Source organism: Dreissena polymorpha, chromosome 3 (genome assembly GCF_020536995.1).
Source record: "Dreissena polymorpha isolate Duluth1 chromosome 3, UMN_Dpol_1.0, whole genome shotgun sequence".
NCBI lineage: Eukaryota > Metazoa > Mollusca > Bivalvia > Myida > Dreissenidae > Dreissena > Dreissena polymorpha.
This window is the reverse complement of record NC_068357.1, coordinates 64,563,869-64,835,508: the sequence shown is the minus strand read 5'-3', so window position 1 is coordinate 64,835,508 and position 271,640 is coordinate 64,563,869. Positions and strand designations below refer to the sequence as shown.

The following is a 271,640-nucleotide window of genomic DNA, read 5'->3' as shown; positions in this document are numbered from 1 at the left end:
ATGACATGTATCTGTAACTCATAGACGATCGGGTATTTGAGCTTAAACTTAGGAAAATGGGCATCGCTCTGTGAGAACCGGGTTTAATGCATGTGCGTAAAGTGTCCTCCCAGATTAGCCTGTGTACTCCGTACAGGTTAATCAGGGACGACACTTTCCTCTTTTATGTCATTTTCTGTTTAAAGAAAGTCTCTTCTGATCAAAAATCTAGTTTAGGCGGAAAGTGTCGTCCGTGATTAGCCAGTACGGACTACACAGGCTAATCTGGGACGACACTTTCCGCACATGCATTAAGCCCAGATTTCACAGAATGAGGCTCATTTCTTGACTTTCAAATGGTAACTTTCGGGTGTATTAAATATGAACAATGGTTTGTCAATTATTATATTTCCTTTATACTGACATTAATAAAAGTAATTAAAGCTATTCATAAGCCATTTTATGGCATGATATAATGTATATAATAACACGTATATGGGTTATAAACTGTTTTATATTATGGATGTTTAACAATGACACTTCTAATGAACAGTAATTGCACAATAATTCAAGTTGAAAGTGAATATATCAGATCTTATTAATCCATAAGTGATAATAAGGGTGATTACTATGTTACACCCTCATGGCTTTTACTGGCACCACATTTTCTGTAGAGAAATTGTCCGTACAAAACAGTAAATCTTCATATTTAATCTTGTTCTTGGGCTTTCATGTACATCAAGTTGTAGCCAAATGAAAATTTATTTAGCCAAATTTGTCTAGCATTGCTCCAAACGTGCTAATAGTGTATTTTACAACAAACACCGATTAACAAAACTGGGTCTTCTCTAATGTGCATCAATACTAAAAAAGAATTAAAATGGTAGAACTGGTTACTTTATTTTTTTAACTATTTTTAACAAATTAGTTATCTTCTTCTAAACGAATTTCAGAAACATATAACACTTAAGGCTTCATTAAGACCCTATATCCATAAACTACTGGCCCTGTGGTCTCAAAGTCCTTAACAATTTATACCAGGACGTTGAAGAAAAAAGATGTACTTATTGGCCCATTATATGCTCAAGATCCGTCACAGTTGATGAAAATTAAACGTTAACGTCCATCTGATCATATGTTTTAACGTTTTAAATTCATTATAACAACTGTTTAAGAATAGGACATTCCTAGTGTCAATTTTGACATAATTAAAACTTTGTGGAATGTTATTCATGTGGATCAGAAAAGATGCTATTAAGTGTTGTTAAACTAAAAAAAGCTTCATTGCTTTGTAACAATGATTTGTTTTCTTGTCATTCAACAACAAAAATTATCATGACTTGAGCATAGCTGATATCCTTTGCTGGAAAACCCTTTCGGTGATCCGAAAATGGATGTATGAGGATATAGCAAAAAGACAATTCAGTCTGTCGAAAATTCTGTGCACAATGTGTTTTTGTTATAAATCGTGGTATTATGCAAAGTTATTACCCAGTGACTCATTAGTCTTCGGCAATAGTCGAAGGGTGTTCTTTGATTTCAGTCAAGTAAAGATTCAGTTGAAGGCACATAACATTAACTGGAAAAGAGACGCAGCCAATGAAGGCTAAGAATTAATTACGTATTCGCTTTGAAGATATCCTTTTTAGCTGTAACGAGGGTAATGGGATATTTGAACGAGGCTGATTTAGAAAGCACCCATACAAGTATGCTAAAACTATGCGGTTTTACACAATCTGTATGACCAGTGAAACCAAAAAGCTTTTTGTATCGTAAGTTTTCGGAAGCTGACATAACATTCCGTTAATTATCATCTAAAATGTCTTTTCTTTTTTATAAGATTATGCATTTATTCAAGTTAATCAAATTGTTTTCCAGCCATTTAGAAAATTGTCGAAAAAGGTTATTGGACTGGAATTTCGACCTTAATAAGTAGGCTTCTACATTTTGTTATGATATCTATTACAGTTATAGACATTAATAACGATGCCAAAAGTTACGAAACAATCATTTAGTATCAACTATATATAAATAAGTATCGATTTTCTACGGATTAGAGTGCCTGGTTAATAAATTTGCATTATACAGAAAAGAAATATATATTTGTAACAAAGATTCCAATTCCATTTTTCGGAGACCAGCTTCTTAAATCTTCTCAAATGTTGCTGCCACAAATCACGCGCTATTTTGGTAATGACTTAATCGAAAAAAATAATTATATGGTGACCTTTCGGTTGCATATTGAATACAACATTATTTTAACGCTGAAATACGTAGACTCACTTGGTTCCTGGAAAAAAGAAATAACCGTTTGTGCGTCATATAAAGTTGTACTTATAGTACAATTTGTTTACTTGTCCAAAAAGATTGGGTGCGAACGCACCCAACGCACTCCCCCTGGCTACGGGTATGAACCCAGGGACCTATACTAGGGTCCCTGCATACACCACCAGTGTCTGGTCATTGAACACACGTTACGATACCTCCATGTCATCTCATGGCATATTGAGCATTTAAGCCAAATTTTAAAGCTAAAATACTGAACAGTTGCTTCAATAAAACATTTTAACATAAAAAAAAGAAGACATTTGTCGGAAATGGATTAACAGGAACTAGTGTGTAAATATATATATATATATATATATATATATATATATATATATATAAATATATATATATATATATATATATATATATATATATATATATATATATATATATATATATATATATATATATATATATATATATATATAAATCATAAATTTAAAGCAGTTAGTCACAAAATCTAATTTTAACACAGTCCAGCCGACTGGGAAAAAATGTAACGTTCCAAGATGCTGCATGTGTGGTTATATGATAGAAGGCGAAAACTTTTATTTTAATCGTAAAATATTTAAAATAAACACAGAAATGTCATGCGATGTCAAAAATGTTATTTATGTCTTAGTATGTAGTGTTTGCAATAAATATTACATTGGACAAACTGGAGATAAACTACGTAATCAACGAACTGTTCATGAACAACAAATGCGCGAACCCTCAACAAGACAAATGCCATTAAGCAAACATCTTGATGAATGTTCTAAAATGGAACCAACATTTAAAATATTTTGTTTTAATAAGTTATATTCGGACTCTGTTTCAGCTAGGTTAGCAAAAGAACAATTTTTTATTGATTTATTTAAGCCCCTGTTAAATTCATTGTTATAATTTGACGTTTGACGTCATGTAAACGAAACGAAAATTCATTCCATGAAAAAAAAAATTACCACAAAAATAAATATTAAAAAATTGTAATGTATTCCGCTTTTTATGGCTTTGTTTTATAATTGATTAAATGCACCTCTGATACTATCGATCGCTGATGAAAAATAACACTATCCACGCCACTTATAATTATAATACAATTAATATATGTTTTGTTATTGTTGAAATATGATTTATTTAAGTCTTAATATCAGAAAGATTACCGCTAATGTAATGTTTTAACTTTTGTTTTGTGGAATTGTCAGTATTTAGTCTTCCGATCACGTTTACTTTATGCAATAATAACTACTTTGTATTTGTATGAAGAGGAAATTTTATTTGTGAATATACATTTATTTGGTACTAAATATGATATTTTTGCACTATTTTTTAAGAGTTTTAATGTTTATTTCGGTTATATTACCAATTTATTGACTAAACAAAAGCCTTTTTTTCATGTTTTACGTTACTATAACCAGGGTTTTTGCCAACCAGTCAGTGCGCATGCGCGGAAAATACCGAATGTAAACAATAACATTCAACTGGTCTATTGTCTTAAATAATATAGACACACATATTATAAATATATAGGTAGCCGTCTGATGTGTTTATTATATGAGAATCGCTCTGGGAAAACCGGGCTTTATGCATATGCGTTAAGTGTCGACCCAGATTAGCGTGTGTAGTCCGCACAGGCTAATCAGGGTGACACTTTCCGCCTAAAATAGATTTTTGCTAAGAAGAGACTTTCTTTAAATAGAAAATATCATAAAAGTGGACTGCACAGGCTTATCTGGGACGACACTTTACGCACATGCATTAAATCCTCTTTTTACACGAATTAAGCTCTGTTGTCCCATAACGAGGCTAATCTTTAAATCTGAAACATGTTTTGACTTTATTAGAATCTGCTAGACCATATGGTTATAAACAATTACTAAATAAAGCTGTATTTGACAGAGTTAAGTAGATAATCCGTTACTCAAAACAATAACATAATTCGACGGCTTTTCTGTTTTCATCTACACAGCCTATTATGTATAATTCTTTAATCTTTTACCACATGGTGTTTGGTTATATATTTAAGTACAAATGTAGTAAAGACAATAACTAAACTTGCAAGAGTGCATAAAGTTGTTGTTGTTTTTCATTATTAGGAACAAACTATTAAAGGTTGTACAAATTCTAGGACGTGATCGCCTCGCGTTTTTTTCACAAGCCAAATTAAAGTCTAGTGGTATGGTTTTCTAGGGATATTGGGCTTAACGCGTGTACGTACAGTGTCGTTCCAGATTAGCATGTGCAGTCCGCAAAGGCTAATCAGGGACGACAGTTTTCGCTTTTGTGGAATTTTGAGTTAGAATGAAGTCTCTTCTCAACAAAAATCCGATCAATGCGGAAAGTGTGAAGCGGACTGCACAGGCTAATCTGGGACTATACTTTAACGTACATGCATTTAGCATAGTGTTCCCAGATCGGTATTCAATTATTCTCTATAACCAAGGGCACCTATAATTTAACTCAAAAAGGAAAAATGTCATGCAATCTTGTATTCCTTCAAATATAAGTTTTAGCTGTGTTTTTAAACAAGAGGGCCAAGATGGCCCTAGTTCGCTCACTTGAGAGGAGTCGGTTCATTTAATCTTTACCAAATGTCATACTTGACCTAGATATTGTCCAGACAAACATCCTGGTCAAGTTTCATCATTATTTCATCTCCGAGTCATGATTCAATGTACCTATGAAGTTTTAAGATCCTAGGCGTAAGCATTCTTGAGTTATCATCCGGTAACCATTTTTCTAAGTTGAGTCACCGTGACATTGACAGCCATTGTGTGAATACGTTTGTTGGCACTGTGACCTTGACCTTTGACCTAGTAACCTGATTATCAATAGGGGTCATCTGCGAGTCGTGATCAAAATACCTATGAAGTTTCATGAACCTAGGCATAAGCGTTCTTGAGTAATCATCCAGAAACCATTTTACTATTTCAGGTCACTGTGACCTTGACCTTTGACATAGTGACCTGAAAATCAATAGGGATCATCTGCAAAGTATGATCATTGTACCTTTTAAGTTTCATGATCCTAGGCATAAGCGTTCTTAAGTTATCATCCAGAAACCATTTTACTATTTCAGGTCACCGTGACCTTGACCTTTGACCTAGTGACCTGAAAATCAATAGGGGTCATCTTCAAGTCATGATCAATGTACCTATGAAGTTTCATGATCCTAGGTATAAGCGTTCTTGAGTAATCATCTGGGAACCATTTTACTATTTCGGATCACCGTGACCTTGACCTTTGACCTAGTGATCTGAAAATCAATAGGGGTCATCTACGAGTCCTGATCAATGTACCTATATAGTTTCATGATCCTAGGCCTAAGCGTTCTTGAATTATCATCCGGAAACCATTTAACTATTTCGGGTCATCGTGAACTTGACCTTTGACATAGTGACCTGAAAATCAATAGGGGTCACCTGCGAGTCGTGATCAATGTACCTATGAAGTTTCATGATCCTTTGCATAAGCGCTCTTGAGTTATCATCCGGAAACCATCTGCTGGACGGACGGACCGACATGAGCAAAACAATATACCCCCTCTTCTTCGAATGGGGGCATAATGAGAAAACTGCCCCAGTCCCAGCAGCCATGTTATTCAACTGACCGGAACGATTTTTTAACTCAACTCTCGACGGACAAAGACCGGTCACAATAGCTCACCTGAGCAATCAGGTGAGCTAAATACATAATTCATTAAGATCATAAATAATTACTGAGAAACCAGTTGCTAAGAATGTTATTGGAAGATCCAGCAAGAATATTTAAATCTTATATTGATTGATTTATTATTGTTCTATGTTATCTCGTTTTAAAATAATGAAAGTATCTAGCGCCTACAGAAGAATGATGGAGCAATTATGTACTGGAGCAATAGCGCCGTGGAAAAATGGAGTGTTGGAGCAATAAATCGTTGGAGCAATTAATTAGAGGAGCAATGTACCGGTAATAATATGGAGCAATGATACAGTTGAGCAATTAAGCAATGGAGAATATTAGCAAAGGATCGACGGTAAAGAAGTGCACTAGAACAGTGCAGTAGAACATCGGAAAAATAGAGCAATGAGGTAGTGGAAGCTCGGTGATATTGAGCAGTGAGGCAGTGGAACTTTGGTAAGAAAGAACAATGGGGCAGTGAAGCATCGATGCAAAAGAGCTATGATGTAGTGAAACATAAGTGTTATAGAGCTAAAAGGGAATGGGACATAGATGAAATGAAGCAAATAGGCAGTGGGCCATTGGAGAAATACAAAAAATGGGCAGTGGAGCATTGATGAAATAAAGCAACGGGGCAGTGGGACAATTGTGAAATAGAGCAATGATGAAGAGAAACATTGGTGAAACATAACAATTGCTCAGTTGAGCATTGGTGAAATCGAGCAAGTGAGCACTGGAGTATGGTTGAAATAAAGTAATGAAGCAGTGGTTCACTCGAGACATTGTGATATGGAGCCATGCTACACTAGGGCATTGGTGAAATGGAGCAATGGTTAAATAGAGCAATGGAACAATGGAGCGCTGGAGAAATAGAGCATTTGTGCAATCGATCAATGGTACAATGGAGCAATGGTTCACTAGAACAATAGTAAATGGAGCAATGGTTCACTAGAGCAATAGTAAATGGAGCAATGATTCACTAGAGCTACGGCAAATAGAGCAATGGTTCACTATAACAATGGTGAAATAGAGCACTTGTAAAATGGAGCAATGATGAAATTGAGCAATGATATAATGGAGCAGTGTTGAAATGGAGCGATTGTGAAATGGGCAATGGTGAAATGGGGCAATTGTGAAATGGATCATGGGTGAAATAGAGCAATAAAGCATTAGTGCAGTAGTTATTATAGAAATTGAGATATGCAGCTTTGGCACACAAGGGCAATGGTGCAATAGAGCATTGGTGAAATTGAGCATTAGTTAAACAGAGCATGGGACCGTGGAGAGATTGTCAAATAGAGCAATTGGTCAGTGGAGCGTTGGTTCACTGGAGCAGTTGTGAAATGGATCACTGTTAAATGGGGGAAATGTTGCAATGGAGCGATTATGAAATGGAGCAATCGTGAAATCTAGCAATCATTAAATGGAGCAATGGTGAAACGCAGCAATAGTGCAATTGAACAATGGTGAAATACAGCATTGGTGCAATGGAACAATGGTGATATAGAGAATTGGTGCAATGGAACAATGGTAAAATATATCAGGGGTGAAATAAAACAATAATTATATAGAGCATTGTTGAAATGGAACAGTTATGGAATGGAGCAATGGTTCACTAGGTCAATTGTGAATAAAGCAATGATTCATTACAGCAATGGTTCACCAGAGCAATTATGAAATGAAGTAATGGTTCACTAGAGTAATTGTGAAATGGAGTAATAGTTCACTAGAGCAATTGTGAAATGTAGTAAAGGTTCATTAGAGAAATGTAACTTTCCAGTAATGGTTAAGTAGAGCAATGGTTCACAAGAGCAGATGTGAAACGGAGCAATGGTAAAACTGAGCAAATATTCACTAGAGCAATTATACAATAGAGCAATGGCAATTTGGAGCAATGGTTCAGTAGAGCAATTGTGAAATGGAGCAATGGTTCACTTGAGCAATAGTGAAATGGAGCAATGGTTTAGTAAAGCAATTGTGAAATGGAGCAATGGTTCACTTGAGCAATAGTGAAATGGAGCAATGGTTTAGTAAAGCAATTGTGAAATGGAGCAATAGTTCACTAGAGCAATAGTGAAATGGAGCAATGGTTCACTATAGCAATGGTGAAATGGAACAATGGTTCACTAGAGCAATAGTAAAATGGAACAATTGTCAAATGGCGCATTGGTGAAGTGGAGCAATGGTGAAATTGAGCAATGGTGAAATGGATCAATTGTCAAATGGCGCATTGGTGTAATGGAGCAATGGTAAAATGGAGCAATGGTGAAATGGAGCAATGGTGAAATGGTTCAGTAGAGCATATGTTCAATGGAGCATAAGTGAACTAGAGCAATGGTGCAAATAAAGCAACAGGGTTATGAAGCAATGTATGACATTGAGCAACAGAGAAAATGACCAGTTGAGATGTGTTATTACAGTTTTCTCTTGGATTTAACCCGTTTATGCGTATCCTTCTAAATTGGATCAATTTATTTCCAAAATTAGGGATGTGAAGTACATTTATTTCTATATTAAGAATATTTCTTACATAATTTCCTTTAAGCAAACAGCGCAGACCCTGATGAGACGCGGCGTCTCATCTGGGTCTACGCTGTTTGCCAAGGCCTTTTTTTCTAGACGCTAGGCATAAATGGGTTAATGTTCATTGTAAATTAAGTACGTTTTAATTTTCATGTTCTTGTCTTTTGATGTTCCCAATTAAAAGGAGGAAGTATTATGTCCAAATACATATTGAAACAAAGTTTGTAATATACAGGAATCGTATATAAACAAGCTTTTTTCTTTAAATATCCGCCTTAGATTCCACAAGTTTAATAAATTACTAATTTTGCTATTAGCAAATGTAAGTAGATGCTTAAATAGCGTATTATTTATTTAGAACCTTCATTCATGATGCGCAAAGGTTTTCGTGACTTAAGTGCGCTATGAACACGTGAGCGACCTGTCCTGTTGTTAGTTCCTCACCTCAACGCATACGCCATCAAATCAAAGGCCACACACGGTCACAAAATAAATAGCATTTTACACACTGGTTGTACACTTCTATTCAAGTTTTAGAGATGTTTTCGTTATATTACGATTGGTTCTTTTGAAAGACACGGAATAGGTATTTAATGTTTCGAAAATTAAATAAATTTAGACGCGTTCAGAAATAGTCGCCTATAGATTGTTAATATATACTTAGATATTTCTGTAAATAAATACTATTTACTTATGTTATTTTATACGTGTTCAAATACGCAAAATGAGCAGTGATTGTGTACAATCAAGGAACGGTAAGGCTGAAAGGTTCTCATTCAACAAACACCCACACAATAGATTCGACACTTGAAAAGCATACAGTCCTATCAATCTATGAGTAAAATTGGCTGATAAGCCCTATCGGCTCTCAACGAAGAAAATGCACAATCCTACGTTTATTCAACAAAGTTATCAGTGTTTACAGAGGCTAACATAAGAAACGCTGCACTTTGACATAATACGCACTTATTGCAAAAGCTAATATTATTCATGTAACTTGCACTTGACAACGAGATATAAGCAGAGATTCGTCTCTGAATCTAAGATCAGTGACAGTGTTGATGATTGATCGATTACGTTGAATTGTTTTAAAAGTCCAAAGAAAGTTTCCGTTGTAATATTTATTGCATAGGTATAATTCGTTATAGAGCTGTTGGTGGTGGTTTCTGTCGTGGTGGTGCATCATCAGCATACGACAATCAGCAGTAAAGCTGTAGTGCAACAGAGTCTCGATCTGAGGAAATAGGGCGTAATGCACGTGCGTCAAGTGTTATTCCAGATCAGACGGTGCAGTCCGCACAGACAAATCAGGGAGGACACTTTGCGGTTATACACATTCGGGTTTTTCATTTAAAGGATGTCTCTTCTGAACGAAAAATCCATTATAGACTGAAAGTGTCATCTCTGATTAGCCTGTGTGTTCTGCATATTATGCTAATCTGGGACGAAACTTTACGCCCAATTTTCCCAGAACGAGGCTCGACGTGTAAAAGGTAGATTTAAACAGCATCATTATTTAATTCACGATTCTCATAGCTGTAACAGTACATTTACATCGAGTCAAAGTAGTGTAAATGTGCCTTGCATAATTCTTTAATGACCACTTTTAATTATTTATCGCATTCCAAACTAATTTGCAATCCTCCAAGGACTGAACAGTCCTGCGGCGTCCCAATTATAATGAACCTCTAATACTAAACTAGAGTCGTAGTGCCTTGGGAATTACAAGGCACGGAAAGCTCTGTGGGTACAAAAGAGTCGCGCTATGGGTAAATTGTGCTTAATACACATGCGTGTAAAGAGTCTTCCAAGGTTAGCCTGTGCTGTTTGTACAGGCTAAACAGGGATGACACTTTCTGCATACAGTTGATTTTCGTTCAGAAGAGTCTTCATAAAAGTGGAAAGTGTCGTCCCTGATTAGCCTGTGCGGACTTCAAAGGATAATCTGGCACTACATTTTACGCAATTGATTGAGCACCGTTATCCTACATCGAGCCTCTAAATAGATCACAAGACGGTTTGATTAGCAATCGATCAACTCCGTAAATGTGATATCGGCCTAGTGATGTTGTACTGTAGCAATAACATCTCCCACCCTACGAGCCTGTCACAATGAGAATCGGGTCAAAGTTACATGCCCTGGATAGAAGCATCTATAAATGGATGATAAAATCGAAAATGATTGCGGCTTATTTCATCTTGACACCGGGGACTGAAACATTTCGCAATATTTGTAGCAGAGCCGCGACGAATTTAGAAATAAATTTCATTAAAGCGGATGAATGCGCACTTATGTTGAAAATGTTAGCTAAAAGGGTCTGATACTTTAACTGATACATTTGCATATTCTGGGATACGATTTGTAAGGATTGAAAGGTGATAGAAAGGTGATGTAGATTCACTCAATCGTTTATTCATAAATCAAATTGCACCTCGGTCTGGGAGAATGGGGTTTAATGTATGTGCGTACATTTTTTCTCAGATAAGCCTGTGCAGTCCCATTAAACTTGATTTTCTCTAATAAAAGACTGCATTAAAACGAAAAATGCCATTAATGCAAAGAGCGTCGTCCCATATTAGCTAGTACGGACATCACAGACTTATCTGGGACGACACATTACGCACATGCATTAAGCCCTGTTTTCCCAGAGCGCGGCTCAATTTATTTCTAATATAAAGTTTTCGGGAGAATTTGGGAAAGCGTTTGAAATTTCTGACGCCACCATGAACACAGAAATACATGTATATGTGGCATGCAATGAACGCAAGACAAATCTTACTACTTGTTTACTTTTTTGGAAAATTAACTACAAAATACTATTGTATTTAATGTGAATAAGTCAAAAAAAATTGGGTTGAATAACTGGGATTTTGTCAGGATGTGTTTTTATTTCAGGTATTGGAATTGACTCTGTTAAAGGATTGTCCTATTAGGAAATGAAAAGGTCATAGACCGGACGGACTTGTTTGTCGTTAAGGAAAAAACAAACACAATAAGGTTCATTCAAAAAGAGGTTTTACGATGTTATAAAGCAAAACAATAGCACAGATTTTGAATGGCATACTTTGTGGGAAAAAGATGCCATGCAATAAAGTATATAAAAATAGAAAAATGATTGTTCATGGTAACAATGTGCAGTTCAGAGTTATACAAAAGCAGGTATGTAAACATACGTACGGTATTCTAAAGAATTTAAATCTTAGATGCGTTATAACAATGACAGAAATTGAAAATTCAATTTAGTAACACACGCCCACACAGAAAGTACACGAATAAACCCTATGGCGGAGAAGGGTGGAAGTAGGTCTTAATTTTAGTCACAATAAATGCTTGGCAGCTACCTAATTACTAACCCGAGTAATCAGGGAAAAAATTGATGGGACAAAACAGATCACGTGATCCTATTGATTGGACAAAAACAAACTAATGTTTGTATTAAACACAAGTAATTAAATTCTTTGTTTAAAACAGTATTATCGTAACAAACAATTATCCATTGAGGATGCGCACACTCACATTAAAATATATGCGTGCACAAAATATATAACTGTTGACCACAATATGGACAAAGATTTACCATCGCTAAAAATGTACTAAAGTCTTTTAGTATATGTACATGTTTCTTCGTCTATAAAATAAATATTGTTGACAGTCGATACATAAGTTGTTAAATGTATTAACATCTTTACTCAGGCCCGTAGCCAGGGTTTTGAAAAGGGGGGTGCGAAATTTGGCCATCGACGATTGTTATTGAGCAACGAAGTGGCGAAGGGGGTATGTGCGGGAAGGGATGTCCCCCTCCTGCAATCGGGGGCTTTGGAGGTCCTCCCCCTAGAAAATTTTGAAAATAAAACGTAAGCTACTGCATTCTGGTCACTTTTTAACTGTATTTAGAGACTGAAGTTATAGAGCATTTTTATATGAAATTTCACTTTCATTGACCATACTCAATCACTGATTGACATGAATATGATATAACATACATGTATTCCCCACCACGTTTTTCAATGACCACCTTGTTTGATCAGTCACGGATATACATCATGTTATACGGTGTTTAACCCGACACTAGTATGCGCGCACACACTTTGTTTACATATGCAACAACAAATTTATAGAATGTTAAATCAAACAATAAGAACGGTATAAAATATCATTATTTATTTGAATCTTGGATCCGAATCTTGATAAAATTGGTGTGTTTCACCATTCCAACATATTATACCATTCATAAATCGAGCAAATTAGATGGAAATATTTGATTTTTTTTCAAAACAATTGTTTGTCTGCTACTATGGATAGTACCAGAGGGTTAGCATTGCTCTAAAGGTTGTTATAGTGTATTGTACAACAAACACTGATCAACAAAACTGGGTCTTCTCTAATCTGCATCAATACTAAAAAGAGATCAAAATGGAATGACAGGTTATTTTATTTATTTATTTTTTACTATTTTTAACAAATAAGTTATCTTTTTCTAAACGAATTTCAGAAAAATATAACACTTTAGGCTTCATTAAGACTCTTTAGTCACAAACTACTGGTCCTATGGTCTCAAAGTCCTTAACAATGTATACCAGGACTTCGAAGCAAACATATGTACTTATTTGCCCATTATATGCTCAAGATCCGTCACAGTTGATGAACATTAAACGTTATCGTCCACCTTATCATATGTTATAACGTTTTAAATTCATTATAACAACTGTTTGAGAGTAGGGCATTCCTAGTGTCAAGTTTGACATGATTAAAACATTGTGGAAAGTTATGTATGTGGAGCAGAACCATTAAGTGTTGGTAAACTACAAAAAAAGCTAAATTGCTTTGTAGAAATGATTTGTTTTCTTGTCATCCAACAACAAAATTAGCCTGTCTTGAGCATAGCTGATATTTTTGTTGCTGAAAACCCATTTAGGGGATCCGAAAATGGTTGTACGGGGATATATCAAAAAGACAGCGCAGTTTGTCGAAAATGCTGTGCACAATGTGTAATTGTTATAAGTCGTGGCTTCATCATTTTGTTATGATATCTATTAAAGTTATGGCTTTAACAGACATTAATAACGATGACAAAAGTTACAAAACAATCATTTAATATCAAATATCTATGAATAAGTATCGATTTTATACGGATTAGAGTGCCATGTTAATAATTATGAATTACACAGAAAACAAATATCCATTTATAGCAAAGATTCCAAATCCATTTTGCGGGGACCGGCTTCCTAGACCTTCTCAAATTTTGCTATCAAAACTTCTGTTGATTTCAACAATTCTACGGTAAAAAAGTTGTAAATCAAAATCACGCGCTATCTTGGGAATGACTTAATCGAGAAATTAATTATATGGTAACCTGTCGGTTGCATAGTGACAACATTATTTTAACGCTTAAATACGAAGACTCGCTTGGTTCCTGGAAAAAATAAATAACCGTTTTCGCGTCAAAAAAAGTTGGTTAAAACTTATAGTTCATTTTTTTACTCGTCCAAAAAGATTGGGTGCGAACGCACCCAACGCACCCCCACCTGGCTACGGGTATGTTACTACCCAGGTTTACAGAGTAAATTTAACAATAGGTAAATGGTCTATGAATACCCAAGTTCCCCTTTTTCGAATAATGAAAAACGCTAAGTGAGTCAGCAACACCGATGAGATTTTAATTAGACATGAGCCGCGCTCTGTGAAAAGGGGCTTTAATGCATGTTCGTAAAGTGTCGTCCCAGATTAGCATGCACAGTCCGCACAGGCTAATCAGGGACGACACTTTCCGCTTTTTTGATATTTTTCGTTTAAAGAAAGTCTCTTTTAGCAGAAAGCTAGTTTGGGCGGAAACACAGGCAAATCTGGGACAACACTTTCGCACATGCATTAAATCCCTTTTTGACAGAGCACGGTTCAAATACGTCACTTTATGCAGGTCGTCAACGTCCAAATGCGTAGCACGAAGGCTTTAACGCATTTCAAGAGAGCCTCTACAAACTTGACAGACTAAAATGGTGCACGTGTCACATTTCGCTACAAAAAAATGAGCGAAATTGGAATTTACAATAACATCGTATGATGGTATAACGTGTTCAGCAAATAGAAAATTAAACTGCAGATGGCAAAATAAAATAAAATTTTACGCGGAGGGCCGCTTATGGATAAGAAAAGGGCTGTATTGGCGCGTGAGTTTACCGAACTTGGTTGTCGATTACGTCCCACGTTTTGTCCGCTTAAAACTCTAGGCAACGCTTCTAACCATCCAAATGGTTTGAAACGCGTTACGAGGAAACAAATCTTAATGCAAGTGTCAACCTATATTTACATGTGCAGTACTTAAATAAAGTATTAATTGGCACTGATTTCCTTTAGTTACATAAAGTATTCATATAGACCAGTTCCATGTAAAATATTAGTATTTATGCATACTGTTTTCCATGAGTTGCCGGTATATTATTTATGCATTATTGTTTCGGTTTTAGTTGTAACTATCAAGTCAACTTCCAACCTAAAGATTACTAGTTTAATATGCCACCAATAAGTCGTTACTTTAATTCGTCGGGAGGTTCATTGCTATAAATAGAGCTGTTAACACTAGTGACAAATACACCCTGAGATCGAATTTTCGTAATATTAAAGTATTCAGTTGTAATAATCATGGTTATAAAATTGTAAGGTTAAAAGCGGGATAACTTTAACAATTTCAACATTATTGCACATGCAAAACCGCATAAGGAACAAAACGTGCAAGTTTGAATGCTTCACGTTGTTGGGGTATTTTGTCGGACAATTTTTTGTCTAAACACTTACAGACAGACATCAACGGAACAAATCCAATATATTAACATATAGCCCATACGACAACCCAGTAAACAAAAAATATTTAAAGGAGGTAACGCCAGCATATAAAAGCTATAAAAACGAACAGAGTTGTTGATCTTTATAAATAAGAAATTTGTTAGCATGACACACATCCGACTATTATTGACGATGCTGCTTCAGCATCGTCTAAGTTATGATACCATGAAAGATTCTTCACAATGGCGACCTATGTAAAAGACCGAGCCAGTCCGATTGAGATAACTCGGTTTTTCTAATCGGCATACCTCGCTGATTTTAATTTATAACATTCTCTGACAGCAGATTTGACGTTCGTGCCTCAACATACAACAATGGCCGCGCCCATGAGAAAATGTTGCACTCGTGTCAAAACTTTCTTACAGCATAAATCAGCTTGTTTGGCTATTTAGAAACTGTCATTTAGGATATATGAGTTATTTGTTCACTAAATCTCCGCTAATGACAACAATGGATGGAATTCGAAGGATATATTCGATGTGAATGAAGGACTTTCTGGATCTTGACACGGCAAAACTGGCATACTGGTATTTTTAGTATCAATTTACGGGACCGTACCCAGGATTTTTTTACTTGGGGGGGCCCAACCGGGGAGGGTTCCCCCTCCCTGTATATATATATATACTTTTTTTAATTTGACACTTTGCAAGGTGAATTTTAATGCTAATAAAAACCGTATTTTGTGATATGAATTAATGGAATATAACAAGTAAATCAGCACATTTCGGAAGTCTTAAGCTTTAAACATTAGTGTGAATTCACAACAATATTAAAAGCTTTAAATTTCCGAAACTTACAGGTTTAAACTGACGATTATCCACATCAACTCTCGTATTGCTTCCGCCATTTTTTTCACAAATCAATAACGTCACAGGTTTTTTTAATCTGATTTTTTGGGGAAAGACCTTGCCATTTTTGAGGAAAAAAAAATGCGCGAAACGCCTAATTTTTGGGGGAAATAATGAAAGTCTTAAATAATCAATTGAACATATTTAAATGTTTTCAAACAAATTCAAGGAAAGAGATAATTTAATTATACAATATTTGTCTACACTGGATCAGGTTAACTTATATAATGAGATCGATTTGTTGTTTCAATTTTCATTTTTTTACCAATGAGCCATTAATAGGTTGATATTACTCAATTCTCGGTACTCAATTATTTTAAATACTGAATTCTGCCATTTTCTTATCTGTTGCTCGGCAAATTTATGAATCTGTTTTTCTTTTAAACAAACATGTTAACTATCTCATCGTAGTCTTTTTCAGTGATTTCCTTTCAAATATTATAAATACTCAGTTTTAATACCTTTGTCAGTGTTTTTGTTCCGTTCAAATTCAGGGCCCTATTCTCAATGCAAAAAGTACATATTGGGACCTAAAAATTCCCAATAAAAGGTTTCAAAAAAAAACAATTAAAATTTTAGAAGGGAAAAATACGTCTAGGGCCTTCTCAAAGAAGGAAAAAAACTTGCGTCGGCAATTATCAGACCATAGTCTACGAACTCCTGTAGCAGTTGCTTCCATTCGCTGCACGTATCAAAATACATGTTACATCAACCATCGATAGATGAAGCATTCATGATCACAATGGGGGACTGATCGGGGATGTGTGTACAAGGCGATATGAAAACATTGCCTAGAGGCTTATCTCGATTGGCGAGCGTTAATCCTGGGCCTGATTTAAGTCACATTTTGCTTTATAAATTCTATTTGAGCATTTTGCGACTTATTGATTGACTATGATACCCGATATCAACATATCATATGGGATTTGACGATCACCAAGCTGTCCTGAAATTCAACATTGATAACAAACTCTTTACTCAAATTACTGATTTGTATTCTTTCTTCATTCTATTTTAGTACTTGATATCATTTTAAAGTTAAATGAACTGTGTCACAGTAAAAGAGACATTAAAACGACTGAGGCCAGTTTGGATCCAGATCAGCCTGCAGTCGCTTGAAAGTTGTTAGCTTACAAGCGGTTTTCTGACAATAACAAATAGTTTAATTGAATACTGATTAGACTGCCCTTTTCCTGTGACCTAGCTCAAATATTACAATTGTCATTAAAGGGACTGTCCAACAGTCAAAAGCGTCGTTCGACGCGAATCGATATTTTGGGGAACTACGAGGATTGCTTATATAGCTCAAAAATACCTCCGCATTTGACGTGAGCGTGGATGGTCAAGTGGTTAAGTCGTGAGACATTTTACTCCAAAAATCCATGACTCTATGGGTCAGTGGTTCGAGCCCAGTGGAGGTTTACGTTTTTTCTTCTTTTTTTTATATTGAATTCCTATTTTTTACGGGAGATTTTTAGTTCAAATGTTTAAATTTATCAATATAACGCATTTAAAGCAGTTAATGACCAGCTTTAATACATGCCAAAATCTGCTGGACAGTCCCTTTAATCAAGTGATTTTATTTCAAACATGAATCCAGTGTTTTTTTCCTGGTCCCTCTGCATGCTCGGGATCAATGACTCCCGCACTTTCGTGTTGAGAATTGAATACTGCTTAAGACGATGCTAGGGGGCGTGAGAGATGTTGCACCTTCCATTATCTCTCATGAACAGACTCAATAAAACTGAGTCGCAATATTTGACTCAATTTTTGGTTTGGTTGCTCTCGAGGGATGGAACAATTTCAGAATCTACCTAAATGTCTAGTGGTAGAGTGTTGACTATGATTGCAGGAGGTTGCGCTGCGAGTTTGATTCCCAGAAGCTGCGTTGAAAACTAGCCAACTTTGTTATCTACAAGGCTGCTAAACCTGAAATACTAAATACTAAGATAATGTGAATTTTCTCTCACATGATGGTAATCAGTTATATTATATAAAAACTCACAGCAGTAGTAAACAATGGGACAATAATTTATGAACACATCTTTCATTTGTCTTCGACACTTTGAGTTTGACATGGCCTAGATTAAAATATGTGACTTGTCTTTACCAGCACTCTTGTGACACAGCTAAACTGTAAATGTACCATTGAAGATCACCTAAATCCAGATTTGCTATTATTGAAGCGTGGAAAGTTTTAAGGTTGTGACACGTAAGCACGAATGGGTTATTTCCGAGAGGCCACAACTGATATATGACTGTTTTAAAAGAGAAAAACCAGCGCTTAATTTAAATTGCCTTACATAGTTCAACAAAAATTAATTTCAGAAGCCTGGTAACAGTTTAATGTTAATGTTATCAATATGTCAGACCAGGGCCTTGATTTTGAAATCAAGGACATGCATGGTCAGATGATGTGATTAAAGTGTATACATTTTTTCAAACACATACAAATGTAAACATGTACCTGTAACTAATTTAGATGTTAGAAATAGAAAAGTTAGAAGGCATTTGACTTTTCTGCTAATGCATTGGCACACCAGGTGGCTCGGTTGCAATGGTTTGATGGGCTGCTTGGATGTGTAGTACGTTACATTATATACAGTAAATCAAACTGTATTTTTTTCAAATATGTTTGCATCTAGTATACTTATATTGATAATATTTACAAAATTAATGTATATGATTGATAAACTTGAGTGAAATCATTTAAATGTACATCTATATCAAATAAGATCATACTGTAACTTCAGTGATGAATTTCAGTGAATAAATTAAATCCAAAATGTATGTCACTCCCATCTCTCTCCCACAGCGCGCATACCTTAAGGTGTGTACCTATCCAGATCCAGATCCAAAAATATTAAACATAATTATGTATCATGTTGTTTAGAGGGGATGATTTTCCCTCTGTTGTACCAATGTATTGTTTAACTTCTTTAATCAGTGTGTTTAAAGATATATAAAAATAGCTCCAGGGTCAAAGCTTCAGGCAATGAATATTTCACGCCTTGATCTTTTTTTCTAATGGATATTTTAACTAGTTCCTACATTCAATATGGTCAAATATATGTTAAATAGTATCTGTACACATTGGTAGATTAAATTTGTACTTTAAATATTATTTTTAGCATCCACTTGCCAAAGGCCAGCGGGGCTTAGGTCATGGTCCTGTGTCCATCGTGCGTGTGTGCGTGCGTCCGTGCATGCATTAACTTTTCCTTTAAACATCTTCTAAACTACTGGTCCAATTCTTATGAAAATTACCAGGAATGTTTCTGGGGTGAACCTCTTTCAAATTTGTTCAAATTATACTCCTGGGTTCAAATTTTACCCTGCCCCGGGGGGTCACAAAATTGAAAATTTGCTTATATAAGGCCTATTTTGTGAAAACTTTCAAAATCTTCTCGTCCATACCCATTGGGCATAGGGCTATCAAATTAGGTATGTAGAGTCATCTAATAGTCCTCTACCAAATTTGTTCAAATTATGCCCTTGGGGTCAACTTTGACCCTGCCCCGGGGTCACAAAATTGAACATATGCTTATATAGGGTCTATTTTGTGAATACTTTACAAATCTTTTCGTCCATAACCATTGGGCCTTGGGCTACATAATTTGGTATGTAGTGGCATCTTATAGTCCTCTACCAAGTTTGTTCAAATTATGCCTCTGGGGTCAAGTTTGACCCTGCCCCGAGGGTCACAAAATTGAACATATGCTTATATAAGGCCTTTTTTGTGAAAACTTTAAAAATCTTGTCCATAACGGTAACCTTATGGCAAAAGGCTACCCAATTTGGTATCTAGAGACATGTAATAGTTCCCTTCTTAGTTTGTTCAAATTATGCACCTGGGGTCAAATTTGAAACTGCCCTGGGGGTCACAAAATTGAATATATGCTTATAAAGTGCTTATCTTGTGAAACCTTAAAAAAAATCTTGTCCATATCCATTGGGCCTAGGGCTACCAAATTTGGTATGTAGTGACATCTTATAGTCTTCTACCAAGTTTGCTCAAATTATGCCCCTGGGGTCAAGTTTGACCCTGCCCAGAGGGTCACAAAATTGAACATAATTATGCTTATATAAGGCCTATTTTGTGAAAACTTTAAAATTCTCTTGTCCATAACTGTATGACAAAGGGCTACCAACTTTGGTATGTAGTGACATGTATAAGTTCTCTTCTTAGTTTGTTCAAATTATGCCCCTGAGGTCGAATTTGAAACTGCCCTGGGGGTCACAAAATTGAATATATGCTTATAAAGCGCTTATTTTGTGAAAACTTGAACAATTTTCTTGTCCATAACCATTGGGCCTAGGGCTACCAAATTTGGTATGTAGTGACACCTTATAGTTTTCTACCAAGTTTGTTCAAATTATGTCCCTGTGGTCAAATTTGACCCTGCCATGGGGGGTCACAAAATTGAGCATATGCTTATATAAGGCCTATTTTGTGAAAACTTTAAAAATCTTCCTGTCCATAACCATTGGGCCTAGGGCTATCAAATTTGGTATGTAGTGACATCTATTAGTCCTCTCCCAAATTTGTTCAAATTTTATCCCTGGGGTCAAATGTAACCCTGCCCCTGAGGGTCACAACATTGAACATATGCTTATATAAAGCTTATTTTGTGAAAACTTCTTGTCCATAACCATCCGGCCTATGGCTATCAAATTTGGTATGTAGTGACATCTAATAGTCCTCTAGCAAATTTGTTCAAATTTTATCCCTGGGGTCAAATGTGACCCTGCCCCGGGGGTCACAAAATTGAACATATGCTTACATAATGCCCATTTTGTGAAAACTTTAAAAAAAATCTTGTCCATAACCATTAGGCCTAGGGCTACACAATTTGGTATGTAGTGACATTGTATAGTCCTCTACTTAGTTTGTTCAAATTATGCCCCAGGGGTCATATTCGATTCTACCCTGGGGACCACAAAATCAATTGTATGCTTATATAGTGCCTATTTTGTGAAACTTAAAAAAAAAATTTGTCCTTAACCATAAGGCATAGGGCTACCAAATTTGGTATGTAGTGACATCTAATAGTTTTCTACTAAGTTTGTTCAAATTATGCCCCTGGGGTCAAATTTGACCCTGCCCAGGCGGGGGGGGGGGGGTGGGGGGGGGGGGGGGGGGGTGGGGGGGTCGGTCACAAAACTGAACATACGCTTATATGCGGCCTATTTTGTGAAAATTTTAAAAATCTACATGTCCATAACCATTGGGCCTAGGGCTACCAAGTATGGTATGTAGTGACATCTAATAAACCTCTACCAAATTTGTTCAAATAATGCCTCTGGGGTCAACTTTGACCCTGCCCCAGGGGGGCACAGAATTAAATAAATGCTTACAAAGCGCTTATTTTGTGAAATCTTTAAAAAATCTTCTTGTAGAAAACCATTCGGACTATGGCTACCAAATTTGGTATGCAGTAACATCTTATAATCCTCTACCAAGTTTGTTCAAATTATGCCCTTTGGGTCAAACTTAACCCTGACCTGCGGGTCACAAAATTGAACATAATATACGCTTATATCTTGCTTATTTTGTGAAAACTTAAAAAATATTCTTGTCCTTAACTCTAGGACCTAGGGCTACCACATTTTGTATGTAGTGAGATATAGTAGTCCTGTACAAAGTTTGCTCAAATTATGCCCCTGGGGTTAAATTTGACCCAGCCCAGGGGGTCACAAAAGTGTACATGTGCTTAAATAGGGCCTATATTTAAGTTTTTGCACATGCCAAGAATATTTGTTGCAGCATTTTTTTCCAGCAGTGGAGCGATACGGGGCCATCATGGCCCTTTTGTTTAGTGTTAAAAAGATATAGTACAAATGTTAATGCTTGATGAATTAAGAGCCTTAGTCAAGCAGTATTTAAACATTTTTAAATGGTAAAATTTTCGGAAATATATGCCCATTTTCTCTTCAGCACTGGCCATATATAAAATGTATTCTATATAACCACTTTTTTATGGAGCCCTGACCTGATCTCAAATGTATATCCCTTTTCTCTGGCACCCTGGTAATCTCCTGTAGTTCACCTAATAAACAGCTATCAAAATGGCAAATTATATGCAAAACAGTTATTATATGCAATGGTTGAATGAAATGCTTCAGAAAAAAATTGACATCCTTTTCACATGAAAATTTAACTTTCACAGTCATGGAAAAAGAGCCTGCACAACACATATCAAAAATACTTTTTATTTGTCGATCACGCCATATCTAAATACTCTATGTGCACGAATAGCTCATGTCTTCATGAAATCAGGACAAACAATTGTATTTTAAGTCCTTAGTTGACCTGGCTATAGTCATCAGATTATTATAAGCTCAATCAGTAATTTATATCATTATTTATGCTTTGTGTATTGTAAACATATACACAATCATCCAGTTACATGATAGCAATAAATAATATCAAAGCTACCCATACTATAAAGGTCATTGGCAAAGCCTATGGTAAAAATGTGAACACACCGAGTGTAATCGCTCTCTCTTGCCAGCAAAAACAAAACGTTGACAGGTTGTCATTTTTGACAGTTCTACTTTCACTTTCATTTTGTGATATCAAACCCTTAACAATTATGTGGCTGAGAAAAATATCGCCGTTGCTTATTGAACATATTTTCTGTACATTTCTTCAATTAACTAACATCAATACACGATTTTCTTCGTTATTTCAAACATTCCTGACAGGCTACCACTTTGTTTACATATTTCGCTAACATTTTGACGCGCGTAGGTAGGAAATCATTACCGCTTCCGAAATGTGTATTCATACTATTTTCTTCGAGGTACTCATCCGATGTTTGACGGAAAGGGCCGAAAATGTGCGATTGTGGGTCAAGTTCCCAACGGGTACTTCTTCCCCAAACCCAATTTTTTTCCGTACCCAAACTTTATGTACCCAATTTTGTTCGTACCCAAATTTTTTTTTGTACCCAATTTTTTTTTCATAACCAATTTGTTTTCGTACCCAAATTATTTTTTTCCCAATTTGTTTTCGTACCCAAACTTTGTTTCGTACCAAAATTATTTTTTTGGCATTATTTTTTAGAAACCAATTAGTTTTGTACCCGCAATCACAATTGTTGTGATGTAGATAAACTTAAATTGATGCTTGAATATCCATCCTCAAAAGCATCGTCACACCAGTACTGTCAGTACTTTGATATTGAGATTGGTTTTCGTATGCGGCTGCACGGTCCAGAGACAATTGGTATAACACTAAACACTCAAATGTTAACTGCGCAACACTTATTTTAAGTGGTACATGTAGATCTTTTTATTAAGAAGCGAGACGCCATTAACATCATGGACGACTCGATACTGCCCTCAGAAAAAAATATAAACACCGCTTCACAGGCAGACGTGTATTGTTCAATATAAAATCAAATTAAAGACAATTAATAATAGTATGAACTTAATACCTTCATTACCAATCAGGGTATCTGAGGGTTAGTGGTAACAGCAGAGGTGTGATAAAGGACAAGTCAGAAGTAGGGAAAATTCTATCGGCTGATTTTTTACAAGATACGAATTACGCGATGACGAACGTCTTAAACAGAAATAGAATAAAGACTTTGTTTATAGTTTAAATATAGTCTCAAAAACTGTGTGTTGAACAGATTTTCAGAAGTTTGCAGATTTTGACCCAAAATAAGGGGTAAAAACGTTTTCCAAGATGAAGTCCATGATTCGTCTACCAACTGTGATTTGTCCCTAAACAGGTCTTTTTGTATTCCTATTCCCAAAAACTGTTCATTGAATCTGCATCAAGAATAAACAAGGCTATTGTCAAGCAATATGGTCCCCTACCGGCTCCACCATTGTCAGAAATTCCACCATTTTCAGAATTTTTTTTTTTTGGTTGCCATAGCAACCACAATTTTTGACGTAGGAACAAAATGAAATGTCGTGCATAATGTCCATATTGCCATCTATCCATGTTCCAAGTTTCATGAAAAAATATTAAGAACTTTTAAAGTTATCGCAGGATCCAGGAAAGCACCATTTTCAGCAGTATTTCTAGTCTATTTGTTGCCATAGCAACCAGAATTTTTTACGTAGGAACAAAATGAAATGACGTGCATAATGTCCATATAGCCATCTATCCATGTTCCAAGTTTCATGAAAAAATATTAAGAACTTTCAAAGTTATCACAGGATCCAGAAATGTGTGACGGACAGACGGACAGACAGACAGACGGAGCGCAAACCATAAGTCCCCTCTGGTGAAACCGGTAGGGAACAATAACAGCTTTCCAAAATAGGGCGAATTTATGCAATATGCTTACTTACACTTTCCCCTTTAACTGGATTTATCTTTAAAAGTGAATTCCTTTAAACAAAAAATTACATAAAAGCGGAAAGTGTTGTAACTGATGTGCCTGTGCGGACTGCACATACATGTAATCTGGGACGACTCTTTCCGCACATGCATAAAGCCCCGTTTTCACATAGCTAAGCTCATTTTATTTGTGCAAATGATGAAAGTTCTGATGAAATTCCTCGTTCTTTTTTTAGCTCAGAGCGTAGCAGAACAACACGGACACAGTTTTCAGCATTCTAGGTGTTTGCACAGCTTTTCCATTCCACATTTAAAGCAAATGGTTCTTTAACAACAGAACTACAAGGTGCATAGTTTGAAACATCTCTGTATGTACAAAGTGTTTATTTCGTAACCTCTGCGTAATGACAATTTTTCATTCAATCATACATAACACATTTTTTTTACAAAAGAGTCTGATTACAAAGTACACTGCCAAATACTTCCAATAAATAATTGCATTCTCCCTCAACATACCTTATTGTTTTAGACAAGAAAACAGTTTCGTTGAAGATGTCTACATCTGTCATTTTTGTACATGCTTGATTTTAAGTGGAATATCTCAACTTAGATAATACACAACATTTAAAATAATTAACTATTCTAAGAGATGCAGTTGTAGTGATTTTCCAAGGTACCTAAGTTTACTATGGTAGTAAACAGTAATAGAAGTACACGCAGAATCACGCATGGAACTTCATTCTCATGTATGTAGTGCATCTTAGTTATACTTATGTCAAGCTGTTAGTCAAGCCTTAGAAGACTATTTGAAGACGACAATAAGCACTTAAATTAAACTATATATAAATGTTACCTCAACAATTTGCATGACCATTATACTGTTTAACTTAAATAATAAGATTGTAAGATTAAAAACGTTGTTAGTAAAATAATGCCAAATAATTTATGTTTATCATAAATATGTCTATGTAAGCGATTTCAAAACAACATAAACTAATTATATTTAATTTTGAATAAATGACCAAGATAAGTTACAAACAAACCAAAGCTTATAATCTTTTCAAAATATGGTGAATTGTATGGCAAAAAACACTCCTCAATGTTTCATATTAACATAGCACTGACAGCAAACTTAAACGTGACGAATAAGTTAAATAATGTGTTAGTATAAAATAGAGAACAGTTGTGTTAGACAGTACTGGTAACAAAACAAGAGGGCCTGAAAGGTCCAAAGTCGCTCACCTGAGATAACAAGATATTATTGGGAGAAATCTTCTGACCAGGTTTCATGAAGATCGGAAAATAAATGTGGCCTCTAGAGTGTTAACAAGGTTTAACTATAGCCATATAAGGAAAAATGCCCCGCCCCCTGGCAGCCATGTTTTTCAACCAACCGGCATCATTTTTGAACTCGTTCAAGATATTATCTTGATGAATCTTCTGACCAAGTTTCATGAAGATTGGACAATAAATGTGGCCTCTAGAGTGTTAACAAGATTTTACTATAGCCATATAAGGAAAATTGTCCCGCCCCTTGGAAGCAATGTTTTTCAAGCAAACATAATTATTTTCAAACTAATCCAAGATATCATTGAGACCAATCTTCTGACCAAATTTCATGAGGATTGGACAATAAATATGGCCTCTAAAGTGTTAACAAGGTTTTACTATAGCCATATAAGGAAAAATGCCCCGCCCCCTGGTGGCCATGTTTTTAAAGCAACTAAAACCATTTTCGAACTCATCCAAGATATCATTGGGACAAATCTTCTGACAGAGTTTCATGATGATCGGAAAATAAATGTGACCTCTAGAGTGTTAACAAGGTTTTACAATAGCCATATAAGGAAAAATGCCCCGCCCCCGTGGTGGCCATGTTTTTCAACCAACCAGTATCATTTTTGAACTCGTCCAAGATATTATTGGGATGAATCTTCTGACAGAGTTTCATGAAGATCGGACTATAAATGTGGCCTCTAGAGTGTTAACAAGATTTTACTATAGCCATATAAGGAAAAATGCCCTGCCCCTTGGCAGCCATGTTTTTCAATCAAACGTAACCATTTTCGAACTCATCCAAAATATCAATAAGACAAACCTTCTGACCAAATTTCATGAAGATTGGACAATAAATGTGGCCTCTAGAGTGTTAACAAGGTTTTACTATAGCCATACAAAGAAAAATGCCCCACCCCCTGGCGGCCATGTTTTTCAACCAACCGGCATCATTTTCGAGCTCGTCCAAGATATTATTGGGATGAATCTTCTGACCAAGTTTCATGAAGATTGGACAATAAATATGGCCTCTAGAGTGTTAACAAGATTTTACTAAAGCCATATATGGAAAAATGCCCCACCCCTTGGCAGCCTTGTTTTTCAAGCAAAGGTTACCATTTTTTAACTCATCCAAGATATCATTGGGACAAATCTTCTGAGCAAGTTTCATGAAGATCGGAAAATAATGTGGCCTCTAGAGTTTTAACAAGGTTTTACTATAGCCTATAAGGAAAAATGCCCCGCCCCCTGGCCGCCATGTTTTTCAACCAACCAGCATCATTTTCGAACTCATCCAAGACATTATTGGGATGAATCTTCTGACCAAGTTTCATGAAGATCAGACAATAAATGTGGCCTCTAGAGTGTTAACAAGATTTTACTATAGCCATATATAGTCATATAAGGAAAAAATGCCCCGCCCCTTGGCAGCCATGTTTTTCAAGCAAACGTAACCATTTTCGAACTCATCCACGATATCATTGAGACCAATCTTCTGACCAAATTTCATGAAGATTGGACAATAAATGTGCCCTCTAGAGAGTTAAAAAGGCAAATGTTGACGCCCAACAACGCACAACGGACGACGGAAAAAGGCGATCACAAAAGCTCACCACGAGCACATTGTGCTCAGGTGAGCTAAAAAGGAGGGAAAATGAAAAAAATTGTGCTCAACACAAGCAAAGTGACAGAACAGCAAACAAATAACAGTCAAACAACATAACAGTCAAACAACATAACCGTTCCATGTCAAAGTAATCAGCACACTCACCAAGTAAATTATCAACTGTTCACACATATGAACACACTTTTCACATTGATTTTTTTTCAAAAACCAACAAAATTATAAGAATACATGCACCTTACAAATAACTAAAGCTTAGTCAAAATTGTGACTAACCCATGAAATTCTTTGTCAGATATTTTCTAAGCAATTAACTCATTAATGTGTTTGTCACTGGGCATCAAAAGTGTCACGCACATATTCACTTCATGGTGATAACATACTTGTAGCCACAATTAAAATATTTGAAGCTTCAATTTAATTGAAGGAGGAATGTGATTCACTCAGAAAACCTACAACATTTTATTCTAACTTACAAACCAACCAACAGACAAATCAACAGACAATGTGACTACAACAACCCCAACAAAAGAAGTATGACAGGGTTTACAACTAAGTGTACATCATCTCAGCCATTGACGACATTTTCTTAGGAATATGCACAAAGTCTTCAAAGTACCCAGCCAGCTCATCTACACTGGTATCGTCCAATCTTGCCCCCTCAGAGGATCTGAGCTCTTTCCCGCAGTCGCTGTAACTGTTTCTGTCACTACAGGCCTGGTCTCGAGTCCTCTTTACCGGCCCTGAATGGGACCTATGGTCACCAAACTTGACAGTTTTGATCGATGAACTACCGTCAGAACAAGATTTCTTACCACTAAACACGGAACTAAAATCTGCCATTGTTTCTTTGCTTGTTGAACCAAACAAAGACGACTGACTAGTGCTGGTAAGGAAGGAAACAGGGCAAGATAAGGGGGGTTGTTTTGCTGCAAAAGCGTTTGTCGGCACTTTTTGGCAAGTACCAAGTTCGCAGGCCAGCTTTCCCTGCTTGTGAATTTTGAGCCGTGCAGCGCGTATTAAATGTTTTGTGTCTTTCTCAGAGTGGTGAAACTTCAGTTTAGCATCACGCAGAATGGGTCTGCATTGAAGAGAGGCGTTGGCATAGTTGAACTTTTTCTTCGACTTCAGTCTGAGTTCACTGCATCTGTAACAACCAAAGATATTCAGAATACATGTATAGATTATTTTATGAAGCCGAGGTATACATGACAAGAAGATTTGCAGCAAGGTCGTAAGATATTGAGGGTTGAGCTTAACCCTGTACCACTTAGTTACGTATTTTGATTCAATTGTTAAAAATTCAAACTGTTGTGTAATTGTAAAAATAAGAGCTACATTTTTAAAATAATGATCTTTAAAATGTCTTCAGATGTAACTGGGGTGGCTATTTCAACACTGACTAGATCCAAATCTTATTTTTGACCACTTTTATTTTGTCCAATGCATACAAAAATACTCTTCCCCATGGTAAATATTTAATGTTCAAGACAATTGTGCCTTGCTCTGGGTAAACAGGGTATGTGCTATATATAGAATAGTCCCTGATAAGCCTTTTCAGACTTAAGTTTTCATTCTATTTTTTCCTTTAAAGGAAGTCCCTTTTTAGCAAAAATCCAGTTTAGACTGAAAGTGTTGCCCTGATAAGCCTGTGCGCACTGCACAGGCAAATCTGGGTCAACACTTTACAATAATGCATTAAACCAATTTCTAAGACTCAATAACAAAATGTTGTAAGCATTTGCAAACAAGGTACCGGCAAGATTTCTTTCTGCAGTCTTCTGAATGAAAGGAGAGTTTCTCAATGGAACACAAGAAGTCCTGGGGGTAGGGCTCCATTCTGAGACAGGCTGATTTCCTCTCACTCCGTTCTTTAGGATGCTTGGTCGATGAGGCACTGGCACTATTGTGTCTAAATATATGCAACATACAGGTGCTACAGTTTCCTGTTTATTGGATAACAAGTGACAATATAAAACATTAAATGAGCTGCAGTCTGGAAACAAGAGGGCCTGAAAACGCCCAAAGTCGCTCACCTGAGATAACAAGATATTATTGGGACAAATCTTCTGACCAAGTTTCACGAAGATCGGAAAATAAATGTGGCCTCTAGAGTGTTAACAAGGTTTTACTATAGCCATATAAGGAAAAATGCCCCGCCCCCTGGCAGCCAAGTTTTTCAACCAACCGGCATCATTTTTGAACTCATCCAAGATATTATCCGGATAAATCTTCTGACCAAGTTTTATGAAGATCGGACAGTAAATGTGGCCTCTAGAGTGTTAACAAGATTTAACTATAGCCATATAAGGAAAATAGCCCCGCCCATTGGAAGCCATTTTTTTCAAGCAAACATAATTATTTTCGAACTCATCCAAGATATCAATAAGACCAATCTTCTGACCAAATTTCATGAAGATTGGACAATAAATGTGGCCTCTAGAGTGTTAACAAGGTTTTACTATAGCCATATAAGGAAAAATGCCCCGCCCTTGGTGGCCATGTTTTTTAAGCAACCAAAACCATTTTCGAACTCATCCAAGATATCATTGGGACAAATCTTCTGACCAAGTTTCATGATGATCGGAAAATAAATGTGACTTCTAGAGTGTAAACAAGGTTTTACTATAGCCATATTAGGAAAATAGCCCCGCCCCTGTGGTGGCCATGTTTTTCAACCAACCCGTATGGCAAGCGGTTCGACGCATAATCCCAAGAAACTAGGTTTCTCATGAGAACCTAAGTTCTCAGAATGAGAACCTAGGTTCTCAGAATGAGAACATAGGTTCTCGCTTGAAGATTGCACATGGCGTCAAGAACCCAAGTTTTCAAATGAGAACCTAGGTTTTCATGAGAACCTAGGTTCTCATTTGAAAACCTAGGTTCTTTTGAGAACCTAGGTTCTCATTTGAAAACCTAGGTTTTCATGAGAACCTAGGTTCTCATGAAAAACCTAGTTTCTTGGGATTATGCGTTGAACTGCTTGCCATATCCGTGGTTTTCATTTGGGAACCATAGGTTCTCTGAGAACCTAGGTTCTCTGAGAACCTAGGTTTTCAGAAAACCTAGGTTCTCATGAGAACCTAGGTTTTCATTATGAGAACCAAGGTTCTCATAGAACCCAGGTTCTCATGAGAACCTAGGTTCTTTGAAAACCTAGGTTCTCTGAAAACCTAGGTTCTCTGAAAACCTAGGTTCTCTGAGAACCTAGGTTTTCAGAATTACGCGTCGGACGGCGTAAACTTGCTCGTTTGGAATACGGGACACATATTATTCAGGGCGCAGGATCAATGGGGTTCACATATGATTACACACGGGCTGGACAGAATGAAAACACGCCGTTAAGAACTTTATTTTTGCAGATATATCAAGCTATTGAAATATGTTTGCAAAGTCTTTAGCGCATAAGTTTTTCTTGCAGTGTTGCCGATATCTTACTATTGAATAATACATTATTACACATAATCAATAGAGATAAAACTTGTATTTTATACGATAATGATTGCTTCCTACATGTAGGTCACAGACATACTTAAAATAGAAAACTGTACCGTACAGTCGTTTGAGGCCCGAACAAGGGAATTGAATATTTGAAACTCATTTAATGCTGTAACAATATATTATGTAACGATTGATCTGAATTTTTAGTCTCAAAATAATATTTACAATCAAAGATGTATTTCATAAACAGTTCAATTTTTTATTAACGTGTTCAGACCAATGTCGACCGATTACTTTACTAATTTCATTCCTAAATAACACCCATGCACGGAAACATGAACAAGAGGCGGTCACTGACGGCTAATGCCTGTGATCACAAATATTCAACAGATAAGTTTCGTAGAATATTACTGAGTATTGTCTGAACATTGTTCAGAAAATGCTCTTGGGGAGAAACATTCACGGTTTCACGCCTATTTCTATTCATGTTACATATATTCGGCCAGCGTGTACCAAGCAATGGGAGACAACTGGAGGTTAATTATGGCACGCGGTTCGACGCATAATCCCAAGAAACTAGGTTTCTCAGAGAACCTAGGTTCTCATGAAAACCTAGGTTCTCTGAGAACCTAGGTTCTCAGAGAACCTAGGTTCTCATGAGAACCTAGGTTATTGAAATCCCAAGAAACCAGGTTTCTCACGAGAACCTAGGTTCTCATGAAAACCTAGGTTCTCATGAGAACCAAGGTTTATGAAGTCCCAAGAAACCATGTTTCTCATGAGAACCTAGGTTCTCATGAGAACCTAGGTTTTCATGAGAACCTAGGTTCTCATTTGAAAACCTTGGTTTACGCTTGAGAACCTAGGTTCTCATGAGAAACTAGGTTTTTCATATGAACTGAGAACTTAAGTTCTCGTTTGGTATCCTAGGTTTTCAAAAGAACCTAGGTTCTCATTTGAAAACCTAGGTTCTCATGAGAACCTAGGTTCTCATTTGAAAACCTAGGTTCTCATGAGAACCTAGGTTCTCATTCTGAGAACCTAGGTTCTCATGAGAAACCTAGTTTCTTGGGATTATGCGTCGAACCGCTTGCCATAAACCGGCATCATTTTTGAACTCGTCCAAGATATTATTGGGATGAATCTTCTGACCGAATTTCATGAAGATCGGACAAAAAATGTGGCCTCTAGAGTGTTAACAAGATTTTACTATAGCTTTATATAGCCATATAAGGAAAAATGCACCGCCCCTTGGCGGCCATGTTTTTCAAGCAAACGTAACCATTTTCGAACTCATCCAAGATATCATTAAGACAAATCTTCTGACCATATTTCATGAAGATTGGAAAATAAATGTGACCTCTAGAGTGTTAACAAGGTTTTACTATAGCCATATAAGGAAAAATGCCCCGCCCCCTGGCGGCCATGTTTTTCAACCAACTGGCATCATTTTCGAACTCGTCCAAGATATTATTATGATGAATCTTCTGACCAAGTTTCATTAAGATTGGACAATAAATGTGGCCTCTAGAGTGTTAAACAGATTTTACAATAGCCATATACATGTAAGGAAAAATGCCCCGCCCCTTGGCAGCCATGTTTTTCAAGCAAAGGTTACCATTTTTGAACTCATCAAAGATATCAGTGGGACAAATCTTCTGAGCAAATTTCATGAAGATCAGAAAATAAATTTAACCTCTAGAGTGTTACCAAGGTTTTACTATAGCCATATAAGGAAAAATGCCCCGCCCCCTGGCGGCCATGTTTTTCAACCAACCGGCATCATTTTCGAATTCGTCCAAGATATTATTATGATGAATCTTCTGACCAAGTTTCATTAAGATTGGACAATAAATGTGGCCTCTAGAGTGTTAACAAGATTTTACTATAGCCATATAAGGAAAAATGCCCCGCCCCTTGGCAGCCATGTTTTTCAAGCAAAGGTTACCATTTTTGAACTCATCAAAGATGTCAGTGGGACAAATCTTCTGACCAAATTTCATGAAGATTGGACAATAAATGTGGCCTCTAGAGAGTGAACAAGGCAAATGTTGATGTCGCACAACGGACAACGCACGACGGACAAAAGGCGATCACAAAAGCTCACCATGAGCACGTTGTGCTCAGGTGAGCTAAAAAGGGGCTTAATGAATGTGCATATAATGTCATCACAGATTGACCCATGCAATCCACACAGCCTTGTCAGGGATGACACTTTAAGTTTTTATGGAACATTTTATTAAAAGGAAGTCTTTTCTAAACAGAAATCCAGTCTAGACGGAAAGTGTTGTCCTTGATAAGCCTTTGGGACGACACTTTACACTAGACGGAAAGTGTTGTCCTTGATAAGCCTTTGGGACGACACTTTACACACATACATTAAGCCCTGTTATCCAAGAGCACGGCTCCAATAAACTAAAGATGCTTTAATACTATACATAAAAAAGTAACAGATCAAAACATAATTTCATAACAAAGTGTGAATTTTACACAAACAGACATTAATCAAACGAATATCAGTATTTCCCAGCAAAACCAGACACAATATGCTGGATAGTTGTACTATTTCGCAACAGTCAAAAGTAGTCATTATATGTACAGGTAAATGTCTTATTACAAGCGCTTTATAAAATGAAGGATGACCTTGACCCTTCACTACTCAAAATGTGCAGCTCCTTGAGATACACACGCATTTCAAATATAAAATTGCTAGCTTCAATATTGCAGAAGTGACATTACATGAGCAATTTTGACCCATATATTTGACCTTGAAGGATGCCCTTGACCTTTCACCACTCAAAATGTGCAGCTCCATGAGATACACATGCATGCCAAATATGAAGTTGCTATCTTCAATATTGCAAAAGTATTCATAAAATAAGCGATTTGGGCCACATATATTTGACCTCTGACCTTGAAGGATGACCTTGACCTTTCACCACTCAAAATGTGCAGCTCCATGAGATACACATGCATGCCAAATATCAAGTTGCTATCTTCAATATTGCAAAAGTATTCATAAAATAAACGCTTTGGGCCACATATATTTGACCTCTGACCTTGAAGGATGACCTTGACCTTTCACCACTCAAAATGTGCAGCTCCATGAGATACACATGCATGCCAAATATCAAGTTGCTATCTTCAATATTGCAAAAGTATTCATAAAATGAGCGATTTTGGCCACATATATTTGACCTCTGACCTTGAAGGATGACCTTGACCTTTCACCACTCAAAATGTGCAGCTTCATGAGATACACATGCATGCCAAATATGAAGTTGCTATCTTCAATATAGCAAAAGTTTTTGCAAAATGTTAAAGTTGGCGCAAACCAACCAACCAACAGACCAACCAACAGACAGGGCAAAAACAATATTTCCCCCACTACTATAGTGGGGGACATAAAAAGTTCATATTTTATGAACAATGCTATTTACAAGGATATCAGAACATCTAATGGTGACAGTACAAGAAATCATTTTGTATCCCTATATGGTCCATTCCAATGGAAGTGCCTATTTCTAAAGAGTTTCTTTTCTTTTCGGGTTTAAAAGCGATTAAGTAATAGCACCCATGCTTTTTGTGACTATTTCTTGAATCCTATGTGTGTCAGCAGCATTTTGGTGCATTTCATTGTAAATTACATTGAAATATGAACGTTTGGGGCGTGTTTATTTAAGTATGGGGCTTTTATACAAATTTCTCTTCCGGGGAAGCTTGCCATAAGGCGAATTTCGACTTTCTTAGAAGTTGCCAGATCATATATTTTGACTGCATTTATTGAAAGAGGACAAATTTATCTTTAAAATGATACCAGTCTTGCAAAATTTGATATATAGGAAATACAAGAAGAAGGCTTTTAGAGTTTGCGGTTTTATAATGGGACCCTATGTGAAATGGAATAAGTGTATTTCAACCTGATGGATGCTCCAAAACACTTTGATAGATTATAGTTGCAACCATAAACATAAAAATGTCTATATGAGGCTTGCTCTAGAGGATGGCTTAATGTGTGTGTGTAAAGTGTCGTCCCAGATTGGCCTGTGCAGTCCACACACGCTCCACTCCACACATGATTTGCATAGGCTTATCTGGGACGACACTTTATGCACATGCAATGCATTAAGATCAGTTTTCCCAGAAACTAAGGCCCAATTTGGCGTTGCGCTGCTCATATGACAATGTTCTAGCCTCCCCATACCTACCTCGACCACAGCTCTGTCACATTCTTCACGTCAGATGCCGACTGGCCCAGAGTCCTGAAACACAACAAAGAAGAAACCATATAAACGTATGTGACAGTTGTGAGTAAATTGTTGTCCCAGCTTAGCCTGTGCAGACTACACAGGCTAATAAGGGGCAACACTTTATGTCCTAACTGGATCTTCTTAAGAAGGGGCTTCTTTTAAAAGAAAAATTCCATAAAAGCACAAAGCATCGTCCCTGATTAACCTGTGTGATCTGGTATGACTTATTAGTAATTACCCTGGTATCCTTAATAGAACTGAAAAAGCACACTTGAAAATAAAGAAGTTATGAGTACAGCACTTTTATCTATATCTAACACAATAAGTAAGGGGATCAGTCACAAGGTGTACAGGATATGGTTCTTATTCTCCCATAGCGAGACACCAAATACCAAATATCTTCCAAGCAACCTGCAAAACAACCTACAGAGATTCTCTTTACAACCAAGGCTTTTGATGCACCTCATTTTACTGATTATCCATGTGCATAAAGTGTCATCCCAGATCAGCATATCAGCCCATGCAGGCTGACAGCAAATGCAGTCCACACACAGTTCATAAATATGCATACCACTGTGATTGCACTTTGAGTTTCTTGAAGGCAGTCTGGAGGTGAAGGTCGGAGCAGTCGTCCCGCTGCGAGGTCTCACCGCCCATGCTGCACCCGCCCACAACTCACACGTCTGGTCACTAACCTGAAAATCATTAGTTTATTGTACAGATACCCTGTATTTGGATGTTCTTAACAATTTTCCAGTAAAATCACAGTGGGCCCTTAATCTATTCACACTTTTTATATATAACGTTAGAATCTAGATTGCAGAAGACATTCATTTCCTTTAAAATATTATACTGGATTGCAAAATATGATTTTGCTGCGATAATAGTAGGTATTTTTTATTCATTTTACAATTAGAAATAAAAAATTTAGTGAGAAGGAATGTAAGATTGAGAGGAACACTAGTGTTTTTATATCCTAACATAAACGATGGCGCATTTTTAAAGTCGGTGAATACCTCAAATCCTTTAAACAGTTTTGCAATAAAAAAATATACATGTCTACATTCCCCAAAATATGTGCTCGATTGTTTTCGGCATATTATGACAGAAAGAGCATTCTGCAGATGCTAGAAAATTGATTTTATTAAAAAAATAGTTTGTACCAATAATTCTGTGTATAATTTTATACAGAAACCACTGTAGTGATAAATCTTTGGTAATAGAAAATGGCATTCTGAAAATATGGATCCAGTTTTTGATTCATTTGTTTCAAAGTTGCTCGTCCATTTTGACAAACATATGTAGGTAATGTGTCGTTTGTTTTAACAATATTATACATGGGCTTAGTTCCTTATTGATATTTTAAAATGGATATCACTTGTAGGGGAACGAAAGGCTTAACAAGGTCAAGATTGTTTAACCCTTTGCATGCTGGGAAATTTGTCATCTGCTAAATTTCTAAAATTAGCATTTTCTTTGATTTTTTTCAAAGAATATTATCAGAATAGCAAACAGTTTGGATCCTGATGAGACGCCACATTCTGTTGCATCTCATCTGGATCCAAACTGTTTGCAAAGGCCTTCAAAATTCGGTTCCCGCACTGAAAGGGTTAAATGCGCAATTGTATTAAGAGCAGGGGTTTTCTCAAACAAACCATATTTTTTCAAGTACAAGGTACTACATTAGCAATACCTATATAATGCAAGCGGTTTGGATAGAAATTGTATTTTTTCCACAGATCGTCATAGCTATACAATTCTAATCCTTATTCGTTTTTAATCAAATCACAAATAAAATGTACACCATTTTCAAACCATGTTTTGAGGAAAACACTTTTATTACCAATCGTTATATCTGGATTATAAAAATTGGGGTTTGTAATATGAACTTTATATTTGATGATCCCACTTTGCGGAAATCAACAAATGATTTAAAAGTGTCCTTCCAAAAAGTATTGTTAGTTGTATGCATTAGGTTTTCTGGATAGTGAACACCACAAAAAGTTTTGGGGTATCTATTATCATTTTTGCTATTCACACTTCATTAGGTTAATAGTAAGACGATTGTATCGTTTTAACAGGGTTCAATTATCAGGTAAATTTCTATAATCTGAATATTTGTTACGATAAAAACTAAAGTAAGTAAAGGCAGTACAGTAGTAAAACTAAAAGGTTTTTGCACAACTTACAAGTAAAGTCAGTGCCCAGTGTAAATGTTGCCAAATGAGACTTTTTTAAAAAAATTTTCGCAAATGGCGATTTTTTGAAAATCCGCATTTTTTTCCTTCAAATGACATAAGGTGCTCTGTTTACCAGCCGCTTTACGGCAGTCGTTATGCAATCGATTTCCAAGATTCGATGGAAATCGAATCTTTCCATCGAAGAATACATTGAAATATACCGACTTTGCGCTTAAATGTGAAGTGTTTGTCACAGTGGTCGTAGCCGATTCAAGACCGTTACGTTGACAACCATGACAATCAAAAAGGTAAGTATCGATTGTTTTTAGAAAAATCGGTGTTTAATTATTATAGAAAATAATTAACCATTTTACATGTATTGGTTCTATTTAAAAGTGACATGATATTTCTGTTTTACTCGTCAAAATGGCAAGTTCAGAGTGTATAACGACTTTTAAAAAGTGAACATAAGATTCTGATAATGTTGAGACTCATTCAAAAATGCAAACGGTCTCTCGCTTACTTTCACCAGCTAACAAACAACCAAACAGAGACAGTTGTTAATCAGAATTTCCTTTCCTTCAATATGATTTCCAACACACAATCTATGCTGTGTGAACTCTTTGTATCAATTCATTCACTTCCAGATGTACTGTTTTAAAAAAGATAACATAGTTAAGCACATGAAAATCAATTCGACATTTGATATACACAAATGGTTATTGTCCCCTACTGGTTAAACCGGAGGGGACTTATGGTTTGTGCTCCGTCTGTCAGTCTGTCTGTCAGTCCTTCACACTTTTCTGGATCCTGCAATAACCTTAAAAGTTCTTCATATTTTTTCCTGAAACTTGAAACATGGATAAATGGCAATATGGGGATTATGCGAGTCATTTCATTTTGATCCTACGTCAAGAATTCTGGTTGCTATGGCAACAAATATATAAAAAAATAATCTGACAATGGTGGAGTTTCACCGGTAGGGGACCAAATTGATTGGCAATCCCTTGTTACATTTGTATATTTGATTGTAGTGCTATGGGCTCTATGTAGTATGCTAGCTTACATTAATATTATTTATATACTACACATTAATTGATTATTAATTTATTATTAGTATTATATTATATTTCCTTTTTGTATTTTCAGATTACCATAAAGCTGCTGAAGCACCTGTGGCAACATATTCAGGCTGCTAAGAAGGTGTCAGTCAACAAGACTTACAACTGATTGAATGTGCCTTTATTAAATGAACACTGTTAAATGTGTTGTTATTATTAATAACAGTGTTATTAAATCAATTCATTAAACATACTGTAAAATGCTCAGTTTTTGTTTGTATTACAATTATATGATCTTCATTGCCCAAATGTAGCCCCAGTGTGGCGACAACATTTTTAATTTGGCGAACGTAAGTGGCGACAACTTTTTATAGCCCAGAGGGGCAAGTTGTTACATTACCTTGGAAATTGTGCGCAAAAACCCTGAAATTGGGCAAATTCTTGTTGTTGAAGTCTTCATTTTGATAAATAGGTTTATTTGATTTTTTGCTCCCAAATGTTGACAGGAATTGGGAAATTTGTAGTTTTTTCCTAATTGGGAAAGTGCAGTTTTCCAGTACTTTATAAAGAAGAAAAAAAATCGCTAATGTACCTGTGGAATTATCAATATCCGGTCCGTCTAAAATGTGTATATACTCATATTCGCGGATGTGAACGAAAAGTGCTAACATGAACAAATATAGGCAATATTTTTGAGTTTTTTGCAGTTTTTTTTTCCACTGCTGAATGAAAAAATCACAATATGTGATAAATCTGTTAGCATTGCCTTAAAAAATAGAGCACCCTAATAGCAGTGCTTCGACTGCTCGTTCATATTCGAGGATATAAATTTGGAGTTACTGAAATTAAAATGCCAATGAAAAACACGCCTCTCAATTTACCTTTCACTATTACAGAATTATTAAGTGCCATTATTATTAACAGCAGGAGCAACACCGCCACGGGGCCTGACAAAATAGCATATTTAATGTTTAAAAATATGCCAGCCATAACTCTAAAAATCTGGCTTAACCTATTCAATCAGGTGTATAGGACAGGCAGGATACCACCCGAGTGGAAGCAGGCCACAGTGATTCCAATTCCTAAACCTGGTAAAGACAAAAATGATCCAAACTCATATCGACCAATAAGTCTAACATCACATGCAGGTAAATTACTAGAAATAATGGTCAAAAATAGATTAGAACACTTATTGGAATCAAATAACATACTAAACCCCTTCCAGTCTGGCTTTAGGAAGGGGCGATCTACTCTTGATCAGCTAGCTAGATTACAACATGATATTCTTTCTGCAAAAAATCAAGGGCAATCAGTATTAGCAATTTTTTTGGACCTTCAGGCCGCCTTTGATTTAACATGGACCTTCGGCATACTAAAAAAGCTAGCTGACTATGGAATCACTGGATACTGTTTCCACTACCTCAGAGCATTCCTAGAGGGCCGTAAAATCCAGGTCAGGGTCGATGGGGAGTTATCAGAGGTAGCCATAACTGACCGCGGAACCCCTCAGGGGTCCGTAATATCCCCAACTCTGTTCTCCCTCATCGTAAACGGTCTACCTGATGCCGTAAAAGACTCAGGAATGGTTATCTCCCAGTTTGCCGATGACTCAGGCACTTGGTTAAAGGGGTCTAACATGTTACGCCTGCAAAAGAGGGCTCAAGCAGGCTTAGACTCCATATGGAAATGGGCAATTGAATGGGGATTCAAAATTTCTCCAACCAAAACAGTAGGAGTACTATTTGGCAAACAATTTCAGCACTCTTTGGACTTAAATTTAGGCGGCACCAAAATTATCTTTGAAAAAGTGGTGAAATTTCTAGGTATGTACATGTACCTAGATAAACAGTTAACTTTTACTCACCACTTCAAATATTTGGCAGAAAGGTGCGAAAGGGACCTAAATTTAATGAGAATGTTAAGAGGCACAGGTTTCGGATCAGATAAAAATAGCCTCTTAACACTCTACAAGTCCCTTATACGTCCAAAGCTAGATTATGGAGCCCAAATCTATGCATGTGCTAAGCCAAACGCCCTAAAAATGGTTGATGCCATTCAACACAAGGCCCTAAGGATAGCTCTGAGAGCCCTAAACTGTACACCGGGTGCACTGCTAGAGGAGGAGGCCGGTGTGTTGCCTCTTGACTTGCGTAGAAAACAACAGTCCCTCAATTTCTGGGCCAGGGTTAAGTCTCGGCATGGTTCAAACCCCGTAAACAAACTTGTCGGGACTGGCACCTTCGTCAAGGGGAAAATACTTAAGCGTAAGCATGTCGCCCTACCTTTTGGTGCGAATATTAGGACCCTGGTTGAGGATGCCGGTCTCGACAAGGTACATGTAGCAGACCTGAGGCCCTCCAAGGCCCCCCCCTGGACGCTTGGACCCATTGATGTTGACCTATCACTCTCTAATAAAATAACGAAAACTGACTTGCCACAACTCATCAAGTCAGAAGCTCTCTCTCTTATAGATAATATGTATGCTGAGCATCTAAAAATCTACACTGACGGCTCCAAATGCCCTAACTCTGGTTTGGTAGCCAACTCTTTTGTAATCCCTTCAAAAAACATTAGTAAAACGCACAGGCTCAGCAACAATCTCTCTATTTTTACAGCAGAACTTTTGGCAATTAAATTCTCTCTGTGCTGGATATTGGTCAATAAACCTACTAAAACTGCTATTTTATCAGACTCAATGTCATCTCTTGAGTCCATAAAAAACAGAAATAGCAGATCTAGGCCTGATATTTTAGCTAGCATTTTGGAACTTCATCAACAGTGCCTAGATAAATCTTTAAAGGTCACATTAGTATGGTGTCCAGCACATGTCAACATCAGTGGGAATGAACAGGCCGACAGGGGGGCCAAAGAGGGCCTCTTGAGGGGGGCCGTAGATGTTGGGGAACCCCTGGCACCTTCTGAGATCTACTCCCTGACAAAGAAATTTGTTTTGGGCGAGTGGAATCTCCGGACCGACAATTTGTCTTCCCGTCGACATACTTTTACTAGACCTGCGAAAACCCTCAGGCCGCCTGACAGATACTCGGCAAGCATTGTGCTTGACAGAGCCATCACGCGCCTGAGGATGGGAACCACCCTATTACCCGGTGGCGCAGGAAAGTATGTCCTCGGTATAGACCCTGCATGTCCTAGGTGCCAGGAACCTCTCACTGCGCCCCACATGCTGCTACACTGTCCTAACCATAAGGCGCAGAGGGACCACCTTGAAGCTGCATTGCACTCCCATGGACTAGTTTTTAACCTTACCAACGTGCTAGACCCCAAGGGAGCAGCTAGGGGCCCGGTCTTCTCTGCCCTCGCCAAATACTTACTAGATTGTCAAATAACTGACAAAATCTAGGTCATTGGGGGAGGGAGAGCAGCCAACACCCACCTAATTATACAGTCTTGTGACTGTTTTCTTTTAAAAATGTGTAATCTCTGCACAAACCTGATGTAATCAAATAATTGTGTTGGATTTGTGTCGCTTTTACACAACCTTTATTTTAGTTTTTAATGGGTTTATTGTTCTACCCCGCCCTTTCTAAATCAGGCCAATGGCATTGACCTGGTCTTCTTTATTTTAATACATTTTTTATGAGAGCATGACGTTAGTCCACCATTTACATTTTTCAGTTTTTTAATATAATCATATTTTATGGCATTTCTTACTACAAGAAAGGACGAGGCTGTCCAGTAACCTGGGATTGTTGGCTGCATTGCACCCCCTCCCTTCCTCTTTGACACCCCACCCTTTCCCCTTCAAACTCGAAGAACCATGTCGGACTGGAGTGCACGGTGCAGGGCCTTATACCATTATAAACACCTATTTAGCCCTATCTAGGACAAAGTATTGTCGACCTTGCTGAAAGTACTAATCTTGTACCTTGGAGCACATTAAGGATTATTATAACTGCTATCTTGTGTAGCAATTTCCTTATTTTTGTGAAAACTGCTATTTTATATAGCAAATTGCCTTAATTTTATTATTATTGCATTAACTCATGTTAAAATTGCTACTTTTATAGCAAATATCCTAATTTTTTATATTAAATTGCTATTTTATATAGCAAATTGCCTCGGTTTTACTGTCTAATTGTCATTTTGGATACCATATAAGGTACTTTAGTATTATTTCCTCCAATGTAATGAATGTTATTATCAGTATACTAATAATATTGGATAGATTAGAGCTTTTTGGGTTTATCTTAACGTATCTAGGAAATATTTGGTCTTTTTACCATTTTACATTTTACCATTATCAATTTTCCCTCAATAGTATTATAAAAATTAGTATACAAACTATTTTTCATTTACCGTGCACTCCCTCTGGTCCAGGGGAAACAACAATTGTAGACTTCATCATCACAATTACCTCCCTTAGTACAACTGAGTGACACCACCCCTGCTGGCTCTTCTTTTCCCCCACCCACATCGGCCTACACTTCCATAAAATCTCTCCTTCTTTCAACCCTCCAGGGTGGCAACATGTATTTTAAATATATAAATGCATATAGTCCTGTACATATTGTAAATAATGTACATCTTGTACAAATTTAGCTGTCTTTGTCTTATTTTTAACTGTAAAGTACATTGTCTTACCCTTAATTTTTATGTGGCCCTATGAAGGTGACCGTTTGGAGACACGTAAGTTATTGTCCTTAACATATAAGGGTTTATTACTAAACCAGTAAACCCACTTTTAAATATTGTTTTAATGCCACTCTGGGGGGATCTCTCTTTTCCATAGCCCAATCCTCCTTAAGTTCCATACAGACAGGGTCTTATGTTGGAGCATTACGGCTATATTCCCTGTCTGCAAGTGTTCAACATTAAACTTGTACTCATTATTTTTTTTTTAACAACTCAATACTCAATTGCAATATTAATATATAATTGAGAGTTACACACTCTATGTGATATCATATATTGTCTTTTTTTCCTTTCCTTCTCATATAATTGCATTTGCACATTCAACTTCACTCTACATTTGAGAGCTGTTAAATCAGGCTCTGGCATCCCTATTAATAAATGTTCTTAGATATAAACATATCTCTCTTATGATTAGATCTTGTTGTTTGGCGTTTAGTTTAAACTTTAAACATACACATAAAAATGGTACTTGACTATGCATGTAAACATATTGTGGCAATGTTCAACCACTTTGTGATCTGGAAAACCCTCAAATATTATTATTTTGTTACACAAACATATTACACATCTGTGTATTCCTTTTTCTATAATTAATATATTAAAATAGTCCTATTTGGATTCAAATTTTTAAACCACAGATCACAAAGTCTAAAGACTCCAACAAACCCATTGCAGTATATACTGAACAGTGGGTCTGGTAATGATGCTGCCACATACAACAGTATGTGTGTTTTCACCATCTTTACTTATAAAAATTGGGCTATTCTATTCTTTCTCTCTCTCCTCCTTAAAAAACAATACAAAGAATAACATACAATAACAACATCATATGAATGATATAAATTAATAATAAGTACAGTAACGTAACAAAAACATAGTAATCTAATACTATAAAACAACTCCAAGTTCTTTTGGATTAACTCATTCTTTTCTTTCATTGATATTTTTGCATATAAACCATTATTGTTTACTTTTTCTTAAAAGTACAAAGTCTGCCGTGGGAAAATCTATTTTAAAACGGATTGACCTACTGGCAATCGTTAACAAGAAATTTCGGCCAATCAGCGCCATCGTTATATAAGCGCATCAACCAATTAAAACGCCGCTTTTTAACCGCGTTAGGCCTATTCACTGTATAGCACTGCGTCTTTTTAACGCTTCATATAAAGGTTATATATTTTTAAACCAATAGATTTTTATTAAGGCACCGCACCAACACTGCAAAGTTTTATATTTATATCAATGGTACAGCCCAGTAAAATCGGGCTGTCCATTTTATGGCCGTTTTCGGCTTTTTATGCAGAGTTCTATGTTAAGCAGTGTGCTCGGGCAATGGTTTTTAACCGAAGTCCCGAGGGTAAATAACCCCATTAGTCAGTCAGTCATTAAAATTAATTCGATCATAACATTACACATGAACGGAGTGTAGTTTTGTTCATATATAAAAATAAAGGAAAATAATACATTTAAAAAGTCATTATATGTTCATATCCGCACGTTCAGTCAGAAGTCGTATCCTCAATATCACTCCGTTACAAAAAGGAAATAACAAAAAACAGTTTCAAATGTAAATAACATGGTCGTTTGGCAAATATTTACATTTGATTTTTCCTTCGTTAAAACGAATGTTTATCACTTCAACACGTATGACTCATACTCCGGAAAGTTGCAACAGACAATAATTAGATTAATATAAAAACGCAGTGTCACTGCAGAAACTCGGAAAACTTGATGTCTTCCTAATTGTTTTAAAAATTAAACAGGAAATTTATTTAACCAAAACACATACAACTTATATAAAAATTAATCTGATTGGAATCTACTTACTCTTTTACGGCTTAGGTAAAAAACAAATCAAAACATAAATATTTTCGATAACATTTACGCAACGTTCGCCATTTTGAAAGTAACTATGACGTCATTTATTATTGTTTACATTTTCGGAATATATTTTGCACCCGAGACATATTCCACATTCAAAGTGGCATTTTCTTATGCATTTTGTAAGCATTTGAATAAGATGTTAAGTATAAGTGAACAAACAAAATAAATAAATAAATAAATAAATAATCGATTATATGGCTGCACATCACTACAATTGCTCAATCTGAACGCCTCAACTTCAATGGGATACTCTTCAACGCCACGGTGGACATCTACTGAAGAGGGTTAAAATCTGTACATGGTAGAGTGCGTGAATGCATCAAGCACGGATAAAATGGCTATAAGGCCAACTTGTATAATACACTGTACAAAAAGATGCCTCATGTTCTAGGCGCTGTGTTGGATAGACTGGACTACTGACTTGAACGCGTTCAGGCTAGGGGCTGTAACGACTGAGGTAGGTAGAAGGTTCCAGGATGGTATTGTTCTTGGGAAAAAGGAGTGCTGGTAGACGTTCACTCGGCAATGTGGTTGTAGAAGCTTCAGGCTGTTGCTTTGTCTGGTAGGTCTAATAAATGCTGGGGTTGGGATGTATGTGACAGGAACAGCGATAAGACCATTAATGACTTTGAAGAGGAGGACTAAATCAAAGAATTGCCGGCGTTGTTGGAGAGACGGCCACTGGAGAGTTGAAAGAATGGATGTGACACTGTCTGGCTGGTGTGGATTAAACGGTTTGTTGGCGACAAATCTTGCAGTGGGCTTCGGACAGTGGGCTACACCACACCGTCTCTCTGATGTACGAAGGCGGCCGTCATATTGGATTTGGAACTACTTGAAGTGTTTCTACTTAATAATACAACTCAAGTCCTTTATACGTTAATAATAAGATGATTTATTCTGGGTTAAATACAGTGAAATTAGAGAGTTGTTTTCGCGGCGTCTCGTGGTCGTGTTTTGCCCATGCTAGTCTGGGCAGCTCTCGACAACACTTCCGGTTTGGCCTAGTCCACGTCTCGTCCGGCCCGGTATCGTCTAACGACGTTTCACAACACTCCCCCCTGACTTTCATGAGGCGGACCCTCTGCAGGGTGGGAGTACCGGAACCGGAAGTAGTGATGTAGGTGGACGAACTACCGTGTGGGAGAACCGGAAACGGAAGTGAAGATGCAGACTGCAACATACATAGGACTGCATTAACATTCCACGGGCGATTTGCTTAAAAACAAAATTAAAATATATTTTAAAATAAACTCTCTCTTTAACTTTCTGGGATATTTTAAACACCCAATATTAAAGTTTGAACAACATAGGACTTCCATTGAAAACCCCAATATTAAAATCAATACTTCACATTTTTTTCTTTTGTTCAATGGGATTGTTTTTACATAACCCCATTTTACAAAACAAGATGATTTATTAATACTTGACAGCAAATGGAATTTTAAATAAAACCCGAATACCGACATAGCTGAAGTATTAATCCTTGATCTGGTACAACGTCTATGAATTTTCTGCAGTTACAGACAGAATGTGGTCCGCTGACACTTGTCGAAGTTCGGCCACGATCTCTGCTGTCCTGTTAATTTGATTTGGTGAAGACCATGGCTATCCCTCTAGCCTAAAGTAGGGCGCATCGGTTTCCAACAGATGTCGGTATTCCTTCACCAAATTCAAAGAGTCACGTTTGTACCGGTCAAAATTCTTTACCATGCTGGTGAACCCAAACCACGTCTCGGGGAACTGCTCCAACCATCGCTCCAACACATATGGATAACCAGTACAACAATGCAGGTGGATCCTCTGCATGCGGGAGATTCTTTTCTTAAGATGATGAAGAAGAAGCAGGTAGGCTTCCGTCCCGCAGTCATTCTTCATCCCCCTAATATGAATTACCAGAACGTGTTCCCGTTTTACCAGGGGTGTTAGCCGCTGAAGCAGTTCCGATTGATATGCCCATTCGGATTCTGGGTCGGAGTGGTCTATCCCAATTTCTCCAAACGCCGTTACATGCTCTGACCGCAACAACCTTTGTAGACGCTCCACTGCTTCATCCAGTAACCGGCGAGACTTCCGGGCATGATGTGGGTGGAGGCTACAATGCTACAACAATGTTGCTGGGTAGTACATTCAGCTGAATGATGGTAGGGTAAGTAGATGGGTCACAAAATACCGCTACCGACCCTCCTAGACGTACTCGATGGTTAGGTTCCACTGGTCCAGCATATAGATGTTTGGTTATATTCTCTTCCCATGGGATGGATGTTATCTCGGACAACCTATCTGGATGAAAATGACAATCCACCGCCATGGGGAGCTCTACTTCCTTGCATTCATTTTGATGTATTCCTTCCATACTGGCCGTATCCTCTTCTTGATCACTCTGGGGCTTTTGGAAAATGGGTCCCGTGAAGAAGTTCTTCCAGAACGTACAACGCTCTACCTGGAGACTGGCGCTAATGAGGTGTAATACTCTCAAGTGGAGAAATACAGCAACAGAATTTGGCGGCAGTATCTGAAACTTATCCGGAACAGGACGACCAAGGTACTGGCAAAAGTGCGTCATTATTTCCGATTGTCTTGGAGTTACTTCATGTTCTTTGAGTAGAGTATGCATCTTGACAAACTCCAGAAGTTCGTCCAAGGTACCCGGACGTCCTTTCAGCCATGAGACTACCATTTCCAACGCATGGATACGGCCTTGAATGATATCTGTATCAGCTCCTGGAAAACTCTCCGAGAAGATGCCAGGATCATGATCATGAAACACATGTTTCTTAAGGTATTTGATCTCTCCGGCACATCCAGGAACAATACACTTTACGATCCTTCTTCGCTCGTTCCTAGTAAGTAAGTGGGTATCTATCTTCCGGACCTTTCGAGGAGGTTGTAGCTCTTCGTTTTCTCCAACAGTAACCCTCAGAGGAGGCAACTTTCTTCCCGATATAATTGGTCTTGCTGGATACTCTTTTTCCTCCAGTGACTTACTAGGAACCGAGCATGGAGGTATGTCCCTTTTCAGAGAATAGCTGACAGCAATGGGTTTTTCTGAGGAACGTTCTGATGTCCTATCCGGTGTCCGATCTCGTGTTAATGTACGTGCCCTATCCAGTTTTGGTGATCTTAATTGGGATAAGGACGTGCTTGATCCCTTCTTTGGGCCTTGGCAAAGGGACGTTCTTTAACCTCTTCACGACTTCGGACATTCCGGTTTCTATCCAAAGTACGTTCCTTATCCATTCTGCACACCTCCGCGTAGGTTCTTTGTGTTTTCGGTTGCTTATGTTCCTGAGTGCTCGTAGGACGCATGGAGACTTTGTGGATGGTACGTGTTAAATCACTTTCCTTTTCTGGCGTCCTACTTTTTGGGATGGGACATGTTAAGTCCCTTTCCCGTTCAGGTGTTCGGCTTCTTGGGATAGGACGTGTGAAGTCCCTTTCCCCTGCTGTAGTCCTGTTTCTTGGAATGGAACATGCTATTTCCCTTTCACCTTCTGGTGTTCTGTTTCTTGGCCTTATATAAGGGCATCCTCTATCAGGCGTTCTTCAGTGAGGTTCCTTCACGGTGGGGCTATCTCGAGAGAGCCCCAGTTTGACCTTCTGAGGACTATATTGGATCGTGAGGGTCCTTGTTTTGGCAGGGCTACTCATTTTTTGGTATTCCCTGTAATGGTTTTGGACTGGCCAACAGTTCATCTGGATCAATATCGAACAGTTCATCTGGATCAATATCGAACTCGCAAACAGTATTGGCTCCTTGTTTGGTCTTGAGCAGTTCGTCCTCCTCCAACACGACCTCTTTGACCTCCTTAGTCCCTTCGTTGGATACCAGGAACTGCCTCCGTTCGACATTGGTACGAAGGTCTTTCGATCCTGTCCCAGGTTGATAATCTTGAACTGTTTTTGTCTTTATTGGAGCCAACTTCCTAACGTTGTCACTGATCCAATTCCATCCCATGATCTGATAGGTATTCAGACCATTGGCAAACTTCCCAAGCCAAGAGCTGTACTTCTGCTTATCCTTCGAGCTGGCTTTCCTCATCAGATCCTTAGCTAATGCTGTAATCTTGAATATGTACTGATGAGCAAGCTCTTTGTGCGGTCCAGAAAGCAGCCCCAGTCGCATGATGAAGTTGTCCACATCTTTGGGTAGTTTTTTATCCCACAGGTACTGCTTTACCTCTTCGATGAGTTTATCGGATGACGCCATTCCTGAAACGAGAAGAATTAAGAATACATGTTATGTTAGCCTAACTACATGGGATTTGACTGAATCCAAACCCCATTACCAGAAGTTGATGAGTCTTGACCTTAATTGGCATTAAAAGAATTAACACCATTTGTCCCTTTACATGAAGTGCATTTGTACTTGTCAATGTCCAGAGCGTCTGTTTGTGTAATGTTTACACAAGATCCATGATACCAAGTATCACACTAGTCGCACTGGATCATACATTTTCCATCCCATGGTTTACGGAATATGCAGTATATCTCTGCAGTGGCCGTTGAAGCGTCCGCTGGAGAACTTGTTAACCCGTTTTCTTTGACCCAGTTCGGCAATCTCCGTTCCCTACAGGGCATCATCTGGTCATGGTTAACGACAAACACTGAGTTTCTCAATCGAACATGGTAGAGGTACGCAGAAAACTTTTGTATAATTATTGCCGGACCTTTCCATGGTGGACATAATTTCTTGCACTTCCCTTTCAAGACGGCGGTGTCCAAAATATACACAACGTCCCCTTCTGCATATGGCCTAAGTAGAACTCTCAAGCCATAATTTCTCTTCATCCGTTTTGTTGAAGATTTCAAGGTTTTTCTGGCAGTGACATGAGCCTGCTGAATATCCTCTATTAACTTGGACACGTACTCTTCCTGGTTGTCATATCTACAGGAAACATGGGGAAACATTAACTGCGCTGGGGTGTTGACCTCCCTGCCTAACATTAACATATTGGCAGTAAAACCGGTGCTTCTGTTCACATGTCGAGAGCTGCGCAGACTAGCATGGGCATAACACGACCACGAGACGCCGCGAAAACAACTCTCTAATTTCACTGTATTTTACGAAGAATAAATCATCTTATTATTAACGTATAAAGGACTTGAGTTGTATTATTAAGTAGAAACACTTCTTTGGCGACGAGGCATTAAAGGATTCATTTAAAAACGTAATAAATTAAGGAACTTCGTCTCGGGAAAATTTTCATATTTTGGAAGGAAACACAAGGAGGAAGGACTTGTGAGTTCCAGAAGGTCGTGTGGAGCGGGCCATCCAGTGTGGACAAAGAACGGGGAATCACTTTCCGAGGACGTTCTCACTGGAAGGGCAAGACGGAAGGTTCTACCGGGGTTTTGGTATACCCCCGAAGGACACAGAACGACGACACCAGGCCGTTAAGACTGTGCAACTAAACCCGAACGAGTCTACACTGAAAAGAGGAAACAACCGGGGAGGTTCTTCCAGAAATCCCCGAAATCTTCTTCAGTGGTAAGATTATTCAAAGGTAATCCGGGGTTTATATATCCGAAAACAGCTACAGTTCATGGCAAATTTACAAATACCCATTAGATTGCATTGTTTCAATTAATTGTTGCATTAATTGTTTCAAAATACGTGTTTTATTGCATTTTCGTATTCTTTTGCAATTGGGGTGGGGTTTATAGTAAATATTGGGCTATAAAGGGGAGGTAATTTCTTTGTTTACAATTTGATAGTTCTTTGTTTGACATCAAGGGGAATAATCTTGTTTGTTTGTTTGATGACCATTGTGGCAGAACTATAATCATTTTTGTGAACAAATTTGGTTAATTTTTCACATATTGAGGCCAACTCTAGCTGTTTGTATGTTTTTGTACATTCCATATCGGGTAATATTCAGTGTCGTCATTGTTACATTTTGTTTATAAAAGTAACATAGATCATTATAGATCGTGACCTTTATAAGTAATTCTGTATTGGCACAGTTACATGATGATCTGATAGTCCTGCTATTGTGTGAATACAGAATTGACAGTATAATTAGAGGTCACTGTGTAAATAAAGAAAGTACATATTATTTATGTTTTTGTTGAATAAATGTACTTGTTATTTATGATCTAAGCTGATTATTCATTTACAGGATTGCATTATGTGATTAATCTTAATCATTGAGTGATTAACTATAATTGTATAGTGTAAATAATAGAATTAATCACTTTTGTGCAATACGTAACTGTGTATATTATTATTAATTTAATAAGTGCAATATTTTCTAGTATATATTGTGTAACAGTAATTTTTAAATATTGAAAATGGTCATTCACGTTAATGTTGCCACTGTTGAACAGTTTTGTACATTACCTGGAGTTGATGAGTCTTTGGCTGTTAAACTGATTAAATTGAGAAACAGGCATGGGGGTTTAAATATGCTGTTAATGTCCCAGGTAATGGGGCCTGTAGATTTTGCTTCAGAAGAAGAACTGAGTACTGTTCGGAGAACGCCGCTTGAGCGATTGGGACTTTCGGAGGACATGGGCATGAAGTCGGTTGCAACTTCACAACGATCATCCAATAAGACTGGAGGGGATCCGGTTTCCTTCATGGCGCAACTTGACGAGATGGATCGCAGATACAAAGCGATGGAGGAACAGATCAATCTGGAAATTTCGAGGTTATCTGAGAGGTTGCTTGCTTTCCCAGAGGTAAAGCCCAAATTGCATGTCGAACAATCTTCTTCTGAGAAAACCATTAACCCAAATGTCAGCCATCATAAGGGTTTGGTGTCTACCCCTTTAACTGGACATTGTAAAGATCCCATTGTACAGTTAATGTTTAACGATGAGGCAAATTACAAGAAAATGGCATTGCATACACATAGAAAAATGCCAACTCCTATTCGCCCAAGTCAAAAGGTTATTGATTATCACGAGAACACATATCAACAGCGTGATCACATGGAAATGAAGCCATCTATCTTCAACCAGGGTCAACGGGGTATGGATTATCATGAAAGTGTCAATAACCTATCTCATCAACATGAACAGCAAACAAGGGTACTTGCAAGGCATCAGGAAGAACGGGGTATGTACAATTACTATCCCGATGAGACCAGATATCAACAACATCAAGAAATTGTCCCAGGTGAACCTACGTATCAAAGTACTCAAAGACAGGGACGTAGACGGTTGGGTGCAGCCTACAATGGGGATACAGATCGTGCCAGGGATCATTCTAGATCAAGAGCATATGACTATTCACCAAAAAGAGGTATGCCTAGACACCAACCGAAGAATCTGAGATATGATGGGTCCACCAATTGGCTGTGTTTCAAACAAAAATGTGAAAGTTACCGTGCCGTCAATCGCTGGTATGATAGTGAGTGCAGAGACTATTTGAATTGGTGTTTGGAGGGATAGGCTTTGGACTACTTTACTATCGAAACCAGCATGGGAGAATGGCTGTCATATACAGACATTATGCTGAAGATGGAACGAAGGTTTGGGACCAAAGAATTACCTGAACTTAGCAAAGTAAAATTCCACCAAGCCATTCAAAGTCAGCAGGAGTCTCTAGAAGAATGGGAAGATAGAGTACTTACTCTAGCCACACCTGCTTTTCGAAATCTCCCAGAGCAATACAAAAGAGAGGAGATTGTTTGGAAGTTCTGTCAAGGATGTATGGACAAAGAAGCCGGGAAACATGCCTATCTTCAACGACCCAAGTCTATACAAGAAGCTATCGACCTGGTACGACACCACCAGTACATTACCCAGGCGGTGGAGAGCAACAAGGTACCAAGGGGCAGGGCAGTCAATCTGGTCACAGGCAGTAATGAGGATAAAATGGCTGCGTTTGAAAAAATGCTCAATAGTTTATCCTCACAGATCGAACAACTAACGACCCCTACACCGTTAAGGGAGAAGTCATCACCAAAAAGACTTTTAGTGGCACCTCTTTCTTTTGCCGGAAAAAGGACATATGAAGAGAGATTGTAGACAATTTAAGCAACTGGTTTCCAATCAGGAGGGAAGAGAGCCGAATAGAAGACCTTATTTACACTCCAAGAGACAGGAGGCAAAGAGCCAGGCATCCTGTCAGAAGTAGAGTTTGGCTCATGCAATCTCTATGAGGATCTATCAACGTCTTGAGGTGCCGGAACTTCTCCAAAAGCAGAAATTGGGTCCAATGGGGTTGCAACCAATCCCATACGTCTGAGGCAGCTTTCCAAGATTCCAGGATCACAAGGGGTTCTCACCAATCCTACACAACGGAGGCAGCTTCCTATAATTCCTGGGTCAAATGGGGTTCCGTCAAATCCCACCACTACAACAACAACAAGTTCAATGCAAAATCCGGATATGCCAAATAACTCAGATGATGGAAATTGGGAATATTTCAATACCAACAAAGAAAGCAATTCAAATGTACCAATTTCCCATAAAATTTCATATGAACAAGAAATTCCACAAATACATATAGTTCGCGGGGGTTCTTTTTCAGTTGAGATCAAGGTTGGCGACATTCCAATTATGGCACAATTGGACTCTGGTGCCGAAATCACAATAATATCTACAAACATTTATGAAAAACTGAAAAGAAAACCAGCCAAAGTTCAAGATGTTGAAATGAAATTGGCAGATAAAGATTCAACTATGAAGGGATTCATCATAAAACCTATTTTCAGGAAGTTAGGAAGTAAGACCTTTAAAGAACGGGTTTATGTAGCACCGATTAGTAATGATATGTTGTTTGGACATGACCTATTACACCATTTAGGAGTTCTGCTGGACATGGCTTCGAATACTTTAATACTGAACGGTGAAAGAATACCTTTGCATTGTTCTTTTAAAGAAAGCGCACCCACCGTGGCAAGAGTGACCATTATCCGAAGAACAGTAATTCCACCGAATACTGCTGTTCGATTGAAATGTGCGATGTCATCGAAGCTGGATACAGATTACTATTTCCAACCATATGAAGACTTGAAGCTGGTTGCACCCAGGGTGGTAAGGAAGAAAGGGGCAGACTCCATAGTTTGCTTGGTAAATCTCACAGATAATTACCAAACTTTGAAAAAGGACAAATTAATAGGACACGCCTTTACCTGTACCACAATTGATGAGTCGGGGGAAGATGACATGGCACAAGAAGTCAATTGTCGTCAAATTGACATAAAGATACAAATAAATGAGATGTTTTCACATTCCAGCGAAAACAGTGCTGCACCAGAAAAAAATGGGATGTTTTCACATTCCAGCGAACACAGTGCAACCGAAAAGAATGGGATGTTTCACATTCCAGCGAACACATTGCAAACGAAAAGAATGGAATGTTTTCACATTCCAACAAACACAGTACTGCAAACACTACATCAGTTCCAGATCATCTTAAAGATGTGTACGAGGCATCCTGTCACAAGTTAAATGATGAGCAGAAGGTACAGCTTGCATGACTTCTTATAGAATTTGAAGATGTTTTCGCGAAGAAGCAGTTTGACTTGGGTAATTTTACGGAAATTGAACATGCAATCGAAACCAAGGATGCACTTCCATTTAAGCAACGAATAAGAAGAACTCCACCTTGCATTGCAGGGGAAGAAGAGGCACATCTTCAAAAGATGTTAGACGCTGGAGTAATAGAAGAGTCTTCATCAGAATGGGAGTCTGCTCCTGTTTTGATAAGATAGCGTGATGGAACTGTAAGTTGGTGTATAGACTATAGATTACTGAACAACGTAACAGTGAAAGACAGTTTTCCTTAACCATTGGTAGATGATTGCTTGGGCACATTATCCGGTAATATTTGGTTCTCCAAATTAGATGCCAATTCAGCATACTGGCAAATAAAGATAAAGGAGGAAGACCGGAAGAAGACAGCTTTCATAACCAAGTATGGCCTCTTTCAACATGTCCGGATGGGTTTTTGATTGACGAATGCCCCCGCAACGTTTTCAAGAGTCGTCAATCTGATATTGAGAGGTCTCACGTGGAAAGCAGTCCTTGCATTTTTAGATGACATATTGGTCCTGGGAAAATCTTTTACGGAGCGTTTGAATAACCTAAGAACGGTTCTAGAAAGGTTACGGAAGCATGGTCTGAAGTTAAAACCGAAGAAATGCATTCCAGGATGAAGTTGAATTTCTAGGAAGAATCGTGATCGGCAACACAATGAAGATGGCCAATAAAGATACAGAAGTTGTGAAAATTGGCCAATGCCCACCTGTTCCAAAGATGTGGAACGATTCCTAGGATTTGTCAACCATCACAGATTATTTGTGAAAGGGTTGCTACACCATTATACTGCCTTACTGGAAAAAACAGCTTTAAATGGAGATTAGAGCAACAGGAAGCTTTTGAAGCCTTGAAAAGAGCTTTGGTTCAACCTCCTGTGATGTCACTTCCCAATGGTGTGGACCAATTCATTTTGGACACCGACACGTCAGATTTAAGAATTGGAGGCGTACTCAGCCAGGTTCAAGGAGGAGAGGAAAAGGTTATCGCTTACAGCAGTTTTTCTCTTACACCTGAACAGAAGAGGTATTGTACGACTCGCAAGGAACTTTTGGCAATTGTTAGGTTTACCCGACAGTTCAAATACTATCTATTAGGTAGGGTATTTACAATCCAAACGTACCATTCAAGTCTTACCTGGTTGTTGCGGTTTAGGGATCCACAAGGGCAGGTTGCCAGATGGACGGAAGATTTGTCACAGTTTCACATGGTTGTCCAGCACAGGGCTGGTGTTCTACATGGAAACGCAGATGCACTCTCTCGGCTTCCAGACGGCATGTTGCCTTGTTCTTCATAATTACCCGGGTTGAAGGTCAAGGATTTACCCTGTGGAGGATGTCCCTATTGCACCAGGGCAGATCAGCAGTGGGGCCAGTTCATCGAGGAGGTTGATGACGCAGTTCCTTTAGCAACTGGGGGTTTGACTGTCGAAGCAGCAACATAAGCTGAAGATATCACAGCCAAAAAGTGTGTGCTGATTAGAGGGGAAGATGCAACTGTAGAAGAACAGGAGAATGCAGATTTCTCAAACCTGTTGCCGGATGAACAGGAAGGTTTAAGGCTGTCCAGAGCTGTTTGGGATCCAGGAGGGAACAGGAAAGAAGATCCAGCGGGGTGGTTTATATCATACCGTTACCAGGATAGTCTCAACACCGGGGTACTCTGAGAAGAGTCCCGAGAGCCTATTTCTGGAGAGATCTACTCAGTAAGCATAGAAGGACCTAATGAACATCAGGATTCCATATGCATAAGTCTGCAAAGAAACTGTGCCTGTACAGTTAGTGTACCAGAAGATAACCCGACGGAGCAATATTAGTGCTGGGGATTCACTTTCCCAGAACTGAGTAAATCCCAAGAAGAAGATGAAACCATCAGATTTGTGCTGAGATGGTTAAAGACCAAGATAGTTCCTGAAGAAGGGGAGCTATTTATAGCAAGTCAGGAAGCGAAAAGTTATTGGATCAACAAGGAGACGTTTCAACTTGTGGACAATGTTCTTTTCAAGATTAATAACAATTCGCGTGACCTACTGTAGGTATTACCAGGTAGTCTCAGGGAAGTTGCCATGCAACTTCATCATGACATTCCTTCTTCTGGTCATCAGGGTGTTGCTAGAACCAAAGCAAAGTTAAAGGAGAAGTTCTACTGGTACAGTTTATCCAAAGACATTGAAAGATATGTTCTGACATGTGATGTTTGCAGCAAGAATAAGAAAACCAAGAGCTATGGAAGGGTTCCGCTTACTAAGTATCAAACTGGCTTTCCAATGGAAAGAGTCCATATTGATTTCTTGGGTCCTTTACCCAAACCACCAAGCGGCAACGAGTACTGCCTAATGATGGTCGATCAATTTACGAAATGGGTAGAGTGCATTCCATTACCATCGCAGAAAGCGGAAGTGACGGCCAAAGCGGCTATAGACACCTTTTTCGCAAGATTTGGTTATCCACTACAGCTGTTCTCCGACCAAGGGCGCAACTTTGACAGTAAATTGGTCCAGGCAGTATGAGAAGCTCTAGATATACACAAAACAGTGACAGCTCCATATAGACCTGCATCAAATGGACAAGTAGAACGTTTTAACCGTACTTTGATGGACGCTGTTCGCTGCTTTATTGGCAAGAACCAAAATACATGGGACATGAACATTCAGCAGATTGCGGGTGCACTCAGGGCCTCTGTGAACAGAAGTCGGTATTCCTTCACCAAATTCAAAGAGTCACGTTGGTACCGGTCAAAATTCTTTACCATGCTGGTGAACCCAAACCACGTCTCGGGGAACTGCTCCAACCATCGCTCCAACACATATGGATAACCAGTAAAACCATGCAGGTGGATCCTCTGCATGCTTCCAGGTAGGCTTCCATCCCGCAGTCATCCTTCATCTCATATCCATTAATGTGTAAATACTGAGCTCAGGCCGAGGATTGAACCCCTGACCTCCAGAGTGGTAGTCAGACACTTTAACCACGTCGCTAAAGAGCTAGCCCAACAGCAAGGCTGTTGGAAGTGACCTGACTTTTTACTACACTCTCCCCCTTTTAATGATTCAAGGCCTAGACACGCCCGCTACAGCATGTCTTGCTACCGCATGGCCCTACCAGAAACCATTAAACATCTCAGACCGACTCCCGCATTCACAGTACATTTTAACCTCGTCGCCACTAATGTGTAAATACTGAGCTCAGGCCGAGGATTGAACCCCTGACCTCCAGAGTGGTAGTCAGACACTTTAACCACGTCGCTAAAGTGCTAGCGCAACAGCAAGGCTGTTGGAAGTGACCTTACTTTTTACTACAGCAGTCAAGCATAACCAACGAAGCAAACAAATAAAGGCATCTTACAAGAAATCTACCGTTCAGTTTTCTGATCGCTTAAATCCTGATATTTTACATTTAAAAGTCACTGTCGCGTATATATAGGCTTTCATTTCACCAGAAAGTGACACAATAGCTCGCGATGTGACAAATGCAATCATTAAGTTAGAAGGTCACAAAATAGCTCGCGGTGTTACAAAATAGCTAGCGAACCTGCAGCTTGTTTACTTTTTGACGGCGTTGAAGTAAAAAAACTCCTACAATGTTTTGTCTTTAGTATCGATTGGATAAGTTCATGTATTTTGCTTCGAGTAACGCATGTAAAAGTTCATTATCATTTTATAGAATAGTTCGTGTGAACTACTGTCTTTTTGTTATAAAGTTCGTCCGATACATATCAGTAAACGACGAGATTAACGGTGCGTGATGCGTTTTTTATTTAAATCGGTTGAAAAGATACAGTCTAAAATCAGGACGCGGTAAAAAAAGTTCAACAACCACAACACATTTTAAAGCAAATTAATGATAAGAACTTGAGGTAAATCCTATTGAAAATGTCATTTGACAAACCGAGAAGCGATGTTAAATGTATCAACCTAGAAGTACTTGCAAATGTCGATATATAGTACACGGTATATTATTAAATGGTGGAAATCGATACATACGCCCTCTAAAATGTGCATTATTTTTTTATAAAGATAATGGATTATTTATCATTCAATAAAATGCAGTTTCTAGATAAAATATTCCTTTATCGATAAACAATTTGAATGGCTCATATTGTTACATATTTTATAATTGAATAAGTTCTAGTTGTTTTAACTGCGCCACACAGCGTCGCTTGAACTATTTCATTGTACAAAAATGTCACATAGAAGGACTTTGTAAAAATATAAAGAAGAATATATAATTAACCTCAAAACCGTTCCGATGGCAACGTCAATGTCAGTGAATGTAAATATGGCGTCGCCGTCTGCTCGGCTCGCAGACGACAAGCAACCGCAACATCCGGTCCACATACATCTCGCAATTATGACGTGGAAGGCCGGTGAAGGAAAAACTCAAATACGGAAAAATTAAAGAGGGAATACAACAGCTAGACACATAATTTTTAAGAATATGTCAGTTAGTTTACAAAGAAAATTATGGGCTGCGTTTTTGGAAAGCTGGGATCCTTAGATGTGCTTAAAGCGTCATCCTAGATAGGCCTAGAGTCCGCACTGGCTAATCAGAGACGAAACTTTCCGCCTTGACTAGACTTTCGTTTTGAAGAGACTTCCTTTAAACGAAAAATTACATAAAAGCCGAAATAGTCATCCCTGAAAAGCCTGTGCGGATTGCACAAGCTAGTCTGTGTTGAATCATGACGATATGCATTAAGCCCAGTTTTCCCAGAATTAGGCACATATTCCCATTTTAAAAAAAAGCGAACTTGATACCAAAGGCTGCATAAAATTCGAATATGTTTTGATTATCGATATAATTAAATATTTATTAAGTATACCAAGAAGTCTTGGGTATGACGTGCCGTTGTCCACTTTTCCAAATTTATTTCTGTCAGCAGCATATAAATCGAACAAGTGCTTATTCGATAATTACAATATGTATGCGTGCATTGACTCGTGTATATATTGTGCTCCTCATTTTGATAGTGATCCATCAAGTATTGTCATAGCAAACGTGAATAGTCACTCAACATATTGTACAATAACATTCCTTTCGTTCGTATTGTAGTATAAAAATGGAGACCTGGCATCTTCCAAAGCAAAAAGATTGAAAACCAGTATACGCCGGAACCAAGAAAATCCTCTGAAAGTTTCACCACCTGCTGTGACAAATGAAAGTCCAGGTTCTAAAGGTCTTCCACCAAGTCGTTCAAGGACTGCGGTAGTTAAGTCTATGGCTCCATATAGTCCAACAACAGTGACCCATATACCTAAAAAAAGAGTTAAAACCCTTTCTGGAGTTAAATTGCAATAAGCTTGTGGAAAGACTTCAATTATGTCGGATGTTTGACTTGGCCAAAGCGTGCGAAACTGAATGCTTGGATGGGTCGTTCTTTGCAAATATGGACAATGAAAGCTTAATTCAGGTTTTTATGCTAAATACGATGACTTTGCTCAAGTTTAAGAAAATGAGGGATGAAAACTGGGTTCCCAATGAATGATAATTGTTTGAAGTGATGTATATCTAACACTCGTTTCTAGACTTGTGTGTCTCAACATGTATAATTTGAATGATATAATTAATTCTGGTGTTACACTATTAATCTCTTTTATTATATGTGACTTCCGCATCTGTTGAAAGTGAAATTTGTTTGAAATTAGTATAAATGAGTTAAATAAATATACAGGTATATGTAATTGTCTGTTTCAAACTTAGGACTTAGGACACGCACTATTGTACATAAAGCGCAATGAAATTTGCTGCTTGTTCACTTATAAAGCTTGCGACTTGTTCAATTATAGTGCGTTTTCCTTTATTGGTTTTAACGAGTTTAAATTACAAATTCAAAATTACATTTTCGATTGTGGTATTTATACTGCTTACTGGTACAAAGGATGAATCGTACCAATATTGAAAAAGCTGACATAAAGGATCTTTCTATTCATAAAGGAAGCAACTTTGTAAATACATTTGTTTTCAATATGTTTATGAAACATAATCAATTTCTGGTGGGAGGGTAAAATATGCGTAATCCTCTTCGATGCGGTTTAAGAGACAAACAAAGAACAACCGATTTTATTTTTATTTTATACAGCATTATACAAAATGTACTTTTGCGGAAGCCTAAGCTCTTGTATACACAAAACACTCAGGATACGTCATATTTCGACTTCTTCCGTGTCTCTCTTAGTGTCAAACAAGGGAGATTCATGTCAACGCTTATATTTTATATTGTATATAAATGATTTTAAACATTGTATTCATCTTCAACATTTTACAAATGACGATTTGCATTTGCTTTCGGTTCATATGCTGTTATTTGTTGATGATATTGTTTTATTTACTACTGTCCCAGTAAACCTTCCGAACAAACTTAACGATATATAACCTTTGCTCTTCTAAATGGGTTCTTAAAGTAACAAGAAGTGTGTCCACAGGACACGGATGCCCCCAACTGTAACTTTGTCACTACATAAAAATATAACTGTGTAAACGCTTGGTAGAAGTTATTAGCTTTTTTCAAATCCTAAACGCAGATTTCGAACCTAAACGCGGACCCTAAGTTAAAGGTCAAGGTCACAGGGGTAAAAATTTGTGTGCGTATGGAAAGGCCTTGTCCATATACACATGCATGCCAAATATGAAATTGCTATCTGAAGCGACATAGAAGTTATGAGCATTTTTCGAAATCTAAACGCAAAGTGTGACGGACAGACGGACGAACAGACAAACGGACAGTCCGATCACTATATGCCCTCCTTTGGGGGCATAAAAATGTCTTAGAATATCAAAATAAATCAGAAAGTCACATAAACTAGAGAGCGCACAACATGCTTAATCCTTGAAATGCACTAAGTGACCCCGTGACCTAGTTTTAGACCCGGCATGACCCATATTCGAAGTTGGCCTAGATATTGTCTTAATACAACTTCTTACCAAGTTTAGTAAAGATCAGATGAAAACTACTTCAATTAGAGAGCGGACACCATGCTAAATCCTTGAAATGCACTAAGTGACCCAGTGACCTAGTTTTTGACCCGGCATGACCCATATTCAAACTTGACGTAGATATTGTCTTGATACAACTTCTGACCAAGTTTAGTAAAGATCAGATGAAAACTACTTCAATTAGAGAGCGGACACCATGCTAAATCCTTGAAATGCACTAAGTGACCCCGTGACCTAGTTTTTGATCCGGCATGACCCATATTCGAACTTGACCTAGATATTGTCTGGATACAACTTCTGACCAAGTTTGGTAAAGATCGGATGAAAACTATTTGAATTAGAGAGCGGACACGAAGTGTGACCGACCGACCGACCGACTGACTGACCGACCGACCGACGGACAGTGCGAAAACTATATACCCCCTTTTCTTCGAAATGGGGGCATAAAAATCAAAAGAAATCATGCATGTTTGAAACACGTTAAAGCAACATCAACTATTCGCGTTCAATAAATAACGAGTGTTATAACATGTTTAATTGTTTTGTGCACCTAGGTATAAATTTCCAGTATACTGGAAATATGTCTCATACTGTAAAAATATTAAATGAACAAGCGTTTAGAGCATTTCATCACAGCGTTTAGAGCATTTCATCACAGTGCATCTATTTTAAGCTTTGTCAAATGAGCTGTCAAAACCAAACTAGTTCTATTCGATAGAGTAATAACGCTAATCCTACTATATGGTTCTGAGATTTTGGACATTTTATGACAATTGTGATAATAATTAGTTATAACATGAAAATTGTCAACAACAAAATTTAATTATTATACCAAGCGTTAATTGAAACATATGAATATTTTAACAAATTTAAATTGTAAGAAAAATAATCTATGTTGCCAAGCTTTGAAATCAACTTAGGACAACTTGGCTTTGGCTATATGCTAAATACACATCCATTCACACGCGACGTTGAAAACAGTTAAACACTAAAAGACTACAAGATCAATTTGTATAAGAATGAAAAAATATATATGCAACATAGATAATACAGATATATATGTAATATACATATACAATGAAAAAAGCTTAAGCTTTAAATATAACTTATCATTCATTTATAACAATACAACTATATATACGAATACAAACATTAAAAAATCAATTTAATGAAGTGGAAACATGGACCTCAAGTCTAAAATACACAGATATTCACACCACAAAATAAATTATATGTGTTTCATGAACTTACAACGTTTGCTAGGCCCATAATATATACATGTTAATACATAACTCCCTCCTAGGAATTCTACCTGTATTCTATTATCTGGAAACCTTAAAAATAGGACATTAATAATTGTGACAAATAACCGAAATATTTGCATTTTACTCGCTATTAAGCAGTTATTTTTCTGTAAGAAATGCATCCGTACTTTCCCAATATTTCGGAATGAATGCATCGAATGCATCGAATGCATTGAACGAATGCATCCAGTGCAAATGACATTTGAAGGTGAAATTCTTACAATCAAGACAATACAATTATGAGTATACTTGATCTTTTTGACGCTTTATATTATACGTTTTGTATAGTGCCTGTTTGATGTTTCAATTATATTATAACAACGACATTATAAAACATAAAATGTGTATCTGTATAGATAAATACGGTCGTGTTTCATATGACCATTTCATTCATAGCAAGACCTACGGTCTATATTCACACACAAAATCATAAATTATCCGAAATACAGTGATAACAAAAACAGAACAGAACATACAGTTAATTCAGACTTATACATAGATACATCGTCTTTAATGCATACACTTTATGAATAAAGCAATGTCACGTGTTAGTAAATATTAATTATTGTAACAAATCATTATAACAAAAACCATCCGCTCTAGTCTGGTATGTAATCGATACTTTGAATAGTAGCTGAATACAGATTTATGAAATCACCAACATTTAACAATCTACTTATAATCCAGATACATCGAATATATTACAAAAACATATATATTTATATAAGTGCAGGCCCGCTACCCAAATATCTATAACTATTGAAAAATCGCACACATGTATTTTACAAACGTCTTTCCTATACACATATCACCTACCAAAGAACTAAAACCTCATTGGACTTTGAAAATAATTTGACATACATGCAATAGCTGGTCATGCCATGAGAAAATATCAAGTATCATTTTATGTTCGCATTAAGCCTAAGCCCCAAAATCAATTCAGCGTATTGCTTACAAGTTAAGTACACGGGCATTTACTTCCATTACACCTGCCCTAAAAATGTATTGAACTGACCAATAGCAATTGTGTCTGATCAAAAAAGATAATGGAGTGATCAATGTCGGAAGCAACGGTGTATTTAGTATCAACCACACATGAACTTTATCTAGTAAGTATTAAGTATTTTAGTGACCACTAGTTCAATGAATCGGTAAATACGAGTAAAGAGATTATTACAACAGTCGTGAATGGAATTCTCGTATTTCCAGTTTCAGCCACGGCGGCCCCTTACATCAAAATCGTCTCTTAATGACGACATCTTGCTCTTTCGGATTCATAGCAAAGATCGACCCTATGGGTGCGAGGTCTGGGGTCTTGCCATCTTCCATGCTCCACGTGTAGCGCTGCATGAGGCACGCAAACAGAAGGTGCAGTTCCGGTTTTGCCACGAACTCACCGAGACAGACACGCGTCCCCGCCGAGAACGGGAGATAGCTCTTAGGTTTCGGTCCCAGTTTGCCGTCTTCGTCTAAAAACCTCTCCGGGATGAAAGCGTCGACGTCGTTCCATGCTTCTGGGTCGTGATGCAGAGCCCAGTGGTTTATCACTACAGGGGTACCTTTTGGCAGCTTATATTCGCCTGCAAGTAATATTGCAAGTATTCGAATAAGCAATTTAAATAAATTAACACTAAATGGTCGCATCACTTCTCTCTATATATATTATAAATGATTTCTATTCGTAGTTTACTACGTAATATTAGCAAAAAGATTAATCGACATGAGGTATAAAGATGATTATTCACTTAAAGATGCGTCGACATAAATTAAAACATTATTTGCTTATTTCATGCAAAAAAGAAACTTACGCTATGACTTAATACTTATTTGAATCATATGTTCTGTTCAAATCCTAAGTAAAGTATGCCTGTGTAATGTGTTATGTTTACAATTTTGCTTATTAGTCAGTAACAAGTTAAAAAATATATTGAATAAACCTCTATTGAAATACATCCATAGAATATAATGAACTTAAAGATATTCCCTTTCCTCGGACATTGATAGGATACGAAATATAAATTAATATAATAATTAAAAACAACTATTAAGTATGTGTTATACAGAAAGCTGTTAAAGGTATTAATGAATTTTGTCAAGTCGAAATTGGTTTAACCACGATGATTTTAGAATGTATGTACATGAGTGCTGCGCTTTTGTTTGCACGATAGGTTTATGATTTTTTTTCTCTTCTATAATTAAGTATAATTACTTCAATCTATGCATGCTTCTATGAATATGTAGACATTTTGACCGTTAATATCGTACAATGTAAGTTCACGAACAATTACTTTACTTCAGGATATTGACAGTAATAATTTACACATATGTGGGTTCTCCCAATATTGTTTAAAGCTCAGAATTCATCGATAACGTCCAATACTATCGACAAGCTGTGAATCGGCATTGTACGATCTCTCATAGGGTACAAATTGTGAGACCTGCATGTTACGCAGCTGTACATTAGTATTAACCCACTGGTTTTCCTCTGAATGGTAAACCTTTTGACAGTCTCTCGTTTCATGTTCATATGCTCATTGATTAATCCCTCATTTTGTAATCACTTACCTATTGACGTATCACAACGGGTATTGTGAAAGATTCCTGTAGGGGCTACGGTTGTCAGACGCATGCTCTCGTAAAGAACAGCCTCTGTATAAGCCAGATCCGGCCTATCACTCAGACACGGAAGCCGGTCTTGCCCTGCAACAATCAATCAAAATGTTGTCAGACTGCCAATGTGTGGGCCTAATCTACATGTAACGTTGTTAAAACATGTTTCAAGTAGAAATCATAAATGTTCTTCAAAGTTTAATACTGTCTTGCAAAGCTCATCACCATCCTTCGCAGTGACCATTGCACGGCGAAAACCACGGTTTATTCATTGGTGTTAAGAATGGCGCATGTTTTTGTCTAATGTCTTGTGGTTATTTATCACTTTACAGTGATAATAACATTTGTGCATGGCAGTGTAAATATTTCATGTTTTTTTATTTATAACAAATATTTAACTACATTATTTGAACCAAAATATACAAAGTAGTTCTCAGACAGCTGCAAACTCCACATAATGTTTTGACCATTATGTGTGACATTGAACTTGTGGTGGCGTGTATTACCAGTACATTACGGTGGTATGAAAAACACTAAAGTTTTCTGCACATGGACTCAATAGTCTTAACTCTTAACATTGAAAGAAGTTTCAATCTTAAATGAACTGACAGCGTTACCAGTCTGATTGCTTAATATTAATACATCACGTGTAACGCATTGTCATTGTATGAACAATCACATCGCCTACCCACGACCCGGTCAATTTCCTGTTGCACTTTCTGCTGTATTTTCGGATTTCCGATCATGTGAAGAACTGCAAAACGCAGAGTCGAACGGGAGGTGTTGATACCAGCTGTAATGTTCACACAAATTATAACAATTGCGAGAATCAATTAGACACAGACAAGAGATGTTTGTAAAACATGTAGACCCCTCCCCTAAAAACAACAAAAACACTACTACAACAATAAACCAAAAACATACAAAAAAACAACAAATAACCAACCAAACAAAACAAACATCTAACATAAAACAAAATGGCATGTTTTTTAATGAAGTCATTCCACTACAGTTTTAAATTACTAAACAGTGCCATTTCTATATGATTATATAAACTGTCTGAAAAATAATTTCGGTCGTTTGATTTTACGCATTAGAAGAACATTATTTCCCACAATGCAATGTAATGAACGCTTGGTCGCACTGAAAGTGTGCACGAGGAAATTGAAAGTGTTTGGCGGTTTTTCGTCATTCAGATTTTGACAGTCGAACTATAAGGATAAAGTTAAAGTTTGTTCTTGAGGTATGCGGTCATGTGGTGCGTTTTTGGCTTGTTTAAAAACCAAATCAAAAAATGGACTCACTAAGTAAAGAACACATCAGTTGTGGGGATTTCAATTCCAGTTAATCACAATTGAAGGATATTGTATCGGAACTAACCATTTTGAAAAATTAAATGAATGGTAGTTCTCGTTCAATTTCTTAAGAAATGAAAATAACTGGAGTCGGATAATGACATAAAATGGCAACTTGAAGGAAATAGAGTTCAGATTAGTTTTAATAATGAGCTGTTGGAGATCAATAATTGATATTCATGGGCGATTGACAGTCGCAAATCGGGCGGTCTTCTAAGAGCAAGGTGCGCGACAACGTCGGGAATCTTTTTTTTTCTACGCAGTCTGTACTTCAGGTAGGCGATGGAAGCGGTCGTTTTCGTGCTTATGGGTATTTCGGGAACACTTCCGGTGTCGGAATGGAACTGCATCTGGTTCCGGATACGGGGTTTCCACCGTGTTTACCAGAGCAGTTGCCCCAGGCTCCTGCTTTGCATGCGAAGAGACAAACCACTTCTGGCGAAAATGCCCACATGGCGGAGCCGTTAGCAGCGTCTCAGGAACTTCAATTTTCCGAAAGTGAATACTCGTTGCTAGGCGAAGAATCCATCAAAGATGAGTATAATTATAAATTGTTAACTAATGACTTTTATGAATATGAGCAAAGTCAAAAAGAAATAATAGTCAAGGGTAGACTAAAGAATCATCTTGTATTCTGGCGTGATATTGGTACAAACGATTTCGTTATAGACGTTATACAAAATGGCTATACAATTCCACTGTATATAGAGCCGAACAAAATATTTTGTAAGAATAATAAGTCAGATCTTTTATAATCTGATTTTGTTTCTGAAGCGTTAATTGATTTGATAGATATGTGTTTAATTGAAAAATGCATCGAAGCCCCATTCGTAGTTAATACGTTAACCGTCCCGTTCATATTAACGGCAAAAACGTATAAAATTGGAATTAACACAGGTTAACAAACGTGCCGTCTAAGAGTGGGTCGACATGCCTGTATCGGCTGTCGTGTTATTAGTATAAATTGAAATATATTTGTTTGTTATTTAAATGTGGGTTCAAAAATAATCTTAAACATGAATTTGTGGGTTATAATATGTTCTTGCAGAGGTATGCAGATGATGTAAACGCGCTATCTGACGTCTTGGTGGGAGGGGTTTCCTTGCTGCCGGAGTTATTGAAAAAATCAAGAGGTATATAAACGTCAAGTGTTATTTACCGAGAGAGGTAATTTCGGTCAAAATAACAACTATTGGCGATACCGCCTTATACATCAAATGTTTAAAGCAAGATATATATATTGAAACGGTTCTTGGGTTATGATTGCACAAACGAACACTTAGTTATGTCCCGTTGAGAATGTCAGAAAATTTATCCGATGATGATTATGTATTGTGCAATATATGTTTGACTAATCAAGGTTACAGTGTCAGGAAGACAAACAGAAAGATGTCTTATACAAATCTATGAGAGCTTTTTCTTGAAGCTTTAAAGCCTCATGTGAAGGATGTTTCTAGATTTTGTTTGCATTCGCTTCGATCAGGAGGCGCTACTGTTGCAGCAAATAATGGTATTAAAGACAGGCTTTTTAAAAGACTGAGACGATGGGTAAGAGAAAGTGCTAAAGATGGTTATATAAATGATGAATAAATAAATAATGAACGCTTGTCTGTGTCTTTAAAGCGAGATTATACGATTTTGTCAAATATTAATTAATTTATATAAATGGGTAAAACACTTATTAAACATATATTTTATTATAAATTAAATTAAAAGTTAAGAAGAACATGTGTCGAAAAATGCGAAATAAGCCAGATATTTAATTCTGGAATCGAAAAAGGCTGTACAGTCTAATTCGCCATAATATAAATCATGCATGTACGAGATGTGAATCTAAATTTAGTTTAACGGTTCATTTCTAATTCCTGCAACGATCTATATTCATTCGACACACGAACACAAACTTCTAAGACGAATGCTTCGGTTATTGTAGGAAAATATGTTCGAAATATCTTCGTCAACATCGGCACGGGGCGCTAATTTATCTTTGCTGCATTTTATGAAATTCGTCTTCAATGTATAATTTTTCTTTCCTTTTTTGTGTTATTGTAACATATTATATCAATATATTACAATTTAACACATATAAACAATCGTATAATCTCGCTTTAAGTCTGGAGCTGTAATTATAAGTATATTTACCATGACTTAGTTATGTATTGGCATATAGTTGTTTTATTATTTAAATGTTTGATTAAGTATTGAAAAGACGTATACATTTTTATTATTATTACAATGACCCGTTCTTTTTGTACAGTTGACTGCCTAGATGCTTTACCAAATATATTGAAAATTATATTAGTCTTGTTTTGTTTATGGGAATATATTGTTGATGTATCGGAAGTGAATGAAGTTGTATTTAAGGAAATATAATTTTCGTCGTTTGACTTTACGAATGATAAGAAAACTTTTTTCTATAATGCAATATAATAAACGCTAGGGTCGCACTGAAAGTGTGCACGAGGAAATTGATTGTGTTTAGCGGTTGTTCGTCATTCAGCTTTGGACAGTCGAACTGTAAAGATAAAGGTTAAGTTTATGTTTGTCATTGATGAAAAACAAAAAAGGTAGATATTGTATATGTGTAGGCATGAAATGTTTTTTCATATAGATACCATTTATTGCGTTCAAATGTATTTGTTGAATTATTATATCATTATTGATTTGTGTCATGTTTTATGCAGACAGAAGACTGTCCAGCTGCTTTACCCAATACAGAAAATGTATTAGAAATTATATAAGTATTGTTTTGTTTATGAAAGTATCTTGTTGATATATCAGAAGAGAATGAAGTGGTATCTAAGGCACTGCTATTTTAATGTTAATGCATTTAAATGCTTCCAACATTTTTCTTCTAGTACTATCATGTATGTTGTCTTTTAAATGGATGTTTTATCGGTAATTACTGTACCTCAAAATTACAATTGTACCAATTCAAATAAATAACAAGCCGTTTTAGTAACTTTCAACAGTTAACCTTAAAATTGAAAGCCTCATTTCCTTCAAAGTACAATGACTACGAATGATGATAGTAGGTTTAAGATTTCTCAAAATATGGTGCCGAATTGAAATAATCTACGGGCTGACCATCTGACCATCCAACCAACGGACAGAGCAATGTATCTCGAAGGAGGGCTTATAAATGTAGATACGTTCCAGTCAATATGTTGCAACACGACATGATTAGCATAATATCGACCTCTCGGGTTTGTTTAAAATATCGAGAAACGTGTTAAAAGTTGGGCTCAGAGCGGTGGGGCACATATTAGCTCGGATAGTGGGTTGTTGTTATTTCCTCGGCAATACTGACGCATCCCCGCTCTCTTACATCAACACAATCATACATACTGATACATCACGCACATAATAACCAAATATTTAATAGATCAAATTATTTTAAATGGATATAAAATATATGCTATTCTTTAAAGAACATTAACTACTAGTCTTCCCATATTTAATCTTTTAATTCGTAAACCCCGGTATATACAATTTTGAGAATAAAGATGAAATTCTTTATGTAATGTAGAATTGGGCACAGAAGAACTATATGACCGAAAAAAACCGGTTTTACAATTACCAAAGAAAATGTCAGCAAGTGTCTGTCTGATGTGGGTCTCGGTTAGGGACGCCAGCACTTCCGGATCCTCCTCCTTTTCCGCCTCCTGGCGGGCGAGAATCAGATGGTCCGCTAGGTGGCGTTGTACGCCTAAAATGTTCAGTTTTATTTTCAATTGTGTAATAACATTTTCAAACATACAAGCAACACTGAAAATACAAGAATATCTTGCCGATGGGTAGTGTAAAGTGATATTATGGGCATGTTTCGCTGTTGAATTGAGCTGAACAGAATTAACAGGTCAAAAGAGTTAGTTAAAATGTGGTTACTGACCAATTATCTGCAACTCATCTTGCTACCAGTTGTTTATAAAAAATATATTTTATATTCGATATCTTACGTGACTCACCCAGTCTTCTAAGACGAAATGATCCGTAAAACAAAAGTGTGTCTTTGTGTCGCATGAACGAATCTGCACTAAAACTAAATTTAGGTTCACATCGTACATGCATGACCAGTTGTCAAACGAAAGTACGGTTGATATTCAAATGCATTATTTTTCTCTTTCCGGGATATCGTTTTAGTATGTTGATGCTGCATTAACAAAAGTAAGTGTGTATACAGTGAACACACCAAAAATAAACAACGGTTGCGATAGACACCTATAAACTGTTACATGCCCATAATATCACTTTAAACTCCCGAGCGAAGATTGAAGAATACCCTAATACATTTTCATTTTCAGGATAATTTATCACAAATATAAACGCATACATTTTGGAGCATCACAAACAAAAGTCACGCGCTAATGTGCATGCTAAATCGTTCTTTCGAATAAAATACTATTTCATCGAACATGTCTTATGATAGGTATACCGGTAGCTTACATTTATATTTTTAATGATTTTCATTGGTAGAAAAATATGCTTAAAAAAGCTTTTCGTCAATTTATTTTGAACTTAGATCTTTATCATGATCTTTGATTAAAGCCACTCATCTTGAAATGAAATAAATGTTAATCAATACATAAAGATGCAAATTGAAAGTGTGCAAAGTTGTCATTAAATCTATAGCCTACTTAGCATGTATTTTTTTTTTTAATTTTAAAACCGAAAGTAGGATTTCTATATGTATTTGTCAATTTCGACAAACGCGATTATTTCTAAGTTTTAAAGCGCAAATAAGACGGATTTCTACCTTGTAACCACCAGATATGTTCTAGTTGGCATAGACAAAATTAAATCTATAGCCTAGTTAGCAAGTATTTTTTTTTTAAATGTTAAAACCGAAAGTAGGATTTCTGTACGTAAACGTCCATTTCGACAAACGCGATTATCTTTAAGTTTTAAAGCGCAAAAGAGACGGATTTCTACATTGTGCAACCACCAGATTTATTCTTATTGGCATACATAAACTATGTGATTTATTTATACTTTAATTAACTATGCCATTCATTTCATTTCAAGGTCTAGTGACGGTAAAACACGACAAACGCAGACGAAAAGAATGGAAAAGGTCACAATACAATGATCTGTTGTTCGACGGAGCCATATCTTGGTGCCAGCGAGCGCAATAAAAACAAGTGGGCCTCAAAGGCCCAAAGTCACTCACCTGAGATTCAAAGGAACTGACATTTTCTGGGCAGCCCAAGATGTCATTAGAACAAAATGTTCTTACCAACTTTCATGACTAGTGAACACCCTTGCAGCCACGTTTTTCAACAGACCAGAACCATTTACCGGTACACAAATATACTGACGAAGTTTCATGAAGTCCATATAAGTAAAACTGCACCGCCCACTGGTGGCCATGTTTTTCGAGCAACTGGAACCATTTTCGAACTTGTCCAAAATATAATTGGGACAAATCTTCTGACAAAGTTTCATGATGATCGTACAATAAATACGGCTTCTTGAGTGTTAACAAGATGTTACTATAGGTATATAAGGAAAAATGTCACGCCCCCTTGGCGGACATGTTTTTCCACCAACCGGAACCATTTTCGAACTCATCCAAGATATCATTTGGAAAAATCATCTGACCAAGTTTCATGATGATCGGACAATAATTGTGGCCTCTAGAGTGTTAACAAGGTTTTACAAAAGCATGATATATAGCCATATTAGGAAAAATGCCCCGCCCCCCGGTGGCCATGTTTTTAAGCAGCCAAAACCATTTTCAAACTCATCCAAGATATCATTAGGAAAAATCCTCTGACCAAGTTTCATGAAGATCGGAAAATAAATGTGGCTTCTAGAGTGTTAACAAGGTTTTACTATAGCCATATAAGGAAAATGCCCCGCCCCCTTGCGGCCATGTTTTTCAACCAACCGGCATCATGTTTTAAATTGTCCAAAATATTATTGGGATGAATCTTCTGACAAAGTTTCATGAAGAGTGCAAGATTTTACTATAGCCATATATAGCCATATAAGGAAAAACGCACCGCCTCTTGGCAGTAATGTTTTTCAAGCAAACGTAACCATTTTCGAACTCATCCAAGATATCATTGGGACCAAGCTTCTGACCAAATTTCATAAAGATTGGACAACAAATGTGGCCTCTAGAGTGTTCACAAGGTTTTACTATAGCCATATATAGCCATATAAGGAAAAATGCCCCGCCCCTTGGCAGCCATGTTTTTCAAGCAAACGTAACCATTTTCGAACTCATCCAAGATAATATTGGGAACAATCTTCTGATCAAATTTCATGAAGATTGGACAATAAATGTGGCCTCTAGAGTGTTAACAAGGTTTTACTATAGCCATATAAGGAAAACTGCCCCGCCCCCTGGCGGCCATGTTTTTTCACCGATCTGGACCATTTTCGAACTCGTCCGAGATATCAATGAAACCAATATTTCGATTAAGTTTCATGATGATTGGGCAAAAATTGTGACTTCTAGAGTGTTCACAAGGTTTCTCTATAGCCATATAAGGAATACTGCCCCGCCCCCTGGCGGCCATGTTTTTCAATGGACCGAAACCATTTTTGACCTCAACCAACATAATATTAAGACCAACATTTTGACAAAGTTACATGAAGATTGGGCATCAAATGTGACTTCTACAGTGTTCACAAGGATTTTCTTTTTTTTGATCTAGTGACCTAATTTTTGACCCAGAATGACCAAGTTTTTAACTCAGTCGAGGTATCAATAGTACAAATAATCTGACCAAATTTCATGAAGATCAGACAATAAATGTGGCCTCTAGTGTGTTCACAAGGCAAAATGTTGACGACGGACGACGCACGACGGACAAAAAGGCGATCACAAAAGCTCACCATGAGCACGGTGTGCTCAGGTGAGCTAAAAATAAAAATACGGCGATATTAAGGCGTTAAATAATACAAGTTATTGCTTGCATATTTCTGCAAAAAGCAGTCACCTTTTTTGATATTGCAATTGTGTACCATTAACTGTTTGACGAACCATAAACAGTCTATTTCGTAAAATACATAAAGCCGTAATCTTAACCAAATGAATAGCAAATATAACAGCTCTGCTTCAACAAATTGGATGACAGCTATACTGAAACTGTGGTGGAAATAAAAACAACTGAATATTTATTTTATACAACGAATTTGATGTGTTTATCAATTCGTTGTAAACTAATAGTTCATACATACATGTGGGGTTATATATTTTGATAGTTTTAACATGTTTAATACTGGGCATTTACGGATAATTACCAGGCGTGTAAGTAGCCAGCTCAGCACTATAGCGTTTTTTAATGTACGCTAAAACCGTCTCTGAAGCATCCTCAACACGTTTGAATGCTTTTGACTTAAACAAGTATTGTAATGGCGGGAAAATGTCTTCACGAAAATTGCTAATCTTCTCAAGTAGTTCGTCGTATGCTTTTAATATAAAATTTATTTCTTTGTCTTCAAAGTCGAAGCTACAAAAGAAAAGTATTGCTTTGTTAAACAAGAGCACCGCCTTGCGGGTGCAGACCGCTCATCTATTTTCTTTTTAAAGGTGAAGGGACTCTCAATTTAAATCACAAAGGAGGGAGTGGTGGAGTGAAGAGGGGTGTATAGTGTGGGGGTGTGGACATTTACAACATTATCTTCCAAAAATGCGGAAAAAAATGCGAAAATAAAAATTCGGGGGGGGGGATTCTTGGGTGCGATGGTTGGACGGTATTTCAAAAATATAATAATAAAAATAAATATTTGTGTTGGGGAGGGCACGGGGGATGGTTTGGGTGGAGTAGTTTTGTCAAAGTATCAATCAAATCTTATCATAAATAAAGAAGTTATGGCATTTTTAGCAAAACTTAATAATTTGACCTTGAGAGTCAAGGTCATTCAAAGGTCAAGGTAAAATTCAACTTGCCAGGTACAGTAACCTCATGATAGCATGAAAGTATTTGAAGTTTCAAAGCAATAGCCTTGATACTTTAGAAGTAAAGTGGATCGAAACACAAAATTTAACCATATATTCAAAGTTACTAACTAAAAAAAGGCCATTATTCCGTACAAATGACAACCGGAGTTATGCAACTTGTCTTTTTACTGTACCCTTATGATAGTTTGCGAGTGTTCCAAGTATGAAAGCAATACCTATGATACTTTAGGGGTAAAGTGGACCAAAACACAAAACTTAACCAAATTTTCAATTTTCTAAGTATAAAAGGCCCATAATTCCGTCCAAATGCCAGTCAGAGTTACATAACTTTGCCTGCACAGTCCCCTTATGATAGTTAATAAGTGTTGCAAGTATGAAAGCAATAGCTTTGATACTGTAAGAATAAAGAGGACCTAAACACAAAACTTAACCAAATTTTCAATTTTCCAAGTATAAAAAGGGCACATAATTCTGTCAAAATGCACGCCAGAGTTATCTAACTCTGCCTGCCCAGTCCCCTCATGATAGTAAGTACGTGTACCAAGTTTGAATGCAATAGCATTGATACTTTCTGAGAAAAGTGGACCTAAACGCAAAACTTAACCGGACGCCGACGCCAACGCCGACGCCGAAGCCAAGGTGATGACAATAGCTCATATTTTTGTTTCAAAAAAATAGATGAGCTAAAAACTAAGCAGTCTAAATAATAACGATTACCGTAAACGATAGACGTACATGTTTAATTCGATAACTATTTCGTTTAATCGTTTGATCAAGAATGTGCAGAGCATCGATTGAATTATAAAACACCTAATGCATAACATTAAAGCGAGAGTATACGATTTTGTCAAATATTTATTTAAGAAATAATATATCATGGTTTGTTGTCGAATAACCCACAGTAAGGAGTACAGATGCGTGGGAATAAAATCACGAGTGCGATTCTGATTGATTTGGTTCAAGCTTTAGGACGTGAACTATATTTTTCAATACTCCGCCCTTCTTAGTACAAAGTTCACTATTTAGTGACGTCATTGAATTGTACAAACAATATGACGTCGTTTTCATTCATAAATATTTTGCAAATGACGTCACTTTCATTGAAAACAACAATCGTAGAAACTAAATGACGTCACGTTTATTGATGCTACTGAGAAGCTGACATGCTATAAATGTTTTCTGAATAACGTTTCCTAACAAACAGCATTCTTTGTAGGCGTGGTTATGCCACTTATCACCAAATATACAATTTGTTGTTTCATTACATTTATATACATGCTACATTTATTATATTTCTTTTAGAGCGGGTTTTAGCACGTGCATTTTACTGCAATATTTTCTTTATTTATTCGGAACTATTTTCGAAACATTAAGCTCCGCCCATAAGTTATTGCAGAATAACCCACACTTGATTGCCTTCTTTGTCTATAGAAAACAAATCGCGTGCCGTGTTAGAATAATTTATATAACATGTGTAAGAAACTTATTCAACAAATAGATCTATTTCAATATAAATTTAGATAAAAGTTAAGACAGACAGACAGACAGACAGTTTATTTTGACTTATACAATGTTCATCGTCAACAACACATTATGAAAACAGTACAATGTCAATTGTGATAGGTACAAACTTTTACACGTATTTACAAATGATTTACTTAGCTAACAAAGTAAATTAAATATAAAAACAACAAAGACAGAAAAAAAGAAAAAAGAACAAAGAAAAGAGGATGAACATCTAAAGCATTATTGTGTTAATAATAGATGTTCGAACTTAAAATGATTCTATAACAAAGAAACAACTTTTATAAGTTCTATTTTATTATTCGATTGCAGTAAACTTAAATATTTATACATAGATGGCCTTTTGTAACAACATGGTTTTATGTATTTTTTTCTAATGTTTCTAAACGCCGGGCAAATGCAAATAAAATGAAATTCATCTTCAATATAGGTCGAATTGCAACACACGCAGTGACGCTGATTTCTAGCGACGTCTCTTGCATAACGACCGGTTTGAATATGCAGTGGATGGGCTGACAATCTTAATCTGGTAAAAAAGTATCTCAAACTTCTTGGTAAAATGTCTAAGTACGACTCATATTCAAATTTGATTTTAAAATTTCGATAAACATCTAACATCGAACTATTATGTAAGGTTCTATACCAGTCCTGTGTGAAGTTGTCATAAACTCTCCGTTTAAATTCCTCTACAAATGAGTTAATCTCAATATTAATAGTATTCATATCAACAAATGCATAACTAAAACCAAAGTCATCAAACATTTTTTTAACATTCAATATCCAATTATGACAGCCTTTATAATAATCTGAGACGGCCAATTATATATGGTTTTAATAATGATATTTTCAGATCTACATATCTTAAACCAATATTTAATTACACGTACATATCTATGTATATACATGGGATATCTACCCAGCTCACCATAAACACAAGCATTACATGTGTTAAAGCGGGTATATACGATTTTGTCAAATATTTATGAATTTATATAAACTGTGTAAAAAACTTATTATATATATATTTCAATATAAATTAAAATAAAAGTTAAGAAGAACATATGTCGAAAAATGCGAAATAAGCCAGATATTTAATTCTGAAATTGAAAACGGCTGTACAGCCGAATTCGCCAGCATGTATACCATACATGTACGATGTGCATCTAAACTTAGTTTAACGGTTTATTTGAATTCCTGCAACGATATCTATTCATACGACACACGAACACTATCTCCGATCCTAATACAAAGACGAATGCTTCGGTTATTGTAGGAAAATATGTACGTCGGGGCGCTAATTTGTCTTTGCTGCATTTTATGAAATTCGGCTTTAATGTATAATTTTTCTTGCCTATTTTGTGTTATTGTAACATATTTTATCAATATATTACAATTAAACACATATAAAAAATCGTATATACCCGCTTTAAGTTTTACCTTTAGTAATCGTTTGAAAAATTTCAAATGGATTCTTTCAAGTTCCATATTTTTAGTATAGCCCCAGACTTCCGAAGCATAATTTAAAATGGATCCAACAAATGCGTCAAATAATTGACAAAGTATCTTCGGTTTTAAATCGTATTCATTACATTTAGACAATAAAATATTCATTGATTTTAATGCTTTACTCGTTAGGTGTTCCTGATTCAATGTGAAACTCCCAGTATAATTAAAAACAACCCCAAGATAATTAAAATCATTCACAACTTGTATGTCATGGCCATTGTAGGTCCACTTTTCATTTGGCAATAATCCGCCTCTTTTCCGAAATACTGTAATTTTTGTTTTCTCTGTATTTACTTTCAATCCTCATAAATTACAATAATAATATAGATTATCTAAATGGTTTTGAGTTTCATCGGGCGTTTTACCTACAATAGCCATATCATCAGCAAATAACAGTAAAATCAATACAATGTCGTCAATATTCAAGCCGGATTGTAAATCTTTTTGTAAAAACAACTCAAGATCTTCTACAAACAAAGAAAATAATAAGGGGGACATAACTTCGCCCTGTCGGAGCCCCACTGCGTAAGAAAAATAGTCAGAATATGAAGACAATGACTTAACACAAGATTTAACTTTTTGATACATGTCTTATTTTCAAATAAAAAGGTTTGAACAAGAGAATGAAGAATAAATATTGCATCTGTCGTAGACCGCCCTTTCCGAAATCCGAATTGGGCGTCCGAAATAGTATTATTTTCCTAACAAATATTTTCAATGCGATTGTTTAAAACGGTTGTAAAGAGCTTAGATAAACAGCTAACTAAAGTAATCCCTCTATAATTATTTACATCTTCTTTTGAACCTTTCTTGTGTAGAGGGACAATAATTCCCTCGGTCCACTTTTCAGGATAATATCCTGAGTTCAATACACAATTAAATAAATCACATATATGTACGGCTAATATATCAACACTTTCAATAAAATACTCGTTCAAAAGATTATCACTGCCACAAGATTTGTTCCGCTTCAGTAGCTTAACAGCATTTATTATTTTTTGAACTGTAATTGGATCATCAAGCTCCGGGTATACAGTATTAGGATTATCAAAGTTATAAAAACTCTTAAAACTTTCAGCATCATTATTCTAATCCGTAGCAATGTCTGCGCTTAAATTTTCAAAATAATGTTTAAATTCATGTAGAGAAATTTTGGTAGATGTTTTTGAAGATCTAGATATAATATGTCTCCAAAAGTCTCTTGGCCTACTTTTTCGTACATTAGCTAACTCGGACATACGTTTATTATAATCGGCGTGCTTTTTCTTTCTAACAATATTTTTGTAATTAGTTTTTGCATCACACAAAATAGACCTGTTTGTATTACTTTTGTCTACACTAAACAACCTGAGCGCTTCTAAATACAATAACGCGCAACACTTCAATCATGATCAAACCAATCTTTATCTCTTTTACTGTAACCCTCAAAATAAACATCATTTGAATAAAAACATTCTTTGGCAAACAATGGATCCGCAACATCGCGGATAGTTTTTGAAAACTTATCAATCAAAATATTAATTGAGTCCTTGTCAGGGCAGTTGGTATTACGCACAACATCATTAAAAGTTGGTAAAATTCGAATAATCCCTGATCGAAATTGTTCCCACAGGGAGTCATTCCATTTATATTTAACACCTGACGTTAAAAATATTATATAAAGGCGAATCATCACCCCAAATATATGATCCACATAAATATATATCTTTTGCAGTATTAAAAAAGGAACGATCTAACTTCAACCAAATTATAGTGTCGTAATGGTTTTTTATTATATGTATTCCATTCTTTAAATATTCATTGTAAAGTAAAACAATTCCACCACTATTACGTTTGGCATTTTTATGTTTAAATTTACGATAAAAATTGTGAGATAAATATCCGTTAAACTGAACATTACTTGTCGAGTCACACGAAGATTCACACAGAAAACATATGTCATAATTTTTTAGAATAATTACAAAATCGTCAGATTCTTTTTTGTCTCTTGTCAGTCCATGTACGTCCCACGAAAGTATCGATAGCTCACCCTCGCCGTGCTCCTAGGGACGTACCGGCTTGCCATCGACGTACAGGGTATCGTATGCGATCCACGCACGTTTACCCTCCTTTCTGGCATCTTTCATTTGGGGAACCAGTTTGCGCCGTTTCTCTAGCACTTCCGGTGGAAACTGTTCGTGCATTTGGTAGTTTGTACCTGTAAGATGTTTCCACTGTTTTCTTACTAATTCCCTGTCCTAAAAAAATGTAAACTTTGCGATTATATTTCGCATTTTACCATGGACCGGATGTGATGGTGACCGGTGCACACGCTCAAAACGCATGGCATCAGCTGTTTCTTTAGCAATCTTTAGTTTTTCTTCAAGTTGATTGCGGAGCTTCCGCTCTGTGACTTCGGGCGGCTCACTTCCTGTCGAGTTGTCTTCCGGGATATTAGTGAAAACTAAGTTATTTCGCATAGACTGCGATTTCAAATATGCAACGTCATCCCGGAGCTCATTGCGTTCCTTTTCCGACTGTGTTAGCCTGTCCGCCACTTTCGGTGCCCCAACGTCCACTAACTCAACCTTTTCTTCAAGAGGACACACGCGCGCGTCAGTGCGCTTCACTCTATCCTCCAGAGCGACCCATATTTTCTTGAGTTCTTTGTCAAAATCACATACTTTCTTCTCTAAAGAGTCTATCGCATGTAATTTCAGCTCAATCGCCACTAACCTGGTATCTATAGTTCTCATACAGTTCATAACGTCCTTGATTGTTGGCTCCTGTCCGCTGTCTGCCATCTTTTCGGGACTTAATTTGAACGAATCTGTGTATGACCGCTCGAAAACTTCACTCTGTAGTGGTCTAATTGCATCTGGATATAAGGCTGCACTTGCTTGCCCCAATAATTCACTTATTGAAATATTTGTATCCTCCTGTGACAGGCCTCTCTGTTTGGTCAGCTTTGTTTTGTTTAAACTTCCACTACCACTACTATTCCTATCTTTTCGTTTTTTCCCCATATTCTATAAACTGAATAAATAATCCACACGCCATAATAGTCCACAGTTTCACAAAATCAACTTAAAAAAGCATCGATTTCTTTGAAATTAAATTTAAAATCCTAAAATGTCTTTCTCAGTTTAAAAAATACGTCCTCTTCGCGCCTATCACGTGACATGACATTAAGAAGAACGTGTGTCGATAAATGCGAAATAAGCCAGATATTTAATTCTGAAATCGAAAAAGGCTGTACAGTCGAATTCGCCTGCATGTATATCATTCATGTACGATGTGAATCTAAATTTAGTTTAACGGTTAATTTTAAATTCCTGCAACAATAGCTATGCATACGTCACACGAACACTAACTAAAAAGACGAATGCTTCTGTTATTGTAGGAAAATCTGTACGAAATATCTTCGTTACAATCGGCTCTGGGAGCTGATTTGTCTTTGCTGCATTTTATTTTAATTCGCCTTCAATGTATAATTGTTCTTGCCTATTAAAGCGGGTATATACGATTTTGTCAAATATTTATGAATTTATATAAACTGTGTAAAAAACTTATTATATATATATTTCAATATAAATTAAAATAAAAGTTAAGAAGAACATATGTCGAAAAATGCGAAATAAGCCAGATATTTAATTCTGAAATTGAAAACGGCTGTACAGCCGAATTCGCCAGCATGTATACCATACATGTACGATGTGCATCTAAACTTAGTTTAACGGTTTATTTGAATTCCTGCAACGATATCTATTCATACGACACACGAACACTATCTCCGATCCTAATACAAAGACGAATGCTTCGGTTATTGTAGGAAAATATGTACGTCGGGGCGCTAATTTGTCTTTGCTGCATTTTATGAAATTCGGCTTTAATGTATAATTTTTCTTGCCTATTTTGTGTTATTGTAACATATTTTATCAATATATTACAATTAAACACATATAAAAAATCGTATATACCCGCTTTGAGGCTTTTATGTGTTATTGTAACATATTTTATCAGTATATTACAATTAATAACTTATTAAAAATCGTAGAATCTCGCTTTAAACCAATAAAGAAATTATAGTACACTGCATGAAAACCGTTTAAAAAACGAATCAATACTGCAGGAGAAGGGAGGAAAACATCGATTCAATACATTTTGCACATCGTAAAAAACGCATTTCATGCACAGATGCACAAAAAAAAAACATTAAAAAAAATAACACGATCTGTGTTAAAAAAAATTATTATCAGTGTCCCGCTTAGACATCCCAGTTTTGGTTATAGAGGAGGTATTTTGTAAACCACCGTCGGAACAAAGTCCACTTACCTGCCCCCGAAGCATAATCCCATCAGTATGTTGCCTATGGCGTAGTTGATGTGCTCGGCTGGTTCGGACGGCTTGCCTACTATTTTGTCCATCTCAGCGAAAACAGTTACCATGGCATTGTGAATCTTCTGTTCGAGTGCAGGGCCCTGCATCAGCTGTCTATCAAATAGAGAGAACATAGCAAGTTATAGAGTATGTGTATTTTGAGGATTATGATGTCTTTTCGTGTTTATGCTGCATTATGTGAGGTCCCCATCGCTCGAACCAAAATAATTCACATCGGCTGTCTGTATCAGGTACCTCCGCGTCCGAGGCTACATTTTTCGAGGCCCACTTCACTCATGCCAAATTCACTCACTTACCCATAAAAACTAATTCCAAAAGTTTATATTTTCTTTGCAACAACTGTTTTAAGTTTAAATTTGATTTACTTGAAAACGAAAGTAGCCATCGCTCTTGAACCCGGCTTAGCAGTGAATTACACTGACAGAGCCAGGCACATAAATATCCAATCAACAACAACAACGATGTTTTAATAAATGTAAATAAATGAAAAATACTTATCATTCTGATTGTATTGGAATAAGTTTTGAGGGGTAAGTGGTTGCATATGCATGCATTATTTGACACGCCTCGTTGTTTTAAAGGAATAGGACGCAAGCTATCGATTAAGGGGCCAAAAACTCAAAAATATTGTTTGAAAGTCTGTAGAAGATTTATTCGGGTTGACAAACGGACTCGAAATATTGCTCGGTTTTCGACCGACTGTGAGTTAACGGCTGGACATATTTTTTTAAAGTGAACTTTTTTTGAAAGGTTGTCCAATAGCCCATAGGAGGATCAATGGATGCTTTTGATTAAAGCTACTTTTGACATTTTTGCGGCCCGCGAAGACAGGTCTATGATAAATTCTAGTTAATGACCTTGTTATGATTTCAATATCAGAGGGTGGGGATTTTTTTTCATGGCTCTTTGTCAATTTTTTTCTCATTAAACATGATTTTATATATTTATTTGAATATATTGGGCTCCTAAAAATATATATATGAAAAACACTATCCTGGGTACGTTACTTCCACCTGTGTTCTCGGCTACAGCACTCATATGTACAATCCCGTTTCGCTTTCAACTTCCGATTGGTCTGATTGGTGATCAGAAAATTAGATCGCTGATTTAAATAAAATCCCCAGCCCCCTAAGCTTGTATAGGGGGCTCGGAAGACGACCACCCATAGGTTACATATTTTGGAACAAAAATCACACATTAGCGTGAAAATGTAGACATCCCGTTGTTAATAAAATATCCTTGTATGCCACAGTTCTATATAAGCACAGTTTTTAGAACATTCTAGCGTTAAAAATACATTTAAGATCTCGAAAGAAACACTCCAATAGGCAGATATATAATCATATATCTTTTTAAGCATTTGTTAAATTTTGGAACATTTTGTCGTTTCCAGATACGACTGCTCTGCATGTTAAGCCTATTTTTTATTACACTATTATACTTTGAAATAGAATGACTCTTAGCTAGATCTTGGACAAAACTTATCTTGGGGTACAAAAAAGCTGACCGATTTAAATCTCTGTCAGAATCACCTACCGTATCAACAAAACTTATCTTATCGTAAATACAAATGGTGCATATTATATATCAGTGTGGCTTGTACAGGGCTGCGTCTTTAGCGGATTTTTTTCCAAAGATGCGTAGATTCGGATTACAACTAGCGGCATGCATGAGCCTCGTTCTGGGATAACTGGACTTATTGCATATGTGTGAAGTTTCGTCCCAGATTACCCTGTGCAGTACGCACCAGTTAATCAGGGACGAAACTTTCAGCCTAAACTGGATTTTCCAACATCTTTCCGTACACGAAATATTCTACAAAAGCAAAAGTTTCGTCCCTGATAGCCTGTGTAGACTGCACAGGCTAACCTGTGATAACACTTTACGCACATGCATGAAATACCGTTTCCCCAAAGCGCAACTTACATACAAACAACGCGCCTACCTAAGAGCTTTCGACGACATTTTCCTGTGCAATTTCCAGGTGGGCGTATAGTTACTGAACCCGATGTTCTTACCCCCTTCTGTGAATACTCTGACTAAAAACAAAAACAGTGCCATACTAAGTTAATAAATAAACATGGGTTTTGAGCTATTCATTTCAGTGTTAAACACGATTCGTGAACGAATTTTAAGGGACTTGTTCACAGTTTAGCATTTAAAATACCATCTACACATCAAAGGTGTGGCCTATTGCAAGCATGCTTGATTTTGTTCCAAGAAGTTACTTTTTGAATCTATTTGAAGACATTTTTTATTAAACTTTTGACCTTCTATTATACGTATTATACGTATTTAATATTATTCCAAATATTACAGTATTGTTAGTAAATGCAGTAAATGCATTTATTTACATGTTTATAAAATTCAGTACATATGTGGACAAATACCTTTAAAACCAGTGTTAATTTTGGGCAACAGTCTAAAACTAAAGCATTGTCACAGATATCATCTGAGCCCCTGTGCCACTTTGTCAACAATATTCAAAGGCAAATAACATAGGAGGGTATCAATCACATGGGATGAAATGGGTGTCTTAAGCATCAACATGAAATGCTAATGACATATTTCTAGTTTAAATTGTTTGAGAAATGTGCGTTCAATAAAATTACGGTATAAAATATTAATAAAAAAATCGAACAGCCGACAAACCGAAAGGAAGAATAACAAATATACATTTACCTGTTGGGGTAACCATACGGTTGGCAAAGTCTGTTGATTTTTTCACAAGAACCTCTAGCGCGACATCTATCTTGTTCACGACAACAAGCTTCATTGGGCCTGCAATAAACAAATGAAACGGAGATACATATTTGACATTGACAAAGGAAGTTACGTAACAAGGATATGTACCATTCGTGTAAAGTCTCAAATTATCCGTATACGCAAAAATGTAAGGAATCAAATCTGTGCAGACGGTGCAAAAAAACGTATCGATAGGGAGGCTTTCTTCATGAGCTTAAACTACCACCACGTTTACTTTGCGCAATACCTTTTAGATACCGATATTTTCAATTAGTAAAAACTCTTTATAAGGACTTGATTTGCAATAAATGTGAAAATCAAACGTACCGATATTATAATTTGTTAAAATCATGTAACGCAATTAAGGTAAATATATGTGTACCATCACACATATTGTAAATCGATTTTGAAAATGTCAACATTGTTCGTGTACAAAATCTTATGTTTACGTACAACTGCGTGGATGGTCGTAATCATTTAAATGTATGCACCTACATGTGAACGTCATGCGAAGGCCACATGCAACCATGTAGATTTAATTTTAAGTACGAATTTGCATTATTCGCGAAATATGGATTTCTATGTGAAAAATACGTTTTGTACAGATCAAATAACCTGAATATTAGCCTTACAAATTCATACTAAATAAACTGCTACGTGCAACATAATTACGTACTAAATACAAGCTTGGAGCAAACCAAAATTAATTCACATACACTTCGAGCAATAAATAACTCGTTTTTCCATTACTCCATTCATGGACTCTTCTTGTAAAACAATGTCGCATTCTAAGGAACGCTTTGTATTAAACAATAGCATCCTCAAATGAACGCTTTGTTTAGCACAAGACGTGCCCAAATGCGCATTTAATGAAAACAAATAATTATAAACAACATATCCACATGAACACTTCGTGTAAAACAATTACGTACCCAAATGAAGCGTAAGCACAGGTCCATACGTCGGGGTCCACTCTAGGCACTGTTTGCAAAAGTTGCTCATACTGATCTCTTGAAAAAAAAAGACAACTTTCACGATAATTCTGTTAACAGAACTTTGTTTCCTTCCTTAGCAATGGCAAACTTTAGATCGCTTCCCCCGAAATAATTTCGTAAAATGATGCAATTGTCCGCAAATATCAAGTTAACCTTTAAATATATATTCCCTTTCTCAGTGCTTTCGATAATTCTTTACGGAAATTAAAAGCTTTGCGTATTTCCAAAATTAAAAGATATCAGAAAAAATACCCAACCAATATAATCATGGATAAAAAGATGGTCTTCTCTCTACCGCCATCACGGAATTCGTGTAAGATTTGTTAAAATATAATTCGGGGCCAAATTGGTGCCCTATTAACATAACTTTTCAAGTCAACACATACTATAGGTATGTCCGATTAATGGTATGGCTAGCCCAGGTGTCGGCGGATAGTTGTACTTCATCCGATTGGTTAGCAAGTATCCTAGCAGTCCCGTCACCATGGCTACCAGCGCTATGGTCAGTGCTGACCCCGGTGTGAACGCCAGCATCTCAATCATTGTGTGTTGATGCGAGCTTAGTGACGTGTTATTGAAGACACTGAAATTAACACAGATAGAACCATGGTTATATTCAAATCATGTTAAAGGCTTCGTTGAATGCGTCTGGATTCGATCCCCCCCAAAAAACAAAACAACAACAAGAGGGCCAAGAGGGCCCTAGTTCGCTCACCTGAGAGGAGTCGGTTCATTCAATCTTTACCAAATGTCAAACTTGACCTAGATATTGTCCAGACAAACATCCTGGTCAAGTTTCATCATTATTTCATCTGCGAGTCATGATCAATATACCTATGAAGTTTCATGAACCTAGGAATAAGCGTTCTTGAGTTATCATCCAGAAACCATTTTACTATTTAAGGTCACCATGACCTTGACCTTTGACCAAGTGACCTGAAAATCAATAGGGGTCATCTGTGAGTCATGATCATTGTACCTATGAAGTTTCATGATCCTAGGCATAAGCGTTCTTGAGTTATCATCCAGAAACCATTTTACTATTTCAGGTCACCGTGACTTTGATCTTTGACCTAGTGACCTGAAAATCAATAGGGGTCATCTTTGAGTCATGATCAATGTACCTATGAAGTTTCATGGTCCTAGGCATAAGCGTTCTTAAGTTATCATCTGGAAACCATTTTACTATTTCGGGTCGACGTGACGTTGACCTTTGACCTAGTGACCTGAAAATCAATAGGGGTCATCTGCGAGTCATGATCAATGTACCTATGAAGTTTCATGATCCAAGGCCTAAGCGTTCTTGAGTTATCATCCGAAAACCATTTTACTATTTCGGATCATCGTGACCTTGACCTTTGACCTAGTGACCTGAAAATCAATAGGGGTTATCTGCGAGTTATGATCAATGTATCTATGAAGTTTCATGATCCTAGGCATAAGCGTTCTTGAGTTATCATCCGGAAACCATTTTACTATTTCGGGTTATCGTGACCTTTACCTTTGACCTAGTGACCTGAAAATCAATAGAGGTCATCTGCGAGTCATGATCAATGTACCTATGAAGTTTCATGATCCTTGGCATAAGCGCTCTTGAGTTATCATCCGGAAACCATCTGGTGGGCGGACGGACCGACATGAGCAAAACAATATACCCCCTCTTCTTCGAAAGGGGGGGGGGCATAATGAGAAAACGGCGCCCCTCCCAGACGCCATGTTATTCAATTGACCGGAACCATTTTTGAACTCAACTCTCGTATCAAGGAAACAAATGTTCTGAGCAAATTTTATGAAAATTGGGCCAAAAATGTGACTTCTACTGTGTTCACATGTTTTCACCATATACATATAGAGAAAAATGACCCACCCACTGGCGGCCATGTTTTTTCACCGATCCCGACCATTTTCACTTTCTTCTGAGATATCAATAAAACCAATGTTTTTACCAACTTTCATGATGATTGTGCAAAAATTGTGACGTCTATAGTGTTTACAAGGTTTCTCTATAGCCAAATAGGGAAAACTGCCACTATATACATATAGAGAAAAATGCCCCGCCAACTGGCGGCCATGTTTTTTCACCGATCTCGACCATTTTCGAACCCGTCCGAGACATCAATTGAACCAATGTTTTTACCAATTTCCATGATGATTGGGCAAAAATTTTGACTTCTAGAGTGTTTACAAGGTTTCTCTATAGCCAAATAAGAAAAACTGCCCCGCCCACTGGCGGCCATGTTTTTCAACGGATCGAAACCACTTTTGAACTCAACCAAGATATCATTTAGACAAACATTTTGACAAAGTTACATGAAGATTGGGCATGAAATGTGACTTTTACATTGTTTACAAGGTTTTTCTTTCTTTTTTTTACCTAGTGACCTAGTTTTTGACCCGGCACAACCCGGTTTCGAACTCGGCCGAGATTTCATTATGTCAAAGTTTCTGACCAAGTTTCATGAAGATGGGACAAGAAATGTGGCCTCTAGAGTGTTAACGAGCAAATGTTTACAGACGGACGGACAGACATACGACTGTCAAAGACCGGTCACAAAAGCTCACCTGAGCAATCAGGTGAGCTAAAAAAAAACACCCGACAAATATCTCTCACTGGTTCCCTTCGAATTTAAAAGAGCAGTTTCCCTTTACATCAGCTTAGATAAATAAAACATAACAGTGCAGCTGAAAGAATTAACATTATGAGAGGGTATACGATGCTCTTATAGAGTTCAAACATAATGCAAACAAAATACTTTAAAACTTGAAACAACAACAACACTGGTGGGCGTATAGATTCGGTAAAATTCCCGCCAATATAATTTCTTATTTATAAACATTTAATCTACTAACTTAAAGTGCCTGAAATAATATTATAACACTGTGAATGAAGCTTACTCGGTAAATGATAATTTAAACCATTTGTACAATAGCATAAGGCCTAAAAAAAGATTGTTTATATTTTTCCGGCAAAATCGAATGATTGGGTTAAAACATCCTTAATAAAGTAGAAAATAACACGCTGATCGTCAAAAAGTGTTTATGATAAATAAATGACTGGACGACCTACATACTTTACAATTTTGAGATGTTAGTATAGACAAAGAACATACTTATTGGCATAAGTTGAATTTAATGTTTAGTACTTATTACCGAATTTACAATTATACTATACAAAGGCGATCACACTCCTCTAAATTTTTCAGTTGAATGACAAGTCCAGTTGTACATGCATTGAACAAAATTGAATTATGTTCGTTAACAGGATTACAATTTCGACTTTACGATACATTTTTTTAAACAAGTGTACGTCAAGTTTAAAAATCGTAGATTGGTATTTGAAATAACATCTTCTATCGTAGAACTAAAGATGCACTTAACCGTGTGCACAATAGGCATGCCAATATAGAATATAGCATGTAAATACTATAATTTAAATAACTAGGGTCAATCCGTATAAATTAAGACAAAGGTAGAAATTCGGAAAATACATCATAAATCCATTTTACGTTGCTATAAACTCAAGTTACCATTAACGGATCATTACCAATAGCGGATCACTTTGATGTTCAAAAATGCGTATCACGATTAATAATTATTTTTACATGATACTTTGCAGTCAGCATATTCAAGACATTTTCGTTAAATCGCGATATTTTTTTATATCAAAATCGGACATCTTTTTGTCAATAATTTTAGTGTGTTTTGCCAGTATGTACATACGACTTTATTTACTTCCGTCTCGTTTTGAGAACGAGGTTTGACATTTTGCGCGGCCACATTTTATAACTAAGTTGGTAAGTAAGAAGTATATGCATATATTTAAAGGCCATTAAGTAGTATTTCTGCCTGCAAAACACCATTTCAGTTTTGTTTCGTTTTTAAGATTTTGCATCACCGTAAAGAGGATGAAGAATTAGGGCAATAGCGGATCAAGCGTGTCCTGTTTACATGAGTAAGAGGGGATGTCTCAAAAAGCCATTCAATTTTGTTACTGACATTAAAATTACGTGTTATGGCTCACAGATGGAAGTAACATACCATGGATAGTAAATTGGCCCAGGAGCCCAATATTTCAAATAAATATATATAATCGTGTTTTATGAAAGAAAAAATTGACAAAGAGCAATGAAAAAATCCCTACCCTCTGATATTGAAATCATAACAAGGTCATTAACTAGAATGTATCATAGACCTGTCTCTAGGGCCGCAAAACTGTCAAAATAATTTTATTCAAAAGCATACCTTGATCCTCTTTATAATATGGGCCATCGGACAACCTTTCAAAAAATTTACTTCAAAGAAATCTGTCCAGGCATTTAATCACATTCGGCTGATAACCAAGCAACATTTCGAGCCCGTTTTTACTCAATGTCAATTTTACTCTCATAATACACGAGTATATATATTTATTTGAATATAATATTTCGCTCTTAGGCCCATATACTATCTAGGGTACGTTACTTCCACCTGTATCATGGCTGTAACGGAATTGTTTAGTCTTATGTTTTGAAGAATTTAAAAATAAGAGATTACTGTGTATGATACATAGCGACATTATTATGATAAACATATACTGTTCATTCAAAACATAAAACAAAGCTATTAATATTGATTATTAAAAGTATATGTATTTGTCTGCTTCAGGCAGCCACTGAAGTGGTACAAAATCGAAACTTAATTGCAGCACCGTTTAAGTCCTTTTTATAATGCGAAGTGTTTTGGAAGGTAAAGTATTGTTCACGTTTAATATAATATTCATCTTATCAATATAAAGTATTGTTCACGTTTAATATAATATGCATCTTATCGATATAAAGTATTATTCACGTTTAATATAATATGCATCTTAAAAATATAAAGTATTGTTCACGTTTAATATAATATGCATCTTATCAATATAAAGTATTATTCACGTTTAATATAATATGCATCTTATCAATATAAAGTATTGTTCACGTTTAATATAATATGCATCTTATCAATATAAAGTATTATTCACGTTTAATATAATATGCATCTTATCAATATAAAGTATTGTTCACGTTTAATATAATATTCTTCAGTATACATATTAATTATTCTGTAATTATTTATCACCATTCTACTTTAAATACTTAATACCTACTGTTATATTACAGCTAGCAACAACGAACTAACTTTATATATCTCGTACACTAAACTTATACAAATCTAACACGCACCCCACACAGGCAAACTACCAATCCTAAACATCACAGCACCTCATGTACATGACCTTTACAGTCCTAGTTCTAAATCGGTCAACGCGTAAACAGGATGCTGGTAACAGGTAAATCACGTACACCACCTATCTAGCATGTGTGGATAAAATGGGCCAGGTTGAAATGGTAAGTGTTATTTCCGGTATAGTGCATACTTTGCTATGTCTATTTCCACGGCTTGCTATATGTACACTACTATATACAACACAGCATAATCACAGTTTATTAGTAAGTCAACTGTATGCAATGTTTTAATCACATAACACAAGTACAAGATTCATGTTTTGACCGTTCAAATAGCGTTTGAGATGCCCTCTAAGTGGTTTTGATCACGTGATTCGTTATGGCTACAAGTGATCCGTTAATGCATGAATTCCGAAAAAACGTGCCACACAATATATTGTCTACATTTTGAATCAGAATTTTTGCTTTAACTTTGCTTTAACAGTAAGCAAAGGTAATATTTTATTAAACTTTTAAAAAAGAAGTATCAAAACATTTATTGTTTTTCGCCAGCACAACTTTATTATGCTAGTGATTCGGTAATGATAACTCGACTGTATAAAATATATTTTTATAAACAACTGGTAGCAAGATGAAATGCAGATAATTGGTCAGTAACCACATTTTAACTAATTCTTTTGACCTGTTAATTCTTTTCAGCTCATTTCAACAGTGAAAAATGCCCATAATATCACTTTTAACACTGACACTGCAAGCTTTCCATAATCAAATAATAAATTTATCTACAAACTAGTTTTGACAATGAAATAACTCACGATAAGTCTTCCCTTTCCCTCTCGCCAAATACTTCGCGTGTCAGGATTATATTCAAGTAGATCGAGCGTTTACAACTGCTGACTATTTTGCCGAGAAAATGAGTTTTAAACAATAAATGTTCCACACAGACATAGATATTGCTTAAATTGTGGTAAAAAATACCATTGCAGAGTATTATTGCATTATAAATCGCCAGCACTTAAAACAAAAAAGTTTAGAAAAACTGTGCAAGTGGCAGAAGCATTTCTAAGGAAGGCCACGCTCTATTTAATTCGGAGCACTGAGAGGTACCCGACAGGATATTGTAACTCAATATGCAAGAAGCGCGAGACAATTGTATTTCAATCAACACGTTTGCATTGTTTTGTTGAAAGTAACCATGGTTAAAATTATTTACATCCCTGCTCTTATTTGGAATTTTATATTTGAAAATAAATCGCTTCCATCATTAAATACGCATTCAATTGTGTCTTAGAAAAAGGACATTGCAATCCGTTACGTAAAAAAATAACTTCCCCACTGCGAGCCCCATTTAGAACGCGGTCAAGCGAGGAGCACGAATCCAATGAGAATAATCTTCTGGATGATGCAGATCATTGGCCTTCACCTTCACGAGTTGAAAAAAGTAAATTATGTAAACAAAGACGATTTTCAGATGGTTTAATACTGAAAGAGTATTTTATTGAGGATATAAAAGTTATACAATGCTAAAAATACTTGTCATTGTATGCGCATGCGCGAAATACATGGTTAAGGGGCACGAATGTACAAGAACATAGCATAAATTGGGCATTTGTAAAGCTAACTCTGAAGCAGTTAATATAACCTACGAAGCAAACACATAAAGGCATGTTAAAAGAAATTTTCCGTTCAGTTTTCTTAAAGCTTTAATCCTGATGCATTGCATTAAAAGTCACTTTCGCGTGTATATATATATATATATATATATATATATATATATATATATATATATATATATATATATATATATATATATATATATATATATATATATATATATATTAAATGCTTTCATTTCGTCAGAAAGTGACAAAATAGCTCGCGATGTAACAAACGCAATCATTTCGTTAGGTCACAACATAGCTCGAGGTGTTACAAAATAGCTCGCGAACCTGCGATTTTGTTTACAATTTGACGGTGTTGAAGTAAATAACTCCTACTATATTTTGTCTTAAGTGCCGATTAGAAAAGTTAATGTATATTGCTTCCATTAACGCATTTAAAAGTTCTTTATCATTTTATAGAATAGTTCGCGTTAACTACTGTCTTTTTGTTAGTAAGTGCGTCCGATACACATCAGTAAACGACGAGACTAACGGAGCGTGATGCGTTCTTTACTTACGCCAGTTGAAAAGACACAGTCTTAAATCAGGACGCGGTAAAAAAAAAGCTCAAACAACACAACACATTTTAAAAGCAACTTAATGATTAAGACTTGAGGTAAATCCTATTCATAATGTCATTTGACAAACCGAGAAGCGATGGTAAATGTATTAAATAGTACACTCAAGGGTCGATATATAGTACACGGTTTATTATTAAATGGCAAAAATCGATAATACGCTCTCTAAAATGTGCATTATTTTATATAATGATAATGGATTATTTATCATTCAATAAAATGCAGTTTCTAGATAAAATATTCCTTTATCGATAAACATTTAAATGGCTCATATTTTACATATTTTATAATTGAATAAATTCTAGTTGTTTTAACTGCGCCACACAGCGTCGCTTGAACTGTTTCATTGAACAAAAATGTCACAGAGAGGGACTTTGTAAAATAAGTAAAGAAGAATAATATATCATTAACATCAAAACCGTTCCGATGGCAACGTCAATGTCAGTGAATGTAAATATGGCGTCGCCGTCTGCTCGGCTCGCAGACGACAAGCATCCGCAACATCCGGTTCACATACATATCGCAATTATGACGTGGAAGGCAGGTGAAGGTAAAACTCAAATACGGAGAAAATATAGAGGGTATACAACAGCTAGACACATAAGTGTAAAGCATATGTCAAATTCAGTTAGTTAACAAAGAGAATCACGAGCCACGTTTCGGAAAGCTGGGATCCTTAAATGTGCTTAAAGCGTCATCCTAGATAGGCCTAGAGTCCGCACTGGCTAATCAGAGATGAAACTTTCCGCCTTGACTAGACTTTCGTTTTGAAGAGACTTCCTTTAAACGAAAAGTTCCATAAAAGCGGAAATTGTCGTCCTTGAAAAGCCTGTGCAGATTGCACAAGCTAGTCTGTGTTGAATCATGACGATATGCATTAAGCCCAGTTTTCCCAGAATGAGGCACATATTCCCATTTTAAAACTTCCCAATAAAAAAGCGAACCTGATACCAAAGGCTGCATAAAAATTCGAATATGTTTTGAATATCGATATAATTAAATATTTATTTAGTATACCAAGAAGTCTTGGGTATGACGTGCCGTTGTTCACTTTTCCAAATTTATTTCTGTCAGCAGCATATAAATCGAACAAGTGCTTATTTGATAATTACAATATGTATGCGTGCATTGACTCGTGTATATATTGTGCTCCTCATTTTGATAGTGATCCATTAAGTATTGTCATAGCAAACGTGAATAGTCACTCAACATATTGTACATTAACATTCCTTTCGTTCGTAGTGTATTCTAAAAATGGAGACCTGGCATCTTCCAAAGCAAAAAGATTGAAAACCAGTATACGCCGGAACCAAGAAATTCCTCTGAAAGTTTCACCACCTGCTGTGACAAATGAAAGTCCAGGTTCTAAAGGTCTTCCACCAAGTGGTTCAAGGACTGCGGTAGTTAAGTCTATGGCTCCATATAGTCCAACAACAGTGACCGATATACCTAAAAAAAGAGTTAAAACCCTTTCTGGAGTTAAATTGCAATAAGCTTGTGGAAAGACTTCAATTATGTCGGATGTTTGACTTGGCCAAAGCGTGCGAAACTGAATGCTTGGATGGGTCGTTCTTTGCAAATATAGACAATGAAAGCTTAATGCGGTTTTTATGCTAAATACGATGACTTTGCTAAAGTTTAAGAAAATGAGGGATGAATACTGGGTTCCCAATGAATGATAATTGTTTGAAGTGATGTATATCTAACACTCGTTTCTAGACTTGTGTGTCTCAACATGTATAATTTGAATGATATAATTAATTCTGGTGTTACACTATTAATCTCTTTTATTATATGTGACTTCCGCATCTGTTGAAAGTGAAATTTGTTTGAAATTAGTATAAATGAGTTTAATAAATATACAGGTATATGTAATTGTCTGTTTCAAACTTAGGACTTAGGACACGCACTATTGTACATAAAGCGCAATGAAATTTGCTGCTTGTTCACTTATAAAGCTTGCGACTTGTTCAATTATGGTGCGTTTTCCTTTATTGGTTTTAACGAGTTTAAATTACAAATTCAAAATTACATTTTCGATTGTGGTATTTATACTGCTTACTGGTACAAAGGATGAATCGTACCAATATTGAAAAAGCTGACATAAAGGATTTTTCTATTCATAAAGGAAGCAACTTTGTAAATACATTTGTTTTCAATATGTTTATGAAACATAATCAATTGATGGTGGGAGGGTAAAATATGCGTAATCCTCTTCGATGCGGTTTAAGAGACAAACAAAGAACAACCGATTTTATTTTTATTTTATACAGCATTATACAAAATGTACTTTTGCGGAAGCCTAAGCTCTTGTATACACAAAACACTCAGGATACGTCATATTTCGACTTCTTCCGTGTCTCTCTTAGTGTCAAACAAGGGAGATTCATGTCAACGCTTATATTTTATATTGTATATAAATGATTTTAAACATTGTATTCATCTTCAACATTTTACAAATGACGATTTGCATTTGCTTTCGGTTCATATGCTGTTATTTGTTGATGATATTGTTTTATTTACTACTGTCCCAGTAAACCTTCCGAACAAACTTAACGATATATAACCTTTGCTCTTCTAAATGGGTTCTTAAAGTAACAAGAAGTGTGTCCACAGGACACGGATGCCCCCAACTGTAACTTTGTCACTACATAAAAATATAACTGTGTAAACGCTTGGTAGAAGTTATTAGCTTTTTTCAAATCCTAAACGCAGATTTCGAACCTAAACGCGGACCCTAAGTTAAAGGTCAAGGTCACAGGGGTAAAAATTTGTGTGCGTATGGAAAGGCCTTGTCCATATACACATGCATGCCAAATATGAAATTGCTATCTGAAGCGACATAGAAGTTATGAGCATTTTTCGAAATCTAAACGCAAAGTGTGACGGACAGACGGACGAACAGACAAACGGACAGTCCGATCACTATATGCCCTCCTTTGGGGGCATAAAAATGTCTTAGAATATCAAAATAAATCAGAAAGTCACATAAACTAGAGAGCGCACAACATGCTTAATCCTTGAAATGCACTAAGTGACCCCGTGACCTAGTTTTAGACCCGGCATGTCCCATATTCGAAGTTGGCCTAGATATTGTCTTAATACAACTTCTTACCAAGTTTAGTAAAGATCAGATGAAAACTACTTCAATTAGAGAGCGGACACCATGCTAAATCCTTGAAATGCACTAAGTGACCCAGTGACCTAGTTTTTGACCCGGCATGACCCATATTCAAACTTGACGTAGATATTGTCTTGATACAACTTCTGACCAAGTTTAGTAAAGATCAGATGAAAACTACTTCAATTAGAGAGCGGACACCATGCTAAATCCTTGAAATGCACTAAGTGACCCCGTGACCTAGTTTTTGATCCGGCATGACCCATATTCGAACTTGACCTAGATATTGTCTGGATACAACTTCTGACCAAGTTTGATAAAGATCGGATGAAAACTATTTGAATTAGAGAGCGGACACGAAGTGTGACCGACCGACCGACCGACCGACCGACTGACTGACCGACCGACAGACCGACCGACCGACGGACAGTGCGAAAACTATATACCCCCTTTTCTTCGAAATGGGGGCATAAAAATCAAAAGAAATCATGCATGTTTGAAACACGTTAAAGCAACATCAACTATTCGCGTTCAATAAATAACGAGTGTTATAACATGTTCAATTGTTTTGTGCACCTAGGTATAAATTTCCATTATAAAATATGTCTCATACTGTAAAAATATTAAATGAACAAGCGTTTAGAGCATTTCATCACAGTGCATCTATTTTAAGCTTTGTCAAATGAGCTGTCAAAACCAAACTAGTTCTATTCGATAGAGTAATAACGCTAATCCTACTATATGGTTCTGAGATTTTGGACATTTTATGACAATTGTGATAATAATTAGTTATAACATGAAAATTGTCAACAACAAAATTTAATTATTATACCAAGCGTTAATTGAAACATATGAATATTTTAACAAATTTAAATTGTAAGAAAAATAATCTATGTTGCCAAGCTTTGAAATCAACTTAGGACAACTTGGCTTTGGCTATATGCTAAATACACATCCATTCACACGCGACGTTGAAAACAGTTAAACACTAAAAGACTACAAGATCAATTTGTATAAGAATGAAAAAATATATATGCAACATAGATAATACAGATATATATGTAATATACATATACAATGAAAAAGCTTAAGCTTTAAATATAACTTATCATTCATTTATAACAATACAACTATATATACGAATACAAACATTAAAAATCAATTTAATGAAGTAGAAACATGGACCTCAAGTCTAAAATACACAGATATTCACACCACAAAATAAATTATATGTGTTTCATGAACTTACAACGTTTGCTAGGCCCATAATATATACATGTTAATACATAACTCCCTCCTAGGAATTCTACCTGTATTCTATTATCTGGAAACCTTAAAAATAGGACATTAATAATTGTGACAAATAACCGAAATATTTGCATTTTACTCGCTATTAAGCAGTTATTTTGCTGTAAGAAATGCATCCGTACTTTCCCAATATTTCGGAACGAATGCATCGAATGCATCCAGTGCAAATGACATTTGAAGGTGAAATTCTTACAATCAAGACAATACAATTATGAGTATACTTGATCTTTTTGACGCTTTATATTATACGTTTTGTATAGTGCCTGTTTGATGTTTCAATTATATTATAACAACGACATTATAAAACATAAAATGTGTATCTGTATAGATAAATACGGTCGTGTTTCATATGACCATTTCATTCATAGCAAGACGTACGGTCTATATTCACACACGAAATCATAAATTATCCGAAATACAGTGATAACAAAAACAGAACAGAACATACAGTTAATTCAGACTTATACATAGATACATCGTCTTTAATGCATACACTTTATGAATAAAGCAATGTCACGTGTTAGTAAATATTAATTATTGTAACCAATCATTATAACAAAAACAATCCGCTCTAGTCTGGTATGTAATCGATACTTTGAATAGTAGCTGAATACAGATTTATGAAATTACCAACATTTAACAATCTGCTTATAATCCAGATACATCAAATATATTACAAAAACATATATATTTATATAAGTGCAGGCCCGCTACCCAAATATCTATAGCTATTGAAAAATCGCACACATGTATTTCACAAACGTCTTTCCTATACACATATCACCTACCAAAGAACTAAAACCTCATTGGACTTTGAAAATAATTTGACATACATGCAATAGCTGGTCATTCCATGAGAAACTATCAAGTATCATTTTGTGTTCGCATTAAGCCTAAGCCCCAAAATCAATTCAGCGTATTGCTTACAAGTTAAGTACACGGGCATTTACTTTCATTACACCTGCCCTAAAAATGTATTGTCATGCCCTAGATTGTTTATGAAAACATGTGTTTATGTTCATGTACATTGTTCATTTTTACCGTTTATGTTTTGCATCTAAATGACTATGTCACTGTTATTTAATGCTTTTATTGGATGCTGTGTGGAAGTTAGAGCTGATAACAGCCGATGCCTACCTTTTGCGCTTCTTTATTATTTGTAGTATCCTTTTTAAAAGTCTCATTGTTTAAGCGTCTGTTAATGTGGCAGCCATTTTTGCATAAACAGGAAGTTGATTTCCTGATGCTGACATAAGTGCCTTCTGGGTAGTTTACACTGACTACAGTATTTTGACAGTTTCGTCATACAATATCTTTTGTTAAATACTCATATTCCTTCTTAAAAATTGTTTAAAAAGGTAATAGTCATCTTTATAAATGATTTATTGATTTAAATGATATGTATTTGACTACTGCTTCATTGTAATATCGTCAGAAATATCATTTTAATATGAGTGACATTTACCGTGTCAAGAACGCTCAAATTTTATTGTGCGCTCTTGCGCGCTTTACTGCTCGTTGTTTGTGCGCTTTTGTGCACAATTCATATGTGCGCTTTTACGTTATTATTGCACAACGTTATGTGTGCGCTTTTGGAGAGTATAAAAGGCACTGAAAATTCTCATTCGAGGACTCTGAACTTTGTTTTCCTAGGTGTGAGACCTATTTTATTTTTCTTATATAAGCATTTAAAATATAGTTTTCAATAAGACTTAGCTATTAAAAATTAAGACTGAATTTTATAAATAATTTAAACTGCATTTTTCATCTTTTTAGGACATTATAAAATAGAGAGTGCAAATACTTAACATGACACATGTATATTGCTGTATTGTAATGTAAATGTCTGAGAATTAATCTGTCTGTTAAGAAATATATATATTGAAAGTTGTTATTTATTTATTCGTTATGAAGGAATAAAATTTAGAAAGGTTATAAATCTTGAGTTTATATTTTTCTTTGACAATTTTAAAACAACTGAATAGGCAAAATGTTATTCTTAGTTTACTGTTTATCAGAGTCCATTTTAGTTCTATGTTAAACTTGAACAAAAGCTTCAAGTTTGGAAAAGTTAAAGAAACTGAAGTAAAATCACAGCTACCGCTCGGCTCGTGACATAATTTATGGTGGCAGCGAAGTGGAATCTTTGATTTCTACATAGATTCAGCGATTGAATCCAGTCTTCGAAAGCAAAATGTCAGACTCCGAATCAGAACAAGAGAATGAAGTATTCTTCAGAACAGCAGCTAACCAGCATTCTGAAGAACCATATCAAGAAAATAAAACAGCACCATCATCCAGTACCCCTAGATTAAACAAAAGTGTTTCCAACGTAGAAATGTCAAATGGCAATACAACCGACTGGATAAAAGATGCAGTCACAAATATGGTGTCAATGCAAAATCAGATGTCAAATGCTTTACAGAATGTTACAACACTTCTAGCAAATTTATGTGATAAAAACAACAAACAAGTACAAATTTCCCCCCAGGAACAGGAAGCAAACAATAACCATTTCCGTAATGACAGAGGTCAGGGTGAACAAATGTGGGACATTGGCTACCAGCACCCAAGGGAGAACAGGTCTTATGACAGGCAAACAAGAAGTGTAAACCCTCATAAATGCAGTTCAAGCATGAAAATCCCTTCTTTTACTGGCAAAGATGAGTGGAAAGTATGGATTAACAGGTTTGAAATTATTGCTGAAAGACTTCATTGGAATGAAGAAGAAAAACTTGACAATTTATTACCAAAATTGCAAGGCAGTGCTGGTGAATTTGTGTTCACTCAACTGAATCATGAAGTTTTAACCAACTATAGAGAACTTGTTAGTGAAATTAACAACAGATTTAGGGTCATAGAAACTCCAAGAATTTTTGCTGTAAAATTTAGCAAACGAGATCAGAAAGTAGGTGAAACAGCTGAGGAGTATGCTGCAGAACTTAAACGTCTGTATGACAAAGCCCATACAAGGAGAGACTACAGAACACGGCAAGAGGATTTAGTGAGAAGATTCCTGGACGGTCTACGAGATGAAGAAGTGCGGTCAGAAATTGAGTTTATTAAGGAACCCGAGGACATTGATGAAGCAGTGTACCATGTTGTAAATTACATACAAACCAGAACTAGGCATCAATTTCACGATGACAGAAAGAGAAAATTTGTGCGTAGAACTTCGGGATCAGAAAATGAAATAGATTATGAAGTGATTGAAACAGATAATGACGACACTAGCCAACATGCCTATAGAGTCCCAAACAAGAGCCAGCAAAAGCAATTTAATTCAGAAAATACCAAAACATGTGACATGAAGACTGATATTTCAGGAGAGGCTGCAAAAAGCAAAGAAACTGATGTATTGCAACAAGTTCTTGAAAAACTAAATCAGTTAACCCAAGCCCAACAACAACAACAAACTACTGAACATGGTTTTAAGCAAAAACCCAAGACAATTAAGTGTTATTCTTGTAAGCAAGAAAATCATTTTGCTAGGGATTGTCCATTGAAGAATGCCAGGTATCAGAATGGGCAAGTTGCAAGAAAAGACTTTTATCAAAATCAGCCTTTAAACATAAAAGGACCAAGCCGATTGGCCGAGGGGAGGTCCTGGCAAGCATAAATGGCCATGATGACTCAGCAAGTGTAGCCGAAGAAATTGTGCGGCGCAAAAGAGCATTTAGTAGTGGTGTCTATATCAAAGGTAATATTGAAAATGTGCCAGTTATTTTAACAACTGATACTGGAGCAACAAGAACAATCATTTCAGACAGAGTTTACAATAAATTGGACCCTAAAATTAGACCTCAGCTTAACAAATCAGCTTGTTTGACAGGTGCAAGTGGAATTCCTTTAAAAGAATGTGGAAAAGCATTTTTTAATATTGAATTAGGGCCAGTTTCAATGTACAAAGAATTGATTGTTGCTGAAATTGAGGATGATGTTTTGTTAGGAATAGACATTCTGCAAAATGATGATGGAGGTCCCGCAGATATACTTTTGTCAAAGGGAGTCATAGTTTTGAAAGGCAAAAATATACCATGTATTCAAATTGGAATGAAAAACGATGTTCGAAAAGTAACAGCAGCTGACCATTTCATTATTCCACCTCTCAGCGAAGCGGTCATTGATGTGTTTATTGAGCGTAAAGAATTAGATGATGTGTCTCAAAAAACAGATTTTATTGTAGAACCTACACAACACTTTTGCGAAACATATCCATTGAAGATGGCCTCAGTATTAGTTGATATAAATAGAAACCCGACAAGCAAAATACGTCTTTTAAATCCATTCCCATATAGTGTGGATATTAATCAAGACTCAGTATTAGGCCAAGCCGAACAAATTGACAGTATAAAAAGTACACTTAAAGGTCAAGAACACACAGAGGAAGAGGACAATAATTTCTCAGTACGCCGAGTTACTTTCAGTCACAAATCGGAGCAAATTATCAATAAGGTGCAAGAAGAAATATCCTTAGAAAATAAAGAAATTCCAGAACACTTACAAAAATTGTACGATACGTCTGTTAAAAATTGCAATGAAGAAGAAAAACAAGTCATAGCAAAGCTGCTCATTAGATTTCAAGATAGTTTTTCTAAAAATGACCTTGACATAGGTTTGACAAACTTAACAGAGCACCCTATCAATACAGGTGATGCACAACCAGTGAAACAAGCTCCAAGAAGAGTGCCTATGGCGTATGCCGAAGCAGAAAAAAAGGCAATAGAAGAATTACTGGACAAGGGAGTAATAAGAAAAAGTACGTCACCATGGGCAAGCCCTATTTTGTTGGTTATGAAGAAAAATGGACAGGTCCGACCATGCATAGATTATAGAAGAGTAAATGCCCTTGTCAAACCAGATGGATTTCCCCTGCCGCGAGTGCAAGATTGCCTAGATGCTGTAGCTGGTGCTAAATATTTTAGCACATTTGACCTTACTAGTGGATATTTCCAGATCCCACTCAAAGAAGAAGATATACCAAAAAGTGCATTTGTCTGTAAATATGGACATTATGAAATGTTGAGAATGCCGTTTGGACTCAACAATGCTTGTTCAACCTTTCAGAGGACAATGGAGCTTGCTCTTCAAGGTTTACAATGGGAAACATGTCTTATTTATATTGATGATGTGATTGTCTTTGGCACCGATTTTAGCCAGCATATGAGCAGAGTGTATGAAGTTTTAGAGAGAATAGAAGCTGCTGGATTGAAGTTGAAGCCCGAAAAGTGTGAAATTTTACAGGAAGAAGTCTTGTTTCTTGGGCATGTGGTATCGAAACAAGGAATAAAGCCTAACCCAATCAATGTTGCAAAGATAGTTCAGTGGCCGGTACCCACAAATGTCAAAGAGGTCAGACAGTTTGTTGCTATGGGATCATATTACCGTAGATTTGTTAAAGATTTTGCCAAACTTGTTAGACCAATGGTAGAGCTCACGAAGAAAGATGTGACATTTAAGTGGCATGATGACTGCCAAAGGTCTTTTGAAGATCTCAAGAAGATTCTGATCAGTCCAAATATAATGGGATATCCACTTCAGGTTGGAGAATTCTGCTTGGACGTTGACGCCAGTGACGTTGGCATTGGAGCTGTACTTCACCAAAACCAAGATGGCCGTGAACGTGTTATCGCATATGCAAGCAGAGCACTTAACAAGTATGAAAAAAACTATTGCGTAACTGAAAAGGAACTTCTTGCAATCCGTTACTTTGTTGAATATTTTCGACAATACTTGTTAGGCCGAAGATTTGTTGTGAGAAGTGACCATCAAGCATTAAAATGGCTTTTCAAGCTTAAGGAACCAAGAGGAAAAATTGCAAGATGGATTGAAATCTTGTCACATTATGACTTTTCTGTTGAATACAGACCAGGACACAAGCAAGGTCACTGCGATGCCTTATCAAGGTGTAGAAACCCAAGAGACTGCGACTGCAATTTAGAAGACATGAATGAGCCTCTAAAGTGTGGTCCGTGTAAGAAGTGCACAAAAAAAGCACAAGACATGGTTCATGAAGACTTTTTAAATGATTGTTTGACGGGAGTAAATGCAGCCTGCAAAGGGCAAACGTGCGATACCCAACCAATAAGGTCAACAAAACAAATGGAAGACAAGCCTGAAAGTTCAGGACTTCAAACTCAGCTTCCAAACTTTGTACCATGGGCATGCAATAAATCATTAGAAGACCTTCAGAAGTTACAATCTTTTGACCCAGATATAAGCTGTATTTTGGAGGCGAAAAAAACAAACAAAAGGCCCAGCTGTAATGACATCTTAGCACTCAGCCCAGCTTCGAGACACTATTGGGTTCTCTGGGATGTTTTATTTGTTCGAGATGGATTATTATTTAAGAAATTCATAAGACAGAACCAAACTGATGAGCACTTGCAATTTATTGTTCCATTTGTTATGAAAACTGATGTTCTTTTTGAACATCACAACTCTGTAATTTCAGGTCATTTGGGTGTTAAGAAGACCTTAGAGAAAATTCGGCAACGGTATTTTTGGTATGCAATGAAGACTGATGTCCTTTTGCATGTTAAGAGGTGTGACACATGTGCTGCGAACAAAAAGCCAATGAAGACACCTCGAGCGCCTATGGGTTCAATTACAACAGGTGCACCATTTGATGTGCTTGCAACAGACTATCTTGGTCCACTGCCGCTCACAGACCGGGGTAACAGATATATTCTGGTGCTAACTGATCTTTTCAGTAAATATGTTGAAGTAATAGCTGTACCTGATCAGAGCGCAGAGACGTGCGCATCTTGCATTCTCAATGAATACATTTCAAGGTGGGGTTGTCCGCTAAACATCCTTAGCGATCAAGGTCGAAACTACGAGAGCAAGGTCTTCAAGGAGTTGTGTAGAATGCTGGAGATAAGAAAGATAAGGACCAGTCCACGAAACCCACAGTGCAACGGTCAAACAGAGCGTTTTAACAAGACCTTGGTGCGTATGATAAAGGCATACCTTTGTGGAGAACAAGACCAATGGGATAAGAATCTAGGATGCCTCGCAGGAGCTTATAGAACCACACCTAGTGAGTCGACCACTTTGACCCCAAACCTTCTTACCATTGGCAGAGAAGTCCGTTTACCATCAGAGTTGGTGTTCGGTAGCACAACAACATGCGACAACAACACTATTACATCGTATGGAGATTATGTCGACTGGCTGCGGTCAAGATTTCAAAAGGCACATCAGGTAGCAAGGGATCACCTTGGGACTGCTGCCAAGCGCAACAAAGCAATTTATGATGCAAGAGTGTCAATAAACATTTACAACACTGGTGATGTTGTTTGGTATCTCAATGAAGCAAGAAAGCCTGGAATAGCACCGAAGTTAGAACGAACATACGATGGTCCTTTTCTGGTGAGCAAGAAAATTTCAGAAGTGAATTTCAAGTTACAACTAGACAAGCAAGGAAATGAAAAAATTGTTCATCATAATAAACTCAAGCCATACCAAGGAGATCAAGTACCAAAATGGATTCTGAAAGAACAACGGAAGTTAAAATTTTAAACCATGATGTTTCATATTGTGTTTTAATATATTTTGTGTGCAGTTATAACATTTGTTTTAGTCATGTACATGAGTGTAAACCAAGATTGTTTGAACTTCATTGCATTAGATGATGCAGAGAAAAAGATTATATTGTTTATTTATTTGTGTCTTAAAAATGTGTATTTTTAAAACTGTAAAAGTATTTGCACCTCAAAAATCACAATGGATACATAGTTATGGAAAAAAAAATCAGCTCTTGTAATTGTTGTTATAAGTAATGTCAACAAAAGAACACAGTATTTGTGATGGAATAGTGCTAATGTGATTCTGTTATAGAAGAGATGTATAGTTAACTTGTGGCATGATTAAGTTGTGAAGTTAAAATGTCAGAGAGTTGTTTAAAGTCTTAAGAACGGGTATTCACGGTATTGAATAGGGAAAGGTTGACCTTAAGTATGGTCGGGAATGAATCACCATGTGTGATGGGCAATGAGCCGGGAACCGATTGATAAAATGCAATGATTAAGAATAAGCACGGGTTTTGAGTCTGACAAAATAATTGTTATCAAGTTAACAGTGCAACAGAAAGCACAGCAGTGAATTTGAGCGTTGTTGATATTTTGCATTTGAATTTTCGTCAGTGAAATGATTCAGTGTAATTGGGTGTTAAATTCATCAGAATTTGAACGAAATCAATTATTTATTTATTTTTTTTAATTTTAATTTCGGCGAAAAGAAAACTACAATGTTAAAGCATACATAATCCAAAGACACAAGTGGAGAACAGTTATTTGTAAGTGATGTGATGTGACTAAAAATATGTTTCAGAAGAAAAGTAACAACATGCTTGTTATTCATTTTCAGTCAACAAACCAATCATCTTGCCATCATGTCTCAATTCTCATCCAGTAGTCAACGTCGTCGCGCCTATCAGTGCCTGAAATGCTACCATCGGATGGACAAAGTGTACATTGAGGCGAAATACCGCGTGTACAGCCATTTCCTGAAGGAGCACATGAGTCTGGATCAAGCTCCATACTACTGTCGTCTGTGCCTCTTCAGATGTTTCAAACGCGAAGAACTGGAAAAGCATGTTCACAGTTTCCGTCGTCATGCACTTGTGCTCCAGGAGAAAAACATCCCTGACAGTCCAGAGTTCCTTGTCAGTAATCAATCTCCATATCTCATTACTGACCGGGATGTTGCTGTCCTTTCTGCTGAAGAAAGCAAACGCCATTGGCTCTCTATCTCCAAGAAGCCTGACATTCTGTCTCAAGCCATACAGTCTGTGCTTCCAGACCTGAGTCCTGTCAGCAACTGGCCACTGTCTCCTTTCCTACAGCAATCTTCTCCAGCACAACCGTCCAGACTTACTCCTCTTCAGACATTTCAACCTCAACCCATCACCTACGTCAACCTCTCGGAATGCATAGGCCCCCTGCAACAACTGATCAATGTCATCGGAACATCAACAAACACCCCAACGCTAGCACCAAATCAACTAACCCTGACCAGCCTCCCACCATCTCACACCGCACAAACAGAAGCACCTCAAGCCATAATCGACCAAGAAGATCCTTTGACCACTCTGCCAACCATCGAAGAATGTCGTGCTCTTGCCCCTGAAACAACATCTGACTCCAGCTCTTCATCTGGCTCTTCATCATCTTCATCATCAGTCTCATCCAACTCTTCTGTTAAAAGACACAATGAACTAATGGCTGTGTTGGCAGACATCAATAACAACTTGAAAAATATACACACAGAAATCAACAAGCAGTATCGCTTCAATTGTGACTTCACAAAGAGCATGGCAGACCTCACTGACATCCTGAGGAGTCAAAACCAACCCACACAACCAGCAGCTGAGTGTCCCCCACCCACATATCATCATCCGGATTACAGCCACAGCAACACCCATCACCGTCTTGACCATTCTGCAACTGAAACATCTACCGTCCGATACAACCAGCACCGTGACCGTTCTCCTTTGCGCCCCAGAAATCACGACTCGAGGGACAGACATGACAAGGAAAACCACCGCGACAGAAGATTCGTGCATCGTAGTATGTATTAGTTGTCTGAAACATTGAAACATTGTCATTTCACTTACAATAAACCTTGAATAACATCTTTTAAAGCTTTGCATATTCAGGATTGTATCATTTAGTGCTTTAAATTATCTAGTCATTTTGTTTAGAAGGTTTAATAATTATTTAAGTATAAATGTTTGCAAGTGAATACATGTTGACTAATTAACTTTGGTATTCAAGTTGAAATATGGTATTCAAGATTTTCTTGAGAGTAATTTTTTTGTTGTATGTAAAAATATTGCTGAACAGTCAGTTAAATTATTTACATTGTGTTTACTTGTACAAATTGGAAGTCTAGTCATCACATTATTTATATTGACTTTCTCTGATCTCAAATAATTTATTATTGTACATAGGATTGAAATTTGTTGTGATTGTTTTTACAGCATTTTGTTGTATGGTAGTTCTTGTGCTTTAAGCAGTGAAACATAACACTGTACAAAGTGTTGTACCTTAAAAAATGCTCTAAATCACACTGTACAAAGTGTTTATTTTTTTTTTATATATTACAGTTTTACTGATATTGTAACTGTTAGAGAGTTAAAGTACACATTTTTAAGTACTTAATTATATAAAGGAGGACCTTTAAAATTGAAGGAGGGGTAATGTCATGCCCTAGATTGTTTATGAAAACATGTGTTTATGTTCATGTACATTGTTCATTTTTACCGTTTATGTTTTGCATCTAAATGACTATGTCACTGTTATTTAATGCTTTTATTGGATGCTGTGTGGAAGTTAGAGCTGATAACAGCCGATGCCTACCTTTTGCGCTTCTTTATTATTTGTAGTATCCTTTTTAAAAGTCTCATTGTTTAAGCGTCTGTTAATGTGGCAGCCATTTTTGCATAAACAGGAAGTTGATTTCCTGATGCTGACATAAGTGCCTTCTGGGTAGTTTACACTGACTACAGTATTTTGACAGTTTCGTCATACAATATCTTTTGTTAAATACTCATATTCCTTCTTAAAAATTGTTTAAAAAGGTAATAGTCATCTTTATAAATGATTTATTGATTTAATTGATATGTATTTGACTACTGCTTCATTGTAATATCGTCAGAAATATCATTTTAATATGAGTGACATTTACCGTGTCAAGAACGCTCAAATTTTATTGTGCGCTCTTGCGCGCTTTACTGCTCGTTGTTTGTGCGCTTTTGTGCACAATTCATATGTGCGCTTTTACGTTATTATTGCACAACGTTATGTGTGCGCTTTTGGAGAGTATAAAAGGCACTGAAAATTCTCATTCGAGGACTCTGAACTTTGTTTTCCTAGGTGTGAGACCTATTTTATTTTTCTTATATAAGGATTTAAAATATAGTTTTCAATAAGACTTAGCTATTAAAAATTAAGACTGAATTTTATAAATAATTTAAACTGCATTTTTCATCTTTTTAGGACATTATAAAATAGAGAGTGCAAATACTTAACATGACACATGTATATTGCTGTATTGTAATGTAAATGTCTGAGAATTAATCTGTCTGTTAAGAAATATATATATTGAAAGTTGTTATTTATTTATTCGTTATGAAGGAATAAAATTTAGAAAGGTTATAAATCTTGAGTTTATATTTTTCTTTGACAATTTTAAAACAACTGAATAGGCAAAATGTTATTCTTAGTTTACTGTTTATCAGAGTCCATTTTAGTTCTATGTTAAACTTGAACAAAAGCTTCAAGTTTGGAAAAGTTAAAGAAACTGAAGTAAAATCACAGCTACCGCTCGGCTCGTGACAGTATTGAACTGACCAATAGCCATTGTGTCTGATCAAAAAAGATAATGGAGTGATCAATGTCGGAAGCAACGGTGTATTTAGTATCAACCACAAATGAACTTTATCTAGTAAGTATTAAGTATTTTACTGACCACTAGTTCAATGAATCGGTAAATACGAGTAAAGAGATTATTACAACAGTCGTGAATGGAATTCTCGTATTTCCAGTTTCAGCCACGGCGGCCACTTACATCAAAATCGTCTCTTAATGACGACATCTTGCTCTTTCGGATTCATAGCAAAGATCGACCCTATGGGTGCGAGGTCTGGGGTCTTGCCATCTTCCATGCTCCACGTGTAGCGCTGCATGAGGCACGCAAACAGAAGGTGCAGTTCCGGTTTTGCCACGAACTCACCGAGACAGACACGCGTCCCCGCCGAGAACGGGAGATAGCTCTTAGGTTTCGGTCCCAGTTTGCCGTCTTCGTCTAAAAACCTCTCCGGGATGAAAGCGTCGACGTCGTTCCATGCTTCTGGGTCGTGATGCAGAGCCCAGTGGTTTATCACTACAGGGGTACCTTTTGGCAGCTTATATTCGCCTGCAAGTAATATTGCAAGTATTCGAATAAGCAATTTAAATAAATTAACACTAAATGGTCGCATCACTTCTCTCTATATATATATTATAAATGATTTCTATTCGTAGTTTACTACGTAATATTAGCAAAAAGATTAATCGACATGAGGTATAAAGATGATTATTCACTTAAAGATGCGTCGACATTAATTAAAACATTATTTGCTTATTTCATGCAAAAAAGAAACTTACGCTATGACTTAATACTTATTTGAATCATATGTTCTGTTCAAATCCTAAGTAAAGTATGCCTGTGTAATGTGTTATGTTTACAATTTTGCTTATTAGTCAGTAACAAGTTAAAAAAATATATTGAATAAACCTCTAATGAAATACATCCCTAGAATATAATGAACTTAAAGATATTCCCTTTCCTCGGACATTGATAGGATACGAAATATAAATTAATATAATAATTAAAAACATCTATTTAGTATGTGTTATACAGAAAGCTGTTAAAGTTATTAATGAATTTTGTCAAGTCGAAATTGGTTTAACCACGATGATTTTAGAATGTATGTACATGAGTGCTGCGCTTTTGTTTGCACGATAGGTTTATGATTTTTTTTCTCTTCTATAATTTAAGTTTAATTACTTCAATCTATGCATGCTTCTATGAATATGTAGACATTTTGACCGTTAATATCGTACAATGTAAGTTCACGAACAATTACTTTACTTCAGGATATTGACAGTAATAATATACACATATGTGGGTTCTCCCAATATTGTTTAAAGCTCAGAATTCATCGATAACGTCCAATACTATCGACAAGCTGTGAATCGGCATTGTACGATCTCTCATAGGGTACAAATTGTGAGACCTGCATGTTACGCAGCTGTACATTAGTATTAACCCACTGGTTTTCCTCTGAATGGTAAACCTTTTGACAGTCTCTCGTTTCATGTTCATATGCTCATTGATTAATCCCTTATTTTGTAATCACTTACCTATTGACGTATCACAACGGGTATTGTGAAAGATTCCTGTAGGGGCTACGGTTGTCAGACGCATGCTCTCGTAAAGAACAGCCTATGTATAAGCCAGATCCGGCCTATCACTCAGACACGGAAGCCGGTCTTGCCCTGCAACAATCAATCAAAATGTTGTCAGACTGCCAATGTGTGGGCCTAATCTACATGTAACATTGTTAAAACATGTTTCAAGTAGAAATCATAAATGTTCTTCAAAGTTTAATACTGTCTTGCAAAGCTCATCACCATCCTTCGCAGTGACCATTGCACGGCGAAAACCACGGTTTATTCATTGGTGTTAAGAATGGCGCATGTTTTTGTCTAATGTCTTGTGGTTATTTATCACTTTACAGTGATAATAACATTTGTGCATGGCAGTGTAAATATTTCATGTTTTTTTTATTTATAACAAATATTTAACTACATTATTTGAACCAAAATATGCAAAGTAGTTCTCAGACAGCTGCAAACTCCACATAATGTTTTGACCATTATGTGTGACATTGAACTTGTGGTGGCGTGTATTACCAGTACATTACGGTGGTATGAAAAACACTAAAGTTTTCTGCACATGGACTCAATAGTCTTAACTCTTAACATTGAAAGAAGTTTCAATCTTAAATGAACTGACAGCGTTACCAGTCTGATTGCTTAATATTAATACATCACGTGTAACGCATTGTCATTGTATGAACAATCACATAACCTACCCACGACCCGGTCAATTTCCTGTTGCACTTTCTGCTGTATTTTCGGATTTGCGATCATGTGAAGAACTGCAAAACGCAGAGTCGAACGGGAGGTGTTGATACCAGCTGTAATGTACACACAAATTATAACAATTGCGAGAATCAATTAGACACAGACAAGAGATGTTTGTAAAACATGTAGACCCCTCCCCTAAAAACAACAAAAACACTACTACAACAATAAACCAAAAACATACAAAAAAACAACAAATAAGCAACCAACAAAAACATCAACAAACACAAACAAAACAAACATCTAACATAAAACAAAATGGCATGTTTTTTAATGAAGTCATTCCACTACAGTTTTAAATTACTAAACAGTGCCATTTCTATATGATTATATAAACTGTCTGAAATATAATTTCGGTCGTTTGATTTTACGCATTAGAAGAACATTATTTCCCATAATGCAATGTAATGAACGCTTGGTCGCACTGAAAGTGTGCACGAGGAAATTGAAAGTGTTTGGCGGTTTTTCGTCATTCAGATTTTGACATTCGAACTATAAGGATAAAGTTAAAGTTTGTTCTTGAGGTATGCGGTCATGTGGTGCGTTTATGGCTTTTTAAAAACCAAACCAAAAAATGGACTCACTAAGTAAAGAAAACATCAGTTGTGGGGATTTCAATTCCAGTTAATCACAATTGAAGGATATTGTATCGGAACTAACCATTTTGAAAAATTAAATGAATGGTAGTTCTCGTTCAATTTCTTAAGAAATGAAAATAACTGGAGTCGGATAATGACATAAAATGGCAACTTGAAGGAAATAGAGTTCAGATCAGTTTTAATAATGAGCTGTTGGAGATCAATAATTGATATTCATGGGCGATTGACAGCCGAAAATCGGGCGGTCTTCTAAGAGCAAGGTGCGCGACAACGTCGGGAATCTTTTTTTTCTACGCAGTCTGTACTTCAGGTAGGCGATGGAAGCGGTCGTTTTCGTGCTTATGGGTATTTCAGGAACACTTCCGGTGTCGGAATGGAACTGCATCTGGTTCCGGATACGGGGTTTCCACCGTGTTTACCAGAACAGTTGCCCCAGGCTCCTGCTTTGCATGCGAAGAGACAAACCACTTCTGGCGAAAATGCCCACATGGCGGAGCCGTTAGCAGCGTCTCAGGAACTTCAATTTTCCGAAAGTGAATACTCGTTGCTAGGCGAAGAATCCATCAAAGATGAGTATAATTATAAATTGTTAACTAATGACTTTTATGAATATGAGCAAAGTCAAAAAGAAATAATAGTCAAGGGTAGACTAAAGAATCATCTTGTATTCTGGCGTGATATTGGTACAAACGATTTCGTTATAGACGTTATACAAAATGGCTATACAATTCCACTGTATATAGAGCCGAACAAAATATTTTGTAAGAATAATAAGTCAGATCTTTTATAATCTGATTTTGTTTCTGAAGCTTTAATTGATTTGATAGATATGTGTTTAATTGAAAAATGCATCGAAGCCCCATTCGTAGTTATTACGTTAACCGTCCCGGTTCATATTAACGGCAAAAACGTATAAAATTGGATTTAACACAGGTTAACAAACGTGCCGTCTAAGAGTGGGTCGACATGCCTGTATCGGCTGTCGTGTTATTAGTATAAATTGAAATATATTTGTTTGTTATATAAATGTGGGTTCAAAAATAATCTTAAACATGAATTTGTGGGTTATAATATGTTCTTGCAGAGGTATGCAGATGATGTAAACGCGCTATCTGACGTCTTGGTGGGAGGGGTTTCCTTGCTGCCGGAGTTATTGAAAAAATCAAGAGGTATATAAACGTCAAGTGTTATCTACCGAGAGAGGTAATTTCGGTCAAAATAACAACTATTGGCGATACCGCCTTATACATCAAATGTTTAAAGCAAGATATATATATTGAAACGGTTCTTGGGTTATGATTGCACAAACGAACACTTAGTTATGTCCCGTTGAGAATGTCAGAAAATTTATCCGATGATGATTATGTATTGTGCAATATATGTTTGACTAATCAAGGTTACAGTGTCAGAAAGACAAACAGAAAGATGTCTTATACAAATCTATGAGAGCTTTTTCTTGAAGCTTTAAAGCCTCGTGTGAAGGATGTTTCTAGATTTTGTTTGCATTCGCTTCGATCAGGAGGCGCTACTGCTGCAGCAAATAATGGTATTAAAGACAGGCTTTTTAAAAGACTGAGACGATGGGTAAGAGAAAGTGCTAAAGATGGTTATATAAATGATGAATAAATAAATAATGAACGCTTGTCTGTGTCTTTAAAGCGAGATTATACGATTTTGTCAAATATTAATTAATTTATATAAAATGGGTAAAACACTTATTAAACATATATTTTATTATAAATTAAATTAAAAGTTAAGAAGAACATGTGTCGAAAAATGCGAAATAAGCCAGATATTTAATTCTGGAATCGAAAAAGGCTGTACAGTCGAATTCGCCATAATATAAATCATGCATGTACGAGATGTGAATCTAAATTTAGTTTAACGGTTCATTTCTAATTCCTGCAACGATCTATATTCATTCGACACACGAACACAAACTTCTAAGACGAATGCTTCGGTTATTGTAGGAAAATATGTTCGAAATATCTTCGTCAACATCGGCACGGGGCGCTAATTTATCTTTGCTGCATTTTATGAAATTCGTCTTCAATGTATAATTTTTCTTTCCTTTTTTGTGTTATTGTAACATATTATATCAATATATTACAATTTAACACATAAAAACAATCGTATCATCTCGCTTTAAGTCTGGAGCTGTAATTATAAGTATATTTACCATGACTTAGTTATGTATTGGCATATAGTTGTTTTATTATTTAAATGTTTGATTAAGTATTGAAAAGACGTATACATTTTTATTATTATTACAATGACCCGTTCTTTTTGTACAGTTGACTGCCTAGATGCTTTACCAAATATATTGAAAATTATATAAGTCTTGTTTTGTTTATGGGAATATATTGTTGATGTATCGGAAGTGAATGAAGTTGTATTTAAGGAAATATAATTTTCGTCGTTTGACTTTACGAATGATAAGAAAACTTTTTTCTATAATGCAATATAATAAACGCTAGGGTCGCACTGAAAGTGTGCACGAGGAAATTGATTGTGTTTAGCGGTTGTTCGTCATTCAGCTTTGGACAGTCGAACTGTAAAGATAAAGGTTAAGTTTATGTTTGTCATTGATGAAAAACAAAAAAGGTAGATATTGTATATGTGTAGGCATGAAATGTTTTTTCATATAGATACCATTTATTGCGTTCAAATGTATTTGTTGAATTATTATATCATTATTGATTTGTGTCATGTTTTATGCAGACAGAAGACTGTCCAGCTGCTTTACCAAATACAGAAAATGTATTGAAAATTATATAAGTATTGTTTTGTTTATGAAAGTATCTTGTTGATATATCAGAAGAGAATGAAGTGGTATCTAAGGCACTGCTATTTTAATGTTAATGCATTTAAATGCTTCCAACATTTTTCTTCTAGTACTATCATGTATGTTGTCTTTTAAATGGATGTTTTATCGGTAATTACTGTACCTCAAAATTACAATTGTACCAATTCAAATAAATAACAAGCCGTTTTAGTAACTTTCAACAGTTAACCTTAAAATTGAAAGCCTCATTTCCTTCAAAGTACAATGACTACGAATGATGATAGTAGGTTTAAGATTTCTCAAAATATGGTGCCGAATTGAAATAATCTACGGGTTGACCATCTGACCATCCAACCAACGGACAGAGCAATGTATCTCGAAGGAGGGCTTATAAATGTAGATACGTTCCAGTCAATATGTTGCAACACGACATGATTAGCATAATATCGACCTCTCGGGTTTGTTTAAAATATCGAGAAACGTGTTAAAAGTTGGGCTCAGAGCGGTGGGGCACATATTAGCTCGGATAGTGGGTTGTTGTTATTTCCTCGGCAATACTGACGCATCCCCGCTCTCTTACATCAACACAATCATACATACTGATACATCACGCACATAATAACCAAATATTCAATAGATCAAATTATTTTAAATGGATATAAAATATATGCTATTCTTTAAAGAACATTAACTACTAGTCTTCCCATATTTAATCTTTTAATTCGTATACCCCGGTATATACAATTTTGAGAATAAAGATGAAATTCTTTATGTAATGTAGAATTGGGCACAGAAGAACTATATGACCGAAAAAAACCGGTTTTACAACTACCAAAGAAAATGTCAGCAAGTGTCTGTCTGATGTGGGTCTCGGTTAGGGACGCCAGCACTTCCGGATCCTCCTCCTTTTCCGCCTCCTGGCGGGCGAGAATCAGATGGTCCGCTAGGTGGCGTTGTACGCCTAAAATTTTCAGTTTTATTTTCAATTGTGTAATAACATTTTCAAACATACAAGCAATACTGAAAATACAAGAATATCTTGCCGATGGGTAGTGTAATGTGATATTATGGGCATGTTTCGCTGTTGAATTGAGCTGAACAGAATTAACAGGTCAAAAGAGTTAGTTAAAATGTGGTTACTGACCAATTATCTGCAACTCATCTTGCTACCAGTTGTTTATAAAAAATATATTTTATATTCGATATCTTACGTGACTCACCCAGTCTTCTAAGACGAAATGATCCGTAAAACAAAAGTGTGTCTTTGTGTTGCATGAACGAATCTGCACTAAAACTAAATTTAGGTTCACATCGTACATGCATGACCAGTTGTCAAACGAAAGTACGGTTGATATTCAAATGCATTATTTTTCTCTTTCCGGGATATCGTTTTAGTAAGTTGATGCTGCATTAACAAAAGTAAGTGTGTATACAGTGAACACACCAAAAATAAACAACGGTTGCGATAGACACCTATAAACTGTTACATGCCCATAATATCACTTTAAACTCCCGAGCGAAGATTGAAGAATACCCTAATACATTTTCATTTTCAGGGTAATTTATCACAAATATAAACGCATACATTTTGGAGCATCACAAACAAAATTCACGCGCTAATGTGCATGCTTAATCGTTCTTTCGAATAAAATACTATTTCATCGAACATGTCTTATGATAGGTATACCGGTAGCTTACATTTATATTTTTAATGATTTTCATTGGTAGAAACATATGCTTAAAAAAGCTTTTCGCCAATTTATTTTGAACTTAGATCTTTATCATGATCTTTGATTAAAGCCACTCATCTTGAAATGAAATAAATGTTAATGAATACATAAAGATGCAAATTGAAAGTGTGCAAAGTTGTCATTAAATCTATAGCCTACTTAGCATGTATTTTTTTTTTAATTTTAAAATCGAAAGTAGGATTTCTATATGTATTTGTCAATTTCGACAAACGCGATTATTTCTAAGTTTTAAAGCGCAAATAAGACGGATTTCTACCTTGTAACCACCAGATATGTTCTAGTTGGCATAGACAAAATTAAATCTATAGCCTAGTTAGCAAGTATTTTTTTTTAAATGTTAAAACCGAAAGTAGGATTTCTGTACGTAAACGTCCATTTCGACAAACGCGATTATCTTTAAGTTTTAAAGCGCAAAAGAGACGGATTTCTACATTGTGTAACCACCAGATTTATTCTTATTGGCATACATAAACTATGTGATTTATTTATACTTTAATTAACTATGCCATTCATTTCATTTCAAGGTCTAGTGACGGTAAAACACGACAAACGCAGACGAAAAGAATGGAAAAGGTCACAATACAATGATCTGTTGTTCGACGGAGCCATATCTTGGTGCCAGCGAGCGCAATAAAAACAAGAGGGCTTCAAAGGCCCAAAGTCACTCACCTGAGATTCAAAGGAACTGACATTTTCTGAGCAGCCCAAGATGTCATTAGAACAAAATGTTCTTACCAACTTTCATGACTAGTGAACACCCTTGCAGCCACGTTTTTCAACAGACCAGAACCATTTACCGGTACACAAATATACTGACGAAGTTTCATGAAGTCCATATAAGTAAAACTGCCCCGCCCACTGGTGGCCATGTTTTTCGAGCAACTGGAACCATTTTCGAACTTGTCCAAAATATAATTGGGACAAATCTTCTGACAAAGTTTCATGATGATCGTACAATAAATACGGCTTCTTGAGTGTTAACAAGATGTTACTATAGGTATATAAGGAAAAATGTCACGCCCCCTTGGCGGACATGTTTTTCCACCAACCGGAACCATTTTCGAACTCATCCAAGATATCATTTGGAAAAATCATCTTACCAAGTTTCATGATGATCGGACAATAAATGTGGCCTCTAGAGTGTTAACAAGGTTTTACAAAAGCATGATATATAGCCATATTAGGAAAAATGCCCCGCCCCCTGGTGGCCATGTTTTTAAGCAGCCAAAACCATTTTCAAACTCATCCAAGATATCATTAGGAAAAATCCTCTGACCAAGTTTCATGAAGATCGGAAAATAAATGTGGCTTCTAGAGTGTTAACAAGGTTTTACTATAGCCATATAAGGAAAATGCCCCGCCCCCTTGCGGCCATGTTTTTCAACCAACCGGCATCATGTTTTAAATTGTCCAAGATATTATTGGGATGAATCTTCTGACAAAGTTTCATGAAGATCGGACAATTAATGTGGCCTCTAGAGTGTTAGCAAGATTTTACTATAGCCATATATAGCCATATAAGGAAAAACGCACCGCCTCTTGGCAGTAATGTTTTTCAAGCAAACGTAACCATTTTCGAACTCATCCAAGATATCATTGGGACCAAGCTTCTGACCAAATTTCATAAAGATTGGACAATAAATGTGGCCTCTAGAGTGTTCACAAGGTTTTACTATAGCCATATATAGCCATATAAGGAAAAATGCCCCGCCCCTTGGCAGCCATGTTTTTCAAGCAAACGTAACCATTTTCGAACTCATCCAAGATATCATTGGGACCAAGCTTCTGACCAAATTTCATAAAGATTGGACAATAAATGTGGCCTCTAGAGTGTTAACAAGGTTTTACTATAGCCATATAAGGAAAACTGCCCCGCCCCCTGGCGGCCATGTTTTTTCACCGATCTGGACCATTTTCGAACTCGTCCGAGATATCAATGAAACCAATATTTCGATTAAGTTTCATGTTGATTGGGCAAAAATTGTGACTTCTAGAGTGTTCACAAGGTTTCTCTATAGCCATATAAGGAATACTGCCCCGCCCCCTGGCGGCCATGTTTTTCAATGGACCGAAACCATTTTTGACCTCAACCAACATAATATTAAGACCAACATTTTGACAAAGTTACATGAAGATTGGGCATCAAATGTGACTTCTACAGTGTTCACAAGGATTTATTTTTTTTGACCTAGTGACCTAATTTTTGACCCAGAATGACCAAGTTTTTAACTCAGTCGAGGTATCAATAGTACAAATAATCTGACCAAATTTCATGAAGATCAGACAATAAATGTGGCCTCTAGTGTGTTCACAAGGCAAAATGTTGACGACGGACGACGCACGACGGACAAAAAGGCGATCACAAAAGCTCACCATGAGCACGGTGTGCTCAGGTGAGCTAAAAATAAAAATACGGCGATATTAAGGCGTTAAATAATACAAGTTATTGCTTGCATATTTCTGCAAAAAGCAGTCACCTTATTTGATATTGCAATTGTGTACCATTAACTGTTTGACGAACCATAAACAGTCTATTTCGTAAAATACATAAAGCCGTAATCTTAACCAAATGAATAGCAAATATAACAGCTCTGCTTCAACAAATTGGATGACAGCTATACTGAAACTGTGGTGGAAATAAAAACAACTGAATATTTATTTTATAAAACGAACTTGATGTGTTATCAATTCGTTGTAAACTAATAGTTCATACATACATGTGGGGTTATATATTTTGATAGTTTTAACATGTTTAATACTGGGCATTTACGGATAATTACCAGGCGTGTAAGTAGCCAGCTCAGCACTATAGCGTTTTTTAATGTACGCTAAAACCGTCTCTGAAGCATCCTCAACACGTTTGAATGCTTTTGACTTAAACAAGTATTGTAATGGCGGGAAAATGTCTTCACGAAAATTGCTAATCTTCTCAAGTAGTTCGTCGTATGCTTTTAATATAAAATTTATTTCTTTGTCTTCAAAGTCGAAGCTACAAAAGAAAAGTATTGCTTTGTTAAACAAGAGCACCGCCTTGCGGGTGCAGACCGCTCATCTATTTTCTTTTTAAAGGTGAAGGGACTCTCAATTTAAATCACAAAGGAAGGAGTGGTGGAGTGAAGAGGGGTGTATAGTGTGGGGGTGTGGACATTTACAACATTATCTTCCAAAAATGCGGAAAAAATTCGAAAATAAAAATTCGGGGGGGGGGGATTCTTGGGTGCGATGGTTGGACGGTATTTCAAAAATATAATAATAAAAATAAATATTTGTGTTGGGGAGGGCACGGGGGATGGTTTGGGTGGAGTAGTTTTGTCAAAGTATCAATCAAATCTAATCATAAATAAAGAAGTTATGGCATTTTTAGCAAAATTTAATAATTTGACCTTGAGAGTCAAGGTCATTCAAAGGTCAAGGTAAAATTCAACTTGCCAGGTACAGTAACCTCATGATAGCATGAAAGTATTTGAAGTTTCAAAGCAATAGCCTTGATACTTTAGAAGTAAAGTGGATCGAAACACAAAATTTAACCATATATTCAAAGTTACTAACTAAAAAAAGGGCCATTATTCCGTACAAATGACAACCGGAGTTATGCAACTTGTCTTTTTACTGTACCCTTATGATAGTTTGCGAGTGTTCCAAGTATGAAAGCAATACCTATGATACTTTAGGGGTAAAGTGGACCAAAACACAAAACTTAACCAAATTTTCAATTTTCTAAGTATAAAAGGCCCATAATTCCGTCCAAATGCCAGTCAGAGTTACATAACTTTGCCTGCACAGTCCCCTTATGATAGTTAATAAGTGTTGCAAGTATGAAAGCAATAGCTTTGATACTGTAAGAATAAAGAGGACCTAAACACAAAACTCAACCAAATTTTCAATTTTCCAAGTATAAAAAGGGCACATAATTCTGTCAAAATGCCAGTCAGAGTTACATAACTTTGCCTGCACAGTCCCCTTATGATAGTTAGTAAGTGTTGCAAGTATGAAAGCAATAGCTTTGATACTTAAGGAATAAAATGGACCTAAACACAAAACTTAACCAAAATTTTCAATTTTCTAAGTATAAAAAGGGCACATAATTCTGTCAAAATGCACGCCAGAGTTATCTAACTCTGCCTGCCCAGTCCCCTCATGATAGTAAGTACGTGTACCAAGTTGAATGCAATAGCATTGATACTTTCTGAGAAAAGTGGACCTAAACGCAAAACTTAACCGGACGCCGACGCCAACGCCGACGCCGAAGCCAAGGTGATGACAATAGCTCATATTTTTGTTTCAAAAAAATAGATGAGCTAAAAACTAAGCAGTCTAAATAATAACGATTACCGTAAACGATAGACGTACATGTTTAATTCGATAACTATTCCGTTTAATCGTTTGATCAAGAATGTGCAGAGCATCGATTGAATTATAAAACACCTAATGCATAACATTAAAGCGAGAGTATACGATTTTGTCAAATATTTATTTAAGAAATAATATTTTTCTATCATGGTTTGTTGTCGAATAACCCACAGTAAGGAGTACAGATGCGTGGGAATAAAATCACGAGTGCGATTCTGATTGATTTGGTTCAAGCTTTAGGACGTGAACTATATTTTTCAATACTCCGCACTTCTTAGTACAAAGTTCACTATTTAGTGACGTCATTGAATTGTACAAACAATATGACGTCGTTTTCATTCATAAATATTTTGCAAATGACGTCACTTTCATTGAAAACAACAATCGTAGAAACTAAATGACGTCACGTTTATTGATGCTACTGAGAAGCTGACATGCTATAAATGTTTTCTGAATAACGTTTCCTAACAAACAGCATTCTTTGTAGGCGTGGTTATGCCACTTATCACCAAATATACAATTTGTTGTTTCATTACATTTATATACATGCTACATTTATTATATTTCTTTTAGAGCGGGTTTTAGCACGTGCATTTTACTGCAATATTTTCTTTATTTATTCGGAACTATTTTCGAAACATTAAGCTCCGCCCATAAGTTATTGTAGAATAACCCACACTTGATTGCCTTCTTTGTCTATAGAAAACAAATCGCGTGCCGTGTTAGAATAATTTATATAACATGTGTAAGAAACTTATTCAACAAATAGATCTATTTCAATATAAATTTAGATAAAAGTTAAGACAGACAGACAGTTTATTTTGACTTATACAATGTTCATCGTCAACAACACATTATGAAAACAGTACAATGTCAATTGTGATAGGTACAAACTTTTACACGTATTTACAAATGATTTACTTAGCTAACAAAGTAAATTAAATATAAAAACAACAAAGACAGAAAAAAAGAAAAAAGAACAAAGAAAAGAGGATGAACATCTAAAGCATTATTGTGTTAATAATAGATGTTCGAACTTTAAGTGATTCTTTAACAAAGAAACATACTTTTATAAGTTCTATTTTATTATTCGATTGCAGTAAACTTAAATATTTATACATAGATGGCCTTTTGTAACAACATGGTTTTATGTATTTTTTTCTAATGTTTCTAAACGCCGGGCAAATGCAAATAAAATGAAATTCATCTTCAATATAGGTCGAATTGCAACACACGCAGTGACGCTGATTTCTAGCGACGTCTCTTGCATAACGACCGGTTTGAATATGCAGTGGATGGGCTGACAATCTTAATCTGGTAAAAAAGTATCTCAAACTTCTTGGTAAAATGTCTAAGTACGACTCATATTCAAATTTGATTTTAAAATTTCGATAAACATCTAACATCGAACTATTATGTAAGGTTCTATACCAGTCCTGTGTGAAGTTGTCATAAACTCTCCGTTTAAATTCCTCTACAAATGAGTTAATCTCAATATTAATAGTATTCATATCAACAAATGCATAACTAAAACCAAAGTCATCAAACATTTTTTTAACATTCAATATCCAATTATGACAGCCTTTATAATAATCTGAGACGGCCAATTATATATGGTTTTAATAATGATATTTTCAGATCTACATATCTTAAACCAATATTTAATTACACGTACATATCTATGTATATACATGGGATATCTACCCAGCTCACCATAAACACAAGCATTACATGTGTTAAGTTTTACCTTTAGTAATCGTTTGAAAAATTTCAAATGGATTCTTTCAAGTTCCTTATTTTTAGTATAGCCCCAGACTTCCGAAGCATAATTTAAAATGGATCCAACAAATGCGTCAAATAATTGACAAAGTATCTTCGGTTTTAAATCGTATTCATTACATTTAGACAATAAAATATTCATTGCTTTTAATGCTTTACTCGTTAGGTGTTCCTGATTCAATGTGAAACTCCCAGTATAATTAAAAACAACCCCAAGATAATTAAAATCATTCACAACTTGTATGTCATGGCCATTGTAGGTCCACTTTTCATTTGGCAATAATCCGCCTCTTTTCCGAAATACTGTAATTTTTGTTTTCTCTGTATTTACTTTCAATCCTCATAAATTACAATAATAATATAGATTATCTAAATGGTTTTGAGTTTCATCAGGCGTTTTACCTACAATAGCCATATCATCAGCAAATAACAGTAAAATCAATACAATGTCGTCAATATTCAAGCCGGATTGTAAATCTTTTTGTAAAAACAACTCAAGATCTTCTACAAACAAAGAAAATAATAAGGGGGACATAACTTCGCCCTGTCGGAGCCCCACTGCGTAAGAAAAATAGTCAGAATATGAAGACAATGACTTAACACAAGATTTAACTTTTTGATACATGTCTCTAACAATACTAAGAATTTTACCCTGTATGCCACATTTATACTTTTTCAACCATAATGCATTTCTATATATAGTATCAAAACATTTCATCATGTCCACAAAAATTACATATAATCTCTTATTTTCAAATAAAAAGGTTTGAACAAGAGAATGAAGAATAAATATTGCATCTGTCGTAGACCGCCCTTTCCGAAATCCGAATTGGGCGTCCGAAATAGTATTATTTTCCTAACAAATATTTTCAATGCGATTGTTTAAAACGGTTGTAAAGAGCTTAGATAAACAGCTAACTAAAGTAATCCCTCTATAATTATTTACATCTTCTTTTGAACCTTTCTTGTGTAGAGGGACAATAATTCCCTCGGTCCACTTTTCAGGATAATATCCTGAGTTCAATACACAATTAAATAAATCACATATATGTACGGCTAGTCGGCTAATATATCAACACTTTCAATAAAATACTCGTTCAAAAGATTATCACTGCCACAAGATTTGTTCCGCTTCAGTAGCTTAACAGCATTTATTATTTCTTGAACTGTAATTGGATCATCAAGCTCCGGGTATACAGTATTAGGATTATCAAAGTTATAAAAACTCTTAAAACTTTCAGCATCATTATTCTAATCCGTAGCAATGTCTGCGCTTAAATTTTCAAAATAATGTTTAAATTCATGTAGAGAAATTTTGGTAGATGTTTTTGAAGATCTAGATATAATATGTCTCCAAAAGTCTCTTGGCCTACTTTTGCGTACATTAGCTAACTCGGACATACGTTTATTATAATCGGCGTGCTTTTTCTTTCTAACAATATTTTTGTAATTAGTTTTTGCATCACACAAAATAGACCTGTTTGTATTACTTTTGTCTACACTAAACAACCTGAGCGCTTCTAAATACAAAAACGCGCAACACTACAATCATGATCAAACCAATCTTTATCTCTTTTACTGTAACCCTCAAAATAAACATCATTTGAATAAAAACATTCTTTGGCAAACAATGGATCCGCAACATCGCGGATAGTATTTGAAAACTTATCAATCAAAATGTTAATTGAGTCCCTGTCAGGGCAGTTGGTATTACGCACAACATCATTAAAAGTTGGTAAAATTCGAATAATCCCTGATCGAAATTGTTCCCACAGGGAGTCATTCCATTTATATTTAATACCTGACGTTAAAAATATTATATATAGGCGAATCATCCCCCCAAATATATGATCCACATAAATATATATCTTTTGCAGTATTAAAAAAGGAACGATCTAACTTCAACCAAATTATAGTGTCGTAATGGTTTTTTATTATATGTATTCCATTCTTTAAATATTCATTGTAAAGTAAAACAATTCCACCACTATTACGTTTGGCATTTTTATGTTTGAATTTACGATAAAAATTGTGAGATAAATATCCGTTAAACTGAACATTACTTGTCGAGTCACACGAAGATTCATACAGAAAAAATATGTCATAATTTTTTAGAATAATTACAAAATCGTCAGATTCTTTTTTGTCTCTTGTCAGTCCATGTACGTCCCACGAAAGTATCGATAGCTCACCCTCGCCGTGCTCCTAGGGACGTACCGGCTTGCCATCGACGTACAGGGTATCGTATGCGATCCACGCACGTTTACCCTCCTTTCTGGCATCTTTCATGTGGGGAACCAGTTTGCGCCGTTTCTCTAGCACTTCCGGTGGAAACTGTTCGTGCATTTGGTAGTTTGTACCTGTAAGATGTTTCCACTGTTTTCTTACTAATTCCCTGTCCTTAAAAAATGTAAACTTTGCGATTATATTTCGCATTTTACCATGGACCGGATGTGATGGTGACCGGTGCACACGCTCAAAACGCATGGCATCAGCTGTTTCGTTAGCAATCTTTAGTTTTTCTTCAAGTTGATTGCGGAGCTTCCGCTCTGTGACTTCGGGCGGCTCACTTCCTGTCGAGTTGTCTTCCGGGATATTAGTGAAAACTAAGTTATTTCGCATAGACTGCGATTTCAAATATGCAACGTCATCCCGGAGCTCATTGCGTTCCTTTTCCGACTGTGTTAGCCTGTCCGCCACTTTCGTTGCCCCAACGTCCACTAACTCAACCTTTTCTTCGAGAGGACACACGCGCGCGTCAGTGCGCTTCACTCTATCCTCCAGAGCGACCCATATTTTCTTGAGTTCTTTGTCAAAATCACATACTTTCTTCTCTAAAGAGTCTATCGCATGTAATTTCAGCTCAATCGCCACTAACCTGGTATCTATAGTTTTCATACAGTTCATAACGTCCTTGATTGTTGGCTCCTGTCCGCTGTCTGCCATCTTTTCGGGACTTAATTTGAACGAATCTGTGTATGACCGCTCGAAAACTTCACTCTGTAGTGGTCTAATTGCATCTGGATATAAGGCTGCACTTGCTTGCCCCAATAATTCACTTATTGAAATATTTGTATCCTCCTGTGACGGGCCTCTCTGTTTGGTCAGCTTTGTTTTGTTTAAACTTCCACTTCCACTACTATTCCTATCTTTTCGTTTTTTCCCCATATTCTATAAACTGAATAAATAATCCACACGCCATAATAGTCCACAGTTTCACAAAATCAACTTAAAAAAGCATCGATTTCTTTGAAATTAAATTTAAAATCCTAAAATGTCTTTCTCAGTTTAAAAAATACGTCCTCTTCGCGCCTATCACGTGACATGACATTAAGAAGAACGTGTGTCGATAAATGCGAAATAAGCCAGATATTTAATTCTGAAATCGAAAAAGGCTGTACAGTCGAATTCGCCTGCATGTATATCATTCATGTACGATGTGAATCTAAATTTAGTTTAACGGTTAATTTTAAATTCCTGCAACAATAGCTATGCATACGTCACACGAACACTAACTAAAAAGACGAATGCTTCTGTTATTGTAGGAAAATCTGTACGAAATATCTTCGTTACAATCGGCTCTGGGAGCTGATTTGTCTTTGCTGCATTTTATTTAAATTCGCCTTCAATGTATAATTGTTCTTGCCTATTAAGGCTTTTATGTGTTATTGTAACATATTTTATCAGTATATTACAATTAATAATTGATTAAAAATCGTAGAATCTCGCTTTAAACCAAATAAAGAAATTATAGTACACTGCATGAAAACCGTTCAAAAAACGAATCAATACTGCACGAGAAGGGAGGAAAACATCGATTTAATACATTTTGCACATCGTAAAAAACGCATTTCATGCACAGATGCACAAAAAAAACATTAAAAAAAATAACACGATCTGTGTTAAAAAAAATTATTATCAGTGTCCCGCTTAGACATCCCAGTTTTGGTTATAGAGGAGGTATTTTGTAAACCACCGTCGGAACAAAGTCCACTTACCTGCCCCCGAAGCATAATCCCATCAGTATGTTGCCTATGGCGTAGTTGATGTGCTCGGCTGGTTCGGACGGCTTGCCTACTATTTTGTCCATCTCAGCGAAAACAGTTACCATGGCATTGTGAATCTTCTGTTCGAGTGCAGGGCCCTGCATCAGCTGTCTATCAAAGAGAGAGAACATAGCAAGTTATAGAGTATGTGTATTTTGAGGATTATGATGTCTTTTCGTGTTTATGCTGCATTATGTGATGTCCCCATCGCTCGAACCAAAATACCTCACATCGGCTGTCTGTATCAGGTACCTCCGCGTCCGAGGCTACATTTTTCGAGGCCCACTTCACTCATGCCAAATTCACTCACTATTCAAGTTGGGTTTGGTCTTTTGTGTAGAGGGATCAAAGTGCCCAGAGGAAACCCGTTCTGTCTGGTATTATGACATCCAACCAAGCTCAGGTGTGCATAGAGCGGGATCGACCGCTGGAGGATTTGGTACGAAGCGCGTGTAACTACTGCGCTTATCGAATAGAACATTGTTATAAAGGGGATGACCTTCTTTGATCTTACCCTTCTCGGCCACAGGTGGAAGTAACGTACCCAGGATAGTATTTTTCATATATATATATATTTTTAGGAGCCCAATATATTCAAATAAATATATAAAATCATGTTTAATGAGAAAAAAATTGACAAAGAGCCATGAAAAAAAAATCCCCATCCTCTGATATTGGAATCATAACAAGGTCATTAACTAGAATTTATCATAGACCTGTCTTCGCGGGCCGCAAAAATGTCAAAAGTAGCTTTAATCAAAAGCATCCATTGATCCTCCTATGGGCTATTGGACAACCTTTCAAAAAAAGTTCACTTTAAAAAAATCTGTCCAGCCGTTAACTCACAGTTGGTCGAAAACCGAGCAATTTTTCGAGTCCGTTTGTCAACCCGAATAAATCTTCTACAGACTTTCAAACAATATTTTTGAGTTTTTGCCCCTTAATCGATAGCTCGCGTCCTATTCCTTTGAAACAACGAAGCGTGTCAAATAATGCATGCATATGCAACCACTTACCCATAACAACTAATTCCAAAAGTTTATATTTTCTTTGCAACAACTGTTTTAAGTCTAAATTTGATTTACTTGAAAACGAAAGTAGCCATCGCTCTTGAACCCGGCTTAGCAGTGAATTACACTGACAGAGCCAGGCACATAAATATCCAATCAACAACAACAACGATGTTTTAATAAATGTAAATAAATGAAAAATACTTATCATTCTGATTGTATTGGAATAAGTTTTGAGGGGTAAGTGGTTGCATATGCATGCATTATTTGACACGCCTCGTTGTTTTAAAGGAATAGGACGCAAGCTATCGATTAAGGGGCCAAAAACTCAAAAATATTGTTTGAAAGTCTGTAGAAGATTTATTCGGGTTGACAAACGGACTCGAAATATTGCTCGGTTTTCGACCGACTGTGAGTTAACGGCTGGACAGATTTTTTTAAAGTGAACTTTTTTTGAAAGGTTGTCCAATAGCCCATAGGAGGATCAATGGATGCTTTTGATTAAAGCTACTTTTGACATTTTTGCGGCCCGCGAAGACAGGTCTATGATAAATTCTAGTTAATGACCTTGTTATGATTTCAATATCAGAGGGTGTGTTTTTTTTTCATGGCTCTTTGTCAATTTTTTTCTCATTAAACATGATTTTATATATTTATTTGAATATATTGGGCTCCTAAAAGTATATATATGAAAAACACTATCCTGGGTACGTTACTTCCACCTGTGTTCTCGGCTACAGCACTCATATGTACACTCCCGTTTCGCTTTCAACTTCCGATTGGTCTGATTGGTGATCAGAAAATTAGATCGTTGATTTAAATAAAATCCCCAGCCCCCTAAGCTTGTATAGGGGGCTCGGAAGACGACCACCCATAGGTTACATATTTTGGAACAAAAATCACACATTAGCGTGAAAATGTAGACATCCCGTTGTTAATAAAATATCCTTGTATGCCACAATTCTATATAAGCACAGTTTTTAGAACATTCTAGCGTTAAAAATACATTTAAGATCTCGAAAGAAACACTCCAATAGGCAGATATATAATCATATATCTTTTTAAGCATTTGTTAAATTTTGGAACATTTTGTCGTTTCCAGATACGACTGCTCTGCATGTTAAGCCTATTTTTTATTACACTATTATACTTTGAAATAGAATGACTCTTAGCTAGATCTTGGACAAATTTTATCTTGGGGTACAAAAAAGCTGACCGATTTAAATCTCTGTCAGAATCACCTACCGTATCAACAAAACTTATCTTATCGTAAATACAAATGGTGCATATTATATATCAGTGTGGCTTGTACAGGGCTGCGTCTTTAGCGGATTTTTTTCCAAAGATGCGTAGATTCGGATTACAACTAGCGGCATGCATGAGCCTCGTTCTGGGATAACTGGACTTATTGCATATGTGTGAAGTTTCGTCCCAGATTACCCTGTGCAGTACGCACCAGTTAATCAGGGACGATACTTTCAGCATAAACTGGATTTTCCAACATCTTTCCGTACACGAAATATTCTACAAAAGCAAAAGTTTCGTCCCTGATAGACCTGTGTAGACTGCACAGGCTAACCTGTGATAACACTTTACGCACATGCATGAAATACCGTTTCCCCAAAGCGCAACTTACATACAAACAACGCGCCTACCTAAGAGCTTTCGACGACATTTTCCTGTGCAATTTCCAGGTGGGCGTATAGTTACTGAACCCGATGTTCTTACCCCCTTCTGTGAATACTCTGACTAAAAACAAAAACAGTGCCATACTAAGTTAATAAATAAACATGGGTTTTGAGCTATTCATTTCAGTGTTAAACACGATTCGTGAACGAATTTTAAGGGACTTGTTCACAGTTCAGCATTTAAAATACCATCTACACATCAAAGGTGTGGCCTATTGCAAGCATGCTTGATTTTGTTCCAAGAAGTTACTTTTTGAATCTATTTGAAGACATTTTTGTATTAAACTTTTGACCTTCTATTATACGTATTATACGTATTTAATATTATTCCAAATATTACAGTATTGTTAGTAAATGCAGTAAATGCATTTATTTACATGTTTATAAAATTCAGTACATATGTGGACAAATACCTTTAAAACCAGTGTTAATTTGGGGCAACAGTCTAAAACTAAAGCATTGTCACAGATATCATCTGAGCCCCTGTGCCACTTTGTCAACAATATTCAAAGGCAAATAACATAGGAGGGTATCAATCACATGGGATGAAATGGGTGTCTTAAGCATCAACATGAAATGCTAATGACATATTTCTAGTTTAAATTGTTTGAGAAATGTGCGTTCAATAAAATTACGGTATAAAATATTAATAAAAAAATCGAACAGCCGACAAACCGAAAGGAAGAATAACAAATATACATTTACCTGTTGGGGTAACCATACGGTTGGCAAAGTCTGTTGATTTTTTCACAAGAACCTCTAGCGCGACATCTATCTTGTTCACGACAACAAGCTTCATTGGGCCTGCAATAAACAAATGAAACGGAGATACATATTTGACATTGACAAAGGAAGTTACGTAACAAGGATATGTACCATTCGTGCAAAGTCTCAAATTATCCGTATACGCAAAAATGTAAGGAATCAAATCTGTGCAGACGGTGCAAAAAAACGTATCGATAGGGAGGCTTTCTTCATGAGCTTAAACTACCACCACGTTTACTTTGCGCAATACCTTTTAGATACCGATATTTTCAATTAGTAAAAACTCTTTATAAGGACTTGATTTGCAATAAATGTGAAAATCAAACGTACCGATATTATAATTTGTTAAAATCATGTAACGCAACTAAGGTAAATATATGTGTACCATCACACATATTGTAAATCGATTTTGAAAATGTCAACATTGTTCGTGTACAAAATCTTATGTTTACGTACAACTGCGTGGATGGTCGTAATCATTTAAATGTTTGCACCTACATGTGAAAGTCATGCGAAGGCCACATGCAACCATGTAGATTTAATTTTAAGCACGAATTTGCATTATTCGCGAAATATGGATTTCTATGTGAAAAATACGTTTTGTACAGATCAAATAACCTGAATATTAGCCTTACAAATTCATACTAAATAAACTGCTACGTGCAACATAATTACGTACTAAATACAAGCTTGGAGCAAACTAAAATTAATTCACATACACTTCGAGCAATAAATAACTCGTTTTTCCATTACTCCATTCATGGACTCTTCTTGTAAAACAATGTCGCATTCTAAGGAACGCTTTGTATTAAACAATAGCATCCTCAAATGAACGCTTTGTTTAGCACAAGACGTGCCCAAATGCGCATTTAATGAAAACAAATACTTATAAACAACATATCCACATGAACACTTCGTGTAAAACAATTACGTACCCAAATGAAGCGTAAGCACAGGTCCATACGTCGGGGTCCACTCTAGGCACTGTTTGCAAAAGTTGCTCATACTGATCTCTTGAAAAAAAAGACAACTTTCACGATAATTCTGTTAACAGAACTTTGTTCCCTTCCTTAGCAATGGCAAACTTTAGATCGCTTCCCCCGAAATAATTTCGTAAAATGATGCAATTGTCCGCAAATATCAAGTTAACCTTTAAATATATATATTCCCTTTCTCAGTGCTTTCGATAATTCTTTACCGAAATTAAAAGCTTTGCGTATTTCCAAAATTAAAAGATATCAGAAAAAATACCCAACCAATATAATCATGGATAAAAAGATGGTCTTCTCTCTACCGCCATCACGGAATTCGTGTAAGATTTGTTAAAATATAATTCGGGGCCAAATTGGTGCCCTATTAACATACTATTCAAGTCAACACATACTATAGGTATGTCCGATTAATGGTATGGCTAGCCCAGGTGTCGGGGGATAGTTGTACTTAATCCGATTGGTTAGCCAGTATCCTAGCAGTCCCGTCACCATGGCTACCAGCGCTATGGTCAGTGCTGACCCCGGTGTGAACGCCAGCATCTCAATCATTGTGTGTTGATGCGAGCTTAGTGACGTGTTATTGTAGACACTGAAATTAACACAGATAATACCATGGTTATATTCAAATCATGTTAAAGGCTTCGTTGAATGCGTCTGGATTCGATCCCCCCCCCCAAAAAACAAAACAACAACAAGAGGGCCAAGAGGGCCCTAGTTCGCTCACCTGAGAGGAGTCGGTTCATTCAATCTTTACCAAATGTCAAACTTGACCTAGATATTGTCCAGACAAACATCCTGGTCAAGTTTCATCATTATTTCATCTGCGAGTCATGATCAATATACCTATGAAGTTTCATGAACCTAGGAATAAGCGTTCTTGAGTTATCATCCAGAAACCATTTTACTATTTAAGGTCACCATGACCTTGACCTTTGACTAAGTGACCTGAAAATCAATAGGGGTCATCTGTGAGTCATGATCATTGTACCTATTAAGTTTCATGATCCTAGGCATAAGCGTTCTTGAGTTATCATCCAGAAAGCATTTTACTATTTCAGGTCACCGTGACTTTGATCTTTGACCTAGTGACCTGAAAATCAATAGGGGTCATCTTTGAGTCATGATCAATGTACCTATGAAGTTTCATGGTCCTAGGCATAAGCGTTCTTAAGTTATCATCTGGAAACCATTTTACTATTTCGGGTCGACGTGACGTTGACCTTTGACCTAGTGACCTGAAAATCAATAGGGGTCATCTGCGAGTCATGATCAATGTACCTATGAAGTTTCATGGTCCTAGGCATAAGCGTTCTTAAGTTATCATCCGGACACCATTTTACTATTTCGGGTCGACGTGACGTTGACCTTTGACCTAGTGACCTGAAAATCAATAGGGGTCATCTGCGAGTCATGATCAATATACCTATGAAGTTTCATGATCCAAGGCCTAAGCGTTCTTGAGTTATCATCCGGAAACCATTTTACTATTTCGGATCATCGTGACCTTGACCTTTGACCTAGTGACCTGAAAATCAATAGGGGTCATCTGCGAGTTATGATCAATGTATCTATGAAGTTTCATGATCCTAGGCATAAGCGTTCTTGAGTTATCATCCGCAAACCATTTTACTATTTCGGGTCAACGTGACCTTGACCTTTGACCTAGTGACCTGAAAATCAATAGGGGTTATCTGCGACTCATGATCAATGTATCTATGAAGTTTCATGGTCCTAAGCATAAGCGTTCTTGAGTTATCATCCGGAAACCATTTTACTGCTTTGGGTCACCGTGACCTTGACCTTTGACCTAGTGACCTGAAAATCAACAGGGGTCATCTGCGAGTCATGGTCAATGTATCTTTGAAGTTTCATGATCCTAGGCATAAGCGTTCTTGAGTTATCATCCGGAAACCATTTTACTATTTCGGGTTATCGTGACCTTGACCTTAGACCTAGTGACCTGAAAATCAATAGAGGTCATCTGCAAGTCATGATCAATGTACCTATGAAGTTTCATGATCCTTGGCATAAGCGCTCTTGAGTTATCATCCGGAAACCATCTGGTGGGCGGACGGACCGACATGAGCAAAACAATATACCCCCTCTTCTTCGAAAGGGGGGGGGGGGGCATAATGAGAAAACGGCGCCCCTCCCAGACGCCATGTTATTCAATTGACCGGAACCATTTTTGAACTCAACTCTCGTATCAAGGAAACAAATGTTCTGAGCAAATTTTATGAAAATTGGGCCAAAAATGTGACTTCTACTGTGTTCACATGTTTTCACCATATACATATTGAGAAAAATGACCCACCCACTGGCGGCCATGTTTTTTCACCGATCCCGACCATTTTCACACTCTTCTGAGATATCAATAAAACCAATGTTTTTACCAACTTTCATGATGATTGTGCAAAAATTGTGACTTCTATAGTGTTTACAAGGTTTCTCTATAGCCAAATAGGGAAAACTGCCACTATATACATATAGAGAAAAATGCCCCGTCAACTGGCGGCCATGTTTTTTCACCGATCTCGACCATTTTCCAACCCGTCCGAGACATCAATTGAACCAATGTTTTAACCAATTTCCATGATGATTGGGCAAAAATTTTGACTTCTAGAGTGTTTACAAGGTTTCTCTATAGCCAAATAAGGAAAACTGCCCCGCCCACTGGCGGCCATGTTTTTCAACGGATCGAAACCACTTTTGAACTCAACCAAGATATCATTTAGACAAACATTTTGACAAAGTTACATGAAGATTGGGCATGAAATGTGACTTTTACATTGTTTACAAGGTTTTTCTTTCTTTGTTTTACCTAGTGACCTAGTTTTTGACCCGGCACAACCCGGTTTCGAACTCGGTCCGAGATTTTATTATGTCAAAGTTTCTGACCAAGTTTCATGAAGATGGGACAAGAAATGTGGCCTCTAGAGTGTTAACGAGCAAATGTTAACAGACGGACGGACAGACATACGACTGTCAAAGACCGGTCACAAAAGCTCACCTGAGCAATCAGGTGAGCTAAAAAAAAACACCCGACAAATATCTCTCACTGGTTCCCTTCGAATTTAAAAGAGCAGTTTCCCTTTACATCAGCTTAGATAAATAAAACATAACAGTGCAGCTGAAAGAATTAACATTATGAGAGGTTATACGATGCTCTTATAGAGTTCCCACATAATGCAAACAAAATACTTTAAAACTTGAAACAACAACAACACTGGTGGGCGTATAGATTCGGTAAAATTCCCGCCAATATAATTTCTTATTTATAAACATTTAATCTACTAACTTAAAGTGCCTGAAATAATATTATAACACTGTGAATAAAGCTTACTCGGTAAATGATAATTTAAACCATTTGTACAATAGCATAAGGCCTAAAAAAAGATTGTTTATATTTTTCCGGCCAAATCGAATGATTGGGTTAAAACATCCTTAATAAAGTAGAAAATAACACGCTGATCGTCAAAAAGTGTTTATGATAAATAAATGACTGGCCGACCTACATACTTTACAATTTTGAGATGTAAGTATAGACAAAGAACATACTTATTGGCATAAGTTGAATTTAATGTTTAGTACTTATTACCGAATTTACAATTATACTATACAAAGGCGATCACACTCCTCTAAATTTTTCAGTTGAATGACAAGTCCAGTTGTACATGCATTGAACAAAATTGAATTATGTTCGTTAACAGGATTACAATTTCGACTTTACGATACATTTTTTTAAACAAGTGTACGTCAAGTTTAAAAATCGTAGATTGGTATTTGAAATAACATCTTCTATCGTAGAACTAAAGATCCACTTAACCGTGTGCACAATAGGCATGCCAATATAGAATATGTAAATACTACAATTTATATAACTAGGGTCAATCCGTATAAATTAAGACTAAGGTAGAAATTCGGAAAATACATCATAAATTCATTTTACGTTGCTATAAACTCAAGTTACCATTAACGGATCATTACCAATAGCGGATCACTTTGATGTTCAAAAATGCGTATCACGATTAATAATTATTTTTACATGATACTTTGCAGTCAGCATATTCAAGACATTTTCGTTAAATCGCGATATTTTTTTTTATCAAAATCGGACATCTTTTTGTCAATAATTTTAGTGTGTTTTGCCAGTATGTACATACGACTTTATTTACTTCCGTCTCGTTTTGAGAACGAGGTTTGACATTTTGCGCGGCCACATTTTATAACTAAGTTGGTAAGTAAGAAGTATATGCATATATTTAAAGGCCATTAAGTAGTATTTCTGCCTGCAAAACACCATTTCAGTTTTGTTTCGTTTTTAAGATATTGCATCACCGTAAAGAGGATGAAGAATTAGGGCAATAGCGGATCAAGCGTGTCCTGTTTACATGAGTAAGAGGGGATGTCTCAAAAAGCCATTCAATTTTGTTACTGACATTAAAATTACGTGTTATGGCTCACAGATGGAAGTAACATACCATGGATAGTAAATTGGCCCAGGAGCCCAATATTTCAAATAAATATATATAATCGTGTTTTATGAAAGAAAAAATTGACAAAGAGCAATGAAAAAATCCCTACCCTCTGATATTGAAATCATAACAAGGTCATTAACTAGAATGCATCATAAACCTGTCTCTAGGGCCGCAAAACTGTCAAAATAATTTTATTCAAAAGCATATCTTGATCCTCTTTATAATATGGGCCATCGGACAACCTTTCAAAAAATTTACTTCAAAGAAATCTGTCCAGGCATTTAATCACATTCGGCTGATAACCAAGCAACATTTCGAGCCCGTTATTACTCAATGTCAATTTTACTCTCATAATACACGAGTATATATATTTATTTGAATATAATATTTCGCTCTTAGGCCCATATACTATCTAGGGTACGTTACTTCCACCTGTATCATGGCTGTAACGGAATTGTTTAGTCTTATGTTTTGAAGAATTTAAAAATAAGAGATTACTGTGTATGATACATAACGACATTATTATGAAAAACATATACTGTTCATTCAAAACATAAAACAAAGCTATTAATATTGATTATTAAAAGTATATGTATTTGTCTGTTTCAGGCAGCCACTGAAGTGGTACAAAATCGAAACTTAATTGCAGCACCGTTTAAGTCCTTTTTATAATGCGAAGTGTTTGGGAAGGTAAAGTATTGTTCACGTTTAATATAATATTCATCTAATAAAATATAAAGTATTGTTCACGTTTAATATAATATGCATCTTATCGATATAAAGTATTGTTCACGTTTAATATAATATGCATCTTATCGATATAAAGTATTGTTCACGTTTAATATAATATGCATCTTATCGATATAAAGTATTGTTCACGTTTAATATAATATGCATCTTATCGATATAAAGTATTGTTCACGTTTAATATAATATTCATCTTAACAATATAAAGTATTGTTCACGTTTAATATAATATGCATCTTATCGATATAAAGTATTGTTCACGTTTAATATAATATGCATCTTATCGATATAAAGTATTGTTCACGTTTAATATAATATGCATCTTATCAATATAAAGTATTGTTCACGTTTAATATAATATGCATCTTATCAATATAAAGTATTGTTCACGTTTAATATAATATTTATCTTGGAAATATAAAGTATTGTTCACGTTTAATATAATATTTATCTTGGAAATATAAAGTATTGTTCACGTTTAATATATTATTCTTCAGTATACATATTAATTATTCTGTAATTATTTATCTCCATTCTACTTTAAATACTAAATACCTACTGTTATATTACAGATAGCAACAACGAACTAACTTAAGTACATATATCTCGTACACTAAACTTATACAAATCTAACACACACCCCACACAGGCAAACTACCAATCCTAAACATCACAGCACCTCATGTACATGACCTTTACAGTCCTAGTTCTAAATCGGTCAACGCGTAAACAGGATGCTGGTAACAGGTAAATCACGTACACCACCTATCTAGCATGTGTGGATAAAATGGGCCAGGTTGAAATGGTAAGTGTTATTTCCGGTATAGTGCATACCTTGCTATGTCTATTTCCACGGCTTGCTATATGTACACTACTATATACAACACAGCATAATCACAGTTTATTAGTAAGTCAACTGTATGCAATGTTTTAATCACATTACACAAGTACAAGATTCATGTTTTGACCGTTCAAATAGCGTTTGAGATGCCCTCTAAGTGGTTTTGATCACGTGATTCGTTATGGCTACAAGTGATTCGTTAATGCATGAATTCCGAAAAAACGTGCCACACAATATATTGTCTACATTTTAAATCAGAATTTTTGCTTTAACTTTGCTTTAACAGTAAGCAAAGGTAATATTTTATTAAACTTGTAAAAAAGAAGTATCAAAACATTTATTGTTTTTCACCAGCACAACTTTATTATGCTAGTGATTCGGTAATGATAACTCGACTGTATAAAATATATTTTTATAAACAACTGGTAGCAAGATGAGTTGCAGATAATTGGTCAGTAACCACATTTTAACTAATTCTTTTGACCTGTTAATTCTTTTCAGCTCATTTCAACAGTGAAAAATGCCCATAATATCACTTTTAACACTGACACTGCAAGCTTTCCATAATCAAATAATAAATTTATCTACAAACTAGTTTTAACAATGAAATAACTCACGATAAGTCTTCCCTTTCCCTCTCGCCAAATACTTCGCGTGTCAGGATTATATTCAAGTAGATCGAGCGTTTACAACTGCTGACTATTTTGCCGAGAAAATGAGTTTTAAACAAGAAATGTTCCACACAGACATAGATATTGCTTAAATTGTGGTAAAAAATACCATTGCAGAGTATTATTGCATTATAAATCGCCAGCACTTAAAACAAAAAAGTTTAGAAAAACTGTGCAAGTCGCAGAAGCATTTCTAAGGAAGGCCACGCTCTATTTAATTCGGAGCACTGAGAGGTACCCGATAGGATATTGTAACTCAATATGCAAGAAGCGCGAGACAATTATATTTCAATTAACACGTTTGCATTGTTTTGTTGAAAGTAACCATGGTTAAAAATATTTACATCCCTGCTCTTATTTGGAATTTTATATTTGAAAATAAATCGCTCCCATCAATAAATACGCATTCAATTGTGTCTTAGAAAAAGGACATTGCAATCCGTTACGTAAAAAAATAACTTCCCCACTGCGAGCCCCATTTAGAACGCGGTCAAGCGAGGAGCACGAATCCAATGAGAATAATCTTCTGGATGATGCAGATCATTGGCCTTCACCTTCACGAGTTGAAAAAAGTAAATTATGTAAACAAAGACGATTTTCAGATGGTTTAATACTGAAAGAGTATTTTATTGAGGATATAAAAGTTATACAATGCTAAAAATACTTGTCATTGTATGCGCATGCGCGAAATACATAGTTAAGGGGCACGAATGTACAAGAACATAGCATAAATTGGGCATTTGTAAAGCTAACTCTGAAGCAGTTAATATAACCTACGAAGCAAACACATAAAGGCATGTTAAAAGAAATTTTCCGTTCAGTTTTCTTAAAGCTTTAATCCTGATGCATTGCATTAAAAGTCACTTTCGCGTGTGTATATATATATATATATATATATATATATATATATATATATATATATATATATATATATATATATATATATATATATATATATATATATATATATATATTATATGCTTTCATTTCGTCAGAAAGTGACAAAATAGCTCGCGATGTAACAAACGCAATCATTTCGTTAGGTCACAACATAGCTCGAGGTGTTACAAAATAGCTCGCGAACCTGCGATTTTGTTTACAATTTGACGGTGTTGAAGTAAATAACTCCTACTATATTTTGTCTTAAGTGCCGATTAGAAAAGTTAATGTATATTGCTTCCATTAACGCATTTAAAAGTTCTTTATCATTTTATAGAATAGTTCGCGTTAACTACTGTCTTTTTGTTAGTAAGTGCGTCCGATACACATCAGTAAACGACGAGACTAACGGTGCGTGATGCGTTCTTTACTTACGCCAGTTGAAAAGACACAGTCTTAAATCAGGACGCGGTAAAAAAAAAGCTCAAACAACACAACACATTTTAAAAGCAACTTAATGATTAAGACTTGAGGTAAATCCTATTCATAATGTCATTTGACAAACCGAGAAGCGATGGTAAATGTATTAAATAGTACACTCAAGGGTCGATATATAGTACACGGTTTATTATTAAATGGCAAAATCGATAATACGCTCTCTAAAATGTGCATTATTTTATATAATTATAATGGATTATTTATCATTCAATAAAATGCAGTTTCTAGATAAAATATTCCTTTATCGATAAACATTTAAATGGCTCATATTTTACATATTTTATAATTGAATAAATTCTAGTTGTTTTAACTGCGCCACACAGCGTCGCTTGAACGGTTTCATTGAACAAAAATGTCACAGAGATGGACTTTGTCCAATAAGTAAAGAAGAATAATATATTATTTAGATCAAAACCGTTCCGATGGCAACGTCAATGTCAGTGAATGTAAATATGGCGTCGCTGCTCGGCTCGCAGATGACAAGCATCCGCAACATCCGGTTCACATACATCTCGCAATTATGACGTGGAAGGCAGGTGAAGGTAAAACTCAAATACGGAGAAAATATAGAGGGTATACAACAGCTAGACACATAAGTGTAAAGCATATGTCAAATTCAGTTAGTTAACAAAGAGAATCATGAGCCACGTTTTCGGAAAGCTGGGCTTCTTAAATGTGCTCAAAGTGTCATCCTAGATAGGCCTAGAGTCCGCACTGGCTAATCAGAGACGAAACTTTCCGCCTTGACTAGACTTTCGTTTAGAAGAGACTTCCTTTAAACGAAAAGTTCCATAAAAGCCGAAATAGTCATCCCTGAAAAGCCTGTGCGGATTGCACAAGTTAGTCTTTGTTGAATCATGACGATATGCATTAAGCCCAGTTTTCCCAGAATGAGGCACATATTCCCATTTAATACACTTCCCAATAAAAAAGCGAACCTGATACCAAAGGCTGCATAAACATTCTTATAAGTTTTTATTAGCGTTAAAAAAAATCCCAATAAAAAAGCGAACCTGATACCAAAGGCTGCATAAACATTCTTATAAGTTTTGAGTATCGATATAATTAAATATTGATTTAGTATAACAAGAAGAAGTCTTGGGTATGACGTGCCGTTGTCAAATTTCCAAATTTATTTCTGTCAACAGCATCTGAATCGAATAAGTGCTTATACGATAATTACAATATTTATGCGTGCATTGACTTGTGTATAGTATGCTTACGGTAAAATGTCTTGTAATTTTGCTCCTTATTTTGATAGTGATCCATTAAGTATTGTCATAGCAAACGTGAATAGTCATTCAACATATTGTACAATAACATTCCTTTCGTTCGTATTGTAGTCTAAAAATGGAGACCTGGCATCTTCCAAAGAAAACAGATTGAAAACCAGTTTACGCCGGAACCAAAAAATCCTCTGAAAGTTTCACCACCTACTGTCATAAAAGAAAGTCCAGGTTTCAAAGCTCTCCCACCAAGTGGTTCAAGGACTGCGGTAGTTAAGCCTATGACTCCATATTGTCATGCAACAGTGACCGATACGCCAGACCAGTTAAAACATTTTCTCGAGTCAAATTGCAATGAGCTTGTGGAAAGCTTAATTCAGGTTTTTAACCTAAATACGATGACTTTGCTAAAGTTTAAGAAAATGAGGGATGAAAACTGGGTTCCCCATGAATATAATTGTTTGAAGTGATATATATCTAACACTCGTTTCTAGACTTGTGCGTCTTAACATGTATAATTTGAATGGTATAATAACTCTGGTGTTACACTATTAGTCTCTTTAATTATGTGTGACTTTCGCATCTGTTGAAAGTGTAATTTGTTTAAAATTAGTATAAATGAGTTGAATAACTATACAGATATAACTAATTGTCTGTTTCAAATCAATTTAGACAATCAACGAATACTTTGCATAAAATACAATTAATACTAATGACACTAACAACTTGAATTCGTCGCCTTCTATTTAAACGATTGATTGTGTTTGTATTATACATGTAGACGACTTACGACATACAATATTGAACATAAAACGCAATGAAATTTGCGGCTTGTTCAACAATAAAGCTTGCGACTTGTTCAATAATGTAGCTTAATTATTCATTTATTGGTTTCAACGAGTTTAAATTACAAATTCAAAATTACATTTTCGATTATGGTATTTATCCTGATCACTGGTACAAAACATGAATCGTTCCAATATTTAAAAAAGGTGACAAAAAGGATCCTTCCAATCATAGAGGAAGCACCTTTGTAATTGCATTGTTTTCAATATGTTTAAGAAACATAATCAATTGCTGGTGGGAGGGTAAAATATGCATAATCCTGTACGATGCGGTTTAAGAGACAAACAAAGTACAACCGATGGTATTTTTATTCTACACAGCATTATACAAAATGTTTTCGTAAGCTGTATTGCGATGTCATTAATTATGAAAAGTCATATATTTTTATGAAACAGTCAAATCTTGTATAGACATAACACTAAGGATATGTAACATTCCGACTTCTTCCATGTCTCTCTTATCGTCAAACAAGGGAGATCCATGTCGTCGGTTATATTTTATATTGTATATAAATGCTTTTAAAACATTGTATTCATGTTCAACATTTTACAAATGACGATTTGCATTTTGTTTCGGTTCTTATGTTGTTATTTGCTGATGATTTTGTTTTATTTACTACTGTCCCGGTAGACCTTCCGAACAAACTTGACGATATTTCACCTTTACTCTTCTAAATAGGTTCTTAAAATAAAAGTAACAAGAGCACCGCAGAACGGGTTCCAACGCTCGGCTGCTGGTGCAGTTTTGAATAGATGAAAGGTTGTAAGAGTTTTTTTTTTAATGTTTTTTTATAGGTCATCAAGGTGCAGCTTCATATGAAGTTTGAATGTTGAAGGTGGAAGCATTTTCATTTAAGAACCACTGTTCAAAAGGTTAACCAAATGTTAAGGTTTAAGCACGTCGCGGACGGCTGACGACACGACGAGCTGGCTATGACAATACCTCGGGTTTTCTCCGAAAACAGCAGAGCTAAAAATTAAAAAAAAATCATGCATATTTGAAAAACGTTAAAGCACTTTCAACTATTCGCGTTCAATAAATAACGATTGTAATACCATTTTCAATAGCTTTTGCACCTACGTATAAATTTCCATTATACTGGAAATATATCTCATACTTTAAAGATATTAAATCACCAAGCGTTTAGAGCATTTCACCACAGTGCATCTCTTTTAAGCCTTGTCAAATGAGCTGTCAAAACCAAACTAGTTCTATTCGATTGAGTAATAACGCCATTCCTACTACATGTATATTCTGAGATTTTGGACATTTTTGACAACTGTGATAATAATGAGTTATTACATGAAAATTGTCAATAACAAAAAATCATTATTATACCAAGCGTTAATGCAACAGAAGAATATTTTAACCAATTTAAATTGTAAGAAAAATATTATATGGTGCCAAGCTTTGAAACTTGGCTTTGGCTATATACTTAATACAAATCCATTCACACACGACGTTGAATACATTGTAACACAAAAACTAAAAGATCAATTTGTATAAGAATGAAATGATATATCTGCAACATAGATAATACAGATATCTATGTAATATACATATACCATGAAAACGCTTAAGCTTTAAATATAACTTACCATTCATTAATAACAATACAAATATATATACAACTACAAACATTTAAGAATTTACAATTTAATAAAGAAGAAACATGGACCTCAAGACTAAAATACTCAAATTATCACAACACAAAAATAAATAATATGTTTTTCATGAAACTTACAACGTTTTCTAGGTGCATAATGTATATAGGTTTATACATAACACCCGCCTGGGAATTTTACCAGCAGTCTATTATCTGAAGAATAGGACATTAATAAGTGTGACATATAACGGAAATATTTGAGTCGCGTTCTGAGAAAACTTGGCATATTGCATGTGCGTAAAGTGTCGTCCCAGATTAGCCTGTGCAGTCCTCACAGGCTAATCAGAGACGACACTTTCCGCTTAAATTGGATTTTGCTAAGAAGAGACTTCATTCAAACGAAAAATGTCATAAAAGCGAAAAGTGTCGTCCCTGATTAGCCTGTGCGGATTGCACAGGCTAATCTGGGACGACACTTTACGTACATGCATTATGCACAGTTTTCTCAGAACACGACTCATTTGTATTTTACTCGCTAGTAAGCATACATCTAGTATAACTGACATGTGAAGGTGAAATTCTTACAATCAAGACAATACAATAATGAGTATACTTGATCTTTTGGACGCTTTATATTATATTTATGGTATAGTGCCTGTTTGTTGTTTCAATTATATTATAACAACGACATTATAAATCATAAAATGTGTATCTGTATAAATAAATACGGTCGTGTTTCATATGCCGTATCATTTATAGCAAGACGTGCGATCTATATTGATACGCACAATCTTAAATTATCCGAAATGCAGTGATAACAAAAACAGAACAGAACAGACAGTTAATTCAGACTTATACACAGATACATCGTCTTTAATGCATACAATTTGTAAATAAAGCCATGTCACGTGTTATAAAATATTTATAATTGTAACCAATCATTTTAACAAAAACCATCTGCTCTTGTCTGGTATGTAATGGATACTTTGAATGGAAGCTGAATACAGATTTATGAAATCACCAACATTTAACAAGTTTTCCAGTTTTCAGCCACGGCGGCTCCTTTACATCAAAATCGTCTCTTAATGACGACATCTTTCTCTTTCGGATACATAACAAAGATCGACGCTATGGGTGCGATGTCTGGGGTCTTGCCCTCTTCCATGCCCCACGTGTAGCGCTGCATGAGGCACGCAAATAGAATGTGCAGTTCCGGTTTTGCCACGAACTCACCGAGACAGACACGCTTCCCCGTCGAGAACGGTAGCCAGCTCTTGGGTTTCGGTCCCAGTTTGCCGTCTTCGTCTAAAAACCTCTCCGGGATGAAAGCGTCGACGTCGTCCCATGCCTCTGGGTCGTGATGCAGCGCCCAGTGGTTTATCACTACAGGGGTATCCTTGGGCAGCTTATATTCGTCTGCAAGAAATATTGCAAGTATTCGAATAAGCAATTTAAATTAATGAACAGTAAATGTGCGCTTCAACTCTCTCTCTCTATATATACGATTTCTATTCATAGTTTACCCCTTAATATTCACAAAAAGTTTCATCGACATGAGGTATAAACATAATTATTCACTAAAAAATGCGTCGACATAAATACAACATGATTTGCTTATTTCATCAAAAAAAAGAAACTTACGCTATGACCTTATATTTATTTAAAACCAATGTACTGTTCAAATCCTAAATAAAGTATGCCTGTGCGATGAGTTGTGTTTACAATGACATATAGAATAAACCTCAGATGATATACCTTCCAATAATATAATGACATGGGAGTTATTTCGTTTCCTCGGAAAACCATAGGATATGAAAAATAAGTTGATTTAAACAAATTAAAACAAGTAAATATTTTGTGATACACAAACAACCTTTTACGTTATGAATGAATTTTCGAAACTGGTTGAACCATGATCATTTCAGAATGTATGTGCATGAGTGTTCCGCTTTTGTTTGCAGTATAGGCTTCTCTGTTGATAATCACAACTTTGACATCAACACAAAGATTTAAATATTACGTCGTTCAGTATCGAAAAACATACACGTTAACGAAACAAAACATCAGTGACTATTTTCTTTAAGATAAAACACCTACACAGCGACGTGTTCACTTACCTATTGACGTATCACAAAGGGTATTGTGGAAGACTCCTGTAGGAGCTACGGTTGATAGACGCATGCTCTCGATCAGAACAGCCTCTGTATAAGCCAGATCCGGTCTATCACTCAGACACGGCAGCCGGTCTTGCCCTGTGACAATTAATCAAAAGGTTGTCAAACTGTCAATGTATGGGGCTAAACTACATGGAGCGTTGTTAAAATAATCTTTCACGTAGAATTCATATATGTTCTCAATTATTGAATACTGTCTTGTAAATCTCATCACAATCCTTCGCATTGACCGTTGCAAGGCGAAAACCACGGTTTATTCATTGGTGTTTAAGTTGCGCAAGTTTGTCTTATGTCTTATGACATAGCAATTTAATACTTGACTTAAATAAAGAACCAACAAGTAATAATAACATTTTTGCACTGTGGTGTAAATTGAGTAAATATTTAAATAATTTTTAATATTTTAAAATTTGTATCCAATATTAAACTACAATAAATGAACCAAAAAGAACGAAGTAGTCCAGGGAAAGCTGCAAACGCAACATGATGTTAAGACCATTATGTGTGACTTTGAACTTGTGGTGGTGTGTATTACCAGTACATTGTGGTTGCATGAAAAGCTTATGTTTTCTGCACATCGATATACTAGTCCAAATACTGAGACAAGTTTCAATCGTATAATGAACTGACACCGTTACCAGTCTGATTGATTTATTGTTAATACAACACGTGTAAGGGATTTCCGTTGACAATAACCTACCCACGACCCGGTCAATTTCCTGTTGCACTTTCTGCTGTATTTTCGGATTTGCGATCATGTGAAGATCTGCAAAACGTAGAGTCAAACGGGAGGTGTCGATACCAGCTGTAATGTACATACAAGGTATAAAATATGCGAGAGTTAATTAAAGAGAGAGAGACAAGAGATTTTTGTTAAACATGTACACCCCCACCCCCACCCCCAAAAAAAAACAACAACAAAAACCACAACAACAACACAAAAACAAGTGCCTCGCAAGTACAATGCCTACCAATATTGATGGTAGGTCTAAGATTTCTCAAAATATGGTGCCGACTTTAAATGATCTACGGACTGACCATCGTACCATCCGACTGTTCTTCCGACGGACAGGGGCCAAGCAATATACGCCGAAGGATGGCATGTAACTGCAATTTGTCAGATAAGTTCCAGTTAATATGTTGAAAGACACATGATTAGCATAATATCGAACTCTCGTTGTTTACAATATCGAGAAACAAGTACAAGTCGTGCTTATAGTGATGGGACACATATTAGCTCGGATAGTGGGTTGTTGTTATGTCCTCGGCCATACTGACGCACCCCAGCTCTCTTACATCAACATTATCACACATACTGATACATCACTCACATCATTACTGAATGTCGCATATTCAATAGAGCCAATTAAGAATATACAAAATATTTTAAATGTAAATAAAATACATGGTATTCTATAAAAGACATTAAAGTAACATTACTACTCAAAATCAACGAAAATTTCGTACAATTTTTCGTAAAATAAAGCTAAACAATTAAAAAATCATTGTTCCTTATGGCCATTGTCGAAATTTCAACGCCAGATGTGGTCTGGTAAAATAGATGTTTGTGGATACAAAATGCTCGTTTTTATTATGGTCTTAACATAGTACCATTTTAGTGTTCGTGTGTCGTATCAATATATATATTCGCAGGAAATTAACATGGAATTTATTGGCGTCGCTCTGGAGAGCGGCGACTAGTATGTCATGCATTTTTTTCGCTTATGGGAGGAGAAGTTATTTTACGGATCAATGTATATATTTTTGTTTTAAGAATATCTTGCATAGTGGTGATTTTTTGCGTAAATTAGTGTAAATAACTACTGCATTTGTGCCTATTACATTTATTACTACATTTATTGCCAATAATGCAAAGCTAATTGTTTTAATTAATAACTGATCCACAACTGATCACAGGGGAAAGATCACAGGGACTGGGCAAATACGCGAAACTTTCTGGTTTTGTATCAAAACAAAACATAATCAAAATATATTTATTTTGTGTTTTTTCTAATTTGCTTATTTAGTGGAGAATCAATGTAGTACGATATTTGACGACCTATCGCGCAAGCAAGTTTAGTGGAACGCGTAGTGGTACGAAAACGTACATGTATTAGTTTATTAATAGACATATAATAACGATCGCTATACACAACTTCACCAAATAGCAGTACATAAATGATGTCAGCCGCAATAGCTCAGTTGGGAGAGCGTTAGACTGAAGTTGTTTACGCAACAATCATCTAAAGGCCCCGGTTCAATCCCGGGTTCCGGCAAGAACGGAACAGTTCTGCGGCTGACAATTTTTTCATTCAGGTTAATAAATATAATAAAGCTTTATTTTAGTAGATATTTTAAAATCCATTTTACTACAATTGGACATATTTATTTGAATTAATGGATGCCGCGTGGTGACAACGTTAATTAAAATTTCGTACATTACTTAAATATCTTATAAAAAATACACGTGTTTTATATTAACTAATAAATGCAAACAACACATCTATTATCCATGTATTTTTATGGTTGTCTATCATAGGCCCTAAGTACTTTCCCTACCACATATAGAGCACGAAGCGCGACACGTATTATTGAATGTAACAATGAGTTGCGATAAAGGAAGCAGCCGCTTATCAAGGAGGAGCTGTGTCCCAGCAACCCGTTTCCCTAGAGTCAAGCACTCCTCGGAGTTTTTTTTTTAAGAACCACATATAGAGCGCGAAGCGCGACACGTATTACTATCCAGGTGGTATGGACCCTTTAGCATTATCTGAACATTACGTCCATAGTTATCTTCCTCAGAATTTGAGAAATTTTGAAATCTTTGTTCGAAGTCCAAAATTTTCATTCGATTGTTCCCAAACTTGCACAGGTTTTTTTATCAATGAGGACCCAACCCAAACTCTATATGAGCAATATCGGACCATAAGTCCAGAATTATGTCTCTTTGAATTTAAAAATAAAAGTGAAAAACTGCTTGGATATGTGATTATGTCAACATTTTTCATCAGATTTTTTCCAAACTTACAGTGTCTTTATATCAATGAGCATTTTTACCTCATTTAAAATGAGAAACATCGGGACAATAAGTCCAAAATTTGTTTCTATTAAATTTGACAAAATAAACAATTTCCACTTGTTGAAAGATTTCACAACTTTCGTCTGAATCTTTCCAAACTTGTTAAGTGTTTTTATATCAGTAATACTCGAACCCTATTGAAAATGATGAATATCGGAGCAATAAATATATTATGATCTTTTACTGAATTTCAAAGTATTGTGAAATGCAGCTTCTTTATGCAATTTACAGTTTTCATTCATTTTTTTTTCAAACTTTTACAGTGTTTTCATATCAATGAGTACTCAACCCCTATCGTAAATGAGCAACGTAAGAATAAGTTCAGAATCATCTTCCCTTGAAGTTGAGAAAAATATGAAATAACGCTTACAAGATGAAGCAGATTTTTTAAAACTCACACAGTTCTGTTCCATTAATGAAAACTGCACACGGATGCCAGTAACAAAAAGGAAACCAATGTAAATAAAATGAACTATGAAATATTTGGGGGTTACAACACAAAATCATAGATAATGGTTATTTGGGTGTTATAACACAACATCATAAATAATGGTTATTTGGGAGTTATAACACAAAATTATAGATAATGGTTGTACCAGTATCTTTTTCTTTTTTGTTTAAAATAATCGGCCAATATTTTAATATTTACAGTAGAAAAGAAATCGTTTAATGTAACTTCATTGAGTGCCTTTTACACTGAAATTCCCGACGCCCTTTGATGCTTTAAATCAATACTTATCTTGTAGTGGTCACAAATAAATAAAAACGAGCATTGTGTATCTACAAAAATCTATGTAATCATACCACATCTAGCGTTGAAAGTGTGGCTATGGCTATAAGGAACACTGATGGTTTAGGTCTTAAATTTATTTTACGAAATACTTAACGAAATTTTTGTTGATTTTGAGCGTTATAGAGACTTTAAATAACTAGTCTTCACATGTTTAGTCTGTGAACTCATATATTTAAAATTTTGATAAGAAAGATGCAATTCTTTATTTAATGTAGCCTCAGGCGCAGAAGTACTATATGACCGAAACAAGAGCGACGAATAGAGGGTGCCAACGCTCGGTTGTGTGTGCAGTTTTGAATAAATGAAAGGTTGTCAGAAGTGACCTTGACCTTTGACCTAGTGACCCTAAAATGGGTGTGGCGTGTAGAACTCATCAAGTTGCAACTACATATGAAGTTTCAAAGTTGTATTTGGAAGCACTTTGATTTAGAACCAATGTTAAGGTTTTAGCACGACGCGGACGACAGACGCCGGACGCCGCACGGCGGACGACGAGCTGGCTATGACAATACCTCAGGTTTTCTCCGAAAACAGCCGAGCTAAAAAACACATTTTTTACAATTACCGAAGAAAATATCAGCAAGCGTCTGTGTGATATGAGTCTCGGTTAGGGACGCCAGCACTTCCGGATCCTCTTCCTTCTCCGCCTCCTGGCGAGCGAGAATCAGATGGTCCGCTAGGTGGCGTTGTACACCTATAATATAGGTTTTATACATGCTTAAAGGAATTTTTGTAAGAAATATTCTATATAAAGAAATAAATATACTAGACATCCCTAATTTTGGAAATAAATTGATCCAATTAAGAAGGATGGAAGAGTCCACTAGGCATAAATGGGTTAATCTCCCGAGCGAAGATTGGCGAAAGACACGTTTAATTTTCATTTTCAGATCATTTATAAAAATATAAAAACATTTAGAAGCATCGCACTCATACTTCAAGCGCTATTGTGCATAATATATTGTTCTTTCGCATAAAATATCAAATCATCAAACAGGTCTTATGATTGGTACAAATTATATAAAAAAAATTGTTAAGTATCAAACCAATCGGTTAATTCGTTGACAGGTTGACAGGTTATTGATAGGAAACAATTTTCACTCTAAGCGTGACAGTGACCTTGACCTTTGACCGAGTGACCACAATTTCAATAAGGGTCATCTACAGGCAAAGACTAATGCACATGGGAAGTATCAAGCCAATTGGTCAAACATTTCACAAGTTATTGATCGGAAACGAACTGGTCTACGGACAGCATGACGGACGGACGGACGGACAGACAGACAGACAGACAGACAGACAGAAAACAATATACCCGCTCTTCTTCGAATAGGGCATAAAAATATGACGATCTTAAGGCGCACAATAATACAAGTTATTGCTTGGATATTTCTGCAAAAAGCAGTCAATTTATTTGATATTGCAATTTTGTCCCATTAACTGTTTAACGAAACATTAACAGTTCAGTTCGTAAAATACGTAAGGCCGTAATATTAACCAATTGAATTGCAAAATAACAGCCCTGCTTAAAAAAATTAGACAACAGCTAAATGGAAACTGTAATGGAAATAAACAAGAGGGCCTGAAAAGCCCAAAGTCGCTCACCTGAGATAAAAAGAAATGGCCTGTTCTTTGCAGCCCAAGATATCAATAGAACAAATGTTCTAACCAAGTTTCATGAAGAACGAACAACAAATGGCCCCATGGCGGAAATGTTTTTCAAAAGACTGGAACCATTTTTGAACTCGTCCAATATATTATTGTTACAAATCTTCTGACAAAGTTTCATGAAGATCCAACATTAAATGTGGCCTCTACAGTGTCAACAAGGCAAATATTCATGACGCACAACGAAAGACAGACAATTGACAAAAGGTGATCACAAAAGGTCACCATGAGCAAATAATATTATGCTCATAAAGATTGTCACCATGTGTGAAGATCAGCAAGTGTCATTCAGATTGAACTAAAAATGTGACTAAAAGTATTCACAATGTTTTACTATAAACAACTGTGGTAGTGCGGTCTTGTTCGTTTACGCAAGTGAACCGGTCATGGGACGGTTACGAGTTATGTAACTTTGTGAGCACTTATGTAACACGGACATATTTATCGAGTCTAATTAAAGAACGCTTATTTCTAACACACTTACTGGTTGTAATTCAATTAACTAAAGGCGTCCAGTCAGATACGCCTGAATACACTCAAAGAATTAATCTATAAGTGAAAACCAAAGCAGCTTTAATGAAAATAACTAACTTTAGTCTAAAGAATTTATGCATCGTTAAAAATGAACAAATACAGCAAATACCTTAATGAATGTAAAAAGAAGTTCACAATCTGTCAAAAAAAAACCTGATATAAATATTAGTTACTGTTAATCTAGAAGTTGCTTCAAAAATTTAGTTTATAAAATAAGTCTAACTTAATCTAAAGAACACAATTTATAAAGAGTGGAAAACTCCAGTGACTCAAATGTAAAAAATAAGAAGAATTTACAAAATTTATTTCAGTCAAAAGAGTCTTTCTAATTTAAAAAATGCCAAATAACAAGGTTGCCATGGAAACAGTTTCATAGCACAGTAGTCTACTAAATACACCAAAACACAGTAGGTTAACTTGGCTTATCAGTAAAGATCAAAGATAAGGCTCTACAGTGCATACGTACATGTACAGTTATTTTATGACATAGGTTTATTAAATTGCATGCAAACTACTGTCTTTATATACACCACATTTTATGAAAGAAGTCCCAGGTTTAAACAAGGGAGTTAACTATTAGTTAACTATTAAGAAGTATGTACAGGTTATCTTTCTTTAACATTATGGCTTATCACAACTATACTGTTCACATGTTTTCACTATATACATATAGAGAAAACTGCCCCAACCCCTGGCGGCCATGTTTTTCCACCAATCATGACCATTTTCGAACTCGTCCGAGATATCTATAAAATTGATGTTTAGAAAAAAATAATGATGATAAGGCAAAAAATGTGACTTCTATAGTGTTCACAAGCTTTTTTACTATAAAAATAAAAGGAAAATGACCCCCCTGAAGGCCATGTTTTTTTACTGATCCGAACCATTTTCGAACTCAACCGTCATATCCAGAAAACACATGTTCTGACCAAATTTCATGAAGATTGGACCAAAAATGTGACTTCTAGAGTGTTCACATGTTTTCACTATATACATATAGAGAAAACTGCCCCGCCCCCTAGCGGCCATGTATTTTCTCCGATCTGGACCATTTTCAGATTCGTCCGAGATATCAATGAAACCAATGATATGAACAAGTTTCATGATGATTGGGCAACAATTGTGACTTCTAGAGTGTTCACAAGGTTTTTTTTTATAGCCATATAAGGAATACTGCCCCGCCCCCTGACGGCCATGTTTTTGAAGGGACCGGAATCATTTTTGAACTCAACCAACATATCATTTAGACAAACATTTTGACAAAGTTACATGAAGATTAGGCATCAAATGTGACTTCTACAGTGTTCACATGGTTTGTCTTTTTTTGACCTAGTGACCTTGTTTTTGACCCAGCATAACCCAGTTTCGAACTCAGTCGAGGTATCAATGGGACAAACGTTCTGACCAAGTTTCATGAAGATCAGACGATAAAAGTGGCCTCTGGAGTGTTCACAAGGCAAATGTTAACGACGGACGACGCACGACGGACGACGGACAAAAGGCGATCACAAAAGCTCACCATGAGCACGTTGTGCTCAGGTGAGCTAAACAAAACAAAATATTTATTTTATATAACGAATTTAAGGTGCGGCAATTCCGGAGAACATCAATTAAATTTGTTGTAGACTAAAAGTTCATTCATACATGTGAAGTGCTAGCATGTTTAATATTGTGCTTCAACGGATATTTACCGGGCTTGTATGTAGTCAGCTCCGCACTATAGCGTTTTTTAATGAACGCTAAAATCGTCTGTGTAACATCCTCAACAAGTTTGAATGCATTTGATTTGAACACGTATTCTAACGGCGGGAAAATGTCTTCAGGGACATTGCTAATCTTCTCAAGTAAGTTCGTCTTCTGCTTTTATTATAAAATTAACTTCATTGTCTCCAAATTCGATGCTACAAAAGAACATTTTACTTGGTTAAGAAACTAAGCACTTTATACAATAATAATTAAACGATAAACGTCATTCGATCACTCCTCCTTTTAGTTGTTTATTCAAGACGTTGTAGAACATCGATTGAATTATAAAAAGTAAAGCTATTGATTCTAAATGTTTAATTAGAGATGACTAGATACTATTAGATTAACAATTACAAACAATCGAAAATTAAAGTCAAAAGCATGCTAAATGTTAAAAAACGAATCAATATTGCAAAAAAAAAAGTGATGAAAACATCGATTCAATCAATTTTCAAATTGTAAAACACGCATTTCATGCACAGATGAAATACAATATAAAAACAAGAGCTGTCACCATATGATGACTTATGCCACCTATAAACGCTTGATAGAAGTTATGAGCTTTTTTCGAAACCTAAACACAGATTTCGAAACCTAAACGCGGACCCTAAGTTCAAGGTCAAGGTCACAGGGGTCAAAATTTGTGTGCGTATGGAAAGGCCTTGTCCGTATACACATGCATACCAAATATGAAGGTTATATCTCAAGGGACATAGGAGTAATGAGCATTTTTCAAAACCTAAACGCAGATTTCGAAACCAAAACGCGGACCCTAACTTCAAGGTCAAGGTCACAGGGGTAAAATATTTTGTGCGTATGGAAAGGCATTGTCCATATACACATGTATACCAAATATGAAGGTTATATCTCAAGGGACATAGAAGTTATGAGCATTTTTCGAAACCTAAACGCAGATTTCGAAACCAAAACGCGGACCCTAAGTTCAAGGTCAAGGTCACAGGGATAAAACAAAAATGTGTTCGTATGGAAAGGCCTTGTCCATATACACATGCATACCAAATATGAAGGTTATATCTCAAGGGACATAGAAGTTATGAGCATTTTTCGAAACCTAAACGCAGATTTCGAAACCTAAACGCGGACCCTAAGTTCAAGGTCACAGGGGTAAAAAATTGTGTGCGTATGGAAAGGCCTTGTCCATATACACATGCATACCAAATATGAAGGTTATATCTCAAGGGACATAGAAGTTATGAGCATTTTTCGAAACCTAAACGCAGATTTCAAAACCTTAACGCGGACCCTAAGTTCAAGGTCAAGTCACAGGGGTAAAAAATTGTGTGCGTATTGAAAGGCCTTGTCCATATACACATGCATACCAAATATGAAAGTTACATCTCAAGGGACATAGAAGTTATGAGCATTTTTGCACTCGTGTAACAAAGAATAGATTCGCTATTAACATTTAAATATAAATCGAGGCAAAACTTACAGAATAATATAAGAAATTATATACATGTCATCGAATTTTATGATTCAGTCACTTTAACAACATTACAACCAATTGCGATTTTGCATACGTTAAGTCTATGCATATAAAAGTGACCTCATCATCCGGGTCAAAGGTCAGAACGTGCCACGGTCGACGTCTGTAAGCGTCTCTAAGTGAATAAGGTGGGTACATATTTAGAGAATTTATAGTGAATCTATTCTTTGTTACACGAGTGCATCCAACAGTTTTTTTAAACATTCGTTCATCAACATATTATTAAAATAAATTGTATGTAATCAGACAAAAATGGATACAAATCGAAAAGCTCATGAATGGAATTTAATTTCCGATACTCCCTATGTATTTAAATAAATTATCATTACAATGCATAAATAAAGTATTAGATATTACACGCATTATTCTGTACCATAACAATTTATATAATACATACTTATGAATACAAATGTGTTGTTTTGTTTGTGTTTTTTTTTTGTGAACCTGCTTGTATTTTACCGTTTAAATTGCACTTTTTGTTTTCTCAACTTGGCTTTTTTTATTTAAAAAATAATAATTGATTGCTAGGTTGTTGGCATTAGCGTAATTATCATCTGCTTTTAGTCCTTCGCGAAGGACATTAGTCAAAAGGACTAAACTACATCACCAAAACGTTATCATAGTGACCGATTCCAATGTTGTTCTACTTTACTTGTATGTTATTATAAAAAACAATATTGCAAATATTAAAGATACTTAAGGAAAAAATAAGCTGCGACCATCTGTGATCAAGTTCCTTCAACACAGAAAAATTAACGGTTTGAGTGCCACAAAATAAAGTAAATGTTGGTATGAAGTGTACGATGGTGTTTTAAATCAATAATTATAATCAGCCGTTAAAGTGATATTATGGGTATCTAACAGTTTATAGGTGTCTATCGCAACCGTTGTTTATTTTTGGTGTTTTCACTTTATATACACTTGTATTTGTAAATGCAGCATCAACATACAAAAACATTATTCCGGAAAGAGAAAAATAATGCATTTGAATATCAACCGTACTTTCGTTTGACAACTGATCATGCATGTACGATGTGATACTAAATTTAGTTTTAGTGCAGATTCGTTGTTCATACGACACAAAGACACAATTTTGTTTTACGGAACATTTCGGATTACAGGACTGGGTGGGTCACGCAAGAATATCGAATATAAAATTTATTTTTATAAACAACTGGTAGCAAGATGAGTTGCAGATAATTGGTCAGTAACCACATTTAAACTAACTCTTTTGACCTGTTAATTCTTTTCAGCTCATTTCAACGGTGAACAAGGGACAAAATTGTCACAAAACCAGTTTTTCATTGTGAAAAAAAAAATCTGATAAAGGGAGAAAACTCAAACTGAACTTTTGAAATGAACAAACAAAATTAACCCCCTTTGTATGTTTGTTTTTAAAAAAAATTATTTTTAGTCGTGGCGACCTTGACATTGGAGATATTGACGTGATTCTTTCGTGCGACACACCGTCCCATGATGGTGAACAAATGTGCCAAATGATTTTAAAATCTCACAATGAATGACATAGTTATGGCCAGGACAAGCTCATTTATGGCCATTTTTGACCTTTGAACTCAAAGTGTGACCTTGACCTTGGAGATATCGACGTAATTATTTCGCGCGACACACCGTCCAATGATGGTGAACAAATGTGCCAAATGATTTTAAAATCTGACAATGAACGACATAGTTATGGCCCGGACAAGCTTGTTCCGCCCGCCCGCCAGCCCGCCCGCATTCGCCAATCTAATAACCAGTTTTTTCCTTCGGAAAACCTGGTTAATAAAACGTGCACGAACAAGCTGTATTGGTATCGAGAGTTGAGTGTAAAACTGTTCTATCTATTAAGCCTTTTCATTAGAGATAAAATTGTTTCATGCAGTAAAACAGTGTTACAAAGACGCGGATATGTTTCCAGTGTTCTGGTGGTATACTTAAATCAGCCAATGGAATAAATGAAGTGTATTCATTCGTGTCCAGCCGCGGGAAATTTTATTTGAATTTTATTGGACACTTACACAGATCAGGTAAGGTCAAAAGTGACGTTAAACAGCTACGCCGAAAAAAATCGTCCACGAATTTTTTCACGGTGAACTTATGTGAACTACAACAGCAAGTTTACGGAAGCTGATTTGATGTTAACTTAAGAAATAATATTTTGTATTCGTTCTTGTACATGTGAGCGGAGTTTTAGCGCCTTGCGAATGCTTAAAACGTGGACACGTGCTACTATGAAAGAGGAACGGCTTAATGTCATCGCTTTAATGTTTGTGCATAAACACATTCCAGTTGATCGAAAACAAATTCTTCAAATGTGGGATTCGACTGAAAACAGGAGAGTTGAATTAGCGTTCAATAAGATTAATATTTAAAAGTTGAAGAATAATAAAACATGCTCATGAAACATTATTCGCTAAAATGTTTGATAGATCTGTTTCTTCATATTATAAGTTAGATCTATTTTATTTTAGTATTTCAATAATAAATATGTAAAGCACATTCTATTATCCATATACATACTATGGCTTGTATGAGAGAGCTGCGTCTCAATTTTTTATTTTTTTCTATCTGACTTCATATGAAGTATATAACTATTTTTCTGTAGTTAAGTTTGTTACATCATTGGCACTTCAAACACCGTTTATGGAACCAGAATATAAAATTGACAATGAACTTGTAGCAGATTTTTTTGTAAACGTTATTGATACCAAACGGTAATATGTAGCGTCCACGATTCCGATAATTTAGGTATAAAATGTAGTTTAAATGGCCTTTAAAACGCACCAGAGACGTCCTAGGTATAAACAAAATTTCCGGAGGGGGGGGGGGGCATGCCCCCGGACCCCCCTACAAGGACCTAAGATACTGCCTCGGCTTAAATTTGGGGATGGCTACGGCACTGGTGATGTATTATATGAAAACGTCCAATGTTAAATGATAAAATGATTTATGTTATGTAAACGTTTATTTAATGGACAAAAATAAATGAGAAAAAAGGTCAACAAGGTCATCCTTCAAAGTCAAAGGTGATGAACAAAGACAGTTCATGGTTTCACAGAGGTTCTTTTATTTTCGAGTTACAGTAGTAACGGCTCCAAATCAACTGGTGTGATTGAAAGCCTTTATAGGTATCATATATTATAGGTATAATAATAATAATACACTAATACATAATATAAATCACATTAACACTGAAATAAGAGAATACATATTAATCACATTTACAATACTAAATGCAAAATTATTTCAATTGACATTCTAGTGGCAAATTTTATAATTTAACTAACGAAGTATAAAAAAGTAATACAAACATATAAAACAAGGTAAGACATGACAAAACATACACAATAACATTGTATGAACATTGTTCACATACAATACATAATACAATACAAAATACATTACCGATTTAGGGAATCGAACACCTCTTTCCATTCAGTTCAACTGGTTTTAAAAATAAAGATATAAGAAGTAAGAACCATTGAGCCGCTATTTCTGCAGTTGCGAAAACATGTAATCTAAATTAGAAACGCGTTACATCATTCCAGAAATACAAAACAATATGAATGCAGTTCACTACAAACATCAATAGACAGAGAACCATATCTTATAATCAATGCATCTAATGTCAAACCAATGTCATTTAAGAACGACTAAACAAAGATTGAAAACGTCTTTCAACATTCAAACTTTTCTTGTAACTGACCACCTGATCAAGTCATGAGACATAATGAAAGTAAAATAAAGAACAAGAGAAAGGTTACACCTCACTATTAAAAAACGTAAAATATTGACGGGGCTACACAGTTTCTAAGCAACCCCTATCAGTAATAGCCTTACATACCACTAGATAATCAGTACCCTCATCAACTCTGAATGCCTGACAGATTATCTGTTTATTGTTACCTTAAGTGGTGTGAAAAAGGTTGTTTTAGGTGTTGTTACTTTGTTTACTGATTATGCGACAAATATTTTATTATTGCAACAGGGTATTCACTCTGACACTAATCCTTTTAACAATACTAACCCAATCAAGACTGAAAGAAGTTCAGTGTGAGAGATACTTTGTGATAAATGAGTGAGCTTAACAGTGCATGCTTTTATTGTGAGATGATTTCATAGTCATCTATATAATTTTAAATCATAACTCAACATTTGGTCACTTGTTTGTAAAACCTTGTAAGAGGTAGTAGGCTTTTTCCAATTGCCACTTTCTACAATAAGTCTTCAGGTCACTGGTGAGTGCATTATTTTATGTTTATATAATTGTATTTTCTTGAATTACATTGTATTGCATATTATTTTATATTATTGTATTTTCTTGAATTGTAATTGTATTGTATTGCATATTATTATGTATTACAATGAATTATTTAAATTGTTATTATAATTTTCATTTGTTAATTATAACATGATTTTTATTCATGTTTCAGGCCATCATTTACATCATTTATACTTTAAAGTATTTAAAGCTTGGAACGTAAAACCCAGGATGCGTTATAAACTCAAACCCCGGCTACATTATTATATTTCCCCTTTAAAAATAAATATAGTAATATTATGAAAATTTCGAAATCTTGCATAACTTATCAAATAAAAAACATAGATTATTTCCAAATAATGTATCCAATACCAGTATCATTTATGTATACACTTTTTATAAATATAAACTGTTTTAATGAGTGAAAACAATCTTTAATAAAACAAAAACACATAATTAATTATTTAATGACATAAAAACAATAATAAGATATTGTTAATAAAAAAAACATCAATAGATAAAAAGCACAGTTTCGTTTCAATTGCAAGTAATTTTATGGAAAAAAAAGAAATTCTGAGATCATCTTAATATGCTTTTATTAGAACTTTATAAAAATTAAATAGAATACAAATAACTATCCTTAGAAGACAGATATTCGTAATAACTAAATCCTAAACAAACAGCAAAAGATAACAAAAACAATATCTGGGGGTGAATTGTCCACGTAGCAGGGGTGAATTGTCTAGGGGGTGAATTGTCTCCTGGGGGAGAATTGTCTTGGGGTGAATTGTCTCGCTTCCTTTTTTGTGAGTTAATTATTTATCAATAATAAAACGTGTTACAAATCTAGACTATTGCACCGACTGTTTAGTTGTTTCACGTGTAACTTGTTCTGAAAAAAAAACACATGACTTTTTATTGAAATAACTCCAAAGTATGCAATATCAACCGGATTAATTCAGCTGAAAGCTTCAACAAATCATGTCTGTATGTAATGTAAAGTATATTCAAGGTAAAAAAAATACATATACAAAAACTGTTTTATATACATACATTGGAACAAATATTAAATTGAAAAGTGTAAATGCAAAAACAAGAAATGTGTTTGTCAGAAACACTATGTCCCCTTTTGCGCCGCTTTGATTTTTTTTTACCTTTGACCTTGAAGGATGACCTTGACCTTTCACCACTCAAAATGTGCAGCTTTTTGAGATACACGTGCATGCCAAATATGAAGTTGCTATCTTCAACATTACAAAAGTTATGGCAAAATGTTAAAGTTTGGGCAAACAAACCAACAGACAGGGCAAAAAAATATGTCCCCCACTATAGTGGTGGGGGACATAACAAGCCAACAACGTTGACCTACAAACCACAATGTGATCAATGAAATTAGGTTACAATATACTGTACTCTCTAAAAAATAGCATATTTGACAGGAAGGCATGTGTTACACTTCAAACTATTGTTCCGGTTTTATCTTTCGGAGATAATGGTAGGGCATGAAAAGGTGTTCACTACTGAATCCCTGAAATATGATAAACTTGAAGACTAAAGTAAAGCATTGCACTGAAAAAGGTTACATTCCATTAAGAAACGGCTGGAAAAAAAGTTGCAAAAACAGTCGATTTTGATTAGTGTCAAGTTCTTTCTTGGATTGAACATGACATATCTTTTTTATTGCATAAATCGATTTCGCTTAGAATGGCCTTTCAAAAAAAAGTATGGTTATGTGGGTCTCTATGTGCAAAATGTTGCATCTATTTGCGCTTAAAGTTGTCGCTTTTACATTGAATTATATAGGGAAACTATTTAGTATATTATGACCATTACAGCAGAAACCGGTTTAAAAAATGGCGACTTAGAAGTTATTGATTGTACAAATTACTCACAAACCCGTGACGTTTTACGCAATCGACGTCAGCATGAAGTCCACGAAGGCTCTGTAGTTAAAATTTCCCCATATTTTCTCAATTTAAACCGAACAAACGAACCTTCTTAAAATTATTCAACATGGATCTGACGGAGACTGTGTCGCCCATTATTGCCGTTCCGGTTATCTGTGTGCTAGTTTGTCTTCTTGTTTTTGCATTTGGTTTTAAGTCGCCTACACAACCTCCCAACTTCGATGTTTTTGACGATGATGCGAGAAAGAAAAAGGGAAAGAAATCAAAGGTTAGTTAACTGTTTATGTATTTCTGTTTAATTAAATCAGTACTTTTTCTCGTGATGTGTTCAATATGTTATGAATATGAATCAGAATTAATTAAATGTAGATGTTACATTAACCTTTCAAACTGTCAGACATTGACAATAAATTAAAATGTCAATAACAATGTTTGACAAATATTTGGGCACTGTAATACACAAACAAATTTTCAACAAAAAAGCATGTTTTTTGGCATATAGCATTTGAACTGTCTGTCCGTCCGTCCGAAAACTTTAACATTGGCCATAACTTTTGCAATCTTGCAGTTAGCTACTTGATATTTGGCATGCATGTGTATCTCATGGAGCTGCACATTTTGAGTTAGTCAATATTAATTGCCACCTTAGAGTCTTTTGATGATTTTTGCTTTGGCAGACTCTTGGCTTCAATAGTCCACTCTATCTTTTTAATAGCGAGAGTTCCGACACGAATTTCGGTCGCATCACTCCTGTATTTAAATACACACATATTTGTGACTATTATAAAAGAACGTTGCCTAAATAGTATTTATTGAGCAAAATATATCGAAATTTACCTGTTAATAAACTATATTTCGAGTTTGTTTCATCCAATATAAATCCTTGTATAGTAAAGGGTTCATGTTATCTCCCTTGAACTGGAGGTTAAATTCAACTATGTTTGTAACTGAGTTCGAACACAAAAATTAAGTGTGCAATATGCGCAAAACAGTAAGAAATGAAATTGGAAATAGTAAGAAGATGAAGCAAAAAAAGAATTATAACTATTATAACTCAAAATATTAGAATCGACAGTAACAAAATACCCAAAAAGTAAAAGATACGAAATAGCTATGGTACGAAATAACAACAACAACAATGCCAAAATGGCTGCCTTTTAGAAAATGATCGCTCCATGTCTATGATTTTAAATGTAATACAGGTAATTTTTGTGATCTAAGTCAGGGTTTTTTTTACTAAGAAAGTGACGCCGATATTCGGCGTCTTCCCCTACCAGAATTTTTCCCCTAAAAATACCATTTCCCCTCCAAAAATATAATTTTTCACCAAAATATAATATTTTACCCTCAAAGAAATGTTTTTTTCTTTTGGGAAGTCGACACTTATCCAATTTGTACCATGTACAACGATCTCGCTCTCTCTCTCTCCCGACGAACACTCAAATCTGGGAATCCCAGTGATTCTATATATAGCTCTTAAATTACGTCATGGAAACCGGGCAACTAATCGTATTAATCATGTGACCATTTTACTGGATTCCGGTCTTGCGAGAGGAGGGTGTTTCGTCAATTAATTACCGGAAACCAGTCAAATTTTCATCCTGGTTATGTGAAAGCCAAAATATAAACGTTAAAACAGAAAAAAGTTTCACAATTGGCGTTCATACACGAACAAAATAAAATGTTCGGACTCGGAAAATATTAATTGCGTTGAGGTACATGTAATCAACATCGATTCATACTGTCGGATTATTGTGAAAGTGAAAGTAGACAATCGGCAGCTGCCACACCTTTCCCTTCCAATACTGTAGCAGATCAAGATCGTCAACCCATTCATCATGAAATTGAAATCATAATATTGACATCGTTCCCCGGCCCCAGTTGAAAACATTTCCCATTATTAGATCTACACCTGCAACTTTATTTAGGACTTTGACTTTAATATCTTACTTGTTCATGTGTTTAAGAACAAAAAGATCAGAGACATGCCTCTTTTTCTAAAAAAAAAACCTGAAGTCTGTAGGTGAGTTATAGACATTGAAATGAACAGTTTTTATTTTTTCCCCAAATATGTCTCTTTTGCGCTCGATTTTCCCCTTTTACCCAGCGTCCAGCGTCTTCCCCTTTTTCTAAAAAAAACCCCTGTAAGTTCATATTTGTCAAACAACAGGTAGATTTCAGATATATACCATAAATCCATGAATATAATACGCCCTCGTGCATAATACGCATCCCCGAGTTTGGTCAAAATTTATCGGTAAAAATTGAAAATCTGAGTGAAATACCCGCTAAAAAAATCAGTGTCCGAAATCGGCGATTTCCGAAAAAATGTGTCAATATATTTTTGTGTTGTAAAAATAGCAAATCAATTTGGTGTTGTCAACTATCTGTTACCCCGGTATTTTGATCGGGATGTGTTATAGTGCTGTTTTATGACAGTTGCATAATAAATATCTCTGTCTATTGTTTATATTACCATTGATTGTTTCCGATAACACACGGGCCCCTTGCTGACATCCGGGTCAAGCAGTCATAATTACAAAAGAAAGAAGCAGAGACGCTGTTTTTTGTTTTCACATTTAATTCAATTTGACAATATTCGGGACGATAATAATTATAATAATAATAAAGTTATAAGAAGACAAAATGGTTACTTCCGTTTTTATAGTTGTCTAGATAAATTACTTTTTCTTTTTTCAAGTTACAAACTCGATACTTTTATATAACTTAAAATACAATTAAACCGCTCGTGTTTTTCATGATCTCTTTAATTAAAATACGCTGCTCAGCTGTCATTAATGCTAGCTTGGGAGTAAAAAGCAAATTAATTAATTATCACCTTTCAATTTTCTTCGACAATCGGCAGACAGGTGTAATAGACTCTATTAGCATCATAAAACTAATTATTTAATTACCACTCTTTACTTCAGATATGGTAAATATGCGGTAGAAAGATAAATAAATATTTATTTACGGGTATTATCAGTTGTTTTTTTTCATTTGCTAATCTCTTTATACAACTTAGCGTCCAGTCGCTATTTTGTAGGCAGACGACGATATTAACTGTGTATTCAAAGTATACAGTGTCTGCGCATGGATGACCCAATATTATCCGATAGCTCCTCCTGTTCTCACGTTTCATTCGACAATGTCATTTCATGTGTAAGCGAGGTCAATGTTGATTGGCCAGCTACCATGCGCACTTCAATAACAATAAGGTCAAGCTATGTCTCATAATCAGGTACAGACCAGGTTTCGTTTACTGTTTGAATTGCAAACACTTTCATTAAAACAAAGAGACAAATATAGAAAACCAGTCCGATATAAATGGCGGATGTTTTCAATGAAATTTATCTAGATTTTCGCATTTTCACAAATAAGATTTTTATTGAGCCAAATTCTCAATATTTTCGCAAATGACTCAAATGGTGAACGACAGTGCGAGCCCTGTTGCACCCCTTTGATGTAATGGTGTAGTTCAAAATGGCTGCCGGATGCGAATAACAGCAATTAAGTTGAAAATTTGCACAGGTAAAATTTAGTTCTGCTCTAAACTCGTATATTATACGCACCCCCTACTTGAAGAAGAAATCGGCAGGTAAAACAGTGCGTATTATATTCGTAGATTTATAGTACACTTGTAAATACTGTAATTCCCAAAATAATATTGTATTTATTTTTTGTTCTGTTTTTTACAGACCGGAGTGTCAGCGTTCAGATTTATTCTGAACGCGAATTATTTCAGCTAATTTTGAGTGGTGAAAGGTCAAGGTCATCCTTCATGGTCAAAGGTCAAATATATGGCTTCAAAGCGGCGCAATAGAGGGCATTGTGTCTGACAAACACATCTCTTGTTTTACTCCAAAATCAGGTCCGAAAATTGGCCCCATTCCCAATGGAAAAAAGTATATATTTTTCCCAAATGGGAGCCAACAATTCCCAATGAAAGGTTTCCAAAAAAAATAAAAAAATTTAACTCAATATTTTGTTCAACTCCCATCCATTTAAGTTCAACCTTAGCATATATAATACTGATCACACTTGTATTCTCAATTTTGAAGCATTTTTTAGCAAAACAACAACAACATTAATTTCCCTATTTAAGTCAAAACTCTGCAAATGTTCCCAATCCAAAGGGATCCGGCCCCATTCTCAAAATTGTGAAAAAAACACTAAGCATTTATAAGGTCAACATGAATTGCAGCAATTGTGTAAGTGACATTCACTACATCATTATTGTTATCTTTAAGTGAATTAAAGGTTATCAACGGATCAAACCTAACAGACATGTTGTACTTTTACTAGTGAAGTTCTGTGGCCTTAAAGTACAAATGGTAGAACAAGAAGAAACACCTTTTTAATATTTGCAGGGCATCAAAACCCAAAGTAACGGTCACACAGTAACTGCCAGTGGAGACAATGAGGTGGTTTCTAGTGCCAAACCAACGGCTTCTCCCAAACAGGCAGCTAAGCAACCAGCCAAGCCATCTAAAACGAAGCCAACTCCTGCAGCTCCTGTGGATAAGAAGGTAGGGGGATAATTTTATTGAGACTTGCAGATCATCTTCAAATTGGGACAATTAATGTTAAAGTTTGATAAGGAGGGTAGCTTTTTCGGAGTTCAAAGTTTAAATAGAGGAAATACGCTGCATTTTTAGCTCATCTATTTTTTGAAAAAAAATTATGAGCTATTGTCATCACCTTGGCGTCTGCGTCGGCGTCCGGTTAAGTTTTGCGTTTAGGTCCACTTTTCTCAGAAAGTATCAATGCTATTGCATTCAAACTTGGTACACTTACTTACTATCATGAGGGGACTGGGCAGGCAAAGTTAGATAACTCTGGCGTGCATTTTGACTGAATTATGTGCCCTTTTTATACTTAGAAAATTGAAAATTTTGGTTAAGTTTTGCGTTTAGGTCCACTTTTTTCAGAAAGTATCAATGCTATTGCATTCAAACTTGGTACACTTACTTACTATCATGAGGGGACTGGGCACGCAAAGTTAGATAACTCTGGCGTGCATTTTGACAGAATTATGTGCCCTTTTTATACTTAGAAAATTGAAAATTTTGGTTAAGTTTTGTGTTAAGGTCCATTTTATTCCTTAAGTATCAAAGCTATTGCTTTCATACTTGCAACACTTACTAACTACCGTAAGGGGACTGTGCAGGCAAAGTTATGTAACTCTGACTGGCATTTGGACGGAATTATGGGCCCTTTATACTTAGAAAATTGAAAGTTTGGTTAAGTTTTGTGTTTTGGTCCACTTTACCCCTAAAGTATCATAGATATTGCTATCATACTTGGAACACTCGCAAACTATCATAAGGGTACAGTAAAAGGACAAGTTGCATAACTCTGGATGTCATTTTTACGGAATTATGGCCCTTTTTTGACTTAGTAACTTTGAATATATGGTTAAATTTTGTGTTTCGATCCACTTTACTTCTTAAGTATCAAGGCTATTGCTTTCAAACTTCAAATACTTTCATGCTATCATGAGGTTACTGTACCTGGCAAGTTGAATTTTACCTTGACCTTTGAATGACCTTGACTCTCAAGGTCAAATTATTAAATTTCTCTAAAATTGCCATAACTTCTTTATTTATGATTAGATTTGATTGATACTTTGACAAAACTACTCTTACCTGACATACCACAATAGACTCCACCCAAACCATCGCCCGTGCCCCCCCCCCCAACCCCCCCCCCCCCCCCCTATTTTTTTTTTTTTTTTTTTTTTTTTAAGATCATCTCACAAATGACCACCACACCCTCACACTATACCCCCCCCCACCCCACCCCCTCCCCAATTTTTTTTTTAAACGGTTAAAAAACAAAACTATTTATTTTGATTATTTTATGTTTGAAATACCGTCCAACCATCGCACCCAAGAATCCCCCACCACCCCCCCTCCCCCACCCGAATCCCCCCCCCCCCCTATTTTTTTTTTTTAAGATCATCTCACAAATTACCACCACACCCTCACACTATACCCCCCCCACCTCACCCCCCCCCCATTTTTTTTATGAAACGGTTAAAAAACACAAATATTTATTTTTATTATTTTATGTTTGAAATACCATCCCCCACCATCCCCCACCACCCCCCCTCCCCCACCCGAATCCCCCCCCCCCCCCTATTTTTTTTTTTTTAAGATCATCTCACAAATTACCACCACACCCTCACACTATACCCCCCCCCACCTCACCCCCCCTCCCATTTTTTTTATGAAACGGTTAAAAAACACAAATATTTATTTTTATTATTTTATGTTTGAAATACCATCCAACCATCGCACCCAAGAATCCCCCCCCCCCCCCCCCCCCCCCGATTTTTTTTTTCCTTTTTTTCGCATTTTTGGAAGAAAATGTAATAAATGTCCACACCCCCACACAATGCACCGCTCTTCACTCCACCCCTCCCTCCTCTGTGATTGAAAATGAGAGTCCCTTCACCTTTAAAAAGAAAATAGATGAGCGGTCTGCACCCGCAAGGCGGTGCTCTTGTGATTACCATTTACAGTAATCATGTTCTGTTCCGTGAACTTTAACATGTTCCATGTGGGTTACTTTATATACTTATCATGTTAAAATAACTGATACATGAATGATAATCATGTTTTGAATTGTGTAGGTGAGATTCATTAAAACATGCACTGTTAACCTTTGCTATATGCACCCAGCATACAACCAGAGCAGCCTGCGAGTAACTTGCAGTTGGTTCAGGTTTTTTTGCTGTTTGCTGCTCATCAGTATCATTCTTAGGGTTGGAAGTGAAGTCTTCAAAACTTTAATCATGTAAGAAAGGTCTTATATCTGATTTGATTTTCGAAGGGACTACACATTTTTCAAAGTAAGTATATGAGTGGTATAGGGTCAACGCGTGGTTAATGAATTTATATCTTTTTTAGACCAAAAAATCTGCCACTAAGGACAGTAAGGTGCTGCCTGCTGTCCCAGAGGACAAGAAGCCTGGGCCTTATGGTGAGTTCTTAATTGATCTTTGATGTGAAACTTATTATGAATGTATTTTTTCAGAAAATGAAATATTCATTAGAAACACTTGCATAGAGTTTAATTTAATTTATAGGTTACATCACAGAAAATAAGACGCTTTGCAAAGTTGTTAACTCTGCTTAATGCACAAATTTAATTTCTTTAGAAGTTTCAAATAAGAGGTTTGTAGCAGTCAACTTTTTTAAAGGTTAAACATCCATTTCTGAATCTTGTTATAAGCAGTTCCGACTATTATATAACTACCATTTGCTATTTTAAGTTTTCAAAGAAGAAGAAATATATTCTGATGACTGGGAAACTGTACCAAAGAAGGAAAAGAAAGAAAAGAAGCAGCAAAAGAAGAAGGAAGTAGAGCCTAAGAAGGAGTCGCCTGTGCGTGAAGAGTCTGTGGTTGTCAAGGAGTCCATGGTTGTCAAGGAGGCAGAGTTTGTTGTGACAACTGAGCCTGAAGTAGAGGCACTGCCTCCACCCTCACCCTCGTTTGAGGAACAGCGAGGGAAGAAAAAGAAGGAGAAGAAAAACAAGAAGGTAATCTTTATTATTTGATTCTCAAATTTGTTACAATTTATCTTAATAAAAACTACAACAAAAACTTTTTTTGTCAAGATACCTCTTAAGTTATGGGTTTAAATTTTCATTTTTGAAAATGTTATGCATCCTGTTTTTAGCCTTGTGCTGTAACTTAACTGTATCTTTTTAAAGGTGGCATACAAAAGTAATCACTTAGCAGTTTTGTATCTGAAGACTTACTTTGTTTAAACTTGTTGAAATACACTTGTTCCTGCGAAATGTTTATAATATTGATGCTTCATGTTTAAGGATACTTACATATTGGTGTTTCTCTCTGGGACAACTGGGCTAAATGCATGTGCGTAAAGTGTCGTCTCAAATAAGCCTGTGCAGAACGCACACACTAATCAGGGACAACACTTTCAGCTTTTAATGAATATTTTGTTTAAAAGAAGTCTTTTCTAAACGGAAATCAAGTTTAGGTGGAAAGTGTTGTCCATAATCAGCCAGTGCATACTGCTATTATGGGATGACACTTTAAACACATGCATTAAGTCTAGTTTTACAAGAATGCAGCACATTGTATATATACATAATTATTGAACTGTGACTTCTTTGTAAAGGCCAAGGAAGAGATAGTAGAACCAGTAAAGCCCAAGAGTTCCCAAGTGGAAGCCACTGTCATCCCTGCTGTTGTCAAGTCAATCCCACCTGCCGAAGTCAAGTCAACCCCACCTGCCGAAGTCAAGTCAACCCCACCTGCTGTAGTCAAGTCAACCCTACCTGCCGTAGTCAAGTCGTCCACACCTGCCGTAGTCATGTCAATCCCAGTAGCTGTTGCCATGGTAACTAAGCCTGCTCCAGCCCCTGTGGAGGAGCCCAGCATAGAGACTTTGATTCAGGTGGGTAGAAAGGGTACAATACAGTTGCTGGGAATGTCAGTTACTGACTTACCTCCCCAGAATTATCTAGAGAAAACGAGAAGAAATTATTGTTGATTTACTCTATTGTTTTGTTTTTGTTACTTAAACACTGAATGATGCATTTTTATTTAATAAATCTCTGAATTATAAAAAGCTATTAGATAGTGAGTTTGGAGAAAGGCTTTTCAAACATGTGTATGTTTAAGTGTTCTCTTGTTTAAATCTTAAAAGAAAATAAATATGTGATAATGTCAAAATAAACAAATAAATCTTGCAGTATCTGTAGGAGATAAAAAAAATAAATTAAAATCAAGGGTTCTTAATATTTTTACCATTTTTATATTTTGTCTACCTTACCTGCTTTATCTGTGACGGAAGATTATATGAGTGCCTCTAAATTAAATTATTGAAAAACATTTGTTTATTTTATCAGGTCTTGTTTAAGTGACTAAACACTAGCCCTGATAGCTCTGTCACAATTTTGATTCTATCGGACATTGTTTAAAGTCTCTATAGCCCACTTGATGTGTTGTTTGCATTATTACCTGTTGGTTGTTACTTAAAGCAATTCACCATCTTTTGAGATATTTTCATGATCTTGTGTTGTATTTTATATATGAGCCTTACTCGGGGAAAACAGGGCTTAAAGCATGAGCGTTACATTTGTTATATGGGCCCTGCTCTGTAAAAAAGGGGTTTAATGCATTTGCGTTAAGTGTGCAGTCAGCACAGGCAAATCAGGGAAGACACTTTCCGCCTAAACTAGATTTTTGCTAAGAAGAGACTTTCTTTAAACAGAAAATATCATAAAAGCGGAAAGTGTCGTCCCTGATAAGCCTGTGCGGACTGCACAGGCTAGTCTGGGATGACACTTTACCCACATGCATTTAATCTTTTTTTAACAGAGCACGGATCATATTATTCAGGAGGCCATGGATACCACTGTTGAGAAGGCCAGCCCAGTTCCAGAAAAGAGGAACAAGAAGAAGAAAAAGAAGGCTCCAGCCGAGGAAGATGATTTTGTCATACCAGACTCAGCCTTGAAACCGGCCTCCATTCCGGTTGCCGAGGTGGAACCGTCTCCGGCCTTGGTTGACAACACTGAGGCCCTTACAGTGAAGAACTCCAAAAAGAAGCAAAAGAAGGACAAGAGTAAAAGATTAGAAGAGGTGAATGCTAGAATAGTGTTTGTAGGGTTCAGCCAAGATCAACATTTTTCTTGAGCCATATTTAGGCCATATTTAATGCAGAAGATTAATTTATTTTCTAATAATGACTGTTCAATGGGATTTTGAAAAGAAATAGTTGTTGTAATATAATATTCTCTAGCCATTGTAGCTAATTTGTAATTATTCTCCGCCAAAGGCACAGGGATATAGTTTTTGGCGTTGTCCATCTGTCACAAACTTTAGTTATGGCGGGTGTATCAAGTCAATAAATTTTCTTGTTCTTCATAATTTTGGCGAATGGTTGAGTAAGTCTTTATTTGGTTTATTGAAGGTAGATTTCATATATGTAAAGCGCAGTCTGCATTATTGTCATTCCAAAAACAAATAAGACATATCATGGAAAAGAATAGGGTTCAGGTTTGAGGAGTTTGATCAGATCACATAGTTAAGTTCATCTTTGCTGATCTGGAACAACACTTCCACTTTGGTAATAAAAATATCTTCTGACATGCTGGGAAAAAGTGTATCACGGATTGTATCGGTAATTGTATTCCCTCTCTAAATGACACGGAACAACAAATGACATTTTTTGTTGCGTTCATTTTTAGCTGGGCTGTTTTCGGAGAAAACCCGAGGTATTGTCATTAACAGAGGCCGTAGGCGTCGTGCTAAAACCTTAACATTGGCTCTAAAATCAAAGTGCTTTCACCTACAACTTTGAAACTTAATATGTAGATGCAGCTTAATGAGTTCTACACGCCACACCCACTTTTGGGTCACTAGGTGTAAGGTCAAGGTCACTGTGACCTCTAATATAAAACTTTAACATAGGCTCTAAAGTCAAAGTGCTTCCACCTACAACTTTGAAACTTCATATGTAGATGCACCTTGATGAGTTCTACACGCCACACCCATTTTTGGGTCACAAGGTCAAAGGTCAAGGTCACTGTGACCTCTAATATAAAACTTTAACATAGGCTCTAAAATCAAAGTGCTTCCACCTACAACTTTGAAACTTCATATGTAGATGCACCTTGATGAGTTCTACACGCCACACCCATTTTTGGGTCACTAGGTCAAAGGTCAAGGTCACTGTGACCCCTAAAAAAAAAAAAAAAAATTCTGACAAGCTTTCGCAGCCGAGCTTGGCACCCGTTATGCGGTGCTCTTGTTTTTCCTAACATTTTTTCTTGTTCCATTAGAAGCCAAACAAGAGTGGTGCTGCTGCTGATTCTCTCTCCACTGTCTCAAAGAAACCTCAAGCTGCAGGTAATGTGTGCTTTAATGCTTTTTAAAACTGATGAATTTAATTCAAAAACACTTACTCAAAACCACTCTTACATATTCAATTGACATTCTTTGTCCCATATTTTAGGGTTTTTACTGTTTATCTTTTGTGTTTGTCTAATCAGCATATTCAAGGGAATCTCATATATGAGCTATCTTCATCATACTGAATGCTGATTATTAAAGATTTATCACATTTCTTTTAAAGATTCTGTCATAGATTTTTGAAATTTGGTGCTTTTTTGTATTGTATCATTTAATTTTTCTTTGCTGATACCTTTGACATTAAAAAAATCTTGTAACAATGACATGTATGTTATACAATATTGATAAAGATAAATTATTCAGAAGGAAAAAAACTAAAATCTGGTAGAAGTTATATTTTAGTCAGGCAGTGTGTTTCTGTCTATGTAATCTGTACCCCACTGTATAGATCCCATCGTGGAATCCACAATTATATATATATATGAGCCCCGCTCTGTGAAAAGGGGGTTTAATGCATGTGCGTTAAGTGTCGTCCCAGATTAGCCTGTGCAGTTCGCACAGGCTTATCAGGGACGACACTTTCTGTCCAAATTGGATTTCGCTAAGAAGAGGCTTTCTTTAAATGAAAAATATCATACAAGGGGAAAGTGTTGTCCCTGATTAGCATATGTGGACTGCACAGGCTAATCTGGGACGACACTTTACACACATGCATTACACCTCCTTTTCACAGATGCCCATATATTTATTTAAATTCCGTTAATTCTATGCTATATGCCATGGGAGTATCTTCTGTCAGAATTAAATGTTTAAAGATATTGATGGACCATCAATTTACTAAAATAATCACAATAATGGCACAACAATTTAAATACCTTTGATATAAAACAGTAGAAATTAGTTTTTCATTAACTGGAATATGGTAAATACATCAAAGCAGACACTGCCCAAACTTAACTGTTTGAATACAGCGCAGTTAAATTCTTTAAATATATATACTGACCTTGACATGGACCCCATCAAATGCCTGTTTAATAATTTAAGACAACAAAGTTTTGTTACTTTTATTATGCTCCCCCAAAATTTTTTGTGGGAGCATATAGTCGTCGCTTCGTCTGTCCGTGCGTGTGTCCGTCCGTCCGTGCACAATTTTTGTCCGGGCTATTTCTCAGCAATTAATGACCGGAATTCAGTTAAACTTTATGGGAAGCTTCACTACCAAGAGGAGATGTGCATATTATCAGCCGGTTCTGGTCGGATGATTTTTCACAGAGTTATGGCCCTTTGAAATTTTCCATTAACTGTACATATAGTGCAATTCTTGTCCGGGCTATTTCTCAGCAACTAATGACCGGAATTCAATGAAACTTTATGGAAAGCTTCACTACCAAGAGGACATGTGCATATTATCAGCAGGTTCTAGTCAAATGATTTTTCACAGAGTTATGGCCCTTTAAAAATTTTAAGTTGCTAAACCATCCATCGTATTATTTTGTCCAAAGTTATGCCCCTCAAGACGTTTCCTTTTATCTGAATATATAGTGCAATATTGTGACATAAAAACCTTTGGGGAGCGTCACCCGTCTCCGATGGTTTCTTGTTTCCTACCACTGTTAAAAAAGAAATATTGTATTTGAACAAACAAGTGTTTAAAGGATGTATAGACCCATGTCAATGTCTTGTCCCCTTGTTTAGAGCCCCCTGCAGCAGATACCCACCCCAGACTTGCCAGCCCCTCTGATGACCCAGCCCCTGATGGAGGTCAAACTGCCCCAAGTTTTGATGAAATGGGGGCCATAGCAGGTGAGCAGCTGGCAGGGTTTCTTTGTCTTATTTTTCTTTTCATTGTTTCTCTGTTAAATTCATGTCAGTATCAAATAGGGCACAGTCTTTTAAAGTAACATTACTACTCAAAATCAACGAACATTTCACACAATATTTCGTAAAATAAAGCTAAACAATAAAAAATCATAGTTCCTTATGGCAATTGCCGAAATATCAACACCAGATGTGGTCTGGTAAAATAGATGTTTGTGGATACAAAATGCTCGTTTTCATTACGGTTTTCACATGGTACCATTTTAGTGTTTGTGTGTCGTATGAATAGATATATTCGCAGAAAATTAGCAAGGAATTTATTGTGGTCACAAATAAATAAAAAAGAGCATTTTGTTTCTACAAAAATCTATGTAATCATACCACATCTAGCGTTGAAATTGTGGCTATTGCTATAAGGAACACTGATTGCCTAGATGAAAACTTTATCTTACTAAATACTTTACGAAATTTTCGTCGATTTTGAGCGTCATAGAGACTTTAAAGGCCAGTTATACCTACAGGGTTTTAAATTTAAATGTGAATTATATCACTGTGGTCTTTGAATTTGTAGTTTAGTAAAATTTTAGTTTACGATTAGCGTAAGTTATCTAGAATAAACACTTGTTTAAATATTATGTAACAATTCATTAATGATACATATTTTTATGAAATATGTGAAAGCTGTAAATCTAAGCTTGCATTTATTTTATTAGTTTATCAACTAGATCTAAATTAGAGCATATATAATATCCTATTTGATTATAATGCCTGATGGAAGTTTGATGTGAAGTTATTTTAAAGCCATATGATAGTGTTTATTTTAAGATAAAATATATATTAATGAAAAAGAATTAAATAAATGTAAACATGAACAAATGACTAAGCCACTAGAAATGTTTAGCGACATATCTGTTTTGTTTTGACCATGGCATACATGCCTTCAGCAAATTAAATATTGGGATTAGGAATGGCCATGATATGTAATAGGATTTTGGTTGCAGGGGAGAATTTGTAACAGATTGTATGGGCTTAACCAATATAGTGTAATACATATAACAGCTTTAAGGTCAGGAATTGCAAATGCCAGCAAACAGATTATGATTTATGTCAAGCAGTTTGTCAAGCCTACTTTATTTAGTTTACATAATTGCCTCGCTAAAGAAAAACATAGCTTAAAGCAGGTGTGAAAAGTTTCGTCCCAGATTAGCCTGTACAGTTTGGAAGGCAAATCAGGGACAATTGTTTCTGCGTTAATGGATTTTTTGTTAAATAAAGTCTCTTCTCATTAAAAAAATCCAGCTTAGGCAGAAAGTTTGATAACCATGCATTTCTAACTCAATTTCTGACTTGTTGTGTTACCTATTTCAGACTCCTGGACTGAAGCCAAACCAAAGAGTAAAAAGAAGAAGGCAAGAAGAGCCGACTAGTCCTCCATGCAATTCCGTACTTGTATATTATATTTATTTTTTGTAATTTACGAGAATTCAGGCAGACATTTGTCTGAAGATGGGGTCCAGTTTTTACTTGACTTTGTGATATACTTAGACCATAGACTGGCTGCTTCCACTCTAGTTTTTACCTTGAAGCATGGCAATGCAAGAATTCAAGAGTGGGTGGCGAGTCTACATTTTTTTTGCAGAAGACACATTATAGGACATGTACGTACCTCAAAAGCAGACTGTTGAAGATGATTCTAAGGTACTTACCTTGATGTAAGGCTAATAATATATGGAGAATTGCCTAGGCTGATCTTTTTTGAGGCTTTCAATAGATTTTTACAAACATTAGCTCCTATTTTGTACAAAAAAAAAGAATTGTTTTCAAAAACAGAATAATTAAAATATATTGTTTTGTTATTATTAATTGTATTTTGACATGACAATGAATATGAATACTTGTTGTTAAAAGTTTAATTATTTCTAGGACTCAAATCTTGGTAAAAGCAAATGAGTTTCTCAACTTCATGTGGAAAGTCGATTCAATAGTAAGTCAGCAATAGTGGAAAGTATTCTTAAAAAGCATTTGTAGATTTATATTTTACTGGTGCTATATCAGATGTCAGGCACATGTTGTGTACGGGATTATTGGACAAGTTTGAATGATAAAGAATGAGTGCTCTGTTTATAATGTTATCCTGTGAATATAGATATTTTATCACATGTATAATTGATTATCGTGACGAACACTGTGGTGAGAAATGCGTCACAGATGGCTTGCGTCACAGGTTGAAACTGTGCAGACAGGCATTAATACTGGGCCAAGCTTGGATAAGGCGCTTGACATTTCATTAACCCTCTTCAGTGACGTATCTTGTGTAATTGAAAAGGGACCGTTTTTGTATGTCCCTAGTTATTGTACTGAAGAAATGCATCAACATGGAGAACATGTGCGTTTACAGCACACTTTTAATATTGATTAGTTAGTAAAAGCATTGCTGAATTGTGTTTTTGATAGGAAATCACAAAATAAATAGCTTGTCTGTTAATTTGGCAGACAAGAAAGTCTTTGTGGGAACTGGCAGCAAGTTATGGGTTGATTGTTTGAAGGTGTAAGGTCATACCTTTATGTATTATCGCATGTTCATTTATGTCTTTTGTGTTGTTGTTTCTGCTAAAATATTATTTCTAAGTGATTTAAGTTTTACTTTGATTTTGCAATATTCACTAGTTAAGGATTTTATGACAGGGTTACAATTGTGACTTACATCCACTATACGAAGTTAAGAGTATTCTAAAATGAAATAAATTTCATCAGGGAAACTCTCTTCCACTTTTCAACGTACAACATTCAAACTTGCATGCACTGTTCCTGATGATAAAGTTGCCCATGTGCGATTCTTATACATTAAATAATTACAAAAGTAATCAACTTTTTGAACTTGAAACTTGCATAAAAGAATTATTGTTACAGATCATAGTATGGAACATCTTGTAATGGCCCTATGCTATGCTTCATTAAATCATGACCCTGAGGTCAACTCTGCCCACATTCAGGGGGTCAAATAGTTTATATGGGCTATGCTCAGTGAAAAGGGGGTTTAATTCATGTGCGTAAAGAGCCGTCCCAGATTAGCTTTAATTATATTTTATGTGTACAGAGCGTCTATTCTTAGCAAAAATCCAGTTTGGGCGGAAAGAGTCGTCCCTGATTAGCCTGTGCAGACTGCGGACATGCATTAAACCCCTTTTTCACAGAGCGTTGCCCATATACACTTATAAACCAAAATGATGTGGAACTTTTTTCCTTTGAAACTAAAAAGGCACAAAGGTTCGATATATTTTATGAGTAATATAGGATTAATATTCACAACAATTTTTATTTTTTTAATCAAGCCTCTTGAGTGAAACTGGCATGGCGCAGGGTCCAACTGGCATGGCGCAGGGTCCAACTGGCATGGCGCAGGGTCCAAAAGTTTTTTTACACTTTGCTTCATATAACTACTTGTCATTTCCGGGATGTTGGTTATTGGTCACTGGTGTGACAAGTACTCATTTTAAGTTAAAATACAAATCAAATAGTTTCTTTAATTTTGTTCTAGTCTCTGTTCGGAAACTGACTATTTAGCAGCTATGTCTGTAGGAAAAAATCGCAATTAACTTCTCGCGATACTTTGAATTTTAAACTCAGTGTTTTTTGCTCATATTCAATGTTTTAATGATTAAGTAATTTGTCCATGTCTTCTTGTTTGCACCATATCTTCTTCTTGTTGTTGCACACCCATGACATTTCCTTCCCTGTGCAATGAACAGATCTCTTGTGCTATATTTCTAGTCATCACACGCAAAACTTTTACTAATCATCGGGAGGGATTTTCTGTGTTCTCATAACCTTGTCAGGTCAACATAAAATGCAAGTTTTGGGGCAGGTTTTGTTGTATATAGACCTTTACAAATGGGCATTGATCACTTTGATGGTGTTGGTTGCTGCGTCTTCAAATGACCCAAAACCTCTTAAAATGTGGGCTGTAACTTTGGGCAAAATCTGATTTAAAAAAAACATTAATGAGTGTGAATTTTCATCTTATCAAGAAATTAACTGATACATGCAGGTATAATCCTTATAGTAAGAGTATAGGTTTTAGATATAGATTTCAAATGAATGGCTGGCTTTATACTTTTAATATGGGTGTTTGGTGATCTGAGTTTGGTCTCTTGACGCCCTAGCCTTAATGGGTTAAAAAGAAAGCTCAGATAATTCAGAATATTTTAATGGCAATTACAAGATGTTGTTGTGATTTCTTTTTTAAAAGATGAGTTTGTTATTGCTCTGTGTGGCATCTACTAATACCGTGAGGTATGAAGTGATTATCCGGTCTTTTATTCAGTCTTTACTAGGTTTACTCTGGTTTACATGTTTCGTATAACATCAAAACAGATTACAGCAAAGCTTTGGTGCTTGCATTGATGGATGCCCCAAGGGGTGCTTTAATGGCATCTTGTTGTATCATATGTTCTGTTCTAAACTGCCACTGTAGTTTCGCTGTACTCATTCGTGTTATTTCACAATGAATATCACCTTTGTTATTAAAGTCTTTAAAACCATTAAAAGAATTAATAACAGCTGTTTTACCAGATATTAATCGTATGTTGTGAAATGAAAATAAAAGTCATGGAATTTGTGAAGAGTAATTTTACGCATCAAATTAAATGATGAGAAATTGCCATTTGACTCGGGTAGCAATTTGAATTTGGGATGTCAAATCACCAGTTATCACAGCTGTTAATACAATTAGGTGGGTTGTTCCTTATCCATTTGGCTATACATTTTGTTCTTTTTGAAACTTCGTTTTGATTTTATGTTTATATGTTTAGAACTTCATAAAAGTTGGAGATAAGCTAATGAATGTTCTTATGTGGTCTTATGTTCTTATGTATAAGCATTGGGAGGAATGAGGAATGCTAGCAGGCAAACTGGGGATGCGTACAATGTCTTGTAATAAAATTGTTTGGTGGATCGCCCAGGGTCATGTGTTACTTTGTTTTTGTTTTTGTTATAATAGGAGCGGCTGTCTGGGAAAACAGGGCTTAATGCATGTGCATAAAATATCCTTGATTAATCAGGGCTACACTTGCCTATACTGGATTTTTGTTTTGGAAGAGAACTTAAATTCCATGATAGCAGAAAGTGTTGTCCCTGATTAGCCAGTGCAGACTGCACTGGCTGATGTGGGATGACCCTTTACATAAATGCATCAAACTCAGTTTTTTCAGAACACCACTCTCATTTGTTTAATACCAGAGTTTACACTTATGAAATTTTGGCACCAATAAAGATTTATATTTATAAATAAACTTTTTTTTATTTACATGAAGTATTTTGACAATGTGACCAAAAACTTGCCTTGACTGAAGTTTATTTTATTGTTCTTGATGCAGATATGCATGTATGATTGTCTTTCTTCAGGTTAGTTGGCTGCACTAGAATACTGTCATAATTTTTGAAAAAAGCATACTTTTATTAGAAACTAATTTTACATAAGTGTTTCCATGCAAATGCTATAAAAACATTCCAGCCATTATCATGATCACCTTTGAGTATATATTTTTGATACAAAGAATAATTTGTTGCACAATATTACAAGGTGTTGCAAGACCTTTACCTCAGAATGAGTCCACTCCTCACCAGGATAGTATGCTTCGTATTTAAGTCGCAGCACTATGCAAAAATGGGTCTAATGACATATGCAGCCATGGTAGCTTCTTACCAAACTGCACAAACTGTCTGTCATAAAGTCAGCAAGGTTTCATCGTCTCATCAGCGGAGGGGGAAGCTGCTTACAACACTGCACAAAAAGCGCATCCAGGATTGGAGCTATGCTAGCTGCATGTAGCTTAACACCCATTTTTGCACGATGCTGCTTTTGTCTGGTTACACAGGAATTTCAGTTTACATACATCACAGGTTTGTCAAAACAACAATTATTTGCTTTGAAGATCTATCCTGTATCTTTGTTTTGCATGCATGCATGTGGTAGTTAGTTGATTATACAAGAGTGAATATGCATCCATTGGTTGTCAATCAGTCTGTTATATATGTATGAGGTAAAAGAAGCTAAAATGGTTATATATGTATGAGGTAAAAGAAGCTAAAATGGCACAACATTAATTTGAGGTATACAAAATGCTATTGTTATTTTTTTTTATTGCAACATTTGTTTTGGCAGTATTTGTTAAGATCTTTGTTGAAATTGATTTGTTTGCTGATAAACTTTTGTTTGTGCATATGAGCTCATGCAAAAATGTATCTTATTCTTCATGTAGCCAGCGTAGCTCCAGCGCAGCATGGGTACTCGCATAGTCTGGTTAGGAGCTCCTGAACTGGATGCATGATGCGACGGCTGGTCTGGAGCTAGGCTGGCGGCACATGGCACAAAGCCCCTTTTGCATGACAAGGCTAATAGTATGCTTCTGACATACTGTAGTAGAATATAGTATTAAAGTAATTTTAATTAAATGGTAAGGCATGTACATTTTTTAAAAGAATGTTCACAGAGCCTTTTTTAGGTATCCATTTCTGTTCTATTTTGCAAATGTCTTACAAATATTGATAGGTTTCATGATCCAGTATTTGTATGGAACTTTGAATGGTGTGGCTAATACAATGGTTAGTGCAAGCAACAGTGACATTAATTGATCTATGTATATGTGTATGCAATGCGTGTATTTGCATGCAATAATAATATGATTTTTAATTATTGTACAGTGGTATGTATAATGTTTATTGGATGGCAGACCATGTTCAGTAGTGTCCGAGCATCTGACATAATGTCTCCCATAGATCTCTGTATTCTTATTGACTTGTGTGACCTTGTATAAAGTGGTCATTGATTTTGTATGAGGTATAGAGAAGCCAACATGCATTTGAGCCAACCTCTAGGAAATCAGGGCTTAATGTATGTGTATACAGTGTCGTCCCAGAAGTGCCTGTGGGTATTGCACAGGCTAATTTGGGGCAAAATTCTGCGTTTATGGTAATTTTCTTTTAAAGAAAGTCTCTTCTAAAAGAAAATCTAGTCAGGCTTAAAGTGTCGTCACAGGTTAGCGTGTGTGGACTGCACTGGCTAATCTGGTTTGAAACTACACACATTCATTAGCCCCATTTTCCCGGAACGCGGCTGAAATGCATTTGATTTCATGTATTTATCCACCATGTTGTACCATCTTATTTTTAATTAATCTATAATGTTTTAAATTATTGCAATGCTGTGTAGAATGTATGGGCAGTCCAGTCTGTAGTTAGATACTTTGGTGGGGGTATTTGTATATCAGTTGTTATTCTACACTGTACATGGGATGTTGCTAAAAAAAAACTAAAATTTCATCATCAGGTAATTTGTGCTTGGATTGTACATGTATATAGCAATTGGGTGAACCATTTCTTTCATCATATACAAACAATTAAATTGTAAATGTTATATTGGTTACAGATGTTATTCTAGTTAAAGTGTAACATTGAAGAGACAGAGACAATGTTGTAAGGATGAAGTTGATTTTCCCACTTATCATCAGTATCATAGTTATTATGCATTATGATGTTATATATTTAAAATCATTTACAAAATATGTTTTACACATTAATGCCAAAACATACTTGTTCGAAACATAGGTTGCTTTTCATTTACTTTAGGTACCCAAAAGCCAAACATTTTAGTTATTCAAAAAGAGGATGTGAATTTAATATTCAGATATTTCTTTGCTTGATAGCTACGCAATTATATCATTAGATGTTGAGCAATTAGATGTATGCTATATGTATGTTCAAACAAAATGCTATTAAAGCATTGATCCAGTTAGTAAAATCACTTCTAGGTAGGCATGGCAATTAAATACATTGTTTTTATTATTATAAAATTTATGGTGAGAATAGAGAAATACATGTTATTCATTTGATATAAATGCATGTCAGTGTATTTTCAATTCTTCATAGTTCAATGCAAGTAAAATAACAGATATATGCGGCCCGTTGTCATTGTATGTTTGCAAAGTTAATGTTTAAATAGTCATGTTCAATTGTTATATATATATATATATTGATAATTGTTAATGCAATTGTATGTATTTAACATGTGAACCTATTTACAAACATGTTGGGATAATTATGTGCATCATATTTTCTGTGTATATTTTCTTGCCATACATACATGTCATTCAGGGTATTAGGGCTGTTGAACCATAGATCAAATGATAAAAAATATTTGTTTGATGATATTATTTTGGCCTAAAAATTATAAGATTTTGCAAAAAAAATAATTTCTTTTTTGAATTTGGACCATTTGATACATGTGCTTTTGCAATATATTAGAATTTGCTGATACATTTGGTTGTGTATTTCAATGTATCTACTGGCATAAAGAATAAAGGCATCCTATTTTAGTATGCGTTACTATGGGTTCATACTTGTAGGTTTATGTAATAATTTTACGCTGTAATATTGAACCAAAATCAGTGTCATTTGACCTATGGTTTGACCTATCAGTGTCATTTGACCTATGGTTTGACCTATCAGTCTCATTTGACCTATGGTTTGTCCTATCAGTGTCATTTGACCTATGGTTTGACTATAATTGTCACTGTCCGTTCGTTCATGCTATCTTTCTCATATGAGCCTTGCTCTGTGCATGTGCGTAAAGTGTCGTCCCAGATTAGCCTGTGCAGTCTGCACAGGCTAATCAGAAACGACATTTACCGCTTTAATGATATTTTTCATTTAAAGAAAGTCTCTTTTTAGCAAAAATCCAGTTATAGTGGAAAGTGTCGTCCCTGATTAGCCTGTGCTGACCACACAGGCTAATCTTGGACTACTCTTTTCGCACAGGCTTTTAACCCCGTTTTTACAGAGCGAGGCTCATATATTTGCGTGTTGTTGTTGTTAGTTTTCAAAATTATTTTCTTAAACCATAATCAGATGTGTTATGTTTTATCATTGTGTTAATTTGGGGTATATTGTGATGCACGTTATAATATAAGCAATGTTAAGCAAACATTTAGTCACAATGTCGCATAATACCATGTTAATGCGCTCTAGTTTAAAAACTGAAATGATTGAATATTGCATCTTAGTAAGATTTTTGTAAGGTGCAATTGAACCTCGCTGTGGGAAAACGCTTTTATGGTATTTTATGATTCAAGACAGTTTAGGCAGAAAGGTTCGTCCTGATTAGCCTGTTCAGACTGGACCAACACTTTATGCACATGTACTAAGCCCCGTTTTCCCGTAGCGAGATTCAATTATAATCACAATAATGGATTACCCAAAGATGTGATTTTTACACACATATTTGCTTGTCTAAGACAGCCATGTACGGTCGTCGAGCGCTTTTAAGAGATTGTCCCCTGCATGTGATATATAAAACATGTATTTACTGACGGTAACTGCCACTCATCTTACAGCATTTGGTTACGGTCAATTCATTGAAAATCTTCGCCAAACTAAACTGTATTGTGCATGCCAAAATGTATGTATGCAACATGTTTGAAAAAAGAACATTGTCTAGATTGGAATCGGCTATATTTTTGTGAAGAAAGTAATATATTGATTTATTAAATCATACTATTCATATTAAACACAAAAAACATTTTGTTTTGTTGTATATAACTAATATACAATTAACATGTGTAATTATTAGTTATTTATATTATGTTCCAAAAAGTGAGCCTCCTTATTAAAGAATTGGGATTAATTCATGCACGTTAAGTGTCGTCCCACATCAGCCTGTGAAGTCCACACAGGCTTATCAAGGACGTCACTTACCGCTTTTATGAAATTTTTAGACTAAAGGAATTCTCTTAACGAAATTCCAGTGTATGTGGACAGTTTTATCCCTGATTAGCCTGTGAGGACTTTACAATCTAATCTGGGACGAAACTAAGCACATGCATGCAGCTCAGTTTTTTCACAACGAGGTTCATATGAGTCGCGTTCTGAGAAAACTGGGCATAATGCATATGCGTAAAGTGTCGTCCCAGATTAGTCTGTGCAGTCTGCACAGGCTAATCAGGGACGACACTTTCCGCTTTTATGACATTTTTCGTTTAAATGAAGTCTCTTAGCAAAAATCCAGTTTATGCGGAAAGTGTCGTCCCTGATTAGCGGACTGCACAGGCAAATCTGGGACGACCCTTTACGCACGTGCATTATGCCCAGTTTTCTCAGAACGCGACCCATATGGTGGTGAGCATATGGATGTCTTGTTGTCCGTCTGCGCTTCTATTTTCCAGCGACTTTTGGCTTTAAATCAACAAACCTTGTTGGGAAGCATTATGACCCATATTTAAAGTAAGTTCCACTTGAATGTTTTTTTTCAGAGCGACAGGACTTAAAATATTTCTTAAACACGTACATAATTCATAATTGACCATTTGCGATCAGGTTGTTTCACTATCGGCTTGAATTCAATTACATTTAATTTAAAGTTTCATTACCAAGAGGAACCGGGCATTTTTAACCAGGTTTTCCGGATGAAAAAACTGGTTATTAGATTTGTGAATGTCGGCGAGCGGGCGGGCGGAAGAATTCTTCCGAGCGCAACTCCTCCTTCATTTCTCAACGGATTTCAATGAAACTTTCACAAGCCCTGGCGCCTATTGTTGGGATTTTATGGTTCGTTCGAAATCAAGGTCTCTACGACTAAAAATATATTGAATTTGACACAAGGGGGGTAACTAGGAACACTAAGTAACAATGCACATTTTGAATTGTCTCCCTTTATCATTTTTTTTTTCAAATTGAAAACCTGGTCTTGTGACAAATATGTCCCTTGTACAAGCCTGTTTTGCCTCAATGAAATTGGTACTGAGTTATGGGGCTCTATTGCGACTACGTAACATTTTATTGCCAAGAGGAAAAAGTAGTGCATACATCTAGGACGTTATGTTTCAGTGGCATTTTGATTGGGATGTTTTTCATAAAATGAGCATAGGTGTCGGGGAAACTGGGATTAATACTTGCGCGACACTCAACTTTTATGGCATTTTTCGTTTAAACGATGGAGAGAATCGTCCCTGATAAGCCTATGCGGACTTCGCACGCTTATCTGGCACGACAGTAATACATGCCTTTTTGTACCGTTTGCCCAGAGCGAAGCTTAAATGTTAATGACTTTGGCCAGAAAATAGTCCGAGAAAGAATTACATTTTCAACGCATTTGAAAACTGGACTAGTCCGATGAAAATCATGGAAGCAGAACATTCTTGTTAAATGCATACCTCTTTGTTATTAATCTTTCCATACAGTCTCTTCAGGTACTGGCTAATGGTTTATTGGAGAAAGGTTGGACAAGAAAACGAGACGTGCGAACGGACAAAGCGGCTATTATAATTAACCTCCCCCCCCCCCGAAAAGAATTGCCTGGAGTAAAATGTGCATTTTTTTTTCACTAATCAACTGATAAAAGATAAATAACATATATAGACAATTCCTCAATTGCGTCTAGATTAAAGCAATATACAGTACGCAACAAGACTGTTACTTCTTAGTCCACAATACTGGCTTTAGCAATTCTGGATTTTGATTTTGATTTACTTTTCCTAGTCTTAATAGGATTCGGGATTATTTCCGGGAAATGATTGTTTCCCTGTGGATCAGATCCGTGAACTAGCCATGTCTTAACAAACTCCTTTGACGACATTTTTTTAGGCAATATCGGCGGCGGTTTGGTCGAAAATTGTTCTGGTAGTCTCACATTAATAGTCTTATCATCTCCTTGCGTTTGTTGACTAGATGTGTTATTTGCTTGATGTGTTAACTGCGAATGTTTTTGTCGTCGAGGGGAAGGAATGTCTGTGTTTAAAGCTCTGCCATTTTCCTGTCGTTTGGTGTAGATTTGACATGGCGCCGCACGGATTTCCGGTAAGACTTGCGCATGATCTGTGGCGATCGTGTTTGCGCGCGCAACTGTTTCTATGATGTTGTCTGGAAAATTGCCCTCGTCTTCTGAATACATGCTCCTGAAAATATAAATCGTTTACGTTAATAATACTGTAACGGATGAATGATAGTATTGATATTGTAAGTTACAACATGTCCCCATCTTATAGCGTCTGATGTCGCAGGAAGTGTCCTTAATTTAAAACTTAGCAATTTAGTTCCCGATTTTGGTTGAAAGATCCCACAATTACAACATATTAAAACACATTAACACCCAAACATAATAACTGCTAAGCGGTGTATTTCAATATCCCTATAAGTTCGTTTGTTTTAAAATAGAGAAAAATACATTAAAGAGTATCTTTCTTTCGGCCGAAGTTATTTTGATTAAGTTTGTTTTACGAAAATAGAATGCTAAATCCCAGCATACTACATTATTATGTCATGTATTTTAAATACGCAATGTTGAACTCCTTCATTTGCGTTCCAGCATTTAACCTTTATTTTAATTAACATTCTAGAGACCACATTTATTTTCCGATCTGTATGGAACTTGGTTCATTTTCGTTTGATAATAATCACCCTGTGCGTTTGTTATGTATCGCATGAGATAGTGATATACATTGTATATTATATTTCGATTCGTATATTAGATTTTTTTTTAAATAAAATTAACAAATAATAAAAAAATAAAGTACAATTCGCTTAAAAAAATACATTCACCATATTTTGTCAACAGAACTGATTGACACATTCTTCCGAAGCTTACCGAAAACAATCGAGCATTTTCGATGTTTATATTTGATAATCCTATATAAAAATAGATCGAGTTAAATCAAATTGTGTATGCAAGAGATTAAATTTTGTCAAACGGGCCATTTAAAATACAGACACTCAATTAAAATATATGTGCATGTATTACTCATGAGCATGTTAACTGAACCAATATGGATTCGAATGTGTGGTAAAGATAACTGATGTTTGAAACGAATGACAAAAGATTTCAAATTTACAAAAAATATGACTCTCGTGATCCCCTCTCCGAAAAAACCTACATACTTTTTATTTAATCATATCCGCTAGACAGTGTTTTAGTATTTTTTACAGTTATAGTTATCTGTAGCATGTACAGTTTTGTTTAAATGTCATTATCATTCCATATGTTTATAAATTACATAAAATTGTTATGAAACCTGCTCCGCTCTGAGAAAACGGGGCTTATTGCATGTGCTGAAAGTGTCGTCCAAGATTAGCCTGTGTTGTATGCATAGGCATATCAGGGACGACAATTTCCGTCTAAACTAGATTTTTGCTGAGAACAGATTTCCTTTAAACGAATATTACAATAAATGCAAATTGCACAGGCCACGTACTCTAGATGATAAATATACGCTCTGTGCACAGGCTAATCCGGGACTATATTTTACTCATTGCACAGGCTAATCCGGGACTATATTTTACTCATTGCACAGGCTAATCCGGGAATATATTTTACTCTTTTGATTTAAGCCCCGTTTTCCCAGAGCAAGGCTCGCATATTTTTATACGATAAACGTTGATAACACTTTGATAATATGACCAAACCATTAAAAACATAAAGAATGTATACCATTTCTATACACCTACCAGTCTATTTCAACATCCGAATCCATGTATAGACACTATTATGTGCTCCTTATTCCTTTCTGGACACACACTAGTATGATTAAACAATTACTACTTTTTTGTCTCGTTTTTTAGCAGTTACTGTGTAAACAATTATCGAGATATTATGTTTTCAATTAGATCGCCAATTTACATTCATTTCGTTTAGATATTTTTTGAAGTGCCTATTAAAGTTTACTTTTGACTTCACCACTTCAAATCTTTGAACAGAACATGCAAAATCTCCCGGCGCTACACAAAGGTTTGGTAAAAGATTGTGAACGATTAATTAACGATTTAAAGATTTTTTAGAAAGGAGAAGTGAAATTTAGTTTATACATACAATACTTATTCTCGATGTATGAACGGCGGTAACGCCAAATACTTGACAAAGATCCAAGGTTAATGACTGCATGCTTTAAATTCAAGAGTTTCAAAAGTAAATTAAACAGAACAGTCGTATGTGTTTATCTGAAGAGAAATATCAAATGTTTCGTGCACGAATTTGCTTTACTTAAATCATTTTATAGTTTGTATTTAGAAGGACGTAAAACACATATCGAAGGCACAGAGGACGTGGAATATAAGATTAACTTATTAAAAAAAGAAATGAAGAAACAAAGTACTTGAACAATCAATAATACCTGAAGTATGAGAAGAGCATGTTATTAAGTTTGGTTCAATGGATAACTGAACCGACTGACAACATCCACTAAACAGAAAGTAGTTTAAAGTTGACCACAGGCCACTACCAGTAGATTGCATTTGTTCCTTATGTACACATCAGAGTGTTTCTATATATGACCTAGATACAATAATCCAACTGCCAGCTATTGACCCTCAGGATACGTATACGTACGTATACGTGAGCTGTACGTATGTGTCGCGTTCTAAGAAAATTGGGCATAATGCATGGGCTTAAAGTGTCGTCTCAGATTAGCCTGTGCAGTGCGCACAGGCTAATCAGGGACGACACTTTCCGCTTTTATGACATTTTTCTTTTTTAATGAAGTCTCTTCTTAGCGACAATCAAATTTAGGCGGAAAGTGTCGTCCCAGATTAGCCTGTGCGGACTGCACAGGCTAATCTGGGACGACACTTTACGCACATGCATTATGCTCAGTTTTCTCAGAACGCGACTCGTATGTACTCATAAAAGCTCAAAGCATTCAAAAAGAACTAATATATGACCTATCGCCCAATGCTGCATTGGAAACTGTTAATGGATTACTTAGGTCAAAACGTTAATAGGTCAAAACGGTGCTACCATTCCAATTTGATTAAATTGTCTCTTTTTATAATTTATCCGGCAACGATGGGATTGCACATTATGCACACGTTTGTTTTAAGTGTGAACCAAAAGTCGTTATTTTTTTCATAAATTATTTGTTGCATTAATTTATATGAGTTAAATGGTTTAAAGTATTTATTTTCACGATGGCCATTCTAGTACCGAATCATTCGGTGAAAACTGAAACAGTTTGTTGAAAAAAAGACGAATCAGAATAAAAAACATCAAATAAAACGACACACGAGTGGTTCATAGCATCAACAAGTATCTTCAAAAAAGATACTTTACATTAAATTTGTCGAATTAAACTAGATGTGATACGGAAAAGTAATTAAATAAAGGTGGATCAACGATTTTCTTAAAACATGAGTTATAACGGAGACCAAAACTGGCATCACGACTTATAGTTTTAGTATTATTGCGTTAAAGATTAACCCATTTATGCCGAGTTGACACTCCCATCCTTTTAAATTGGATCTATTAATTTCCAAAATTAGGGATGTCTGGTATATTTATTTCTATTTTTAGAATATTTCTTACAGAAATTCCTTTAAGCAAACAGCGCAGACCCAGATGAGACGCCGCTGTTTGCCAAGGCCTTTTTTTCTAGACGCTAGGCATAACTGGGTTAACATGATTGTGACATATTGACTTACTGTGTTTTACGACTAAGTACCTTTTTATTCGTTTCATATCTAGAGTTGTCTTCGTGAAGGCATGTTCTGCTGTCACGTGATATATCCGACCTTTGTGATTACAGAGGGAATCCCAAAACCGTGGGACGCTCATTGAATAGTTGCGGAAGAAATCGAAATCAATTAAACAAATCGATCAAAGTATATAAAGTAATCGGTTTAAACAGACCCTTATGGTTCCTTCAAATAATCAATTCCAATGTCCTATTAAGCCGCCTTCTGGGAAAACCGGACTTAATGCATGCGGGTAAAGTGTCGTCCCATCATGTGCGGACTACACAGGCTAATCAGGGACGGCACTTGCCGCATAGACAGTATTTTAGTTTTGAAAGGACTTCCTTACAAAATTCCATAAAAGCAAAAGTGTCGTTCATGATTAGCAAGTTAAGAAATAACGCACATAAATTAATCCCAGTTTTCACAGAAAGTGGCTCTATTGAGAACACTAGAACCGTCAACTAGTTTGATGTCAAAGTAATTGCACAAATGTTTCACACCATTGACAATTATACAATATTTTAACTTTTACTTTCGCACTCCCGAAGTCATAACTTATTCTGTTATCCATTTCATAAGAATTGCATGCGTCAGTTTATACGTTAGTAATAGCCCCCATAGCACCGTCCCTATTCAGGACTAAGGATATTATATACGTATTCTTCTATACGATAGTAAAAAGACATTATAACACACATGTTAACTAGTTCAACCCGATCATTATAATTAAAACTCATCATATTTCTACACATAAATATCGATATATACAAGACTCAAAATACTTCAACAGGATTATTGCAATATACACAGCTTAAATTAAACGCCTTTTAATGCACATTAATCTCTTTATATGATAAACATCGTGCACTTACCTATAACATATAGCGAATGACAATAGGAAAAATCAGTTTATAATTAATTCCGTCAATCCTTATCAAAAGTGGTTAGCCTAATTGATTAATGAATTATAGAATTGATTGATCGGACTAGTCAAAGACTAGTAATAGAGATCATAATCAATATATAAAACAGTGCATGTCACGGAACAGTAGATTTGGGCTAAAAAAAGGTCACCGATTCAACCGATATCCATTTCGATTGTATTCAAATATGTCCCTCATTAGATCCAAATCAGTGGTATTGATATGTGTCTTGTTCTGTGAAAGCTGGTCATAATGCATGTGCGTAAAGTGTCGTCCCAGATTAGCCTGTGCAGTCCGCACAGGCTAATCAGGGACGACGCTTTCCGCTTAAATGGTATTTTCCGTTTAAAAGAAGTCCCTTTTTACCGAAAATCTAGTTTAAGCGGAAAGTGTCGTCCCTGATTAGCCTGTGCGGACTGCACAGGCTAATCTGGGACGACACTTGACGCACATGCATTAAGCCCAATTTTCTCAGAACACGACACATATAGCATGAGTCTCTCTCTGGGAATACCGGACTTAATGCATGTACGAAAAGTATCGCCCTATATTAGTCTGAGCTGTCCGCACAAGCTAATCAGGGACGACACTTTCCGCCTAGACTGGATTTTCGTTTAAAAGATACTTTTTTTCGACGTAAACTCCATTAAAGATTTATCAGTCGTCCAATGTTAGTGCGGGCTGTTAAGGCTGATATATCACGACACTTTATGCACATGCATTAAGATCCGTTTTTCTAGATCGAGTAATATCATTAATTAGATCCAAATAAATGGTTTAAAAAAATAGCATCCTTTGCATCATACGATCACAGAAAGGGTCGTTATAAAGGGGTTTGATTACAAAAACGTATTCTGACAAACGTAAGATTGTTTGTAATTCTTTAAAATTCAAACGTAAACTTTAAACTTGTACATGAGAGCATGCGTACACGGGGCGGGCATGCATGAACGTTGACTGACAAAATGGCTTACAACAATATGGATATTTTCCAAGCACGAGTAAGCCACGATATATATATATATATATATATATATATATATATATATATATATATATATATATATATATATATATATATATATATATATATATATATATATATATATATATATATATATATATATATATTCTATTCCTTCAATAGAATTTGCCCATTCGGCTCGAGGGTTTTGGTTCTTCACTCGGTTTATGTCCAAAGACGTTAGAAGTCGAAATAAACAACTTACTTAGTGTTCAAGGAAAACGTTTCAGAAGTCTGTTCTTAACTTACTTAACCATTGAGAAAACTGCTGTTTTAATGTCCCTTTTCTCATAAAACACAGTATTGAACGTGTACAGTCAATTATTATCAAAATCACGAGACGTTATTTTTATTAAGCTGGTTTTCTTCTTTCATTAATTTATTGTCGACATGATCTTGGTTCAACCCATTTTTATAACTTGCTTATGTATAAAAAAAACACACAAATGTTGGGACCTGAAAAGCACAGCTCATACCTTTATAGAAGGGATTTACACAGTGTTTTTTTTCTAAAGTCTTATATAGAAAGATAAATTAAAATAAAAAATTATCTTTTTACAGTATTTCATATGAAATTTTATGTATTTTTATATATATATAATATTTAAGCCAGGTCCGAGTCTAAGTCGGTCGTTCTACCGCTTCTCGACTTGCGTGCTGTAATACGAATATAAGCAAGATATGTATAAATACAATGTTTGAAAATTCTGATCTTCAAATATCTTGTTCGACATCCGCATGAAAGTAGCGGACGAATTAAAAGACCAAAAGGACTACTAGGGGAAGTAATTCTGTTATACTATTACAAGGATTATTGTTATAGTGGCATCCCCCGATATGAAATGTAGAGTGCGCTTATTAAATTGTGGAACTTTCAATGGTGTCTCGTCGTGATTTTTCTAGACATTTTAATCTAAGTAATCGGCCTCGAGCCGGGTTCGACACTACACATCTTTTAAAATTTTTAACACATTTTTTTTATCTCTGACAAGGGATATGAAGAATTTGCAGTTTTCGCACACAATACAGTGCCCTAATCGGTGGGTCATCACTCAGTCTGACTTCATGCGCAATAACTAATACGGTATTTTCATAAACTTCATATTCTAACACACTGAAGGTGTAGCGTTTTTGTATATTCTCAACTATTCCTACTAGGACTTTCTTTTTAAAGGTCTTGATAACTCGTGTGTCTTCAACAAGGTAAGAAAGTCACTTCGGACGACTCCAAGGACCAGTTTCTTTCTCTCTGCAACCACGCATATGGAGTCTTTGAGAACTTGTATCTCTGCCTATATGGTTGTTCTCTCGATGTCCACTTGTGGTTCAAAGTCAGAAACTAAGAGGAAATTATGACGCGTTTCCTGGATCACAATTGTTTCATTGGACCACACATGTTTCAACGACGTTTACAAAACTCGAATCTACAACGATGTCTTGTGGGAAGTTTCTGGCAAACGCATCATGTCGTTCAATACTTGCAAGGACTGCTTGTTCTTTTCAATGGGTCTAAAACGTTTTATTTAGCTTTCTTACTGACTTTCCTTCATTCTAACATCAAATTTTTTAGTCTTAACCACCAATCTTGAAAACGCTTGTACTTCATCTGCATGGAATTCTTGTCTAGAATTCTAAGGTCTTGATAATTCCAACTTCGTGTGTCTTCAACGAGTGAAGAACGTCACCTCCGACAACTCCAGGGACCAGTTTCTTTTTCTCTGCAACCTCGCATATGGGGTATTTTAGAACTTGTCTCCCTGCCTATAAGGTTGTCTTCTCAATGTCAACTTGGTGTTCGAAGTCAGAAATAAGAGAAAATTATGACGCGTTTCCTGAACTGAACTGCCTGAACTTGCAATTGAACGCAACTGAGTTCACAGTAGTGAAACTTTTGTGATGGTGAGCACCAGCGCCAAAGTGTCGGTTAAGCATGTCACTAGAAACCCATTCATTGTTATATTTATTTGTAGCCTTTCACGAATAATGATCCACGTATAAAACGGTCCATCTAATGCAACAACTATTGTCTTTCTTTTCGACTTGAGAACAGTCCGTCTTTTTACGCACAGGGTTCCCATTGATGTTTGCTACCAGAGAGAAACAAATTCTACTTCTCGGTTTGTATTTTGGAGAAGAGATACCACATGCTTCAAGTCTACGTAAGACCTTTTCCACAACCTTGTAAATAATTTAGCAGCGTTTTGTTAGGTCATAGGTTCTACAGGTTCTACTCCACACAGCAAACATCTCTGTATGTAGCCACAACATGTTAGTTCATATTTTTCAGTTTTTATGCTGAATAATATACGACGAAACTCTATTGTGTAACTGCTTCAGTCAGACTATCGTTTAAAAGAGAATGTTTGTCTTCTACAGGCGAAGAGTGTAATCTAGAATTTTCCGATAATATTTCTAAGAGATTTCTTGACTTGGTTACTAGATCCTACCGTTCTTTACCTTATGCAAAGAAACGTTTCAATAACAGGGAAACCGTTTAACAATTTCCAAACGGATTTTGAAGCGCTTTTAACGATCGGTCAGGCTTGTTCAGAATCTCTTTGAGTCTACATAAAACTTTAAGCCATGCAGGATCATCAAGTAAATCCAGAACAAACGACACTGTCTCTACGTCAGATAGAGTCATTTCCTGAAGGTGGCTATGATTGTCCCTTTATTCTAACTAGGATCACAAGGAGACAGATGCTTTCACTTTAACCTCCCCAGTCGACGGGTAAGCCGTAGAACTACCTTTCGTGTGTCCTGCTTAGTGGCAAGCTTTGCCAGAAACTTATCTTGTTCTTTTATAAGTTTCTTTATCACCTCCCATTCCATTAAGGCGTCCTCGGTCCGAGTTATGCTTCCCTTTGTGCAATTCTTAGCGATTCTAATTGATTATCGATCTCTGTCCTCATATTTGACTTACTCATGACAGGTAACATTAGAATAACACACAACCCTTTATGATAAAACGTTGTTAAAATCAAAATAATTTAAGGAACAAGCATAACATATCACAAATAATATCCTTCACTGCACGTGTTTCACATTTCACATAATATACGGTTTAATATCGCTAATTGAAGAACTGTAATATGTATTGATGTTCAATGAAGAAGAAACCCTAGTCAGGCTGTATATACACTGGAGTCGAGGGCCGTAAGACAAAGACGTTTACGCTAGTAAGAACCAAGAAAACGGGTTTGAAATTCACTTTTTTGTCACAAAGGTTTACCCGCTCTTTCAATAACTGAAAAGGCTTCTAACAAAAGAATACTCAGGGTTATCAAGAACAAATTACTTACATTAACAGTTCGCGGGCTCACACTTAATTTTAAGAAACAGACATAGCAAGTGAAAACAATGGTTGACGACAACTGCAGCTCAAATAGTTTTGAAGAGATATTTAATCGAACTGCAAGTTGAATATTTACGATCACCATATCAGCTTTAATGCACAAAACAACTTGACTATAACTTACTGCTGATGCCAGTTGTTATTTCCCTTGATGATCAATCTAGGGCGATGCTTGTTTATTTTAATATTTGGCAGCTTGAAAGAACGTTTTGACCTTTTTTGTTGAACCGCCGATTTAATTGCATTAAGCAGCTCAATAGCACGCATGTCTGTACCAGACTCCGAATCCATTGCTTGAACATCAATTTCGGCTGGAATCATTTTTTTTTAAATTTCGCATTTTTTCCATTTGTAAACGATTGTTGTTTTGTAAAGCAAATTGGAATGATCATTAACTTCTATTCCATTTTTGAAAGATTATTTTATCACTTTTCATTTCTTAAACGATCAATCTGTCTTCATTAATTATTGAGCTTTTATTTTGTATGTTAAACGTTCAAGTGTAGCTTCAAGAGATAATTAAACTTTTGAAATTCTCATGCTTGTCTTATGAAATGTCCTTAAAGAATATTAATGCTATTTGAAGCTGTTTTCTTTTGGTTTCAAAAGACTTCATACATGAAACGTTTTACAATTTTGATTTTTTTATTGATTTTTCGACGATTTGTTATTGTTAATCATAATAATATTTAGTCGTCATAATATTCGGAAAGCAAACGTGTGTCTTAAGTTGCGTAGCTTCGTGCAACAGAGTCTCTTTAAAAAGAGTTTTATGCAAATTATTACTTTATCAATTTAAACCATAAGGTTTTAATCGTCGGTCGGATGAAGATACGAATGTCAGCATTTTTGTCATTCCTTAGACATTAAACATATGCTGGTGTATACTTATTTTACCACACATTTATTAAAATGGTAGATGTAATGAAACTTGTGTTCAACGGCATATACGAAATTGTTCAAATGAAATGGCGCGTTTTGCGTTTCCCCTTTATTGCTGTTGTACTTCGCTGGTTGCTCATCAACACATGTGTAATCCAATCCACATCCAACTTATCTGCAACAACATTATGTTATACACATCGGTGAAAATTGTTATATCGCAATTTTTTTCACTCCAGGTTGCGTCATTAACATGTGTCGAAGCACTTAAATAAATGGATTATACCAAACTGCAAACAATCCAAGAGAGGTATATATTCAATTGAACTTACATATCAATGTTTTTCATTCCATAAACTAAACTAATCTCCGCGAATATAGAATTTCTATTTCATTGTAAATAGATATCAATCTGCTATATAAATATGCGAGATAATAATTATACCCACATGTGTCGTTATTGACAATAGATATCAGAAATTATTGATGTGTATGTCTCTATAAGGGATTGTTTGATCTTAAAGTTTAATTTACCTGAGAGTTTATACTACCAATTCAAAATTGGATCTTTAAATCTCATTGACATGCACATATATCTTCAGCATATGTTATTCTGCTTCCATATCACAATAAGTAATTTGTATGTGTTATATGTGTATCGTTTTATTTCTTAAAGAAGTGACATTTATTTATATGTTGAATAAGACCGGGTTCATTAAAATCGCTGAACAATTGATGAAGTTATGGCTGTTCAAAGCGATGCACCCCGTTTTCGGTTGATTTTTAGTTGAATACCTTTTTACATATATATTTGATAGTGAATTTTGCTTTGAAAAAGTTGATTTTTCGTTATAATATGATTATTTATCATTCAAAATGATCTTTTCACTAATTATTATCATAGCCACACGCTAACCACCTGTGTACGTTATCTGGAAAAGAAGGACAGGCCTTCTAACTAATCTCGTTTCTCGAAGAGCATATCGCGGATATTGTACATGTGCGAAATGATGCGGTTTGGAACAATAGGATGATTCAAGTAAACTGGTCAAAGTGAATATAATTAAAATAAATTTGAAATGAATTCGTTGACTTGAGCCACACCCCTTTCTATGACCCTTTCAGATATATTAGCCTTAGTTTGAAAATAAAACAGGACTTAATGCATGTGCGGAAATTGTCAGTCTGTGCAGTCCGCACATGCTAATCAGAGCCGACACTTTCCGCTGTATGGACTTTTTTGTTTAAAGAAAGTCTCTCCTTAACGAAATTCCAGTCCAGGCAATAAGAATCACCCCTGATAAGCCTTTGCGGACTGTACAGGCTTATCTGGGCCGACGCTTTACGCACATACATTATGCCCCGTTTACCCATAGCGAGGCCAATATCAATAGCAAACAGGTTATTTAATATTCTATAAACTAATATTTTTATTAAACCTCTTATCAAAACTTAATTACATTAGGCAATGAAACGCACAGCATATAATAATAGATCAAGAGTTGTAATAAACCTATACATCCATTCACAAAATGCGCTGTGACCGAAGAGAGATTATCCGCACAATGGCGGCACACCTGACTGACGCACTGGGCACGTGTCTTGCCTTTAAGTGGATTTATAGCACAGCTTTACAGTTCCATTCTTTGTTCATCAATACATTTTTTAATTGTTTCATTGTATTTACAATAAAAAGCAGCATAAAAAGCGCAATCCTTAAAAATGTTGTTGATGTTGGTCATTGATTTTAGACTCAACCTTTGAGGCTGCATTTCAGAAGTCTAATATTTGAAACTACCTATCGATAATATTTATACTACATTTATGTATTCATATGCGCTGTAACTAAAAGGTCTAATAGATACATGGCATTCATTTTCAGATGCATTGCCTAGTTAATCATATTCCACCTCTTCATCAACCAGAACAACAATTATTGACAAAAGTCTGGGTAAAATGATAAAAAAATCAGTATATGCAATGCTTATCTATGGTATGAGTGTTTCAATTGAGTGTATTTTGTTCAATGAAACTGTTGAATACACCCGATTAGTCACTTGAATAAAACACATAATGAACAAAGATTCAAGATAAAAAGTACATATTTATGTATGAAATAATTGGCTTTACTGAAACGTTCACCCACGTTCGATACATGGTCCTAAATGTTTAGATTTTAATAATCGGTAAGACAAAAATTGTATAGGCGTAACAATTTAATTTAAAGGTATCAAAGAAGATATCTGACGCAAAAATAGCACAACACATGGTCCTCTGCTAGAAATACAGAAACTATTTTACTTGAACAATTGTCAAGTATTGTAGACGCTAAATGATGAATAAATGTTTTGTGGTTTGCGCTCGATTCCAGTTTGGGTCCAACATTTGCCCTTTCTGTTTCGATACCTTGTTTGTTTCGTCATTAAATCTGCCATGCTGAAACAGTCGAACACATGCATCAACATATGCACAAGTCTGCAAAAAAAGGCCCGTTCATGTTAATCAGTAAGTTAACTGTCAGAGCTGACAAAAATGGCTATGAAAACAGACGCACTTATGCATAAATATGCAATTTTGCACTTGGTAATTTGATAGCTTTTAAGCTACAAGTAAAATACTTGATCAATAGTATAATGTGTCAACAATTAGGAACTCGATTCTCTTACTGTGACCTTTATTGCAAATGATTGCTAATTATCAATATTATTGAATACAGATAAGTTATTATAAACGATTGTTGCACTTATATTTGAAATATTTTGAATTTAACCTAAGATTAGTTAACGTTGACGAAATAAATACCTGCTAGACATTGTGCATGTTGTTTTGTTAATGAGATTAAGGTTATTAAGTACAAATATAGCAGTCCAGTATTTAATTGCTTTTCGATTTATGAATAGGTAAAACTATCGATATTTTTACTGACAGTTAAGTCAATATTTGGAATGAGGTTTTAATTCGAATTTGTTTGTTGTGCGTGCTAATCAACGGTCGGTGGTTTTAAACGGATTAGAGTCATAAGTTACATTGTTTATTAAAGTTAGACACGGCATGTGTCAAATCGAGTGTATGAAAAGCTTAAAATGAAGTGTTTCTTTCTGAATTCATCATGATCGATGATTAATAAGACTCAATCATTTAAATAGATGCATTATGGTTTGTGGATGCTTATTATTTTGCAGGGCTTTTATCTTAGACAGAAGTATTCGTGCAATGAAAGTTTTTATTTGGCGGACGTCTTATTAACAATGCGGCGAATGCATGAATCGTGTTTATAGACATACATATTAAACTAGAAGAAGTACATTGATGCAATGGACTAGCGTTAATTAAAATGTTAAGTGCACTTTTATACGAATTAGTAATGAGCGATTCATATGCTGCTTCAGAAATCATATGAAAAGACGGATTTAAAATGTGCTTATGACAAATCAATATGCAATAAAAGGAATACAAAAATGAATGATGTATACATTGATTTAGATAAGCAAATCTTGAACGTATGCTATTATAGCACAAATTTATGTGAAAAAAATCGATGACACGATGATTTTTTCGCTGACTTCAGAAATATTGTCTGAGAGCTTTAATAGCTTTTTAATTCTTTTTTTTCTGAATGCCTTATTCAAACCAACGTTTGTGGCATGTGTAATGTCGTTTTGGCCCTTGAACACAAACTTTGAAATAGGCGGAATAAGATATTATCAGCCGTTGTGGGCTTGATTGAATATGGTGACATATATACATGTCATTTGTAAACGCGAAAAGAAATTATGGGTCTGAATGCTAATAGGTGGTGACAGTTAGCGTTTTCAAGCAGTTAAAATAAATAAATATGCACACAAGCAATTAAGAAAACATTTTAGTCTGTATGCTTGTGTGTTAAATAGAATCTGGATGTTGATTGTTATGTATTATCAAATGAGAAATTCTTACTTAATTTAAAGAAGTGTTTTTGTTGACTTCATAAAGCACACTTACCCGTCTATTTGTACCTTTGGTTGATATGCGGTGAAGCGAAATAAAGATTGTTATGTGAATGATATATTTATTATATACGGTTCAAAATCACGATAACATCTGAACCAAATTACTTTCTTTTAAACGGATTGACATTTCGAAGTGGTTTACATTTTCGGCCCATGTATTGAAACACTTGAAGTTTGAAAACATTCAAGTTGAAATATGAGACATTTATAGCACGTTGTTCAATATTTTGCCGTACTTGTGAGCGAATAAATATCACTTCGCATGGAATACTTTAGTCCATTCGGAGGAGCGATTATCTAAGAAACATAAAAACATTCATTTCCGGCATCCGGCCAAGATAATTGGTCGTTGGTGAAAATTGAGAAAATATCGTCTCGGCGCATTATTGAACCAATGGACTATGTTTAAATCTGAAAAATAGAAATGTCCCTGTTGAGTTACGGCGCAGAGAATTAATGAATGCTTTATATATATTATCTTTGTGGTCATTTGGAATCGTTGTTTTCCGCATGATAATATAAAAGGTAGGGCCAAGTATAATCAATGACCAAACGGTTGGTAACGATTGCGCTGTTAACATTGAGCGCTTATGCAAATAGTAGAAATCATTGTAAAACAAAGACGCATGATACACTGTAGAGTGGGCTTGTTGACTTGGAACATGAAATTATGTTAATCGCAATAATCGTAAGCAAGCCATAATTTTGGTGGCAGTTATCAGCAATTTAAACTAGCATTAAGCGTTTACAGAATTCCAGAATGGGAAAGTGGCTTTTTGCGTTGTGTTGATGTATGGTATTTGAATGGTTACTTTGTTTAACAAATACGCTCGTTCACCGGCTGTGTTCAAAAGGATGCTTTAATCAACATCGCTATTGGTAATAAGGATTCATATAAATTTAAAATAAATGTATGCCACCGTGTTGAACTTGCGCGATACACACAGTTTTTCCGGACTTATTGACCCGATTTACGAATGCGATTATGAAGATTGCTGAGTAAACATTACTAAAAAATGTTCATATGTTATTAGCACCTGGGTCAATTACATGCTATATCAACACGTGTTTCGTGACAGGGACTTAATCTACGAAAGGATTATAATAATAGTCCTGACCTAAACATTTTGTTAAATGGCACCTGTATGATTAATTGAGAAATAGACCATGCTGTTAATGAGGATTTACTGTAATTGTTTTGTGCTAAGAAATCTTAGTAGATCTCTATGTCAGTGTTAGTGTCAACCTGTTTTCTATAAGGAGGCCATACACGAAGAATGGAATTCTGGATATAAAAAGTCCATATCGTTGGCATGTTTTTAAAAAGCGCATGATATGATGACAATAACATATATCAAACCTATACATTAAAAAAAACATCACTTTTGACAAGTTTCTGAATTCAGGACTTGGGGTTGATTCGCCATGAGTAAATCCTATCTTCACGTTCATTTACCGAGAGTTCCGATGTTCCGGAGACCACTTTCGGCTAGAACCGGAGATTCCCGAGCAGCACCGAAGCTGAAGGATACACATAACTTGAATCATTACATACTGATCACTGATGACATGCTAGAAGCATTTAAGCATCGAGTTGCTAAGTCGAGTAAAGTTACTTTAAAACTTAATAATGTCAAGTACAAAGAGCGAAAGAAAACCTTGTCGAAATCACAGTTTCCTTTCGTGACTGGGGATAGACGTCGAGACATGCATGGGAAATGTTACTCAAGCCTCGATTTAAAGGACGCAATAGCACATCGCCCAGTTCGCGTGTTTGTTGACGATATCACACAATGTTTTAGCAGGAGCGTGACGTTAAACGATGTGGACGACAACGTTAACGTATTAGGAGGTGACGTTTACAGCGGATCTCACAGATGGCGCTCCAAACACTTCGAACTCGCATCCCAAATACACAGGTGTAATATGCATTTTATGTTTACTATTTTAAAATCTATGGCATACAACATACTTCCTTATAGCATTACTTATGATAGTTTAAGGAACAATACTTTAATTGACTGGGAAATTGTGAAAGCCATATGTATTTTTTGTAAAATATCGCCTCATGGGTGCAAAAAGGTACCATGTGGCATTGAAATTAGATGGCCCATGGTTCCTTTTTGCACCAATGGAGCGATATGTAAATATATACATGTTTCTACCAAACATAGGATATAAACATATAAATTCTGGCGTACCTCGAATGTTTTGCGATTAATAAAACAGATATACATCGACCTTTCATGCAACGCAAACATATGCAGTTCTTAAACATATATTGTTAAAAAATATACAAGTAAACAGAAAAAGTGCGCTTTTAACATTTTTGAAATTTAAAATAAATTAGCAGAGATTCAGCAAAAACTGGCGATGTATTTTATAGTAAATGTTATTATTCTATAAAATATCAAGTGCATTGACATATATATCAAATTATCTTATCTTAATTTTACTGGTTGAAAAACAAAAAAAACTTTCGCAAGCAAAATAGTGATGATTCTTATTTCTTCATATACAAAATATTAAAAACGTTTATTATTTAGTCTATGCTAACATGTTTTAAAGTAATACGTTATTAAGAATATTATAATCATTATATTGATTAAATGAAAAAAATCTTATTTGGTTTCAATATCACGATAGACATTTAAATGCTTTCAACATGTATTCGAGCCGCAGTTTGGGAAAATAGGGCTTAATGCATGTGTGTAAAGTATCGTCCCATCATAGGTTCAGTCCGCACATGCCAATCATGGAAACACTTTTCGCATGAACGCGATTTTCGTTCAGAAGATACTATCTTTAAACAGTTTATCCAGAGAAAGGCTTTAAACATGTCGGCTTTATCGAGATGTGTGTGTTTTCAGCTTATCAACCTCGGTAATGTTTCGGATGGTCCGTCGCTTTACTACAGTGCAGATGCACAGTGTTAATACCAGGTGAACCGCCGTGACATAGTTAATCTTTTACAAATTTACAAATTGATTTGTTAACCAGTGTAATTTACACTCCCCTCCTTATCTGTGAATATGGAGTAACGTATGCGTGACAATACATTCTATCAGTCAGCTCCATTTATGCCCACGTGCTTTGCCCGGACCGTTCTAAAGCAGTGATCTCAGCTTTATTCATTTAAAAAGTGATTCTTTTGACGAATTTCCATTGATTGTATAATGCTGGCTTACGGAAACAGAAAGTGTTATCTGGAAAATGTTTATTTAGTTTCATAATTACTATATTTTCCTACATCCAAACAACTTTTTGGAGATGTGTGTGTGGGGGGGGGTGTCTTAAAGAAATAACAAAGAATAATTTTACTCTTATTAGCTGTTGGAGCCTAATTTCCTCAAGTTAAATTATACTTCATTCAATAACTCCAAATGGATTTTATTAACAAGCTCTACAAAGTGTTTGCTATTTACCCAATTACCTGCAAAACAATTATAATTTGTAAGCAAGCATACCAATTTACGTCAACTGAACAAATTGCAGCCTCAATTAATTTACTTCTATTCATACCATGTCAGTTAACTTGCCCCTATCATTCAACCCGTATTAATTCGCCAATTAACAATGTCCGCGATAAATGCGATTAGCATGAAAACCTATCATTTCTATTCAGAGAGCGTGGTTAAGTATACGTATACTTTTCCCATAAAAGCTGTCATTATTGTGATTTGGAATTAATATACCCGACGTTGTCTGTTTGTGATCCAGAGACGTAGCGAAACTGAAATAGAAAGAAATGGGGTCACATGACTAACCATACATAGATACAGGCGGTATATTCGTCTTAATAATGTAACTACTTTGCGTAAAGTGATTTTTGGATACCATTACACAGAAATGTAACTTTATAAGAATACACAAGAGTGTTATAGCTTCGGATTAAATTAAGTACAAACAGTGGCATTTCAGTAAAAAATGGCCCTGATGCGTCACGATACTTACGGTTTTGTAAACACTGCCGTAGTTCTGTGAAATATTTCATTACTACTTTTACAATACAGAATAATCCTCATCGTCTCTATCCTATCGTCTTATATACCAGCATATCCCATCGTCTTATATACCAGCATATCCTATCGTCTTATATTCCAGCATATCCTATCGTCTTATATACCAGCATATCCTATCGTCTTATATACCAGCATATCCTATCGTCTTATATACCAGCATATCCTATCGTCTTATATACCAGCATATCCTATCGTCTTATATACCAGCATATCCTATCGTCTTATATACCAGCATATCCTATCGTCTTATATAGCAGCATATCCTATCGTCGTATATACCAGCATATCCTATCGCCTTATATACCAGCATATCCTATCGTCTTATATACCAGCATATCCTATCGCCTTATATACCAGCATATCCTATCGCCTTATATACCAGCATATCCTATCGTCTTATATACCAGCATATCCTATCGTCTACTTTACCAGCATATCATATCGTATTATATACCAGCATATCCTATCGTCTTATATACCAGCATATACTATCGTCTTATATACCAGAATATCCTATCGTCTTATATACCAGCATATCCTATCGCCTTATATACCAGCATATCCTATCGTCTTATATACCAGCATATCCTATCGCCTTATATACCAGCATATCCTATCGCCTTATATACCAGCATATCCTATCGTCTTATATACCAGCATATCCTATCGTCTTATATACCAGCATATCCTATCGTCTTATATACCAGCATATCCTATCGTCTTATATATCAGCATATCCTATCGTCTTATATACCAGCATATCATATCGCCTTATATACCAGCATATCCTATCCCCGTATATTCCCGCATATCCTATTGTCTTATATACCAGCATATCCTATCGTCTTATATACCAGCATATCCTATCGTCTTATATACCAGCATCACTGTTTTTGATCTAAAGCGTATTTTGCAACGGTCATTTCAGGTAAAAATATAGGAATAATGAACATATCATAGAATATATCATTGTAAACATCATTTTAATTAAGGGAAATGCCCAATATCCTACACAAAACAGGGAAATATATACAACACGGCACTAACCATTGCACTGCTAAAAGCTGGGATACAACACGGCACTAACCATTACACTGCTTGAAGCTGGGATACAACACGGCACTAACCATTACACTGCTTAAAGCTGGGATACAACACGGCACTAACCATTACACTGCTTAAAGCTGGGATACAACACGGCACTAACCATTACACTGCTTAACCCTGGGATCAACGACTTTAAAAGGTCAATATACAGCATTTGAGGTTGAAATGCATGTTGTACCTCACCCAAAGCGCAGAGTATAGAATTAAAAATAACATAGATACAATTATGTACATACTTAATACAATTGCGATTTAAGTTTAAAAAACAAACATATACCAATTATAATAAATTACAAATGTTGAGTTACATTATTCAATGGTTTCATATTCACCAGACCAACATGGCTGCAAACACTTCTTATACATCTTAACACGAGTATAGTTGCAGTAATGTGTTTCAAGGTGGGTACACTCTTATGTTGTGAATATTCATCTGTGTAAACAAAAGCAAACATACCCCACAAGCATTAATAGCAATCTAGTTTAAGCGGAAAGTGTCGTCCCTGATTAGCCTGTGCACAGGCTAATCTGGGACGACACTTTACGCACGTGCATTAAGCCCAATTTTCTCAGAACAAGACACATATCAGTACATTTATGATGGCACTGATAATCGATAAGGGAGCATCACATTTATACTTAAGTATTATATCTCATATTTACCTAACATGTCGATCTCAATTGATTGAGCAATTAAACTGAAAGTCCAATTTTTGAAGAGCAATTCATATCGAGTATTTAATAGATAAATATAGTTATCTGTTTAGTTGATGGAATGAAATACACTGTTATATGAGTACAATCGAAAACAAACATTTGCTCGGTCTCTTGCATGTAAATCAATAATGTTAAGGGGTTTGAAAAATGTTCATGATGCCATCTGGTGCGTACGAATATTTCAGTGAGACTTGAGATGACTCGAGACGTGTGTCACATGATGCGGTTGATGAATTTATAAATGGCATATCGCACAATATTAAACAAAGGTTATTTATTCCTTTGTTTGATCCGTAGTAAATTTCTTTACAATTTTGATTACTTGAATTTAATAACAATTTAAATACATTTGAAGTATAATAATAATAAACCAGCATATCTTAAAATTTTGAAGATTAAAAACAACGATAAAATGCTACATCAAAGCTTCACTAAAATCTGTTCAAAATAAGATATTTTGCAGTTAAATAAATATGATGGGCACTCGACTTCTCTTTGTTTGTGAGCTTTGAGAATATCTAAATATTAGTGTAAGTGATGTAAACAGTTTTCAAACAAACGCTACGCCCCAGCAAACGCATTACGCAGCGGGTTTTAAGAAGACCAAACTATACGTATATGATTTACAATAACAAGTGGTATTATGGACAATTAGAATATCTAAATTGCAATTTTCTTTGACGTGGGCATATTTAACCATTGATATCATAAGGAAACAACCAAATAATACACTTAATATTTTTGAAGTGCTTTCCATAGTAACATCAAGGAGAATTACATAGTGGCATATTCTGGTGAAGATGCATGTACAATTTTAACGCACAATATTCGTTTTAAATGGATAGTAACACAATAAATGTTAACGACAATGATGTTGAAGATGCATCGGACGATCTTGCGAGAGAGCTCTTTAACGCGATTCGATCAGCGGTGCAACATAAAAGATCAAAGCGTTCTTTGAAACTTCCGATTATTACAATAAAAAAGCGACGCCCTGGATTTATCATCAAAGGATTTAATAACTGGCATAAACCGTAAGCTATATGCGCGCTTGTTGTTGATTGTTGGTCTCTATTTCTCTGTATTAAGTCTTTGTTTAGCTTACATTAAAGCCAGTCATTGTGCATAATTTTATTGACCATATTGTTATGGCAGCGTATCACACCTTTTTCTTTCTAACCTTAGCACAATTAAACCAATCGAGTATTAGGGTGAACATTGCGTTGATTGTTGACCTTTTTTGTTTCTATACAGGTTGAAAACTTCATATTCTCAGATTCACTTGCTGAATCTGTGCGCCTAATATATTTTGTTAATCACTCGCCTTCTTAAAGTTACCTAAAAGGGCTTAAGAACTTATGTTTGTTCATATTTATGTACCAACAGGTCATGAAGATTTTCGTACTATTTTGCTTGATATTACATAAATGGTTATAGTTTCGTTCTCACTGATTTGTTTCTTACCGCTATGTGCAAAGCATTTGAATGGAAACGGCATGGGTACTGATTGATTCGTTTTCAAACTATATTGTAAACGGCTACCATAAGTTCAGACACTCAATTCATCAAAAGCATGTTGGAAATATTCCTAGCAACTGCGATATTAGGATTTACTGAATTGGTTGAAGTGGACATGCCTATTTAATTTTCAACAGGTAAATGTCCGTTGTCCATGACATTTTGTTTATTAAGAGATAGATTGAATTAAAAAAGTACTTGTATTTTTTTAGGTTATTAAACAGGGTAAATTATTTGTGTTTCGTATAGTGGTGGTTAACATTTATTTATATTTGGTTTCGCACAGGATACGAGTCAATGGCAAATATAATTTAACAATGTGTAAAGTACATTCATCAACCCCCCTTTTTACAGAGCGAGGCTCAGCTCATATGTGTCTTGTTCTGAGAAAACTGGGCATAATGCATGTGCGGAAAGTGTCGTCCCAGATTAGCCTGTGCAGTCCGCACAGGCTAATCAGGGACGACACTTTCCGCTTAAACTAGATTTTCGGTAAAAAGGGACTTTCTTTAAACGGAAAAATACCATTTGAGCGTAAAGTATCGTCCCTGATTAGCCTGTGCGGACTGCACAGGCTAATCTGGGACGACACTTTACGCACATGCATTATGACCAGCTTTCACAGAACAAGACACATATGTATAAATGCCTTGCGACCTACCTCAACCGGATGCTCAAAGATGCGGTCACGAATATTATCGCTGAGTAAAAATCATCTGTACAATTGTTACAGTAAAATATTTGTTTTTCCAGGAGCATGGATGCCGAAGACGAAGGCAATTTTCGAGACACCGTCGTAGAAACGGTGGCGCGCGCAAACACGACAGTCACGGAGCAATCGCAAGTTTTACCGGAAATCCGTGCAGCGCCATGCCCAATACACACCAAAAGACACGAAATATATGGAGCCTTTAGCACAGACATTCGTTACCCACGTAGACACACGCATTTACAGTTCGCACATCAAGCAAATAATAGTTCTAGTCCACAAACGAAGGAAGAGGGAAAATCCACGAACGTGCGAATCCCAGATCAAATTCCCCCGACGAAACCGCCACCCATGTTGCCTAGGAACATGTCATCTAAGGATTACGTCATGACATGGCTAGTTCACGGATCAGACCCATCGGAATCAAACCATTTTCCTGAAATAATTCCGAATACTATGAAATCTCCAAACAAAAAACAGAAATCAAAATCTGAATCAAGACTCAAAAGAGCTAGTATTGTGGACTAAATGGAACACATATGAAAATGTTAAATATTGTACGCACTGAAGTTTTGTTGTCGTTATGTCGTTGTTATTTTATAGTTATTGTTAATAGTATAGTTGATCATTGCAATTAGAATCAAATCATGTTCATGATATTTAAAATAAGTTGATCAGAAGCCCAGTGATGCCGTTTTGTATGTATTTCGTCCCTGATGGACTCATTGAGTTTATTTCTCCGCAACACTGACCAGAACAGAACAGAACAGAACATATCTTTATTTAACTCAAGTTACAATTGCAACATATGAGTATACAGAACAATATTGTCATATAAACATAATTTTCACATGACATGGTTAGATAAGATCTACTAAGAAAGATAAGTAACATACATTTTCCTAGGTATAATTATTTAGGGAATTGGAAAGGGGGGTGGGGTGTCCAGTTGATTTTTGACCTAGTTATTGGACTTTTACATGGGCGTAGTACATTTTAAATGTATAGTAACCTCAAATAATGAAACAGGCTATAGGTTACAAGCGCGTAGAGAAGTAATTGACGGGTGACGTAAGCATGTTCACGTGAGTTAATCAGGTCAGTGTAACAGGCATGAGAGTTGTGTTGACATGTGCGATTCACGCTTGTTTGACAACTTTGGAGTTGTTTTTTTTTAAAGCATGTGGAATAATATTGTGCTTTTTACCGGATATATCTGTAAACATTCTTCAATGATTAACCAGAGGCACCACATTTGGACCTGTACATGGGGTGAGTTTAATATTCTCATGTTATTGATAATTTGTAGCAGTCTAGCTAGGATACTGTCGGAAAGGTAGTTATGATGTCTGTACAACAAAATTAATTGAACATGGTACAAAATATTACAACCTCGATATTGCAACAAAACAAACGGCGGCTGAATGCACAATAGGTAAAGAAAATCAGTACATGTAGTTCTTAATATGTGTCTTACACTATAACAAGGATGCACTGTTAAAAATACATGCTATGCATGCGCATAAGTTTAGGAGCAAAACTTAAATCAACAATAGTATCATAGAGGTATATTACAGCATTTGTGACTATAGGATTGTTGTAGTGCATAGGCACTTGAAAAGATGATCATGTTATACAACACATTGCGACATTTTCTTGCAAAAATTAAATAAAAAATAGTATCATAGTGATATATTACAATACTTGTAACTATAGGATTATTGTAGTGCATAGGCACTTGAAAAGATGATCATGTTATACAACACAGTGTGACATTTTCTTGCATTGAGAAGTAAAATTAACTATGCGTGTACAACTCAACTTATATAATATGCTGCTATATGCACGGAAGAGACATATAACAATGTTTATAAATTAGTAAAGTAATTTTTAAGTACTTGGAAATAATTAGATTATCTAGAAACTGTATTCATTAGTATTTGCATGAATTTGGAAGTGTTTTTTAATACAATAGTTGAAGAACTTAATAGTAATTCTTTGTATTTAAACATATTTGGTCTGCAGAAGTAATATTTCTTAATATATGTTTTCGTATCTGACTCAAAGAATGGGCATTTCAGCAGAAAATGAAATTCATCTCCTACATCATTAAGATTACAGAGTGTGCATTTTCTCTCTGAAATATCAATACTTTCCCACCTACCGGTTTCTATTGGGAAGTAATGATTGCCAGTTCTAAATCTTATCATACTTATCGATTCTTTATTACTTAATTTCAGCAAATAACTTTCAAGATTCATATTGTCTTTTATAAGTGAGTAATTTATACCCTTACTAGAGTTAGCTAGAGATGTATGCCAACTTTGGACATTTTGACCTAAAAGGATATCCTTTATTTTATATTTAACAGTTGTGTCCCTTATACCATTTTGATGTAGCCAAATATCATTTCTCCCAGTGTCAACTAGTATAGATTTAACTTTTTTTATCCATTTGACTCAAAATCTGGCAGATTAAGCATATATTTGTAAATCCTAAAAGCTATGTATATATAAAAAGACCATTATCTGATGAAACTTTGCGAGACGATTTTTAACAGGGAATGAGTGCACTGAACAATGGAGCTACATTTCTATGTTTTGTCTTGGTGTTATAGAACTTCTCAGAATTTTAAAGTTCTTAATATATTGGGCATTTCTAGATGGGTCTCGTTCTGGAACGTTGGTCTAAATCAGTAGGTCACAATTCAGTTATATGTTTGAAGCTTTTACAATGCGAAATTTAAGCCCAATTAATGACGGAAGGACAATATCTCCCTGATAGTTGAACATATAAAACGAAATGCCAAAATGTGCATGGCATGTTGGATGGAAACGTCCCTTACTCTAAGATAACTCTAGGGGATTATTTTATTATTATTTATGCGCTCACTGTGACAATATATATATTTTAATTTCACTGTTGATAAAAGTCCAAATCTGTTGGCGACACAGTCTTTCTTTCATAAATAATCTGAAAGGCCGGCATACGGGTGTTTACGTAACAATGTTTACAACTGTATTTTCAAACGAATGAAAATGATGAGCAAATAATTGAACTAGCACTTAGATCAGATGAAATTTGATAACAACTTTTTTTTACAGCATATACGTACAACACATACCGCACAGCAGCAGTACCGCTTTAGCACCCTGGAGGTCATAAGGCAGTTAAACATTTTGGGCCCACGACCGTGGCCCAGTACCTACCAGAACGCCAATGTTGAATCGATTTAACTCGTTTAAGTTAGCCAACTAGTGCCAAGACTAAGACATAAACTGTGACAATATCCCTTTATATGTATAAAATGTCATTATAATACCTTAATGCCATTATGACATCATTAACTATAAGATTAACAATTTCGGAAAACAATCACTGTAGTATGTATATTTACGTATTTAATTTCGTCACGGTCTCATGGGGCCCCTAAAAGTTGCGGGGCCCATATACAGTTGCCTACTCGGCCTAATGGATTATCCGGGACTGTACAGCAGTAATTTGATACTTTAAGTATTAATAGATCAATCGCGGTCTCCGAAATCATTTCGTTTATTTATGAAGTCTCTGATGAATGTGATGATCCGCGCTCCCCAATCTCTTATAAGAGATCATATTCGTCTGGACCACGTTTAACACATATCAGACTAAAGCACACAATTTAAATATAAGGTTATTCACTATCTTCAAATTTGTTAAATGCAACTCACATTGTCTTGAGGCTAATTAAATACATTAAAAGTAAATACCAAGTAAATATCAATTTAAATACTTAAATAAATTTATACAAATAAGAAAACAAACATATGTCTACATTCAATGAATGTTTAAATAGGAAAGCGGGGATCGGCTTTCTGTTTTCAAATGCACGGCCGTTATTCACGAGCGCCACCTCTTTTTTTTGAGATGCATTAATAAATAGGCCAATGCAACTTCCGAGGTGGAACTCAGGTCCGGATATTTTTGTGGATAATTTTACAGGGTGATTAGGTTTAATATGTTTTTTTCAATATATTTCGCATTATTTTCAAAAATCTGCCAATCGTTAAATTTCAACGGCCGTCAAATGATTGAAATTGTAAATGCACATAATAAATTCAGAGAAACAAAGATTATACCGCGCTAACATGTCCAACGCTTGATGCAAAGTTTGTATTTTGTATAAACATTTAAATACGTTGTCAAAATTTACGAAAAATGTGCTTTATCCACTTATATCTACATGTGCTTTATAAACATGCACATTAATTTTACTTTGGATATTTTTTTCAACATATTGGATTAAACTGATTTAATATTTAATTTAAAAAAAAGAAGAAGGTCCTATGATATGAACATTTATATATATGTTAATTATAAGTTTCAAACAACTTCTTGCAAAATTACATCAACACCTTTGAGTAATATAAAAGCAAAGAAATTCGTGAATAAGTAAATCAACAGACTGGAATTATCATTTTCTGTTTCCAGAACCACTCTGTTTCATTATGAAGTCTTTGAAGGCCTGCATTGCCTTGCCCCTGTGTGAGATGGTATTTTTCTGATCCTTCGATATCTCAGCATATGTCTGGTCGAAGCCGTCAGGCTGAAAACAAGGGTCCCACCCAAAGTTTGTTGGTCCCCTGGGTTCAACTATTGTTCCTGTGGTTCTACCCACAAACAGCTGGATATCTGAATTGGGTTCACCAGAGGAATACGCAAATATGCATACAGCTTCTGCAGTCTTGTCCTCAAATCCTGTCAACATCTTGTGTAGACCTGAAACAGAATGATGGGAATTTATTGTAGTTTTATATGCTTCAAACCTCCAGTTTTTGGTTTGAATATGGCGAGAAAACTAAGAATGCATGGTCCGTTTTTACAGTTATGGTATAACCAGGTAAACATGTATTAATTCTATATGATCTATATTATATATGGTGTATGTCTTATTGGGATGTATTTTTGGACATTCATGCTATATTTTTTAGGTAAAGGTAAATCATTATATTTTTCGTGTCTATAATACATATTGCGTAATGTATAAGATAAGTGAATTGTGTGCAGTGTTATGGGTACCGATAAACGTAAGGATAACATAATGAACAAAATAGCGATATGTTTACAGATAGCAAAGGTATAAGCCGAAAAAAGGTCAGCATTTGAGGCATGCCCGGCGGAAGGTTGTGATTATGAGAAGTCTTAAGTAAGCGAACTCCATGGTGTTTCCCGATAAAAAGTTGTTGATACGGAACTCATGGAGAAAGGCTCGGGCCAAGTTTCTAGCAGTCGCTTGGCTATCAAGTATTCAGCAAACCAAGATTTGTTGTTACGTCAGTAGAAAATCAAAGGACGACCTGACGAAGTAGAACTACGAAATAATTAAAATATGAAAAAGTGTATCTACAAGCACAGTCAATGAGACACGTTTTGGTTTTTGCTACTATGCAAGTATGAGAGAAGGAAGGCAACCTTTAAAGGGGCCTTTTCACAGATTTTGGCATTTTTTAACTTATTCATTAAATGCTTTATATCGATAAATGTAAACATTGGATCGTAAAAGCTCTAGTAAAAAATCAAGAATAAAATTAAAAAAAGGAAAAGAACATTGCCCGGACCAGGTTTCGAACCAGTGACCCCTGGAGTCCTGCCAGAGTCCTGAAGTAAAAACGCTTTAGCTTACTGAGCTATTCCGCCGATTACACTAGTTGTTGTATTTTATACCTTATAAAAGCAATCTTCGTAGTTTCACAAAATTTAACGACAAAAACAGAACTCTCCAAATTATTCAATCGTTTCGCGTTGCAACGCTTTATAATTTTTAGGTTTTAAAATCGTCAAAAGATGCATATAATGGCTATATTAGACCATGGTAAATGTTCAGTATTACTGTTTCCTCACAAATATCATAACTAAAACGAAAATTTGCGAATTGAAACAACTTTTTTCAATTTTGTCAATTTACCAAAGCGTGAAAAGATCCCTTTAAACAGGATCAATACAAATCAGATTTGGTTAAGCGTTTTTGTTAATGACCATTTAGTGTGCATGCCACTTGAAAGATGTCGCTGAACAATTATTTTCAAATCTGTTACTATTCGTTTTATTTCGCTCGTTCCTCTTTTGCTTAGTATGCATAATACGAAAGCGATTGTATACAAGATTAAAAATAAAATAAAATAAAAAGAGAATTAGTTAGTAGAAAATGTGTATCGAAAACTTGTAAAATAGTAAATCTACGGATTGCTTTTTCAAATATTGTAACAAGCAGAAAAACATCACGTCGACAACTCTATCTTTGGATGATTCTGATGGATTCTTAGAATAGGATATTTTTCAAGAACCCAACGGTACATTTGTTTGCGAACCAAAATTTTGATGCAGATATCAACTATAATTACGAATTTGGTTTTCCAACATCGATTAATGACGTTCAGGAGCCAATCAAACTATCAAAACGTAATCAGTTTTAGGACATAGAATGTGTATTAAATGATATTTTCTCATCCCTTATTTGTAAATAGTTTAACGCGATATAAGCTTCTTGTTGTTTTTTCCCCGGTAAATTTGGCTGGTAGAAAATGGAACTTTTATTCAACTGTTCAGAAAAAGTGATGGTAGTTGTAATGCTTATTACAGAGGTATAAATTAAGTTGTTTTTTTAAGTTATTTACCACTATATGGAATGATAGAATCAAGTCGTTTTGTTAAAAAGACAACCTTATTTTAGATGCGCAATTTGGTTTTCGATTTTTCCACCACGAATGCCATAGTTTCCTTATTGTTTTTAAATCAATATTATTTAAATATCAATAAACGGCTTTATTTAGCATTTATTAATATACAAATGTTTTGATAATACATATCGAAATGAACTTTGGTTCATATAATTTTATTCTGATATACGTGGTAAAGTTTTGAAAATCAGTAAACAAAATATATGTATCTGCATTTAAAGACCGGTGTTAAGCATGTTAAGACAAGGGATGTTATCTCTCTTTCTAGTGGCTCAATACATAGAAGATTTATAAATGTTTTTACAAACTTATCCAAATGCTGGTATTGAGCTGTTTAATATTGTGTTTTTTTTGTTTTACTTTTTTATATGGTGAATTTAGGCAAACTCCCCAATAAATACAAACACTCTTAAATATTTAAGCAATTTATTGTAACACGAGGTGTTTTGAGGTAAATGGAAAACTAAATTACGGTTTGCAAATAACCAGAGAACCGATACAAAATGTTCATTAATTTATTTATCTCGACTTTTACTGACAGGCAAATGTTCTTCAAATAACGAGTTCATAATTGGTAAATATTTAAAAGACAAAATTATATCAGTACAAAGACGTGTTGTGCAATATTCGATGATTTTGTAGATTCTACACTTAACTATGCGCCAGACGCATGTTTGTTTTTTCAAGTCATAAGATAATGAACGTCTTAATGTATTTTCAGGTATACTAGAATCGTATTGTACTGATTTAAGGACTTGCAAAATAATACTGTCATAACTTACACTAAATATCTTAGATCTTTAGAAATTTGAAAATGTATCTACTTGATGGCTTGTGTAAAGAAACTATAAGGTAATTTTTGGTTTTCAGGTGTATTTTTACTTTTAAAAATATATGTCGTAAGTTTCGTTATGTCTTTAAGGACCGAGAAATATGCATCGTTATCCAAGAATGGCAATGATTATTACAACGTATTCCTGTTTAAAAAAATGGCTTACACTCACTTTAAAACTACTTTTACCCATAAAATATAAATTGGTATATTGCCTTTTAACCTTACGCACCTCATGGTTTGTGCACAGTCGTTAAGAAATCAAACGGGCTGTTATGGCCCTAGTTAAATTACAAGAAAGTAGTAGTATCACCTGCAGGTCCAAGTGGCTTCAAGAACCATTTGATGTACGGGCCAGGCATGCCTCCAAGGGCATTGAAACACAGACTGGTGTCCTCAGTGAGACATGGTCCTTTGATGGTTTGGGCGGCCAGCTCACACTTGCTGCGAGCAATGTCCTCGGGTTCACCTTGATATTCAGGTAAATCTACATCTTGACTGACAACCTGACGGGGTAATCGATAATAGCATCAATGTAAATCCATTCATGCAATTATCCTATAAGCTTTGTGTCCACTGGTCTGTAAAGGGCTCCTAGATTTAATTTAAAAAAGTCTATACGTGCTTTAGGACCAAATGTTGCCAACTGTGTTAAAAATGCTTGTTTATAATCGTATATATTCTGCGATATCAAATATAAAAATGATTATTTATGCCACGGAGCGTATATTGTCATCTATAGTCCGTGTTTATGCATTGTGTTATTAAACAATCGCAACTTGTCATTCAAAAAAGAGTCGGCAAATTATTAGGGGTAAACAAAATCACATAATCCTTTATATTGCATAATATTTTTTAACCTTATAAATCAACTTAGGACAAATACAACAGAAGGGCGGAGTATTTTGTTTTTGTTTTGCATATGACCAATTCTACGACATACTGCTATTTGTTCGTTCAATGTTCTTAAGGTGATATATATACATGTAAATAGTTGGAGAAATGAAAGAAATGTGTACTTCTTAAAATATTGCACTAAATAGAAGCAGCATAGAATATTTACCTCACATGGAAAGTCATCTCCAAGCATTTGCTTAAATTCGGATAGTTTGTTTTTATTACCAGTCACAATGACAATTGGTTTCTTTACTCTCGTGGTAGTATACATTTTCTAAAATGAAAAAATTGATTCATATTAATGGTACAAATATAAATCCGGCGAAGTTGTGAATAAACAAACCATTTTCGTTTGCTTGCTCAGGGCATTTATTTAACCTACTTACATACGACGACATCAAGTTGTTTAAATATTTGAGGAATACTTGTAGAAAATGAGATTTGTTGTGTGTTGAATTATGAAAAAAAACGTCCCTTTATATTTGCACAGTTATCGGAGTATTGAGTAGCAGTAAAAGGCATTGTTAAAGCCTTGTTTGAGTCTCTTTCTGGGAAAACAGGGTTTAACGCATGTGCATAGTGTCGTCCCGTATAAGCCTGCGTACACACCACATGCTTATCCGTGACAATATTTTCCACTGTAATTGTATTAAAGCAACTAACACGGACATTCTTCATTGCATTCGCGGTGATTAAAGCGGCCGTATTGTTCTGGGAAAAAAGAGCTCGAGTTATGTGCGTGAAGTGTCACCCCAGATGAGCAGGCACAGTCTACACCGGCTAATCAGAGATGACGCTTTCATCTTTTATGGAAATTGTATACATATGAGTAGTCTCTTCTTAACACAACTCAAGTCTAGGCAGAAAGTGTCGACCCTGATTAGCCTAAACCTCGAACAATGAACACAACGCGTATATGCATAATTAAGTAACAGTCTCATTCCACAATAAACAATGAATACGGCAACACACAGGGTGTACTATTGGTATTATATGTATAAAATTATAACGTTATTTGTTAACCTAACTTTATTTTAATACACAATACACTCTTACATACATTTCAAAAACATATTTATAAATAAAATTACCTTTCCGTCGTCAAACTTGTATATCACAACAATTTGTGTTTTCGACGCTGACTTAAAACATGTATGTATGTAAGTCCTTTCCAGTGCCTGTCACAGTTCACTTTCGTACCCTCTCAAGCGCGACGAAACTCTTTCAAATGTTTGTATTGCAGATCAATAATAACCGCCGTCGTCTGTATGCGCAAAGTCTTTCCGTAGCGTGGAGTTTTGAATGAGAGATCGAAGAGTAATTATCGGCAAGAGAACGATTATTGATTATCGATAAATTTGTCATTTATGGTATAAGATTATAGATAACTGAATCGGATTAGTAAAATTGCAAAGATATGACATGATTTCTTCAATATTTCTTCGCATTTAATTTCGCACCTGTTGCTAGCAAATGTGAATGCCATTAATGATGGCTTACAGAATAATCGAATCAAGCTGTATGCATGGTAGAACTCATAAGCGAGCGATGGAGACAGTCAAATGTTAACTACTGAAAGCATTCCGAGACATTATCATTAATAAATGTGATGTATACAAACTATACTTATTATCTACATGTAGTATAACAAACTTTCCATGAACCTTTATAACACATTACAAATATAGTTGCATTGTAGTATAACAAACTTTCCATAAACCTTTATAACACACTACAATTATAGTTACATTGTAATCATTTATCATTAATAAATGTGATGTGCACAAACTATACTTATTATCTACATGTAGTATAACAAACTTTCCATGAACCTTTATAACACATTACAAATATAGTTGCATTGTAGTATAACAAACTTTCCATAAACCTTTATAACACACTACAATTATAGTTACATTGTAATCATTTATCATTAATAAATGTGATGTGCACAAACTATACTTATTATCTACATGTAGTATAACAAACTTTCCATGAACCTTTATAACACATTACAAATATAGTTGCATTGTAGTATAACAAAATTTCCATAAACCTTTATAACACACTACAATTATAGTTACATTGTATTATAATCAATATTTTGTACTTTAAAATTGTTATGCAATTGCCACAAGTTAACGTTAATGAACATAAAACACTATATAATAACATACATTAATTATAAAGCAACTGACAGTCTTTTTTAGTGTATGCGCACGTTAGTAGGCGTTGTCATTATTGTCCTTTATACTGCATATGTCTCTGAATGTGTAACTAGTTTGAAAATGTATTTATAAATGTATAACCGTATACGTGTCATTGTTTAAAATACAAAGGTACGAATATTACATGTGCATACAATATATACATATACTTTAAAAAAAAACTATATATACAAACAATAAGGTATATGTGTTATTATATTCCATAAGTTTGATTAGGCATAAACGGTTATAACACCTGATAATAATAATAATTTCATTATACAATTGCCACAAGTTAACGTTAATAGACATAAAAAAACTAGATAATTATATATACTTATTATAAAGTAATTGACAGTCTTTTTAGTGCATGCGCACGTTAGTAGGCGTTGTCATTATTGTCATTTACACTGTATATGTCTCTACATGTGTAACTTGTTTGAAAATGTATTTATATATGTATAACCGTATACGTGTCATTGTTTAAAATACAAATGCACGCATAGTACATGTGCAAACAATATATACATATACTTTTTGAAAACTATATATACAAATAATAAGGTATATGTGTTATTATATTTCATAAATTTGATCAGGCATAAACCGTTATAACACCTGAAAAAAAATCACATTGTATTATAAGCACTCTTTGTGTAATTTTACATTGTTATGTAATTGTCACGTGTGTAAACGTTTATGGACATAACACAACATATAATTATATACACTTATTATGAGGTCATTGTCAATTTTCCTTGTGCATGCGTATTTTAAAAGGCGTTGTCATTATTGTCCTTTATACTGCATATATCTCTGCACGTGTAACTTGTAAAATTATGTATATATGTATAACCTTATACGTGTCATTGTTTGAAAGACAAAGGTACGCATATTACATATGCATACACAATTTTAGTATGAATCAGTGTATATTTTTTGTTCTTTCAAATGCTTTTTTTCTGTTTTGTTCTGTGTAAAATTTAAAACTACAGGTAACATTTAAAACAAGCATGCATTTCGTACAACAGTTTCACAATCATAACTTTTAAACTTGTAGCCTATAGAATGCATAAATTTGTATTTTATTAATCAAAAAGCTAGCTCTTATTATACGCTTAAGTAACAATACATTTAACATCTAAAACATGACTGCAACGCGTACAGTAGTCAGTAGTCATCACAGACAAATATGTTTTAAATCCTTAATCAGTATAATGTCTCTGAATGTGTAAATAGTTTGAAAATGTATTTATATATGTATAACCGTATACGTGTCATTGTTTAAAATACAAAGGTACGAATATTACATGTGCATACAATATATACATATACTTAAAAAAAAACTATATATACAAATAATAAGGTATATGTGTTATTATATTCCATAAGTTTGATCAGGCATAAACGGTTATAACAACTGATAATAATAATAATTTCATTATGCAATTGCCACAAGTTAACGTTAATAGACATAAAAAACTAGATAATTATATATACTTATTATAAAGTAATTGACAGTCTTTTTAGTGCATGCGAACGTTAGTAGGCGTTGTCATTATTGTCATTTACACTGTATATGTCTCTGCATGTATAACTTGTTTGAAAATGTATTTATATATGTATAACCGTATACGTGTCATTGTTTAAAATACAAATGTACGCATAGTACATGTGCAAACAATATATACATATACTTTTTGAAAACTATATATACAAATAATAAGGTATATGTGTTATTATATTCCATAAACTTGATCAGGCATAAACCGTTATAACACCTGAAAAAAAATCACATTGTATTATAAGCACTCTTTGTGTAATTTTACATTGTTATGTAATTGTCACGTGTGTAAACGTTTATGGACATAACACAACATATAATTATATACACTTATTATGAGGTCATTGTCAATTTTCCTTGTGCATGCGTATTTTAAAAGGCGTTGTCATTATTGTCCTTTATACTGCATATATCTCTGCACGTGTAACTTGTAAAATTATGTATATATGTATAACCTTATACGTGTCATTGTTTGAAAGACAAAGGTACGCATATTACATATGCATACTCAATTTTGGTATGAATCATTGTATATTTTTTGTTCTTTCAAATGCTTTTTTTTTTGTTTTGTTCTGTGTAAAATTAAAAACTACAGGTAACATTTAAAACAAGCATGCATTTCGTACAGCAGTTTTCACAATCATAACTTTTAAACTTGTAGCCTATAGAATGCATAAATTTGTATTTTATTAATCAAAATGCTAGCTCTTATTATACACTTAAATAACAATACATTTAACATCTAAAACATGACTGCAACGCGTACAGAAGTCATCACAGACAAATATGTTTTTAAATCCTTAATCTGTATAATGCTCAATTATTGTTATGTTTTCATTAATTTGTAAGTTGTTCATCATATACACACAAGAGTATCTGAAAAAAACATAGCCACTTAAAACGTTATTCATCTGTCTACATAGTGAAGATAATTACAAATCCTTTTTCGTTAATAAAACAAATGTTTATAACGAAATAGGAAAAAATAATATTTAAAACAAAACATTTTTTTTGATGCATCATCCCAGTGTTTTTTGTCAAATTTTGCTTTCGACACCCAACCGACAAAAAACTAAAGTAAAATGTTGATATCTATATTATAAAGTCAAATAAAGTAATATAACACTCTTGAACATTTAACCTACCTTTTAAGATTCCTTTATGACAAACCATACACTATGAATTACACAGATAATCATACTATTAAATTAACAGTTGACAAAAAAATATATACATACTTGACTAAAAATTCATGCTTTAACATGGGCTATCCAATACATAAATGGAAACTACAATATTAACGTTGAACGTGAGGGGTTTAGGTAACAAAGATAAAAGAATGCAAGTGTTTGAATGGCTTAAAGGTTTAAATTACTCGATATTCATGTTGCAAGAGACACATTTAACTGAATCAAATTTTCAACAATGGAAACATGACTGGCCCGGTCGTTTTGTTTATAGTGGATGTAAGTCAAATAGCGAAGGTGTAGGGATATTTTTACATCCCAACAGTGACATGGAACTATCTAACTTCACTGAAATAATTAATGGCAGGTTAATAGCTGTAGACATCAAAATCCAAGATATTGACATCACACTTATTAACATTTACGGGCCAAATAAAGATGACACATATGTTTTCCAAAAACTTAACAACTATTTATTGTCAAACGCCGATAAAAATGTTATAATAGGTGGTGATTTTAATACCGTCTTAACAGGACTGGATAAGAAAAACGGTAATTTTAATACCCATACAAAATGCAGAAAACTTCTAAATGAATTAATGGCAACCAATGAACACAGTGACATTTGGAGAATGAAACATCCAGACAAACCCCAATTCACATGGCATTCTACCTGTAAATTGCATATATTCTGAAGGCTTGACTTTTTCTTGATATCTAATAACTTATGTAACCTTATATCAAAATGTAACATAAAACCTGGATATAAAACGGATCACTAATATGTACAGTTAACTATAGATAATTTACTTTTAGGAAAAGGAAGAGGATACTTTAAACTTAACAATTCTATTTTACTAGATGTCGAATACCAAAACAAAATCAAACAAAGTATCAACGACATAACAAATTTAAATAAAGAATGTAATCCAAACACAATGTGGGAACTAATTAAAAGTACAATCCGTAATGAAACAATAAAATACTGTTCAATAAAGAATAAACAATCAAAAAAGGAAGAAGAAATCTTAATTGCAGAAATTAAGGAATTAGAACAGAATTTAATAAAATGTAATCCTACTAACTTAACAGAAAATATAACGCAGCAAATAAAAACAAAACAACAAGAACTAGAACAAATATATGACAAAAAGATTAATGGATACATTCTAAGATCAAAAGCTACTCAAGTCGAAGGAAATGAAAAGAATTCAGCATATTTTGCCAACCTAGAAAAAAGGAAAGCTGAAAAGAAAACTATTCATAAACTGATTGTAGATAACACAATATTAAAAGATAAAGACATAATATTAGAAGCAGAAGCAAACTATTTTGAATCTCTTTATAAACAAAATCGCATTGAAGAAAATGCTTCGGATTTCTTCGCAGTTCCTATTAATAAACTAAGTGAAGAAAACAAATCAAAATGTGAAGGAAAACTTACGGATTATGAATGTGGATGTGCATTATTAGGAATGGCAAATAATAAAAGTCCTGGCTCTGACGGACTTACTGTTGAATTCTATAAAATATTTTGGCCCACATTAAAAGAATACTACACCAAATCAATAAATTATTCTTTTGACAATGGCGAATTAACTGGTCTACAAAAACAGGGCATCATAACACTTATCCCAAAACCTGATAAAAACTTGGATTACATAGCAAATTGGAGACCAATTAGTTTATTGAATATCGATTACAAAATCGCAACTAAGTATATAGCTAACCGCCTCAAACAAGTCTTGAATCAAATAATAAGTTATGACCAAACTGGTTTCATGAAAGACCGATATATAGGTGAAAATGTAAGATTACTATTCGATGTAATTGAATATCTTGAAATTAACAATAAACCTGGACTGTTATTCTTTGCAGACTTCGAAAAAGCATTTGATAGTTTAAATCACTCTTTTATCACACATTGTCTTGAACACCTCAATTTTGGACCACAGCTAATTCAGTGGATAAAGGTATTTTACAAAGATATAAATAGTATCATTATAAACAATGGTAACCTTTCTAGAAGTTTTAAAATAGAAAAAGGTGTTCGACAAGGTTGTCCACTATCATCATACTTATTTATTTTATGTATAGAAATACTATCAAATTATATAAATGCCAATAAAATGATCAGAGGAATAACAATTAACGACGAGGAAATTAAGCAAACTTTTTTTGCTGACGATGCATCTTTTTTAATGATGGATCAGCAAAGTCATTTGAAACCCTAGTGGAAACCCTTCAAAACTTTAGCAAAATATCAGGACTAAACCTCAACTCATCAAAATCTACAGTAATGAGAATTGGATCTCTTAAAAACTCAAAATTTGAATATTGTATCGAATGTAAATTTATTTGGACATCTGATGGAGCTAAAACGCTAGGAATGAATTTTTACAATCAACACAAACTTAATGTTGAAAAAAACCTTATGCCGAAGATTAAGGAATTTGAAGCCTGCTTAAAGCAATGGCAACATCGAAAACTCACTTTAATGGGAAAAATTACTGTAATAAAAACTTTTGCATTACCAAAATTAATATATCCTTTTTCAGTTCTCCCAAATCCAACAAAGGAAGTATTAGATGGATTAACAACATCTATGTTTAAATTTATTTGGGATGATAAGCCAGACAAAATCAAAAGAAAACGATTAACTCAACCTTATGAAAATGGAGGCCTTAAGCTTACAGACATTAATTGTTTTTTGAACGCCATAAAAGCGGGCTGGGTTAAAAGATTCCTAGATAAAAATAATCATGGTAAATGGAAACTCCTGCTACACGAAAAACTAAAAAACGTTGGAACAAGTCTAATATTTGAATGTAACTTAGATGAAGCAATAATAAATAAAGTAAGTAAAGAAAATGTATTCTTAAAAGAGATGCTTACCGCATGGCAAAACATCAAAAACCAATATAATAATTCACAAAAAAATATCCCCTTATGTCATCATGTTATATGGAACAACAAAGATATAAAAATCAATAACAAATCTATATTCCTAGTAAACTGGTATAATAAGGGTGTAAAAACAATTGGCCATTTTTACAATTATCAAATAAATACATATTATACGTTTAGTGAAATGCAATACTTATATAACATAAATCCACAAGAATTTTTAAATTATTATTCACTATTATCCGCGATTCCAAACGAATATAAAACAATATTGCAAACACAAGGGATAAATACATGTACAATGCCAGAAAAAACGTTTTGTAATGTAATAGAGAATTCCAAGCAAATAAACAAAACACTTTATAGTATACAACAAAAATCACAAAATACAAATGACAACTCTACTGAAATGAAATGGAAAAAACAATTGAATGTAAATGAAAATACCGACTGGAGAATAATATATATAATTCCATTTAAGTCAACCATTGATACATATCTGCGTAACTTTCAATATAAATTCTTATCTCGAATAATACCAACAAATAAATTTTTAACAAAATGCGGACTGAAAGAGTGTAGTTTGTGCGAGTTTTGCCAATCAGATATTGAAACAATTGACCACTTATTTTGGGAATGCGCTTACATTCAAGAATTATGGACAAAACTGCAGTACTTTCTAAAACAAGTGAATATTGAAATAAAATTAAACAAAGAAATGGCTTTTTTTGGTATTATCGACAAAAAGGTTTACAGCGATGTTTTAAATTTTATATTAATCTTAATAAAAACATTCATATTTAACATGAAAATAAAAAAATGTATCCCAAACTTCAACATTTTTCTTAATTATCTTAAGATAAAAATACAGACAGAAGCAGAAATTGCCCTTTCTAAAAACAAACTTGAAAAACATAACCAAAAATGGATCCACTTCGTTAGATATTTTGCAACCAATACAACTTAGATAACCTCTTTGAATACATATTAACCCATAGTATCAATAATAGTATGTTTTATTTTTTTTTTATTTTTAAAAAAAAACGTCAACCAAAAGTATATCCAAATTAATAATTAAAAACTTTTTTATTATGCTCTGAACATGTTTAAAAATGTTGTTATTTTTTCAAGAACCGTCTAAACACATTGTGTATTGTGTGTGTGTGTGTGTGTGTGTGTGTGTGTGTGTGTGTGTGTGTGTGTGTGTGTGTGTGTGTGTGTGTGTGTGTGTGTGTGTGTGTGTGTGTGTGTGTGTGTGTGTGTGTGTGTGTGTGTGTGTGTGTGTGTGTGTGTGTTGTGTGTGTGTGTGTGTGTGTGTGTGTGTGTGTGCGTGTGTGCGTGTGTGTGTGCGTGTGTGTGTGTGCGTGTGTGCGTGTGTGTGTGCGTGTGTGTGTTTTGTATAACTTTGACAAATATATGTTGTATATGTAACAACTTTAATGAATGAATACATTGTAGTATATGTCTATATACTTATGTACAACTCGAAAATAATCATGAATGAATATGCCTTTTATGTTGTATGTTTTATGTATGAACATGTAACTGGTATCAATGTAAATAACATATATGGAAAAATAAATGAGAAAAAAAAAATAAATTCCGAGACACGGCTTCACGTACATTGAACAGTAATGAGTAAGTCAGAGAATGAAAGCATTCCCAGACACAGCTTCCTGTCCAGTCGTAACTCATGGGTAAGTAAGAGACTGGAAACGTTCCCAGACATAGCAGGCTGCAAAGTTGCGTCTAACGAGTGGGTCAGAGACTGAAAGCATTTACAGACAACGCTTCCTGCACAGTAGTCATTCATAGGAAAGTCAGAGACTGACAGCGTACCAAGACATATCAGTCTGTATAGTCGTAACTCCTGGGTATGTCGAGGACTGACAGCGTACCAAGACATATAAGTCTGTATAGTCGTAACTCCTGGGTATGTCGAGGACTGACAGCGTACCAAGACATATAAGTCTGTATAGTCGTAACTCCTGGGTATGTCGAGGACTGACAGCGTACCAAGACATATAAGTCTGTATAGTCGTAACTCCTGGGTATGTCGAGGACTGACAGCGTACCAAGACATATAAGTCTGTATAGTCGTAACTCCTGGGTATGTCGAGGACTGACAGCGTACCAAGACATATAAGTCTGTATAGTCGTAACTCCTGGGTATGTCGAGGACTGACAGCGTACCAAGACATATAAGTCTGTATAGTCGTAACTCCTGGGTATGTCGAGGACTGACAGCGTACCAAGACATATAAGTCTGTATAGTCGTAACTCCTGGGTATGTCGAGGACTGACAGCGTACCAAGACATATAAGTCTGTATAGTCGTAACTCCTGGGTATGTCGAGGACTGACAGCGTACCAAGACATATAAGTCTGTATAGTCGTAACTCCTGGGTATGTCGAGGACTGACAGCGTACCAAGACATATAAGTCTGTATAGTCGTAACTCCTGGGTATGTCGAGGACTGACAGCGTACCAAGACATATAAGTCTGTATAGTCGTAACTCCTGGGTATGTCGAGGACTGACAGCGTACCAAGACATATAAGTCTGTACAGTCGTAACTCCTGGGTATGTCGAGGACTGACAGCGTACCAAGACATATAAGTCTGTATAGTCGTAACTCCTGGGTATGTCGAGGACTGACAGCGTACCAAGACATATAAGTCTGTATAGTCGTAACTCCTGGGTATGTCGAGGACTGACAGCGTACCAAGACATATAAGTCTGTATAGTCGTAACTCCTGGGTATGTCGAGGACTGACAGCGTACCAAGACATATAAGTCTGTACAGTCGTAACTCCTGGGTATGTCGAGGACTGACAGCGTACCAAGACATATAAGTCTGTACAGTCGTAACTCCTGGGTATGTCGAGGACTGACAGCGTACCAAGACATATAAGTCTGTATAGTCGTAACTCCTGGGTATGTCGAGGACTGACAGCGTACCAAGACATATAAGTCTGTACAGTCGTAACTCCTGGGTATGTCGAGGACTGACAGCGTACCAAGACATATAAGTCTGTACAGTCGTAACTCCTGGGTATGTCGAGGACTGACAGCGTACCAAGACATATAAGTCTGTATAGTCGTAACTCCTGGGTATGTCGATGACTGACAGCGTACCAAGACATATAAGTCTGTATAGTCGTAACTCCTGGGTATGTCGAGGACTGACAGCGTACCAAGACATATAAGTCTGTATAGTCGTAACTCCTGGGTATGTCGAGGACTGACAGCGTACCAAGACATATAAGTCTGTATAGTCGTAACTCCTGGGTATGTCGAGGACTGACAGCGTACCAAGACATATAAGTCTGTATAGTCGTAACTCCTGGGTATGTCGAGGACTGACAGCGTACCAAGACATATAAGTCTGTACAGTCGTAACTCCTGGGTATGTCGAGGACTGACAGCGTACCAAGACATATAAGTCTGTACAGTCGTAACTCCTGGGTATGTCGAGGACTGACAGCGTACCAAGACATATAAGTCTGTATAGTCGTAACTCCTGGGTATGTCGAGGACTGACAGCGTACCAAGACATATAAGTCTGTACAGTCGTAACTCCTGGGTATGTCGAGGACTGACAGCGTACCAAGACATATAAGTCTGTATAGTCGTAACTCCTGGGTATGTCGAGGACTGAAATCATGTGTACAATAAGCACTCAGGCCACAACAAATTGATGATGTGTTCTACGGATTTTAACCAACCAGAAATTAAGCGAGCGAGCGAAATAAAAATAAATTTACTTTTATTCCATTTTGTTTTGATTGCAGGCGAGCGAAAAACGAAAAAAAAAAATTGTTTATATAAATTGATACTACATGTTAACATAGCACCTATATTGGTCTTATTTGAATGCAAAAAAGACGAGTATACATTCTAGTATAATGACTAGTACTATTATATATAGTTATAACAATAGCAGTACAACAATAAGATGGAATATTTTTTTTAAGTCAAATCAATTTAAACAAGCAAATTTGTTGAATTGATATCCCCCGCCAATATACTTCTGGACACAAAAGTTTTCTGGACGGATGTACAACGCCAACGTGCATTATCCTCTTATCCATATATATATATACTGTACTCATACCAAGTTTCAATGACATCCGTCAAAGCAACTACTTCCAAGATATGGCTTCGGACACACACACAAAAATCATTTTTTCAAGATACAAAGGGCCATAACTCCGTTATTATCCAATGGTGTACAATGCCATTTGGCGTGCATCATCCTCTTATCCATATACACGTATATATGAATGAATGAAATCCGCCAAAGCAATTCCAAGATATGGCTCCGGACACAAAAAAGCATTATTCTAGGATACAAATGGCCATAATCCGGAAAAATTACGTTTCCATTAACATCTTTCGCTGAAACAACGAGGCAGACGGACACCGCCATTCTTTTACAATGTACCATAAACCAATCAATATCGGAAAGCGTTATAATATAATGTTATTTAATTAGTTGAATACATATTGGCTTTGTTATTGAGCTGCAGGACAATACGGCTGTCTGAAGCTCAATAAGGCTGTCTGAAGCTCAATAACAAAGCCAATATGAATTCAACTAATTTATGACAATTTTATTAATTAACGTTTAATATTATTAGGCAAGAAAAGCTTGAATTTAACATTTGAATAACAGGTTTTTGCTATAAAATTAAGTATGAAGTTTTGAAAAATAGCAAAATTTCTGTTCTATACAACTTTTACCCTGTTTATATCTCATGCAAAATGCTTTGAAAATGTTATGTACACCAAAATACCTTTTGGGAAGATTGAACTTTACTGGTACGTAAATAAGAATTGAAAAGCGTATAATTTTATCGTTGCTAAGTGCGCAACAACTAACGCAACACCGAATAATCCTTTATTATCCCATTTATTTCTTTAGTATCGGAGGCTACCGCCCCTATACCCCCGCTTTGTCGATAGTGGTTCACAACTTTGTACTGGTAAAGTTCAATCTAGCCTACCTTTTAAAAGATATGTCGTTAATTTAAAACACGGAAACACGGAGTGTATATTGCAATCTAGAGTCCGTGTTTAAAATGAAAATTGAATGTTGTTGCAAGAGGAAACAAGTGTTCCATGTATCGAATTTCAGAATAATTATTATTTCATTAATATTGTAATATGAAGCCGATACTACTGATGAAGCATAGAAAAATTGTATTTAAACTTAGTATATGACAAAAGATGCTTTCTAGACATTGCATGATGCAGGAAGTTGATAGGAACGCAATATAACGCCTGCAAAATTTACCTGAATGACATTCCATATACACTGGATCCACTACCGTTGTTTTAAATACAACTCAGCAAGACAATAAGGATTGAAAACTTACTTATTGCCATTAGGAATTGAATTTGTAATGTGTCCCTGATTTCGAATTAGTTTTGCTTTCGGCGCTTCATTGTAGCTTAAAAAGTTTTTATTTATGGACGCTCAAATATTGAACCTTACTGTTGTGGTTACACTGCACTATTCTTATTGTCGAAAAAGGGAGCTGAAAATATTTGGGGCTGAGTACTTTAAGTATCTTTTTAAAGGTTTAAACTTTTGAACCAAAACTAAGCATACAACTTCAAAATGGCGTCCACAATTGTCGAAATTTTAGATTCTCATATAAGGCGGAGTTTTTCCTGGTTTCTGATTGGCTGAATCTCGTATTTGCCGACCTTTTGAAAGTTTTTCCGTATTGGCCGTGTTTTTTCCGTATTGGCCGCCTTTTCTCGTATAAGGCGAGTTTCGAGCTTTATTTGCGAGGCCCAACTTGTATTGGGCTAACAAATTAAACACATTCTCGTCTAATATTATGAAGTTAATTAATAACAGTCTATATTGTAAAATACATAGTCTAAATTACACTAAATCATTGAACGAATGTGTGCAGAGCACAAATTGTTGATGCGGGCGCAAAATAAAAATAAACATATTTTTATTTCGTTTTAAGATTTTTAGGTGCGGGAAATCCATCGAACATGTAATCAATTTGTTGTGGCCTCACGGTGAAGTTAGAAATATTTTGATTTCCCAAACACTGAAACCTGTGCAGTCATCTCTCTTGGGTAAATCATTGACTAAACGTTTTCCAAGAAAGAGCAATCTGTAGAGTCCTCACTTTCGGGTAAGTCACGAACTGTACTAGTTCCCAGATACAGAGGTCTATAAAGTCGTTATTCTCAAGTTAGGCTTGAAATTTTTGTCTTTTGAGTTAATTAAACTAATCATCAAACGCACGCATTTCTACAAAACAGTGAAGCCTAAAGATCTTCAAACTAAATAATCATGAACAGTTTGCTTAAATGTGTAAAAATGTTAGATCATGTTTGTTTTCAGAATCTTGTCGAAGGTGTGTCAACGGAAGTCTGTAATATAATGACCCTGCTGGGATACTGATAGGAAATCAGACGGAGACGTTTTGAGTAGTACATGGAATATGATATGCTGGTGATCGCACGACTCGGTGGTGAATCTCACATCACAGCAGGCAGCAAGGCCGAGGAGCTGGCTTGCTATCATTGAAGCGATACTGACTGGTTATTCGTGCCAGACCGTTTCCTATGTGTGGAAGCTGGAGTCGATCTACATACCATACTATAGGTGTAAATATTGTTGTAATTAAATGTGATTAGTAAACATTTTTTTTCCCATATGTACGAAACTTAAACATGTTGAGTAGAGCGTGTCGGCTGGGCTTGAGGGTGCGCCCGGAGAGATATCTCTCGTCCGTGCACTCTGGCTCCGTTGACATGACATACCCAACATGACAAAAATAAAAATAAATAAGAGAATGGTGACGGTATTTGTTGTTGAGTAGCGTTGTAGCGTAGGTGATGTTTTCTTGTTGTGTAGTGTAAGTTTTTTCCTTGCATGCCTGTGCCTTGTTACGTTTGACGTTGAATTGTAACCTTTGTATTGCTAACCTGCACGTATTACCCTTGTCACTATGAGGGTCAAATCGAATTGGAGGGATGGTCAGCATTAACATCCCAGATCTATTTCCTCCTGACCAAAATGCACTAATACATATAATTACCATCTGTGTAACCATTACCAATATGAACAGGAATAAGAACGTGCGCTCTCTCTCTCTCTCTCTCGAGAGAGCAGAGAGAGGAGAGGAGAGAGGCAGCGAGCGAGACGAGAGCCGAGAGAGAGCGCAGAGAGCGCAGCGAGAGAGAGAGAGAGGAGCGAGAGAGCGAGAGAGCAGAGAGACGTCTTCGCGCGAGAGAGATATCGATCTATCGAGCTCTATCTCTCTCTCTCGCTCTCTCTCTCTCTCTCTCTCTCTCTCTCGCTCTCTCTCTCTCTCTCTCTCTCTCTCTCTCTCTCTCTCTCAAAAACAAACCAATATAAAGGCGCGTGAAAATTGTCTCCCCAAGAAAGAAAGTGTTGAACCAGAAATTGTCCTCCCTGTACCCCCAACCACCAGTCATCTCGGTCCAACCACACAAACGCAGCCCCTTTTCTACTATATTAAACAAAATTACCTTTCAAAACTAGTCTGACCCTTGCAACACCATTAAAACACCTGACAACATCCAATAGCACAACAGAGAGAGCCCATGTGAATTTACACCAAGACACAGGGCAGTAGAGTAATATCTGTACTAATCTATGTTAATGTACTAACTAGTCCTCCGCGAGGGACGTTAAACGAGGGTGCAGTGTATCGGTGCTGTACACCGGGCACTTAAAAGAACCAGGGGCGCCTCTGGAATCGGGGCGCCCTCTGTATCCCGCTCGAACCCCCACTAACACCTCTTGGGGCGGAGAGCACAAAAACTACACACAAACTATAATGAATAAACATTAATGCCAATAAGGATAATGCTAATCTAGAGATAATAGGAATACTGCAAAAACCATTTCGATAAAAGGCAAACCACAACATAATCCATAAAAAAAAGCATCAAGTCACATTGAGGTCTCATTGGCCATCGTGCTCTGATGTATAATATGACATAATTTTCTCCCCTGAAGGGTCACAGGGGCAGGTCGATACATCTGTAGTCGCGAAGACGCTGGACGACCTGTAAATAAATCTCAAACACATACACTCTACATACCATACCAGAGGGCATAGAAGTGTACAGGATGGATCAATGTGTATACCCAGGGCATCGCAGGATGCAAGTGGCGAGATCTGCTTTATTATGTTTTACTTTTATTAATAATGCTCTGTGTAATGACGGAAAAGGGAACACTTTTCTAAGCAGCGCGTTATTGCTTGATGAATGGACAAAATGTAATAATAAACATTTTGTTGAACTGGAACGTGCGGAGTCATCACTACCGTTTTCAAACGCGCCATGATTTATTATCGATCATGTGTGGGCAGTACGCTGCCAATGTCCCGTTATCCTGCTGAGATGGCTTCAACACTCTCGACTTTGGTCATCACAGGATGTCGTGCAGAAAGTTGTATCAATGGGATCTGTTGTTACCCTTGTCGTTTTTAAAGACAGTGAATATAGTTATTTAGAGCGGAAAATTTGCTTTAACGTCGGTTAAATTGAACTCGTTAACAATCTAAATGTCACTCACGCAAAATTTATGTTGTTGTTAAAATGATTGTAAAAGAGATACTGGGACCAAACAAAAAAGAAATAACATCCATTATGCTGAAACGTGTATAATATTGCAAGCTGAAATTAATACACCCGTAATGTTTAAAAAAAGGAATGTAATCCACTGGTTACATGTCTTACTGGGAACACTCCGAACTCCAATATCATTTACCATATTTACCATCTGCCATATTACATGATTCCTGAGCGAAATCTGATGGCAGCCTGTGGATTGGAGGCTGAACAGCAGCGTAAATGGGTAGCAGATATCACGGACATGAAGATGGATGGCCCGAGGGTGATACTGAGATTGCCGAAGATACGACATCCCGTTATCTGTCGACAGAACCGCTGCTGTGGTTCAGCAGAAGATGGATAAAGCTGGAGATGCTGGCGCTGCAGTGGATTAAAAGAGGCATTCAATATAAACTAAACTGTATTGTGCATGCCAAAATGTATGTATGCAACATGTTTGAAAAAAGAACATTGTCTAGATTGGAATCGGCTATATTTTTGTGAAGAAAGTAATATATTGATTTATTAAATCATACTATTCATATTAAACACAAAAAACATTTTGTTTTGTTGTATATAACTAATATACAATTAACATGTGTAATTATTAGTTATTTATATTATGTTCCAAAAAGTGAGCCTCCTTATTCAAGAATTGGGATTAATTCATGCACGTTAAGTGTCGTCCCACATCAGCCTGTGAAGTCCACACAGGCTTATCAAGGACGTCACTTACCGCTTTTATGAAATTTTTAGACTAAAGGAATTCTCTCAACGAAAATCCAGTGTATGTGGACAGTTTTATCCCTGATTAGCCTGTGAGGACTTTACAGTCTAATCTGGGACGAAACTAAGCACATGCATGCAGCTCAGTTTTTTCACAACGAGGTTCATATGAGTCGCGTTCTGAGAAAACTGGGCATAATGCATATGCGTAAAGTGTCGTCCCAGATTAGTCTGTGCAGTCTGCACAGGCTAATCAGGGACGACACTTTCCGCTTTTATGACATTTTTCGTTTAAATGAAGTCTCTTAGCAAAAATCCAGTTTATGCGGAAAGTGTCGTCCCTGATTAGCGGACTGCACAGGCAAATCTGGGACGACCCTTTACGCACGTGCATTATGCCCAGTTTTCTCAGAACGCGACCCATATGGTGGTGAGCATATGGATGTCTTGTTGTCCGTCTGCGCTTCTATTTTCCAGCGACTTTTGGCTTTAAATCAACAAACCTTGTTGGGAAGCATTATGACCCATATTTAAAGTAAGTTCCACTTGAATTTTTTTTTTCAGAGCGACAGGACTTAAAAGATTTCTTAAACACGTACATAATTCATAATTGACCATTTGCGATCAGGTTGTTTCACTATCGGCTTGAATTCAATTACATTTAATTTAAAGTTTCATTACCAAGAGGAACCGGGCATTTTTAACCAGGTTTTCCGGATGAAAAAACTGGTTATTAGATTTGTGAATGTCGGCGAGCGGGCGGGCGGAAGAATTCTTCCGAGCGCAACTCCTCCTTCATTTCTCAACGGATTTCAATGAAACTTTCACAAGCCCTGGCGCCTATTGTTGGGATTTTATGGTTCGTTCGAAATCAAGGTCTCTACGACTAAAAATATATTGAATTTGACACAAGGGGGGTAACTAGGAACACTAAGTAACAATGCACATTTTGAATTGTCTCCCTTTATCAGTTTTTTTTCAAATTGAAAACCTGGTCTTGTGACAAATATGTCCCTTGTACAAGCCTGTTTTGCCTCAATAAAATTGGTACTGAGTTATGGGGCTCTATTGCGACTACGTAACATTTTATTGCCAAGAGGAAAAAGTAGTGCATACATCTAGGACGTTATGTTTCAGTGGCATTTTGATTGGGATGTTTTTCATAAAATGAGCATAGGTGTCGGGGAAACTGGGATTAATACTTTCGCGACACTCAACTTTTATGGCATTTTTCGTTTAAACGATGGTGGAGAGAATCGTCCCTGATAAGCCTATGCGGACTTCGCACGCTTATCTGGCACGACAGTAATACATGCCTTTTTGTACCGTTTGCCCAGAGCGAAGCTTAAATGTTAATGACTTTGGCCAGAAAATAGTCCGAGAAAGAATTACATTTTCAACGCATTTGAAAACTGGACTAGTCCGATGAAAATCATGGAAGCAGAACATTCTTGTTAAATGCATACCTCTTTGTTATTAATCTTTCCATACAGTCTCTTCAGGTACTGGCTAATGGTTTATTGGAGAAAGGTTGGACAAGAAAACGAGACGTGCGAACGGACAAAGCGGCTATTATAATTAACCTACCCCCCGAAAAGAATTGCCTGGAGTAAAATGTGCATTTTTTTTCACTAATCAACTGATAAAAGATAAATAACATATATAGACAATTCCTCAATTGCGTCTAGATTAAAGCAATATACAGTACGCAACAAGACTGTTACTTCTTAGTCCACAATACTGGCTTTAGCAATTCTGGATTTTGATTTTGATTTACTTTTCCTAGTCTTAATAGGATTCGGGATTATTTCCGGGAAATGATTGTTTCCCTGTGGATCAGATCCGTGAACTAGCCATGTCTTAACAAACTCCTTTGACGACATTTTTTTAGGCAACATCGGCGGCGGTTTGGTCGAAAATTGTTCTGGTAGTCTCACATTAATAGTCTTATCATCTCCTTGCGTTTGTTGACTAGATGTGTTATTTGCTTGATGTGTTAACTGCGAATGTTTTTGTCGTCGAGGGGAAGGAATGTCTGTGTTTAAAGCTCTGCCATTTTCCTGTCGTTTGGTGTAGATTTGACATGGCGCCGCACGGATTTCCGGTAAGACTTGCGCATGATCTGTGGCGATCGTGTTTGCGCGCGCAACTGTTTCTATGATGTTGTCTGGAAAATTGCCCTCGTCTTCTGAATACATGCTCCTGAAAATATAAATCGTTTACGTTAATAATACTGTAACGGATGAATGATAGTATTGATATTGTAAGTTACAACATGTCCCCATCTTATAGCGTCTGGTGTCGCAGGAAGTGTCCTTAATTTAAAACTTAGCGATTTAGTTCCCGATTTTGGTTGAAAGATCCAACAATTACAACATATTAAAACACATTAACACCCAAACATAATAACTGCTAACCGGTGTATTTCAATATCCCTATAAGTTCGTTTGTTTTAAAATAGAGAAAAATACATTAAAGAGTATCTTTCTTTCGGCCGAAGTTATTTTGATTAAGGTTGTTTTACGAAAATAGAATGCTCAATCCCAGCATACTACATTATTATGTCATGTATTTTAAATACGCAATGTTGAACTCCTTCATTTGCGTTCCAGCATTTAACCTTTATTTTAATTAACATTCTAGAGACCACATTTATTTTCCAACTGTATGGAACTTGGTTCATTTTCGTTTGATAATAATCACCCTGTGCGTTTGTTATGTATCGCATGAGATAGTGATATACATTGTATATTAAATTTCGATTCGTATATTAGATTAATTTTTTTAATAAAATTAACAAATAATAAAAAAATAAAGTACAATAAAATTCTGTATCATTCGCTTAAAAAAATACATTCACCATATTTTGTCGACAGAACTGATTGACACATTCTTCCGAAGCTTACCGAAAACAATCGAGCATTTTCGATGATTATATTTGATAATCCTATATAAAAAATAGATCGAGTTAAATCAAATTGTGTATGCAAGAGGTTAAATTTTGTCAAACGGGCCATTTAAAATACAGACACTCAATTAATATATATGTGCATGTATTACTCATGAGCATGTTAACTGAACCAATATGGATTCGAATGTGTGGTGAAGATAACTGATGTTTGAAACGAATGACAAAAGATTTCAAATATACAAAAAATATGACTCTCGTGACCGCCTCTCCGAAAAAACCTCCATACTTTTTATTTAATCATATCCGCTAGACAGTGTTTTAGTATTTTTTACAGTTATAGTTATCTTTAGCATGTACAGTTTTGTTTAAATGTCATTATCATTCCATATGTTTATAAATAACATAAAATTGTTATGAAACCTGCTCCGCTCTGAGAAAACGGGGCTTATTGCATGTGCTGAAAGTGTCGTCCAAGATTAGCCTGTGTTGTCTGCATAGGCATATCAGGGACGACAATTTCCGTCTAAACTAGATTTTTGCTGAGAACAGATTTCCTTTAAACGAATATTACAATAAATGCAAATTGCACAGGCCACGTACTCTAGATGATCAATACGCTCCGTGCACAGGCTAATCCGGGACTATATTTTACTGCACAGGCTAATCCGGGACTATATTTTACTCATATGATTTAAGCCCCGTGTTCCCAGATCAAGGCTCGCATATTTTTATACGATAAACGTTGATAACACTTTGATAATATGACCAAACCATTAAAAACATAAAGAATGTATACAATTTCTATACACCTACCATTCTATTTCAACATCCGAATCCATGTATAACCACTATTATGTGCTCCTTATTCCTTTCTGGACACACACTAGTATGATTAAACAATTACTACTTTTTTGTCTCGTTTTTTAGCAGTTACTGTTTAAACAATTATCAAGATATTGTGTTTTCAATTAGATCGCCAATTTACATTCATTTCGTTTGGATATTTTTTGAAGTGCCTATTAAAGTTTACTTTTGACTGCACCACTTCAAATCTTTGAACAGAACATGCAAAATCTCCTGGCGCTACACAAAGGTTTGGTAAAAGATTGTGAACGATTAATTAACGATTTAAAGGTTTTTTAGAAAGGAGAAGTGAAATTTAGTTTATACATACATACTTATTCTCAATGTATGAACGGCGGCAACGCCAAATACTTGACAAAGATCCAAGGTTAATGACTTCATGCTTTAAATTCAAGAGTTTCAAAAGTAAATTAAACAGAACAGTCGTATGTGTTTATCTGAACAGAAATATCAAATGTATCGTGCACGAATTTGCTTTACTTAAATTATTTTATAGTTTGTATTTAGAAGGACGTAAAACACATATCGAAGGCACAGAGGACATGGAATATAGGATTAATTTATTAAAAAAAGAAATGAAGAAACAAAGTACTTGAACAATCAATAATACCTGAAGTATGAGAAGAGCATGTTATTAAGTTTGGTTCAATGGAGAACTGAACCGACTGACAACATCCACTAAACAGAAAGTAGTTTAAAGTCGACCACAGGCTTACACCAGTAGATTGCATCTGTTTCTTATGTACACATCAGAGTGTTTCTATATATATAACCTAGATGCAATAATCCAACTGCCAGCTATTGACCCTCCGGATACGTATACGTACGTATACGTGAGCTGTACGTATGTGTCGCGTTCTGAGAAAACTGGGCATAATGCATGGGCTTAAAGTGTCGTCTCAGATTAGCCTGTGCAGTCCGCACAGGCTAATCAGGGACGACACTTTCCGCCGTTATGACATTTTTCGTTTAAATGAAGTCTCTTCTTAGCGACAATCCAATTTAGGCGGAAAGTGTCGTCCCAGATTAGCCTGTGCGAACTGCACAGGCTAATCTGGGACGACACTTTACGCACATGCATTATGCCCAGTTTTCTCAGAACGCGACTCGTATGTACTCATAAAAGCTCAAAGCATTCAAGAAGAACTAATATATGACCTATCGCCCAATGCTGCATTGGAAACTGTTAATGGATTACTTATGTCAAAACGTTAATAGGTCAAAACGGTGCTACCATTCAAATTTGATTATTGTCTCTGTTTATAATTTTTCCGGCAACGATGGGATTGCACATTATGCACACGATTGTTTTAAGTGTGAACCAAAAGTCGTTATATTTTTAATAAATTATTTGTTGCATTTAATTTATATGAGTTAAATTGTTTAAAGTATTTATTTTCACGATGGCCCTTCTAGTACCGAATCAATCGGTTGAAAACTGAAACAGTTTGTTGAAAAAAAGACGAATCAGAATAAAAAACATCAAATAAAACGACACACGAGTGGTTCATAGCATCAAAAAGTATCTTCAAAAACGACACTTTGCATTAAATTTGTCGAATTAAACTAGATGTGATACGGAAAAGTTATTAAATGGAGGTGAATCAACGATTTTCTTTAAACATGAGTTATAACGGAGACCAAAACTGGCATCACGATTCTCATAGTTTTAGTATTATTGCGTTAAAGATTAACCCATTTATGCCGAGTGGACACTCCCATCCTTTTAAATTGGATCTATTCATTTCCAAAATTAGGGATGTCTGGTATATTTATTTCTATTTTTATAATATTTCTTACAGAAATTCCTTTAAGCAAACAGCGCAGACCCAGATGAGACGCCGCTGTTTGCCAAGGCCTTTTTCTAGACGCTATGCATAAATGAGTTAACATGATTGTGACATATTGACTTACTGTGTTTTACGACTATGTACCTTTTTATTCGTTTCATATCTAGAGTTGTCTTCGTGAAGGCATGTTCTGCTGTCACGTGATATATCCGACCTTTGTGATTACAGAGGGAATCCCAAAACCGTGGGACGCTCATTGAATAGTTGCGGAAGAAATCGAAATGAATAAAACAAATCGATCAAAGTATATAAAGTTATCGGTTTAAACAAACCCTTATGGTTCCTTCAAATAATCAATTCCAATGTCCTATTAAGCCGCCTTCTGGGAAAACCGGACTTAATGCATGCGGGTAAAGTGTCGTCCCATCATGTGCGGACTACACAGGCTAATCAGGGACGGCACTTGCCGCATAGACAGTATTTTAGTTTTGAAAGGACTTCCTTACAAAATTCCATAAAAGCAAAAGTGTCGTTCATGATTAGCAAGTTCAGAAATAACGCAAATAAATTAATCCCAGTTTTCACAGAAAGTGGCTCTATTGAGAACACTAGAACCGTCAACTAGTCTGATGTCAAAGTAATTGCACAAATGTTTCACACCATTGACAATTATACAATATTTAACTTTAACTTTCGCACTCCCGAAGTCATAACTTATTCTGTTATCCATTTCATAACAATTGCATGCGTCAGTTTATACGTTAGTAATAGCCCCCATAGCACCGTCCCTATTCAGGACTAATGATATTATATACGTTTTCTTCTATACGATAGTAAAAAGACATTATAACACACATGTTAACCAGTTCAACCCGATCATTATAATTAAAACTCATCATATTTCTACACATAAATATCGATATATACACGACTCAAAATACTTCAACAGGATTATTTCAATATACAAAGCTTAAATTAAACGCCTTTTAATGCACATTAATCTCTTTATATCATAAACATCGTGCACTTACCTATAACATATAGCGAATGACAAAAGGAAAAATCAGTTTATAATTAATTCCGTCAATCCTTATCAGAAGTGGTTAGCCTAATTGATTAATGAATTATAGAATTGATTGATCGGACTAGTCAAAGACTAGTAATAGAGATCATAATCAATATATAAAACAGTGCATGGCACGGAACAGTAGATTTGGGCTAAAAAAAGGTCACCGATTCAACCGATATCCATTTCGATTGTATTCAAATATGTTCCTCATTAGATTCAAATCAGTGGTTTTGATATAGCATGAGTCTCTGTCTGGGAAAACCGGACTTAATGCATGTACGTAAAGTGTCGCCCTATATTAGTCTGAGCTGTCCGCACAAGCTAATCAGGGACGACACTTTCCGCCTAGACTAGATTTTCGTTTTGAAGATACTTTTTTTCGACGTAAACTCCATTAAAGATTAATCAGTCGTCCAAGGTTAGTGCGGACTGTTAAGGCTGATATATTACGACACTTTATGCACATGCATTAAGATCCGTTTTTCTAGATCGAGTAATATCCACAATTAGGTCCAAATTAATGGTTTAAAAAAAATAGCATCCTTTGCATCATACGATCACAGAAAGGGTCGTTATAAAGGGGTTTGATTACAAAAACGTATTCTGACAAACGTAAGATTGTTTGTAATTCTTTAAAATTCAAACGTAAACTTTCAAAATTATTAGCGCTTGGACATGAGAGCATGCGTTCACGGGGCGGGCATGCATGAACGTTGACTGACTAAATGGCTTACAACAATATCGATATTTTCCAAAAACGAGTAAGCCACGATATATATATATATATATATATATATATATATATATATATATATATATATATATATATATATATATATATATATATATATATATATATATATATATATTCTATTCCTTCAATAGAATTTGCCCATTCGGCTATAGGTTTTTGGTTCTTCACTCGGTTTATGTCCAAAGACGTTAGAAGTCGAAATAAACAACTTACTTAGTGTTCAAGGAAAACGTTTCAGAAGTCTGTTCTTTACTTACTTAACCATTGAGAAAACTGCTGTTTTAATGTCCCTTTCCTCATAAAACACAGTATTGAACGTGTACAGTCAACTATTATCAAAATTTATTATTTTTTTTAAGCTGGTTTTCTTCTTTCATTAATTTATTGTCGACATGATCTTGGTTCAACCCATTTTTATAACTTGCTTTTGTATAAAAAAAACCCCACAAATGTTGGGACCTGACAAGCACAGCTCATACCTTTGTAGAAGGGATTTACACAGTATTTTTTTTCTAAAGTCTTATATTAAAAGATTAATTAAAATAAAAAAAAATCTTTTTAAAGTATTTCATATGAAATGTTATGTATTTTTATTTATATAAAATATTTAAGCCAGGTCCGAGTCTAAGTCGGTCGTTCTACCGCTTCTCGACTTGCGTGCTGTAATACGAATATAAGCAAGATATGTATAAATACAATGTTTGAAAATTCTGATCTTCAGATATCTTGTTCGACATCCGCATGAAAGTATCGGACGAATTAAAAGACCAAAAGGACTACTAGGGGAAGTAATTCTGTTATACTATTACAAGGATTATTGTTATAGTGGCATCCCCCGATATGAAATTCTAGAGTGCGCTTATTAAATTGTGGAACTTTCAATGGTGTCTCGTCGTGATTTTTCTAGACATTTTAATCTAAGTAATCGGCCTCAAGCCGGGCTCGACACTACACATCTTTTAAACTTTTTAACACCTTTTTTTTATCTCAGACAAGGGATATGAATAATTTGCAGTTTTCGCACACAATACAGTGCCCTAATCGGTGGGTCATCACTCAGTCTGACTTCATGCGCAATAACTAATACGGTATTTTCATAAACTTCATATTCTAACACACTGAAGGTGGGGCGTTTTTGTATATTCTCAACTATTCCAACTAGGACTTTCTTTTTAAAGGTCTTGATAACTCGTGCGTCTTCAACAAGGGAAGAACGTCACTTCGGACGACTCCAGGGACCAGTTTCTTTCTCTCTGCAACCTCGCATATGGAGTCTTTGAGAACTTGTATCTCTTCCTATATGGTTGTTCTCTCGATGTCCACTTGTGGTTCAAAGTCAGAAACTAAGAGGAAATTATGACGCGTTTCCTGGACCACAATTGTTTCATTGGACCACACATGTTTCATCGACGTTTACAAGACTCGTATCTACAACGATGTCTTGTGGGAAGTTTCTGGCAAACGCATCATGTCGTTCAATACTTGCAAGGACTGCTTGTTCTTTTCAATGGGTCTGAAACGTTCCATTGAGCTTTCTTACTGACTTTCCTTCATTCTAACATCAAATTTTTTAGTCTTAACCACCATTCTTGAAAACGCTTGTACTTCATCTGCATGGAATTCTTGTCTAGAATTCTAAGGTCTTGATAATTCCAACTTCGTGTGTCTTCAACGAGGGAAGAACGTCACCTCCGACAACTCCAGGGACCAGTTTCTTTCTCTCTGCAACCTCGCATATGGGGTATTTTAGAACTTGTCTCCCTGCCTATAAGGTTGTCTTCCCAATGTCAACTTGGTGTTCAAAGTCAAAAATAAGAGAAAATTATTACGCGTTTCCTGAACTGAACTTCCTGAACTTGCAATTGAACGCAAATGAGTTCACAGTAGTGAAACTTTTGTGATGGTGAGCACCAGCGCCAAAGTGTCGGTTAATCATGTCACTAGAAACCCATTCATTGTTATATTTATTTGTAGCCTTTCACGAATAATGGTCCACGTATAAAACGGTCCATCTAATGCAACAACTATTGTCTTTCTTTTCGACTTGAGGACAGTCCGTCTTTTTACGCACAGTGTTCCCATTGATGTTTGCTACCAGAGAGAAAAAAATCTACTTCTCGGTTTGTATTTTGGAGAAGAGATCCCACATGCTTCAAGTCTACGTAAGACCCTTTCCACAACCTTGTAAATAGTTTAGCAGCGTTTTGTTTGGTCACAGGTTCTACTCCACACAGCAAACCTCTCTGTGTAGCCACAACATGTTAGTTCATATTTTTCAGTTTTCATGCTGAATAATATACGACGCAACTCTACTGTGTAACTGCTTCAGTCAGACTATCGTTTAAAATAGAATGTTTGTCTTCTACAGGCGAAGAGTATAATCTAGAATTTTCCGATAATATTTCTAAGAGATTTATTGACTTGGTTACTAGATCCTACCGTTCTTTACCTTATGCAAAGAAACGTTTCAATAACAGGGAAACCGTTTAACTATTTCCAAACGGATTCTGAAGCGCTTTTAACGATCGGTCAAGCTTGTTCAGAATCTCTTTGAGTCTACATAAAACTTCAAGCCACGCAAGATCATCAAGTAAATCCAGAACGAACGACACTGTCTCTACGTCAGATAGAGTCATTTCCTGAAGGTGGCTATGATTGTCCCTTTATTCTAACTAGGATCACAAGGAGACAGAGGCTTTCCCTTTAACCTCCCCAGTCGACGGGCAAGTCGTAGAACTACCTTTTGTGTGTCCTGCTCAGTGGCAAGCTTTGCCAGAAACTTATCTTGTTCTTTTATAAGTTTCTTAATCACCTCCCATTCGATTAAGGCGTCCTCGGTCCGAGTTATGCTTCCCTTTGTGCAATTCTTAGCGATTCTAATTGATTATCGATCTCTGTCCTCATATTTGACTTACTCATGACAGGTAACATTAGAATAACACACAACCCTTTATTATAAAACGATGTTAAAATCAAAATAATTCAAGGAACAAGCATAACAGATCACAACTAATATCCTTCACTGCTCGTGTTTCACATTTCACATAATATACGATTTAATAACACACCAATGAACATTTCTTCTTCATAAAGTTGTTTGTACACGCCTGAGGCATTGACATAACGCTAATTGAAGAACTGTAATATGTATTGATGTTCAGTGAAGAAGGACCCCTAGTCAGGCTGTATATACACTGGAGTCGTGGGCCGTAAGACAAAGACGCTAGTAAGAACCAAGAAAACGGGTTTGAAATTCACTTTTCTGCCAAAAAGGTTTACCCGCTCTTTCAATAACCGAAAAAGCTTCTAACAAAAGAATACTCAGGGTTATCAAAAACTAATTTCTTACATTAACAGTTCGCGGGCTCACATTTAATTTTAAGAAACAGACATAGCAAGTGAAAACAATGGTTGGCGACAACTGCAGTGCAAATAATTTTGAAGAGACATTTAATCGAACTGCAAGAAGAATGTTTACGATCACCATATCAGCTTAAATGCACAAAACAACTTAACTATAACTTACTGCTGATGCCAGTTGTTATTTCCCTTGATGATCAATCTAGGACGATGCTTGTTTATTTTAATATTTGGCAGCTTGAAAGAACGTTTTGACCTTTTTTGTTGAACCGCCGATTTAATTGCATTAAGCAGCTCAATAGCACGCATGTTTATATCCAACTCCGAATCCATTGCTTGAACATAAATTTCGGCTGGAATCATTTTTTTTTAAGAATTTCGCATTTTTTCCATTTTTAAACGATTGTTGTTTTGTTAAGCAAATTGAAATGATCATTACATTCTATTCCATTTTTGAAAGATTATTTTATCACTTTTCATTTCTTAAACGATCAATCTATCTTCCTTAATTATTGAGCTATTATTTTGTCTGTAAAACGTTCAAGTGTAGCTTCAAGAGATAATTAAACTTTTGAAATTCTCATGCTTGTCTTATGAAATGTCATTAGAGAATATTAATGCTATTTGAAGCTGTGTTCTTTTTGTTTAGACGTCTCAAAAGACTTCATACATTAAACGTTTTACAAATTTGATTTTTTCATTGATTTTTCGACGATTTGTTATTGTTAATTATAATAATATTTAGTCGTCATAATATTCGGAAAACAAACGTGTGTCTTAAGTTGCGTAGCTTCGTGCAACAGAGTCTCTTAAAAAAGAGTTTTATGCAAAATATTACTTTATCAATTTAAGCCATAAGGTTTTAATCGTCGGTCGGATGAAGATACGAATGTCAGCATTTTTTCATTCCTTAGACATTATACATATGCTGGTGTATACTTATTTTACCACACATTTATTAAAATGGTAGATGTAATGAAACTTTTGTTCAACGGCATACACGAAATTGTTCAAATGAAATGGCGCGTTTTGCGTTTCCCCGTTATTGCTGTTATCCATGGGTACTTCACTGAATGCTCATTATCACATGCGTAATCCAATCCACATCAAATCTATCTGGTACAGCATTTTTGATAGACACATCGGAGACAATTGTTATATCGCAATTTATTTTCACTCCAGGTTTCGTCATTAACATGTGTCGAAACACTTAAATAAATGGATTATACCAAACTGCAAACAATCCAAGAGAGGTATATATTCAATTGAACTTGCATATCAATGTGTTTCATTCCATAAACTAAACGAATCTCCGTGCATATAGAAATTCCATTTCATTGTAAATAGATATCAATCTGTTATTCAAATATGCGAGATAATAATTATACCCACATGTGTCGTTATTGACAATAGATATCAGAAATTATTGATGTGTATGTCTCTTTAAGGGATTGTTTGATCTTAGGTTTAATTTACCTGAGAGTTCATACTACCAATTCATAATTGAATATTTAAAAAAATTGCATGCACATATGTCGTCAGCATATGTTATTCTGCCTCCAAATCATAATAAATGAGGTTTCATGTGTAAATTATACGTAGACGTTATCTGGAAAGAAAGGACAGGCCTCCTAACTAATCTCATTTTTCGAATAGCATATCGCGGATATTGTACATGTGCGAATTGATGCGGTTTGGAACAATAGGATGATTAAAGTAAACTGGTCATTTTGAACATAATTAAAATAAAATTTGAAATGAAATCGTTGACTTGAACCACACCCCCTTCTATGGCCATTTCAGAAATATTAGCATTATTTTGTAAAAAAAACGGGACTTAATGCATGTGCATAAAGTGTCGTCTGAAATTAGCATGTGCAATCCGCACATGCTAATCAGAGACGACAGTTTCCGCTATATGGGCTTTTTTGTTTGAAGGAAGTCTCTACTTAACGAAAATCATGTCAAAGGCATAAAGTGTCGTATCAAAAAAGCTTTTGCGGACTGAACAGGTTTATCTTGGACGAAGCGTAACGACATTTATTAAGACCCGTTTTCCCAGAGCCAGGCCAATAACAATAATGAACAGGTTCTTTTATATCCTTCAAACTAATATTTTTCTTAAACCTCTTATCAAAACTGAATTACGTTAGGCAATGAAACGCACAGCCTATAATAATAGATCAAGAGTTGTAATAAACCTATAAATCCATTCACAATGTGCGTTGTGGCCGCTGGGAGATAAACCGCACAGTGACAGCACACCTGAATGACGCACTGGGCACCTGTCTTGTCTGTAAGTGGATTTATAGCGCAGTTTAAAAGTCCATTCTTTGTTCATCAATACATTTTTAATTGTTTCATTGTATTTACATTAAAGAGCAACATAAAAAGCGCAATCCTTAAAAATGATGTTGATGTTGGTCAATGATTGTAGACACAACCTTTCAGGCTACATTTCAGAAGTCTAATATTTGAAACGATCGTATCGATAATATTTATATTACATTCATTTATTTATATGCGCTGTAACGAAAAGGTCTAATGGATACATAGCATTCATTTTCAGATGCATCGCCTAGTTAATCATACTCCACCTCTTTATCCACCAGAACAACACTATGTACAAAAGTCTGGGTAAAGTTATAAAAGAATCAGTATATGCAATGCTTACCTATGGTATGAGTGTTTCATTTGAGTGTTTTTGTTTCCATTGAAACTGTTGAAAACACCCGATTAGTCACTTGAATAAAACACATATGAACAAAGATTCAAGATAAAAAGTACATATTTATGTATGAAATTATTGGCTTTACACAAACGTTTACTCAGTTTCGACACATGGTCCTAAGTTTTTCAGATTGTAATACCCGGTAAGACAAAAATTGTAAATGCGTTACAAAGGAATGCTCCTATATTCAGATGATTGTTTAAATGTATCAAAGAAGATATCTTACGCAAAAATAGCACAAAACATGGTCCTCTGCTAGCAATACAGAAACTATTTTACTTGAACAACTGTCAAACATTGTAAACGCTAAATGATGAATAAATGTTATGTGGTTTGCGCTCGATTCCAGGTTGGGTCCAACGTTGGCTTTTTCTGTTTCGATATCTTGTTTGTTTCGTCATTAAATCTGCCATGTTGAAACAGTCGAACACATGCATCATCATAATGCACAAGTCTGCCCAAAAGTCTCTTTCATATGAATTTAGTAAGTTAACTTTCAGACCTGGAAAAATTGGCTATGAAAACAGACGCACCTATGCATAAATATGCAATTTAACACTTGGTAATTTGATAGCTTTTAAGCTACAAGTAAAACACTTGATCAATAGTATAATGTGTCAACAATTAGGAACTCGATTCTCTTGCTGTGCCCATTATTGCAAATTATGCTAATTATCAAAATCATTTCATACAAATTAGTTATTATAAACAATAGTTGCATTAATATTTGAAATATTTTGAATTTAACCTAAGATTGGTTTACGTTGACGAAATAAACACCTGCTAAACACTGTGCATGTTGTTTTGTTAATGAGATTATCATAGGTTATTAAGTACAAATATAGCAGTTCAGTATTTAATTGCCTTTCGATTTATTAATAGGTAAAACTATCGATATTTTTACTGACAGTTAAGTAAATATTTGGAATGATTTTTCCATTCGGATTTGTTTGTTGTGCGTGCTAATCAACGGTCAGTGGTTTTAAACGTAGTACAGACAGAAGTTACATTGTTGATTTAAGTTAGACACAGCATGTGTCAAATCGAGTTTAAAGCTTAAAATGAAGTGTCTCTTTTGGAATTCATCATGATCGATGATTTATATATATAAATAAGACTCAATTATTTCTTAAGATGCATTATGGTTTGTGGATGCTTATTATATTGCAGGGCTATTATCTTAGACAGAAGTATTCGTGTAATGAAAGTTTTTATTGGGCGGTCTTCTTATTAACAATGTGGCGAATGCATGAATCGTGTTTATAGACATGCATATTAAACTAGAAGAAGTACCTTGATGTAATGGACTTGCGTTAATTAAAATGTAAAGTGCACTTTTATACGAGTTATTAATGAGAGATTAATATGCTGCTTCAGAAATCATATGAAAAGACGGATTTAAAATGTGCTAATGACACATCAATATGCAATAGAAATATTACACGAATTAATGATGCATACATTGATTTAGATAGGCAAATCTTGGACGTATGCTATTATAGTACACATTTATGTGAAATATCGATGGCACGATGATCATTTCGCTGACTTCAGAAGTATTGTTTGAGAGCTTAAAGAACTTTTTAAGTCTTGTTTTTTTTTTAAATGTCTTATTCAAATCAACGTTTATGTCATGTGTTATGTCGCTTTGGTCCTTGAACACAAACTTTGAAGTAGGTGGAATAAAATGAATAAGATATTATCAGCCGTTATGGGCCTGAATGAATATGGTGACATAAATAAATGTCATTTGTAAACGCGAAAAGAAATTAGTGGTCTGAATGCTAATAGCTGGCGACAGTAAGCATTTTCAAGCACTTAAAAATCATTAATATGCAAACAAGCAATTAAGAAAAAAGTTATTAGTCTAAATGCTCGTGTGTTTAATAGAATTTGGATGTTGATTGTTATGTATTATCAAATGAGAAATTCTAACTTAATTAAAAGAAGTGTTTTGTGGACTTCTTAAAGCACACTTACCCGTCTATTTGTACCTTTGGTTGTTAAGCGTTTAAGCGAAACAAAGATTATTATGTGAATGATATATTTATTAAATACGATTCAAAATCAAGATAACATCTGAACAGAATTACTTTCTTTTCAACGGATTGACATTTCGAAGTGGTTTACTTTTTCGGACCATGTATTGAAACACTTGAAGTTTGAAAACATTCAAGTTGAAATATGAGACATTTATAGCACGTTGTTCAATATTGGCCTGTGTTTGTGAGCGAATAAATGTCACTTCGCATTCGGAGGAGCGATTATCTAAGAAATATAAAAACATCCATTTCCGGCATCCGGCCAAGATAATTGGAGTGTCGGTGAAAATTGAGAAAATATCGACTCGGCGCATTATTGAACCAATGGAATATGTTAAAATCTGAAAAACGAGAAAGGTTCCTGTTGAGTTACGGCGCAGTTGAATTAATGAATGCTTTATAGATATTATCTTTGTGGTCATTTGAAATCGTTGTTTTCCGCATGATAATGTAATAGGTAGGGCCAAGTATAATCAATGACCAAACGGTTGGTAACGATTGCGCTGTTTACATTGAGCGCTTATGCAAATAGTAGAAATCATTGTAAAACATAGACGCATGATACACTGTTGAGTGGGCTTGTTGACTTGGAACATGAAATTATGTGAATCAAAATAATCGTAAGCGAGCCATAATTTTGGTGGCAGTTATCAGCAATTTACACTACGTTTACAGAATTCCAGAATGGGATGGTGGCTTATTGCGTTGATGGATGGTATGTGAATGGTTACTTTGTTTAACAAATACGCTCGTTTACCGGCTGTGTTCAAAAGGATGCTTTAATCAACATCGCTATTGGTAATAAGCATTCATATAAATTTAAAATAAATGTATGCCGCCGTGTTGAACTTAAATTGCTCAATGGAACGTGTTTAAATAAGCGCGATACAAACACTTTTTTCCGGACTTATTCACCCGATTTACGAACGTGATTATGAAGATTGCTGAGTAAACATTACTAAAAAAGGTTCATATGTTATTAGCACCTGGGTCAATTACAAGCTATATCAACACGTGTTTCTTGACAGGGACTTAATCTACGAAAGGATTATAATAATAGTCCTGACCTAAACATTTTGTTAAATGGCACCTGTATGATTAATTGAGAAATAGAACATGCTGTTAATGAGGATTTACTGTAATTGTTTTGTGCTAAGAAATCTTAGTAGATCCCTATGTCAGTGTTAGTGTCAACCTGTTTTCTATAAGGAGGCCATACATGAAGAATGGACTTCTGGATATAAAAAGTCCATATCGTTGGCATGTTTTAAAAAAGCGCATGATATGATGACAATAACATATATCAAACCTATACATTAAAAAAACATCACTTTTGACAAGTTTCTGAATTCGGGACTTCGCCATGAGTAAATCCTATCTTCACGTTCATCTACCGAGAGTTCCGATGTTCCGGAGACCACTTTCGGCTAGAACCGGAGATTCCAGAGCAGCACCGAAGCTGAAGGATACACATAACTTGAATCATTACATAATGATCACTGATGACATGCTAGACGCATTTAAGCAGCGAGTTGCTAAGTCTAGTAAAGTTACTTTAAAACTTAATAATGTCAAGTACAAAGAGAGAAAGAAAACCATGTCGAAATCACAGTTTCCTTTCGTGACTGGGGATAGACGTCGAGGCATGCATGGAAAATGTTACTCAAGCCTCGATTTAAAAGACGCAATAGCACATCGCCCAGTTCGCGTGTTCGTTGACGATATCACACAATGTTTTAGCAGGAGCGTGACGTTAAACGATGTGGACGACAACGTTAACGTATTAGGAGGTGACGTTTACAGCGGATCTCACAGATGGCGCTCCAAACATGTCGAACTCGCATCCCAAGTACACAGGTGTAATATGCATTTTATGTTTACTATTTTAAAATTTATGGCATACAACATATTTCCTTATAGTATTACTTATGATAGTTTAAGGAACAATACTTTAATTGACTGGGAAATTGTGAAAGCCATATGTATTTTTTGTAAAATATGTAAATATATACATGTTTCTACCAAACATAGGATATAAACATATAAATTCTGGCGTACCTCGAATGTTTTGCGATTAATAAAACAGATATTAATCGACCTTTCATGCAACGCAAACATATGCAGTTCTTTAACTTATATTGTTAAAAAATATACAAGTTAACAGAAAAAAGTGCGCTTTTAACATTTTTGAAATTTTAAATAAATTAGCAGAGATTCAGCAAAAACTGGCGATGTATTTTATAGTAAATGTTATTATTCTATAAAAATATAAAGTGCAATGACATATGTATCAAGTTATCTTAATTTAATTTTACTGGTTGAAAAACAAAAAAAACTTTCGCAAGCAAAATAGTGATGATTCTTATTTCTTCATATACAAAATATGAAAAACGTGTATTATTTGGTCCATGCTAAGATGTTTTAAAGTAATACGTTATTAAGAATATTATAATCATTATATTGATTAAATGAAAAAAATCTTATTTGGTTTCAATATCACGATTGACATTTAAATGCTTTCAACATGTATTCGAGCCGCAGTTTGGGAAAACAGGGCTTAATGCATGTGTGTAAAGTATCGTCCCATAATAGCCTGTTCAGTCCGCACATGCTTAGCATGGAAACACTTTTCGCATGAACGCGATTTTTTTCGTTCAGAAGATACTATCTTTAAACAGTTTATCCAGAGAAAGGCTTAAAACATGTCGGCTTTATCGAGATGTATGTGTTTTCAGCTTATTAACCCCGGTAATGTTTCGGATGGTCCGTCGCTTTACTACAGTGCCGATGCACAGTGTTAATACCAGGTGAACCGCCGTGACATAGTTCATCTTTTGCAAATTTACAAATTTATTTGTAAACCAGTGTAATTTACACTCCCCTCCTTATCTGTGAATATGGAGTAACGTATGCATGACAATACATTCTATCAGTCAGCTCCATTTATGCCCACGTGCTTTGCCCGGACCGTTCTAAAACAGTGATCTCAGCTTTATTCATTTAAAAAGTGTTTCTTTTGACGAATTTCCATTGATCGTATAATGCTGGCTTACGGAAACAGAAAGTGTTATCTGGAAAATGTTTATTTAGTTTCATAATTACTATATTTTCCTACATCCAAACAAGTTTTTGGAGATGTGTGTGTGTGGGGGGGGGGGGGGTGGGGGTGTCTTAAAGAAATAACAAAGAATAATTTTACTCTTATTAGCTGTTGGAGCCTAATTTCCTCAAGTTAAATTATACCTCATTCAATAACTCCAAATGAATTTTATTAACAAGCTCTACAAAGTGTTTGCTATTTACCCAATTACCTGCAAAACAATTATAATTTGTAAGCAAGCATACCAATTTACGTCAACTGAATAAATTGCAGCCTCAATTAATTTACTTCTATTCATACCATGTCAGTTAACTTGCCCCTATCATTCAACCCGTATTAATTCGCCCATCAACAATGTCCGCGATAAATGCGATTAGTATGAAAACCTATCATTCCTATTCAGAGAGCGTGGTTAAGTATACGTATACTTTTCCCATAAAAGCTGTCATTATTGTGATTTGGAATTAATATACCCGACGTTGTCTGTTTGTGATCCAGAGACGTAGCGAAACTGAAATAGAAAGACATGGAGTCACATAACTAACCATACATAGATACAGGCGGTATATTCGTCTTAATAATGTAACTACTTTGCGTAAAGTGATTTTTGGATACCAGTACACAGAAATGTAACTTTATAAGAATGCACAAGAGTGTTATAGCTTCGGATTAAATTAAGTACATACAGTGGCATTTCAGTAAAATGGCCCTGATGCGTCAAGATACTTACGGTTTTGTAAACACTGTCGTAGTTCTGTGAAATATTTCATTACTACTTTTACAATACAGAATAATCCTCATCGTCTCTATCCTATCGTCTTATATACCAGCATATCCTATCGTCTTATATACCAGCATATCCTATCGTCTTATATTCCAGCATATCCTATCGTCTTATATACCAGCATATCCTATCGTCTTATATACAAGCATATCCTATCGTCTTATATACCAGCATATCCTATCGTCTTATATACAAGCATATCCTATCGTCTTATATACCAGCATATCGTATCGTCTTATATACCAGCATATCCTATCGTCTTATACACCAGCATATCCTATCGTCTTATATACCAGAATATCCTATCGTCTTATATACCAGCATATCCTATCGTCTTATATACCAGCATATCCTATCGTCTTATATACCAGCATATCCTATCGCCTTATATACCAGCATATCCTATCGTCTTATATACCAGCATATCCTATCGTCTTATACACCAGCATATCCTATCGTCTTATATACCAGAATATCCTATCGTCTTATATACCAGCATATCCTATCGTCTTATATACCAGCATATCCTATCGTCTTATATACCAGCATATCCTATCGCCTTATATACCAGCATATCCTATCGTCTTATATACCAGCATATCCTATCGTCTTATATACCAGCATATCCTATCGTCTTATATACCAGCATATCCTATCGTCTTATATACCAGCATATCCTATCGTCTTATATAGCAGCATATCCTATCGTCGTATATACCAGCATATCATATCGCCTTATATACCAGCATATCCTATCGTCTTATATACCAGCATATCCTATCGCCTTATATACCAGCATATCCTATCGCCTTATATACCAGCATATCCTATCGCCTTATATACCAGCATATCCTATCGTCTTATATACCAGCATATCCTATCGTCTACTTTACCAGCATATCCTATCGTCTTATATACCAGCATATTCTATCGTCTTATATACCAGCATATCCTATCGTCTTATATACCAGCATATCCTATCGTCTTATATACCAGCATATCCTATCGCCTTATATACCAGCATATCCTATCGTCTTATATACCAGCATATCCTATCGCCTTATATACCAGCATATCCTATCGCCTTATATACCAGCATATCCTATCGTCTTATATACCAGCATATCCTATCGTCTTATATACCAGCATATCCTATCGTCTTATATACCAGCATATCCTATCGTCTTATATACCAGCATATCCTATCGTCTTATATACCAGCATATCCTATCGCCTTATATACCAGCATATCCTATCCCCTTATATTCCAGCATATCCTATCGTCTTATATACCAGCATATCCTATCGTCTTATATACCAGCATATCCTATCGTCTTATATGCCAGCATATCCTATCGCCTTATATACCAGCATATCCTATCGTCTTATATACCAGCATATCCTATCGTCTTATATACCAGCATATCCTATCGCCTTATATACCAGCATATCCTATCGTCTTATATACCAGCATATCCTATCGTCTTATATACCAGCATATCCTATCGCCTTATATACCAGCATATCCTATCGTCTTATATACCAGCATATCCTATCGCCTTATATACCAGCATATCCTATCGTCTTATATACCAGCATATCCTATCGCCTTATATACCAGCATATCCTATCGTCTTATATACCAGCATATCCTATCGCCTTATATACCAGCATATCCTATCGTCTTATATACCAGCATATCCTATCGCCATATATACCAGCATATCCTATCGTCTTATATACCAGCATATCCTATCGTCTTATATACCATCATATCCTATCGCCTTATATACCAGCATATCCTATCGTCTTATATACCAGCATATCCTATCGCCTTATATACCAGCATATCCTATCGTCTTATATACCAGCATATCCTATCGTCTTATATACCAGCATATCCTATCGTCTTATATACCTGCATATCTTATCGCCTTATATACCAGCATATCCTATCGTCTTATATACCAGCATATCCTATCGTCTTATATACCAGCATATCATATCGCCTTATATACCAGCATATCCTATCGTCTTATATACCAGCATACCCTATCGCCTTATATACCAGCATATCCTATCGCCTTATATGCTAGCATATCCTATCGTCTTATATACCAGCATATCCTATCGCCTTATATACCAGCGTATCCTATCGTCTTATATACCAGCATATCCTATCGCCGTATATACCAGCATATCATATCGTCTTATATACCAGCATATCCTATCGCCTTATATACCAGCATATCCTATCGCCTTATATACCAGCATATCATATCGTCTTATATACCAGCATATCCTATCGCCTTATATACCAGCATATCCTATCGTCGTATATACCAGCATATCCTATCGTCTTATATACCAGCATATCCTATCGCCTTATATACCAGCATATCCTATCGTCTTATATACCAGCATATCCTATCGCCTTATATACCAGCATATCCTATCGTCTTATATACCAGCATATCCTATCGTCTTATATACCAGCATATCATATCGCCTTATATACCAGCATATCCTATCGTCTTATATACCAGCATATCCTATAGTCTTATATACCAGCATATCCTATCGTCTTATATACCAGCATATCCTATCGTCTTATATACCAGCATATCCTATCGCCTTATATACCAGCATATCCTATCGTCTTATATACCAGCATATCCTATCGTCTTATATACCAGCATATCCTATCGTCTTATATACCAGCATCACTGTTTTTGATCTACAGCGTATTTTACAACGGTCATTTCAGGTAAAACTATAGGAATAATGAACATATCATAGTATATATCATTGTAAACATCATTTTAATTAAGGGAAATGCCCAATATCCTATATAAAACAGGGAAATATATACAACACGGCACTAACCATTGCACTGCTAAAAGCTGGGATACAACACGGCACTAACCATTACACTGCTTAAAGCTGGGATACAGCACGGAACTAACCATTACACTGCTTAAAGCTGGGATACAACACGGCACTAACCATTACACTGCTTAAAGCTGGGATACAACACGGCACTAACCATTACACTGCTTAACCCTGGGATCAACGACTTTAAAAGGTCAATATACAGCATTTGAGGTTGAAATGCATGTTGTACCTCACCCAAAGCGCAGAGTATAGAATTAAAAATAACATAGATACAATTATGTACATACTTAATACATTTGCGATTTAAGTTTAAAAAACAAACATATACCAATTATTATAAATTACAAATGTTGAGTTACATTATTCAATGGTTTCATATTCACCAGACCAACATGGCTGCAAACACTTCTTATACATCTTAACACGAGTATAGTTGCAGTAATGTGTTTCAATGTGGGTACACTCTTATGTTGTGAATATTCATGTGAGTAAACAAAAGCACACATAGCCAACAAGCGTTAATAGCATCGGTAATAGAAATCTATATGTGTCTTGTTTTGAGAAAATTGGGCTTAATGCATGTGCGTAAAGTGTCGTCCCAGATTAGCCTGTGCAGTCCGCACAGGCTAATCTGGGACGACACTTTCCGCTTAAATGGTATTTTCCGTTTAAAGGAAGTCCCTTTTTACCAAAAATCTAGTTTAAGCGGAAAGTGTCGTCCCTGATTAGCCTGTGCACAGGCTAATCTGGGACGACACTTTACGCACATGCATTAAGCCCAATTTTCTCAGAACAAGACACATATCATTACATTTATGATGGCACTGATAATCGATAAGGGAGCATTACATTTATACTTAAGTATTATATCGCATATTTACCTAACATGTCGATCTCAATTGATTGAGCAATTAAACTGAAAGTCCAATTTTTGAAGTGCAATTCATATCGAGTATTTAATAGATAAATATAGTTATCTGTTTAGTTGATGGAATGAAATACATTGTTATATGAGTAAAAACGAAAACAAAACATTTGCTCGTTCTCTTGCATGTAAATCAATAATGTTAAGGGGTTTGAAAAATGTTCATGATGCCATCTGGTGCGTACGAATATTTCAGTGAGACTTGAGTTGACTCGAGACGTGTGTCACATGATGCGGTTGATGAATTTATAAATGGCATATCGCACAATATTAAACAAAGGTTATTTATTCCTTTGTTTGATCCGTAGTAAATTTCTTTACAATTTTGATTACTTGAATTTAATAACAATTTAAATACATTTGAAGTATAATAATAATAAACCAGCATATCTTAAAATTTTGAAGATTTAAAACAACGATAAAATGCTACATCAAAGCTTGACTACAAATCTGTTCAAAATAAGATATTTTGCAATTAAATAAATATGATGGGCACTCGACTTCTCTTTGTTTGTGAGCTTTGAGAATGTCTAAATATTAGTGTAAGTGATGTAAACAGTTTTCAAACAAACGCTACGCCCCAGCAAACGCATTACGCAGCGGGCTTTAAGAAGACCAAACTATACGTATATGATTTACAATAACAAGTGGTATTATGGACAATTAGAATATCTAAATTGCAATTTTCTTTGACGTAGGCATATTTAACCATTGATATCATAAGAAAACAACCAAATAATACACTTAATATTTTTGAAGTGCTTTCCATAGTAACATCAAGGAGAATTACATAGTGGCATATTCTGGTGAAGATGCATGTACAATTTTAACGCACAATATTCGTTTTAAATGGATAGTAACACAATAAATGTTAACGACAATGATGTTGAAGATGCATCGGACGATCTTGCGAGTGAGCTCTTTTACGCGATTCAATCAGCGGTGCAACATAAAAGATCAAAGCGTACTTTGAAACTTCCGATTATTACAATAAAAAAGCGACGCCCTGGATTTATCATCAAAGGATTTAATAACTGGCATAAACCGTAAGCTATATGAGCGCTTGTTGTTGATTGTTGGTCTCTATTTCTTGTTATTAAGTCCTTGTTTAGCTTACATTAAAGCCAGTCATTGTGCATAATTTTATTGACCATATTGTTATGGCAGCGTATCACACCTTTTTCTTTCTAACCTTAGCACAATTTAACCAATCGAGTATTAGGGTGAACATTGCGTTGATTGTTGACCTTTTTTGTTTCTATACAGGTTGAAAACTTCATATTCTCAGATTCACTTTTTGAATCTGTGCGCCTGATATATTTTGGTAATCACTCGCCTTCTTAAAGTTACCTAAAAGGGCTTAAGAACTTATGTTTATTCATATTTATGTACCAACAGGTCATGAAGATTTTCGTACTATTTTGCTTGATATTACATAAATGGTTATAGTTTTGTTCTCACTGATTTGTTTCTTACCGCTATGTGCAAAGCATTTGAATGGAAACGGCATGGGTACTGATTGATTCGTTTTCAAACTATATTGTAAACGGCTACCATAAGTTCAGACACTCAATTCATCAAAAGCATGTTGGAAATATTCCTAGCAACTGCGATTTTAGGATTTACTGAATTGGTTTAAGTGGACATGCCTATTTAATTTTCAACAGGTAAATGTCCGTTGTCCATGACATTTTGTTTATTAAGAGATAAATTGAATTAAAAAAGTACTTGTATTTTTTTAGGTTATTAAACAGGGTAAATTATTTGTGTTTCGTATAGTGGTGGTTAACATTTATTTATATTTGGTTTCGCACAGGATACGAATCAATGGCAAATGTAATTTAACAATGTGTAAAGCACATTCATCAAACCCCCTTTTTACAGAGCGAGGCTCAGCTCATATGTGTCTTGTTCTGAGAAAACTGGGCATAATGCATGTGCGTAAAGTGTCGTCCCAGATTAGCTTGTGCAGTCCGCACAGGCTAATCAGGGACGACACTTTCCGCTTAAACTAGATTTTCGGTAAAAAGGGACTTCCTTTAAACGGAAAATGCCATTTGAGCGGAAAGTATCGTCCCTGATTAGCCTGTGCGGACTGCACAGGCTAATCTGGGACGACACTTTACGCACATGCATTATGACCAGCTTTCACAGAACAAGACACATATGTATAAATGCCTTGCGACCTACCTCAACCGGATGCTCAAAGATGCGGTCACGAATATTATCGCTGAGTAAAAATCATCTGTACAACTGTTACAGTAAAATATTTGTTTTTCCAGGAGCATGGATGCCGAAGACGAAGGCAATTTTCGAGACACCGTCGTAGAAACAGTGGCGCGCGCAAACACGACCGTCACGGAGCATGCGCAAGTTTTACCGGAAATCCGTGCAGCGCCATGCCCAATACACACCAAAAGACACGAAATATATGGGGCCTTTAGCACAGACATTCGTTCCCCACGTAGACACACGCATTTACAGTTCGCACATCAAGCAAATAATATTTCTAGTCCACAAACGAAGGAAGAGAGAAAATCCACGAACGTGCGAATCCCACATCAAATTCCCCCGACGAAACCGCCACCCATGTTGCCTAGAAACATGTCATCTAAGGATTACGTCATGACATGGCTAGTTCACGGATCAGACCCATCGGAATCAAACCATTTTCCTGAAATAATTCCGAATACTATGAAATCTCCAAACAAAAAACAGAAATCAAAATCTGAATCAAGATTCAAAAGAGCTAGTATTGTGGACTAAATGGAACACATATGAAAATGTTAAATATTGTACGCACTGAAGTTTTGTTGTCGTTATGTCGTTGTTATTTTATAGTTATTGTTAATAGTATAGTTGATCATTGCAATTAGAATCAAATCATGTTCATGATCTTTAAAATAAGTTGATCAGAAGCCCGGTGATGCCGTTTTGTATGTATTTCGTCCCTGATGGACTCATTGAGTTTATTTCTCCGCAACACTGACCATTATCTGATGAAACTTTGCGAGACGATTTTTAACAGGGAATTAGTGCACTGAACAATGGAGCTACATTTCTATGTTTTGTCTTGGTGTTATAGAACTTCTCAGAATTTTCAAGTTCTTATATATTGGGCATTTCTAGATGGGTCTCGTTCTGGAACGTTGGTCTAAATCAGTAGGTCCCAATTCAGTTATATCTTTGAAGCTTTTACAATGCGAAATTTAAGCCCAATTAATGACGGAAGGACAATATCTCCCTGATAGTTGAACATATAAAACGAAATGCCAAAATGTGCATGGCATGTTGGATGGAAACGTCCCTTACTCTAGATAACTCCAGGGGATTATTTTATTATTATTTATGCGCTCACTGTGACAATATATATATTTTAATTTCACTGTTGATAAAAGTCCAAATCTGTTGGCGACACAGCCTTTCTTTCATAAATAATCTGAAAGGCCGGCATAAGGGTGTTTACGTAACAATGTTTACAACTGTATTTTTAAACGAATGAAAATGATGAGCAAATAATTGAACTAGCACTTAGTTTAGATGAAATTTGATAACAACTTTTTTTACAGCATATACGTACAACACATTCCGCACAGCAGCAGTACCGCTTTAGCACCCTGGAGGTCATAAGGCAGTTAAACATTTTGGGCCCACGATCGTGGCCCAGTACCTACTAGAACGCCAATGTTGAATCGATTTAACTCGTTTAAGTTAGCCTACTAGTGCCAAGACTAAGACATGAACTGTGACAATATCCTTTTATAGGTATAAAATGTCATTATAATACCTTGATGCCATTATGACATCATTAACTATAAGATTAACAATTTCGGAAAACAATCACTGTTGTATGTATATTTACGTATTTAATTTCGTCACGGTCTCATGGGGCCCTAAAAGTTGCGGGGCCCATATGCAGTTGCCTACTCGGCCTAATGGATTATCCGGAACAGCAGTAATTTGATACTTTAAGTATTAAGGTTACGCATGCGCAATTAATTTCCTTCTATATTATATATAAAATAGTTGATGTTCGATATCAATTTTTACCATGATCAAGCAATGACCCACTATATCATCATACATCATTAGAAAGATAAATGCATAATCTTTTGAAAAAAATGGAAGTCCTTAAATTCTATACGTTGTAACTGAAAATATTCACCTTAGAATAGGCAAACCGGTTTTGACAGCTGTGCAGGCGACCATTTTGGGCTCAAATAGTATGACCTACTTTCAAAGCCGGGAACCATCAACAGAAAAAGTAGAGCACAAAAATGGCTTTTTTTTCTTATTGCTTACAAATAGACCTTCAAATTAATACCAAAAACAACCATTTGCATTCTATTTTACAAATCCTAGGCAGCATTCACTGAACAATGTGTGCTATGTATCAAATTGACTGCATGTAACCCTGTACACAGGAGTTCCGGTTTGGGGTTATGTGACCTTAATAGATCAATCGCGGTCTCCGAAATCATTTCGTTTATTTATGAAGTCTCTGATGAATGTGATGATCCGCGCTCCCCAATCTCTTATAAGAGATCATATTCGTCTGGACCACGTTTAACACATATCAGACTAAAGCACACAATTTAAATATAAGGTCATTCTCTATCTTAAAATTTGTTAAATGCAACTCACATTGTCTTGAGGCTAATTAAATACATTAAAAGTAAATACCAAGTAAATATCAATTTATATACTTTAATTAATTTATACAAATAAGAAAACAAACATAAGTCTACTTTCAATGAATGTATAAATAGGAAAGCGGGGATCGGCTTTCTGTTTTCAAATGCACGGCCGTTATTCACGAGCGCCACCTCTTTTTTTGCGATGCATTAATAAATGAGCCAATGCAACTACCGAGGTGGAACTCAGGTCCGGATATTTTTACATTCTTGTGGATAATTTTACAGGGTGATTAGGTTTTATATGTTTTTTTCAACATATTTCGCATTATTTTCACAAATCTGCCAATCGTTAAATTTCAACGGCCGTGAAATGATTGAAATTGTAAATGCACATAATAATTTCAGAGAAACAAAGATTTTACCGCGCTAACATGTCCAACGCTTGATACAAAGTTTGTATTATGTATAAACATTTAAATACATTGTCAAAATTTACGAAAAATGTGCTTTATCCACTTATATCTACATGTGCTTTATAAACATGCACATTAATTTTACTTTGGATATTTTTTCAACATATTGGATTAAACTGATTTAATATTTAATTTAAAAAAAAGAAGAAGGTCCTATGATATGAACATTTATATATATGTTAATTATAAGTTTCGAACAACTTCTTGCAAAATTACATCAACACCTTTGAGTAATATAAAAGTAAAGAAATTCGTGAATAAGTAAATCAACAGACTGGAATTATCATTTTCTGTTTCCAGAACCACTCTGTTTCATTATGAAGTCTTTGAAGGCCTGCATTGCCTTGCCCCTGTGTGAGATGGTATTTTTCTGATCCTTCGATATCTCAGCATATGTCTGGTCGAAGCCGTCAGGCTGAAAACAAGGGTCCCACCCAAAGTTTGTTGGTCCCCTGGGTTCAACTATTGTTCCTGTGGTTCTACCCACAAACAGCTGGATATCTGAATTGGGTTCACCAGAGGAATAGGCAAATATGCATACAGCTTCTGCAGTCTTGTCCTCAAATCCTGTCAACATCTTGTGTAGACCTGAAACAGAATGATGGGAATTTATTGTAGTTTTATATGCTTCAAACCTCCAGTTTTTGGTTTGAATATGGCGAGAAAACTAAGAATGCATGGTCCAATTTTACAGTTATGGTATAACCAGGTAAACATGTATTAATTCTATATGATCTATATTATATATGGTGTATGTCTTATTGGGATGTATTTTTGGACATTCATGCTATATTTTTTAGGTAAAGGTAAATCATTATATTTTTCGTGTCTATAATACATATTGCGTAATGTATTAGATAAGTGAATTGTGTGCAGTGTTATGGGTACCGATAAACGTAAGGATAACATAATGAACAAAATAGCGATATGTTTACAGATAGCAAAGGTATTAGCCGAAAAAAGGTCAGCATTTGAGGCATGCCCGGCGGAAGGTTGTGATATGAGAAGTCTTAAGTAAGCGAACTCCATGGTGTTTCCCGATAAAAAGTTGTTGATACGGAACTCATGGAAAAAGGCTCGGGCCAAGTTTCTAGCAGTCGCTTGGCCATCAAGTATTCAGCAAACCAAGATTTGTTGTTACGTCAGTAGAAAATCAAAGGACGACCTGACGAAGTAGAACTACGAAATCATTAAAATATGAAAAAGTGTATCTACAAGCACAGTCAATGAGACACTTTTTGGTTTTTGCTACTATGCAAGTATCAGAGAAGGAAGACAAGATTAAAAATAAAATAAAATAAAAAGGAAATTATTTAGTAGAAAATGTGTATCGAAAACTTGTAAAAGAATAAATATATGGATTGCTTTTTCAAATATTGTAACAAGCAGAAAAACATCACGTCGACAACTCTATCTTTGGATGATTCTGATGTATTCTTTTTAAACTTAGAATAGGATACAACGGTACATTTGTTTGCGAACCAAAATTTTGATGCAAATTTCAACTATAATTACGAATTTGGTTTTCCAACATCGATTAATGACGTTCAGGCACCAATCAAACTATCAAAACGTAATCAGCTTAAGGGCATAGAATGTGTATTAAATGATATTTTCTCATCGCTTATTTGTAAATAGTTTAACGCGATATAAGCTTCTTGTTGTTTTTCCCCGGTAAATTTGGCTGGTAGAAAATGGAACTTTTATTCAACTATTCAGAAAAAGTGATGGTAGTTTTGGTGCTTATTACAGAGGTATAAATTAAGTTGTTTTTTAAAGTTATTTTCCACTATATTGAATGTTAATCAAGTCGTTTTGTTAAAAAGACAACCTTATTTTAGATGCGCAATTTGGTTTTCGATTTTTCCACCACGAATGCCATATTTTCCTTATTGTTTTTAAATCAATATTATTTAAATATTAATAAACGGCTTTATTTAGCATTTATTAATATACAAATGTTTTGATAATACATATCGAAATGAACTTTTGTTCAAATAATTTTATGCTGATATACGTGGTAAAGTTTTGGAAATCAGTAAACAAAATATATGTATCTGCATTTAAAGACCGGTGTTAAACATGTAAAGGCTTAAGACAAGGGGATGTTATCTCTCTTTCCAGTGGCTCAATACATAGAAGATTTATAAATGTTTTTACAAACTTATCCAAATGCTGGTATTGAGCTGTTTAATATTGTGTTTTTTTTTTGTTTTACTTTTTGATATGGTGAATTTAGGCAAACTCCCCAATAAATACAAACGCTCTTAAATATTTAAGCAATTTATTGTAACACGAGGTGTTTTGAGGTAAATGGAAAACTAAATTACGGTTTGCAAATAACCAGAGAACCGATACAAAATGTTCATTAATTTATTTATCTCGACTTTTACTGACAGGCAAATGTTCTTCAAATAACGAGTTCATAATTGGTAAATATTTAAAAAACAAAATTATATCAGTGCAAAGACGTGTTGTACAATATATGATGATTTTGTAGATTCTACACTTAACTATGTGCATGTTTGTTTTTTCAAATCTTACGATATTGAACGTTTGTATACCCTTGATGCATTTCCAAATATACTAGAATCGTATTGTGCTGATGTAAGGACTTGCAAAATGATACTGTCAAAACTTACACTAAATATCTTAGACCTTTAGAAATTTGCAAATTTATGTACTGGATGGCTTGTGTAAAGAAACTTTAAGATAATTTTGGGTTTTCAGGTGTATTTTTACTTCTAAAAATATATGTCGTTAGTTTCCTTTTGTCTTTTAGGACCGAGAAATATGCACCGTTATCCAAGAATGGCAATGATTATTACAACGTATTCCTGTTTAAATGGTTTACTCTAACTTTAAAACTACTTTTACCCGGTCCCGTAAAATATATATTGGTATATTGCCATTTAGCCTTACGCACCTCATGGTTTGTGCACAGTCGTTAAGAACTCAAACGGGCTGTTATGGCCCTAGTAATATTACAAGAAAGAAGTAGTATCACCTGCAGGTCCAAGTGGCTTCAAGAACCATTTGATGTACGGGCCAGGCATGCCTCCAAGGGCGTTGAAACACAGACTGGTGTCCTCAGTGAGACATGGTCCTTTGATGGTTTGGGCGGCCAGCTCACACTTGCTGCGGGCAATGTCCTCGGGTTCACCTTGATATTCAGGTAAATCTACATCCTGACTGACAACCTGTCGGGGTAATCGATAATAGCATCAATGTAAATCCATACATTCAATTATCCTATAAGCTTTGTGTCCACTGGTCTGTAAAGGGCTCCTAGATTTAATTTAAAAAGTCTATACGTGCTTTAAGACCACATGTTGCCAACTGTGTTAAAAATGCTTGTTTATAATCGTATATATTCTGCGATATCTTATATAAAAATGATTATTTATGCCACGGAGCGTATATTGTCATCTATAGTCCGTGTTTATGCATTGTGTTATTAAACAATCGCAACTTGTCATTCAAAAAACGAGTCGGCAAATTATTAGGAGTAAACAAAATCACACAATCCTTTATATTGCATAATATAAAACATTTTTTAACATTATAATTCAACTTAGGACAAGTACAACAGAAGGGCAGAGTATTTTGTTTTTGTTTTGCATATGACCAATTCTACGACAAACTGCTATTTGTTCATTCAATGTTCTTAAGGTGATATGTATACATGTATATAGTTGGAGAAAATATTGCACTAAATAGAAGCAGCATAGAATATTTACCTCACATGGAAAGTCATCTCCAAGCATTTGCTTAAATTCGGATAGTTTGTTTTTATTACCAGTCACAATGACAATTGGTTTCTTTACTCTCGTGGTAGTATACATTTTCTGAAATGAACAAATTGATTCATATTAATGGTACAAATATAAATCCGGCGAAGTTGTGAATAAACAAACCATTTTGGTTTGCTTACTCAGGGCATTTATTTAACGTACTTACATACGACGACATCAAGTTGTTTAAATATTTGAGGAATACTTGTAAAAAATGAGATTTGTTAATTGTGTGTTGAATTATGAAAAAAAAAACATTCCTATATATTTGCACAGTTATCGGAGTATTGAGTGGTAGTAAAAGGCATTGTTAAAGCCTTTTTTGAGTCTCTTTCTGGGAAAACAGGGCTTAACGCATGTGCGTATAGTGTCGTCCCGTATTAGCCTGCGTAGACACCACCTGCTTATCCGTGACAACATTTTCCACTGTAACTGTATTTAAGCAACTAACATGGACATACTTCATTGCATTCGCGGTGATTAAAGCGGCCGTATTGTTCTGGGAAAAAAGAGCTTGAGTTATGTGCGTGAAGTGTCACCGCAGATGAGCAGGCACAGTCTACACCGGCTAATCAGAGATGACGCTTTCATCTTTTATAGAAATTGTATACATATGAGTAGTCTCTTCTTAACACAACTCAAGTCTAGGCAGAAAGTGTCGACCCTGATTAGCCTAAACCTCGAACAATGAACACAACGCGTATATGCATAATTAAGTAACAGTCTCATTCCACATAATAAACAATGAATACGGCAACACACAGGGTGTACTATTGGTATTATATGTATAAAATTATAACGTTATTTGTTAACCTTACTTTATTTTAATACACAATACACTCTTACATACATTTCAAAACATATTTATAAATAAAATTACCTTTCCGTCGTCAAACTTGTATATCACAACAATTTGTGTTTTCGACGCTGACTTAAAACATGTATGTATGTAAGTCCTTTCCAGTGCCTGTCACAGTTCACTTTCGTACCCTCTCAAGCGCGACGAAACTCTTTCAAATGTTTGTATTGCAGATCAATAATAACCGCCGTCGTCTGTATGCGCAAAGTCTATCCGTAGCGTGGAGTTTTGAATGAGAGATCGAAGAGTAATTATCGGCAAGAGAACGATTATTGATCATCGATAAATTTGTCATTTATGGTATAAGATTATAGATAACTGAATCGGGTTAGTAAAATTGCAAGGATATGACATGATTTCTTCAATATTTCTTCGCATTTAATTTCGCACCTGTTGCTAGCAAATGTGAATGTCATTAATGATGGCTTACAGAATAATCGTATCAAGCTGTATGCATGGTTGAACTCATAAGCGAGCGATGGAGACAGTCAAATGTAAACTACTGAAAGCATTCCGAGACACGGCTTCACGTACATTGAACAGTAATGAGTAAGTCAGAGAATGAAAGCATTCCCAGACACAGCTTCCTGTCCAGTCGTAACTCATGGGTAAGTAAGAGACTGAAAACGTTCCCAGACATAGCAGGCTGCAAAGTGGCGTCTAACGAGTGGGTCAGAGACTGAAAGCATTTACAGACAACGCTTCCTGCACAGTAGTCATTCATAGGAAAGTCAGAGACTGACAGCGTACCAAGACATATAAGTCTGTGAAGTCGTAACTCCTGGTATGTCGAGGACTGAAATCATGTGTACAATAGGCACTCACGTTGAAGTTAGAAATATTTTGATTTCCCAAACAATGAAAACTGTGCAGTCATCTCTCTTGGGTAAATGATTGACTGAAAGTTTTCCAAGAAAGAGAAATATGTAGTCCTCGCTTTTGGGTAAGTCAAATGCTGTACTAGTTCCCAGATACAGAGGTCTATAAAGTCGTTACTGTCAAGGCTTAATTTTTTTGTCTTCGGAGTTAATTAAACGAATCATCAAACGCACACATTTCTGCAAAACAGTGAAGCTTAAAGACCTTTAAACTATATAATCATGAACAATTTGCTTAAATGTGTACACGAACATAACAATTTATTTTGTCATTCCTGATGGATTGGGAGTTATAAAAGGAAGCGTCTCTAATGCACAAATACTTTAACCCATTTATGCCTAGCGTCTAGAAAAAAGGCATTGGCAAACAGCGTAGACCCAGATGAGACGCCGCATGATGCGGCGTCTCATCTGGGTCTGCGCTGTTTGCTTTAAGGAATTTCTGTAAGAAATATTCTAAATATAGAAATAAATATACTAGATATCCATAAATTTGGAAATAAATTGATCCAATTTAGAAGGATGGGAGAGTCCTCTAGGCATAAATGGTATAATTGTGTGACAGTCCTGCTATGCAAGTTGTAATTTCGAACGTGTATTGATTTGTAGATCAACGTGTTTTGCATAAAATAACAAATGACAATTTAAAATGCAAAAACTCTCAATGCCGTTTGTGGGATTTACTCTTTGTCCCCTGCTAGAGAAACACTTTATCACTCTAAAAGCCAACTATTCAATCCTGGAATATGGCTCTAACAAATGCCATAACGTTAAAAGACATGAACAGTTTTAGATCATGTTTCTTTTCAGAATCATGTCGAAGGTGTGTCCGCGGAAGTCTGTAATATAATTTCCCTGCTGGAATACGGAGAGAGAATCAGACGGACACGTGTTGAGTAGTACATGATATCCTGGTGAACGCACGACTCGGCGGTGCATCTCAAATCACAGCAGGGAGCAAGGCCGAGGGCTGGCTTGGTATCATTGAAGCGATACTGACTATTCGTGCCAAGCCCTGTCCTATGTGTAGAAGCTGCAGTCGATCTACATACCATACCAGAGGGCATAGAAGTGTACAGGATGGATAAATTTGTATACCCAGGACATTGTAGGATGCAACTGGCGAGATCTGCTTTATCATGTTTTACTTTTATTAATAATGCTCTGTGTAATGACGGAAAAGGGAACACTTTTCTAAGCAGCGCTTTATTGCTTGATGAATGGACAAAATGTAGTATTAAAAATTTAGTTCTACTGGAACGCGCGGGGTCATCACTACCGTTTTCAAACGCGCCATGAATTATTATCTATCATGTGTGGGCAGTAAGCTGCCAATGTCCCATTATCCTGCAGAGATGGCTTCAACGCTCTCGACTTTGGTCATCACAGGATGTCGTGCAGAAAGTTGTATCATTGGGATATGTTGTTACCATTGTCGTATTTAAAGGCAGTGACTACAGTTATCTAGAGCGGAGAATTTGCTTTAACATCGAGGAGCCTGAAGAAGGTCTTTGGAATTGTCAGCACTCCCTTGGCGGAGTAACCTTGTCCTTTTAAGGGCAATCAGACATGAATTGTCCTTAAATTGTCTACCAGTGCACATTTAGGTCTGATTGACCACCATGCACTAGTCTATTTGGATCACAATTATTTCTCTTGCGAATATTTGGGCAGCAGGGGTAAATTTGGCCTTTTTTTAATCAAATACTTTCCTCTGAAAGGTCACTTGGGCATGTATGCACATAATAACAGAACAGAACAGAACGGAATAGTTTATTTTTGACTTAAGCATGTGAAGCTCATTAACACACATATAAATAACAGCATGCGTTGAAGTACACACACAAACACATCATTTTAAAGAATAAATAATCTAAATAAACACGAAATAAACATATTTCGTGAACATATTTCGTGAGAATGGTACATGGATGGGTTTAATACACAGTGGTCACACAATGTTATGCATATAGGTTTACAAATATAGGTATTATTACATATTTTTGACCTTATTTTTTTGTAAAAATGTATTTCTATTTAACACTACATATATTTGACATTTTCTCTTATTTTAAAGCATGTTAAACAATACATGGCTAGCTTTCTAAATACAGTTTTGTTTGAGCTATTAAGTAGTTTAATAAACTTGAACATACTTGGCCGGATTCTATAATATTTCGGAATTAATGTATTCCTAACATCATCATAATGTAGTCATGACGACTAAGCGATGACCTGTAAATACAAATTCTGAATTACACATACACACCGATAGCATCATCCAGTAAATAGACAGAATCATAAACGAGATAATAATAGGTGTCTGTCTATGGATGTTTATGGAAGGCATCGTTGCAATCGATAATACTGGCATATTCCTCAGCATGTTAATTTAAAATTAATTGAACTGATATTTTCATTTGCTTGAACATGTAAAAACTGATTGAAAAAGGGTTACATCAGATTTTTCTTTATTTTATGCTTAGTAATGACTTAAAGAACACAACTAGTGTGATAACCGCCTTTCAATCAAGTGTTTACTAAATAAAGTAGGATAAATTAAACGGTACGTTAGTTCTGGGTGTGATATACTTAGATAATTATTGTAAAAGGGATAAAATATACATAACAATCTAATTAAGCAATTTTGCAGTTAAAATTCCAGATAAGATTAAATACGACTTAACTGTTTTGGTGAAAACGAACAAACAAACAAAACACAAGTTCTAAATTCAATTATTACTCCGTGCTTGAATATGTAACCCGTAAATTCCAAAGCATATTTTTTTAAATTCTACTTCGAAATGGATAGTCCTCCCGTTCAAAATTTACGTTTTCATTTTTCAACACATATCCCTCGAAAATCATTATAATGCACGCGTAAACTTTATCAGGTCTGCAATCAATTCTCTGAAAAAGTCCATATTGATAACTCGTCAAAATAAAACCAAGCGCTTCTAACGGTCAGGGTATTAAAGTGGGTAGTGGGCATTCCAAGCGCTATAAGCGCAGGAAGAACCGCACACATACATACTGCATAAGCATTTCAGAAAGTTTAGACACATGAATATGCAATCGTAATCGCTGACGCCGCGGCTCAATGTGTTTTTAGAAGTGCCAGTTCCACGAGACTCCTTCCCAATGGCTTAAATACATTTACCAACGTCTCAAATCAACATAGCCAGGCATCTTTTGCGCTCTATAGTATGTATTACTAGACGACCGGCTATTCCATGGGTTCTGCCAAGAAGCTGCGTGATGATTAGATCTCATTGGGTGGGATTTTGCTGATATGATGACCTTGATCTTCAATTGACATATTACTTCTCAATTAATAAATTATTAAAATATATGAAACTGCCGTCTTGGGTACTTTGTACAGGAAGCTAACCATCCATGAAGTTCGCACCCTAACATTTAACATATTCTGATATCCGGGAGAATTATATCATTTGTTATTGATAAGGGGGGGGGGGTCGTGAACATGATTTATTATGTATGACAATAACTATCACAAAAAACAAATGTCCGGCGTATATCCTGATTTTAAAAATAAGGGTTCAACATTTACGTCTCTCAGTTATGGAATTTGAAACAAAGGTTTACATGTTGTTCTGTTTTCAGTTGTTAGTCACGAACCAACTTGCATGAAACGTTTGTTATGTGGTGTATTGCATATAGCCGTATATAATTCATGTTTACACAGTTTAAAAATCAATACATAGTACAGAAAAAAACTTCTTATGTTAAGATCGTTTATAAATAAATACATAGAACACATAACATTTTCTCTGCACTTGTATGCATTAATATAATTTGCAGAATATAATACAAGTAGATATATTAATTACATATATATATTCACGTTCATGTATAATCAAACGTCACCCTTATGTGCGTAGATACAATTGATGCTATATCAGATCATAGTATATATTTAATCATATTACAACATGTATATATAATGTAATTAACATTTTTTTCTTCGAAACTGACATATATGGTACGTTAGTATTAAATCAAAACGCGATTTTTTTCAATATTTTCCACTAACACATTTATATTTCATTTTGTTCAACAAAAACAACAAAAAACACTACATATTGTTTAGTCGTTTTGAGAGTGTTATGCTTGAAAATTTGATCGATTTCAAATGATGATGACTCATACACGAACATGTTTTGGTCATAAATATTAACTGCTTCCTGATACTCAGTGTCCTAGGAACAAGCCCCTTTACGCATGCCAGCACAGCACATACGTTTGTAAGAAATCAACATGAGGCTATTAATTTGCTGACTTCAGAAGAAAGGATAAAGAGCTTTTTCCCCTTTTTAATGCCTTCATTAAGCCGACTGTTGCATCTTGTGTTGTGTCAAAATAGCCATAAAGTCAATAAGCAGAAAGTGGTATTGGCAGAATAATTAGAATATTATGAATTAATGATGCTATATGGGCCTAATTGGTTAAGGTCACATAACAAATGTGCGAGCATAGTAAACACGATACGGGACTGAATGTGAATAGCCGGTGATCGCAAGAATTGTCGAGTAATTTGAAAACTTATTATTTATATGTATGCAAGCAATTAAGAAAATCAGTAATCTTTCGAAACGCTCGTGTATATAATAGAATTAATATGTAATGTATGGTCGAAGGAGAAATGATAAATTAATATTGGAGGACTTCTTTAGAACATGCTTAAGGCACACTTATCTGCCCATTAAAACCGTTGTATGTAAAGCTTAACAATGTTTGTCCTATAAAGGATCTATTTATGGTATACGATTCAATTAACTGATATAACGATACCAGTTTCTTCACCGGACCATGTATTAGAACACTTGGAGCATAAAATAATTGAAGTTAAAACATGAAACTTTAACAGCATTTATTTCGATATCTCCATGTATTTGTAAACGAATATAATTATGCATTTTCAAATGAGATACGTTGGTCCATTTTGACGTTTTTGGTCGAAATTACCTCAGAAAGATATTCGTTTCCGGCATCCGGCAGGGAAAAAAAATGTGCGTCGTATAAAATTGGGGAAATATTAAAAGAATTGAGTATATTCAATGATAGTCGGGGCAAAGTATCTAAAACACGCAGTCATCTTCCTGTTTAGTTAAGGCCCTAGTTGAATTGACGAATACTGTATACATATTTTCTTTATGGTCATTTGAAATCGTTGTTTTCAGAATTATAACGTAGAAGGTAGGGCTGCTTATAATCAACACCAAAAGATTGCAAACGGTTGCGTTATCTTGATTAATAGCT

General features: G+C 35.5%; 12 protein-coding genes and 3 long non-coding RNA genes across 22 annotated transcripts; 4 read left to right on the top strand and 11 right to left on the bottom strand.

Moving 5' to 3' along the window:
* Nucleotides 1–24,830: 24,830 nt before the first annotated feature.
* On the bottom strand, nucleotides 24,831–44,924 carry LOC127874507 (oxidative stress-responsive serine-rich protein 1-like). Of its 2 annotated transcripts, none has more exons than XM_052418871.1 (5): nucleotides 44,775–44,924; nucleotides 35,625–35,748; nucleotides 35,012–35,065; nucleotides 29,119–29,274; nucleotides 24,831–28,509 (listed from the first exon to the last, which is right to left on the bottom strand). In XM_052418871.1, exons 2-5 carry the CDS (start codon nucleotides 35,708–35,710, stop codon nucleotides 27,915–27,917), a joined length of 891 nt encoding a protein of 296 aa, XP_052274831.1. In that variant the 5' UTR covers nucleotides 35,711–35,748; nucleotides 44,775–44,924; the 3' UTR covers nucleotides 24,831–27,914. The 2 variants fall into 2 exon arrangements, with proteins under 2 accessions (XP_052274831.1, XP_052274832.1); XM_052418872.1 differs by having other exon boundaries at nucleotides 29,119–29,265.
* Nucleotides 44,925–46,439: 1,515 nt separating this feature from the next.
* Nucleotides 46,440–47,511, bottom strand: LOC127872290 (uncharacterized). Its single transcript, XM_052415620.1, has 2 exons — nucleotides 47,029–47,511; nucleotides 46,440–46,934 (listed from the first exon to the last, which is right to left on the bottom strand). Exons 1-2 carry the CDS (start codon nucleotides 47,509–47,511, stop codon nucleotides 46,440–46,442), a joined length of 978 nt encoding a protein of 325 aa, XP_052271580.1.
* A 12,864-nt stretch (nucleotides 47,512–60,375) lies between these two features.
* Nucleotides 60,376–91,851, bottom strand: LOC127874503 (steroid 17-alpha-hydroxylase/17,20 lyase-like). 2 transcript variants are annotated; one of them, XM_052418865.1, is made up of 10 exons: nucleotides 91,609–91,851; nucleotides 85,527–85,604; nucleotides 84,532–84,630; nucleotides 83,795–83,888; nucleotides 81,784–81,942; nucleotides 73,779–73,987; nucleotides 70,105–70,233; nucleotides 65,858–65,962; nucleotides 65,125–65,259; nucleotides 60,376–64,139 (listed from the first exon to the last, which is right to left on the bottom strand). In XM_052418865.1, exons 2-10 carry the CDS (start codon nucleotides 85,594–85,596, stop codon nucleotides 63,793–63,795), a joined length of 1,347 nt encoding a protein of 448 aa, XP_052274825.1. In that variant the 5' UTR covers nucleotides 85,597–85,604; nucleotides 91,609–91,851; the 3' UTR covers nucleotides 60,376–63,792. The 2 variants fall into 2 exon arrangements, with proteins under 2 accessions (XP_052274825.1, XP_052274823.1); XM_052418863.1 differs by lacking the exon at nucleotides 91,609–91,851 and adding an exon at nucleotides 85,976–86,167.
* Nucleotides 60,376–98,839, bottom strand: LOC127874509 (uncharacterized). The gene is made up of 2 exons (XR_008046956.1): nucleotides 98,264–98,839; nucleotides 60,376–63,389 (listed from the first exon to the last, which is right to left on the bottom strand). It is a non-coding gene; the product is annotated as an uncharacterized LOC127874509 (long non-coding RNA).
* Nucleotides 90,874–141,129, top strand: LOC127874510 (uncharacterized). Of its 2 annotated transcripts, none has more exons than XR_008046958.1 (3): nucleotides 90,874–90,955; nucleotides 139,445–139,579; nucleotides 140,381–141,129. It is a non-coding gene; the product is annotated as an uncharacterized LOC127874510 (long non-coding RNA). The 2 variants fall into 2 exon arrangements; XR_008046957.1 differs by lacking the exon at nucleotides 90,874–90,955 and adding an exon at nucleotides 136,872–136,953.
* Nucleotides 108,812–137,806, bottom strand: LOC127874506 (steroid 17-alpha-hydroxylase/17,20 lyase-like). Its single transcript, XM_052418870.1, has 11 exons — nucleotides 137,607–137,806; nucleotides 131,316–131,512; nucleotides 130,867–130,944; nucleotides 129,872–129,970; nucleotides 129,134–129,227; nucleotides 126,421–126,579; nucleotides 119,074–119,282; nucleotides 115,375–115,503; nucleotides 111,107–111,211; nucleotides 110,373–110,507; nucleotides 108,812–109,383 (listed from the first exon to the last, which is right to left on the bottom strand). The coding sequence occupies exons 2-10, from the start codon at nucleotides 131,470–131,472 to the stop codon at nucleotides 110,455–110,457; spliced, it is 1,083 nt and encodes a 360-aa protein (XP_052274830.1). The 5' UTR covers nucleotides 131,473–131,512; nucleotides 137,607–137,806; the 3' UTR covers nucleotides 108,812–109,383; nucleotides 110,373–110,454.
* A 274-nt stretch (nucleotides 141,130–141,403) lies between the features above and the next one.
* On the bottom strand, nucleotides 141,404–158,829 carry LOC127874508 (cytochrome P450 2U1-like). Its single transcript, XM_052418873.1, has 7 exons — nucleotides 157,622–158,829; nucleotides 152,655–152,864; nucleotides 149,327–149,455; nucleotides 145,861–145,996; nucleotides 145,590–145,694; nucleotides 144,833–144,967; nucleotides 141,404–144,131 (listed from the first exon to the last, which is right to left on the bottom strand). Exons 5-7 carry the CDS (start codon nucleotides 145,645–145,647, stop codon nucleotides 143,785–143,787), a joined length of 540 nt encoding a protein of 179 aa, XP_052274833.1. The 5' UTR covers nucleotides 145,648–145,694; nucleotides 145,861–145,996; nucleotides 149,327–149,455; nucleotides 152,655–152,864; nucleotides 157,622–158,829; the 3' UTR covers nucleotides 141,404–143,784.
* A 1,529-nt stretch (nucleotides 158,830–160,358) lies between these two features.
* On the top strand, nucleotides 160,359–182,670 carry LOC127874504 (proteoglycan 4-like). 2 transcript variants are annotated; one of them, XM_052418866.1, is made up of 9 exons: nucleotides 160,359–160,652; nucleotides 164,755–164,913; nucleotides 167,299–167,371; nucleotides 167,664–167,932; nucleotides 168,538–168,816; nucleotides 169,743–170,006; nucleotides 171,209–171,275; nucleotides 172,974–173,081; nucleotides 174,465–182,670. In XM_052418866.1, the coding sequence occupies exons 1-9, from the start codon at nucleotides 160,491–160,493 to the stop codon at nucleotides 174,521–174,523; spliced, it is 1,440 nt and encodes a 479-aa protein (XP_052274826.1). In that variant the 5' UTR covers nucleotides 160,359–160,490; the 3' UTR covers nucleotides 174,524–182,670. The 2 variants fall into 2 exon arrangements, with proteins under 2 accessions (XP_052274826.1, XP_052274827.1); XM_052418867.1 differs by having other exon boundaries at nucleotides 160,363–160,652; nucleotides 169,764–170,006.
* Nucleotides 182,671–184,450: 1,780 nt separating this feature from the next.
* On the bottom strand, nucleotides 184,451–195,076 carry LOC127874494 (uncharacterized). Of its 2 annotated transcripts, none has more exons than XM_052418854.1 (2): nucleotides 194,015–195,076; nucleotides 184,451–185,041 (listed from the first exon to the last, which is right to left on the bottom strand). In XM_052418854.1, exons 1-2 carry the CDS (start codon nucleotides 194,209–194,211, stop codon nucleotides 184,567–184,569), a joined length of 672 nt encoding a protein of 223 aa, XP_052274814.1. In that variant the 5' UTR covers nucleotides 194,212–195,076; the 3' UTR covers nucleotides 184,451–184,566. The 2 variants fall into 2 exon arrangements, with proteins under 2 accessions (XP_052274814.1, XP_052274815.1); XM_052418855.1 differs by lacking the exon at nucleotides 194,015–195,076 and adding an exon at nucleotides 186,588–186,754.
* Nucleotides 195,077–199,519: 4,443 nt separating this feature from the next.
* Nucleotides 199,520–208,324, top strand: LOC127874493 (uncharacterized). The gene is made up of 2 exons (XM_052418853.1): nucleotides 199,520–200,680; nucleotides 206,879–208,324. The coding sequence occupies exons 1-2, from the start codon at nucleotides 200,187–200,189 to the stop codon at nucleotides 207,360–207,362; spliced, it is 978 nt and encodes a 325-aa protein (XP_052274813.1). The 5' UTR covers nucleotides 199,520–200,186; the 3' UTR covers nucleotides 207,363–208,324.
* Nucleotides 208,325–210,593: 2,269 nt separating this feature from the next.
* On the bottom strand, nucleotides 210,594–216,518 carry LOC127874497 (inosine triphosphate pyrophosphatase-like). The gene is made up of 4 exons (XM_052418859.1): nucleotides 216,371–216,518; nucleotides 215,446–215,553; nucleotides 214,696–214,888; nucleotides 210,594–211,592 (listed from the first exon to the last, which is right to left on the bottom strand). The coding sequence occupies exons 2-4, from the start codon at nucleotides 215,548–215,550 to the stop codon at nucleotides 211,288–211,290; spliced, it is 603 nt and encodes a 200-aa protein (XP_052274819.1). The 5' UTR covers nucleotides 215,551–215,553; nucleotides 216,371–216,518; the 3' UTR covers nucleotides 210,594–211,287.
* A 382-nt stretch (nucleotides 216,519–216,900) lies between these two features.
* Nucleotides 216,901–220,057, bottom strand: LOC127874499 (uncharacterized). Of its 3 annotated transcripts, none has more exons than XR_008046950.1 (3): nucleotides 218,032–220,057; nucleotides 217,336–217,668; nucleotides 216,901–217,167 (listed from the first exon to the last, which is right to left on the bottom strand). It is a non-coding gene; the product is annotated as an uncharacterized LOC127874499 (long non-coding RNA). The 3 variants fall into 3 exon arrangements; XR_008046951.1 differs by having other exon boundaries at nucleotides 218,834–220,057; XR_008046952.1 differs by having other exon boundaries at nucleotides 217,336–217,805; nucleotides 218,970–220,057.
* An 11,845-nt stretch (nucleotides 220,058–231,902) lies between these two features.
* On the bottom strand, nucleotides 231,903–244,520 carry LOC127874498 (uncharacterized). Its single transcript, XM_052418861.1, has 2 exons — nucleotides 243,409–244,520; nucleotides 231,903–234,696 (listed from the first exon to the last, which is right to left on the bottom strand). The coding sequence occupies exons 1-2, from the start codon at nucleotides 243,603–243,605 to the stop codon at nucleotides 234,222–234,224; spliced, it is 672 nt and encodes a 223-aa protein (XP_052274821.1). The 5' UTR covers nucleotides 243,606–244,520; the 3' UTR covers nucleotides 231,903–234,221.
* Nucleotides 244,521–247,635: 3,115 nt separating this feature from the next.
* On the top strand, nucleotides 247,636–259,559 carry LOC127874492 (uncharacterized). The gene is made up of 2 exons (XM_052418852.1): nucleotides 247,636–249,872; nucleotides 258,002–259,559. Exons 1-2 carry the CDS (start codon nucleotides 249,379–249,381, stop codon nucleotides 258,483–258,485), a joined length of 978 nt encoding a protein of 325 aa, XP_052274812.1. The 5' UTR covers nucleotides 247,636–249,378; the 3' UTR covers nucleotides 258,486–259,559.
* An 853-nt stretch (nucleotides 259,560–260,412) lies between these two features.
* On the bottom strand, nucleotides 260,413–265,704 carry LOC127874496 (inosine triphosphate pyrophosphatase-like). The gene is made up of 4 exons (XM_052418858.1): nucleotides 265,504–265,704; nucleotides 264,570–264,677; nucleotides 263,837–264,029; nucleotides 260,413–261,417 (listed from the first exon to the last, which is right to left on the bottom strand). The coding sequence occupies exons 2-4, from the start codon at nucleotides 264,672–264,674 to the stop codon at nucleotides 261,113–261,115; spliced, it is 603 nt and encodes a 200-aa protein (XP_052274818.1). The 5' UTR covers nucleotides 264,675–264,677; nucleotides 265,504–265,704; the 3' UTR covers nucleotides 260,413–261,112.
* Nucleotides 265,705–271,640: the final 5,936 nt, after the last annotated feature.

Bases quoted from the DNA above. Each gene is read 5' to 3' on its own strand.
- LOC127874507 (XM_052418871.1), bottom strand. From the start codon at position 35,710: ATGGGCGGTGAGACCTCGCAGCGGGACGACTGCTCCGACCTTCACCTC. The intron at 35,066-35,624 runs GTATGCATATTT...GTTGTGTTTCAG, and splicing joins CTCAAAGTGCAATCACAGTG to GACTCTGGGCCAGTCGGCAT. The intron at 29,275-35,011 runs GTAGGTATGGGG...GCATATATTTAG, and splicing joins GTGACAGAGCTGTGGTCGAG to ACACAATAGTGCCAGTGCCT.
- LOC127872290 (XM_052415620.1), bottom strand. From the start codon at position 47,511: ATGGTAGTCTCATGGCTGAAAGGACGTCCGGGTACCTTGGACGAACTT. The intron at 46,935-47,028 runs GTACGTCTAGGA...ACATTGTTGTAG, and splicing joins CAGTGGAACCTAACCATCGA to CATTGTAGCCTCCACCCACA.
- LOC127874503 (XM_052418863.1), bottom strand. From the start codon at position 86,132: ATGATTGAGATGCTGGCGTTCACACCGGGGTCAGCACTGACCATAGCG. The intron at 85,605-85,975 runs GTATGTGTTGAC...TTTTTTTTCAAG, and splicing joins ATTAATCGGACATACCTATA to AGATCAGTATGAGCAACTTT. The intron at 83,889-84,531 runs GTAAATGTATAT...TTTTGTTTTTAG, and splicing joins CCGTATGGTTACCCCAACAG to TCAGAGTATTCACAGAAGGG.
- LOC127874506 (XM_052418870.1), bottom strand. From the start codon at position 131,472: ATGATTGAGATGCTGGCGTTCACACCGGGGTCAGCACTGACCATAGCG. The intron at 130,945-131,315 runs GTATGTGTTGAC...TTTTTTTTCAAG, and splicing joins ATTAATCGGACATACCTATA to AGATCAGTATGAGCAACTTT. The intron at 129,971-130,866 runs GTACGTAATTGT...TGTTTATTGCAG, and splicing joins TGTGCTTACGCTTCATTTGG to GCCCAATGAAGCTTGTTGTC.
- LOC127874508 (XM_052418873.1), bottom strand. From the start codon at position 145,647: ATGATCGCAAATCCGAAAATACAGCAGAAAGTGCAACAGGAAATTGAC. The intron at 144,968-145,589 runs GTAGGTTATTGT...TAATTGTCACAG, and splicing joins GGAAATTGACCGGGTCGTGG to GGCAAGACCGGCTGCCGTGT. The intron at 144,132-144,832 runs GTAAGTGAACAC...TATTTCTTGCAG, and splicing joins CCTTTGTGATACGTCAATAG to ACGAATATAAGCTGCCCAAG.
- LOC127874504 (XM_052418866.1), top strand. From the start codon at position 160,491: ATGGATCTGACGGAGACTGTGTCGCCCATTATTGCCGTTCCGGTTATC. The intron at 160,653-164,754 runs GTTAGTTAACTG...TAATATTTGCAG, and splicing joins AAAAGGGAAAGAAATCAAAG to GGCATCAAAACCCAAAGTAA. The intron at 171,276-172,973 runs GTAATGTGTGCT...CCCCTTGTTTAG, and splicing joins AAAGAAACCTCAAGCTGCAG to AGCCCCCTGCAGCAGATACC.
- LOC127874494 (XM_052418854.1), bottom strand. From the start codon at position 194,211: ATGATTCCAGCCGAAATTGATGTTCAAGCAATGGATTCGGAGTCTGGT. The intron at 185,042-194,014 runs GTAAGTTATAGT...TTATATTTTCAG, and splicing joins AATAACAACTGGCATCAGCA to GAGCATGTATTCAGAAGACG.
- LOC127874493 (XM_052418853.1), top strand. From the start codon at position 200,187: ATGAGTAAATCCTATCTTCACGTTCATTTACCGAGAGTTCCGATGTTC. The intron at 200,681-206,878 runs GTGTAATATGCA...TTGTTTTTCCAG, and splicing joins CTCGCATCCCAAATACACAG to GAGCATGGATGCCGAAGACG.
- LOC127874497 (XM_052418859.1), bottom strand. From the start codon at position 215,550: ATGTATACTACCACGAGAGTAAAGAAACCAATTGTCATTGTGACTGGT. The intron at 214,889-215,445 runs GTAAATATTCTA...TTACCCCGTCAG, and splicing joins GAGATGACTTTCCATGTGAG to GTTGTCAGTCAAGATGTAGA. The intron at 211,593-214,695 runs GTGATACTACTA...ATTCTGTTTCAG, and splicing joins GAAGCCACTTGGACCTGCAG to GTCTACACAAGATGTTGACA.
- LOC127874498 (XM_052418861.1), bottom strand. From the start codon at position 243,605: ATGATTCCAGCCGAAATTTATGTTCAAGCAATGGATTCGGAGTTGGAT. The intron at 234,697-243,408 runs GTAAGTTATAGT...TTATATTTTCAG, and splicing joins AATAACAACTGGCATCAGCA to GAGCATGTATTCAGAAGACG.
- LOC127874492 (XM_052418852.1), top strand. From the start codon at position 249,379: ATGAGTAAATCCTATCTTCACGTTCATCTACCGAGAGTTCCGATGTTC. The intron at 249,873-258,001 runs GTGTAATATGCA...TTGTTTTTCCAG, and splicing joins CTCGCATCCCAAGTACACAG to GAGCATGGATGCCGAAGACG.
- LOC127874496 (XM_052418858.1), bottom strand. From the start codon at position 264,674: ATGTATACTACCACGAGAGTAAAGAAACCAATTGTCATTGTGACTGGT. The intron at 264,030-264,569 runs GTAAATATTCTA...TTACCCCGACAG, and splicing joins GAGATGACTTTCCATGTGAG to GTTGTCAGTCAGGATGTAGA. The intron at 261,418-263,836 runs GTGATACTACTT...ATTCTGTTTCAG, and splicing joins GAAGCCACTTGGACCTGCAG to GTCTACACAAGATGTTGACA.